General features: G+C 40.9%; 3 protein-coding genes and 1 non-coding gene across 8 annotated transcripts; 1 reads left to right on the top strand and 3 right to left on the bottom strand.

Moving 5' to 3' along the window:
• Window positions 1-56,596: 56,596 nt before the first annotated feature.
• On the bottom strand, window positions 56,597-73,213 carry LOC116468710 (myosin regulatory light chain 12B). Its single transcript, XM_032152707.2, has 4 exons — window positions 73,057-73,213; window positions 61,827-62,025; window positions 57,469-57,630; window positions 56,597-57,118 (listed from the first exon to the last, which is right to left on the bottom strand). Exons 2-4 carry the CDS (start codon window positions 62,008-62,010, stop codon window positions 56,946-56,948), a joined length of 519 nt encoding a protein of 172 aa, XP_032008598.1. The 5' UTR covers window positions 62,011-62,025; window positions 73,057-73,213; the 3' UTR covers window positions 56,597-56,945.
• Window positions 73,214-79,054: 5,841 nt separating this feature from the next.
• Window positions 79,055-146,993, bottom strand: LOC116468711 (myosin regulatory light chain 12A). 4 transcript variants are annotated; one of them, XM_058438579.1, is made up of 8 exons: window positions 146,932-146,993; window positions 143,572-143,648; window positions 119,795-119,949; window positions 115,285-115,457; window positions 98,553-98,650; window positions 81,904-82,099; window positions 81,261-81,422; window positions 79,055-79,546 (listed from the first exon to the last, which is right to left on the bottom strand). In XM_058438579.1, the coding sequence occupies exons 6-8, from the start codon at window positions 82,082-82,084 to the stop codon at window positions 79,374-79,376; spliced, it is 516 nt and encodes a 171-aa protein (XP_058294562.1). In that variant the 5' UTR covers window positions 82,085-82,099; window positions 98,553-98,650; window positions 115,285-115,457; window positions 119,795-119,949; window positions 143,572-143,648; window positions 146,932-146,993; the 3' UTR covers window positions 79,055-79,373. The 4 variants fall into 4 exon arrangements, with proteins under 4 accessions (XP_058294562.1, XP_058294561.1, XP_032008601.1 ...); XM_058438578.1 differs by lacking the exons at window positions 98,553-98,650; window positions 119,795-119,949; window positions 143,572-143,648; window positions 146,932-146,993 and having other exon boundaries at window positions 115,285-115,305; XM_032152710.2 differs by lacking the exons at window positions 98,553-98,650; window positions 115,285-115,457; window positions 119,795-119,949; window positions 143,572-143,648; window positions 146,932-146,993 and adding an exon at window positions 87,715-87,877.
• Window positions 121,982-274,249, top strand: MYOM1 (myomesin 1). 2 transcript variants are annotated; one of them, XM_032152705.2, is made up of 37 exons: window positions 121,982-122,299; window positions 143,566-143,706; window positions 148,362-148,719; window positions 149,840-149,997; window positions 161,250-161,342; window positions 163,174-163,262; window positions 163,384-163,446; window positions 167,464-167,628; window positions 171,997-172,158; window positions 181,921-182,062; window positions 185,089-185,288; window positions 187,717-187,773; window positions 194,705-194,829; window positions 201,579-201,762; window positions 202,487-202,661; window positions 205,742-205,863; window positions 207,732-208,019; window positions 210,344-210,540; window positions 217,164-217,290; window positions 220,993-221,177; window positions 225,036-225,150; window positions 238,792-238,948; window positions 240,983-241,089; window positions 241,206-241,250; window positions 247,135-247,271; window positions 250,672-250,816; window positions 251,873-251,932; window positions 252,228-252,295; window positions 255,314-255,427; window positions 256,303-256,390; window positions 257,406-257,444; window positions 257,539-257,644; window positions 262,042-262,205; window positions 265,580-265,616; window positions 265,868-265,890; window positions 269,152-269,207; window positions 273,504-274,249. In XM_032152705.2, exons 1-37 carry the CDS (start codon window positions 122,010-122,012, stop codon window positions 273,795-273,797), a joined length of 5,076 nt encoding a protein of 1,691 aa, XP_032008596.1. In that variant the 5' UTR covers window positions 121,982-122,009; the 3' UTR covers window positions 273,798-274,249. The 2 variants fall into 2 exon arrangements, with proteins under 2 accessions (XP_032008596.1, XP_058294560.1); XM_058438577.1 differs by lacking the exon at window positions 207,732-208,019.
• LOC116470022 (U7 small nuclear RNA) lies at window positions 247,813-247,874 on the bottom strand. The gene has a single exon (XR_004248459.1). It is a non-coding gene; the product is annotated as a U7 small nuclear RNA (small nuclear RNA).
• Window positions 274,250-288,358: the final 14,109 nt, after the last annotated feature.

Raw genomic sequence — 288,358 nt, 5'->3', positions numbered from 1 at the left:
ACCGTTCTCTAACCAGAGGCAAGAGTTATGGCCCATAGAAGGTTTGCTCTGAGAGAAAAGTACCCCATACAGTTAAGAGCCCAACCACGTGATTTCCAGGTAACTCGTATAGCTTAAAGTATGTCAGTTGAATTACCTTGCAAGTTGTAAACTAATGGACAAACTCAGAATCTATTGGATATCATTTTAATACCCTATAAGAGTTATGAAATCCTAAGAATAAGAATACATGTAGGAATCAAGCAAATTCAAAGTTCTTTAAAGGAATAAGGAAAACATTTACACATCTTTGCCAAAGAGATGCAAAATCCAATCAAGTGATGTGAGTGGGGTAAACTCTTCTGAGAGAATCAGAAGGGTCTTGGTTTTGGGCTACTTGACCTATCCCTCTCCTGAAATTAAGGAGTAATTGACATAGCAACCACAAATAGAATTCATTTAGTTACCAAAGAACTCAGCCTCCTGGCCAAAATCTTTGGTGGTTGGGCAACCTCAAACTACAGTTACATGGGAAAATTGTAGCCTGAGTGGGAAGTGCCTTACCCCAATAAGTTTTGAGAACAAAACTCACCGTATTTGTATTTCGGGGTTAAGGAGTTTATACATATTTGATGTTTTATAAACTTATCATGTTTTAAGATGATTGAATTATTCTAAATCCATTTTAAAATACACAAATGCATAATTGATTCTGATATGTGTAAGTTTATATCCAGGTCTTAATTATTTAAGAGAACTTCATGTTCAACATATTATCAGTTTAATTGAACATATCAAATTTAAAAGAATTATTTAGTGCTCAGGAAGGTTTCATTCATTAAGTCAGATAATTGTTTAATAAAATTAAATATGAATTAAATTTATAAGTGCAGTATAAAAGGTTCTAAAATATTTGATTTTGTTTATAAATAGGACCAAGTTTTAATCAAAGTTCTCTGTAGGCAGGATTCAGTGGCTCATACCTGTAATCCCAGCACTTTGGGACGCCGAGGTGGGTGGAACACTTGAAGTCAGCAGTTCAAGAACAGCCTGGGGAACATGGTGAAACCCCATCTCTACTAAAAATGCAAAAATTTGCCTGGCATAGTGGTGCATGCCTGAAATCCCAGCTACTCAGGAGGCTGAGGCAGGAGAATCGCTTGAATCCCAGAGGTGGAGTTTGCAGAGAGCTGAGATCATGCCACTGTACTTCAGCCTGCGCAACAGAGCGAGACTCTGTCTCAAAACAAAACAGAACAAACAAACAAAAACAAAAACAAAAAACAAAGTTCTCTGTAAGGTGATTACCAAATTCACCCAACTTAAAAAAACAGAATTTGTAAGGTGGACTTAAAAACCTAAGGAAGTATTAGATTGTGAGATTTGTATCTTAATATATTGAATATTAATATAACAACTTAAATTAAATATTCTTTTCCTGCAAACAAATCCAGCTGTGAGGATAATCCAAAACTCACATTTCACATAGGTCATTGTGAAAATTGAAAGTGATAATCACTGTGAAAGTACTCTGAAAACTTAAGCATGCTCTGTGAGTATAAGGAATAAGGGAGACAGTGATTGGCTCTGCAGCACCTATTCAGCTCCTCTAGCTGCTCATGGCTCTCTCGTGCCCTTGGAAATGCTCAGTTAGGAAAAGGCCTGTTGTTGTGTCTGGAGGTGATGACTAGGATCTCAATGGCCATCTAGGGAGAGGATTCAACCTAAAGACGAAGCCTGCACAATGTAAGGGAAACAGCAGAGGTAGAGAAGGAAGCAGAAGTGCCCACCACATCATGACTGGGGCTACCCTATCTCCGGACTTCCTATGGAAAAGAATACGTTTCTTTATGGTTTATATGGATCCAAATTGTGTTTTTCTATTATTTGCAGACAAAATAATCTCACAGACATAAGAGGTTATTAAAATCCATAAAACAGTGCTTTCTGACCATTTAAATGAGTAAGTGGCAGAGCTGGGTTTGATTCCACTTAATAGCCACATGTCTTTGGGCAAGTTGTTTGACCTCTAAGTGAAACAGCCTTGTTGTCTGGAGTCACACCCGAGGTTTGTTGTCTCATGGCCACGGAGAACAATAATGAGGATACACAAAGATTGAGGTTGAGAGCGGAAGTTTAACAGGCAAAAGAAAGAGAAGAGTTCTCTGCTGCAGGGAGGGGTCTCGGAAAAATGGGTTGCCAGATCCGCAGTGAAATGCAGGAGGTTTTATAGATGAGCTGGTGGGGAGGCGGTGTCTGATCTACATAGGCAAGAAAGGGCAAGAAAGACTGGTTAGACCAGTTGTGCTATTTGCATAGGGCGCGAATCTCTAGTATCCCCCATCCAAACCTTTTTTATTATCCAGGCGCGTCTCTGCCTGAGGTGCACCATGTTGCCCATTTCTTTATTACTGTACACGTGATAACAAAAAAAGGGAAGATGGAGCCTCCGTGTTGGACATGGCTGCCCCCCAGGTAGTCCTTTTCCTTTTCTATTGGCACAGCTGCCGTCATTCCCCTGTGCAAGCTTCTATCTTGTTTATCTATGTTTGCAACTCAATTTTTCAGGCTTCTCTTTGTTATGAAAAGAAATGATTTTGGGGGCTGCTTTTTGTTAGAGGGGAAGTCCTGCTGAGGACTCTTGGGGCTCTCACTATCTGCCTAAATAATTTCTTTCTACCTCCTGTATCATCAGCTTCACTTTCTCGCAGTGTTGTTGCAAATGCAGAGCTATATAGGTAAAGCAGGTAGTTTTAGTGTCAATTTCTTTAACTGTAAAATGAGGACATTATTAGTATCTAGCAAATACCAAATGCTAGATATCTAATGGTATCTAAAACCTCATTGTTATGAGGATGAAATGAAGATCTATGTAAAGACCTTAGAACAGTGTCTGATACACAGGTATTTTTATCATTGTCATTTTCAGAACACCAGAGTGGACTACAAAGACCCTGAGGGAGTGTGTCCTAACAGTTGGGCCTAATGGTGAAATTTTACAGCCTTGCACAGTCCCTCTCACAGCCACACTATCTCCTATCTCCACTGCCAGGTCTGCAGTAGAGAATTTAGAGAATTTATGGGTCTTTGGAATACCAGTAGTTTTGGAAATATTGCCCCAAGGGATTCTGGAGATTTAAACCAGAGAAGACGGAGTTCTAAAAGTAGTTAATATTTGTCACTCATTCCTCCTGGCAACATTTATTGACACGGGGGTTACAGAGATGAACCTGACCCTCATAAACTCAAACTTCAGTGGAAGCAGAGAGACCTGTCCCTGAAAAAATTTACACCAGGTGCTGTGACGAAACTATGCTGAGTGCATAGACGGCCACAGGGGAGAAGGATGCTTCTCTTCCTGGGGGAGTCAGGAAATGACTTACAGGTGAGGTGATGCTTGGGAATGTTGAGTAGAAGCTTGAAAGATTGATTGAGATGGGGAGGAGGGGCGGGGAAGCGCTTCCAGGGGCGGAGGCAGGGAGTTAAGGTGGTGCCTTTCAACTCTCGCTGCACATTCAGAATCACCGGAGGAACTTCTAAAAAATACCCCTGCTCGGGCCCCACCCCTGAGCAGAGTAATTGGAACCTTTAAGGGTGGGCCCAGGCATTGTCTGTTTTTAAAACTTCTCACATACCTCTAATTTGCAGTCAAGGGTAGAACCATGGATTGAAGAGTAGGTTTGGAAAAAAGTGGATGGTATGGCAAGGTTGGAGAGCTTAAAGAGAGAGTCTGGTTTGAATTGGGAAGACTGGCAGGAGTCATATGGACGATGATAAAACATATTGTTTTGCAAGTAGCTTTGTTCCTAATTAAAAACAAAAACAAAAACTAACCCGAACACCACTGGCCTCAAGGGGACTGCTTTCATAGAGATGGTAGCATCAGCACTTAATCTTTATCTAGTGAATAAATGAGTCCACCAAGAGCCCAGTCTTTACAAGTTAAACGACTTTTTAGGGGTTTCTTTAGAATCCTTACCAGTTTCTCTTTTTTTCCAGTCTTCCGATCAAAAGTCTGGCTAGCTTTGCAGTGATAGTGATCACGAACCAGTATTCAGAATTTTGCTTGCTCTAGAAAGGCACTTCCTCATCAACCCCTAACCTTGGATGAGGCTAGCTGCTCCCAATCTAATTTCAGCAGTTCAGATTTCAAGCAAAGTATCTACACAACTAATAATCTCATCCTGTTAACATTCCCCTAATCTTCTATGTCTAGTGTGTAATTTGAGGAAGCAGTTGGGCCCTGAAAGCTCTTGGCAGACCTCTTGTCTGATAAATATTTTAGTACTTTCAGTAGCCCTTTAAAATTGGCAGTTCTTGCTCTAAAGATTCATTCAAGTACATGTGATAATTTGAAATTAACATGCTGCCAGATTTTGTGTTTATACAAGTAACTTTGATAGTGCAGTACCAACAAAGGGATTTTGTCAGCCATGAAGGGATAAACACAGCTGTTTTCTTTACTCATGAGAAGGATAGAAAACTAAAATTATAGGGTAGCCTATGGGCCTATGATTTAAATTCTTACACTGACTCTTCCAAAGTCTAAATAAGTTAATGATGTTTATTGGGTTAAAAAAGGTGCATTGCAGTCCATGGTATAAAAATCAAAAGTTTTAGAGTAAAATTGTCTTCATAATTTTCTAAAATAGTCAAAGGAGTGCCTAAAGCTGTTTAATTTACTTGAAATCCCTTATTGGGTAAAGAGAAAAACCCGTAACTCTCTTTAATTCACAGAATCTTAAGGCATTCTCTTTTTTTTTTTCCACTAACTACTCAATTGTACAAAAAGAAAAGTATCTTCAAAATATGATCTGTAAAATCTCTCCCAATTTAAATATCAAATAGAAGATAAATTTGTGTAATTAGAAATAACCTCTGGAGAGGAGTAAGTCTAAAAGAAGGGTGAAATATATAGGTAAATAAACATTCTTTTTAGAATGTTAATCACATAGTAAGTTATTTTCTAGTTTTAGCTTGGTAAGAAATTAGCTTGTTCAGTAAGATATGAACAACAAATCCCTATTAATCTTCATTTGTTCATTCATCTATTGAAGGTCTACTTGCTTTTGGGAATGATGAGACACATGATTAAATTACAGTCCTAGCTCGGGTCACCTTACAAGTTACTGGGGAAGACGGACATGTAAATATATCATTATAGGGTAGTGTGGTAAGAGATGTAGATAAGATATTGCCAAAGAACTACCCAATTGTTGGGAAAAGAATAGCTAGTTTTTAGAAACCAATGCCAATGGATTCTCCATAGAGGAGGTGCTGTTTGGACTAATCTTTGCAGAAGGGGTAGTCCTACTTCTTGGGTAGGGTGATGCACTCAGGGCTATATGCTGATATCTTCCAGATCTCCATCTTCAGCCTAGATCTCTTCATTGGCTTTTGGATTTGTACATACAGATGTCTACCAGGGAACTACATCTAGAAGTACCTCAGGCATCTTGAAGTCCAAAACAAAACCTATTTACCCCACCAAACCTATTCTTTCTCCCACATTGTCTATCTCAGTTAATAATATCACCCTCCCTCCAGTCACTCAAGCACAACCTGGTGTGTTCTCTGTGTTCTGGCTCTTTAATGCTACAAAATAAACCTCCCCAAAACTCAGTGGTGCAGCAATTTCTTACTGTCCTTCCTGATTCTGGAGGTCCATTGGCTCAGGCAGGTAGTTCTTGTTGGGTTATCTTAGGTCATTAAGGGCAGATGTTGTCTGGGGCTGCCGTCATCTCATGGCTCAGCTGGACTAGCTGCCCAAGATGGCTCACTCCTGTGGCTGGTGGGTGACGCTGGCTGGTAGCTAGGAGCTCAGCTGGGTGGTTTGGGCTTCTCACGGTGTGAGAGCTGGGTTCTCACTCCAAGAGGCCCAGGCAAACCTTCCTCCATCCTAGCCTTGGAAGTCATGGGAAGCCATGTAGTACCATTTTGCCTCATTCCATCAGTTTGAATGGCCCAGTCCAGAATCAATGTGAGACAACACTACCGGGTGTGGTTCACTGGGGACGATCTTTAGAAACTAGCTACCACACCCTGACTTTACCCTTTCCTCCATTTGCTTTTGAAAGTTCTCTAATCTCTCCATCCCAGCTATTAATGTCCTAGTCCTGCTTCTTGTCCCCTGACACATGGATTATTGCAATAAAAAGCCTCCCTCAACCCAGCTACTCTTCTTGACTTCTATCATGCTTCTCTACAATTCATACAAGACACTCTTCTCAAAGATGGCAAGAGATCCTTAAAGAAAAAAAAATAGACTTTAGGCACAGTGGTAATCCCAGCACTTTGGGAGGCTGAGGCAGGAGGATCACTTGAGACCAGGAGTTTGGGACCAGCCTGAGCAACAAAGTAAGACTCCATCTCTACAAAAAAATAAAATAATTAGCCTGGCATGGTGGCATGTGTCTATAGATCTAGCTACTTGGGAGGCTGAGGTGGGAGGATCGCTTCATCCCAGGACAGTCCAGGCCACAGCGAGCTGTGTCCACACCACTGCCTTCCAGCCTGGGTAACAGAGCAAGATCCTGTCTCAAAAGAGAGAGAGAAAAAAATAGACTTTATATTTAGCAATACAACCTGCTTACAGAAAAGGGCATAGAATATAAATGTACAGCTTAACACATTTTTATAAAGCAAGCTTCCTATAACCACAAGAAATCAAATATTGCCAGCATCCCAGAAGCCCCCTCACATTCTTTCTCAATCACACCATTCATTCCCCTGCCCCGCCAACCAGAAGTACTGTCTTGACTTTTGTGGAAACTACGTCTTTGCTTTGTTTGATTATTTTATCACCTAAGTATTCATCTCCAAAATACCTAGTTTAGTTTTACTTGTTTTAAAATTTTATATAAATGGAATTATACAATACATAGTCTTGTGCCTGGCTTCTTTCATCCAAAATTGTGCAGATGTATTCATCTCATGCCTGTATCTGTAGTTCATTCATTTCATTGCTGTAAAGTATTCTATTGTATGAATATGCTACATGTTATTTATCTATTTTAGAAATTGAGTACACTGATTACTTCTACTTTATTCTTTTTTTTTCCAAAATAATTTTTGTTATTCTAGTTTCTTTGCTTTTCTATGTAAATTTTAGACTGATCTTGTCTATACGAAAATCTTGCTGAGATTTTGATAAGAATTGTGTGAAACTTGTTTATCAGTTTGGGGAGAATTAACCATTTTTCTATGCTGAATATTCCAATCCATGAACACAGGATGTATCTTATTTATTTAGATCTTTTCCAGTTTCCGTCATCAGCATTTTGTAGCATTTTGTGCATGAGTCCTATACATGTTTCAAATAAATAAATAAATGAAATGAAACATGAGTCCTGTACATGTTTTGTTAGAGTACACTCACATATTTCATTTCATTCATTCATTTATTTCTTTATGTATGTATGTATGTATGTATTTTTAGAGACAGGATTTCGCTCTGTCGCCCAGGTTGAAGTGCAGTGGCGCGACCATGGCTCACTGCAGACTCGAACTCCTGGGCGCAAAGCGATCCTCTTGCCTAGCCTTTAAACTCTCTTAACATTTGTTTTTTTAATGAATAATTGGTACCTATTTGACATTATAGTCACAACATCTATTGACATATAAAGTATATGGAAATAAAAGTTATTTAGAGAAATATTACTTAAGAGAGAAAGCTTTCTGTTTTACTATTTTAAAATGTGTGTTAAACAAATGCTTTATAAGAAAGAACTCATCTTTTGTTGCAGGATTTTCTAGCTGGCTCAACCAGTTAAAAATAACTTACCTAAGCAGCATTATTTGAAAGGTAGAAATTTGGAATTTGGTCTTCAATGTCTACTTTATCCACTGAGATTCTTAGTCTGTAAAATGGTGCTGATGCCTACTACTTGGAAACACTAGATATTTCTAGAAGGTGTTTAATGTTTGTAAAAGATTAACATTATTATTACAGTTACGTGATTGAACACCTTCTTTAGTCTAGGCATTGTGCTAAGGCTTTTACATACATTACCTCTTTTAAGAGTCACAGCAACCCTGCAAGGTACAGATAATAGCTGTTTTCTAGGTGAGGATCCTGAAGCCACAGGCCACAGTCATGTGGCGGCAATGACCTCTCTCCATTGTCTTTGCTTCCGTGCCACCACACTGCCCAAGGGCTCTAACAATTGTTGTCCATTTTTTTTTATCATTCCTAAATCGATTTTAAGATATTGTTTTTACTTTGATTAGGTAGAACTGGAGCTTTTTCTATGGTGTTTGGCTGGACCAAAGTGGCTGTTGTCTAAGTGTTCTGTTTTGCTAGGTTGTTCCTCACCTGGTCCTTTGACTAGAGAGACAAGGACTTTGTTGCTACTAGGTTGGTGCAAAAATAATTGCCGTTTTTGCCATCAAAAGTGATGGCAAGAACCACAATTACTTTTGCACCAGCCTAATATTTTTGCCTGTACTTGCCATCACTTCTGGGTTGTTGACTTCTTCAGCTCCAAGTATTAGCTATACATGGCAAAAAGCAAAGCCAAGCAACTCATCTGTTTGTTAGTTGAGTCTCAAGGTTCTTAATAGATCTACTGTTTTCTTTCCACTTTTCAAAGTTTTCTTATGTGTGTTCATACGTTATGTCCAAGGTTTAACATTGTACCTAACGGGAGGAACAGAGAAATTACATCTACCCTATATTTCCTGAAGCAAATTTTCCCTTCCATATTTTTAGCATGTATTATAAATGTTCTCTAAATATCTCATTAGTAACATGAATTCTATTTTACATATCTAATAATACTAGTAGGTGTCCTAAGAGAGCCTTTCAAATGGACACCTATGACCTTGTGTAACTGGTGAAATAAATTAGGCTGGACCAACACAAATTTGAAAATAATTCTACCCTCTCCTGTTGGCCCCTGGCTGACCCTGTATTCTTCAGCCTGACTCACCACTTCTCTTTTGTTCGTTTCTAGTCTTCCTCTCCAGCCTCTCCATCTGTCGTTCTCTAACTTCTTCCTTTATTTCTCCTTTTCTCGGTTTCATTGTGTTTTTTTTTAAAAACCACGTCTATGGCAAATATACCCACAGGTACTTTTTAGAAGGCTTAATGACAGTATTTATCAGCAGACTCTAGAAATGTGTTCATGACAGATCAATGCTTATTTTTGTGGCTCAAAGGAAAGTTGTAAAAATTTTTAGAAATTATTAGTATTTTCTTGTGGGAATAGTGAAAGTTCGTTGTGTGTGATCATTTTTTAAGCATCAAAGATTGGAAAGTCTGAAATTGTATTTCAGGTGTGTTCCAACCTACTGACTTTGAATTCATCACTTATTGTTACTGAGGGTCATTTTTCCTTTCTGTAAATATACACATTTCCACCAACTATTCCCATGGAAATCTAGGAAGTCAGATGCAAATAGAATATGGTTGATATTCAACAATATTCTGCCTGAAGCAATATCAAGATAGGGTATGTACTCTGCCCTTCTTGAAGGACTAGCAGTAGCTGTTAGGGTGAATCCTACTGGATCAGTGAGGAAAATCTACAATGAGCTAACCTGAGAAAACTGTGCATGCTTTGTAAAGTATAATCTATTTTTCTCAGTCGTTCTAGGAGCTGCCATATCACAGGACACAATGCAGCCAGTGACGTGTGTGTTCTGCTGTCAGCTGTATCAGTTAAATTACAGAAGGGCTGGACACGGTGGCTCACACCTGTAATCTCAGCACTTTGGGAGGCTGAGGCGGGCGGATCACGAGGTCAGGAGTTTGAGACCAGCCTGACCAACATGGTGAAACCCCTTCTCTACTAAAAATATAAAAATTAGCCGGACGTGGTGGTGCATGCCTGTAATCTCAGCTACTCAGGAGGCTGAGGCAGGAGAATCGCTTGAACCCGGGAGGCGGAGGTTGCAGTGAGCTGAGATTGCGCCATTGCACTCCAGCCTGAGCAAGAAGAGCAAGACGCTGTCTCAAAAAAAAAAAAAAAAATTACAGAAGATGTGCCCACTAGGGGGCACATTTTCTGAAACAAAATGAGGTACTAAAACACAATGCAAATGTCAGGTGAGTCTTGATACTCTTTAGTTGCACAAGCAAATCTAATTAATTGTTAAACTTCCAACGTTATCATATACTAAATTGACAGCTGACAAATGCAAAACAAACCAGTTAAAAATGAAAGAGCCTCTTTGTTAGGCCAAATATAAGGAAATAATCAATCTTACATCATTTAATTCTGATCTTAAAATCTCACTTGCCGGCCGGGCGCGGTGGCTCACGCCTGTAATCCCAACACTTTGGGAGGCCCAGGCGGGCGGATCACGAGGTCAGGAGATCGAGACCATCCTGGCTAACACAGTGAAACCCCGTCTCTACTAAAAATACAAAAAACTAGCCAGGCGAGGTGGCGGGCACCTGTAGTCCCAGCTACTCGGGAGGCTGAGGCAGGAGAATGGCGTGAACCCCGGGGGGCGGAGCCTGCAGTGAGCCGAGATCGCGCCACTGCACTCCAGCCTGGGCGACAGCGAGACTCTGTCTCAAAAAAAAAAAAAAAAAATCTGTCACTTGCCACGTTTTTATTTATAAGTGACAAAAAATGTTAAAAAATGGATAATGCTCAGTGTTGGAAAGGAGGGACAGAGAAGAGGCACCCTGCTATATAGTCAATGGAAGGATAAATTGGCAAACATTTTGGAAGGGTAATTTTACAGTCTTCCAAAATTTAAAACACACATCATTTGACCCAGTAATTCTACTACTGGGAATTTACCTTATGGGATACATTTGCAAAAGTATTAATTAAATGCATACAGAGATGTTCATTAGAGCATTAACTGTAATGAAAAAATTCTGGGCCAGGCACCATGCTCAAGCCTGTAATCCTAGCACTTAGGGAGGCCAAGGTGGGTGGATCACTTGAGGTCAGGAGTTCAAAACCAGCCTGGCCAACATGGTGAAACCCCATCTGTATTAAAAATACAAAAAAAATTAGCCAGATGTGGTGGTGGGCGCCTGTAGTCCCGGCTACTCAGGAGGCTGAGGCAGGAGAATTGCTTGAACCTGGGAGGCAGAGGTTGTAGTGAGCCAAGATGGAGCCACCACACTCCAGCCTGGATGACAGGGCGAGACTCCATCTCAAAAAAAAAAAAAAGAAAAAAAAGAAAAAATTCTGGAAATAATCTAAACATCCATTAATAGGAGACTAATTAAATAAATTGTGGCATGCAATGAAATAATGTGCTGCTGTTAAAAAGAATGAAATAAATTTACACATTTCATGTAAAGACTTCTAAGACATATTATGAAGTGAGAAAAATGGCAAAATATAGTCAGTATTTACTATATCATTTGTATAAATGTTTTCAAGACTATACACATATATGCTGATATTTGTATAAACAATTCTTGAAGGATAAATAATTACAGACTCTAATTATATTTAAAGAAAAGGGCTGGAAGTTGATGGAGAGGGAGAATTCATTTTACATCATTTTATACTGTTTGGATTTTTTTTTTTTGCCATCTATGTATCTTGTGTTTTAAAACATCGCCTCTCCCATGGGGAGAGATAACTGCCCAATACATCCATTCAAACAGTTTATAAAACTCAAAATTTTATAGCCTCATAATTCTAGACTTGAGATCTTCTTGTCTCATAAATAAGAAAATTGAGGTCGAGAGCATTCAGATGATTGAGACTTGAAAGTGATTCAGCAAGCTGGTAACAAGCCAAGATGAGGCAGGTCCTCCTCTGACATGGCCCCAGGCCAAGTGACTGACTATTGCACTCCACTATCTTGATTTTGTGGTGTCTGGGAAATTTCTCCAAGTGTGCCTCAAATTTCAATTCATTTAGACCCCAGTATTAGAAAACCATTTCCTGAAAAGTGTCATACATTATATGTATTAAGCAATGGCCTCAAAGTTAGTCATTGTTTTTCACTGAATAATTTTGAAGTGGCTTAAATGCATGGGAACTACAATCCCCTTCAAAGTGAGGTTACCGCTGGTGGCCAGACACCCTTCAGATTCATGGGTGATTCAATACACCTGCGAAGTGCAGTGTAGCCTTTCAGTCCACAATTGTGTTCACGGCACACACGTGTGAGCTGTCAGGCAGCTCAGGGCATTGCATGAAGGTAACTAGAAACACAATTTGCATCTCTTTATAAACTAGTGTAGTTCAAATCTTCCCTCATTTTTAAGTTCTTTTTTATTGAGGTGTAACTTACATTCAGTAATGTGCCAAGTCCTAAGTGTTCAGGTCAATAAATTTTTACAAACACACACATGTGCACACCCCCCTATAGCCACCACCCAGATCAAACACCCAGGGGGCTTCCTCAGGCCACCTCTTATCAATTTCCCACAAAGGTAACCATTATTCTGGCCTTTAACACCAAAGGTTCATTTTCAAGGCTTCACTATTAAAAAACAACATCAACAACAAAAAACAAGCAACTAATGGCATGGGGTCGTAGGCTGGATAAGGAAGGGCAGCCAAGAGTGTTTTAATCTATTTTATTAAAAAAAGAAAAACCAAACAAACAAAAAAACTCTGTTACTGTCTTTTAACTTATCTTCCTTGCTCACTGTGTTCTTTTAAAATATAACTGTGTGAAAGATCTTAGATTTAATACATCTCTTTTAAAGGAGAATTTTTCTAGACTTCTCTTTTTATGGTTTATTTGTGCTTGAACTTTTGGCATGCTCTAGAGATCAGAGAAAGCCTAACAACGCGGAAGGAGGGAAATAATTTCAGAAGGACATTGATTTTCTTTTTTAGTGTTAAGTTCAATTTTCATACCTGTTCTATTTCTCACTGCTTTGACTCTGGACCAACACTTAGCTCTAAATATTCACCAACGTGTGTGCATACTATTGCAGAATATACATATTGAAATATTATTGTTTATTATTTAGTGCTTTAGAATAACTGCAGGAAGATTACATAGTTTCAGCATAGAGATTTCAGGGAGGAAGCAGGTTCTGAAATGGATTTTGTTTAAAGTGTGGGGGTAATTACTCTGGAGTCCCAAAGCAGCAACTTAAAGGATGCTGAAATTGGACCCGAGTGCAAAGGGAGTGTCTGGTATGGAACATCAACGTACTGGGGTTGGGGGTAGCTCCTGATTGGGTGCAACCCAACCCAGAGTTCCGCATCTGGCCATCAGCTGACCTAATGTGACCCTTCCTACCAAAAGTAGATGCCCTCTGCTGGCATCTGTTGGAACTGAGAACACTCCAACACCCTTTCAGCTGTGCTGAAGGAAGCTAACAACTTTCAAGAGGCTGGAGGTGGCAGTGGCAAAGCCAGCTCTGTCCCCTACAGACAGTAAACCTGTCCCCGGACACTTAAAGTCAGAGAGCTAAGACTTCAATAGAAAAGCTTACAAAACAACTGGATGCAAACTTCATGCAGCATCATTGTGAACAGTAAAGATCAGATTCATGGCTGATCCGGTATAAAACTATAAAAGCACTCTTCTCTATACGTTCAAAACGTGGAAGCAAAACTGATCATTGATATTTATTTAAAATCTTGATTGTCCCACCATGCCACATACTTTCCCTTTAGACTACTCTTTACAACTATTTTCTGAGGCTATTTAACAACAAATACAAACATATTGAGAGTGGTGAAAGAAAACAGGAGTGCTGTTAATTAGAGGTAAAACCACAAGCTGACACAAAATGATATTTTGCTCTAGAAATGAGAATTAGGAGGTGGGAGGCTGATGCTGCTTTCTTTTCAGATGGAGCCCTGGGGAGCCGTGGCTGGCCTGGAGCTGGGGTGGCAGAGTCTCTCTCTTGGTTTTGCTCTCGCAGAGCGTGACATCTCCCTGGAGCAAGGTGGGACCACTGCTGAGCTCACATCAGTCACTGTACTTCCTAGGAAGGTTTCTGACACAATGCCATTCCCTATAAGTTAGGATTTTTGCGCATGGGACAAAACAAAGACAACAGCTCATCTCTCTTGACCCTGGTAGGCATTTAAGTGAAAACCCGAATCAATGATACATTGCCCTAGGATTTATATTTTTCTGGAAAAAGAAAAGAACAATCTCTGCCTATATCTGCATACCTAAAAGATGGATATAAAATGAAAGCCTCCTCCACTCCAAAAGGAAAGCAAAAGAGTGTTAATGAAAATCAAATGACCAAGGTCATTGACCATGTTATAGTACATCTGAGTGATGCAGAGGGGTAGTAGAGGTGATAGGAAACAGTCACACACAAAGGGGAAGCTGCAATTTTGTCTTCCTTTCAGGAATGTGGGCAAGAAAGTGAGTAAGCAATATATGACAGTTCTCCGGACCTGTTAGGTTAGTATTATAATCTGGGAGTAGGGGGGAATGTCTACAACATAAGTGTCTCATTAAAACAAAGAGGAGGGGACCGGGCATGGTGGCTCATGCCTGTAATGCCAGCACTTTGGGAGGCCGAGGCAGGAGGATCACTTGAGGCCAGGAATTCAAGACCACCCTAGGTAACATAGTGAGACCCCATCTCTACAAAAATAAAAGAAACTTAGTCTGGTGTGATGGCGTGTGCCTGTAGTCCTAGTTGGAGGATCAACTGAGTGAGCCCAGGAGTTCAAGGTTATAGTGAGCTACAACTGTGCCAATGCACTCCAGCCTAGGCAACAGAGCAAAACCCAGTCTCTAAGAATAAAAAGTAAATAAATTAAAACAAAGAGGAGGGGAAAGGAAGGATATTTCCATGTGAAATAAAAGAGTATAATTTTGAAAGAAATAGTTGCACTTCTTGGCTGGGCATGGTGGCTCACGCCTGTAATCCCAGCACTTTTGGAGGCCAAGGGGGGTGGATCACCTGAAGTCAGGAGTTCAAGACTAGCCTGGCCAACATGGGGAAACCCCGTCTCTACTAAAAATAATAAAATTAGCCAGGTGTGGTGGCCGATGCCTATAATCCCAGCTACTTGGGAGGCTGGGGCAGGAGAATTGCTTAAACCCCAGAGGCAGAGGTTGCAGTGAGCCAAGATGGCACCACTGCACTCCAGCCTGGGCCACAGAGTGAGACTCGGTCTCAAAAAAGAAAAAAAAAAAGAGAGAGAGAGAAATATTTGCACTTCTTTATGGCATTAAGCTGTGCTTAAGCAAGGATATTATTGGTAAGCACTTGATAAATGTCAGCTATAATTACAGGCATATCTCATTTTACTGTACCTTGCTTTACTGGGTTTCACAGGTATTGCATTTTTTACAAATGGAAGGTTTGTGGCAACCCTGCATTGAGCAAGTCTATCTGTTCCATTTTTCCAACAGCATGTATTCACTTCCTGTCTCTGTGTTACATTTTGGTAATTCTTGTAATATTTCAAATTTTTCATAATTATATGTATTATGAAGATCTTTGATGTCACTATTGCAATTTTTGGGGGGTGCCACAAACCACACCCATATAAGATGGCAAATGAAATCAATCAATATTGTGTGTTCTGACTTCTCCACCAAATGTGCCACTGAGTGGCCATTCCCTCATCTCTCTCCCTCTCCTCGGGCCTCCCTGTTCCCTGAGGCACAACAATTTTGAAATTAGGCCAATAAATATGCTTACAATGGCTTCTAAGAGTTCAAATGAAAGGAAGAGCACACATCTCTCTCTTTAAATCAAAAGCAAGAAATGATTAAGCTTAGTGAGGAAGGCATGTCAAAAACCAACACAGGCTAAAAGCCAGGCCTCTTGTGCTGAACAGCCATGTTGTGAAAGCAAAAACAATGTGAAATGCAAAAGAAGAAAATGTAAAATGCTACTCCAGTCAACACACGAATAATAAGAAAGTGAAACAACTTCATTGCTGATATAGCTAAGGTTTGAGTGGTGTAGATAGTAGATCAAACCAGCCATGCCATTCCCTTAAGACAAAGCCTAATCCAGAGCAAGCCCCTAACTCTCTTCAATTCTATGAAGGCTCAGAGAGGTGAGGAAGCTACAGAAGAAAAGTTGGAAGCCAGCAGAAGTTACTTCAAGAGGTTTAAGGAAAGAGGGCATCACCATAGCATGAAAGTGCAAGATGAATCCCAAGCGCTGATGGAGAAGCTACAGCAACTTATCCAGAAGATCTAGCTAAGATAATTGATGAAGGTGGGTACGCTCAACAGTAGATTTTAAATGTAGACAAAACAGCCTTCTGTTGGAAGAAGATGCCATCTAGGCCTTTCATAGCTAGAGAGAAGTCAATGCCTGGCTTCAAAGCTTCAAAGAACAAGCCAACTCTCTTGTTAGGGGCTCAGGCAGCTGGTGACTTTAAGTTGAAGCTAGTGTTCATTTACCTTTCTGAAAATCCCAGGGCTCCTAAGAATTATGCTAAATCTACTCTTCCCACACCCCCTAAATGAAACAACAAAGCCTGGATGACAGTATATCTCTTTTTCTTTCTTTCTTTCTTTCTTTTTTTTTTTTTTTTGACAGAGTCTTGCTCTGTTGCCCAGGCCGTAGTGCAGTAGCACAATTTCAGCTCACTGCAACCTCTGCCTCCTGAGTTCAAGCAATTCTCCTGCCTCAGTCTCCCAAGTAGCTGAGATTACAGGTGCCTGCCACCACACCTGGCTAATTTTTTTATTTTTAATAGAGATGGGGCTTCACCATGTTGGTCAGGCTGGTTTCAAACTCCTGATCTCAACTGATCTGCCTTCCTCGGCCTCGCAAAGTGCTGGGATTATAGGTGTGAGCCACCATGCCCGGCCAACAGTATATCTCTTTATAGTATGGTTTACTGAATATTTTAACCCCATTGTTGAGACCTACTGCTCAGAAATAAAAGTTTCTTTCAAAATATTACTACTCATTGACAGTGCACCTGGTCACCCAAGAGCTCTGATAGAGATGTACAAGGAGATTAATGTTGTTCTCATGCCTGCTAACACAACATCCATTCTTCAGCCCATGGGTCAAGGAGTCATTTTGACTTTCAAGTCTTATTATTTAAGAAATACATTTTGTAAGGTTAGAGCTGCAATAATGATTCTGCTGACAGCTCTGAGCAAATACACTGAAAACCTTCTGGAAAAGACTCACCATCCTATATGCCATTAAGGACATTGGTGATTCATGGAAGGAGGTCAAAATATCAACATTAACAGAAGTTCAGAAGAAGTTGATTCTCTGGAACCTCAAAGTTGAACCCCTCAAAGTTAATCCTCATGGATAAAGTTGGACCCCTCAAAATTCATCCTCATGGATGACTTTGAGGGGTTCAAGACTTCAGTGGAGGAAGGAACATCAGATGGGATGGAAATAGCACAAGAACTCGAATTAGAAGTGGAGGCTGAAGATGTGACTGAATTGCTGCAATCTCATGAACAAACTTGAATGGATGAGGAGTTGCTTCTATGGATGAGCAAAGAAAGTGGTTTCTTGAGATGGAATCCACTCTTGCTGAAGATGCTGTGAACACTGTTGAAATGACAACAAATTATTTCAAATATTACATGAACTTACTTGATAAAGCAGTGGCAGGGTTTGAGAGAATTGACTCCAATTTTGAAACAAGTTCTACTGTGGTGGGTAAAATTCTATTAAACGGTATCCTGTGTTGCAGAAAAATCTTTCATGAAAGACAGAGTCAATCAATGAGGCAAATCTCATTGTTGTCTTATTTTAAGAAATTGCCACAGCCATTCCAAACTTCAGCAACCACATCCCTGATCAATCAGTAGCTATCAACATTGAGGCAAGACCCTCCACCAGCAAAAAGATTACAACTTGCTGAAGGCTCAGATAATCATTAGCGTTACCAACCCAAATGCTCAACAATGATAGACTGGAGAAAGAAAATGTGCCACATATACACCATGGAATACTATGCAGCCATAAAGAAGAATGAGTTCATGTCCTTTGCAGGGACATGGATGAAGCTGGAAACCATCATTCTCAGCAGACTAACACAGGAACAGAAAACCAAACACTGCATGTTCTCACTCATAAGTGGGAGTTTAACAATAAGAACACATGGACACAGGGAGGGGAACATCACACACTGGGGCCTGTAGAGGGGTGGGAGGCAAGGGTAGGGAGAGCATTAGGACAAATACCTAAGGCATGAGGGGCTTAAAACCTAGATGATGGGTTGATAGGTGCAGCAAACCACCATGGCACATGTATACCTATGTAACAAACCTGCATGTTCTGCACATGTATCCCAGAACTTAAAGTAAAAAAAGGAAAAGAAAAGAAACCAGTAGTTGCCCCTACTATCTGTTCTTCCTTTTTCCTTAGCAGAAAAATCTACACGTTTTTATTGGGCACAAGGCCTACTCAGAAGAAAATATATATTTCTACACCAGCGTTGTAGCTAAGTGCAACCACAGTGGTGAAGTCCTATGCAATATGTAAATCTTGTTTTTTTTGTTTGTTTGTTTGTTTGTTTTGTTTGAGACGGAGTCTCGCTCTGTCACCCAGGCTGGAGTGCAGTGGTGCGATCTCACTGCAAGCTCCGCCTCCCGGGTTCACGCCATTTTCCTGCCTCAGCCTCTCCGAGTAGCTGGGACTACAGGTGCCCACCACCAGGCCCAGCTAATTTTTTGTATTTTTAGTAGAGACGGGATTTCACCGTGGTCTCGATCTCTGGACCTCGTGATCTGCCAGCAATATGTAAATCTTGTGAGAAGATATTTAAATGGAGTGGACATTCCCATTTCCTCTTCTTCTCCCTTTCTCCTGGCTATAAAGTAGATGTGATGGTTGGAGCTAGAGTGACCATCTGGAACCACCTGGTGAACTTGAGCTTGAGACTCTAACACTGCAGAGTGTCATACCAACTGTGATGATCTACTCAGACTTCTAAGTAAGACAGCAATAAACTTCATTCTGATTTAAGCCACTGTTACTTTGAGCTTTTTTTATTACAGTCAAGTCTAATCCTAACCGATATATGCTCCCTTCAACTTTTCCTCAGGCACTGAGAGAAAAGACAGAGCACAAAAGATGCAACCTCAAACCGAATTTCTAAGAGGAAGACGAGTCTCAGGGCAGTGGGAAAAAGTAATAAAGAAAAGTAATAAATAAAAATTCATCCACACTGTAACTGCAAAAATAGAAAACATGGATAGAGCCCCACATGTTAAAGAGTAGTATGGAGAGGAGGATTATATGAAAATGCAAAAATACAGCAAAAAAAAAAAAAAAAAAAGGAACGAAAGATTCAAACTATATCTGGAAAGAAACATACCTTTAAAATGTGAAGGAAAATTCCTAAAACTAAAGTTTTGTAGTCTGGGAAAAAAATTTGAAGTACAGATGGTCCCTGATTTATGATGGTTTCACTTGCAATGTTTTGACCTTACAAAAATGCAAAAGTGATATGCATTCCGTAGATGATGTTTGGTAGGTTAGCTGTATTAATGCATTTTTTTTACTTACATACAATACTTTCAACTTATGATGGGTTTATCAGGACATAACCCCACTGTAAGTTGAGGAGCATCTGTGTATGAATTCAATGAAACAAGAAATCAAAGGTGACGTAAGGCAACAGAAAACTGAGATTGCAATGTGTGATGGTTAAATTTATGTGTTAACTTGATCGGGCCAGGGTATACTCAGGCATTTGGTCAAACATTCTAGGTGTGTCTGTGAAGATGTTTCTGGATGAGACTGAAATTTGAATCAATAGACCAAGTAAAGCAGATTGTTCTCTCTAATGTGGGTTGGCCTCATGCAATCAGTTGAGGATCTGAATAGAACAAAAAGGCTGAGTAAAAGGGAAGCTCCTCCTACTTGACTGCTTTGAGCTGGGACGTCAGTCTTTTCCAGCCTTTGGACTCAAACTGAAACCTTGGCTCTTCTTGGGTGTCAACCTTGCACACTTTTGGATAGGAACTTACACTATTGGCTCTCCTGACTCTCAGGCTTTTGGGCCGAGTTAAATCTAGACTACAGCCTAAAATTAGTTTTTTACATTTGTAAGTCATTTAAAAATAGTTTTGACATATGAAATACAAATGTGTCTGTCCATGTAATTTTAACAGGAACACGGCCACACCCATTCATGTCTTACTATCTATGGCTGCAGTTGCTATATAAGACAAATATGTAGTTGCAATAAGACTATGTCTGGCAAAGAGGAATATTTATTATTTTTCCTTACAGATCTGATTTAGATAGAACAAAACGTGGAGGAAAATTTTTTTTTTTATTAATTTTTTTTGCACACAGAACAATAAACATTTTCTAAAAATACATACAAACAAAAAGATGCATATCAAACATATTAGGAAGGTTGCACATGGGAAGACAAGGAATAGAAATGGGCGGTGGGAATGAAAGAAAATAAATGAGAGAGGGACTTTGTATGGATCAATGATAATAACTCAATCCTCTATGTCTTTGACAAAGAAGAAGGAGAAGGAAGAGGAAGAAAAAGAAAGTGGGATAAAGGATCAGAAAGGGAGGAAAACAGAAAAAATTAGAGTATGACTCCAGGGTAGACCTGTTTTGATGTTGCCGGGTTGGTTGGTTAGTTTGTTTGTTGTATTTTTCATATATTTCGCCATGTTGGCCAGGCTGGTCTCAAACTCCTAGCCTCAAGTGATCAATCCGCCTCGGCCTCCCAGAGTGCTGGGACTACAGGCGTGAGCCACCACGTCCAGCCCCCACACTGCATCTGGCGTCTGTGGTAGACCTCCCAGATGGGGCGGCTGGGCAGAGGCGCTCCCCACATCCCAGACGGGGCGGCCGGGCAGAGGCACTCCTCACTTCCTAGACGGGGTGGCGGCCGGGCAAGGCGCTCCGCACATCCCAGACCGGGAGGCCGGGCAGAAGCACTCCTCACTTCCCAGACGGGGCGAGACGCCCCTCACTTCCTAGACGTGGTGGCGGCCGGGCCGAGGCGCTCCTCAGTTCCCAGACGATGGGCGGCCGGGCAGAGGCGCTCCTCACATCCCAGACGATGGGTGGCGAGGCAGAGACGCTCCTCACTTCCTAGACGGAGCGGTCGGGCAGAGGCGCTCCTCATATCCCAGACGATGGGCGGCCAGGCAGAGACGCTCCCCACCTCCCAGACGAGGCGGCGGCCCGGCAGAGGCTGCAATCGTAGCACCCTGGGAGGTCAAGGCAGGTGGCTGGGAGGCGGAGGCTGCGGCGAGCCGAGACCATGCCACCGCACTCCAGCCCGGGCAACACCGAGCACCGAGTCAGCGAGACTCCGTCTGCAGTCCCAGCACCTCGGGAGGCCTAGGCGGGGAGACCATTCGAGGTCAGGAGAAAGAAAGAAAGAGAGAGAGAGAGAGAGGAAAGGAAAATTTAATAACCCTTCCTCTAAACCAAATTGTCTGCGTCTTCCTTAAAAATAAATAAGCTAAAAGATTTTGAACAAAAATTCCATAGCCTAGATCTAAAAGTAAACAACCAGACTTCCAAGTTCCAAAAAGAAAAGTACACACTTAAAGCAAAGCAAACAGAAATCATTAAGCAAAACATAGGTTGTATTAAAACTATAAATATATTCTGATGAAAAATTAACATCAAGTATATGACATATAAATAAAATACATGTAGTAAATACATAGGAGAAAAAACTCAGATTGGGTTAAAAAAAGATTACATGTCATATATAAGAGAGTTAGAAACAAAGTTATTCAGAAAGATAAAAGGGAGGGCCAGGCGCGGTGGGTCACGCCTGTAATCCCAGCACTTTGGGAGGCCAAGGTGGGTGGATCACCTGAGGTCAGGAGTTCCAGAGCAGCCTGGCCAAAATGGTGAAACCCCATCTCTACTAAAAATACAAAAATTAGCCAGGCGTGGTGGCACGTGCCTGTAGTCTCAGCTACTCGGGAGGCTGAGGCAGGAGAATTGCTTGAATCCGGGAGGCAGAGGTTGCAGTGAGCCGAGATCAAGCCACTGCACTCCAGCCTGGGTGACAGAGTGAGACTCAGTCTTGAAAAAAAAAGAAAAAAAAGAAAGGTAAAAGGGAAAGATAGATTAATAAATCTCAAGACAATGAAAGCAAAAAGAGAGCTGGTATCAAAAAGAGAGCAGGATGAATTCAAAACAAAGAAAAAGTTGAAAAATGATAAAGAGAAATTTTATGATGATAAAGAAGTGAGGCTTTACCTATGATAAACCTTTATGGACTAAACTGCATATCCTTCAAATACATTAAGAAAAAATTGCAAATGCACAAAGAATTTTAAAAAGACAATAAGAGTAAAAAACACTAATTCCTTGGGAAACTCATTTCCAGTTCTTTGAAAAATACTATAGAATAGGCCGGGCACGGTGGCTCACGCCTATAATTTCAGCACTTTGAGAGGCTGAGGCAGGTGGATAACGAGGTCAGGAGACTGAGACCATCTTTGCTAACACGGTGAAACCCCGTCTCTACTAAAAATACAAAAAATTAGACAGGCATGGTGGCGGGTGCCTGTAGTCCCAGCTACTCGGGAGGCTGAGGCAGGAGAATAGCGGGAACCCAGGAGGCAGAGCTTGCAGTGAGCCTAGATCACGACACTGCATTCCAGCCTGGGCGACAGAGTGAGACTCCATCTCGGAAAAAAAAAAAAGAAAAGAAAAAGAAAAATACTAAAGAATAGCTAGAGGCCAGGCGCGGTGGCTCAGGCCTTTAATCCCAGCACTTTGGGAGGCCAAGGCAGGCAGATCACCTGAGGTTGGGAGTTTAGAGACCAGTCTGGCCAACATGGTGAAACCCCATCTCTACTAAAAAAAAAAAATACAAAAATTAGCTGCGTGTGATGGTGCACACCTGTAATCCCAGCTATTCAGGAGGCTGAGACAGGAGAATCACTTGAACCCTGGAGGTGGTTGCAGTGAGCTGAGATTGTGCCACGGCATTCCAGCCTATGCGACAGAGCAAGACTCCGTCAAAAAAAAAAAAAAAAAAAAAAGAAGAGAAGCAAAAAAAAAAGAAAAATAATAAAAAAAAAAAAAAAAACTAAAAGAGAAGAGAATTGAGGGAGACTAGTCCTAACAGAAATGAGCATTGATTCCAAAACTTCAACAATTAACTGACCAATGGAGTAGATTAAAAAGTCCAGAAATAAAACCAAAAAAAAAAAAAAGAAGTATTTTTAGGTGATAAAAATCTGTGGGACAAAAGTAATTATTCAATAAACATTGTTGGTTCAATTCACTAACCATTTAAAGAAAAGCATATTTTAACTCTTGCCTTATTCCAAAATAAATTTGAGGCAGAAATATGAAGCAATTGAAATGCTAGAAAAATTGTGAACAAAGTGAGAAAATTTTAAGTACATATTGTTGAAGTAGATCTTCTTTCTAAGCAGAACACAACCCCACAAGCCAAAAAAAAAAAAAAAAGGCATACATTTAATTTGATGAAAATATAAGGTTTCTGTTTAGCTTTAAAAAAACACTCAATATAGTTTTAGAAAACAAGCAACAGGCTGGGTGTGGTGGCCCACAACTGTCATCTCAGCACTTTGGGAGGCCGAGGTGAGTGGATCCCTTGAGCCCAGGAGTTCCAGACCAGCCTGGGCAACATAGTGAAACTCTGCCTCTACAAAAAATACAAAAAATTAGCCAGGTGTGGTGGTGGGCCTGTAGTCCTAACTACTCAGGTGGCTGAGATGGGAGAATCGCTTGAGCCCGGGAGGTTGCAGTGAGCCACGATGGGGCCATTGCACTCCAGCCTGGGCAACAGAGTGAGACCCTGTCTCCAAACAAACAAACAAACAAACAAAAACAGGGAAGTAGTTGCCACGCACATCATTGAAAAGGGCTAATTTCATTGACAGATTTAAAATTTCTTATTCAAAAAATATTTGATAAAATTGAGTTTGTGGAGTGTGTGAGTAAACACATTACAAACTCCTGAAAACCTTTTGTTTTAGTTTTAAAAATTCTTTATTGAGGTAACACTGACATGTAAAAAACTGCACATATTTAAATGATTTGATCAGTTTTGACATATAGATAAATCTGTGAAACTATGACAGCATGAAAATAATGAAGAGATCTGTCACCTCAAAATGTCCTTGTGTCCCTGCAATCTCTCCCTCCGTCACTCCTCTTTTCCAGCCCCTAGGCAACCACTGAACTGTTTTTTTGCTCTTACAGATTAGTTTGCATTTTTATCATTGTATACAAATGGAATTATACAGTAATACTCTTTTTTTGTGTGGCTTAACTCGGCATAAATATTTTGAGATTCATCCATGTTGTTGTATATATCAATAGTTCATTCTTTTTCCTTTTTTAATTTTTTTTTTTAGACGGAATCTCCCTCTGTCGCCCGGGCTGGAGTGCAGTGGCGCGATCTCGGCTCACTGCAACCTCCGCCTCCCAGGTTCAAGCGATTCTCCTGCCTCAGCCTCCGGAGTAGCTGGGATTACAGGTGTGCACCATGCCCGGCTAATTTTTGTATTTTTAGTAGAGATGGGGTTTCGCCATGTTGGCCAGGCTGGTCTCAAACTGCTGACCTCAGGTGATCTGCCTGCCTCTGCCTCCCAAAGTGCTGGGATTACAGGCGTGAGCCACCATGCCTGGCCAGTTCATTCTTAATCATTGATAAGTATTCCATCATCAGAATGTTCTACAATTCATCTAGCCATTCACCTGTTGATGGACACTTGGGTTGTTTCCAGGTTGGAGTTATCGCAAATGAAGCTGCAATGAGCATTGGCATACAAGTGTCATATGGACATATGCTTTTATTTCTGTTGGATGAATATCTATCTAGGGGTGGTATATCCTGATATAGAAAAATATCCAAGATATGTCACTAAATTTAAAAATTGAATATAGCATGTATACTTGAGTCTCATTCATGTACATTTTTAAAAGATACACAATTTTATATGTGCTTCATCACTAACTTCACAGTTTGGCTGAACTCCAAAATGTCTGGCAATTAAAATCAGTATTTCATTAAAACAATAACTAAAGCATATTATAGCACCATAGAACGAAACTGCTGGGTTACAAGAATAAATCTGGAATTAATTTAAAAATTCAAATATTAGTTAAAAATTTACTAGTCATATTTTTAGATGAGAAACGTCTGTGGGACAAGAGTAATTACTTAATAAGTGGTGTTGGTTCAATTGGTTAACCATTTAGGGAAAAATGTAAGTTTCAATTCCTGTCTTATTTCAAAATAAATTCAAGGCAGTGTTTCATGTAAAATATAAAGTAATCAAAATGGTTGAAAATTTTGTGTGAAATGTGAAATTTTGAAATATAATTTTGAAGTAAATTTTAAATATAATTTTGAAGCAGATCACAACCCCACAAGTGAAAAAATAAAACATGCAATTAATTTGTGGAAAATATAAGGTTACTGTTTGGCTAAAATAAAAGTTACATAAATATAGTTTTTAAAAAACAACCAATAAAACTAAGAAAATATTAAATACCAAATAACTAAATAAAACTCTTAAGGCGTATTTGGCTTACCTACTTCACCAAACAAGTCTACAGAAATTTGAATTTTGATACTCTCTGATCTCAATTATTCTTCCTTGTATTAATACTTTTTATAAACATTTGTGGACTCAAAAAAGAATTTTGGATTTTTTCTTAAAGTTAGCAAACTATTTTTTTTTTTTTTTTGAGACAGAGTCTTGCTCTGTCTCTCAGGCTGGAGTGCAGTGGCACAGTCTCGACTCACTGCAAGCTCCACCTCCCGGGTTCAGCCATTCTTCTGCCTCAGCCTCCTGAGTAGCTGGGACTACAAGCGCCCGCCACCACGCCCGGCTAATTTTTTGTATTTTTAGTAGAGACGGGGTTTCACCGTGGTCTCGATCTTTTGACCGCGTGATCCGCCCGCCTCGGCCTCCCAAAGTGCTGGGATTACAAGCGTGAGCCACCGCGCCCGGCCTAGTTGCAATAAATATTTACAAAAGCAGAAGGGAGACTAGATTTGGCCGAAGAGCTGTAAAGCGCAGATCCCCTGACCTGGGTGATAATTGATTGTGCCCTGAGAATGCTAGAATGGATGCTGAATTTGGCATTTGACTATTAAATCGACTCCAGGCCAAATACGAAACCAAATAGATTTTGGCAGAACATTGAGACCAAGCTGATCTACAAAGCTTCCATAATATACAGCAGTAGAAGCATCACGAAATTTTTAGAAAGATAAATAATTGTCTTGGTTATGTCTGGGGAGTGGAGAGGAGGCTGGGGTAGGGAGACTTTTGCTTTTCATTTCATATTGTTTACTTTGAAGTTTTTATCATGTGCATTTATTACTTTAAAACAAAGTCGGCTGGGCACAGTGGCTCACGCCTGTAATCTCAGCACTTTGGGAGGCCGAGGCGGGCAGATTATGAGGTCAGGAGATTGAGACTATCTTGGCTAACAAGGTGAAACCCCGTCTCTACTAAAAATACAAAATAAATTAGCCGGGCGTGGTGGCGGGCGCCTGTATTCCCAGCTACTCGGGAGGCTGAGGCAGGAGAATGGTGTGAACCCAGGAGACGGAGCTTGCAGTGAGCTGAGATCGCGTCACTGCACTCCAGCTTGGGTGACAGAGCGAGGCTCCGTCTCAAAAACAAAACAAAACAACAAAGTCAAAGGGCAATTCCTTGCTGAAGGACAGGATACACAGAATCAGAAAGTTTGCTGTTTGGCATCAAATAAATATTTGTTGTTGTGGCATTTTCTTTCTTTCTTTTTTTTTTGGACAGTCTTGCTCTGTCGCCAGGCTGGAGTGCAGCGGTGCGATCTCGGCTCACTGCAACCTTCGTCTCCCATTCAAGCAAATTTCCCCTGCCTCGGCCTCCTGCGTAGCTGGGACTACAGGTGCGTGCCACTATGCCCCGGTTAATTTTTTGTATTTTAATAGAGACGGGGTTTCACCGTGTTGGCCAGGATGGTCTCGATCTCCTGACCCTCGTGATCCGCCCGCCTTGGCCTCCCAAAGTGCTGGGATTACAGGATGAGCCACCGCGCCCGGCGGCATTTTATTTTGAATAGAAGATTAAGATTAACAGACCACTTTTCTTTGCCATCGTGGTGTGTGCTTGACTTCGCTTCTCCCCATGTCTCCTCACAAGACTTTCAGGATTAAGCGATTCCTGGCCAAGAAACTAAAGCAAAATCGTTCCATTCCCCAGTAGATTCAGATGAAAACTGGTAATAAAATCAGGCACAACTACAAAAGGAAACACTGGAGAAGAAGCAAGCTGGGTCTATAAGGAATTGCACGTGAGATGGCACACATATTTATGCTGTGCCAAGGTCAGACCATCTTACCATATCAAGCTGAAAATGTCACCACTATCTGGACAGTTGGACATATTTTATTGGGAATATATTTTTTCTTTCTATGTGTGCTATGAAGGGATTGGTTGGCTGGGTTCAGTAATGAATGTGTGAGGCCTTTACTTTAAAAAAAAAAAAAAGATTAGCAGACCTCTGAAATGCCCTTCTGGTGATAATATATGACAATTCCTGTATCAGGATAATTGACTTAGTTGTGTTTTGGCACCCAACAATTGTTGCACAGGCAACCTAGGATATATTCAAATGCTACAAAGGAATAAGGAACATATTTAACATATTGGACTAAATAATATTAAAAGACATGAAAACTTTGATTCAGTTCATTGATTATGTTTTTATTCTTCTCTTATCATATTTATCATATCTTTGATTCAAATAATTTTTACCCAAAATGACTTTATAATTAATGATAATAGTGTGCAACAAGACAGAATATTGATCAATGAACCTTGGAGAAATATGAATGACTAATGTCTCTTGGGTACTTATAATGAGCCAGACACTATGCTAAGTGCTTACCATGAGCTATAATAATCACTGTTCATAACACCCCTGTGAAGCGTGTGCTCGTATTTTCTCCATTTTACAGGTGATAAACGTGAGGCTTGAAAGGGTTTACAATTTTGTCCAAAATTTAAAGTAATATATATTTACTTTATATTTTACATGAAATGCTGCCTTGAATTTATTTTGGAATAAGACAGGAATTGAAACTTACATTTTCCCCTAGTTCTGAGATTCCAACCTAAGCAATGTGATTTGATACGTGCCTGTTATTTCCTGTTACTCTTGCTACCTGCCCCACGGGAGAGGACGGAGAGGATGATTCAGAACGCATTTCAGTTGCCTGTGGAAGCCACTTTATGACTTCCCAGTGGGTCAGGAGGGACAAGGATAGGGAGGGTTTGGGGGGACAGAGTCACCTCCCCAGTGAATAAAATTGGCATTCCATTTCTGACAAAATGTCATTTGGACTCAAGAAGAAACCTGTACTTTTCAGAGCATCAGTAAAATTTGTTCAGATTTTTAAATGGATCGGTGTCAGGTATGACTCTATCTGCTCACAGAAGAGTAATTGTAATGAAAAAAGACCTCATTTCAACATCACCAATTCTTCCTGTAACCTAAATACCCTGATGCAGTGGAAACACTACAGCGTTTCTCAAAATGTGGGGGAATGCCAATAACACACACTCGGCAGCAGGCTGACCTTGGGCGACGGCCAGAGGAGACAGAAGACAAGAAGCAACAGAGCGGAGGAAGCGATGAGCTCAGGTCTGAGGGAGAGGAGCCAGAGCTTTATCTGCTGCGTGTGAGTACGAAGCAACCTGTGGCTGGAAGAGGAAATCACAGAAACATTTTAACAAGGAGGCTCCCTCTAATCCTTGGAAGTCCATGCTTGCCCTCTGAATGACCAAAGCTCATAGAAAGATAAAATTAACAAGCCAGTGGTTTGCTGCAAACATTAGGGCCACAAGAGACAACCCAGCCTGAAAGGTCAGGGGCCCAAGGTTCCATGGCCCAGAAAGCTCTGGCCACTGTGTTCAAATGTTCCACTGTTGAATCTTTTCTCTTCTTGGTAAAGTTTGGCTTCATGACTGAAAACAAAGTACTGAAACTTGTAAATCACTTACAAATTCTGTTTCCATTTTTCTTGTCTGAGATCCAATTATTCCGGAGCCTGGCAACTCTAAGTTCATCTAATTAATCTGAAAATTCAGCCTAATTGGTATGTGAATGGTGCAGTGTACAAAAGCACCAACACCACATTCCTGCACACAGGTAAATGCACAGGCTGCATTCATGCCTCAGCCGGTAAATTAAAAAACACATCCAGACTACCAAGTGCCCGTCAAGTATGAGAGTGCATGGAAACCCTAGGCACTGAATAAATGCAGCCATGAGTCACTTAACCACAGGACATGTTCTGTGAAACGCATGGTTGGCAACTTTGACATTGTATGAACATCATAGAGTATACTTACATAAACCTAGATGGTCTAGCCTCCTACACACATAGGCTATACGTGATATCCTATTGCTCCTAGGCTACAAACCTGTACAGTATATTACTGTACTGAATGCTGTCAGCAACTATAACACAATGATAGGTATTTGTGTATCTAAACATAGAAAAGGTAGAGTAAAAATATGACATAAAAGATTTAAAAATGGTACGCTTGTATGGGGCACTTACCATAACTTTTATACCAAAAGCTATAAAGATAGCAGTGGAAAACTTCCAAATTGCTCAAATGTATATTTTGGAGAGAACATTAAAAGTTACAAAAAAGAAGATTGTTTCCATGCAATTCAGAAGATCCAACCATCAGTTTAGAGGGAACAGAAAAATATGGTAATGACATCATGATGCAACCATCAGAATGCAGACTGCAGGCAGCTCTAGACTTTGCTACTCTAAGTGTGGTCCATGGATGGGCAGCATCCGCCTCACCTGGGAGCTTGCCAGAAATGCCACATCTCAGACCTCGCTCCAGATCCCTGCGCTAAAGCAGAATCTACTTATTTATTTATTTATTTATTTATTTATTTATTTATTTATTTTTTGAGACTCAGTCTCGCTCTTGTTGCCCCGGCTGAAGTGCAGTGGTGCGATCTCGGCTCACTGCTCAACTGCAACCGCCACCTCCTCCTGCTTCAGCCTCCTGAGTAACTGGGATTTCAGGCACCTGCCATCACGCCCGGCTAAGTTTTATACTGTTAGTAGATACGGGGTTTTGCCATGTTGGCCAGGCTGGAGAATCTACTTTTTAACAAGATCCCCAGGTGGTCTGCATATACTTTAACATTTGAGAAGTAGCACTGTATTGGAGAAGACACCCAATTTCTTCAACAAATAAATTACAACCAAAAGAAAAAGAGGAAGGTAATAAATAGATTAAAAGTGATAAGACAGCCTGAGCAACATGACAAGATCCCATCTCTATAAAAAAATTTTTTAAATTAGCCAGACATGATGATGTGTACCTGTAGTCCCAGCTACTAGGGAGACTGAGGCAGCAGGATCTCTTGAGTCTAGGAGTTTGAGGCTGCGATGAGCTATGATCATGCCACTGCACCCCAAGCTGGGTGACAGAGTGAGACCCTGTCTATAAAATAAATAAATAAAAGAGATTAAGAGACCTTCAATAAGATTCAATGTGTGGACTTTGCTTGGATTCTGAGATTTTATTTTTATTTATTTTTTTATATAGTTTTTACAATTTCAATAGCTTTTGGGGTACAAGTGGTTTTCAGTTACAAGGAAGAATTGTATAGTTAAGTCTGAGATCTTAGTATACTCGTCACCTGAGTAGTGCACATTGTACCCAATATGTAGTTTTTTAAAATCCCTTATCCCCCTCCTATTTCCCCTTCTGAGTCTCTAGTATCCGTTTTACCACTCTGTATGCCTTTGCTTACCCATAGCTTAGTTCCTACTTATAAGTGAAAACATACGGTATTTGATTTTCCATTCCTGAGTTACTCCACTTAGAATAATGACCTCCAGTTCCAGCCAAGTTGCTGCAAAAGACATTATTTCCTTCTTTTTTTATGGCTGAGTAGTATTCCATGGTGTACGTATACCACATTTTCTTTATCCACTCACTGGTTGATGGCCACTTAGGTTGGTTCCATATCTTTGCAATTGTGAATTGTGCTGCATAAACATATATGTGCAGGTGTCTTTTTGATATAATGACATCTTTTCCTTGGGGTACATACCCAGTAGTGGGATCGTTGGATCAAATGGTAGATCTATTTTTAGAAATAGATCTACCTGGGCTGGGTGCGGTGGCTCACACCTGTAATCCCAGCACTTTGGGAGGCCGAAGCAGGCAAATCACCTGAGGTCAAGAGTTCGAGACCAGCCTGGCCCACATGGTGAAACTCCGTCTCTACTAAAAATACAAAAGTTAGCCAGACATGGTGGCAGAAGCCTGTAATCCCAGCTACTCAGGAGGCTGAGGCAGGAGAATCACTTGAGCCTGGGAGGTGGAGGTTGCAGTGAGCCGAGATCGTACTATTGCACTCCAGCCTGGGTGACAGACTGAGACTCTGTCTCAAAAAATAAATAAATAAAATGAAATAAAATAATAAAAAAAAGAAATAGATCTATTGGATGGGTGTGGTGGTTCATGCCCGTAATCTCAGCACTTTCAGAGGCTGAAGTGGGTGGATCACTGGAGCCCACGAGTTCAAGACCAGCCTGGGCAACATAGGGAGACCCCCATCTTTTTTTCTTAAGATAAATACATTGTTTAAAAAAGAAATCGATCACTTTGATAAATCTCCATACTGTTTTTATAGAGGCTGTACTAATTTACATTCCCACCAGCAGCATATAAGTGTTCCTTTTTCACCATATCCACACCAACATCTATTGTTTTTTGACTTTTTAAAAATGGCCATTCTGGCTGGGGTAAGGTTGTATCTCATTGTGGTTTTAATTTGAATTTCCCTGATGATTAGCGATGTTGCACATTTTTCATATGTTTGTTGGCCATTTGTGTATCTTCTTTTGAGAAATGTTTTTTATGTCACTTGTTCACTTTTTAGTGGGATTATTTGTTTTTATTTTCTTGCCAATTTGTTTGAGTTCCTTGTATATTCTGGACATTAGTCCTTTGTCAGATGCATAGTTTACAAATATTTTCTCCCATTCTGTGGGTTGTCTGTTTACTCTGATGATTATTTCTTTTCCTGTGTAGAAGCATTTTAGTTTAATTAGGTGCCATTTATTTGTTTTTATTTTTGTTGCATTTACTTTTGGGGTCTTAGTCATAAATTATTTGTTTAAGCCAATGTCCAGAAATTTTTTAGCTAGGTTTTCTTCTAAAATTGTTATGGTTTCAGGTCTTACATTTTTTTTTTTTTTTTTTTTTTTTGCGATGGAGTTTTGCTCTTGTTGCCCAAGTTGGAGTGCAATGGCACAATCTCGGCTCACTGCAAGCTCCGCCTCCCACGTTCAAGTGATTCTCCTGCCTCAGCCTCCCGAGTAGCTGCGACTACAGGCGCCCACCACCATGCCCGGCTAACTTTTTGTATTTTTAGTACAGTCGGGGTTTCACCGTGTTAGCCAGGATGGTCTTGATCTCTTGAACTCGTGATCTGCCCACCTTGGCCTCCCAAAGTACTGGGATTACAGGCGTGAGCCACCACACCCAGCCTCAGGTCTTAGATTTAAGTCTTTTATCCATCTTGAGCTGATGTTTGTAGACAGTGAGAGATAGGGATCCAGTTTCATTCTTCTACATGTGGCTATCCAGTTGTCCCAGCACCATTTATTGAATAGAATGTCTCTTCCCCAATTTATGTTTTTGTATGCTTTGTCAAAAGATCAATTGGTTGTAAGTATTCAGCTTTATTTCTGGGTTCTCTATTCTGTTCCATTGGTCTATGTGTCTACTTTTATACCAGTAACATGTTGTTTGGATAACTATAGCTTTGTAGTGTAATTTGAAGTTGGATAATGTGATGCCTCCATGTTTGTTCTTTTTGCTTAGGATTATGTTGGCTATTCAAGCTCTTTTTTTGGTTCCATATGAATTTTAGGATGGTTTTTTCTAATTCTGCAAAAAAGAGATGTTGGTATTTTGATAGAAATTGCATTGAATCTGCAGATTTCTTTGGGTAGTGTGATCATTTTCATGTTATTGATTATCCAGACCATGAGCATGGGATGTATTTTCATTTGTTTGTGTCATCTATGATTTCTTTCAGCAGAGTCTTATACTTTTCTTGTAGAGATCTTTCACCTCCTTGGTTAAGTATAGTCCTAGGCATTTCATTTTTTTATAGCAATTATAAAACAGATTGAGTTCTTGATTTGATCCTCAGCTTGGTTGTTGTTGGTGTCTAGCAGTGCTACTGATTCATATACATTGATTTTGTAACCTGAGATTTTACTGAATTTGTTTATCAAATCTAGAAGTCTTCTGGTGGAGTCTGTAGGATTTTCTAGGTTTATGATCATGTCACCAGCAAACAGATAGTTTGACTTATTTTCTAATTCAGATGCTTTTTATTTCCTTTTCTTGCTTTATTGCTCTGACTAGGACTTACAGTACTATGTTGAACAGAAGTGGTCAAAGTAGGCATCCTTGTCTTATTCCATTTCTTAGGGGGAATGCTTTCAACTTTTCCCCTTTCAGTATGATGTAGGCTGTGGGTTTGTCATATATGGCTTTTATTATTTTGAGGTGTGTTCCTTCTATGCTTAGTTTGTTGAGGGTTTTATCATAAAGGGCTGCTGGGTTTTATTGAATGCTTTTTCTGAGTCTATTGAGATGATCACATCGTTTTTGTTTTTAATTCTGTTTATGAGATAAATCACATTTATTGACTTGGGTATGTTGAACCATCCCTGCATCCCTGGGATGAAACTCATTTAATCATGGTGAATTATATTTTTCATGTGCTGTTGGATTCAGTTTGCCAGCACTTTGTTGAGGAGTTTTGCATCTATGTTCATCAGGGATATTGGTAGGTAGTTTTCTTTTTTTATTGGTAGGTAGTTTTCTTTTTTTATGTCCTTTTCTGGTTTTGGTATCAGGGTGATACTGGCTTTGTAGAATGAGTTAGGGAGGAGGCTGTCTTTCTCAATCTTTTAGGATAGTTTCAGTAGGATTGGTATGAATTCTTCTTAGAATGTCTGGTAGAATTCAGCTGTGAATCCATCTGGCCCTGGGTATTTTTGTGTAAGTGGTAATTTTTTCCTTTGTGATAGGGTCTCACCTTTCACTCAAGTTGCAGTACACTGGCACAATCACAGCTCACTGCACCCATGACCTCCCAAAGCTTAAGTGATCCTCCAACCTCAGCCTCCCAAATTGCTAGGACTACATGTATGCACCACCACATTTGGCTAACTTTTGTATTTTTTTGTAGAGCTGGGGTTTCGCCATGTTGCCCAGGCTGGTCTCTAACTCCCGGGCTCAAGCGATCTGCCTGCCTCTGCCTTCCAAAGTGCTAAGATTACAGGTGTGAGCAACCATGCCTAGCTGCTAATTTTTTATTACTGATTCAATCTCACTACTTGTAATTGGTTTGCTCAGGATTCCTGTTTCTTCCTGATTCAAACTTGGAGGGTTGTATGTTCCAGGAACTTATTCATTTCCTCTAAATGTTCTAGTTTCTGTGCATAGAGCTGTTCGTAGTAGTCTCTAATGATCTTTTGTATTTCTGTGGTGTTCGTTGTAATGTCTCCATTTTTATTTCTAATTAAGCCAATTTGAATCTTCTCTCTTTTTGGTTAATCTGGCTAATGGTGTATTGATTTTATTTCTCCTTTCAAAGAACCAACTTTTTGTTTCGTTAATCTTTTGTAATTTTTGTTTCAATTTCATTTAGTTCTGCTCTGATCTTTGTTATTTCTTTTCTTCTGCTAGTTTTGGGTTTGGTTTGTTCTTGTTTCTTTAGTTCCGTGAGGTATGATGTTAGATTGTCAATTTGTGACCTTTCAGACTTTTTGATATAGGGATTTAGTACTATAAACTGTCCCCTTAGCACTGCTTTAGCTGTATTCCAGAGGTTTTGATACTCTGTATCACTATTATCATTCATTTTGAAGAATTTTTAAATTTCCATCTCAATTTCATTGTTAACCCAAAAATCATTCAGCAGCAGATTGTTTAATTTCCATGTATTTATATAGTTCTGAAGGTTCTTTTTGGAGTTGATTTCTAGTTTTATTCTACCGTAGTCTGAGAAGATACTTGAAATGATTTTGATTTTTTTTTTTTTTTTTTTTTTTTTGAGACAGAGTCTCGCTGTCGCCCCGGCTGGAGTGCAGTGGCGCGATCTCGGCTCACTGCAGTCTCCGCCCCCCGGGGTTCACGCCATTCTCCTGCCTCAGCCTCCCGAGTAGCTGGGACTACAGGCGCCTGCCATCTCGCCCGGCTAATTTTTTGTATTTTTAGTAGAGACGGGGTTTCACTGTGTTAGCCAGGATGGTCTCGATCTCTTGACCTTGTGATCCGCCCGCCTCGGCCTCCCAAAGTGCTGGGATTACAGGCGTGAGCCACCGCGCCCGGCGATTTTGATTTTTTAAAGTTTTTTGAGACTTGTTTTGTGGCCTGTCTTATGGTTTATCTTGGAGAATGTTCCATGTGCTGATGAGAAGAATGTATATCGTGCAGTTCTTGGGTAGAATGTTCTGTAAATGTCTGTTAGGTCCCTTTGTTCTGGAGTGTAGTTTAAGACCAGCATTCCTTTGTTGACTTTCTGCCTCAATTATCTGTCTAGGACTATTAGTGAAGTGTTGAAGTCCCCTACAATTATTATGTTACTGCCTATCTCTCATCTTAGATCTAGAAGTAATTGTTTTATGAATCTGGGAGCTCCAGAGTTAGGGGCATATGTATTTAGGATTGTGGTATCTTCTTGTTGGATTCATCCTTTTATCATTATGTAATGACTTTTTTGCCTTTTTTCTACTGTTGTTGCTTTAAAGTCTGTTTTATCTGATTTAAAAATAGCTACTTCTGCTCACTTTTGGTTTTCTTTTGCACAGAATATTTTTTTGCCACTCCTTTAACCTTGAATCTATAAGAATCCTTATGTGTTAGGTGAGTCTTTCAAAGACTGAAGGTATGTGGTTTGTGATTTTTTTATCCGTTCTGCCAATTTTTACCTTAAAGTAGAGCATTTAGACCATTTACAGTCAACATTAATATTGAGATGTGAGCTACTGTTCCAGTCATCATGTTGATTGTTACCTAGATATTTTGTTTTCTTCATTGTATTATTGTTTTATAGACCCTATGAGCTTTATGTGTCAAAAGGTTCTGTTCTGATTTATATCAACCTTTTGTTTCAAGCTTTAGAAATCCTTTGAGTATTTCTTGTAGGGCTGGTCTGATAGTGACAAATTCCCTCACCATTTGCTTATCTGGAAAAGACTTTATTTTGTCTTTATTTATGAGGCTTAATTTTACTGAATACAAAATTCTTGGCTGAGGGCTATTCTGTTTAAGAAGGCTAAAGACACTTTGGGAGGCTGAGGTGGGTGGATCACGAGGTCAGAAGTTTGAGACCAGCCTGACCAACATGGTGAAACCTTGTCTGTACTAAAAATACAAAAATTAGCTGGGTGTGGTGGCATGTGCCTGTATTCCCAGCTACTCAGGAGGCTGAGGCAGGAGAATTGCTTGAATCTGGGAGGTGGAGGTTGCAGTGAGCCAAGATCGCACCACTGCACTCCAGCCTGGGCAACAGGGTGAGACTCCGTCTCAAAAACAAAACAAAAACAAAACAAAACAAAAAAACAACAACAAAAAAGAAGGCTAAAGATAGGATCCCAATTCCTTCTGGTTTGTAAATTTTATACTGAAAAGTCTACTATTTGTCTGACAGGTTTCCCTTTATAGCTTATCTGATGATTTGACTCACTGCTCTGAAAACTCTCCTTCACACTGACTATAGATAGTCTGATGACTATGTTCCTTGGTGATATCCTTATTGCAATGAATCTCCCAGGGCTTCTTTGAGCTTCTTGTATTTGGATGTCTAAATCTCTAGCAAGGTCAGGGAAGTTTTCCTCACTTATTTCCTCAAAGAAGTTTTCCACATTTTTTTTTTTTTTTTTTTTTTTTTGCTTTTTCTTCTCCTTCGGGAACACCAATAGTTCTTATACTTGTCCATTTTACATAATACCATATTTCTTGGATACTTTGTTCATTTCTATTAATTCTTTTTTCTTTATTTTTATCTGATTGGGTTAATTTGAAAGCCTCGTCTTAGAGCTCTGAAATTCTTTCTTCTATTTGGTCTAGACTATTGTTAAAACTTTCCAGCTCATTTTGTAGTTCCCTAAATCCCTAAATGTGTCTTTCAGTTCTAAAAGTTCTGGTTGATTTTTTTAAAAATATCTATCTCTTTAGAAAATGTTTCATTTATATCCTGAACTGATTTTTAAATTTCTATATGTTGTTTTTCACCTTTCTCTTATATCTCCTTGAGTAGCTTAATGATCAACCTTTTGAATTTTTTGTCTGGTAAAGATTTCTCAAATGCCAGTAGTAGTGAACTGGTCATGTGGACAGACTCAGGACCCCCTGGTTAGCCAGAATGATGCAGGCAATGGTGGTAGCTGAGGTCATGCACTAGTTTTCTCCTTCCTTGGTGCAGTGTTATTCTACTTGGAGATGCTGTAATGACTGTCAGTTGGCCTCCAACCAGAAGGTGGCACTTGCCAAGGAGCACCAGCTGCCGTAGTAGCAGTGGGATTTGTGCTTGCCTCATGTTACCCAGGGGAGGTACTCTGGTGACTCAGGTAATGGGTGGGGCCATAGAGCTCCAAAAAATTTCTGTCCTTTGTGTTAAGCTACCAGAGCAAGCGAAGGAGCAAAGCCAGGTGGCAGCTGGGTCAGGCAGTGGCCTCTGTGGGGGTCAGAGAGCATTTCTCTGGCCTCAGGGGTAATGTTGCAGGGAGGGGTGCAGCTGCCCTGCTCCACAGAAGTCTCTGTGCAAGGGTTGGGGAGTAGCAGACGGCAGTACGCCCCACCAGCGCCCATGCACTTGGCAAGGCAGGTCCCTCACCTGCAGGGTTCCACTTGCAGCAGCTCGTCAGAATCCAGGCAGTCTGCATTCAGAACTCAAGACTGCCCCATGCCATAAGCCTTCCTCAAGGAGAGAGCAACCAAGGCTTTCAAGCCACACCCCTCCCAGACTGCCCCTGAAGCAGGGGCGCCCAGCTCCTGCACCCGTGGCTACAGCATATTTCCCATTCACTCCTTGGTTCTGCCCAAGGCGGTTTGTCCCCATTCGGGATTATATGGAGAATTTCAGTTGGGAACTTCTGTCAACCTGTGACTGCTGTCTGCATTAGCTGGCAGATTTCTGCACAGTCCTCTGTGAGGTAGGATCAGGAATGTCTTCCCTCCATCCTCACTGGAGCCTGGGAGTGCATGTAAAGCCCGTCCCAATGATGCTTTTTCTCATAAATTCCCCAGTGCTCACTAAAATCAGCTCCATTGCTGGATAGGGTTAAGTTCTTCCCTCATGGGCCTCGATTGCCAGATTCCCAAGTGGGAGTATGTGTTCCAGAGGCAATTTATTCCTCTCTCACACTCTGGGGACTTAGTTTTCCACTGGCTCATGGTGTAGGCTGCGGCCCAATGCTTCTTTCAAGGGGTCTGTGGTTTCTTTCAGTTCTCCTGTTAAGTTCCTGTGTTGCTTCTAGGAGAAAAGTTCACAGTGTGAGTCTCTACACACTATCCTGTCTTTCCAAGTGGAAGAGGCATGCTAACACTGGCTCCAATCTGCCATCTTGGGAGCAACAGAGTGAGACCTTGTCTCTTAAAAAAAGGTGGGGAGGCTGGGCGCGGTGGCTCACGCCTGTAATCTCAGCACTTTGGGAGGCCAAGGCAGGCAGATTACAAGGTCAGGAGTTCCAGATCAGCCTGGCCAACGTGGTGAAACCCTGTCTCTACTAAAGATAAAAAAAATTAGCCAGGCGTGGTGACGTGCACCTGTGATCCCAGCTACTCAGGAGGCTGAGGCAGGAGAATTGCTTGAACCTGGGAGGCAGAGGTTGCAGTGAGCCGAGATAGCACCATTGCACTCCAGCCTGGGTGACAGGGTGAGACTCTGTCTCAAAAAAAAAAAAAAAAAAAAAAAAAGAAAGAAAGAAATAAATTGGGAGGGGAAGGAATCTTTTCTTTTAGAGATATCTGCTTTAATATGTATGAACAAATATCAGTGATTTGCCGACAAAATGATTTGTCAGTGATTTACTTCAAAGTAATCCAGTGAAGCAGGTAAGAGGGGTGAGAGATAATGGTGAAAGGAAAATGGGAGGGGTTATAGATGAAACAAGTTTGGCCATGAGCTGATTATTATTGAAGCTAGGTGATTCCTACATGGGGATCCATATATTATTTTTTCTTTGCAATACAATCCTCACCTGGAGCAAGGTCAAATTTCACAGATTAAGGGCACAGCCACTCACAGGATGCTTCTTACCCCAGATACCAGCTATTATATGTTCCAGGGTTCCTGAGCCACCTGTATGTCCTTCTGACCAACTGACTACAAATGCAGGGATTCCCACTAACTCCTCAGGTTTAATAATACACCAGAACGACTCACAGAATGCAGGAAAGCACTATACTTAGGCTTAGAGTTTCATTATAAAAGACACGAATCAGGGGCATCCAAATGAAAAGGTGCAGAGAGCAAAGTCTGGGAGGGTCCCAAATTCAAAGCTTCTTTATGCTCAGGACCTGTCATCCTCCTGGCACACTGATGTATGATTATCAACCTGGAAGTTTCCCCTAGCTTTCATGTCCAGAGTTTTTATTTGGGTTTTATTTTGTAGGCATGATTGGTTGAATCATTGACAGTGTGATCGAATTCACTCTCCAGCCCCCTGCTGCTCCCTGGGGGTCAGAGGTCAGAAGTCAGGCTGATATCCACATTGCTCAAAGCCCCAACCCTCTAGTCACATAGATGGCTTTTCTGGCATGTCCAGCCCCTATCCTGAGTGGTATCATTAATATAAACTCAGGCATAATCTGAGGGTATTATTTTATAGAAATACAGCCTTCCACAAACGTTGGCACTGGTTAAAGAGTCTCTGTAAGACTGTAGTCCTTTCATCTGATACTGGAGCTTGAAGTCCAGAGGGCAGAGAGTTGGAAAGCGACAATGCATATAAAGTGAGGAAGATCAAGAAAAGACTGCAACCCACAGCACGAACTAGAACCCAGCAGGACAAATTGAAACTCATGTCAGTTCATATTCGTTCTGGTGTTGATAGTGGGGACCCATCCTCATGGAACTAAACACACACACACCAGGCCCAGGAGTCAGGGAAGCTGAAGGAAAACCCAGTGGAAGGTAGAGCAGGCCCAGCTGCTGCTTCTTGCTGATGAGGTGAGTCAGCAGATCAGCAAAAATGTGCGTGAGCTACAAAATGACTGCAGCTTCCCATCTGCTTTCTGAATCTCACAAGAATCTCCCTTGTGGCCCACCATAACCAGAAACATACAAGAAACAAAATTGTGGAAAACGTAGTTCAGCTTAGCCAAGTCAATACATTACAAGGCCACCACACCACACTTAATAAAAAGTAAACATTTGTAAATCGATCAACCAGTGCCTGGAAGTACTTATTTAAGAGCCAAGTTATTTCACAAAGTAAACTGAAACACACCTGGTGAATCCCACCCACCACTGGACACATATTTGCATTGCCACCCATTAGTCCTTCCCTCTTCTCCTGTAAGAGAATACGATCTCCCACCAATTCTCCCTCCACCTTTTATTCTGTCTCAGTAATCATGCTTCATCAGTTAACTTCTGTCTCTGGCTGTTCTATATCTTCAGCTTATTTTTTTTTCAAACTTCCCATGATTCTGTAAGCAAATAACCCTTTTTTCTCTTTTCCATTGCAGCCAAGTGTTGAGTACAAAAATCTATTCATGCTATCGTTACTTCTATAATGTGATTTTTCTATAGTATTTGAGAATATTCAATTCTTCTGTAAATAACAAAAGAAACAAACAAGTAGAACAACAGGTGACACTCATAAAACATGTTGAGGAATGATAGGAAATGTACTAAGTTAGAAATCTTTTAAGTTAAACATAAATAGCATATACAGAACATATGTTTGATAAGCATAGATTAAAAGAATGGAAATACCAAGTGTGCTACTTGTAGATAGGAAAGGATAGAAGGACTGAGTAAACCGAAAATATTAGTAAAATCACAGATCATGTATCCTCCTGAATGACAGCTATGTCATGTTTAAATCAGCTACTGAATCATGACAGCTATTCTTCCCCCATGTGACCCCTGTCCAAGATATGCAGATAAATCCACAGCTCCTCAGCACTTTATTGGTGAGTTTCAGTTGTGCACAGGCTGTTGACCTCCATCTCTTTGAAAGAGGAAGCATGTGTTGGCTTCAGGCAACTTCAATTTGCTGAGTCTCCTTGCTCACCCTTGACTCTGGTCCCTGCATCAGACCATGCCATCAGTAGGGAATTCTGATGTGTCTTTGTATGTGAGAGAGATAGGATATGAATGTTGTGTGACACAGGATTTTGTTTGTATGGCTCTTACATCCAACTTGGATCCTATCCTTAGTGTGACAACTTACCTCAGTTTCCACTTCCTTCTTGCTTTGTGTTTAAAATTTACACATAGGCTGGACATGGTGGCTCACACTTGTAATTCTAGCACTTTGGAAGGCTGAGGTGGGAGGACTGCTTGAGCCCAGGAGTTCAAGACCAGCCTGGGCAACATAGTGAGACCTTGTCTCTAAAACAAAAATAAAAATAAAAAATTAGCTGAGCATGCTAGTGTGTGCCTATAGTCCTAGCTACTAGGGAGTTTGAGGTGGGAGGATTGCTTAAGCCCAGAAGGATGAGGCTGCAATGAGCCATGATGACACCACTGCACTCCAGCCTGGGTGACAGAGCAAGACCCTGTCTCAAAAAAGAAAAGGAAAAATAAATAAACCTTGTGATCCCAGCGTCTTAATTTTCTCTCACCCTGTCTCTTTTGTGAACTCTAGAGCAGCCTGCCTGATAGTGTACTTGGAGGTAGCATGACCAACTTGCCCTGATTTGTAGCTTTTGCACGCAAATCCAGTATCCTAGAAACTCCCTCAGTTCTGTGCAAACGGGGACAATTGGCCACCCTACTTGGAAGTAATTATTACATCAAGTTCATTTCCCACTGAAGCAGTCCCCTTACCTCTCCTTTTCTTCTTCAATTATTGTAATCTGGTTTCTACTGACACAAATTGCTATGGGTTGAATGTGTTCTCCAAAGTTCATGTGTTGTAAACTTAATCCCCGGTGCAACAGTGTTGAGAGGTGGGACTTTTAAGAGGTAATTAGGTCATGAGAGCTCTGTCCTCATGAATGGATTAATGCCGTTATTGTGGAAATGGATTTCTGATAAAAGGATAAGTTCAGCCCTCTTCCCATCTCTCTCTCACATGCTTTCCTGCCCTTCTGCCTTCCACAATGGGATGATGCAGCAAGAAGGCCCTCTTCAGATATAGGCCCTTCAACCTTGGACTCCCCAGCCTCCGGAACTGTAAGAAATAAATTTCTATTCTTTGTAAATTATCCAATCTCAGATATTCTGTTATAGCAGCACAAAATGGACTAAGACAGCATTCTACCACAAATGTTTTCACTGGAAGCACCAGTTACTTCCATATTGTCAAAGCAAATGGACACTTACTTGATTTCACTGAAGCAATTGACACTTTTGTCACATTTTCTTTCTTGAGATTCTTTTCTCTTAGGTTCCACCACATCTCTTGCATTACCTAGATGCTTTCTGGATTTAACGTGGACCAGTTGGGTGCCAAGCATCTGTAATTCAAAAAGTTCAAATAAGGGTTATAGGCCTTAAAGAAGAGGTAAAGAGAGAGATGAGAATAGAAAGTTTATTCAACGGAATAATAACAGAGAACTTCCCAAACCTAGAGAAGATATCAATATTCAACTACAAGAAAGTTATAGAACACCAAGCAGATTTAATCCAAATAAGACCACCTCATGACATTTAATAATCAAACTTCCAAAGGTCAAGGATGAAGAAAGGATCCTAAAAGCAGCAAGAGAAAGAAACAAATAACACACAATGGAGCCCCAATACATCTGGCAGCAGACTTCTCAGTGGAAACCTTATAGGCCAAGAAGGAGTGGTGTGACATATTTAAAGTGGTAAAGAAAAAAACCTTTCTTTAAAGATCCTAAAATGATATGTCCAACAAAAATATACCTTAACCATGAAGGGGAAATAAAGACTCCCCCACCGTACCCCAGACAAAAAAAAAGGCCAAGAGATTTCATCAGTGCCAGAACTGTCCTACAAGGAACGCTAAAGGGAGTTTTTCAATCTGAAAGAAAGGGACATTAATGAGCAATAGGAAATCATCTGAAGGTTCAAAACTCACTGGTAATAATAAGAACACATAAAACAACAGAACATTATAACACTGTAACTGTGGTGTGTAACTAGTCATATCTTGAGTAGAAAGACTAAAATAACCACAAGTTGTAGTACCACAAGACATAGTACAATAAAACATAAATAGAAACAACAAAAAGTTAAAAAGTAGGGGTGGAGTTAAAGTGTAGAGTTTTTATTAGTTTTCTCGCTGCTTATTAGTTTGTTTATGCAATCACTATTATGAGCTTAAAATAATCAGTTATAAAACTAGTTATATTTGCAGGCCTCATGGTAACCTCAAATAAAAAAAAAACACACACAAAAAATGAAAAGCAGAAAATTAAAACATACCACTGAGAAAAATCACCTTTACTAAAAGAAAGATAGGAAGAAAGGAGGCCGGGCCCCGTCTCTACTAAAAATACAAAAAATTAGCCGGGCGTGGTGACGGGCGCCTGTAGTCCCAGCTACTCGGAGAGGCTGAGGCAGGAGAATGGCGTGAACTCGGGAGGCGGAGCTTGCAGTGAGCCGAGACTGCGCCACTGCACTCCAGCCTGGGCGACAGAGCGAGACTCCGTCTCAAAAAAAAAAAAAAAAAAGAAAGGAAAGAAGGAAGAGGAGACTATGAAACAACCAGAAGACAAAGAACAAAATGGCAGAAATTCATTCTTAACATGGAATGTAAATAGACTAAATTCTCCAATCAAAAGATACAGAGTGGCTGAATATTAATAGATCTTAAAAAACAAAACCTCAATGATCCGTTGCTTAAAAGAAACACATTTCATATATAAAGTCGCACGTAGACTGAAAATGAGGAGATGGAAAAAGATACTTTATGCAAATGGAAACCAGAAAAGAGCAGAGACAAAAAAAGAGATATTACAACTAATATTGCAGAAATTCAAAGGATCATTAGAGGTTACTATGAGAAACTCTCTGCCAATAAATTGGAAAACCTAGAAGAAATGGATAAATTCCTAGACACATACAACCTACTAAGATTGAACCGTGAAGAAATCCAACAGCTGAGCAGACCAATAACAAGTGATGAGATCAAAGCCATAATAAAAAGTCTCCCAGTAAAGAAAACCCTAGGACCTAATGGCTTCACTCCTGAATTTTACCAAACATTTAAAGAACTAATACCAGTCCTACTCAAACTATTCTGAAAAATAGGGGAGGAAATATCTCCAAACTCATTTTACAAGGCCAATATTACCCTGATACCAAAACTAGATGAAGATACATCAAATAAAGAAAACCACAGGCCAATATCCCTGACGAATCTTGATGCAGAAATCCTCAAAAAAATACTAACAAACCAAATTCAATGACACATTAAAACTTCATTCGTCATGACCAAGTGGATTTATCCCAGAGATGCAAGGGTGGTTCAAAACATGCAAATCAATCAATATGATGCATTATATCAACAGAATAAAAACAAAAACCATATGATCCTTTCAATTGATGCAGAAAGGCATTTGAAAAAATTCAACATCCCTTCATGATAAAACCCTAAAAAAAACTGAGTATAGAAGTAACATACCTCAAGATAATAAAAGTCATATATGACAGGCCCACAGCTAGTGTCACAGGGAATGAGGAAAAACTGAAAGTCTTTAAGATCTGAAACAAGACAAGGATGCTCACTTTCACCACTGTTATTCTAAATAGTACTGGAAGTCCTGGCTAGAAAAATCAGATAAGACACAGAAATAAAGGGGATCCAAATTGGAAAGGAAGAGTTAAATTATCCTTGTTTGCAGATATAGAATCTTATATTTGGGAAAACCTAAAGACACTACCAAAAAACTATTAGAACTGATGAACAGCCAGGCACAGCAGCTCCCACCTGTAATCCCAGGACTTTGGGAGGCCGAGGCAGGTGGATCACCTAAGGTCAGAGGTTCGAGACCAGCCTGGCCAACATGGTGAAACCCCGTCTCTACTAAAAATACAAAAATTAGCTGGCCGTGGTGGTGTGTGCCTGTAATCCTGCCTACTTGGGAAGCTATGATAATACCACTGCACTCCATACTTCAGCCTGGGCAACAGAGAGAGACCACCTTGTCTCAAAAAAAAAAAAAAAAAAGGAAGAAGAAGTGAAAGAGCTCTACAATGAAAACTATCAAGCAATGATGCAAGAAATTGAGGACACACACAAAAAATGGAAAGATATTTCATGTTCTTGGATTGGAAGAATCAATATTGTTAAAAATGTGCATACTACCCAAAGCGATCTACAGATTCAATGTAATCTCTATTAAAATACCAATAACATTCTTCTCCAAAATAGAAAAAATATCCTAAAATTTACATGAAACCACAAAAGAACCAGAGTAGCCAAAGCTATCCTGGAGTAGCCAAAGAATAAAACTGGAGGAATCACATTACCTGGCTTCAAATTGTACTACAGAGCTATAGTAATCAAAGCAGCACGGTAATGGCATGACAGATACATAGACCATGGAAAAGAATAGAGAATCCAGGCTGGGTGCAGGGGCTCATGCCTGTAATCCCAGCACTTTGGGAGAACGAGGCAGGCAGATCACGAGGTTAGGAGTTCGAGATCAGCCTGACCAACATGGTGAAACCCCGTCTCTACTAAAAAACAAAATACAAAAAGTAGCTGGGTGTGGTGGTGCACGCCTGTGATCCCAGCTACTCAGGAGGCTGAGGCAGAAGAATCACTTGAACCTGGGAGGCAGAGGTTGGGCGACAGAGCGAGACTCCATCTCAAAAAAAAAAAAAAAAAAAAAAGAATAGAGAATCCAGAAATAAATCCATGCATCTACAGTGAACTCATTTTTGACAAAAGGGCCAGGAAGACACATTGGGAAAAGGACTGTCTCTTCAATACATGGTGCTGAGAAAACTGGATATCTATACACAGAAGAATGAAACTAGACTCTTATCTCTCACCGTATACAAAAATCAAATCAAGATGGAGTAAACACTTAAATTTAAGACCTCAAACTATGAAAACACTTTAAGAAAACATTGAGGAAACTCTACAGGACATTGGTCTGGGCAAAGATTTCTTGAGTAATGCTCCACAAGCACAGGCAACCAAAGTAAAAATACACAAATGGGATCACTTCAAGTTCAAAAGTTTCTGCACAGCAAAGGAAACAATCAACAAAGTGAAGAGACAACCCACAGAATGGGAGAAAGTATTTGCAAACTATCCGTTTAACAAGGGGTTAATATCCAGAATATATAAGGAGCTCAAACAACTCAATAGGAAAAAACATCTAATTATCCAATTTAAAAATGGACAAAATATCTGAATAGACATTTCTTTAAAGAAAATATACAAGCCAGGTGCAGTGGCTCATGCCTGTAATCCTAGCACTTTGGGAGGCTGAGGTGGGGGGATCACTTGAGGTCAGAAGTTTGGGACTGGCCTGATCAACATGGTGAAACCCCATCTCTACTAAAAATACAAAGGTTAGCCAGGCATGGTGGCGCATGCCTGTACTCCAGCTACTCAGGAGGCTAAGGCAGGAGAATCGCTTGAATCCAGGAGGTGGAGGTTGCAGTGAGCCGAGATCACGCCACTGCACTCCAGCCTGGGTGACAGAATGAGACTATCTCAGAAAAAAACAAACAAAAAAAGAAGATATACAAATAATCAACAAGTATATGAAAAGGTGCTGAACATCATTGATCAACAGAAATGCAAATCAAAACAGCAATGAGATATCACTCATCCAGTTAAAATGGCTTCTATCCAAAAGATAAGCAATAATGAATGCTGGAGAGGATATGGAGAAAAAGGAACCCTTGTACACTTTCGGTAGAAATGTGTATTAGTACAACCACTATGGAGAAGAGTTTGGAGGCTCCTCAAAAGACTAATCATAGAATTACCGTAATCCAGCAATCCCACTGCTAGGTATATGCCCAAAAGAAAGTGAATCAGCATATCAGAGAAATGTCTGCACTCCCATGTTTATTGCAGCACTATTCACAATAGCCAAGATCTGAAAGCAACCTAAGTGTCCATCAACAGATGAATGGATAAAGAAAATGTGGTACATATACATGGTGGAGAACTATTCAGCCATAAAAAAGAAAAAAGAGTTCCTGTCATTTGCGACAACATAGATAGAACTGGAGATCATTATATTAAGTGAAATAAGCCAGGCACAGAAAGACAAACTTCACATGTTCTCACTCATTTGTGGGAGATAAAAATTAAAACAATTGAACTCATGGAGATAGAAGAAGGATGGTTACCAGAGGCTGGGAAGGGTAGTCGGAGGCAGGGGAAAGTGGGGATGGTTAACGGGTACAAAAATAAAGTTAGAGAGAATGAATAAGATCTAGTATTTGGTACAGTAACAGAGTGACTACAGTCAACGATAATTTATTGTACATCTTTAAGTAGTTGAAAGATTATAGTTGGAATGTTTGTAACACAAAGAAATGTGAAATGCTTAAGGTAATGGAAACCCCATTTACATGGATGTGATTATTATGCATTGCATGCCTGTATCAAAATATCTCATATATGCCATAAATATGTTTGCCTACTGTGGACCCACAAAAATAAAAAATTAAAATTGAAAAAAAAAGTGTTTAAAACTGAACTCGTCATTTTCTTCCCCAAAACTTTGTCCTGAACTCTCTATCTCTCTTGACTATACCTCCACCCACTCAGCTACTCCATAGGCCTGAAAGTGAGTGATCCCAGACTCCTATCCATCCCCATATATGTGTTCCCTGTGTCTCCTTTAGGGGTCCTAGTATGCTCACCAGCAGCTGCAAGTGACCCACAAAATCAGGCCACTCTGGCATCTAGTTGCACTTTCTCCCTTCATTCTCCATCCCACCTGGCCTGATCCTTTAGCTCCCTCCTCCTAGCAAAGTTGGATGCATTTGATACTGCCTTTGCACGAGTTCCCTAGGCCTTAATCTGACATAGGCTTGGATGTTGATATGGTTTGGTCTGTGTCCCCACCCAAATCTCATGTCAAATTGTAATTCCTAGTGTTGGAGGAAGGGGCTGGTTGGGGTGGATGTCCCCCTTGCTGTTCCTGTGATAGAGCTCTCACAAGATCTGGTTGTTTGAAAGTATGTAGCACTTCCCCGTTCGCTCTCTCTCTTCCTCCTCCTCCCGCCATGTAAGACCTGCTGGCTTCCCCTTCAGCCATGATTGTAAGTTTCTTGAGGCCTCCCAGCCAAGCCTCCTATACAGCCTGCAGATCTGTGAGTCAATTAAACCTATTTTCTTTATAAATTACCCAGTCTCAAGTATGTCTTTGTAGCAGTGTAAGAACTGACTAATACAGATGCTGTCTGTCCATTTCTACTAAGTGACCTTCAAGAGACCTGCAGCGACATCCTGACCCTTGTCTTCCGGGGGAGGGAAAGCACGGTATCACTCCTATCATTTCTGCAACTGCCAGCTTCTTCACCATCTCACTCCTTTTTGGCCGAGGTGCTGCAGGAGTTCCTTAACTAGTCTCCTACTTCTAATATTATAATATTTCCCACCCCCAGTATATTTTTTTCTACTGCTATTAGTGATCTTTGTTGTTGTTTTTTTCTGGGATTGGTTTTCACATTTGTATTGGGGGCCACAGGGAAGGGAGCTCTTCCCTGTCAACAGAGGAGCTCACAGATTCTTCAGCCATTCCTGCTTCTTCAGAATCTTCTTCCAATTCATTCATTCTCTCAATGTCCACCACTCCAGCTCAGATCTTTCTAAGAATATGGGTGTCCCAATGACACAGCCAGGAAGGTGGCATCCAGGCCCAACCAACACAAACACCAAAGTTCTCACTGTCTTTGCCATAGCACTGCTATAAGGAGCCCTCGAACCCATGGTACTCAAGAGCCACTTGCTTACTTGGGAACATATGTTTGGCCCTTCAACATCTCTGTAGTAAAGGCATAAAGGAAAGATAACCTACTTTAACCTCCCTTCAAACTGAGGTGACAACTAGAATTTTATTCCCCTTATGCCAAGGAAGAAATTGCTCAATGGGACTGCTTTGAGATTTTCCTACTCTTGCAAAGAATATATCCTTTAGTTAAGATGATTATCTTATGTTTTAGTTTTAATGGGAAATGCAAGGGCACATTCTAAAATTTTAAAAAGAAAGTGTTTACAACGTAATTAAGTTTTCCTCTCACCCCTGGCCCATGGCTACTAAATTCCCACCACAACAGCAACCAGCTTCTGGTGTGTCTTTCCAGAGATGTTTGATTTATGGCTGCATGAACACACATGTGCACACATGCATGGAACACGCATATTATATATGAATTGATTTCAAAATACAATACCTGGGCTCTATTTTTTTTTTTTTTTTGAGAGGGAATTTCGCTCTTGTTGCCCATGCTGCAGTACAGTGGCGTGATCTCGGCTCACCGCAACCTCCGCCTCCCGGGTTCAAGTGATTCTCCTGCCTCAGCCTCCCAAGTAGCTGGGATTACAGGTATAGGCCATGCCCAGCTAATTTTGTATTTTTAGTAGAGACGGGGTTTCTCCATGTAGGTCAGGCGGTCTCGAACTCCCAACCTCAGGTGATCCACCCGCCTCGGCCTCCCAAAGTGCTGGGATTACAGGCGTGAGCCACTGCACCCAGCCTACCTGGGCTCTATTTTAAACCCAAGCCACAGATTTCCCTATCTGTTTGTCATTTCTGACCTCTGTGACACAAGCACAAAAGCTGGAACACATACTTGTCCCTGACTCACACTGCCCTGGCCTGGACAACCCCAGCCTGCACCACAGGTCCTCACGGCCGGCCCATCCCACCCGCAATCTGCTATCAGTGTCTCTTTCATAGGTGAGGAGGTAGCTAATTTTGATACCTATGTCCAATTTAGCCCAGGTACAAAGAAAGTAGGACAGTGCCTTTGTATCTTCTAAATCAAATGCTTCTTTTCAAATAAAAGAAAAATGTGCCATGGAAGAGTTTCAAAATTGAGGTCTGTTTTCACATATTCAGGTAAAGTAGCAAAGTGGTAGCAGTGACATGACAGACAGGTGCAACATACGAGGTCAAAAAGAAAAAAATCACAACAAAAATCATATGCATAAAAACACAGATATGCACTGAAAAGGTAAGCAAGAATCTAACCTTTTCCATCTCCATGATTATGCAGAGTAGAAAAGCTTATTTTTCATCTCTTTAAAATTACCTTGTCTGTTTCCTCTTGGTAATAACTTGGTCACATCCATCTGCCTTCTGTTTCACTTGATTTACTCAGCCCTGGCCAATGCTGCCAGCCTGACAATGAGCCCGGATTTGCAGGTCTCTCCAGTGTGGCCGTTGTGGGCTGGCAGTGGGCTCTCCTCCGCCCCTCCCCTCCACAGGGCAGGATGGGCTTGCTTCCCATCTGCCAGGCAACTCAGGGTCCGCAGCTCTGTGTTGCGAGCCCATCAGATAAAGAGGGATTCCCGCTCTTGTTTGGTTGGTGTTCTGTGAAGAGGCTGGGGTTGCAGACCCTTTTTGTCTTTTAACAGGGAAGAAATAGCCAGACTCACAAACAAGGGAGGGGCAAGGTTATATAAATGTGGTATTGTTCAAGGGGTGTGCTGTGAAGATCCCCTAGCTACCTTAGACTGGGAGCTAAAACCAGATTTGGAGCAAGGAGAGAGGCCCACCCCAGAGAGACACAAGCCTTTTTTGCTTGGGAAGAGTTTCTCAGCACCACTGATTAAAATTTGCCGTTATGAATGGCAAATTTTCTAGGATTGCTCAGTTTATTCCCATGAATGCAGGCCTTGTTTCCTGCTTGCTTCTCTATTTACAGATCCTTGTCTTTTCCTATTGACATCCTTGGTGTTTTCATACCCACGGGGAAGAGGAGAAGAGTGGTGCAGAACTCAAGGGCAATTTAAAAACAAAAGGAAAAGCTCTGGAGTTGGGTAGGGCAGACAGATCCCACTGCCTGATAAACTGGGTGAGACCACAGTGGCTAAGAAGAAGCCTGGATTAAGAGGCTAGTTCTGGAGGCTTTGGGGCCTTAGTCTTCCAATCTGAGAAGTGGGAGTTTATCTCTCAAGATGCCTTTCAGCAAGTGGCCCCTGCTCCCAAATGTTTATCATCTGGCAGCGATGAAACACAGATAATCTACTGAATTCCTTTAGCTTGTCTGTAAAATAATCAGGAAATCCTGGATATTTTCAGTATACAACTCTTCAAACTGAGGTTTTTCTATTTCGTGTTTGCTTGAGTTCTCAGCTATGTGATTGGCTGGTATGAAGGCGATCAGCGGTAGCACTGAGAGAACAAGCATCACTGTCAGGGCAAGCATTTCTTTTTTTTTTTTTTATACTTTAAGTTTTAGGGTACATGTGCACAATGTGCAGGTTTGATACATATGTATCCATGTGCCATGTTGGTGTGCTGCACCCATTAACTCGTCATTTAGCATTAGGTATATCTCCTAATGCTATCCCTCCCCCTCCCCCCGCAAGCATTTCTAAAAGCTCCCTTTGACCTCTTCAGTGAGCGGTTAGACACCCGTCGCAGCTCCTGAACAGCTGTTTGGCACCCTGGTAACGGAAGAGAACTCACATTCATTACGTGCTTCCAAACTGCTAGGCGTTAAAACACTCCCAGAGAGAAGGGTCCTAGTTTTGCTATCACCCTCGGCTCTCAGATGTAATGTGCACTTCAGTTAAGTAAGAACTGAATAAATAGATTGAATAAAAGATTACTTGAGAAAAGTACAGTAAGCACAACCTCCCAAATGAGCCAATCTCAATTTACACTCGGATTATTAAAAAATGCGAGTAGACGAAGGTCTTCAGATTGGTTTTTGCTGTGCTAGTTACCAGTGTCCACGAGGCAATATGCATCATCATCAAGTTCATTCAGAATGGCTGTCTGAAAGGAAGCCTGTGTCCTGGCGATACAATCAACTGCAGTCAAGTGCGACTGGTAAAAGATGAGGCTGGTCTCCTGCAAGACGTGTTAGAACAATGTTTTATATTTAAACACACCCATTTATACACATCTCACAAAAAACTTTTCGTATCTTTTGAGACCAGCCTGGCCAACATGGCAAAACCCTGTCTCTACCAAAAATACAAAAATTAGCCGGGCGTGGTGGCAGGCACCTGTAGTCCCAGCTACTCGGGAGGCTGAGGTGGGAGAATCTCTTGAACCTGGGAGGCGGAGGTTGCAGTGAGCCGAGATCACGCCACTGCACTCCAGCCTGGGTGACAGAGCGAGACTCCATCTCGAAGAAAAAAAAAAAAAGAAGCTGTCTCATAGTCATTTTTGCTAGAGCTGTTTTTAATCAGCTTAGGTGCCTTATTAGAGTATATTATCTAGAACTATAATAGATACAGTTCTCAACATTCCTGAGGTGGTAATAATAGCATTCCTATATAAAGCATAATTTTACAAAGTATTTTCATACATACCCACTAGCTCTGTGCTTTAGCCTTCTCATCTCTAAAATAGAAGTGATAGTAACAAGAACGACTTGTTCAAGTCAGTAAGTTGAGGAAGTCTGGTCTTTTCAGTGCAAAGCCTATGATCTTATGTTCAAAAAAGGTCATTACTTCGGTGTAAAAGCCGCTGGAGCCAAGCTGAGATTCTGGCACTTTCCAAGCACTCAATAAATACTTGTAAATTAATGAAGGAGGAAGGAAGGAAGGAAGGAAGGAAGGAAGGAAGGAAGGAAGGAAGGAAGGAAGGAAGGAAGGGAGAGAGGAAGGAAGGAAGGGAGAGAGGGAGGAAGGAAGAAGGGAGACAGGGAGAGAGGGAGAGAGGGAGAGAGGGAGGGAGGGAGGAAGGGAGGAAGGAAGGAAGGAAGGAAGGAAGGAAGGAAGGAAGGAAGGAAGGAAAGAAAGAAAGAAAAAAGAGGGGAGGTGAAGGGGAAGGAAAAGGCAAAAGGGGTGGAGAAGGAGAAGGGAATTTGCCATTGGTATTTGTAAAAAGGAGTCCTAGAGATTATTCCCTACACTTGGGGTTCATGAAATAGTATGAATTTAATTGTAAGACTTTTCATCATTTATTTAAGAAACAACTTTGACAAAGTCACAGCATTACTGACAATAATGCTGTCTATATACTCATGATTTGGCTGCTTTATCTCAAATTCATTAGGGAATGGGTTAAGACAGTACTATACTAAGAACAATAGTGCCACCTAGTGACACTTCTAGTTATTGTCTCTAAAATTGCCTATGACAATCATTCTAAAAAAAAGATCCGCTTAAGAGACTGTGATGTGTGCAATCCATCATCTTCATCATTTTTCTATACAAGAAACCTTTTCTTGAAATTTTAGTATGTGATAAATCTTTACATCCTCATTCAGATTTCCCAGATGATGTTTCTAAGGGACCTTTTTATACCTGATTTTTCAGTAGTTTATGTTTCTATTTCAAAAACTGTTTTTCTTATAATTTAAGAAATATAAATTTATTTTATATTTCTGTTTCTTATATTTTGGCACATATCAATTTTGAGATGCAAATCGGTATAATTGCTGCTTTTCAGGATAGACAATATTAAATATATACATTGTGAGACATTCTGATCAGGCTACAGGTACCAACTATTTAACTAGGAAATTACAGGTTTAATGAGAAGCACCCATCTTGGTCAAAAAGCGTAGAAGCTAGACACTTCTCTGGCTTCTTTAGTTATACAAAGTTGAGCAGGTCAGGTAACTTCAGTAATCTCATCTGTGAAATAGGATGACAATTCCTACTTTATCCACTTCCTAGAGTTCTGAGGATCAAGTACAATAACAAATGCTTGTAAAACTGGCTCATGACCATAAGAAACTAGCGATGGTGTTTCCATAATCATTTTCTTGGGAGGAGCACAACCGCCTGGGCTCAGGTGACTGCCCCACTGCTTATTCCTTGTGTAACTTTGGGAAGTTACTTCCTTGCCCCCTGACATTTCATTTGTAGAACAGGGATAATAAAAATACCTACCTCAGGCCGGCCACGGTGGCTCATGCCTGTAATGCCAGCACTTTGGGAGGCCGAGGCAGGCGGATCACTTCAGGCCAGGAGTTCGAGTCCAGCTTGGCCAACATAGTGAAATGCCGTCTCTACTAAAAATACAAAAATCAGCCAGGTGTGGTGGTGCACACCTGTAATTCCAACTACTTGGGAGGCCGAGGCATGAGAATCACTTGATTGAACCTGGGAGCAGAGGTTGCAGTGAGCCAAGACTATGCCACTGTACTCCAGCCTGAGTGACTCTGTCTCAAAAAAAAAAAAAAAAAAAACCTACCTCAAAGGGCAGTTGTGTAACGTGTTTAGTACATAGTGAATACTCAGTACATTTTCACTGTGACCACACACACACACACATTCTCACTGCAGTGGCCACGGGATCAACCATAAACTAAAGAGATTGTCACCATGTGGTTCTCAAAAGGAGAAAGATATTAAGTAGACAAAGTTTTCATTGTCATCATTAATAATATTTACTGGACACCAAAAAGAAACAGTCTTGGCCCAGGTGTCTTCCACTACTGGATTCCACAACGCTCTTCACAAATAATATAGATGAAACAGAACAGTGTGTCATGTAAATATAAGGCAGTCAAGAAACAACTAAGTTTTTTTGTTTTTAATCTTCAAAACTTTTCTCTCAATTTTTCAAATCTGGCTTTAAGCAGATCAATAAAATAAGCACAGTTACGATTATGCCAGAGATGGAAACAAGGCTGAGCTGGGGAGGAGGAAACAGGTAGGACCCAGAGAGGCGTTTTATAGCCATCTCCCCTGCTGCCTGAGTCCACGCTGCCCGCTCTTGCCTGGACGACGGCAACAGCCTCCATACTGGCCTTCTTGCTTCTCTTCGTGCCCCTCCATTCTAGACACAGCACCAACACTGATTCTAAAAATATCAATCACCTTTCTTCCCCACAGTTCACGTTAGGACTCTGCTCCAAATACCCTCCTTGGACCCGTATCATCCATGTGCTCTCCCGATGCTCCTGCCCCGCATGCCTTGGAGTGGACAGCCTCACCCTGATCCTCACATGGGCCCGGACCTCCTTCCTGTCATTCAGATCTCAGCTTACCATCCCCTCAGAGGCCTTTCCTGACCACCCTGTCATGCTGCCCAGTTCTCTGCACAGCACTTACCTGGTATTGCACACGGATTGTCTCCCAGCAGAGAATGCAGTCCCACAAGGGCAGCATCCTTGTCTGTCCCACCCCCCAGTTATCCCCAACCCTTACAACAGTGTCGGGCACATAACAGGTGGTTGACAGTGGTTCAATGATCATCAAGATTATCCCACCGTATTTTTCTGTTTCCTGTGAAACACACAGCAATTCTCCACCTGGTTTTGTGACACTTTGTGACTTTAAGCTTCTAAGTGGAAAAAAGAGCCAGATGTGGATTCTTATATTTGTTAGATCTTGGGCAGGAGCTTCAGTCTAAACCTCAGGTCTATTAATAAAAAGTAGAACTGATACCTCAGAGACTAAGAGGATTAGGTAATAAATACGACAGTTCGTATGAGCTGCTCCCTCATTCTAATGATAAAAGGAAGCCCAGGTAAATTGTTAGCAAGTGAATACAGACCAGCCTACTGCCCCAAGTTGTAAAGCACCAATATTAAACAACATATAAATGCTTTGGTGTTAAGCAGACAAAATACCATCACAATAATTTTAAGAGGGGAAATTGGTGTTGAACAACATTGGGTAATTTTTTAAAACGGATTTTTTCCTTTTTTAGATTGTTCTCTTTATTCTCATATTGCTCGGCCTTGAGGATTCTGAGCTCAGAGCAACCTTGTCTTTCGGCTCTTTTCTAGTCTCTATATTACATGAACTGCCTTCAAACACACAATAGTATTGTTTATTTTAACCTGGGATACAATTTTCTGAAATTCTGTTCCAATAATCAATTATCCCAGATTCTTTTAAATTTCAATAATGACCACAGAATTGTATCATAATAGAACAGAAATGTCTTGACTCTTTTAGGCATTTGGGGCTTTTCATAGAGACAGTATGGTAGTTCCAGCACTGTGAGCTCTGAAGTTAGGTGCCCTAGGTTGGAATTCCAACTCTTACGTCCTAATAGTTACCCTAATCAACTACTCAACTATGCTAAGTCTTCCCACTTGAAATACAGGGCTAATAAAAATCCCACAAGGTTGTTGGGAAGATTCAATAAAAATTGTGTAGGCACAATGCTCCACATATAGTAAATGTACAATAACTAATCTTCGGAATTTTGCCTCTTCTCAGAATCTTAGATGAATGCAATGTTTAATGTCTTCCCAGATACATTCTATATTTATCATTTAATAAACATCTGACTAGAAGCATGAAACAAACAATGGCATGACGAGTTTTTACTGCGTAATAATGTTAAAGGGTACTTAAAAGTTCTGAAGAACACTGTCCCATATATGTGAAAAATCAATTTTCCCATAAAACCTGAATCATATGAAGTTGAAAACCTGAAAAAAGGACTACCCCCACCTATCAATCATTTGTTTAGCTTGCCATTACATTGCATTTGAGTCAGCATAATCTTTATTTCAAAATAACATTTTTATTATATAAAAATGTAAAAATCCAGCAAAACCAGAAATACGAATATATTTTTCTGGGCTTTCACATTTGTTGATTTTTATTCGCGATCTCTTTTTCAATACAATTTACACCCTCATCCCCATTTCCAGTCTGATTATACAAGTGCTAAGTGGCAGAAAGGTCTGGAATAAATACATCAAAAAGAAGAGGCAAAGCTGTGAAACTAAGTTGCATGCAATAGGTTCTATGAGGGTGGGGCAAGTGTCTGAGAAATAAAAGAGAGTAAGACAATGTAACTGGAAGATTTTAGCTAAAGTTCTTTCAGTCATCTTTGTCTTTGGCTCCATGTTTCAGGATGCGTGTGAACTCGATGTAATTGAAATTCCCCTTTTTATCAATAGGTGCTTCTCTGTACAGCTCATCCACTTCCTCATCCGTAAACCGATCCCCCATGGTTGTCAGCAGCTCTCTCAGGTAATCTTCCTGAATGGTGCCTGGAAGGCAATAGAAAAAAGAAAGCAGTCATCAATACTTCCTGGCACTTTAATGGTTCATTTCTAAAGCTAGTCAATCTTAGAAAATATTTCAGAATATCCGTATCTATAAACAAAATAAGTTAGTGAACTACGGCTATATGAACTATATCATTATGTTTTCCAATTATTCTTAGAGTTCTGTGTTAATATTAGATCAAATCATTTAAAAGCTCAGAAATAGATCATATGCTTACAAAATTATTCTTAAGCAAATATTTTCTAGAGGTAAAAAAATAAAACCCTTTCTATTTTAGAGAAGTACTTTATATAGTCTGGAATGAGGCTGGGCATAAACAAATAGCACTCACCTGTTGCTTCTTCATCAAAGCAAGCAAAGGCATTTCTGATGACATCTTCAGGATCTGTGCCATTTAACTTCTCACCAAACATGGTGAGGAACATGGTGAAATTGATGGGGCCTGGTGCCTCATTCATCATGGCATCAAGGTATGCATCAGTGGGATTCTTCCCTGTAAGAATGCACATTTTAACATTTAAAGACAAAAACACTTAATTTCAATAGTTATTTCACTATTATGCTCTCCAACATATTTTAAAAATTTACATCATTTGAAACTAATTTTTCAATTAACTTTAAGAACATTTTTAAAAGATTATTTTTGACAACTTCAAAAATATTTGATACATCATTATAAAAATGTATTCCAGGCTTATATTGAAGGTTATTTATTCGTTTATGTGAACTTTCTCTTCATTATTTTTCATTAAAAACAAAACAAAAACCTGAAGCCAGGCAGTGCCACATTATTATATCTTAAGTTTTTTTTGTTTTTTTTTTTTTTTTTGGACTACAGGCATGTGCCACCATACCCTGCTAATTTTTTGTTTTTTTGTAAAGACTGGGTTTCACTATGTTGCCCAGGCTGGTCTTGAACTCCTGAGCTCAAGTGATCCACCTGCCTTGGCCTCCCAAAGTGATGGGATTGCAGGCGTGCATCACCGTGCCCGGCCTACATCCTGAATGTTGATAACATCAACGGTCCATCAGGGGAGTCGGTTCAATACCAGTCATACAAAAAAATCTAAATATTCACACTTCCAGTTGTGGTACAGATGCCCATGAGTTGGTATGCTTCAAAGCTGTATTTGTAAGTTGGCCATTTAAGTTTAAACTGTTAGCATGGTTTTGAATTGGGTGCTTATTTTGAACAATGTTAGATATCTTCAAACACTGTTTACACATGTCATTGAACTGTGGTCTTGTTTGGTATCGTTTGTAATGGGAAATCTTAACCTCCATTCCAAGTGTGAACACTTCTTTTAGTGCAGTGGTGAGGGAACTCCCGTGACCTTTCCCTAGGAGCTGGAAGAAATCTCCCTGGAATGGCCAGACATGGTGGGAGCGTTTTTGAGGCCCCATGGTGTGGGGAAAGCAGCACTGTATCAAGGATCTGGAATACTGGGTTTGAATCCTGGTTCTACCACTGGTTGTGTGATATAGGAGGAAGTGACAGAACTGGCATTCAAACCCAGTATTCCAGATCCTTCATTCAGTGCTGCCTTATGTAGAATTTACTTCTTTTTTTAAAAAGTCTAACATTGACTGGTTAAAGTTGGTATCTCAAAGGTATCTTCCAGCACTTAAGTTTATATTATTTTACATGAAAAGAACATCTATTAGTCAGATATTCATATCTAAGGAACCATCTCAAAATTATACCCAACTAAGTCAAAGCTAGAATGACAATCATAGCTACAATTATAGTTCATATGTAAGTTTTAATTCTGGGAATTTGGGTAAAATTTAAACATCATGTTGGCATCTATTTCACTGCATTGCAGTCCTACCTGATTATACTTACTCAATGTTCCAATATCAAAATTGGCCCAAAATTAAACTCAAGATTCACTGAATAAGTTAAAGTAGCTAAAAAGATCTACTTTCCTACCTCCAGACTTAACCCAACTCACCTGCAGCATTTTTTGGGGGGAAGAAAAACTGTAACCAAAAGGTGTGAAGAGAACTCTAGGGTACAAAAAGTTACAGGGACTTAAAATGAATCGGTTTAGGCTAAGCACTTACGGACCCGCTCAAGACATCCAATGTAATCTGTTGATTTGAAAGGTAAATATGTATCTTTTAAAAATTCATATTTATTTAAATTGTTATGGGTACACAGGAGGCGTATATATTTATGGGGTACATGAGATACTGTGATACAGGCATATAATGCATAATAATCACATCAAGGTAAATGGCATAGCCATTCCTTCAAGCATTTATCATTTCTTTGTGTTACCAACATTCCAACTATACTGAGTTATTTTAAAACGTACAACAAATTACTGCTGACTGCAGTCACCTTGTTGTTCTATCCAATACTAGATCTTACTCATTCCATCTATACTTTTGTATCTATTAACCATTCCCACTCTTCTCCCTGCCCTTTCCAGTCTCTGATAACCATCCTTCTACTTTCCATCTCCATGAGTTCAATTATTTTAACTTTTAGCTCCCACAAATGTGTGAGAACATGTGAAGTTTGTCTTTCTGTGCCTGGCTTATTTCACTTAACATAATGTCTTCCATTCCATCCATGTTGTTGCAATGACAGGATCTCATTTTGTATGGCCGAATAGTATTCCATTGTACATAAGTACCACATTTTTTAAATCCGTTCATCTGGTGATGGACACTTATGGGTTTTTCAAATCATGGCTGCTGTGAATAGTGCTGGAATAAACATGGGAGTGCAGTTACCTCCTCAATGATACTACTGATTTCCTTTTTTTGGGGTATATACCTAGCAGTGGGATTGCTGTATCATATGGGAGAGCTCCTATTTTTAGTTCTTTGAGGAACCTCCATACTGTCCTCCACAGTGGCTGTACTTATTTACATTCCTACCAATAATGTACGAAGGTTCCCCTAAAAGGTAAATACATATGTTTAAGCAAACTAAATATGGCCTGAGAAAGACTCTGTACTTCTATAGTTGAGTCCTTGTGGATGAACTATATCCTAGCTTAATAGTCAGATGATTGAAAACCTAACTTAGGAGTGTGAGCCTGTAACAACTGCTAAGCCTTGGCCAATCCCAGCAGCCATACTTCAACCATTCATACACTGCTGAGTGTTCAAACCATGTTCAAATAAGACATATGCCGAGCTGTAATCAATCCAGCCATTCCATACCTCACTTCCAATTTCTGTACGTCATTTCCCTTTTTTTGCCTATAAATCTTCTTCTACCACGTGGCTGCACTGGAGTCTCTGTGAATCTGCTGTGATTCTGGGGGTTACCTGATTTGCAAATTGTTCATTGCTCAATTAAACTCCATTAAATTTAATTAGGCTGAAATTGTTCTTTTAACACATATCTTTAAAAGGATGGGTTTCTGCAAAACAGAAGGTCTCAAAGACAACCTCTGACTCTACCATGACTTGTTCATTCAACAAATATCTATTGAGCATCTATTATAAGCAGAGTATAGACTTGAGAGTTCAATCTTTGGAAGACGGCTACGTTCCTCAATTTTCCTCAGAGGCCTTCTTCAGTACTGATTTGCCCAAGAACATACTCAGACATTCTGAATGTGAGAAACACTAGGTTATAATCTAATTGCAAGTCAACAAATCAGATAAAAATATTTGATTCTACTCTCACCCTGGATAAAGAAAAGTTACAAAATGTTAACAATCAGTGAATATAGCTAAAGATGTATAGGTGTTCACTATAATGTTCTTTCCACTTTTTGTAGGCTTAAAATTTTTCAAAATCATATGTTGGATAGCAATAAGCACACACCTAAACTTTACTTTCAATGTGTTAGGAGAAATAATCAAAATCAAAAGTTAGAAGAATAAAAGCTAGCTAATCATTTTGTAGGCATTAAGAGAAAAAAAAAACCCATCTTTTCCTTTGCCTTTTTGGCCAGTCAGCCAAGCAGGAGGACAGAGTGCAAAGTCTCACTGTAGGCCATCCCTGACCCACTCCCAGCCTGCCTCACCCCCTCCGCTTTGGCCTATCAAGGTCTCCTTTGCCTGCAGTTCTTTGACTCCCAACTGTAAAATAACTGCTGACTCTGGGCAGAACATGTAGGATGCCCCCTCCTGTCCTTCTTTTTAAGGTCAAAAGAAACAATAACGAAATCATACAAGGAATATTAACACCCATATACCAACATACAAACGACTGCTTATGTGTGCTTTAAATCCTGTATCTTTACATTTTATTTAGTTATTTAAAAAATCATACAAAATACTGTGAAAGTCTTCTTCCCTCTGTTCCCTTTTCCAGTCGCACTGCTCCTCCTTCCCAGAGATAACCATCATCACTTACTGTCACTCCTTGTTTATAACCTGTATTCAACCTTTATTAAGAATATTATTTAGCTACACTTGTTTGAAACTCTGGTATTTTGCTGCCTAGCTGTGCCCTGGCTTTCCATCTAGAGACCTAAAAAAATTTAGCTAACAGGAACGTTAGCCTACCTGGGCACAGCATCTGCCAGGTCCCCAACCTTGTAGGCTTATCCCCATATGACTGGCCAAGTCCCAAAATAGCACCTCCCAGACCTAGAAATCTCTCCAGAGGCCTTTTGAGACAAGGAGAGAAATATTTGTACATCACACAAAAAAATGATTCATAAAGAGACAAATTATTATTTTAGGGAAAATACAAATAAAGAATATAAAGTCTACCTAGAGAAGCAAGCATATCATGCAAATCTTCCTTGTCGATGAAGCCATCTCTGTTCTGATCAATCATGTTGAAGGCCTCTTTGAACTCCTGAATCTGTGACTGGTCAAACATGGCAAACACATTGGATGTTGCGCGCTGAGGGCGCTTCTTGGTGGTCTTGGTCTTTGCCTTTTTGCTCGACATGGTGGTTGTTTAATTCTGGATTTAAAAAAACACAAAAACATAAAACAAAAAAGTGTATAAAACAAAGCAAAAACAGAATACATGACACCTAAAGTTAGTAGGTAAAAATATCAATAAGGAATTATTACTTCAATTGGGTAGGAATAAGTACGCACCTAAACTTTATTTTCAATGTGACAATTAAATGACTGAGTGGAAAAAAAGCAGTTTTGAAACATTAAGGAACAGAATTTGCCAGACACCAGTGGCTCATGCCTATAATCCGAACACTTTGGGAGGCCAAGGTGGGAGGATCACTTGAGACTAGGAGTTCGAGACTTGCCTGGGCAACATAGTGAGACTCCCGTCTCTAAAAAAGAAAGAAACACAATAGAAATTATTGATGTACCTTCTCCTAAACTTCAGGGGATCCATTTTTATGAAGTGAGAATTTAAAATATCTAACAATAGCTAGCATCTATGGAGTACTTACTCTGGCCAAGCAGTTATGAAGGCATAGGGCTTCCTCAAAGAGAAAGTCTCCAAAGTTGATCTCTTACTCTGACAAATACTGTCCCCATTTAATCCTCACAACAGTTGTCTATGGTAGGTACTCTTATTCCCATTTCACTACCAGTATAACATAACCTCTCTGAGCCTCAATTTTTCATCAGTAAAACATGATATCTACTTCAATGCAAAGAACTAATTGAGATAACATATGTAAAAAGATTAGTCATGTTCAAAAAAGGTCTCATCTTTATAAATATCAAACCTACCCTTTCATCTTTCTAGCTATCCCTGCATTTCCCTTTTCCCTTGAGAAGACTTTCAGAATACCAGTCTAATGCTGAACTGTCTTAATTTTTCCTTCTGTTTTTTATTTTAGAGATGGGGGGGTTTCTCACTATATTGCCCAGTCTAATCTTGAACTCTGAGGCTTGAGATCCTCCCAAACTGCTGGGATTACAGACATGAGCCACCGTGCCCAGCCCCTTTTCTCTTCTTCCCAATCATTCTTCGATTCTCTGTAATATGGCTTTGGTAGTAGCCTCCAACACTCTACTGAAAGCCACCAATAATTTAAATGTCAAGCAGAAAAGACACTTGTCATTTCATTTTTTACTTGCAGTTTTAAATAATAAATAAAACACAAAAATACCATCAGCTCTAGAGTTAGGAAGTCCTGAGTTCAACTCTCAGCTCCACCGTTACTAGCTACATATAACCTCTGAAAACCTACGTATCTGTGAGCCTAACAGCTTTCAGTGAGTTCTGTGAGTCTTAGCAAATAATCAGACTCAAGGGTGGTCTTAGGACATCCAAACTGCAAACTGCTGTCAGAAATGATGGTCTTGCAGACTGTTTCCATAACTTCCCGCAATGTGAAAACAAATGACTAGAGAGGTCAATGACTGAGCAGGGGGATTTTGGACCTGAGTCTCCAGGACTTCTGGTATTGGGATTTTTTAATATAAATTTATTGTCTACTTCTATTTCTTCAAGCTAAAGAACATCCCACAGGGTGTTTTGAAGCCTGGCTTAGTGGTGTAGTTTTGAAGTACACCAGCCTTACAGTCTTTACTCTAACATTCCAACTCCTTACCCTCCCCATATACAAGTCCTAAATAATGTTCATTTTCTTCTCTTCCCTGTAACTTAGTTTGTTATTTGACCTTAGTTATATCGAAGGTTAAATCAGAGACAGAATGTAGTCTACTAACAAGGCATTTCATTATGTTTTCATTCTTCTTCACATACCAAAACTTAGATTAAGATTCATTCTCATGCTAAAAATTTTGACTCAATTTCTTCAAGATTAATCAAGTATGTCTGAAGGCAAAAATTATTAGTTCTTTCTCTCTCAGTATCAGCAAGTAATTTTTGTAATCGAGTTATTTAGAAAAAGTTCCCAAAGAGTCAAATATTTATTTTTAAAAACTAATCAGGCCGGGTGCAGTGGCTCACACCTGTAATCTCAACACTTTGGGAGGCTGAGGCCAGAAGACTGCTTGAGTCCAGGAGTTTGAGATAGGACTGGGCAACAAACTGAGACTCTGTCGCTACAAAAAAATTAAAATTAGCCAGGTGTGGTGGCGCATGCCTGTGGTCCCAGCTACTATTTGGGAGGCTGGGGTGGAAGGACCATTTGAGCCTGGGAGGTCGAGGCTAGTGAACCGTAATGGTACCCCTAACCTCAGCCTGGGTGACAAAACGAGACACTGTCTCAAAAAATCAAATCAAATCAAAATCAGTCAATTGTATCATGCTACTTCTACAGTTAACCCAAAAATATACTATATTTAAACATTTTTGAAGTTTAGTCCGAGTTCTCTAAGAAGCTGATACCAAGATAGAATGAAACACCCAAGGATTTTATTAGGGGAAATGCCTGTGAGAAAGAATAGGGAGTTAGTTAGCCTGATAACTAGAAGAGCCATCACCATCTGATGGTGACGCCCAAGAGAAGGAAACAGAAGGCAAGTTGATGAAAGAGAACAAAAAACAATTCACTAACTGGTCCCAATCAAAATATGTTAGAGCACATATAGGCTCAATGTAGTAATACTATATTTTAAATTTTTTTCAGACTTCATTTAAAAACAGTGGTACATTTGTATATGTATATGGTACCTATAAAAACTACACATACAATATCAGCTGAAAAGTGAGGCAAAGTTGCATCAAAATAATCAATCTGAAGGGAACTCTGGCCCCCAAAGAAATTACCACCCTCTCTCTTTCCCTTCTGAAATAAGTATCTTGGCTTCCTCCACCTTCTCACTTCCCACTCACTTTTCAACCCACCACAATCTGGCTTTCTGTTCTCTACTGCAACTGCTTTAATTGCCAAATCTGGTCTAAATCTTCTTGGATCAGTCTACTGCATCACACTATTATCCCTCTTTTCTTTGGAGACTCAGCCACTGTTAGCCTGGTGCTCCATAACAGTAGAAATAAACTTTCCCAGGTGGAAAGGGTCCCAACCTTGAAGAACTTATGCTCTAATGAGGAAGACTGCTAAGCATTATATTGGAAAGACTGATTATGTAAAACGGTGTATCTGACTTACTCTAGCTCAGTTCTCCTATTTCTAAGACTTCCTCCTCCACTTTCCTCTTAGATGTTTATCTCCGCTTAAATATTCATGTTTCCCAGTATTCTAGCAGCACATGGTTTAAAGTTCTTTTCAGTCTTCATTCCTTGGATGATCTCATCAACTTTCACTGTTATGACAACGCCTGCACCTCCCAAATCCGAACCTCCAGGCCTGACCTTTCCTTGGAGCCTCGGACTCAAACATCCAAATGCCTGTGAAAGGCACCCTTCTGGATATGCCACAGACACTCATAATCAACATGCTGAAAACTCAAATATCTCTCCCCTCCTGAACTTTACCATCTTTGTTTCCAATCATCTACCCAGTAGCCAGAAACCCAGGAGTCAGCCTCCCCAATCCCTCTCCCTGATGAACCAAGCCCTGCCTCTGAGAAATATTTCTCAGAGTTGCTCATCTTCCTCATTCCTCTGTCACCACCCTAAACTGGATCCTCATTATCTCTTGTGTAAAATTTTTTTTTTTTTTTTTGAGACGGAGTCTCGCTCTGTCACCCAGGCTGGAGTGCAGTGGCGCAATCTCTGCTCACTGCAAGCTCCGCCTCCCGGGTTCACGCCATTCTCCTGCCCCAGCCTCTCCGAGTAGCTGGGACTACAGGCGCCCACCACCACGCCCGGCTAATTTTTTGTATTTTTAGTAGAGACCGGGTTTCACCGTGGTCTCGATTTCCTGACCTCATGATCCGCCTGCCTCGGCCTCCCGAAGTGCTGGGATTACAAGCGTGAGCCACCGCACCTGGCCTCTTGTGTAAACTATTTCTATGGCCTCTTCACTATCCCTTTGCCTCTTGGCTCTCTCAAAACTACCCTTAGTTTTCTAGCCAGGGCTGTCTAAAACATGCATATGACCTCATCATTCCACTTTTTAAAATCTTCTTTGGCTCTCCACTTCCTAAAGGATAAAGTACCAAGTTCCTAAACATGGCGCATGAGTCTTCCTTTCCCTACTCTAGAATGACCTTTCTAGCCTCCTCTCTAGCCATTCCCTGCTTTGTACTTTTCCTTTAGCAACACCAAACTGCAAATGTCCCCAAGGTACCATGCCATATCTTATCTTGTATATCTTTGTTCTTGCTATTTTTCCAGCCCCAATTGCCCTGATCTACTTCTCTGCCTTAGGAACAGAGAGAGAATTAAAGATCTACTCAACTTACAGCTACTACCATTTATTAAGTGACTCATGTGCTAGAAACATTATGTACATTAAATGAAACATGCCCACCTGCTAAATGAAGAAACTGAAGGCCAAAGATATTAAATAATCTTGCCCAAGGTCACCTAGTGGCAGAGCTAGGATTCAAATCCCACTTGTTACAGGTTGTTTCTCCCTGTATATTTTCTACTTCCTACTAAATACTCTTCTAATTATTTTGAGTTTAGCACAAAATTTTTTAAAACTTGCAATGCCACCAATATAATTCAACACTGATTTCTGAGCACCTACATTCCTCTAAATTCAAATCCTAGACAAACTGAGTTTTCAAATCAAGTCAATCTACACCAGAAAAACCAAGGTACAGAATAGAGTTGCAGTGAGTAAATGAAATGTGAATGGCACTCCCTGGAATTGTGCATTGTAGTAGCCCTGGTTGGGTTTAGTCAGGTGGCAACTGTCAGTCATGGCTTTCCTTTGAAACTTTGATCTAGGACTGTCCAATTTATTAATGTTTAACCAAGAAGCATTCAAAAACAACAGCAAACAAAAACACAAAAAACTAATCCAACCCTTACAGACAGAAAATAGCCATACAGAACACAGCACAAAATGAATGTAATAACCCTCAATAGCAGTAAAAACACTTCTTCCTTCCTCTGCAACACTGTTACTCTGATATTGCTATAAATTTCTAATATAAAGTGAACTAAAGGATATAAGTAGTACTCAGAGGTTACATCAAAGGCAGGCATGTAGGAATTGATACAGCAGTCCCTCCTTATCTGAGGGGGATACATTCCAAGACCCCAGTGGATGCCTGAAACCAGGGATAGTACCTAACCCATACAGTTAGCCCTACATAGCCACAGGTTCCGCACTCACAGATTCAACTGAGAATCAATTGTTCGTTTATTTGGAAAAATACAAACAAAAAATACAACAATAAAAATACAAATAAAAAATACAGTATAACAACTATTTATATAGTATTTGCATTATATTAAGTATTATAAGCAATCTAGAGATGATTTAAAGTATTCAGGAGGATATGTGTAGGTTATATGCAAATACTATGCCATTTTATATGGGAGACTTGAGCATCTGCAGATTCTGGTATCTGCAGGCGGGTCCTGGAACCAACCCTCTGCAGATACAGATGAATGACTATATACACTGTTTTTTCTTATATATACATACCTATGATAAAGTTTAATTTATAAATTAAGCACAGTAAGAGATTAACAATAACAATAAAATAGAACAATTATAATATACTATAATAAAAATTATGTGGATCTCTCTGAAAATATCTCACTGTACTGTACTCACTTATTTTCAGATCTCAGTTGACCACAGGTAACTGAAACCAAGGAAGCAAAACCATGGACCGTGGAAAGAAGCATCATACAGGATTACTGTATTATGTATCATAGGTGGCTGTGGTATCAACATACTTAGTTGATAATAAAAATGTTTGTAAAGTCACCTGCAGTACTGATATGCAAACAAACATGGACACCATCATCATTAATAAGCAGATACTGTCTATGTACTTCAGCATATATGGCTTTATCGAAGCTTGGGGAAGATGCTCACAGAGCACATTCTGTCAGTTACCTATGATTTCCTTAACATTGCTTTGAGGCTTCTTCCTTCAAGTATCTTAAGTCAGCTAGAGCAAGTAAATACGGCTCTTAAAACAGTGAAATCCTCTGGTTTCAATCTCGGCTGCACATTAGAATCACCTCAGAAGTTTCAAAAAAGTGATGCCTGTAGCCTCAAGGTAATGGAATGTCTGGGGGTGGAGCCCAGGCATCTGTATTTTCAAAAACGCACCAGGTGATTTCAATGCACATTGAAGGTTGAGAACCACTTAGATTATTAAGTTAACCACTTAGATCACATTGGCTGTTTATACATCTAGTTCCCCTTAGTTTTTCAATGTTGTCATTGTGGTTTAATGGAGATGCCGGAGACATGGATTCTAATTCCAGTTCTATCACTCACAAGTTGTATGACTGCTGGTCATTTCAGCTTTCCCAGGCCTCATTTTCCTCATCCATTAAATAAGTGTTAAGTAGATCAGAAGTCATAACCTGGCAGCTACCAAACTACATGCAGTCTGCACAGAGGTTCATTTAGTAATCCCCAGGGATGACCTTTAAAATGCCTCTTTTAAAAATTGAATTAGTTTGCCAACGTTTAAAAAAACTGAATATTTTACATAACCTAAATTTCAGATATTTTAAACAACTGTACAATAAGGAATCACTTGACCAGCATCCTGGAAATTCCTGTAGGTCATAAGTGTTCAACAAGCAATCCCCTCTACTCCCTACATCTACTTATCCCAGCTGGTATTAGTTTGTTATCTGTCTGGCCCCTCAGAACACTTTAACTTGCTCCTCTGGTCATGGTGGTAGCCAGGTTCCAAGAAAGCCCTCAAAAATTCTCATGCCCTTGTGCAGTCCCCTCCAACAATGAAAAGTGTTGACCTGTGTAACCAATAAGATATTGTGACAATAAGGTATTGTGAAATGAGGGTGTTTGGCTTTGTCATAACAAACCTTGCAGCTTTTGCCCTGGTCTGTCTTGGATCACTCAATCTGTAGGAGCCAGGTCATAAAGACACTCACACAGCCCTGTGGAGAGATCCATGTGGCAGGGAACTGAGGATTCTTGCCAACAGCCAGCATCAACTTGTCGGCTATGCGTCAGCCATCTTGGAGGCTGATCTTCCTTCAGATGACTGCAGCTTCCGCATGTGACCTCATGACAGACCCTGTTGTGCCAGAACCACCCACCTAAGCTGCTCTGGCTCTGACCCTCAAAAATTGTTCATTGTTTCTGAGGTGCTAGGTTTTGGAGTAATCTATTATACACCAACAGAAAAGTAATAAAGCCACTGTCTCCTTGACCTCTTTAATGTTAAAATAGGGCAATGCCTTTATTTCAGAATTACAGCCACAGTCCAAGTTCCAAGGGACCACAGTCAAATTTGCATAGCATGGGGAATTTTCCATTTCTGAACAGAAAAGTTTAAGTCCTTCTACTCAGTTTCCATCCCAGTTCTGTAGGTTCTGCTTTTTACTGCACGAGTCACCCTTCCTCAACATTCCCACCACCACCATCCTGTTCTTTTGGCTGAATTCCTCTGGCTCTGACCAGCAAATCACTTCCTGATTTGCTAGTTATTCCTGCTTTCTAATTGGAGTCTCAAAGCTCCATCCTTTTTCCTAAGTGCTGACTGAAAACTTGGTAGTATAAAGGTACCACTCAAAAATGAGGTAATTGGGGAGGGGAGGGAGGAGCTGGTTTTGTCAGCAAAGGATGATAAACAACTCAAATTTTAGCTGGGCCACAGTAGAATGCTAGTAGAGGACAGGACTCTGAGGGGGTCTTGTTAGCAGTGCTGATTTGTGAGCAGAGGCACAAGGTAAAGCCCTCAGAGTAGATGAACTCACACAGAAAAGCAGAGAGTAGTTCTTGGGCTAAAACCTAAGGTCATTTTTACTCCACCTCATCTTCACCAAGGTCTATCAGAATCTTTAGAAATTTCTCATGGATTCTTATGGTTATTACTGTAGTCAAGATGAATGTTCTAACTGGAAGACTCAAATGACTGGATATACAAGCAACAGTCTGAAAACAGCAGTCGTAAACAGAATTTAGTATATATCAAGTTAAAATACTTCACAAAATTAACCTCATATACCTAATGACATATAATTGTTTTGTGCTGAATATTTAGGCAAAAAAAAAAGTTCCATAAATTATTAGCAGTATTTTTTTTTTGGGAGCCAAACTCAATTTTTTCAACTTTTTTTTAACACCACGGAAGCATTTCCCCTAGTACTCTATATGTATTTTAACACTTACCACATACACATTATAACACTGACATTTCTTTCTCTATTATAGGTTTTATGATCATTCCAGTTGGCTGCAAACTTTCTATTCTCTGAGCTCCTATATCATTTTTACTGCAGTGAAATTTATATAGAGAGTACAGAGTCAGGATCTGTACTCAGGAAATCTGGCTCCAGAGCTTGAACCACTAGCCAGTAACATCCTGCATACAGGCAGCTGAAATTCTCTACCATGAAAATGTGGATAGCTGGAAGTAACAATGTGTATACGCATGTAACCATCACCCCCATTAAGTTACGAATGTTAACACTGTTCCAGAAAATTCTCTCCAAGTTAATCACCATCTCCCATAGGCAACCACTGTTCAGATTTCTATCACCATAGATTAGTTTTGTTTTTGAACTTCTTATAAATGGAATTGTACAGTATATATTCACATATATGCCTGTCTTCTTTCACTCAATACAATGTTTTTGAAATTTACCTCTCTTATTGGGTTTATGGCACAATCATAGTTCACTGTAGCCTTGAACTCCTGGACTCAAGTGATCCTCCTGACTCAGCCTCGAGCAGCTGGGACTACAGGCATGAGCCACCATACACAGCTACTTTGCAAGGAGCGGTAGAGACAGGGTCTTGCTATGTTGCCCAGGTTGGTCTTGAACCCCTGGCTTCAAATTATCCCCCCACCATGGCTTCCCAAAGCATTGGGATTACAGGTATGAGCCACCGTGCCCGGCCATATTCATTCTTTTTATTGCCTTTTGCCTTTCCACCTTGGAATGCAGAACTTAGCAGTGCGCCTTGCACACGGCAGGTGCTCAAATAATCCTAATTAAGCAAATACATATATATATATGTATAGATGTACGTATAGTATATATATATATATATATATATAGTTCTTTCCTGTCACAAACAGAATTACACATACATGTTCATTACAAGGTAGGTCCCGGATCTGAATTCCAACATGAGGCTTTTCTCTATGGTCTACCTATGGTTCCAGTCTCTTCCCCAAGAGATCCCTAAGGAAACTTAGTAGCTACCCACTGCTCCATACCTGGAAGAAGCAGTACTAACCAGGGACAATAACTGGGTGCTAAAGATGTGCCAGGCACTGATTTAAGCATTTTCTATGTGTCAACACATTTAATCCTCAAGACAACTCATCATATAGGTATTGTTATCATCCTCTTCTCTCAGATACGAAAATCAGGGTAAAGAGAATAAACAACTTGCCACACAGCTAGAAAATGGCAGAGCTCAGAGTCAGGATCTGTACTCAGGAAATCTGGCTCCAGAGCTTGAACCACTAGCCAGTAACATCCTGCATACAGGCAGCTGAAATTCTCTACCATGAAAATGTGGATAGCTGGAAGTAACAAGCAATGACACCCCAAAGCTAATGTGTGGAATGAGGAAGGAAGATCACAAAGATGCTGGCAAAAAGGGTATGACAAACTCATCCCCAGATATACCTAGAGTCTTTGAATCTTGGGAGTAAGGGAAAACTAGTCCCATGTTGGGGCTCTAAATCCTGTTCTTTCCTAAGCTTAGCAACTCTCGTCTGGGGATCTGTCCTTCAGAAGCTGCAGTTCATCTTGTCCAAGCTTAGTCTCATCAAAGCATAAATGAACATCGAGTCAGCCATCATAAAAGTTGTTTCACTCAGCAGAGCCTAAACAAGACAAAAGCTGTGCTCTTAGTTACGAAGTCCAGGAGGGTCCACCACCTTGGACAAATTACCTCACCTCTCTGGGTTTCATTTTCCTCAGTTATAAAACGCAAAGGCTTCACAAGGTAATCTATCAGGTCCTACTGAATTCTAAATGCTTTGATTCTTCTCTTACCAAAAGACCATTCCAAATCTACCTTTAACTAAAGCGGCCAAACGAATCCTCTAAACATTCCTTTCTTATTACTCCGTTAGTGAAGACTCCAAAATTACTCTCTATGGCTTCTTACATAATCTTTTCTTTCTCCTAAGTTTTCAAGACATCCAATAAGAAGGTCCTACTTACCTATCTAGCCTTATTTCCGACTATTAGTCATTACAGTTCTGTTCCATACCCGCCGGTCTCCCCACGGTCTGCTTTTCACAGGACACAATTCCCAGCTTTTGAGTTTTGCTCTTGCTACCACCTCCCACACATCTAGCCGGAAACGCTAAGTTCTCCCTCCTAGGGCTGAATCCAAGGCCTTCAGTGAGGTCACGATTCTTTTCCAAGTAACCTTTCCCTATTTCTGTTAATTGTCCTTTCTTGAATCAACACGAATAAACTAAACCTTTACAAGATGCAAGACACACTGAGCGAATTACAACTCTATGTAAATCATTACATTTGAGCCTCTATCAACCACACACTCGGGTACCGGCATGCTAATGGCTTCCTCGGAGGCTTCACCTTAGGCAAGACCGTACACTAGGAGGCTCCTCCACCCTCCAAAGCATCCAGGACAGTGTTGGGCACAGGGCAGGTGCTCCACACGAACACGCCCGGGTCGGCCCTAAGCCACCGCCAGGACCCACAGCGGCGCCGGGAGGGCAGGCGTTGGCCGCGGGGCCGCCGGGCCGTCCAGGGCCCAGGTGTGTGAGGTCACCCAGGTGGCGCAGGGCCAGCCCACGCACGGCCGGGACCCGGCCACCTCTCCAGCAAGGTGTCTCCCCAGACCGGCTCCATCGCCTGCAGCCTCCCGGCCCCTGGAAGTCCGGGCCAGGGCCTCGCCGCCAACCCTCCTCCCGCCGCCAACCCTCCTCCCTCCACCTCCGGCCCCGCGCCCCCTTCTCAGCCAGTCTGACAGGTCCCGCCGCCGCCTGGCCGCGCTGGGGCGGGGTTCGGCCGCAGGCGCGCGACGGGACGGGGCGCGGGGGTACGGAGGCGGCCCGAGGGGTCTCGCGAGCGGAGTCGAGCGCCACTCACCCGGCGCCAAACACCAGAACCGGGGCCGCCCTGCGCGAGACGACAAGCGACAGCGAAGAGCGTTAGGCTGTGGCCGGACAGTGGCGGCGCCGACACTTCCTGCCTGAAGGGGCGGAGCGGAAGGCGCACCGGAAGGCGCGGCGGGACCAAGTGGAACGGGGGTGCGCTGAGTGTTCGCGCCCGGGCCGGCGGGGTCTGCGTGTCCGCCGAGCGGCGGGGCTGCTAAGGCCGGACGCACACGGCCGGGGTCTTAATTGCCTCTCCGGCCTGCTCCGATCCGCTGCGATATCGTGGCCTGCGCTGCGGCGGTCGCCCGCAGCCCGGCCCTCGTCCCCCGCTCCTTTGGTAGCTCCGCGGCCCTTCCGCATTCCTGGGCCCGCTGGGCGCGGCTGGGCAGGCCGCTCGAATTTGACCCCAGCGGGCCGCGATCGGCCGAGGACTTGGGGTACCCTTTGACCCAGGCGGGGCGCGATCCGCCTAGGATTTGGGGTCCCCTGGCGCCGAACCCTGAGTTGCCAGATTTAGCAAGTAAAAGTACAGTTCTTCTAAATTTGAATTTCAGACAAGACAGGTTTTAGGGTTCGTCTCATGTAATGTTGAGGTGAGGGCGGCGCCTGGGCGGATTCTTCTCCGTTCCAGAATCCCTTTCTCTTATCAAACCACATTCCAGCCCGAGTTAAATTCTTTAACCTACTCCTCTCTGCTTACCCTCATAAGGTTTACGGCCGTATCAGGCTATGGCCACAGCCTACGGCTGTTTCATTCCGCTTTTAGCCACAAGAAAGTTTTATTCGAACTACTTGCTTTCCTTTATCAAGAAAATGGCAACGCACACACATACATGCACACACAAATAAAAACACAAAGCTACGTTTTTCAGGTTTTGTTCTAGATCGTGTTTGTGGCTGTGTTCTTCAGGATATTTTCCCTCAACTTGAGGTAATCTAGCATTACTTCATCTAGCATTACTAAAATAGCATTACTTCAGGATGGTGGAGGATCGGCAATCTAATAGCAAATCTTTATTGAACTCTTCTTACTGCCTTAACATGTGCCTGATGCTGAGACATGAATTCAAAGCCTCCTAGGGAGTTTATATTCTAGAAATCTTTGATCAGAAATTCCTAGAAGAGAGAGACCTCGTGTTCAGCACTCTATAGCAGTTCTTAAACAGTAGCACGCATAACAGGGCTTTTAAAATATTTTTGAGCCTCAAAACCGGGTATTAGGATTCAGTGAGTAAGGGGTGGAGGATAATTCGAATTTCTGGTAAGCACACATGATGCTGATGGGGTGGTAGTCATCCCAGCAGCACAGCTCTAAATGCAGTTCATAACTGTGTGTATTTTCTCAATAGTGTTAGAAAAGCAATTGCTGAAAAGTCACACCTGGTTCTACAATATTTACTCTTTCCCTTAACTGTAGTCTAGGTTTTGGTTCGATAGACTAAATAATTAAAAAAAAAAAAGTTTCTAGAATTGTGCTGTCCAATACAATCATCATTAACCACATGTGGCTAAACTTAAATTCAGTTCCTCAGTTGTATTTGATACGTTTTATTTTTAGAGATGGGGTCACCCTATGTTGCCTAACCTGGAATGCAATGGCTATTCACAGGCGTGATCATAATGCACTACAACCTGGAACTCCTGGGCTCGAGCGATCCTCTCACCTGAGCCTCCCAAGTAGTTGGGACTACAGGTGAGAGACACTGCACCAGTGCATCTGGCAGTACTAGACACTTTTTTTTTTTTTTTTTGAGACAGAGTCTTGCTCTGTCGCCCAGGCTGGAGTGCAGTGGCTTGATCTCAGCTCACTGCAACCTCTGCCTCCCGGGTTCATGCCATTCTTCTGCCTTAGCCTCCCGAGTAGCAGGGACTACAGGTGTGTGCCATGATGCCCAGCTAATTTTTGTATTTTTAGTAGAGATGGGGTTTCACCATGTTGGCCAGGATGGTCTCAATCTCTTGTACTCGTGATCCACCCGCCTGGGCCTCCAAAAGTGCTGGGATTACAGACGTGAGCCACCGCGCCTGGCCAGTATTAGACACATTTTAAGTGCTCAATAGCCACATGTGGTTAGTGTCCTTATTGTATGGCATAGAGAGCATTTCCATAATTACAGAAGCTTCTATTTGACAGCACTATTCTTAAGAAATAAGTCTAACGTATACTGTTCTCTCTAGATGCAAAAGAAAAGCCTATAATAGGCTTTATTTAATCATTAATAAAAATTAATATTCACTAATAAAAATAGCTGGATAGCTAAATATCATTGGGAAATTGTTAACTATAGCATACCCACATCAAAGATAACTGAAGAATGGTTGAAAAAGCAATATACTCAAAACAATGGTGGCTACGCCAAAACATGAGATATAATTTAAGTAGTAAATGAAAAAAACAAGTTGTAAACTCATTACAACTCTAAAATGTATGTGGATAAATATTGGAGAAAAGTCACAATTCCTGTTATTTGAGCAGACACAGAGAATCTAGACTAAAAAGATATAGGGACTTGGAAGATGGAAGAGCAAGTGGAAATGATTCCAATAAGCAGCACTGGGAAAACTGGGCATTTCTTCAATGTGGGATTAGCTACTACAATCCCTTTATGGACAGAAAAGATAAACTGTAGCCGTGAAGAGGACCTAATGCGACACACACAAGTCTGGCATATTGGACTTGCTCAGGAAATCGAAAGTAAACTATTTCAGCATCCACTAGTACCAAACTGACAGGCATTTATATGCATAGTCTTATCTTCCTAACAACCTGTTAATGAAATTCTACTTTGAAATCCATCCACTTTTCTAAGGGCAATCCTACGTATGGTCTAGGTCCTGTCACTTCCTGGCTCTTAGACATGATCCGTTTTGTTCCACTAATTGTTCCCTCCTAGTTTGTCGTCTTCTACTCTGCCTACAAACAGGCTTGAATTTAAAGATATGCCCTTTGTCCCTTCTCACTGGCCCACTCGTAAACAAAATAACTACTCTTTGGATACCTAATGTGTCCCCAGACCATTTGCCTTTCATGCTTCTAATTTTCAGAAGAAACTTGGATGGTATTGGCCATTTTACAGATGAGGAAACTGGCAATTAAAAACACAAAGCTAGTCAAATAAGGAGGTGCAATTCCTTAAGCATAGGTCCAAATCCATGCTGCTCTTAATCACACAAATGCTGCTTTATATATTATGTTCCTAACAAGAACTAACAGCATTATTTCCATTTTATAAATGAATAAATAGGCCAAGGGAGTTTAAATAACTTACTTAAGGTTATAGAGCCATGATGTAGCAACAAACGGACATTAAGTGTAGGTCTGCCTGACCCCACACCTAGGCATTATTCACTATCCTGTGTTGCATTATGGATTCTGCACTCAAAACTCTAATAACTCTAGCAAACATGACTAACAACTTGTCAAATCTGGCGGGGGGGGGGGTCTCATTTAAACCTTCCCATACTCCACTTTTCTATGTTGGACACTACTAACCTCCTTACTCTTGAAATTAACTAGGTTTCCGTAAGACTGTTTTTGTGGCTCTATTTACTTGTCCAAACTCTGATCATTTATCTGATCCTCAAGTCTACCTTTTAAACCTCTTGCTGTCCTTCCTCTTTTCACTTTGTAGCAAAGGGTTTCCTTTCCTTCTCAATTTGCTTTTTCTTGTCTCTTATGCTCAGGACTTCCTCCTTTCTTTCCCAGGAGCATTCAATTCCTGCTCTCATCAAGTCATAGATTCTTTCATCAAGTAAAATTGGGGGCCTGGAATCCAAATGACCATATCATCATATGCAGGTGGATAAGGATGCCACCCCCATTAGGCTGGTTTTGTCCGATTTTTTTTTTTTTTCTTTTTTAAGACAGGGTCTTGCTGTCACCCCAGGCTGGAGTACAGTGGCACAATCAGCCCACTCCAGCCTCAAACTCCTGGGCTCAAGCAATCCTTCCACCTTAGCTTCCAGAGTAGCTGGGACTATAGGCACCCACCACCATGTCCGGCTAATTTTTATTTTTTAATTTTTATGTAGAGATGGGGTTTTGCTTTGTTGCCCAGGCTGATGTCAAACTTCTGGCTTCAAGCAGTCTTCCTACTTCGACCTTCCAAAGTGCTGGGATTACAGATGTGAGCCAACATGCCTAGCCAGATCTTGTGAAATGGTTTGTTTCAAGTATGACTTTCATCATGGAAACTTTTGAGACTGATTTTTCAGTCAAACACACCATTGAAATGGATGCTTTTACCTTTCTGTTGGCAATCATTCTTGTTTAAGCAAAGAATGCTATTACTAAATTAGGAGAATTATTTCATTCAGGGTACATCATTGTTCTTAATGCAAGTTGGTTCTTTGAGCAGTTATCTGAAAGGGAAACAGGGGCCCTGCAAGAGATCCTTTTAGTAGTACCTTGTTTTTCATATAATGGAAATAATGCCATCTGTTCTTCACTAGAGATGTAACAAAGCATATGATAATTTTTTCTCTTGACATGGAAATTCAATTCAAAAAACAAGATTTTAGCACCATGGCCATAGCCTGGAAAAAGTATTTTGGCTTAACCAGTGAATAAAATTCAGAAACAAAAGACAAAGAATGAAGGCAGGTTCTAAGATTCTAATGTTGAAGAGGGCAAGGACTAGCTTTGACTAGTCCTTCTATTCCTATAGCATTGGCCTTCCCAGGTTACAGGATCTAGCTGATCTATCTTATTGGCTGCAAAGCCCTGCTGCCCAGAAGGCTTTTAGTAATTGTTTACTGAATGAGGTAATGGTTTTGTCCAAGGAGAGTCATGTTAATCCTAGCATAAAACTTAAAGTTATTATAGTAATTGTCAATTACTCATCTTCATAGGCTAATTGTCAACTCTTTTCAACCAAATTTTTCTCCATTTCAAATCTTTTAAAACTCATGAATCTTTGAGAGTCCGAGTTTTGGGCTGGGCATGGTTGCTCACACCTGTAATCCCAGCACTTTAGGAGGCAGAGGTGGGAAGATCACTTGAGTACAGGAGTTTGAGACCAGCCTAGGCAACATAATGAGACCTTGTCTCTACAACAAATTAAGAAATTAGCCAGGCATGGTGGTGCATGCCTGTAGTCCCAACTACTCAGGTGGCTGTGGATCACTTAAGCCCAGGAGGTCAAGGCTGCAGTGAGCTGTGATCGTGCCATTGCACTCCAGCCTGAGTGATAGAGCGAGAGACCCTGTCTGGAAAAAAAAGAGCATCTTGAAGCCCTTTGAGAGTCAGATTTTTAAAGCTGAAAAAGAACGAAACTGTCTGCCACTCCCTGATTAACTATGAAACAGTTCTGCATTTCTGCAAATAGTAGAAGTTATTTTTAGGACTGAAATAATGACCTCACTTTCCCAGGCATGTAGATTCAGCTGTTTTGATTGTGGGAAGGTCAGGAATGTCCAAAACTCATACATGGACTCATGGTGAATCTCTGCATAAACAAATATCTTTCAATACGCACTGCTGTGTTAAAGAAAAACTACATATAATAAAAAAATACTGCATTATATTTCCAGCACTTTAAAACATAACATAAAAATCTCTCTTTGGTAGCATTCCACAGAACCTTAAGCCAAAATGGTTTTTAAAAATATGCCAAATTGAAATTATACTCAGTGACCTGGTCTAATTTTAAATGACCAGAAATTACAAAAGTTTAAATAAAGTGGAAATGTTGGCAGGTATGTCAACTTAAGGACTTAAAGCTACGGAAACTATCATATATATGCAAATTCTACAGGAAATTATTTAAAAAATTGGAAGACAAAGTGTAGAACACTTGATTGGGGCAGTTAAAATTGGATATCCTTGGGAGGAGGAGGAATGGATAGTAGAGGAGATACGATTGTTAGGAAAATTGGAGGAAGAAAAAGCTAACAACCATATCATTTTCTAGGATTTCCCTCATCTACCTTTCTTGGGGAGATACAACTAAAACCAACAAAAGCCAAGTTTGGTAAATAAGTTTAAACAAGTATTTTACCATAAAGTTTAATTATGATTCAGAAAAAATCGAGCAAATAACTTTCTCTGAAAAAATATATTGACTCTGTATAGACCACAGTTATTGGGGGAGAAGGGCTGGTAGGTTAAGTTACCCTATTTTCTATTCTGAAAATGGTATTAATAGAAAGTCCCGTTTCCAGTCTGATTATAAAGATACATATGCCCAAAATGGCTGAGAATAAATACAACAGGAAATGCAAAAGCTGTAAAGCTAAGGGCATGCAAGAGAAAATCTCAGAATACCCAAAGTGGCAACAAGGAACATTTGGCTGGAATTTGAAGTTATTTCAGTCATCTTTGTCTTTTGCTCCATGTTTCAGGATGCGTGTGAACTCGATGTAATTGAAATTCCCCTTTTTATCAATAGGTGCTTCTCTGTACAGCTCATCCACTTCCTCATCCGTAAACCGATCCCCCATGGTTGTCAGCAGCTCTCTCAAGTAATCTTCCTGAATGGTGCCTGGAGAATAAAGAACAAGGAATCAGAATACATACTATTCTGAGGGTTAATTACAAAGAATATCTACACTCGACTAAGCATGTTCTGTATGTTACAAACTATAAACATGCACATATATGAACTACAGGGTGTCCACCTACTTAAAACAGCCTCAGCAGAGAAGTGCCTAGAAAAATGCCTAGCTGTTTAGCAGCATTGCTCTGCGCTATCATTTGCTCTGTCATTCTGCCTCCACATTCAGCTTCTGATCTCTTGCTAAGAGAGACTAAACCTATGCCTAAACAAAGTAATAAAAAGTATGGTTAAAGAATCTAAGCCTTACGGTTCCTTAAGGTTGCATGAATGGTCACATCTTATTCTACAAGCAAATAGCATTTACCTGCCAGGCTAAAATCAACACTACATCATACACATCAATAAAATGGTATAGTGGAAAGAATACTGGAAACGTGAGGCCCAGTTTTAACAAGCTATTTTATTTCAGGCATTTCACTTTATCCCTGACTTTGGTTTTCTCAGATGTAAAATGAGATTTTTACTGTTTACAAATCCAATTATTGTAATAAATATGGCCAGTCCCAGCACATGCAAAAACATGGAATAAATATTTGAGCACTAACTATGTGGCAGGCACTGTGCTAGGCAGTGGGGATGTGCAGTGGTAAGCTGAAAGGTGTGTGCTCTTTACTTTGGGAATTTTATACCAGGGTTCTCATAAAACCTGCCTGCCTACAAGAATCTGATGTCACCCGATTTATTTTCTGGTATTGGTATTTTTAAGATTTCCCAAATAATTGGCATGCACATGTGGGGAGCCTTGAAAGCCACAGGCCATGCTTCCATCAGCAGACCATGCTTCCATCAGCAGGCCCTGGCAACCACCCAGTATTTAAACTCGTCCCACTAATGGAGGCAACCAAAGATTGTGCCTTCCTTCACTAAACACACTTGGCTATGCCATGTTGAGTTGGGAATCACGGAAAATATTCCCTCATTATGTTTTCTCTTACATACACTTCTGCCAAAGGATCAGGCCCCTATATAGATAACATTTTGTTTTTCTGAGAGTTAACTCTATGCCACACAGTATGCTAAGTACTTCATGTACATCTCACTTCTTCATTTAATTCTCACAACAACCCTATGAGGTAGGTAATACTGCTCATTTTATAAATAAGAAAACAGAGGCTTAGAGAAAGTTAAGCAACTTGCCCCAAATTATACAGCTATTATGTGGAAGAGGAATTTGAAGCCAGATAGTCTAATTCCAGACCCTAAGTTCTACTGGGTGTATTTTAAAATGAAGGTTAGATGTCAGATTTAAACAATTTGAGAGCTGACAGATACCTGGTAAACATACACAGGATTGTAGTGGTGCAATGGTCTATAACAATTTATACTTCATCAAGATTATTCTGGTAAAAGTTTTTTATTCAATACATATTTTCTGAGAGCCTAACCCTTGTGGAGTTCACATGGTAGGAAAAGGGTAATATAAGTTCCCAAAGAGGTTTCAAATACAACCTATTCATTGTAAACTACTACTTAGAGCAGAAGCAGCAAAGTGAGTGACAAACTTGCTAAGACAACTCTGTCTAAAAACATAGGTGTAGTACAAACCTGAGGGTGTTATCATATTTTAAGTTACTGTATATTTTAGTTACCATAACTAAAAATTAAATCACTTTGTAATTAAAGGTTACCTCTCACTTACCAGTTGCTTCTTCATCAAAGCAAGCAAAGGCATTTCTGATGACATCTTCAGGATCTGTGCCATTTAACTTCTCACCAAACATGGTGAGGAACATGGTGAAATTGATGGGGCCTGGAGCCTCACTCATCATGGCATCTAGATACTCATCAGTTGGATTCTTCCCTAAATTTTTAAAAGGGGTCATAATTTTAATTACATTACAATACATATCAACTATTAATGACAGTAAACATTTTGGTAAGAAAGATTATCATTCATACAGTTTACTGTTTGCACTCATGACAGCAAAACTATTTGGGGGGAAAAGTTTTCTTAATGAATAGGGCCTATTAAAGAGTCTGGAGAGTATATGATAGTCCACTGGAATGTCAGAAGGAATAATACTGCTTCCATAATCAAGATCAGTGTTTTTATACACACACACACACACACACACACACACACACACACACGAACCCCAACCCAATCCTAAGACAGGGTCAGGAATCTGCTGGTGATCCGGTGGGAAACACTGTTCCACACTTTACTCAAACCTTAGTAGACTCATTAGACAGGCTTTACAGAGCTTTAAGACTCATGAAATCAAAATGAAAGGCACCATGGAAATTCTATCCAATAGATTAATATTTAAACTGAGCATTACCCAATGAAGCAAGCATATCATGCAAATCTTCCTTGTCGATGAAACCATCTCTGTTCTGATCAATCATGTTGAAGGCCTCTTTGAACTCCTGAATCTGTGACTGGTCAAACATAGCAAACACATTGGATGTTGCACGCTGAGGGCGCTTCTTGGTCTTGGTCTTTGTTCTTTTGCTCGACATGGTGGTGGTGAAGTCCTAATTAGGAAAGGTAATACAATAAAAACCAAATCAACATCTAAGATTACTTAAGTCTGAATCAAAACAATGATTAACAAAAGTACACAGAACCAACTTTCCTGATATGTTTGAGCTACTCAGAAATGTGTCTTTAGAAGACACATCTCAACAAGATTACGTATGTCCCGTACTGCTATATAGCTAACAACAGCTGATAACCAAATCTGCTGATTTGATAACAATAAAAAACCAAGAAGCAAAAAAAATTAGGTGCCTAGGAAACTCCCAAGTTCTATACTTCAGCAGTATAGGGGTGCTGAGGGATACTAATTCATCTTCAGTAGGTTCCCCCTTTGCAGCCTTAGCCTAAACTGGCTATTCCATAGTACAGTGGACAGAAAGGTGAGGAATATTAAGAATGACCAACTGATGGAACAGGTCTTCATCTCCTAATCTCTATTGACAAATATTGTTCTTTCACTTTCAACTAACATTTTTTATTGTACCCTCACCTCTAAGCAAAAGTAGTTCAAAAAAACTATTTGTTGAAAGGCTAACAATAAAGTACAAAAAAACTGAAGGGAATTCATCTATAGTTTTATAGACATTGCACTCTATCCAAACCAGTTTCTTGCATTACAGTCACACTAAATCACTGGAAGTATCTAAGATCTCTAAACAGAAATCAGAGCACAAGCTTTTAAAATAATTTTAAAAGTTTTAGAAAACATCTTAAAGGTAGAAACTACCTTTGCTCTCTTACCTAAATTTATCCCAGTAAAATTTAAGTTAAAATTAAAAAGAATGTCTAATAATACCTAAAATAAAAAGGCAATTTTCCTTTCAATACTCAATCTTTTAAAAACTACAAAAATTTGTTTCAAGTTAAAAATCTCAGTCATCAGACAATAAAATTCTACCATACCATCCTTCAGAGTTGCAGTGAAGATGGTAGTCTGCAAAACCGCTCAGCAGCAAAAGTAAGACACTGCATTGAGTTATATTCTTCTAAGCAGGTCTAAAATAGGCACTACTAATTTCACTCTGACCAGGATAACAATTTTAAAGCTTACGTTCTGAAAACAACATTTAGCTATGATCTGGCAAAACACTATGCCATTGCTCTAAAAATAAGTCTGTGGACTGCAAAGAATGAACTACCACCTAGATCTCAGCACTCCAAAGTGACCCTGAGAATGTGTTTCCGATGTGTTTAAAAAGTAATTTCTTACATTCTTTCCTTGATTATAACCACATTGTCCAGACTAAATACAATTATGGAATGATTAGAAAAGCTCTGCCTCAAATTTTTTAAAGCTAAATCTGTTTTCAGATTTTAATAGGAAATTCCACAAAGGATAGTCACAAATTCCAGCCCATCCAATATAGCACCGTATGGCAACTGGAATATATTGTTGAGGATATATCCTACACAGCACAGAAGTTATGATATACGCTGCTCCCAAATTTCCTAGAATTCTTTAATCAACTTTTAGGATGCTGCTTTTCACGACTTAAACCATTCATAAATGCATATTTTCATTCTATAACACCTTTGGGGGTAGTAAATCCCATTCATATCTAAACTACATGGGGATGTACTTTCCTCGTCTGTTATAAATGCTGTCTTTAAAAACTACAAAGAGTTATAGAGTATATTATTCCTCCATCTCTTAAACGTACTCAAGGACTTGGAGCAAGAGGTTGAAACCCAATGAGTGGCACGTTTACCAGTCCATATCGCTTTAGTATTTTAGGCATGTCACGCCTTTGCAAGCCAAAGCACATCTTTAAAAATAGTCTGTTTTGTGTGACAACATTGTCTTTCCCTAATGATGCAGAAATGTCAGCTATTTTAAGAACAAAGAAACTGATGAGGTCAAACGGCTGACACATCTGATTTTTTAATCTATTATATAAAATCTTGTATTACTAAATTTACGACAGTCCTCTAGATACCTTTTCAAAATGCTTAGTTTTGGTTGTAAAGTAGTATGTTTTCTGAATTCTGATGTATTTCCTATTCTTTTAATCATGCACTTTTTTGAATTTGTAAATGTATTATAAAATAGATTTTTAAAGTAAAAAAGCTTTTTTTTTTTTGGTCAGCACTGACAATGGCCTCATATAGAGCTCTTCTTCAGCACATTTAATACTTAATCTTATCAATTTTATTATGAAGTTAATTACACTAATATGTATCAAACGTCATATTAATTATGTTGAATACTAGCTAAGAGTTAAGAAATTTAAGGCATGTGTCCTATCTTCAAGGAGCTTAATATAGTTGGGGAGGCAACTATAAAGAAATGAGATGATTGGTTCAACTTATGAAATGAGTCATAGTTTTCATTCCAGAAGTATGACTCTAAACTTAAAACAATGTGACAATAATGAAAAATAATTCCTAACATGGTACATAATTATCAAATGCTGTGAGTTCAAAAAAGATGTTTCTGAGTAATTAACGGATTGGGGAGGAGGAGGACCTTGAAAAACCCAGTGTGGGATCATTTAGAAGCTCCAAGGCATTGTTAGAATGAAGAGATTCGGGTGTTAGTCTTAATTCTAACAAATTAAGGTAGTTAATTCTACCAAAAACTGATAGTGTAATGTTGAGCAAGTTACTACCTAGGCCTTTACTTTTTCAAGGAGGCTGGATTCTGATATATGAGTTATTTTCCATCAGAAACCTTTCAGCGATAGGGAGTTTGGCTTCACAGTCACTGTTCCAAAATACAGAAACTGTGGGGTTTTTTCCCTACCAAACTAAAAGTGTAGGGGGAATAAATAATGGTGGAGGGAGTCAAATCACAGTGCTATGATCTCAAGGAGCAGATCATTTCTGATATTGTCAGGGTCCTTTTTGCTATGATTCTAGTTTGCTGTTCATTTTACTTTCCTTCAAACAATTGAGACTGTCACTCTTCATGTAATAAGCCTTCAGCAAATGCACAACTCTCATCGAAGTTTAGAAAACTAGGGTATAACCCTTAATCTAAAAAAGTTGAAATTGCTTTTTTTATTATTAAAGTTTTAGGGTACATGTGCACAACGTGCAGGTTAGTTACATATGTATACATGTGCCATGTTGGTGTGCTGCACCCATTAACTCGTCATTTAACATTAGGTATATCTCCTAATGCTATCTCTCCCCCCTCCCCCCGAAATTGCTTTTTACAAAAAGCAAGCTAGGGTAAAATAAATTGAAAAGACTTCATGTCAATGTAATTATTCTTTAGGATGCAAAGATCGCCAGGTAAGGACCCGAGGTTTCCAAATTACGAAGCTCCTCAATCATAAAGTCGAGTCTTCATTTATTTATTTATTTTTGAGACGCAGTCTTGCTCTGTCGCCCAGGCTGGAGTGCAGTGGCGCGATCTCAACCTCCACCTCCAGGGTTCAAGCAATTCTCTGCCTCAGCCTCTGGAGTAGCTGGGATTACAGGCGCCCACCACCATGCCTAATTTTTGTATTTTTAGTAGAGACGGGGTTTCACCACCTTGTGCAGGCTGGTCTTGAACTCCTGACCTCGTGATCCACCTGCCTCAGCCTCCCAAAGTGCTGGGATTACAGGCGTGAGCTACTGCACCCAGCCCGAGTCTTTATTTTTGAGGGATTAAGTGAAAGATCTTTGGTGTCAAGGAGTATCTGTTGTACGAAACTGGAAAGCAGAGAGACTTACAGAACAGGCTTCTACAAAATATGAGGATTTCAGATGCATGAGAAAGTGGATGAAGGGCAGTCAGGAGACTGAGTTTACAGATCTAAAGGAGCATAACCTTTTTTTAAGTCAGGCGAGGTGGGCGCTGGTGGCAATGAATCTGGTTTTTATTTTGTGTTTTAGCTCAGAATCATTATGGGCTGTAACAAGAGAGATACACAACATGATTAAGGAAAATGTTAGACTAGATTAATAGGTGGGAGAAATAGAAGAGATTCTCAGAGTGGCTTTCCCCACACACCAAAGGACACGAGAAGTTTTCAGAATCTCTAGAAACTATGTTCATTTATAAAATGGGACTAATCCATACCAATATATACATTAGAGTTCTGTGGTTAGAATCCTAGAGTCCAGCATTTACAAGGTGGCAATAAATGTAAAATAACCTAGAAACTTTTTCTACAAAACGAACACTCAAATTGATAATATTCTGAGAAATATCAGATATTCTGCAAGAAAAAACCACCATCTTACAAAACACTGCGTAGTGTGATAGCACCTAGTATTTGGTGGGCTTTCTAAACCCTGACCAAATATACCGCCTCATTTAATCAATGCACTTAACAAAAAAACCTAAGTCTAACTTATTTTCTGGTGCTAACCACAATTTTTAAAAAGTGTATTTCAAGTTGGTGCTTCCGTTCCAAGTAAATCAAGTTTCATTTCTTATGCAAACTTCCGGTAGAAGGTAGGATTCGTTCTCTTGGACTGCCACACCCAAAAGTTCTCACCACTGGACAAAGACAATTAGCTGTAAGGGCTGACTTGCCAGTAAAGCCTCGCTTTTGAAAATAAAGTGCTTTTCTGATTACCGTTTATTAGAGCCCTTCCAGAACATGAAACAAATACCAATAATTTTAAGAAATATTCGCTTTATTCGCCGTTAAATATAAAACTTTTTGCACTTAAGTTAAAATCTCTGCTAAATCCATAGGTCTCTCAAGAACTGATAGATACATTCATATACCTACTAAACTACTTTAAAAAGAAGACACTTCCATGGCGAATTGAATTAGCCCAAACTTTCCCCTCAAATGGTACAAGGTATTACATTTTGAAGTTTTTCTTCGAGCCACAAACTAAACTCCAGATCTCTCTGTCCAAAATTTCATCGCTTAAAGAAAAAAAGTTCTAATTATAGGAGCGGATACTGAGCTGAAGAACTTCCCAATTTGAGTTGGTTATTCCTACTAAACGCAGCCACACAGCTGCAACAACAGCTGCAGCAGGGGGACAATGGGCTACGTTTTTTGCGCAAACCCTCTTGAATCGGGCAAGTTGACGTTAGAAACTAAAATAGTCCCGGAGTCAGCTCTGCAGGGGTCGGGTTTCGCGGGCCCGGCAGTCGCCCAAGCTCAAGGCGCCAGTGAGCGAAGCCATATTTCCAGAGTTCCAAGTTTGGGCACAGGAGCGAAGTTCGGGTCTGGGCCACTCCAAGCCATGGCCTCGGATCCCAGAACCGGGGACCTGGCTGGCACACCTGCCCAGGTGCGCTACCGGCGCCAGGAGCCCCGCCGCCCTCCAGCTGCCCCGCAGAGACGGGTCCCCGGGGTGGGTCTCACGCGCCCGAACGCGAGCGCCACTCACCCGGCACAGCTACGAGAATCCCAGCACCTCTGCGAGCCCCTCGCTGCCGCTATCACACCACCCTGCTACCCAGAGAGCTGCTAAAAACCACCGCTTCCGGCCTCTGCTTAGCAAGCCGGAAGGAAGCCCGGTCACCTTTCTTGGCCCGCATAGTGGGCCTGACTTCACGGAGGGGCGACAGAAACGGAGTTCGCCAGTGTGGTCAGCGGGCGCGGTATTGACCAAGTGCATGAGAAGGAAGTGTAAAGTGGGCGACCTAGAATATAGAGCAATATATAATGGTTCTCTGGGTCCTGTTACTGAGTTTCCTTCTTTTTTGTACCTGTTGTTGCAGTGTTAAGTCTTCCTCCCCCCTATCCTTTCCGCAGATGGTTGCGTCCGTCCTGTGGCTTTGCCTGGCCGCACATTCCAGGGCACTGCGAAGGGCGGGGCCCGTCGGCCCAAGTCCTTGTAGGGAAATCGAGGAGAGGGCTGCGGGCCCACGTGACTGACCCTCGCCCCGCCCCGAGGCCGGGCTCCAGCCTCTGGGCGGTAGTGCGCCTGCGCTTGACGCCCCACGCGGGGTCTGGGTCTCCGCTTGAGGGCCCCGGAGCAGCGCGCGTATTCCGGGAGCGAACCTTGATGCTAGCTCTGTGTGCAGTGTAATTTTATGAAGAGTCCCGCCCCCTCCATACAGGAGGAAACTTGTGTCCATGGGGCCCTCAGCCAAGCGTCCACTATCTTTTTGGCCCAGACGGATTTCACAGGTCACAAGTGGCTGGAGGCTTCCTCTTGAAAAACATTTGCCGTCGTTTTTCCCTGGCAGAGCCCCTTTGACCCTGGCTGACAAGGACAGCCTGACTTGGATCCCACTAGGCAGGAGAGAAGGCGACTCTTCCCCGCACCTCTTCCTACGATTAGGACTTGCGGCTTGGTGAAAACAGGAATCAAAACTTGGGCCTATTTCTCCTGAGGTCTGCTTGCCTAGAACAATTCGTAACAATCAATCTTATTAAAAAGAGAAAGTCCTCCCCGCCTTTGTCTTTTTCCGCCCAGAATCCGATAAGGAAGACTTGTTCTGGCCCCCTCAGCTCTCTGACCTCATCTACCAGAGGAGTGAGTGGGATCCTCTAACACTCGAGCCGTCATCCCAGCACTAGGGAACAGTGACCGGTGTGGCTCCCGTGGCCAGAACCCTTCTGAAGTTTGGGTTGCCCTGTGGTTTTCGCCTTCAAAGCAGGCCGTCACTTGAATCCTTCTGGAACAGACAGTGTTGCTGTAAACGCTGCGGAGTAGTATCTTCTAAGTATTCGTAGCTTCTTTCTTGAGGGATCTCGGGAACGTTCCGTGTATTAACCACTAACATATTCCAAAGTTAACTTTGTGGTAAAATCACTGGGGAAAAAAATAACTGCTCCAGTTCCACAGGTGATTGAAAGAAACGTTCCACAGGTGGTTGAAACAAACGTGATTTGTTTCCCAAACTTCCTTGATGGTAAAGAATGACTTGGGGTACTAATTAAAAATAAAAATAATTGCGTCATTTCCAACCTACTAAATCAGAGTCTTTAAGGGCAGGTCCTGGGAAGCCATCCATGTAACGGGGGTCCTAAGTGGGCTCTTATCGGCGAGGGCGGGGACTCGGCGAGAGGGCTGGCAGCGACGGGACAAACCCCAGACGGCTGCGCGGATGCGTTTGTTCCTGGAGCTTGCGAGCACTTGCAATGCATGGACTCCTCCACAGGGTGGTGGCCTGCCACCACGAGAGCACCAGCTCCGCCAACGTCCTCTCCAGAGGACACTTTAGAGCAGAAGGAAACGGACAGTTCAGTCTTCCCCTCAGCTTGAAGGCAGCGTTCTTTTGCTTCTCTTTGAGTCAGGTAATTGTCTTGTCTTCCTTCCACTCAGTCAGCAGATATTAAACAGCAACCGCATTACCAAGCACTGTGGTGGGAGCTGTGGCTTATGCTTTCTGGAACAGAACATAGTTGTTGCTACCTTGGGGATGGGGGCCGGGGGGAATAGAAAGAATGCGGAGTTAGCGGAGTATCAGGGAACAAGGGTGAAACAGATATAATAATTACAGTACAGTTAGTTAGGGCCTATTGAAGGAGCACAAATGAAGAATAAACTTGTCTGGGAACTAGTGGAAGGTGTCCCCCAGGGGATGTTAAAGAGCTGATTCTAGAATTAATTCAGTGGGGAAAGAAAAGGAGAGAGAGATACCAGGCAGAGGGAGCAGCATGTCTGGAGGTGATCAGAGGGCCTGGCTGATTGAAGATGAACAGGAATTGTGTAGTCTGTGTTCATTCATTCATTTATTCATTCCACAACTATGGATTTAAAAACGGTTAGTCAACCAATGTGGAAAAATAACATCTCGATAAAATGTTCTTCAAATGTCCACCTAGTATTTTGATACTCAGTTTTCATGACCAGACCCACCATCAAAGGCCTCTGACTCTTTCTGATATTTCTATCCTTTGGACCCTATGAGAGATCTTTGCTTCCACGTGATAATCTCCTTCTCACGTTTTTACTAAAAGTTTGGAAACTTGAATTCTGCTCCAAATAGAGTGAAACAGGGTCTTGCTCTGTTGCCCAGGCTGGAGCGCAGTGGCTCGATCACAGCTCAATGCAGCCTCCATCTCCCATGCTCAAGCCATCCTCCCTCAATCTTTTGACAAATACTCATAGTAATAAATTTATTTCACTAAGAAATACTTGACTACCTATAATGTTTTTCAAAATTTTCTATTCTGTTCTTTTCAATTCTGTTATTAGTCTGCTTTAGCTGCCATACAAAATACTACGCACTGGGTGGCTTAAACAACAGAAATTTATTTCTCATACTTCTGGAGGCCTGGACATCCAAGATCAAAGTGCCGGCCAATTCGATTGAAGGCCCTCATCCTGACTTGCAGATAGTCAGTCGCCTTCTCCCTGTTGTTCTCATGTGGCAGAGAGATCTCACTCTCTTCCTCTTCTTTTTTTTTTTTTCCTTTTTAAAATTTTTTTTGTATTTTGTTTTACGTTTCTTTACTTATTTTTTTGAGATGGAGTCTTGCTCTGTCGCCCAGGCTGGAGTGCAGTGGCACGATCTCAGCTCACTGCAACCTCTGCCTCCTAGGTTCAAGTGATTCTTGTGCCTCAGCCTCCCGAGTAGCTGGGATTACAGGCATGTGCCACCATGCCTGGCTAATTTTTTTTTTTTTTTTTTTTTTTTTGTACTTTTAGTAGCGACAAGAGTTTCACCATGTTGGCCAGGCTGGTCTCAAACTCCTGACCTCAAGTGATCTGCCCGCCTGTGCCTCCCAAATGGCTGGGATCTCTTCCTCTTCTTATGATCCTTCAGTGTTAATGGAATTAGGGCCGACCGTTATGACTTCATTTAACCTTAATTATATTTTAATTATATCTCTAGATACAGTCACACTGGGGGTTAGGCCTTCAACATATGAATTTGGCAGGGAGGGGACACACAATTCAGTCCATAGCAAATTCTATGTCATTTAATTTTTAAAATACCTCTCAAGGCCCACTAAATGTGAGCTTATGATCCACTATTGCAGTGGTTCTCAATAGTGGAGGAGTGGTGGTTGGGTTTTGCCCTGAAGGAACATTTGGCGATGTCTGGAGAGACAGTTTTGCTTTTCACAGATGGGACAGATACTGCATCTAGTGGGAAGAAGCCAGGGATGCTGCTAAACATCCTACTATGCACAGGACAGCTCTCGACAACAGAACATTATTCAGCCCAAAATGTCAGTAGTGCTTAGGTTGAGAAAACCCAGCACTAATCATTTGGGAACTCAATATTTATAGTAATCAATTATTTTGAGAGTACTATAATTTCTACAAGGACACTATCCATTGCTCCTGCCTCAGAGTAAGGTGGTGGTGTTTTTTTTCCCCAAGTGAGATCTGAAGGGAGAAAAAAATGGAATGAACAGTTATTATTATCTGTGCCTATTATGTGCTAGGTATTCTATATAAACATTTCTAATACATAATTCTTACAACAACCCTGTGAGATAGATATTATTACCTCCATTTCATTGATTGGGACACAAGCTCAAATACTTGAATGATCTGCGCAGGTTTCCCAAAAGGCAATGAAAGAACCTGGATTATAACTCATGTCTCTGATTGTCCGGGGGTAGAATAGAAAGGAAAACAGTAAATATGTGGATATTTATCCACATATCCACATATCCACATATTTATCGACATATCTCTAACTCCTAATACAATGCCTAATATCCACAGGTGCCAGTAAATACATGATAACTGGTCAGTTGTTCAAGTGCACATAGCTAGTAAGTGGCCCAGCCTGAAGCCCATATTTTATTTTACTATACTGTGCTTTCTCCTTTAGTCCAAAGTAGGAAAATTTTGTTACCCAAACAACAGCAAGGAAGCATAGCAGAATGGATCCTTGGTATTTACAACCTAAGTCAATGATTTTATATGGATCGCTTGCAATTTTTATTGCATGTAAGTAACTATTGAATGTTAAGAGACATGGCTTACATTCTGGTTTTGCCTACATAAATGGAATTATAATTCTTCATACATGAAATATGTATGATGTAACAATTAGCATTAATCCTTTAATTCAGGAAAACAGTAGGAGGAGCTCCTTTCTTTTAAATGAGTAAGTGTTGACATAAATCTGTATAATAATTAATTTTAGAGCACCAGAACTACAAATAATATATTACAAAGATATGGAAGATTCTACATATATAAAGAATTGCTTTTTAAAAAACTTTAGTCAGAATTATCATTAAAGTCGGGGATGATAAATGAGATAAAAAACTATGTGAAATTGAATTAAGGGCATTTGGGGATACTTATTACTTCCATACTAGAAAATTTGAAAAAATAAGTTAAATAGATACATGCTTAGAAAAATTAAAATACTAAATGAGATATAAGAACAGAGAATATGAATAAAGCAAACAAAAAAAGGAATAAGGATTATATAGATAATAAATTATCTGGCTGTATTAGTCTGTTTTCATTCTGCTGATAAAGACATACCCGAGGTCAGGCGCAGAGGCTCACGCCTGTAATCCCAGCACTTTGGGAGGCCGAGGTGACTGGATCGCTTGAGGTCAGGAGTTCGAGACTAGCCTGGCCAACATGGTGAAACCCCATCTCCACTAAAAATACAAAAATTAGCTGGGCGTGGTGGTGTGCACCTGTAATTCCAGCTACTCGGGAGGCTGAGCTTGGAGAATCACTTGAACCTCAGAGGCAGAGGTTGCAGTGAGCCGAGATCATGCCACTGCCCTCAAGCCTGGGCTACAGAGCAAGACTCCATCTCAGAAAAAAAAAAAAAAGACATACCTGAGACTGGGCAATTTACAAAAGAAAGAGGTTTAATGGACTTACAGTTCCATGTGGCTGGGGAGGCTTCACAATCATTGCGGAAGTTGAAAGTCACGTCTCACATGGTGGCAGATGAGAAGAGCTTATGCAGAGAAACTCTCCTTTTTAAAGCCATCAGATCTCATGAGACTTATTAACTATCATGAGAACAGCATGGGAAAGAACTGCCCCCATGATTCAGTTACCTCCCACTGGGTCCCTCCCACAACACGTAGGAATTTAAGATGAGATTTGTGTGGGGACACAGAGCCAAACCGTATCATTCTACCCTGGCCCCTCCTAAATCTCATGTCCTCACTTTTCAAAACCAATCATGCCTTCCCAACAGCCCCCTAAAGTGTTATTTCAGCATTAACTCACAAGTCCACAGTCCAAAATCTCATCTGAGTCAAGGCAAGTCCCTTGCACCTATGAGCCTGTAAAATTAAAAGCAAGTTAGTTACTTCCTAGATACAATGGGGGTACAGGCATTGGGTAAATATAGGCATTCCAAATAGGAGAGATTGGCCAAAACAAAGGGACTACAGGCTCCAAGCAAGTCCAAAATCCAGCAGGGCAGTCAAATCTTAAAGCTCCAAAATGATCTCGTTTGACTCCATGTCTCACATCCAGGTCACGCCAATGCAAGAGGTGGGATCCCATGGTCTTGGGCAGCTCCGCTCCTGTCGCTTTGCAGGGTACAGCCTCCCTCCTGGCTGCTTTCCCAGGCTGACGTTGAGTGTCTGTTGCTTTCCAGGCACACAGTGCAAGCTGTCGGTGGATCCATCACTCTGGGGACAGGAGGACAGTGGTCCTCTTCTCACAGCTCCACTGAGTGGGGCCCCAGTTGGGAGTCTGTGTTGGGTCTCCCACCCCACATTTCCCTTCTGCACTACCCTAGCAGAAGTTCTTCATGAGGGCCCTGCCCCTGCAGCAACCTTCTGCTTGGGCATCCAGGTGTTTCCATACATCCTCTGAAATCTAGGTGGAGTTTCCCAAACCCCAAATTTTTGACTTCTGTGCACTGCAGGTTCAACACCATGTGGAAGCTGCCAAGGCTTGGGTCTTGCACCCTTTGAGGCCATGGCCTGAGCTGTACCTTGGCCCCTTTCAGCCATGGCTGGAGCAGCTGGGATGCAGGGCACCAAGTCCCTAGGCTGCCTGCAGCATAGGGACCCTGGACCTGGCCCATGAAACCACTTTTTCTTCCTTGGCCTCCAGTCCTGTTATGGGAGGGGCTGCCATGGAGACCTCTGAGATGCCCTGGAAACATTTTCCCAATTGTCTTGGGGATTAACATTCACCACCTCATTACTTATTCAGATTTCTGCAGCTGGCTTAAATTTCTCCTCAGAAAATAGAATTTTCTTTTTTATTGCATTTTCAGGCTGCAAAATTTTCCGGACTTTTATGCTCTGCTTCCCTTACAAAACTGAATGCCTTTAACAGCACCCAAGTCATCTCCTGAATTCTTTGCTGCTTAGAAATTTCTTCTGCCAGATACCCTAAATCATCTCTCTCAAGTTCAAAGTTCCACAGATCTCTATGGTAGGGGCAAAATGTCACCAGTCTCTTTGCTAAAACATAGCAAGAGTCACCTTTACTCCAGTTCCCAACAAGTTCCTCATCTCCATCTGAAACCACCTCAACCTGGATTTCATTGTCACTATCAGTATCAGCATTTTAGGCAAAGCCATTCAACTAGTCTCTAGGAAGTTCCAAACTTTTCCACATTTTCTTGTCGTCTTCTGAGCCCTCCAAACTGTTCCAGCCTCTGTATGTTACCCAGTTACAAAGTCACTTCCACATTTTTGGGTATCTTTTCAGCAGCGCCCCACTCTACTGGTACCAATTTGCTGTATTAATCCATTTTCATGCTACTGATAAAGACATACCCGAGACTGGGCAATTTAAAAAAGAAAGAGGTTTAATGGACTTACAGTTCCATGTGGCTGAGGAGGCCTCACAATTATGGCAGAAGATGAAAGGCATGTCTTACATGGTGGCAGACAAGAGAAGAAAAACTTCTGCAGGGAAACTCTCCTTTTTAAAACCATCAGATCTCGTCAGACTTATTCACTATCACGAGAACAGCACGGGAAAGACCTGCCCCCATGATTCAATTACCTCCCACCAGATCCCTCCCACAACATGTGGGAATTCAAGATGAGATATGGGTGGGGACACAGCCAAACCATATCACTGACTCTGATAGTTAACTGGAGAAATACTGTTTCAACTGTTAAAAGGCAAAGATTCCTGATATCTAAGCTGTTTTGAAGTATATAGCCTAACATAGTGATACTATAATAGTTTGTTAATGAATGAACGTAGTGATCAAATTACATTTACTAAATTAATCTTATGACACAAATATTGTTTTTGAATCCCCGAAATAAAACTAATACCTAAAACAGAAATTATAGCCGATGCTTACTTTAGCCAGTCTTTTAGTTTCCTCATCTGTAAAAGGGCATAATAATAGTGCCCACTTTATTCCGTGGTTGTGAGGATAAAGCACAATAACCCATGTAAATTTCTTAGGGAGAAATTTACTACTCTGACTAATTAATATATGAATTCTTTGTCCACTTGAGTGTAGGAAACAAGCGAAGTGGTTGCACTTTAAATTAATGACCACAGACTTCAAGTGGGCCCTCGATGCCCACAACATTGTCTTTTCATACTCCGCTCTCTCAAGTTCTTTTTTTTTTTTTTGACACAAGGTGTTGCTGTGTCACCCAGGCCAGACTGCAGTGGCACCATCATGGCTCACTGCAGCCTTGGCCTCCTAAGGGTCAATCAGCCCTCCCACCTCGGCTTCCTGAGTAGCTGGGACTACAGGTGTGCACCACTACACCTGGCTAATTTTTGTATTATTTGTAGAGACAGGATTTCTCCACGTTGCTCAGGCTTGGTCTTGAACTCCTGAGCTCAAGCTATCTGCCTGCCTTGGCCTCAAAAGTGTTGAGATTACAGGCATGAGCCACCATCCCCCGGCCCATGCTCTTGTCTATTTGATGTCAGTTTTATAACTTTTGCCTCTTCACACCTCTAACACATTCTATTCTATCGCCACTCTCAGTTGACAACCTTGCTGCTCAGTCACTGAGAAGATAATGGCTCTCACGAGCCCCCACCACATTTACCCACCAGCCAACATCTGTCTTCATGCATTGTCCTCCCCTCCTCTCCTGCTAACTAGAGAGGAACTCTCCGTGCTCCTACAGAAAGCCAGCTCCTCTGTTTTCTTGCTCATGCCACACCAGCAATTCTGCCCTCTCCTGCATCATCAAGTTCTCTCTCTCCATTGGAGTATCCCCATCAACATGAATGCTGTAATGTACCCCATATGTAGTAAGCAGACTAAGGAACCCCAGAAGATACCCCTGTCCTAATTCCCAGAACCTGTGATTGTGTTAGGTTACACAGCAAAGGAGAATCAAGGGAGAAGACAGAATGAGATTGCTAATGAGCTGACCTTAAAATACAGAGATTATCCTGTATTATCTGGGTATACCCAGTGTTGCCACAAGAGGTCTTAAAAGAAGTGGGAGGAAGAAGAGGGAGGCAGAAGAAGACTGTTAGAGAAAGATGTGACTGTGGGCGAAGGGGCAAAGAGATACAGTGTTCCTGGCCTTAAAGATGGAAGAAGGGGTCAGGAGCCAGGGAATGCAGGAAGCCTCTAGAAGCTGAAACAGGCTAGGAAACTGATTCTCTCCTAGAGCCTTGGGAAAGGAACACAGTCTCCCTGACAGCTTAATTTTAGGCTGGTGAGATCCACATTGGACTTCCAACCTACAAGATTGTAAGATGACTAAGTTGTGTTGTTTTAAGCCACTAAATTTCTGATAATTTGTTACAGCAGCAATAAAAAAAAAATCTACTATATCACAAACAAACAACAACAACAAAAACTCGCTTCAGCTGTTGTCCTATTTTCTTGCTCTCTTATAGAAAACCCTTTAAATAAGTCACCTGTACTCACTGGTTCTCAATGCCCCCACCCCCCCACCAATTTAGTAAAATGTACATAACATGAAATTTCCCATCTTCACCATGTTTATTGTATAGCTCAGTGCAGGGGTCCCCAACACCCCCTGCCTCCCCCCTCCCCCAGGTCGGAGGGAGTGATGCTTTGTCTATACTTACAACTGCTCCCATCGCTCACATTACTGCGTGAGCTCCGCCTGCTGTCAGATCAGCAGTGGCTTTAGATTCTCTTAGGAGCATGAGCCCTATTGTGAACTGCGCATGCGAGGGATCTAGATTGTGTTCTCCTTTTGAGAATCTAATGCCTGATGATCTGTCACTGTCTCCCATCACCCCTGAGATGGGACCGTCTAGTTGCAGGAAAACAAGCCCAGGGCTCCCACTGATTCTACATTATGGTGAGTTGTATATGTATTTCATTATATATTACAATGTAATAATAATAGAAATATTATTTTGGCACTATAAATGTAATGAGTTGAATCATTCTGAAATCACTGACCCCCGACCGCCACCCCTGCCCCAGTCCCTGAAAATATCATCTTCCACAAAACTGATCCCTGGTGCCAAAAAGGTTGGGGACTAAAAGCTTAGTGGACTAAATATATTTGTAATGTGGTGCATCACCACCATCCAGCTCCGTAACTCTTTGCATCTTGTAAAACTGAAATTCTATGACCATTAAACAATAACTCCCCATTCCTCCCTTCCCCCTAGTAACCACCATTCTACTTTCTGTCTAGAATTCTGGCCACTCTAAGTATTTCATGTAAGTTATGGAATCATAGAGTATTTGTCTTTTTGTGACTGGCTTATTCCACTTAGCATAATGTTCTTGAGGTTCACCGATGTTGTAACGTGTCAGAATGTATTTCCTTTTTTTTTTTTTTTTGAGACGGAGTCTCGCACTGTTGCCCAGGCTGGAGTGCAGTGGTGTGATTCGGCTCACTGCAAGCTCCACCTCCTGGGTTCACGCCATTCTCCTGCCTCAGCCTCAGTGCTGGGATTACAGACATGAGCCACCATGCGTGGCCATGTCTTTGCTTTTTAAGGCTGAATGATATTCCATGGTATGTATAAACCACATTTTCCTTATCTGTTCATTTGTTGATGGACACTTGGATTGCTTCTACATTTTAGCTATTGTGAGTAGTGCTGCTATGAACGTGGGTGTACAAACCCGATTCTCTCTTTATTTTAGTTTTTACTTTTTTCTTTCTCAGTGATCCTTTTCTGACCAATTATCTCTTGAATCTGCTATAATAAATCTTTTTTCTCTGACCACTCCATCAAATGTGTGCTCATCAAGGTCACCAGTGACCTCTACATCCTCATAGCCAATTCTCAGTTCTCAAATAGTATTAGAAAAGGTGCTCACTCCCTCACCTTTGAAATACCTTCTCTGGCTTCCAGGACGCCACCCTGTCCTGGTTTCTGCCTTCATTTGTGGTTACTCTTCAATCTCCTTTGCCAATTCCTCCTAATTTCGCTAATCACATGGAGTAGCCCAAGATTCAGTGCTTGGATCTCTTCTCTTTTCTGTCAACCGTCCTTTTGAGCTGACCTCATCCACTCTCATAGCTTTAAATACCACTTATACACCGATCACCAAGTGTGTATCTCTAGCCAAGACCTCTGACCTTTACTCCAGACTGACATATCTAACCTCTCACTTGACAGCTCCATGAGGATGTCTGTTGGGCATTTAAACCTTCACACTCCACAACTGATCTAATTTTACCTCCAAAACCTGCTCATCCTGTTTGTCTTCTCCATTCTTTAAGTTGCTCAGGCCGAAAACCTTTGGCTCACCTTTGCCACCTCTTTTTCTTTCCTGCCCCTCGCTCAACTTTTCAGTCAATTCTGGTAGGGTTTTCTGTCTTCTTCGTTCATAGAAGTATCTCCATGGCCTAAAACCATAATTAGCACAAGCCTATTAGCGAAGTTCTTCAAAATATATCCAGAATTTGATTAAGTCTCGCCACTTCTACTGCTATCCCAGTGCAAGTCATTTTCATGTCAAGACTGGATTTTTGTTATAGCCTCCTAAAGAGGTCTAAGTAGTTTTCTTACTTCCTTTTCTTCCTATAGTCTGTTCTCCACACAGCAGACAGAGTAATCCTTTAACTATAAACTAGAGCACATCATTGTTCTGCCTGACACCTTCCATGGTGAAGTGAAGTGTCCTACCACCTCTACTTATGTCACTACGCTGAGTGAAGTGTCCTGCTTCACTCAGAGTAAAAGCCCAATGCTTTACCATGACCTGCAAGGCCCAATAACTCAGGTTCTGGGAACTTCCCCACCCTTGTCTCCTACTTCCTGCCCTCCCCAGTCTGCTCAGCCATATTGACATCCTAAATGTTTCTTGAACAAGTCAGGTAACTTTCCACCTCGAGACCTTTGCATTTGATGTTCCTGATTTCAATGCTCTTTCTTCAGATTCTTCACTACTCACGCCCTCAACTCCTTTGCATCTTCAAGCAGGTATTACCATCTCAGTAAAGCCTTCTCTGGTCATTCCATTTTAAGTCTCCATCACCTAGCTTCCACCCACAGTGTTCCCCTCTCTCGGTTTATTTTTTCCATTGCACTTATTACCTCCAACACACCAGACACTTTACTGATTTTGTTTACCATCTATCTCCCCTACTAAGTTCCATGAAGAGGATCTTTTGGCCTGCTTTGTTTACTAAAGTATCCCAAGGCCCACAAGAGTATTTGGCACATTATAGGCATTCAATGTGTAAAGATACATATTTGAATGAATGAATTGCTGGAAGGCAGAATATAAAGGGAAAATGTAGAAACATGAGGCCAACAGGGGAGGCAGGGACTGTGTCCTCAGTGACTTCTAAGCCATGTTTCAAAGGTCAGTGGGATGCCATCTTAAGTATGGGATTAGTATGTTCAGAATCGTATTATTTAAAAATCACTCTAGTAATAGTATGGAGGATTAGCAGAGGGTAAGTCTGGGAGAAGCTCAAGATTTCTGACAGATGGTAAGGCCACTCACTGAACTAAGGAGGAGAAATAGTTTGGAGGGCAGAGGGTGGTAATGGTAGGAAATGACAGTTATCATTTGGGACATTTTGAGGTAGTGGATTAGAAGCAGTACTGAGGCCTTAACCCAAACACAGTACAAAGAGACAAAAAGACAAAAAATGTAGAAGTGCTGTCAGGAATCATGGAGGATGTATTGAGATGACATGGTATATATTTGTGTATAAGAAAGCCAGAACAAGATAAAGTGAGAATGATGGAAAAAACAATATCAAAAGTATGTCAGTCCAGGCACAGTGGCTTACACCTGTAATCCCAGTACTTTGGGAGGCTGAGGAGGGAGAATTGCTTGAGGCCAGGAGTTTGAGACCAGCCTGGGCAACCTAGCGTGAACCCCCGTCTCTAAAAAAAAAAAAAAAAAAAAAATTAGATAATGACAGAGTTTTCTGAAACTGAAAGAGAGTCAAAATTTTTCATTCAAATGGAGAGTGTACTCTGAATATCAAGCAGGAAAAATAAAATATATAAAATCTATAGTAAGTTCTATCACAATGAAGCTGCAGAAAATGCAGGGTAAAGGGAAATGGTAAAAGCTGCCAGAAAAAAGGGAGTGTCTTCGATGGAACAATAATTAGGCTGGCAGTGTGCTTTCCTGTAGCAACCATGCAAGCTGAAGGTGGCACAGCGATAGCTTCAAAATGCTGTGAGAATCGCCGCCAACTCCTCACTGCGTGTGGGCTGGGTGTGGCACGCTGGCAGCTCTCCCCAAACGACTCTGGATGCTGGTGTCCTTAGAATCTCTTGGGTCTAAAGATTGATCTTCTTACCTCCTATAATTCCTGGGGTGGATAATTAACTAGAGGGTCACAAAATTAATTCCACAATCTTGTAACATATCCTGAATAGATGTTCTGACAATGAACATTTCCAGGTTTTGGGACATCTCCCACAATTCTAAAATAACGGGAATGTCATGCTTAACATCCTAGTACAGTGAACAATGTTACAAAATTTGGGATTTTCCTCTACTGTTTCATGTATGTTTGACTTGCTTCCCAAACTGGCTTGTAAACATATATTACTTTTACATTAGCTAAGTAGAAGTTTTTCAAGGTATACTTTTAACAATAATAATAAACATTATATTCTTCTTCTTCTTTATTGAGCACGTCCTATGAGCCAAGCTCTCTGCAAAGTGTTTTATTCACATTATCTCTCATTAACATTAGCTGCAAGGTAATGACCGTCACCTCCATTTTACAGATGAGTGAGCTGAAGTTTAGCAAGGTTAGTGACCTGCCCAGGGTCATATTCTGGGTAAGAGGAAAAGGCAGGAATGTGACGCATGTCTGTATAACTTCAAAGCCTGACCTTTCAGCCTCTGCTATATTGATCTGTGAAACATACTAACTATTGATAAGAATGACCGTGTTAATAATTTGGAGTGGGAATATTTACTTGAAATGTTGACTTTTTTGTTGTTATTCTTCCCAGAAAAAGAGTCTCTATGGTCTCTTGCAGAATTTCCAGCAAGGCCTAATTCCACTGAAATCAGTGCCTCTACTTTACCAGCCACCTGTAGATGTATTATGGCCTTTGACTGAGTTCTTCTTTCCTCTGGAGAAGGAATGGTAGATGAATCCGTGGACAGTTTCCATTCATATGACTTGTCAGCATTGAACACATAACACCTCCTTTTGCATTACCTCGCAGAGTGTTGATTCAGTAAAGCATTAAAGCTGTGGGCTGGCAGTGCTACCCAGTAATTCCTGAAGGGCCACAGAGCCATAGGTTAAGTTTGGAGGGGCTTTACCAGGGTCTATTCTTCAGTGTCCTGCCATGTGCTACACAGTTCATTATTGGCTTGAGGAAAAAGAGCAAGCCCTGATAGTAAGGGGGTAAGGGGACATGCTTCCCAAGAGTAACTTACTCTGTTTGTACTCTCAGTACCTTGCAGAGTGCTAGCCATGTCATGTGTGCCTAGTAAAACCTCAGTTAAATCTATAAACTTTAAGAACTTTGGAACAAAAGTAGTAGAAAAAGTAAGGGAGTTTTAGCAAGTGGATAAATGATGAAAGTTATCCTGTGTTGAAACTCAACCAGATGAATGTTGTTACCAAACTTCTGTATGGTCCATTAGGTCCAAAAATAAATTTTTGTGGTTCATAGGTAGTAGAAGTGGCCAGATTAGCCATAGACAGATCTTGTTTACATATAAATGCACAATAAAAACTATTGTCCAAGGCAGGGGAGAACAATGCATAAAATCTTTAATATATCTATACTAGTTCTTACAGTAATTCTTTCTATTATATGCTCTTTCCATTATAAAATGCTCATTAGGGTGCATGCCTTAGCATGACTTTAAAACACTACAAAGGAACAAAATTTCAAACCTCCAAATCAGATTGTACTATGTTTAAAAATAGGAAAATTGGCCAAGGAATGAAAAATATTAATAGAAATAAATTTAAAACTACAGTGCTCAACACATGATTTTCCAATGGTGAAAGATATTATTTATATGAAATACAGTTGGAAAATAGATTATTAAAACTGAAAAATATAAACATATAATTAATTTCTTACAGCATATATCACAATTGCAGGTGAATTATAGGTAAGCATAGAACATAAAGCATAATAAGTTGAATAGAATTGTATAAGTATCCTTGTTGGGAAGAATAGACATTTTTAAAAATGGCTTTAACTAATGTATTATTAGAACACAATAAACTACACATATTTAAACTGTACCAAGTGACAAATTTTAATACATGTATACACTTGTGAAACCATCATCACAATCAAGATAGTAACATACCCATCACCCCAGAGTGCTCTCGGGCTCCACTGTGACCCACTGCTCCCAAGTCTTCCCATCTGTCCCCTCTCCCAGACCCACACAACCACTGATCTGCTTTCTGTTACTATCATTTGCATGAATTTAAGTTTTTGACTGGTAAAGTGGTTATTGATTATATGATGGATGGTTCTACTTTTTTTTTTTTCCGCAATGGAGTCTCACTGTGTTGCCCAGGCTGGAGTACAATGGCGCCATCTCGGCTCACTGAAAGCTCCGTCTCCAGGATTCAAGCAATTCTTGTGCCTCAGCCTCTCGAGTAGCTGAGATTACAGGAGTGTGCCACAACGCCCAGCTAATTTTTGTATTTTTAGTTGAGACGGGGTTTCACCATGTTGGCCAGGCTGGTCTTGAACTCCTGACCTCAGGTGATCTGTCAGCCTCAGCCTCCCAAAGTGCTGGGATTACAGGTGTGAGTCGCTGCTCCTGGCCGGGTTCTACTTTTAAAAAGTCAAAATATAATGAAAAAAAGCAAGGAAATAACTGAAATGGAAAGTTTTTGTGGTAAATGACAAGTAAAAGCTTAATATCCACACTAGCAAACATTTAATAGAAAGAATATTTTATTTTGGCTTGTTTGATTGCAAGGAACAGGGACAGTCCAATTAACTAAAAAAAAAAAAAAAAAAGATGTGGCTGGGCGCAGTGGCTCATGCCTATAATCCCAGCACTTTGGGAGGCCGAGGCTGGCAGATCTCGAGGTCAAGAAATCGAGACCATCCTGGCCAACATGGTGAAACCCCGTCTCTACTAAAAATACAAAAATTAGCTGGGCGTGGTGGCATGCATCTGTAGTCCCAGCTACTGGGGAGGCTGAGGCAGGAGAATCGCTTGAACCCGGGAGGCAGAGATTGCAGCAAGCCGAGATCGTGCCATTGCACTCCAGCCTGGGCAACAAGAGTGAAATTCCGTCTAAAAAAAAAAAAAAAAAGGATGCATATTTTAGGGATACACATGACTGGATTACTGCTGAAAACAGAGGTAGTTTGAAGGCTTGGCTCTTCAGGTTTTCTCTCAAGGGTCTCATGGGCCAAATGTTTGTTCTCCAATTGCACCTCTGCTTCTTTAAGCCCATCTGTTTTGTTTGCTCCCTGCCACCCATCTTTGTCTGCTAACTTTAGTTTGCGGTCCCTCATAATTTCAGCATGCTGTGGCTCATCTGATTCCAAATACACCCGTGGCATACCTTGATTCAGCCTCTTTGACTTTCGTTCCTTCTATTAAATGTATTGACACTCAGTCTTTTCAAACTCAGATTCTCATGGGAGGAGTGTGATTGGCTTGGCTCGCCTTTTTGGCCCAGGCCATTCACTGTTACCTTTAGATCAGAAATGACCCATCACCTGGGATCAAAAAACAAGGTCACCTGGTTCTAAACATCAGCAGGGCAGCTTTCCTCAGGAAGAGGTATGAGTAGTGCAGACATTGAGTGCTTTCCTGTCTAGCAAAGATAATGGTGCTTGAGAGCCAGCTGGAACTGGGTTCAAATTCCAGCTCTATTATTTAGTAGCTGTGTCACTTTGGGGTACTTGCCTAACCTCTCTGAGCCTTCGTTTTTTTGTTACTGTTGGAAGATGTCCAAATTCTTGGCATCGTGAACAAAGAATTGGACAAAATGCACAAACAAAGCAAGGAAAGAATGAAGCAACAAAAGGAGAGATTTATTGAAAATGAAAGTATACTCCATATGGTGGGAGCGGCCCAAGCAAGCAGCTCAAGAGCCCAGTTATGGAATTTTCTGGGGTTTAAATACCCTCTAGAGGTTCCCCATTGGTTACTTGGTGTACACCCTGTGTAAAGGAAGTAGTGGCCTGAGATCAGTCTGATTGATTGCAGGAGGGGGCCAATCAGAGGCTGAAGCAAGGTTACAAAATTATACCCTATGCAAAGGTCTGATTGGTTGCAGAAAGTGACCAATCAGAGGCTGAAGTGAAGTTACAAAGTTATACTACTATGCAAATGAAAACTTGGCCGGCAACCAGCCTGATTGTCTCCCAGAGAGGACAAATCAGAGGCACTTTCAATTTTTCATCTGCCACTCAGAAAATGGGAGGTTGCAAAGGTATTGGCCTATGGTCCTTTTGTTACCTGGCCATGAAAAGTTGGGGTTTTCCTTGTGATTTAGTTCTGGGGAGTCAGCATGAATTTGGCCTTAGGTTCCCTGCCTCCAGACCCTATTCTCCTGCCTCATTTTCATTTTAACTTGGGAATAATAACCGCCTTGAAGAGATTTTGTAACAAATATATAAAATAATATCTGTAAAGCACTGGTATAGTATCTAGCACACAATAGGTCTCAATTAATGGTAGCTATTTTATTATCACATTAACAGATTAATAATGATCTCAGGAAAAAGATACCTCACAGAAGAGGAAGGCCAAATAGTGGGATAACATTTAAGGACATGCTCAGCCTCACAAATAATTTTTTAAATGCATTTGAGGATAGCTATGAGACACATCTCACTTCTTTTTTTTTGAGATGGAGTTTCACTCTTGTTGCCTAGGATGGGTGCAATGGCGTGATCTCGGCTAACTGCAACCTCCGCCTCCTGTGTTCAAGTGATTCTCCATTTTCCTGCTTCAGCCTCCTAAGTAGCTGGGATTATAGGCATGCGGCACCACACCCGGCTAATTTTGTATTTTTAATAGGGACAAGTTTTCTTCATGTTGGTCAGGCTGGTCTTGAACTCTTGACCTCAGGTGATCCGCCTGCCTTGACCTCCCAAAGTGCTGGGATTACAGGCGTGAGCCACCGTGCCCGGCCACATCTCACTACTGTTAAACTTGCTAAAATAAATTAAAATTAACCATTCCAATATTGATAGGGCAATGAGGAAAGAGTACATTCATATTTGGTTGATGGCATTATACATTAGCCTAATTATTCCAAATAGCAATCTCCTAAAACATACCCTCCAATTCATAGTACCTTCTGGGCAAATACTTCCCAAGGAGGTAGTTAAAAAGGAATACTTCTATTCGTACAAAATATTTATAGCTTTCTTTTTAATTCAGGCTTTTATCCTTTTCGAACTGAAAGAGACCTAAGAGGTTTTGTTTTTTTTTTCCTCTTGGGTTGCATGTTAGAATCATTTCGGAGCTTTTAAAAAATACTGATGTTCATGTCTCATGCCAGAGATACGGAGTTAATTGTCCTAGAATATGGCCTAGGCCTGAGTACAGTTTCAAAGCTCCTCAGGTGATACTAATGTATAGCCAGGAAGGAGAACCACTCTTCCAATCCCACTCTATTAGGGAAACTATTAATAAACAAGAGCCCGAGAGGCTAAAAGGCCTCTCAAAAGAAGTCACAGAGAGGTGATAAAAGAGCTGGGTTGAAACTAAACATGCTCCAAATGCCTGCTGCCAGCTTCTAGTCCTGGTGGATGACTGGAAATTACCAGGTGCTCAACACTTAGAGACCAGGTAACAAATTATAGCAGAGCAACACAACCCATTCATTCATTGTTATTGAAAGGACAACTGCGGACAGGGCAGGACATCGGTGAAAACCAAGTGTGATACTGGTGCATCCATTACTGACCCTCATAGAGAGACAGCAACTGTTCCCAGCTGAAAGGGTTGAATCCCCGTGGGTGCCCTTATCTCCTCCTCCAACATCTCTGTTGTGGAGGGTGAGGTTATCAATGTCCAGAACTGCTGAATGCTGGGCTGTCTGTGCTGAGCAGTGATGAACTAGCAAGAGTTCATTTTTAAAAATTGTGGTGAAATACGTATAGCATAAAATTTACCACTTTAACCATTTTTAAGTATACAGTTTCTCTGGCATTAAGTACATTCACATTGTTTTGCATCCATCACCACTGCCCATCTCCAGAACTTTTTCATCTTCCCCAACTGAAACTTCATACCCATTAAACACTAACTCCTAATTCCTCCCACCCTGCCACCTCAGACCCTATTACTCCACTTTCTGTATAAATTCGACTATCGCAGGTACCTCATATAAGTGGGATCATGCAGTATCTGTTCTTTGTGTCTGGCATATTTCACTTAGCATAATGTCTCCAAGTTTAAAAGGCCATTTAAAAAAATAAATTATCCTCTTTCTCTCTGCTCCCCTGTTCTTTCCACCAAATGTCCTTTTCCTTCCAGGTTGAGGATCACCTATCCCTTCTATCGATCCTGGCTTTCCCATTCTAGTGGCTACTCTGCCTTTTTCCTCGTCCCTTAAGGCTCAGTGTTATCTAGTGAGCAGGATAGGAAACGCTAGCTCTGTAAGCTTGCATGTGAGACTGCAAAGTCTGAAGGGTGGTTTTGTTTTGTTCTTGCATCTTCATTTCTGTTTCAGTGTGGACTGAGGGAAGAAAAGGGACTCTTGGGGTATGAGAGAGAGAAAGAGGAAAACAGAACATAATCACATTTATACTCGGAAACGTAGACCTGTCTCACATGAAAAACTGGTATCTACATTATTTTAGAAATCGGAAAAGTTGTAGAATTTTATCAGAAATGCTTTGTTTTTATTTATGAGGAAATATTGCACACTGTTTAAGCATATTAACTCTGGATCTGAATTATCTGAATTTGAATCCTAGCTCTAATACTTCTTAGTTGTGTGTTCTAGAGAAAATTACTGAATTTCTCTATACCTTAGTTTTTGTTTTGTTTTGTTTTTTGAGACAGGGTCTCACTGTCGCTCAGGCTGGAGGGCAGTGGCATGATCATAGCTCACTGCAGCCTCGACCTCCTGGGCTCAAGCAATCCTCTTGCCTCAGCCTCTTAAGCAGCTGGGACTACAGGCACACACAGCCACATCCAGATAATTTTTTGTATTTCTTGTAGAGATGGGGTTTTGCCATGTTGCCCAGGCTGGTCTTAAACTCCTGAACTCAAGCAATTATCCCACCTTGGCCTCCCAAAGTGCTGGAATTACAGGCATGAACCACCATGCCCATCCTGGTCAGTGCTTTGATGTTTCAATTGGTTAAATAAGGAAAAATAAATTTTAAGTTTTAAGATTTAAGTTAGCATTATTCATAATAGCCTCAAACTAGGCATAATGCAAATGTCCATTAGTTGATGAATGGAGAAACACAATGTGGTCTGTCTTTCAATGAAATACTTCTTAGCAATAAAAAGAAACAAGCTGCCGAATCACACAACACCACAGACAAAACTCAAAAACATCTTGCCAAGTGAAAGAAACTAGACACAAAAGACTACATATGGTAGGATTCCATTTGTGCGAAATTTCTAGAAAAAGCTGAACTGTAGAGACAGAGGTCAGTGGTGGCCTTGGTCATGCATGGGACCCAGGATTAACTGCAGACAAGCCTGAGGAAACTTTTATGGGTGATGGAAGTGTTTTAAAACTGGATTTTGGTGATGGTTGCACAATGTAAAAATTGACTAAAACTCACTGAACTTTACTCTTAAAATGGATTAATTTATGGTGTGTCAATTTTATTGCTATAAACTGTTAAAAGGAAATTCGAAATGAATTGAAACTGAAAACTCAGATCTGCTGATCTTTATTCTGGTTCTTACTTTTAAAGGAAAAAAAAACCATTATTTTTGTAAAAATAACACATAGTCATTGTTGGGAGACAATTCTCCGCGGTTTTCTTGTGTTTCGGCACATGTTGCAAGTGAAGATCTGGCTCTCCTTTGTTCCAGCCTGTTTCTGCAGGACTGTTCATATAGTGAACAGCCTTTGAAGACAGAGGAAGTGTCTCCAGCCACAGCAAAAGGCAGACACGCTTACTCTCCAGTGTAACAAGAATATCTCCCTCTGCAGCAAAGGGCAGGTATGCCGAATGCTCATGATGAAATATTCAGGTGCTCTAAAGTCAAGATTCTTCTTCTGTAATGCAGCCCACTGTGACTGCAGGTGTCACCTGGTCTTCATCACGTTGTCCTTTTAAAGGGAACATGGGGATTGGGGACTGGCAAACCAGTGAAGAATATGCTGACACTCGGCCACTTCTCTTGCTGTCAGGAGTAAAGCTCTTTGTCTTCTTGTGTCTTCTATGAAACTGTAGCAGGCTCACTTTTTAGCTTGCAAGTAGGGTAAAATCTCTGACTCCCGCGTTCTTTTTTAAAAAAATTGTGGTAAAATATACACAACATTAAATTTACCATTTTAGCCATTTTAGGGATACAGTTCAGTGGCAGTAAGTACATTTACATTGTTATACAACTATCACCATTACACATCTCTAGAGCTTTTAAAAAATTAATTAATTTATTTTTTGAGATGGAGTCTCACATGGCCCCCTGGGCTAGAGTACAGTGGCTCGATCTCGGCTCACTGCAACCTCCGCCTGCTGGGTTCAAGCGATTCTCCTGCCTCAGCCTCCCGAGTAGCTGGGATTACAGGTGCCTGCCACCACGCCCAGCTAATTTTTTTGTATTTTTAGTAAAAACAGGGTTTCACCATGTTGGCCAGGCTAGTCTCAAACTCCTGACCTTGTGATTTGCCCACCTCGGTCTCCCAAAGTGCTGGGATTACAGGTGTGAGCCACCGTGCCCGGCTCACATTGCTCTAGAGCTTTTTAATCGTCCCATGTTGAAACTCTACCCATTAAGCAATACTCCTCATGACCCCCTTTCCCCAGCCCTTGGCAACCACTGTTCTACTTTCTGTATAAACTCAACTACTCTAGGTACCTCATATAAGTGGAATCATACACTATTTATCCTTGTGTGACTCGCTTATTTCATTTTGCATAATGTCTTCAGGGGTCATCCATGTTGTAGTGTGTGTCAGGATTTCATTCCTTTTTAAGGCTGAATAATATTCCATTGTATGTATATACCTTCACAGTTCTTGATGCTAATTATATCTTAAAATCAAGTAAAAAAAAAATACAAACAAGAAAGTTAAAAAAAAAAAAACGAAAGAAAGAGAAAGCGTCTCATCATTTGGAAGTCATTATCATTCCAGATATCTATTTATGAACAGACAGAAAAACAGGTAGAGACAAAAAATGTTAGAAAATGGGCTTTGGGGTCTTGCTTTCTAATACTCACCTCCAGCTCCCTGGCCTGGACTATGGGTGCAGGCAGCTTTCTGGCTTAGGGGCTTGTCCCACTCCCAGAATCTACCCACCAGCTCCTGAGCCTCACACACAGGTTAAGAGGGGCTCACAGCAGTTGTCCTCCCCGCAGCTGAACAGCTGATCCCTGGCCACACTGATTCCCAGCCCTTGTTTTTTCCCATCTCTAAGGAGTCCTTATGTCCTGAGGAGTTGTCCTATGCCACATTTCCCAGTTTTCCTCATTCAGTAATTCTTTATTAAATGCCTGTTGTGGGTCAGGAGCTTTGCTGGGTACTGGGAGCACCTAGCCATAGAGATCCCGCTCCTACCAGCGAGTACTCACTGTGCAGAGACAGAAAAGTAAACACGTAAATACTGCACGAAAAACTTCCCATCCTAGTGGAAGTAGGGTAGTTTCCCAGAAGGAGATGGTACGGGGTGTTGAAGGAGCGGGGTGAAGGAAGTGAGGAACTGTGCGTGTGTTGGCAGGGCTTAGAGGAGCAACAGGTGTGAGGGAACCGGGGCGCTGGCGTCCTGGAGTTTGAGGGCTTGCAAGGAATTACCCATGGTTCAAACTTAGGAGGCAGGCAGGGGAATGGAGAGGGGCGGAGCTGGAGAATTATGGAGGCTCATAGGGTGAAGATGCCCTCATGCCATGCTGAGGAGGTCACCTGGGGAAGAACAGGGAGTGAGGGGCCATTGGAAGGTTAGAAGCAGAAGAGGACATAGTGAGCTCTGTCTGAATGCATTCTCCCTTTGCCATAGCGTCAGCTCACATTCTGTCCTCAATCCCAGTGCCTGGTTTACTGCAGCACTTCTACTCTCCATCCAGTGCACCCTTCATGCTGACGAATGAATGGAACACAACGTTCCTTAGGTCTTCAGCAAATGCCACATAATGTATGCATTAGGGTTACAAATGAACAGATACATGAAATGGAATTTTGATTCTCCAGTAGTTTGGTTCTAGTTCTAGTTGCGAATGCCATTATGTGAAAATACTGATGGGGCCATCTCTCTTCTTAAAGTGCAAGATTTTGAAATTGTGTCATATTTCTGGAAATTCAAACACATCATTTACTGACAATCACTGGTGAATGATGAAAGGGCAATATTTCAGTCTAAGTCAACCCAATTCCTGACAGACCACAAGAAAGCAAAAAGATTAACCAGCCTTGGCTGCCTGACCTGTTCTTTGTCCTCAGCCATAATACAGCATGCAGACAATTCTTCATTAACCAGAGAGGGGGAAGAAGGGGCGTGGTGGGAGGAGGGTGTGGATCAGCATAACCACAGTCAACTTTCCATGGCCTTGGGACATATTAAATGTGGCTAAGGCTCAGCTGGACTTTGGACATGTTCGGCATTTAAGACACTGCCCATTCATACTGAGTCTGCCCTCCTTCACCTCCAAAAGGGGTAGTCTAGGAAGAGAGGTGCCAAGCCTTTGTTCTGGAGTCTGGGGCTCTGGAAGAGGCCAAGATCACTCCTCCCCCTCTGTATTGGGAGCTTCAACAAAGGCCACTTGCTACCCCCCTCCTTTGCCTTATAGGGAAGTATTTTATCAGCTTCTATTCAATTATCCAACAATTCAAGGGCCAGGTGCACCTTAACAAATAAAGGGCTTCCTTCCCTTCTCCTGTGAACAGGGGAAGAAGGTTCAGATGGGCAAAATGAGCTTCTTTGATGCAGGAGGGAATTGAGAAGAGAGAGAAGTATGGGCAACTAATGAAGAATAAAAAGTAATCCCAGGCTGGGCGCGGTGGTTCACACCTGTAATCCCAGTACTTTGGGAGGCCAAGGCGGGCGGATCACGAGGTCAGGAGATTGAGACCATCCTGGCTAACATGGTGAAAGTCTCTACTAAAAAAAGATACAAAAAATTAGTTGGGCGTGGTGGCAGGTGCCTGTAGTCCCAGCTACTCGGGAGGCTGAGGCAGGAGAACGGTGTGAACCCGGGAGGTGGAGCTTGCAGTGAGCCGAGATGGCGCCACTGCACTCCAGCCTGGGTGACAGAGCGAGACTCCGTCTCGAAAAAATAAAATAAAATAAAATAATAATAATAATAATAGGCCAGGCACGGTGGCTCACGCTTGTAATCCCAGCGTTTTGGGAGGCCGAGGTGGGTGGATCATGAGGTCAGGAGTTCAATACCAACCTGGCCAAGATGGTGAAACCCCGTCTCTACTAAAAATACAAAAAAAATTAGCTGGGCATGGTGGTGGGTGCCTGCAATCCCAGCTATTCAGGAGGCTGAGGCAGAGAATTGCTTGAACCCAAGAGGCGGAGGTTGCAGTGAGCCAAGATTACGCCACTGCATTCCAGTCTGGGTGACAGAGTGAGACTCCATTTCAAAAAAAAAAAATAATAATAATAATAATAATAATAATTCCATTTCCATAAACAAGAGTGGAGCATTTCACAACAAATTATGTTTGTGCTTCCTAATGGCCTGGAGTCTAGTCTAGAGGACAGGGTAATAGGCAAGGATGTGACTAAGGCCTGGGCCCTATCCCACTTACCTGCCAGTTCTGCACCATGGCAGGCATGCCCTCTTCCAAAACTGGGAAAGGAGCTCACAGGGGTCCCTCACAGTCTGTGGATTCTGATGCAAGATGTCAACTGCATTGGCCTTAATTTTGCCATTGCCCAGATACACTCAACATTAAAACTAGATCTAATTTTATGTCGGGTGCAGTAGCTCATGCCTGTAATCTCAGAACTTTGGGAGGCTGAGGCAGGCGGATCACTTGAGGTCAGAAGTTCGAGGCCAGCCTGGCCAACATGGTGAAACCTACTAAAAATACAAAAATTAGCTGGGTGTCAAGGCGGGCGCCTGTAGTCCCAGCTACTCGGGAGGCTGAGGCAGGAGAATCTCTTGAACCTGGGAGGAGGAGGTTGCAGTGAGCTGAGATCATGCCGTTGCACTCCAGCCTGGGTGACAGAGTGAGCCTGTGTCTCAAAAAAAAAAAAAAAAAAAAATCTAATTTTAGATTTAGTTCACCTAGTTTAGATCTAGTTCATTTAATAACTAGATGAAATTTGACTTCTGATAAGAGTCCTAGGCCCCACTCTCCAGCCACTCCCACCCTCACCACTGGCTCTGCTTCCCTCCCTCTCCACTACTTATTACACACAAAGACTTAAAAGAAACAATAACATACTGAAATACCTCTCTGGGTTATTTTCAGCGTAGTAGGGATTAAAGTCATAAAATGACACTCTCGGGGAGGAGTATTTCAGATGTGAGCCAGCAGGTAGAAGCAGACTTTTTGGATCAGGGAGGATTTGTTTTATTCTTCCCACAAATTGCTCGACACAGAATGTTGCTAATCTGCTTATGAGCAAGGCAAGAATAGAATAGTTACTTTGTGGATTGATAGCACAGGTTATTAGAGCTGGAAAGCACCTTAGTGATCATCTAGCTCTAAGCCCTTTAGTTTACAGATAGAAAATGGAGCTTCAGAGAGGTGAAATGATTTTTCAAAGTTACTCAGTAAACCACAGGACTAGATGCCAAATATGATATCTTTCTTATTTTAGTGTTGCCTATAAATTAGTCAACACTGAAGTAGGAAGGATACAGCAAATTTACGGCTTTCAAAAGAGCACACTGAACAATTTATTTAAGATTTTTCTTCTGTAGAAAGCATCCGCATTGAAGAAAAAATAAACAAAAATAGGAGATATAAGTCCTCATAATAGTAGCTAATATTTAATGACTATTTGCTATATGCCAGGAAGTAATACTGTTTTACAATATCTTATTTGATTATCATATGCGTGATTATCATGAAAACATTTTATGGATTAAGAAATTAAGAAATTGAGATTTACAGCCAGACATGGTGGCTCACACCTGTAATCCCAGCACTTTGGGAGGCCAAGGCAGGCAGATTGCTTGAACTCAGGAGTTCGAGACCATCCTGGGCAACATGGTGAAACCCCATCTCTACAAAAGTACAAACATTAGCCAGGTGTTGTGGCGTGTGCCTGTAGTCCCACCTACTTGGGAGGCTGAACTGGGAGAATTGCTTGAGCCTGGGGAGGTCGAGGTTGCAGTGAGCCAAGATTGCACCACTGCATTCCAGCCTGAGCAACAGAGCGAGAGACCCTGTCTCAAAAAGAAAAAAAAATAGAGATTTAGAGAGATTAATATCCTTAAAGTCACAACCAGAAGGTGACAGAGGATGGAACCCAGGACTGTTCCACACAGAGCATAGCCTCCTATATATCACACTGTGCTGCCTCTCAACCACTTAACTGTGTGTGTATGCTTGTTTGTGTGTGTATGTGTGTATGTGCACATGCACACATTTATGTTGATAGCACCATGTGCCAATACTGTCCATTAGAAGGAAGAACTGTTACAGAAGAAGAGTTTCATTTATGTTTCTTATTAACAGACAATAATTTATTAGGTCAAAATGTACTGGCTACAAGTATCAATACATTTAAATATTTACTGAACTTTCATCCTTGTTAAAAATACAGCCGGGAGCGGTGGCTCACGCTTGTAATCCCAGCACTTTGGGAGGCCGAGGTGGGCAGATCACAAGGTCAGGAGATCGAGACCACGGTGAAACCCCGTCTCTACTAAAAATACAAAAAAATTAGCCGGGTGTGGTGGCGGGCGCCTGTAGTCCCAGCTACTTGGAGAGGCTGAGGCAGGAGAATGGCGTGAACCCGGGAGGCGGAGCTTGCAGTGAGCCGAGATTGCACCACTGCACTCCAGCCTGGGCGACAGAGCGAGACTCCGTCTCCAAAAAAAAAAAAAAAAAAAAAATACAAAAATGAGAGAAGTCCACACACACTATGGAAAAACTAAAATATTATCATTGATTCACTGATACTCAGGATCCCTGTGAAAGCAAGAGTTTATTCCAAACAAATATACAATAAGTTTAGACAAAAGAAGCATGAGCTAGACCCAGCAGAATCTCCTAAGTGATCTTTCTGCTGTGGCATCATCTAGATTCAGCTTTTTCTAACAGCAAATTTATCTCAATTACAACTAGCTACATAATAAATTACATATGGTGATGTACTGGATAATAAAACTAAAGAAGAAAAACTTGGGCTCATATGAATCAATTATTGTAACTTAGTTATGATTCCTTTATATATGTGGACTCTGGTCAATTACACTTACTCATGATACCCTTACAGATATGTAATTATCCTGAAAACTTAATGGAGTGGTTAGCCAGCTGTTAATTTCAAATTTCCCAGAAAATCATCTAATGTAAAACACTTTTAAAAAAGCATTTGTTTATTTTTCCTCTTTTCTGCTTTGAGAAGATTTGGGGCAATTTACCAATGTTCTCTAGAGAAACGGCTCACCAGGAATCATCCTAATGGCTGGTGGATAAGACTTGAGAAGAATCACTGCATTCTGTATTGGATGTTTAGAGAACAAATGGAAGCTTGGGGAACATAACACTTGGAAAACTCGCCTATGGCTTCCAGATAGCTAAAATGTCCACATGCTCACTAATAGCAGATGTATGTATATGAAGAAATTCCAGGTTGAATTTCACAGGTAACTGGATCAGAACTAGATGGAATAGATTCTTTTACATACTTTGAGTAGCTCAGAAGCTAACCCTCTATTACAAGTGAAGAACCATATTGCACTTGAAAGGCCATTTCAAAATATCTAGTTTCTTACCATCAAAGTGCCACTGGAGGAGACAGCAATACATGACTACAAGTACACGGGCTTTGGAATCAAATGTCTCTGAATGAAGTTGCGTTTCTGTCATCTACCAGCTGTGTGATCTTTGGCAAATGCCTCCCCTTCTGGAAGCCTTGCTTTCCTCAATGGGGTAATGAAGCTATACCCTGCAAGGTATCAGTGGGATACAAGAAGTCAGTGGGATCATGTATACAAACTGCCTATCCCAGTGTCTGGCACTGGATAGGTCCTCAACAGTGTTAACTGTAGTTATCATCAAGAAAGTCATGATGAAGTATACTATAATATTGAGTCTGTTCAATATCTTGATAGAGGCTGGGTGCAGTGGCTCACGCCTATAATTCCAGCACTTTGGGAGACTGAAGCAGGTAGATTACTCGAGTCCAGGAGTTTGAGACCAGCCTGGGCAACATGGTGAAACCCCATTTCTACCAAGAGTTAAAAAAAAAAAAAAAAATTAGCCAGGTGTGGTGGCATGTGCCTGTAGCTACTCGGGAGGCTGAGGTGGGAGGATTGCTTGAGCCCGGGAGGCAGAGGTTGCAGTGAGCCAAGACTGCACCACTGCACTCCAGCCTGGGCAACAGAGTGAGACCCTGCCTCAAAAAGAGAAACAATTTTGATAGACACAAGTGACCTTTATTCAGTTGATGTAATATCACTGTCAGAACATAAGGCCAGTAGATCAAAATGCCAACCTGCTGCATACATATAATCTAACAATGAGCTTTTATATTATTGGTATCAGTAATAATAGCTGGTATTTACTGAGTCTATATTATGTGACTGTTACTAGGTCAAGTGCTCTGTCTGCAGTATCGCATTTAATCACCATAGCAATCCTATAATTTGGATATCATTATCCCCATTTTATAGTCAAAAAACCTGAAGCTTAGGAAGGAGAAATGAATTGCTAGAGATTACATGGCTACTAAGTTCTATCAATATAGTGGGATCTAGATCTGGTCTGAATCTACAACACAGGCTCTCACCACTGGGTTATACCTCCTCTTAACTGGTCACACCATTTAAAGAACAAAGAAAGAGAATCTCTTATTAGATGGACTGACCCTACTGTGAGTTAGGAAAGATAAAACATTGAGTTGCATCTCCAAAGGCTTTAGTTAATGAACAGGGAATCAAATATTCAGGCTTGAAGCTAGGACTTAACCTTGTAAATTTTCCTGAAATGAGAGAAATAGTGACCGTGATGTCAGGCAAAAATTGCCACCATGTGTAACCCATTTCTTCCTTGTTTTGCCTTTAGTTAGCTTCAAGTTCTTTTTTCACGTTGTATCTTTTAAATGTACTGTACGTGTGTTATTAACAGCATGCCCAGAACCATATCTTGGCATTAAAATTCCATGAAGTCCATTTTGAGAATCATATTACTACACCTATTTTTAGCTGTTAACACAAACCACTCTTTCCATTACACTTTTAAATTATCTAATGATAAAGTGACGTTGAAAATAGCTCTCGTTGCCAAATAAAAATCCTATATTTGGTTTAATCGGGCCAGACCCATTGACCGGCATTATGCAATTATATTACTAAGGCTGCTACCTGCCCATGCCCCTCTCCTCCTTCTGGTTTGGGACTACCCTCCCCATCTGCTGCTATATTTATCTGCCTTCTTGGCCATAAAAGGCTGGTTGTGTGGCCTGACATTCGACTGCCTGACCACATGCATTATTTTTGAACTGGCCCCCAGGGTCCTGTCTTTAGCCCTGCCTCTTAACATTGTCTTGGATTCAACCTAGGTGGAGTTTTCATTCTCTCATCCAGCTCCTCGGCCTCATCGGAACATTTCCACCACCATTACTCCTTTGGAAACTGGTAAGTGTGACACTGAAGCAGAAGAATGCACTTGATAGCTTATGAGCTTAGCAGCACTGCAGTGTAAGTTCTTTCTTTCTGTCTTCTGAACTCGGCAGTTTTCTCAAAGAGATGTCAGAATAACAGAGAAATAGGAAAGTGAAGCTCCAGGAGGGAAACCAGAACAGCCGGGTGCCAGTTGGGCTGGCACAGCTCTTCTCTCACATCACTGTATTCTTCTGAAATTAAGCTGCTGTTCCCGGAACTGTAAGGAGGTCATATTTGCCTCAGATTGAACTGTAAGCGTGTGTTTAATGCTCTTTCCAAGTACGGTTTGGTTGAAATCTGAAATGCATGAGAGACAGGAGGCCCTGCATTTTCAATCCTGCATGTGCCATACAATGCTCCCTGGTTACAAATTAGACCGAAAGAAGGAAAATTAACTCTGAAGTCACTAGTTTATAATTCAGGGATCTTGCTGTGACGATGCAATGTGGATAAATGTGAGCGTGCACAATGATATGGCCTCAAAATGGTTAAGTAATATTTCAGAGGCAACATAGAGCCCCACACAGTGATTTTTCTGGGAATCGTTTTCATCAGCTTTTGCCCTCTAATGCCTGCACAAAAGTATCATAAATTACAGCTATGGAATTTGTATTTCTTCCTAAATTCTCAAATTATTTTCAGAAAGAAAATTTAGGTCCTCAAGAAACAAAAGACACGAAAACCATCTTTCCTCCCAACGTACTCCAGCCGTCATGTGTTGGAGCTAATCCTGGCTTTAGTTAACTTCAAGGGCTTACTTGATGAAGAGGAGGTGGTTGTACCTTTGTTCCAGAGGTCAGGGCTGTGACAATCAGCAATGTGGGCTTCAAGTCAGACCCTGTTTACTTGTAACTTACTATCTATGTGAGAGGAATATTAAGTATTATTAAAAATAAATGTATTTGGGAGAAATAGAAATAAAGAGAGTAAAAAATAGTATTGGGGCAAGATAATTAAAGATTTTATTTTGTGAAAATAACAGCATTTCAAGTCATCTGGGGAATGAATTTAGTTTATAACAAAACAAGGTTCTTTATTATTTATTTGAAAATCATTCAAATAACATGTGCCATGTTACAATGTAGTATCATAACAGAAACTTCTCTAATATCTTTATAACTACCTAACGTAATTCTGTATTAACATTTTCTAACCCCTTTGTTTTATCAAAATTCATCTAGTAGTTATTAATTATACATGGTAATTATCCTCTATATTTTGTAACAGAAAATAGCCATCTATTTAAGGGTTGAAGCAAAGTTGCTTGCTAGTAGCTATTTTTTTCCCTTAGGAAATGCCCTGTAGACTGATATCTTCCATGAGCCCTAAGATAAATATTTCTGGAGTGAAGTTTGCTCAGTTTTCTTCTCTGGGGAATGCATGCTGACTTTTAAAATAGTTTAAATAAAAAGTAGTTTTAAACTTGACAAAGAATATGCTGAGTTTAGAAGGATTCATTCTTCATTTTGAATTTTTTTAAAAACGACATTTGGAGAAAACAGATCACTTTAAAACTAATTCTACAGCATTAAAACACTTGGGGGTGGAGCTTTTATAAAACTATTACTTCATCCAGGGTTGTCAACGTGGCTGATAGGCCTGCTTCAGTGGATAAACTATTCAAGAATGCTAAGGCCATGTGACGTCTCCCCACCCTATGCTAAACAAACATACCTTTGACTTTTAGTAGAACTGCTAGCTCAAGTTCACAATGCCAGCTGCCACCCTGGGAATCGACTCTCTTACCTCTTTATGTAGGGAGACTAGAAGCCTGCGTGTTCCCTATAGAGCAAACAGTTTTTTTTTTTTTTTTTTTTTTTTGGTTTGAGACTATACCTTTGCTTGAAATGTTTGTGAGATTTGAGAGAACTTATATATAAGATTAGCATACTCCAGGGTTCAGTTCTAGGACTTTATTTTACTTTTTTTATTTTATCTTAGATTTTTATAATAGAGACAAGGTCTCACCACGTTGCCCAGGCTGGTCTCAAACTCCTGGGCTCAGGAAATCCTCCTGCCTTGGCCTCTCAAAGTGCTGGAATTACAGGCGTGAGCCACCATGTCTGTAATTTTCTTTTCTGTGTATAATGGTTCTCATGTTTTCTTTTAGGACTTTCTTTTCCGTGTACAATGGTTCTCACCTATTTTCTTGGCTTTCAATACCACCTATATGCTGTTGACTCCCAAATGTAAATCTGCATCCTGGACCTCGCCCCTGCACTCCAGAGTCATGTATCCAACATCTGATTTAAAATGTCTCCTCTGGGAGGTCTAACAGGCATCTCAGATGTAGAGCATTAAAACCAATCTCCTGTTCTTCCACCCCAAATTGATACTTTCCCACATTCCTCCCCATCTCAGTTAATAGCAACTTGTCTTTCAATTGCTCAGGCAAAAACCTTGGAGTCATCTCTTTCTTTCACATCCTAATTCAGAACTTTCAGCAAATGCCATCAGTTCTAACTTCAAAACCTGTGCAGAGCTTGACCACCTCTCACACTTTCACTGCTACCCCTGTCACGTCTAGCCTGGACATTGCAGTGGACTTTGTATTCTTTTGCCAGGGCTATCATAGCTAAGTGCCATGGACTGGGTGGCTTAAACAACAGAAATTTATTACCTTACAACTCTGGAGGCTGGAAGTCCAAGATCAAGGTGTCAGCTGGGTGGTTTCTTCTCAGGTCTCTTTTCGGCTCATGGATGGCTGTCTTCTCCCTGTGTCTCCATGTGGCCTTCCCTCTGTTATGTATATATTTGGATCTTGGTTTTCTTTTCCTTTAGAGACACCATCATATAGAATTAGGGCCCATCCTAATGGCCTAATTTTAACTTAACTTCCTCTTTAAGGACCCTGTCCTTATGGTCACATTTTGAGGTACTGGAGGTTAGGGCTTCAACATAGGAATTTTGAGAGTATACAACTCAGCCCTTTCATAGGTCTCCTGGCTTTCACTCTCGTCCCTCCACAGTCCATCTTCAGACATCAGTGAGGATGAGTCTCAGCTCAGAGTCTTCCAATGGCTTCTCAGCCCTTTCACAGTATTAGCTGAAGTCCTTACTGCTACCTATATGACCCTACACTACCGGCCCTTCCCCCATGCACATAGCTCACCTCTCTGACATCATCTCCTATACCTCTTCCACCCCAGAACCCCTGCCAATCAGTGGTTCCTGGAGCACGATAGTCATGTTCATTCCTCAGTGCCTTTGCTCTAGTATTCCTTCTGGAATACTCTTCCCCAGTCTCATGCTCAGATGTTACTTTCTAGGGAAGCCATCCCTGCTGAGGCTGTTTAAAATTGCATCCATCCCTCTTACCTGCTTTGTTTTTCTCTGGTTCTTGGCACATTAACCTATCTCATACTTGACTTATTTGTTTTCTCTATTGTCTTTCTCCTGCAGTAGACTGCATGGGTCTGTACAAGGTAATTAGAGCAGGCATTTTGTCTGTTTTGTTTACCACTGTATTTCTTTTTTGTTTTGTTTTGTTTTGAGACAGAGTCTTGCTCTGTTGCCCAGTATGGAGTGCAGTGGCGCAACCTCAGCTCACTGCAAAGTCCGCCTCTGAGTTCTAGTGATTCTTCTGCCTCAGCCACTGGCGTAGTTGGGACTACAGGTGCCCACCACCATGCCAGGCTAATTTTTGTATTTTTAGTAGAGATGGAGTTTTGCCATGTTGGCCAGGCTGGTCTTGAACTCCTGACCTCAAGTGATCTGCCTGCCTCAGCCTCCCAAAGTGCTGGGATTACAGGCATAACCCACCGCGCCCAGCCTCATTACTGGATTTCATGGGCTGGATGGTGCCAGGCACACAGTAGGTGCTGCTAATTATTTGTTGAATGAACACCACATGACTCTCTATCCTTCCACATTCTCCCAAATGAAGTCCCAAATGAAGAATGAAATGGCAGAAAATTAGAAATATGTATTTTGAAGAGTCTGAGGAAAAAACACAATAGCCAGGGTAGAAAAACTTTGTTTTTCTAGGAAAATCTCCTAGATACAAATTTTTTTAAAAAAGGTACAATGACAGGAGGGGCATATCTGGGCTATGAAGTGGAGAGTTTTTTGAATATCCAGTTATGCTAAACTTCATACCCTTTTTGGTTTACTCTTTGGAAAAGATAAGAATATTAATTTTTATTTTATTTTTTTAGACAGTGTCTTGCTCTGTCACCCAAGCTGAGTGCAATGGTCAATCATAGCTCACTGCAGCCTCGAAGTCTTGGGCTCAAGCAATCCTCCTGCCTCAGCCGCCGGAGTAGCTGGGACTACAGACACACACACCACACTCGGCTACTTTTTTCTTTTTTCTTTTTGTAGAGATAGGGTCTCACTGTGTTGGCCAGGTTGATTTTGAGCTCCCCATCTCAAGAGATCCTCGTTAGGATTTCAAGCATGAACCACCGCACCCAGCAAGAGTAGTGATTTTTTTTTTTTTTTTTTTTTTCGGGGAGACGGAGTCTCACTCTGTCGCCCAGGCTGGAGTGCAGTGGCGCAATCTCGGCTCACTGCAAGCTCCGCCTCCCGGGTTCACGCCATTCTCCTGCCTCAGCCTCGCCGAGTAGCTGGGACTACAGGCGCCCGCCACCACGCCCGGCTAATTTTTTGTATTTTTAGTAGAGACGGGGTTTCACCGTGGTCTCGATCTCCTGACCTCGTGATCCGCCCGCCTTGGCCTCCCAAAGTGCTGGGATTACAAGCGTGAGCCACCGAAGAGTATTGATTTTTACACATTGATTTAGATGACTTGTTCCATGGAATTTGTTCCTTAATAAGTCACTCAAAAAGTGTTGTTTTCCTTCAGGTGGCCCGGTTCCTTCAAGGGGCACAGGATGTCTTTGCCTTTTTATCAGAGGTCCCACCAGCACTATGATCTCAGCTACCGCAACAAGGACCTCCGCACCACCGTGAGCCACTACCAGCGGGAGAAGAAACGCTCTGCCATCTACACCCACGGCTCCACGGCCTACAGCAGCCGCTCCTCCGCCGCGCACCGCCAGGAATCCGAGGCCTTCCGTCAGGCGTCCGCCTCCTCCTTCCAGCAGCAGGCCTCGCAGTACGCCCTGAGCTCTGAAGTCAGTCGGAAGGCGGCCTCAGCCTACGACTATGGCTCCTCCTATGGGTATGTCGGAAGCACTCTTCCAACCTTCCAACCTCAGGGAAGAGGCGTGTGCTCTGAGTAACCCTCCCAGTTGCTTCTTGTTTTGTTTTGGTTCGGTTTTGGTTTTTTGAGACAGAGTTTCACTCTTGCTGCCCAGGCTGGAGTGCAATGGCGTGATCTCGGCTCACTGCAACCTCTGCTGCCTCCTGGGTTCAATTGATTCTCCTGCCTCAGCCTCCTGAGTAGCTGGGATTACAGGCATGCACCATCACGCCTGGCTAATTTTGTATTTTTAGTAGAGACAGGGTTTCACCATGTTGGCTAGGCTGGTTTTGAACCCCTGACCTCAGGTGTTCCACCCGCCTGGGCCCTTCAAAGTGCTAGGATTGCAGGCGTGAGCCACCGTGCCCAGCTTCTCCCAGTTACTTCTTAAATACGGCAGCCCTGCATTTCAACCAAGTGTGCAGACAGACCTTGTTTGGGAGACCTGGGACTCGTGCCTACCTAATTCCCTTTATTGTCTCTTTTAGCTTCACAAAGAGCTTCGTGTTCTCACAGGCGAGTCTTGCTTGTGTTGCCAATTTGCTATTTCTAAGAGCAGGGAAATTTTGCCACAGGTTACGTTAGCAGCAGCAGGGCCAGAAAAGATCATTTCAGTATTCACAGCGGGTTTCCTTGCGCTCAGAATGTTTCTGCCTAGATGAGAAGCTGATATATACAATTTAAAATTCACAGGGCACAGGAGACTGAACTACTGCAAAGATATATTCTATTAAATATTTTTTCAATATCTAATAGCAAATACTTAAAATTCGGAACTACTGTTTTCTTTAGCTCGACAATTTGATAAAAACATGGCCCTATCTCAGTCAGTCTAAGAATAATAGGAAACAACCTGTATTTTGACAAAATTAGGTTTATTGACCCAATGCGATGAAGGAGACTAAACACTAGAGGAAAAAGGGTTATTTTAGGTTTCTAGGAAGAGTGGAGCTTAGATGCAGGTCTGGTCTGCAAAGTGACCCCAGGGTGCTATTTCTTTGGAAACAATAAAGTTAATGTGGATTGTTGCATCCCCAAGCCCCTTATCTGGGACTTCTCACCAGAAGTGGAATTGAGGCTGCTTCTCTGCTTCAATGAAGCAACTAAGATCCTGTAGGCAAGAGTGAGATGTTTTATTCTTACTGATATAATTTTAAACAGCAAGCTCACTGATTGTCTTTGATATTAGAGAAGAAAGTTTCTCAGTGAATCTATAGTCACTCAAAGAAGGAGGTTACCGTGACACTTTACAACAGCAATGTTCCTGGGAGAAATGTCATTTCCTGTTCACTTTGCAGTTGGCTTATCTGTGTCTGCTGTTTCAGCCTGATGAATGTTGGGCAGATATTTACTTTCTCAGTCCAAGGCAAGTTTTATTTTCTTCATATTCAGAATGAAATATTTCATGGAGATTAAAAAACACTTGCAGGATACATGTGACTTTTATTTAAAATCTATCTGGTCCACAGAAAAAAATTGCTGATCTTCAAAACATAGACATTTCTGGGCTATGTGGTCGATAACCACCTGCTGCCTCTAATCCTCTTCTCCAAAGTATCTGGCATAGGTTGCATTTTTTGCTATAAACTTAACATACTTTTCAGTCTTACAAAATTTAAGTCCACAAAATATCTGGTAGGGCAACTAGAAGAGCTGTTTTCTCTGGGAATCTAAAATGTTACTGAGAAAATAGTAGAGTGGTCGGTTTAACTAGAAGTGAGGCATGCTTCCAAAGGCAGAAATTCCTAAATCCCTGTTGGGTTTGAGCAGCACCTGATCTACAGCTATCATTTTATCAGTGATGGTGGCCTCCTGGGAGCTTCTGCTGGATTCAGTAACAGAGCCAGACTCTGCTGGGGTTTACCTGGAGTGTATGATGGCAACACTCTGAAATTCCATTAAAATGGAACAGGATCACTTCGCAATCTCAATTTCATAGGTCATATTCTGCTGTGGGATATTCATAAGGATCACATTGGCTGCAGATATGGAAATACTGTCACTGAGGTGAATTCATTTCTTTTAGCACTTGCCTCAAACGAACTGCCTTCCAAATAAAAGCTGGGAGGAATTAATACCATATGTATATGAGAGCCTCAATTTGTTTCCCTGAAAAACTTTCTGCAGATATGCTTAAGAACCTCATTTAGGAAAGTACGTGTAATAGAGAAAGACTACATTTTAAATATCCATTTTCCTGAACTGTTTGTGCTAGGTTTATAGAAGATGGGCATTTTCATTATAAGGCAGTTGTCAATGTAACTCCTTGTGTACTTATTTCATTTCCCCAGTGCTGTAGAATCTAGTTTTATGAATTTGTATTTTTAAAGGATTTTTATTTACTCAACTGTATTGCAAAATTTTATATTAAAATTATTTTAATTTTAGACAAATCCTTTTAGCCACATATGCAATATTTATATTTATTCGTAATATGATATATCATTAATAATTAAACCTTTGAGCAAATTTTATTGTGAAAACATTTGCTCTATATAATCCTCAGGAGACTTATCCATTTTGGCCATCAAGAGCCTTAGATAATAATAATAAACTTTCTCTAGGGAATGGAACTGTAATTATTTTTCTATGTTCAAACTCATTACTTTTTTCTTCCTACCATGTATATATTTTTGTAGGTAGGTATTTATTATGGCTTGCTATGTTTGAACAACTTAAACTTTTTGGTAGAAGCATGCTGACCTAGAAACAAGAGGGGGAAAATGCTAGTATGTTTTCCTTTGAATAATTCAATGTGAAAGACAAAGAAAGCCAACTCAATCCTGAAGGTATTTTAGTCTTTCTTTTTTTAGACCTAGAACACAGGAGCAGATAATATTTTTTGAACATTTCAAAGTCTTCATAATTCCTTTAGGTTGTATTTTAGCTTGCTCAAAATGAAGCAACTTTTTCCTGCTAAATGAAAGCATTCTCTTTGGATTGTGAACAGCGTTGTTGATTAAAACTCCTGGGGTTGGAAATGCACCTCTGTGGAGTGTAAGTGCTCGGCTTGGTCTATTTTTAGATCTGCTTTGTAGTTAGACCTCCAGGGTTAAAGTGGAAACTATGGAGAGTTACATGTGCTCAGGGCTTGGCTGACCTTAGTGAGTCTTAGGAACAATGACTAGTTTAGTGTCAGTGCGCTGGCAGTACAGATCAGTTACCAATTGTATTCTGAGCCAAGGGCTATAAAGTAAATTCTGGACAGTTTACTCTAAATGCTTTTGTTCTTGGTCACAGTGGGAAAAATAAAGAAAATAATTTAGGAAAACAAACTCTTAAAATGACAAGATTACTGTTTCATGCTAATAATCAACTAAATATCATTAGGATTAAAGGAGCAGTATTACTTATGACCACATTGCAACCATTAGGCAAGAGTTCTTAACCTCTGTCCATGAATAGTTTCAGTAGAGTCTTGGATCTGAAATTATATGCAAAATTATATGCAAAATCCAATGCAAAATTGGATCTGAAATTATATGCAAAACAGATGAGAATTTTTCTGGAGAGAGGGACTGTAGCTTTCATCGGATTTTCAGGGAGCTCCGTGACTCAGGAAAGGTCAGAACCATTGCTCTAGAAAGTCTAAAAATGAATAACAGAGAGTCTAGTGTATGACCTGAGGACCTCTTTCCTAATGCCAATGTTATAAGGACTTGGGGTGAAATAAGGCAGATGTTTACAGAAAAGGTGGTATTATGGAAAGCAGGGACCTTCCATTCTTGCAAGTAAGCTGGATCATACATTAAGATGAAAATAATTTAAAAAGAATGTTTTCTTATTCTTGTAAGTAGAATGAATAGCTTACAAAAACCAGAGAACAGCACAGCAGGTTTCTTAGGTTGTGGGAAGATTTAGAGTTATTCCTCAACTTTCCATGGTAGCGGTAGACATTTAGTTATCTTATTCTAAACAGATTAAAATTCAGCCTATATGACATAATTCAGCATTGCATTCTCTATACCACTGAGTCTTTACAACAGCCCTGAGCAGTAGAAATGTTTATCTTCATTTTATAAATGAGAAAATTGTAAACCAAGGAGTTTAAATGACTTTTCTTCATTACACTAGAAAGTAGCAGAGTAGTTATTTGAACCCTCGTCATACCCAAGTCCCCACCCTTTCCACGGGCACCCGATGCCAGCTACAGTCAGCAACTCCCCTTGATCATACACCACTGGGTTTTCCTTGAAGCATCAATATGTAGTTTTGCATTGTGCTTCCTTTGATTTAGCCTTCTTCTAGAGAAGCTATTGAGTCCAAAATAATCAAGATTTACAGCAGGGAACAGTAGATGGAAGGACACAAATTCTAACAAAGAAAACCCAAGGAGTGTCCATGAATGCCAAGCCTGGGACCTTACAGACACTTTAACTCACCATTTAGAATCAGACATAGATATTTGCAAAGGACTCTAAGAGACAGCAGTTTGGGGATGAAAATACTGAGGCTTGAGTGACTTTTCCCGGGCACCCTAACTTTAAACCATGCTCCTCACCTATCCCTATGTCACATTGATCAACCACCCCCACTCCCACGTGTCACCCAGATTATAACCTCTTGAAACTACTAGAGTTGGTGAAGACCATGCTAACATTCAAAGCAGTTAAAATTCAGGCAGAAGATACCAATGCTAAAAATAGAGACGACTAAACACAGCAGAGAGAGCAGAGAACTTGAAAGCTTGGTCCACCTCCTACCCCAATATCCTTTCAAAATGTGTTACCAAAGAAATCTGCCTTGTGGACACTTTTGTGTCCTAACCTCAGCTATGAGCTATAGATTCATGTCATTTTCTACATATCTATTTCTGTAAAATGAGGAAAATGACTGTCCCTCATGTTGTGAGGTCGGAAAGAGATAATCATGTAAGATGTTGAGTGTGGTGGCTGGCACAGGGGGAACACTCAGGTTTAGGCATTCTGAGTCATTCATTCAATAAATATTTACTGAGCGCTAAGCACTGCTCTAGGTGCTTGGGATAAATTACTGAGCACATTGTATTGAATTCTGTTCTATTAAGTAGAATTATATTTTATACCAGAAGGTAATACATGTTATAGAAACAATAAGAAACAGAGCAGGGTAAGAGAGATCAGGGACATGGGCCAGGAGTGCAGGTTAGAATTTTCAAGAGGGCAGTCAGGCCTTGTTGAGAAGGTGATATCTGAGCAAAGAAATGAAGTAGCTCAGAGAGTTAGCCATGAGGTTATCTGGGTAAAGGTACACCAGGCATCAGGGACAGCCACTGCAAGGCCTTACAGCACAGAACAGCATCGAGGCCCATGCGAGGGAATGGGGGAGTGATGGATAGTGCAGGTGGAGAGGATGTCAGAAAGGTGATGGGTTGGGCAGGACTGATCATGGAGGGCCTGTGGGCCACTGAAGGGAGTTGATATTCTGAGTTAAAGAAGGAATCCATGAGTTTTGAGCAGAATAGCGACATGCTCTGACTCAGTGGTGACAGCATCACTGTGACTGTTGCAGAAGCAAGTTCCCTTGTTAGGAGGCTAATGCTGTAGTCCAGCCAGGGCCAGATGTGCAGTAAGAGCGGATGTGTGAGCGGTGGCCAGATGTGAGGATCTACTGGTTATGGCTGAGTTCTGAATTCCGTCGGATTTCTCCCAGAGCTCCTCAGCACCCTTAGCCAGGGAGTTTTGAGGCTGTGAAATGGTCTGTGGAGATTTTGTGCATACAGTGAATCTTCTGAGATTCTCTTTAGGTGGTATGATGACAGTGAAACCATTCACTTGTTCCCCATTTTCCCAGATTCCATCTACATCGTGTCAAAGAAATGCCTTGTTCTTTTGTTAGTGTTTTTCTGGTATTTAATAAGAAAAGCATCTTGAAATAACCATAGTTGTATGGAGACTCAAATCCATCTGGAGACTGAAGTGGCTGAATCTGCATAACAAAAAATATTGAGCCAATTGACTGTTACTGGAAATGAAATTTGCTTAGGAAGCTGCTGATAGTCTGGGCACAGTGGCTCATGCCTGTAATCCCAACACTTGAGGAGGCCAAGGCAGGAGGATTGCTGGAGCCCAGGAGTTTCAGACCAGCCTGGGCAAAATAGTGAAACCTTGTCTCTATTGTTGCTGATATATCAGGGTTTTACTTTTTTTCCTTTAGAAATGATTTTATTGCTTCTTCTCTAAATAAAATTTTAATTATTATATATAAGAAAAAAGCATCATAGTTCATGGGTAACAAAAATCAATACAATATTCTAGGGTTTGTCTTCCACTATTTAAATACCAACAAAATGATGAGCCACATTATTTCCTCTATGGTAGAAGTTCAGAGGGAAATATCTATGAAAGCAGAAAAGCCAGAGTTACTTTGTTTAAAAGGCTGTTGCATTATGTTTTTCTTTTAATAGATGGGATCTTGCTCTGTTGCCCCGGCTGGAGTGCAGTGGTGCAATCTCAGCTCACTGCAACCTCCACCTCCTGGGCTCAGGCAGATCCTCTTGGCTCAGTCCTCTCAGCCCGCAAGGGGTTGGAACTACAGGCGTGTGCCACCATGCCTGGTTAATTTTTGTATTTTTTGTAGAGACGGGGTTTCACCATGTTGCTCAGGCTGGTCTCAAACTCCTGAGCTCAGGCAATCTACCCACCTTGGCATCCCAAAGTGCTGGGATTACAGGTGTGTGCCACCATGCCCGGCCTGTTGCATTATGTTCTGAATCGCAAAGACCAACCCTAAATCCAAGAAGAGTGGTCCTCTCTATGTACCAGCCTCCTGCTCCAACTCCCTCAGCTGTAAACACAGGGAGAGAGAGCTAGGATTCTCACTCCTGGTAACAACAGGTTCACATAATTGGCAATTTATAGATCCATAGAACTGTGGAATGTTAAAGCAAGAAAGGACCAAAAGGTCATATAATTTAAGCCCCTCCTTTCATAGATATGTGGACTGAGGCCCAGAAAGACGTGGTTCCTTCTTTGCCTGCTGTGCTTGACTCTTTTATCAGGCTCTCATGCAGCCTAAATGAAGTTGAGATGGCACCAGATATACCCAGAATGGCATAGTCTTCCCTAGGCAGGTGAATCATGCTGTGAGAAGGAAGGCATGTCCTTTCTTAGAGTGGAGTAGAATGGGTCAGCCAGAGGCGGAGGAGAGGCAAAGCTGCTACCTCCCTGGGCTCAGAGGTGAAACATTTGCTCTGTCCCTGCAGGCCCTTGGCCTCCATAGAGTCGGCACTGGCCAGGTAGTGGGGTGTAACTGAGCTTCCACAGAGAGACCTCTGGACTCTGGAAGCCCAAGGGTGCCTTTGCAACAGGCTTGAGGTTTCCCACAGCCATCTTTTAGATGAAACAAGAAAGCAAGAGTAAGGTAACTTTCATGCAATGTCTAGTCAACCCCAGTGACCGTCCCAAAGTAGAGTGGGATGTTGGTGTCTGGGCTGCTTTATAAATAAGTTAATAAGACCTGCTTTGACCAACCCTGGACACCTCAGTTCACAAAGAAACAACCTTAGACTTCATAAGGCATCTCCTCATACTATTGTCAAGTGTCTTTATACTATAATGTCTAGGAAATATGGGGTAAACTCTTTTACTCCTGTTTAAAAACCATAATCTAGTCTGATTAAATTCACTTATGGAATAGTCAGAAGTGAATAAAAACTGAAGGATGTATATAGATAAGAACCATAAGATATTTAATTCTCTCAGAATTTTACACATCCACCTTTTCTAGAACACATGAATATTTTACATTCCTAGGGCATTTGTTTTTATATCATGGCTATACACTAACTGTGTAAAGTTACCGAAAAAGCAAATAAAATGTTACATATCAATGGAAAGTTAAATCACGAAAAAAATAAAGCAATAAATTAAATGAAAAAATGGTGGTTATATTCCTATTTAAATAGTTAAAAAAAAAAAAACTAAAAGCGAGATATTTCTGTGGCTAAGAGTAAAACGAACAGAAGAGATTAGTGTAAGATAATGCAAAAAAAAATTAAAATACAAAGGAAAGTTATTTATTTTAACATCATAGTATTTATTATGATGCTACCTGTGGGTAAATTTCAAGGATCATGTCGATTTAACTAAATTCATGTTTGTACCATAAGAAACTGTTCCTGAAAAGTGTATTAGCAAAAAGAGGACTCTTTTCAGCTTCCTACTTGTCCGCGAACTTTGAGGTTCTCCTGAAACCTCCATGTGTGTCAAGATTGGGAAATGGGAGAATCAAGAATCAGTAGGTGTTAGGCCGTCGGAATTGCCTTTATCAAAGGAGGAGCACAAAACCAAGCTGCTCTCAATCAAAAGTAGATCCAAAACAATGTTTTCACAAAAGTCCAAAGAAAAGTATCATTTTTCAGGTTTTGCAAAGAGGAAATTGTGGCCGACAGAAAAGTAGAGAGTAGAAAAGAGAATGCAAATTCCCAGTGACTCGGCACAGGGTCCTGAAGATGAGAGACGTTAATTCAGATGCTGAAGCCCTGTGGAGGAGCTGCTAACTGGAGCAAAGACAGCCCAGAAGAGGCCCAGAAAAAGCTGACCTACAGTTTAAAAACATGGCCTCTTTCCCTCTTCCAATAAACGGCTGAGCATTTTGCATGTATGTGAGCAGTACTGAGCTGTATATATATGTAAAGATGAAGTTTTTAAAGGAACATTGTTAGAATAGAAAAAATGAATTCAGCTCTTTTGTGGCCACTCAGTAAAGCCTAATGACAACACATAGATAAGTCAGCATTAAAAACAGAGCTTTTCATCCTGGGATGTCCTAGCCATCTTTCAATGTCCAGCTCTTCCACAAAGGATTCCCTGATAACCCCAGACAGAAACTCGCTCTCGAGTGTGTAAAGTCACATTTTGTTTGCACTGGCCTTTACGGTTACTGGCCTTCCTTCTTTGTGTTCTTCCATCCTTTCTTCCTTGATTGACATAATATATTTACTCCTTTACTAGACCGTAAAGCTCTCAGAAGATAAGGGTTTTACATTTATTTTTGTATCCTACTCCTACTCCAGTGCCGATCACAGTATTTTGCACACAGTTGATACTCAATAATTTTTTTTTTGTCGAATAAATGAAATTGCTACAGAATGTTAAGAAATAAACCTGTGAGGATTTCAGTGGTATTATAACATATAACATGTTATATATATACATTGTGAATGATTGAACAAGGAGATTGTTCAATAATGTTTGAAATAAACTTTCTCATGCACTTTCTGAAATACCAGCTGGGTTGTATGCTAAGTTTACATTTAACTCTATAAGAAACTACCCAATGGTTTTCCAAAGTGGTTGTACTGTTTTACCTTCCCACAAAAATGTATGGGGATTCTAGTTTATCCACATCCTTGCCAACATTTATTATTTTCTGTCTTATTTATTATAGCCATTATAATGTGTGTATATTAGAGTTTTGTTGTGGTTTTGATTTGCATTTGCTTCATGACCAATTTTGTTAACCATCTTTTTTGCATTTAGCAGCCATTTCTGTATCTTCTTTAGTGAAATGCCTATTCAAATCTTTTGCCCATTTTTTAATTGGATTTTTTTCTTATTGAGTTGTCATAGTTATTTAAATGGTTTGGATACAAGTCCTTTATTAGATATGTTTGCAAATACTTTCTCATATTCTGTGCCTTGTCTTTTCCTTCTCTTTACCACAGTGTCTTTCCAAGACCAGAAGTTTTTAATTTTGATGAAGTTCAGTTCAACAATTTTGTTCTTTTCAAATCATGCTCTTGGTATGATAGCTAAGAACTCTTTGACTAAGTCAACACCTTAGGGAGTTTCTCTGATCTTTTCTTCTAAGAGTTTTATCATTTCAGCACTTACATTTAGAACTGTGATGCATTTTGAAGTAACTTTTTTTGTATAATATTGAGTAAAGCTCTAAATTCTTCCTTTCACATATGGGTGTACAATACACTGATTGCCCCAGCACCGTTTATTAAAAAGATTATCCCTTCCCCCATTAAATTTCTTGATACCTTTACCAAAAATCAATTGACCATAAGTGTAGAGGTTTATTTCTGGACTATCAGTTCTGTTCCATTAATCTATATGCTTGTTCTTACACCAGTACCATAGTGCTACTGTTGCTTTATAAAAAGTTTGAAACTGGTGAATGTAAGTCCTCTTAGTTCTTCTTTTACAGTATTGTTTGCCTATGTAGTTCCTTCGTATTTCCATATAAATTTTAAAATCACCTTGTCAATTTCTACAAAGAACAAAGTCTACTGGGATTTTGATTAGGATCATGTTGAATCTGTAAATCAATTTTGAAAACAATGTATCATTTTAATAATGTTGAGTTTTCCATTCCATGAACATGAAATACTTATTTATTTAGTTGTTCTTTCACTTTTCATAATAATGTTTTGTAATTGTCAATGTACAAGTGTTATACTTCTTTGTTAAAGTTATTCCTTAGTATTTTATTCTCTTTGATGCTATTGTGAATGGAGTTGTCTTAATTTAATTTTTGGATTATTCATTGCTAGTATATGGAAATATAATTGATTTTTGTGTTTTGATTTTATATCCTATGACCTTGCTGAACTCATTTATTAGTACTAACAATTTTTGTGTGTATTTTTTAGGATTTTTCTACACATAGGATTATATCATCTATAACAAAAGGTAGATTTACATCTTTTCAATTTTTAAAAAATTAATTACCCTGACTAGAACCTCCACTACAATGTTGAACAAAAGTGGCAAGAACAGATCATTGCCTTGTTTCAGTCTTAAGAGGAAAATATTTGGTTTTTACCATTAAGTATGATATTAGGGGTAGATTTTTCATAGATGACCTTTATCAGGTTAAGGAAGTTCCCTTCTATTTCTATTCTATTGAGAGTTATTAATAAGAATGCTGACTTTTGTCAAGTGCTTTTTCTGCATCTATTGAGATGATAGTATGGTTTTTGCTTTTTATTCTATTAATATGGTATATTACACTGATTGATTTTCATATGTTAAATCAACCTTGCATTTCTGGGGTAATCTTCACTTGGTTTTATATGTTGCTGGATTCCATTTCTTAATATTTTATGGAGGATTTTTGTGTCTCTATTTATGATGGATATTGGTCTGTAGTTTCCTTTTATTATAATGTCTTTGTTTGGCTTTGATATCATGTAATACTGACCTTGTAGAATGAGTTGGAAAGTGTTCCCTTCTCTATTTTTGGAAAAAAAAAGAGAGAAATGATTGGTATTATCTCTTTAAGTATTTGATAGACTTCATTAGCGAAGCTATTTGGGCATGGACTTTTCATTGCAGGAAAATTTTAAATTACCAATTCGAGTTCTTTACTTGTTATTGATCTCTTCAGATTTTGTAATTTGTTCTTGAGTTAGCTTTAGTAATTTGAGTCTTTATAGGAATTTTCGTATTTTGTCTAAGTTGTCTAATTTGTTGGCATAAAGGCATCTACATTATTTCTTTGTGAGCCTCTTAATTCCTATAAGGTTGTTAGTGATGTCTCTTCTTTCATTCTTGATTTTAATAATTTGTGTCTTCTATTATTTATAGTCAATTTAGCGAAAGCCTTACTAATTGTCATGATCTTTTCAAAGAACCAACTTTTGTTTCATTAATTTTATTGTTTTTCTGTTTTCTTTTTCATTTATGTCCCCTCTAATCTTTATTATATTGCCCTTCTGCTTGTTTTGTGTTTAGTTTTATCTTTTTCTAGCTTCTTATGATGGAAGCTTAAATTATTAGTTTGAGACCTTCTTTTCTAATATAAACACTTAAAGCTATGTATGTCCCTCTAAGTACTGCTTTAGCTGTATCCCATTTATTTTAATAAGTTGTGCTTTTGTTTTTATATAGCTCGAAGTATTTTCTAATTTCCTCTGTGATTTCTTTTTGACCAATAGGTTATTATATTTGAGAATTTTCTAAATTTTTTTCTATTGTAGATTCTTGTTTAATTCTTCTGTTATCTGGGGATATATTTTCCATGATTCTAGCTCTTTTAAATTGATTGAGATTGTTTTGTGGACTACCATATGAACCCTCCTTGAGAATGTTGAAAAGAATAAGTATTCTGTTGTCCTTGGGTAAAGTACTCAAGAAAGATCAGTCACGTCAAGGTGATTGATAGTGTTTTGCAAGTATTCTATGTTCCTGATGATTTTTTAAATCTAGTTGTTCTATCAGTTATTGAGTGTGGAATATTGAAGTCTTCAACTATTATTTTTCAGTTTTATATTTCTTTTAATTCTGTCATTTTTGCTTTATGTATTTTGGGGATCTGTTGTTAGGTGTATATACATTTACAATTATTATGTTTTTCTGAGAAATTGACCATTTTATCATTATGAAATATTCCTCTTTGTCTCTAATAATATTTCTTGATGTAAAGTATATTATGTTTTTTTGTTTTTTTTTTTTACAAGACAGAGTCTTGCTCTGTCGCCCAGGCTGGAGTGCAGTGGTGCAATCTCGGCTCACTGCAAGCTCTGCCTCCCGGGTTCATGCCATTCTCCTGCCTCAGCCTCTCCGAGTAGCTGGGACTACAGGCGCCCGCCACCACGCCCGGCTAATTTTTTTGTATTTTTTAGTAGAGACGGGGTTTCACTGTGGTCTCGATCTCCTGACCTCGCGATCCACCCGCCTCGGCCTCCCAAAGTGCTGGGATTACAAGCGTGAGCCACCACGCCCAGCCTATATTATGTTTTATATTAATATAGCTTACCATTTGCATGGTATATCTTTTTTATCCTTTTACTTTAACAAATGTGTCTTTAAATTTAGGGTGTGCCTCTTGTGGCAGCATATAAGTGGATTAGTTGAATCTTTTTTTTTCCATTCAGTCTGACAACCTCTGCCTGTTCCTTGGAGTTTTTTATTCCATTTACATGTAATAAAATTACTGATATGGTTGTATTTATGTCTGCCACTTTTTTTAGTATATCTCATATCTCTTTAATTACTCCTTTATTGCCTTATTTTGTATTAAATGGAACTTTTTAGTGTATTGTTTTAATTCTTTTGTTTCTTGACCATATTCTTTGAGCTATTTTCCTAGGGATTGCCTTAGGAATTACAATATACATATTAACTTATTTCTATCTACTTCAGATAATATATACTCACTGAATACCAGTAAACATAGAAACTTTCCTCTAATATAGCTTCATTTCCTTCTCCCTCCTTTGCACTATTGGCAAGTATATTACAACTATGAATGTTGTAAGCCCAACAACACAAGGCAATGAGTATTTTATACAATATTATATCTTTTAAATAATTTAAGAGAAGGCTGGGTGCAGTGGCTTACATGTGTAATTCCAGCACTTTCAGAGGCCGAGGTGGGTGACTCACTTGAGCTCAAGCATTTGAGACCAGCCTGGGCAGCATGGTGAAATCCCATTTCTACAAAAAATACAGAAATTAACTGGGCATGGTGATGTGTGCCTGTAGTCCCAACTACTTGAGAGGCTGAGGTGGGAGGATGGCTTGAACCCGGGAGGTCGAGGTTACAGAGTTATGACCATGCCATTGCACTCCAGCCTGGGTGACAGAGCAAGACTCTGTCTCAAAAAAAAAAAAAGAATTTAATAGAATATATACATAAAAATTTACATACATATATGTGTATAAGCTTATATACATACAAATTTATATACATATGTATGTATAAACTTATATACATGTATGTGCATATACATGTGTGTATGTGTGTATGTACACACACTGTCTTTTGTATTTACCCAATTATTTACTTTCTGGTTGTTCTCCATCTTTTTGTGTGGGTTTAAATTACAATTAAATTACCTTTAGTCTTTTTTTTTTTTTTTTTTGAGACAGAGTCTCACTCTGTTGCCAGGGCTGGAGTGCAGTGGCATGATCTTGGCTCACTGCAACCTCTGCCTCCCAGGTTCAAGCGATTCTCCTGCCTCAGCCTCCTGAGTAGCTGAGATTACAGGAGTGCACCACCATGCCCGGCTAATTTTTGTATTTTTAGTAGAGACAGGGTTCCACCATGTTGGACAGGCTGGTCTCAAACTCCTGACCTCAAGTGATGCACCCCCTTCAGCCTCCCAAAGTGCTAGGATTACAGGCATGCGCCACTGTGCCCAGCTGGATATAGAATTCTTGATTAACATTGTTTTTCAGGACTTAAATATGTCATGTCAGTGCCATTTTTCCTGATGAGAAGTCTACTATTAACAGTATTATTGTTCCCCTGTGTGTAAAGAATCATTTTACTCTTGATGCTTTCAAGGTTTGTCTCTGGCTTTGACTTTCAACAGTTTGAGTTCGATATTTCCAGGTCTATGTATCTTTTTCTGTGTTATTCTACTTGGGTTTTTTGAGCATCTTGAATCCATAGATTAGTATTTTCATCAAATTTTGGAAGCTTTAGTCTATTATTTCTTCAGATATATTTTCCTGCCCTTTCTCTCTCTCTTCCCTTTCTGGCACTGCCATTACTCATGTGTTAGTATGTTTGACATTGTCTCACAGGTTTCTGAGGCTCTTTTAATTTTTCTTTATTCTTTTATCTCTTTGCTTTAGAATGGGTAATTTCTATTTTCAACTTTATTGATTCTTTCTTCCCTTATCTAACATCTGCCGTTGAGTCCCTCTAAGAAATTTTCATTTGTTATTGTACTTTTTAACTCCAGAGTGTCCTTTGATTTTATTTTATAGTTTATATTTCTTTGTTGACATTCTGTATTTGTTGAATCATTGTTGTAATACATTCCTTTAACTCTTTAAACATGGTTTCCTTCAGTTTTTGAACATATTTATAATTGCTGCTTTGAAGTCTTTGTCTGCTAAACCCAACATCAAGGACAACCCAGAGGCAATTTTTGTTTACTACTATTTTCCCATTGGTGTGGGTTACATTTTCCTATTTCTTGGCATGTCTCATAACTTTTATTGTTGTTAAAAATGGGATATGTCAGATAATATATTGTTATAATTCTGAATTCTGAATTTTCCTCAGAGTGTGTTGTTGCTGTATTTTGGTTTTGTTTTTTGTTTTTTGGGTTTTTTTTTGTTTGTTTGTTTGTTTTTGGCTGGACTCTCGCTCTGTTGCCCAGTCTGGAGTGCAGTGGTGTGATCTCAGTTTTGTTTAATAATTTGGCTGGACATACTTGTAGAATCTCTTTAACTACTGTGTGGCTGCAGGTGTGTCTGCTCAGCTTTGTTTTTGTTTTTTAAATTCTTGTTCTCATTTTTAAGCCTGAATTCCTAGGAATCACACTGTGTTTGTGTAGATTAATGGCCAATGAGTGGTCAGACATTGTGCCCAAACAGCTCAAGACAGTAAATCTTCCACCCTCTGGCAGTAGATCTGAGTGTGTGTTGGGGAACACAGTTAAAGTGTGCAGGTAATTTTTTTTTTTTTTTTTGAGACGGAGTCTCACTCTGTCGCCCAGGCTGGAGTGCAGTGGCGCGATCTCAGCTTGCTGCAACCTCCACCTCCCGGGTTCAAGTGATTCTCCTGCCTCAGCCTCCGGAGTAGCTGGGACTATAGGCATGCGCCACCGTGCCTAGCTAATTTTTGTATTTTTAGTAGAGACAGGGTTTCACCATGTTGGCCAGGATTGTCTTGATCTCTTGACCTCATGATCCACCCACCTCGGCCTCCCTAAGTGCTGGGATTACAGGTGTGAGCCACCGTGCACAGCCTGTGTGCAGGTAATTTTTAAGTAAGTCTGGTTTTGCTTAATTCCAGGCTCTCTTGCCTGTCCTCTGCACACGTTCACAGGACTACAGTCAGCCAATGATGTGTGGAAAACTTGGCCCTCTCCAATTTTTCCCACACATATATGTATGGAGAGCTTATGAAGGACCCTGTGACTACCTTATTTTCCAGATCTTCCTGGTAAATTTCTGGCTGATCTACCAATCTGCTGCTTGCCCCAAGCCTGACTGTAACCTCAGGCTAGCTGAGCTGCTGGTCTTCCCTTGTTTGTTTGCCACCTAGATTGCTACTGTGATTCACAGTGCTGCTGGATGTGGGGTTTTATCATATTGTGCCCCAAATCAAGTCAGTCTTCCCTGGCTGCTCCTTTTCATGCCTTTTCTCATTTTGGTTGAACTACCTTATGGACTAAGCTGGGGGTAAGGGATGGGAGAAGCCTAGGCAGGAATGACACGCAGACTCCCGCTGCTCATACATGAAGTTCAGTTGTTTGTTTGTTCTATGAATAGCCAATTCTCAGTGTAGTGTATGCCTTTGATTGATTTTCAGAGCCCTGACTGGTTATTTTTGACAATGTGTTGTATATCATCACTGCTTTGGGGAGAGGAACTGAGGAACTACTCCTTCCACCATACTGGAAGTCCCACCTCTGCATCAGTCATTTTTAATCATTCCTCAGCTGATTCTGATGTGAAACCAGGGTTGAGAATCCTTGAGCTAGGGTTTTATTACAGGAGAATAAATCTTTTTTTCTTCTTTTTTTGAGACGGAGTCTTCCTCTGTTACCCAGGCTGGAGGGCAGTGGTGCAATCTTGGCTCACTGCAACCTCCCTCTTCCGAGTTGAAGCAATTCTCTGCCACAGCCTCCTTAGTAGCTGGGATTACAGGCGCCTGCCACCACGCCCAGCTAAGTTTTGTATTTTTGGTAGAAACAGGGTTTCACCATCTTGGCCAGGCTGGTCGTGAACTCCTGACCTCGTGATCCACCCACCTCGGCCTCCCAAAGTGCTGGGATTACAGGTGTGAGCCACTGCGCCTGGTCATAAATCTTTATTTCACTTCATTTAATAAACATTTATTGAGTTATGTCAGGCACTAGGCACAGTGCTGAGAATATAAAGATCACTGAGACCATCCCTCTTCTGGAGTAGTCATAGGCAGTGGGAAAGACAGAGAAACCAATAATGCAGCCTAACCCTGAATACATAGGGATGGGTAATGCTGGCTTTGGTAGCACAGTCAGCGGAGACAATGCCCACAGTTCATCCTTTCTCTGAAACGTGCTCATAGGCTGTCAGAATGTTTTCAGAAAGTAACATAGCCATTAAGCAGATCTATACTTCTCATAAGCATGAACACATTTATTCATCCTAGTGAACCTGGAACAATTTCCCCAAATTATATGGTGATTATAAACATAACTTTAAGGGGCCAGCATTTTACTTATGTTCAGTTTAATGAGTTTTTTTGTGCTTTATTTTTAGCTGTAACTGATGATTTCATAACTTCAATTTAGGTGAATACATTCAGGGAGAGCAAATCAACATCAAAGTCATCATGGGCAGTATGACATGGTTTTATGGTCTGCAAACTGGGGAGTCCACAAAGGCAAGCCATTGGAGTATAGAACGAAATAGTAACACTTCTTCTTTTTTTTTTTTTTGAGACAGAGTCTCGCTCTGTCCCCCAGGCCAGAGTGCAGTGGCGCAATCTCGGCTCACTGCAAGCTCTGCCTCCCAGGTTCCCGCCATTCTCCTGCCTCAGCCTCCCGAGTAGCTGGGACCACAGGCGCCCGCCACAAGGCCCAGCTAATTTTTTGTATTTTTAGTAAAGATGGGGTTTCACCATGTTAGCCAGGATGGTCTAGATCTCCTGACTTCGTGATCCGCCCGCCTCGGCCTCCCAAAGTGCTGGGATTACAGGCGTGAGCCACCGCGCCCGGCCTTAACACTTCTTTTTTAAAAAAAAAAATCAAGCGTGGTCTTTAGTGTTTTTCTATTGGTTGAATGCTTCATAAAATGAGACTATTTATACAGTAGTATATGGATAGAACTTACAAATAAACATATATAGGTAGTACGCCCCCAATTTTTTGTAATTGAGAGTACTTGATCATAAAAGTTGGAGACCCCAGCACTTCGGGAGGCCGAGGGAGGCGGATCACCTGAGATCAGGAGTTTGAGACCAGCCTGGCCAACATGGCGAAACTCCGTCTCTACTAAAAAGTACAAAAATTAGCCGGGCATGGCGGTGTGCGCCTATAATCCCAGCTATTCAGGAGGCTGAGGCAGGAGAATTGTTCGAACTCGGGAGGCAGAGGTTGCAGTGAGCCAAGATCGCGCCATTGCACTCCAGCCTGGGCGACAGAGTGAGACTCCGTCTCAAAAAAAAAAAAAAAAAAAAGAAGTTGGAGATGACTGGTATAGTGTAAAGAACACTAACCTGAAAATCAAGAAGAGATGAATGCTAGTCCCAGTTCACCACCAACTCACTGTGTGAGCATGGGTGAGGTGCAAACACTCTCCAGGCTTTGCTTTCCACATCTGTCAAATCAAGGGCCTGGTATAAATATCCCCGAGTCCTCTTTCAGCTCTGAGATTCTATAAATGGTTTTGTTCTTGCTTTTCCTGTTATGAAGCTGAACAAGCAGGGGGTTATAATATTTTCTATTCAGTATTTGAATTAGATGCAGGTGTAAGTCTACTTCTGAGTTCCTGGAATATTTCTGGAGAGTACATTTTGTACCTTGGCTACATCTCTTCCCTGTGGTGCTACCAGTCATAGATGTATGTGATAATGTCCTACACACTAGGATATGTATTTAAAATCTGTTAACTGTAGACATATTAACAAGGACTAGCATAATTGGTGGGGGAGTACAAAAAGATGTACCTAGATATAGATACAGTTGCAGGCTCATAGATACCTGCGCACACACACAATTAACCCTTGCCTTTTGCTTAATTTGATTGCTTTCATCAAAATTCAGAAAGCTTCAAGATTTAAGCTAAGTACATTACAAAACACTACATGTAGTTTTAATAGGTAAAGACTGACAGCAATCCATACATATTAAGTTTGGTATCTACTCAGAAACTGAGTTGTTGGCCTATTTTCAAAATTTAAATACGTAAAAGCCCAAGGGGTTAGCAAGCCCTTATTTAGCTCTTTGATTTAAGATCAAAGAAATTTAAAATCTACATATTCTATGTAACTCCTCTAGAAACATTATTCAGCTTTAAAATTTGATAGAGTAAGTTGTTGGACTTCAGAGTTCATGGATCATGACAAAATAGACTATGGATGGTTTTTCTTAAGATAATTATGCTTATTATAGCACAGTCACTTTCTTTAAAGTTTGTGTCTATCTGATTTAGTTTTGTTTGCTAGCCTCAATAAATAAATGTCTTAGCATTACTAAATCATCAGTTCGCATGGTATTTTAACATCTAATTCTTCAATACTCTTTATTAGAAATCAAAGGCTTGAAGAAATATTAGCATAATAAAAGTGGAGATCTTGCGTTTTCTAAGCAGTACTATATAACACAACATCATAATGCTTTTTAAAAATTCTTCTGTTCCAAATGAAATATGAAGTGGAAGCTGATGAAAGTGCCATGAGTCTTTAGCATAAAGTTCAACTATTAAAAATCAGCTCCTACATTGAAAGCACATACAAGAAAAAAAAAAAAACAGCTCCTGTGATTTACTTGTGAGAATGGAATACTCATATTATGGCACATTCTATGTAATAAATGCACTATCTTAAGAATTTGTCTTACAGGATAAATGACAGAAAAAGGAGCAATGCAATGAAAAGAATAACAAATCATAGCTATTTTGATGTAAATAAATGTCAAGAAATAATGAGCTCATGAGAATATGACTGTAGCCACTAGAATGGAAGTAAAGAGAGAAAAGCAAAAGCAGAAAAACAGGAGAGAAATTGGAAATTCAACTGTTCTAGAAACGGGGGAAAAAATGAAACTCTTAAGCCCCATAAGTATGTTATTTGGGATGCTAATGGAATAAAGAGGTGAGGGAAAATACCACTTTAAACTTAGACCTGTATAAGCACAGACTGTACTCTGTGACCTGCTGGGGTATAGAATGCAGTCGTTTTGCTGCTGCCCAGGACAGCCGGCCAGGAACAAATGTCACCCTGGCTTCCAGTTGGTAACCAATCCACAAGCTTGAATTCAAAGTTCTAACCTTTAGTTTTAATGCTCATCATAGAAAAAGAGATGAATATTCCCCTCTGAGGGAGGGGGGTAGATAGTGGGGAAGGAAGAGTTTGGCCATTTCCATGCGACCTCCCCGGAGGATTCAAGGGGCCGCTGCCTGCTCTGCATGTCAAAGCCCTGTGCTGCTTGTTTTCTCGCATCGTCATATATCCATTTTGTACCATGTATGTGCTTGGCCTCTCTTCTGCTTTTGATTAGGTAATCCCTTATGCTTTTTCAAATGATTTTCAAAGATTAGGAAATGGTCAAGGTTTGGATGGTTTGGAAGGTTTTTCTATTTCAAATGGGCAGCTTGGCTTTTCCCATGCCACAGTACCCCTATTCACCTTGTCTTTAGAGATTCTCTAGACAGGGGCTTTTAAAAAATATATTAACTTTTTTTTTTTTAAGAATGGTTTCAAATTTACAAAATAATTACAAGGATCGTGCAGAGAGTTCCCATACAGACCCCTATTGTTAACATCTTTCCTTACTGTGTAGATCAGGGACTTTTAGCCCCAAGTTCATGGATTGACTTCAGGGAGTTCATGAACTCCTGAAGTTTATGCCAAATTGTGTATGTTTGTATAAAAATGCATTTCATTTCATTCAAGAACTATATAAATTAAGACTATTCTTTTCATTTCATCAGTCCTTTTCCTCTGCTATCTCTGCTCTCATGTTTTCCACTTCTCTAGTCAATTTTTTGGTTTATTAGAACACTAACTACCTCCAAGTGCACATTTGTACCAGTGTGCATAGGAAGACAGAACTGATCAAAGGCTTCTTTATCACACCCTTGTGAATCACTGAGTCAATTGGCATCATGTGTTCCCATAAAATATATTAACTCTATTATTTAATAAGCCCCATGTCCCTTCAAAGGCAGGAGTTGCCTATAATACATAAAGGTCTCAGTGTAAACCAACGGTCCTACATCAGAATGAACCTATCTAGAAAAGTGTGCATTTTAAATAAGCTCCCAAAAGAATGTGGATGCACCATGTATCAAAACCATTTATATAGACTGCCTAAATTTCCAACATGACATTAACACAAAAGGGCATTTAGAACTATCATAAAAGCATCACTCTTTTCCCTTGAGACTTTAAGTTGGGGGAAAAAGCCATGCAATTACTGTAGCCATAAAATTATTATCACTATTTTTCTTTTCTGTCTGTATAGAATCCATTATTTGAAATCTTTCTAACTCTACTTTAATTGTAAAGATAAGAGATAATTGTAACATTAGAGATCTAGGATTTGGTAAAATTTCTCCCAAGTTAAAACTTCCTATATCAGTATTTTGAATATTGTAAATGCCTTTTTTTGTTACTGTCTGATGTTAGGTGGTTTATTTCAGACTTACAGATTCCAGTCTGCTGTTAGATGATTATTCATCCAAGTTGAGCCCCAAACCAAAGAGAGCCAAGCACAGCCTTCTGTCTGGAGAAGAGAAAGAAAATTTGCCCAGTGACTACATGGTACCCATTTTCTCAGGACGGTGAGTGTGCTTTTTCTTCCTGGCTTTAATTATTAAGAAGTATATAGTAAGTGCTATAGGAATAGCAGATTATAGTCATAATTGCTGTGGACAGATTATAGAAATAGCAGCTAACATTTATTGAGCACTTGTTAGATCATAGTAAAAGCAGCTAACCTTTTATTAAGTACTTACTATATACTGATTGAGTAAGATCTGAGGAAGCTTGGAACCCTGCACTGAGAGAGATGTGTTAATTGTGTTAAAAGGGACTTCCTTTTCAGAAATTTTGCCATCACGTAGGATGGCTACATGACAAACAAGAATGATCAGAACTTAATGCTGCTTATAAAACTAGCTGGAATGGGAAGTGGATCCTGGGATGCTAGTGATTGGACAGGACAGCCAGAGTAAAAAGAAAGCTTCAAAAACTACAAAATGTTGGGTGAATTTTTATTATTGCTTGTATATATATATATATATATGTATATATATATTTATGTATTTGAGATAGGGTCTCACTCTGTTACCCAGGCTGGAGTGCAGTGGCACAAACATAGCTCACTGCAGCCTCAACCTCCCAGACTCAGGCAATCCTCCTACCTCAGCCTCCCAAGTAGCTAGGTCCACAGGCACGAGTCACTGCGCCCAGCTAATTTTTAAAAAAAATTATTTATAGAGATGGAGTCTCACTATATCGCCCAGGTTCGTCTTGAACTCCTGGGCTCAAGTGATCTTCCCTGCTTGGCCTCCCAAAGTGCTGGAATTACAGGCATGAGCCACCACACCTGGCCTGGGTGAACTTTTAAAAAACACCCAAGATGACACGTTTAGGTAGCTGAAAAATATCTTGGTTATCAGTGTGGTTTTAATTATTATTCATTGGGGGAAAAAATCTCATCATAATTTGAATGCCTTGTTCAATGGGAAATAGATTGCTATTTACTTTGAGGTAAACTTCAAACAAAATAATCACTAAATCACAAGTCTGTGTGATGCCAATTTCTATCTTTATTACATAAACATTATTTTTGAGCAGTAATAATATTCAAAGGAATTCTTGAAAGGAAACTTGTCCTGGACACCAAGATTGAAGCTCGGCAGGAACTTTCTGGTTCATCTCCTGTTTATTTCTCTTTGAACAGAGAGTTAGTCCCATAGCTCAGGTGACACTCAAAATGAGGCCATCCTCTAAGAGCAAATGTCATGGAAAAGTAGATCCTCTTGGAAGTCAGGAAATAATTTGGTTGTGATTGATGGTGACCTACTTCTGTTGCCTGTGTTTTTCTTTCCATTGCCCTCTGACAGTTCCTTTCTGACTTGTGTCAGAGGCTAATGTCATAATTGCTCTGAACCCAATTAGGAAGGTAAAGGGATAAATAACATTCTGTTTTTAGCTTTTTATCTGATATCTTTGCTATCTCTGATTTTTTTAAGTGAACTTTCCAGACAAACACGCTTTCGCTGCTAAGTATGCATGCCCAGCCTTTTGACCTCTTCACAGTAGCTTAATGTAACTCGCATTCCTTATAAGAGATGGTAGGCTAGAGCAGTGAAGTCTTTTGTCTCCAGTATTTTTCCCACTCTGTTTCAAAAAATCATTTAAAAACCACATCAGCTTAACACCAGCCTACATGACATGACTCCACCTGGCAGGGAACAAAATGAAGCTTCTTACTCCTAACATCTTCTCCCTGCTGTGTCCACACCAAACTATTTGTCTCTTCCTGGCCAATCCCAAGAAGTGACCATTTACCAAATAAACTGTGATAAAAGAAGATGTGAGGCCAGGCACGGTGGCTCACTCCTGTAATTCCAGCACTTTGGGAGGCCAAGGCGGGCGGATCACAATGTCAGGAGATTGAGACCATCCTGGCTAACATGGTGAAACCTGGTCTCTACTAAAAATACAAAAAAATTAGCTGGGCGTGGTGGCGGGCACCTGTAGTCCCAGCTACTGGGGAGGCTGAGGCAGGAGAATCGCTTAAACCTGGGAGACGGAGGTTGCAGTGAGCTGAGATCACGCCACTGCACTCCAGCCTGGGCCACAGAGTGAGACCCCATCTCAAAAAAAAAAAAAAAAAAGATGTGAAGAAAAATTGATCTTCTAGGCTTTATTTCTAGTTCTCCATTATATCTTATATGATGTCATCACCTATACTCTGTTACTATGTCGAAAATAACATTTCACAGTGGTTTTGGCAGTATTAACAATTTGAGGAGAGGATGGAAAAGAAATGAACATCTGTTGAGTGTCTATTATTATTTGCTGGGACTCACGCAAGGTGCTTTATATAAACCATCTTGCTAAATTCTCCATACAACCCACAACCCTGCAGAGATATTAATATATCAACGTTTTGGACAAGGAAATCATGGCAGAGTGACTTGCTGAAAGCTGCATGCCTGGGAGGGAAAGAATTGAAAGTCCCACATAAGCCTGGCGAATGCAGTGGACATGCCCTCTGCACTCACAGTGCGCTTCTGGAAAATACCATTTCCTCTGCATGGCACCTGAAATTTCCACTTACATTCCAATAAATCGAGTAAACTTTGTGTCAACAAGAGATTTTTGAATTGAGACTGTCAGAGATTCGCAGAGTACTGGGAGATTTTAAATTTATTTTTACTTTGTAGTAGTGTACTTTTGTCAACATGTTAGCCTCACAGTTTTGCTTTTGTGTCCAGGTTATAGAAGGGTTTACTTAAAGGAGAATATCCCTATTGCCTGGGTCTAACATACTTTTTAAGTGTAGTTGAGTTCTCGTGTGAAATAATTAGGTTTTTTTTTGAAGTTTAGCTTCTTTGTCAATGGAAAAGGCAAGGAGACTATCACTTCATTTGGCCCTCTAGAGCTGTGCCAACATATCCAGTATCAGTAGTAATGAGAACTTAAACATAAAGTTCTCTTACTCGGAGCCTGGGGCAAGACTAGCACTGAATATGATCCATCATTACATGAATTGAAACAGCTCACAAAGCTCATTTCACATCTCTGTATTGCATATTGACTTCCATAGAGAATTCCAAGCAAATTCTCCTGATGGTTTGTTTTGTATTGTTAGTAATTCATTCACTTCCTATCTTGTTCAAAAAAGAATGAGAGGTTATTATGTGAGGACACTAAGCTAAAAATCTTTCATCTTCCTCCTCCCCCCCAAATAATAATGGACATATTACTAACGTCCATAGTAGGGATTAGCTTATTAATATTTACAGAGAGAAAAAAACTTAAAATTTACTCACTACATTTAGTCAGAAACAACGTGGACTCATCTCGTCTGCCAGATGTTTTAGGAATAGTCCATGAGAAACCCCAATCTTGGCAAATGTGGAATCTTATTCCTCAGCAAGGGGCATAGATTTAGATGTCAGGAACTTGCTAACACAATGGCAGCATTTGTTTACATTCTGAAGTAATCATTCTTAGAATGCACGATTCTGACTTAAGAGGTCTAAGGAGACTCGATGTCAAGAGAATCTTCGATGTAATCAATACACTCTCACACTAAAACATTTGAGGGGGTTTACAACAAAAGGCATTGAAATACGTTAAAATAATTCAAATATTTTTAAACAATATGAATAAATCACAGCACAGATTCTATCATAAACTGCCAAGTAGGCATTGCACTTGGGATGTTACCAGTCCCTTACTATTGTCATCAATTATGAATAATAACGAGTTACATTTATAAACGTCACCACTTCCATCACAAGTTTGATAATTTCTTAGTATATAGTATAGGTACACACATAGTATATGCACACACAATATGTATTATCTTAGAAAGAAACCCAGTAGGCATAAGGAACCTCATGTAAATTCAGAACTTATTCATACATGTAACAACTCCAGGCAATGCATTACATCAGCAAAGTGACAGAACCCAGATCAAGCTCCTACTCATGTATCAGGGTCACAGGCACACAAACTAGATCTCATTTGACAATATGGTTTTTCTGGAAAGGAACCATAATCTTTTATTTTAAACAAAATCATGTTTAAACACACTAAGACAACCAATGAGACAACCTTGGCCAAGTTATCTAACTTATCTGAACCTCGTTACGATATATTTAAAACAGAAATAATAATTTATCTTGGCAGGGCACGGTGGCTCACGCATATAATCCCAGCACTTTGGGAGGCCAAGGCTGGTGGATCACCTGAGGTCAGGAGTTCGAGACCAGCCTGGCCAACATGGTGAAACCCTGTCTCTACTAAAATTACAAAATATTAGCCGGGCATGGTAGCAGGAGCCTGTAATCCCAGCTCCTTGGGAGGCTGAGGCAGGAGAATTGCTTGAACCCAGGAGGCCAAGGTTGCAGTGAGCTGAGATCACACCACTGCACTCCAGCCTGGGCAACAAGAGCGAGACTCCATATAAAAAAAAAAAAAAGTTTATCTCATAAGGCTTGTATGGGGATGAAACAAGATAATGTATGTGAAAAGCACCAGGGCCATTATAGGTGTTATTATTATTGTTATTTGTTAAGGCGAGGAATACTTCTGTACATGAAGCGTCAGCTTCTGATATACCTTCTTTTCTATATCGGGTTTTCTTTTGGTGTAGGATATAGTGTCTGAGGTGTGGTACTTTGAACTTAGTAAAATTACTCAATCTTATCACTGCCATCCACAACATCTACATTTTGCCATTATTGTGTTTTAGTCAAAAGCATGTTAGTGGAATTACAGATACAGAAGAAGAAAGAATTAAAGAAGCTGCTGCTTATATAGCCCAGAGGAATCTTCTTGCTAGTGAGGAAGGAATCACAACATCTAAACAGTCCACGGCATCTAAGCAGACCACAGCATCTAAGCAGTCCACGGCATCTAAGCAGTCCACGGCATCCAAGCAGTCCACGGCATCCAGGCAGTCCACAGCATCCAAGCAGTCCACGGCATCCAGGCAGTCCGTGGTTTCCAAACAGGCCACATCCACTCTTCAACAGGAAGAAACTTCTGAAAAGAAGTCAAGGAAAGTTGTGATTCGAGAAAAGGCAGAACACCTGTCCCTAAGGAAAACAGTAAGAAAAGACAGTTTAAAGTAACTTACAAAGGTGGAAATGCATGTCATAAGGGGGTGTGTGTGTATGTGTGTGAGTGTGTGTGTGTAGATATAGATTTTTTTTTTTTTTTGAGATGGAGTCTCACTCTGTCCCCCAGGTTGGAGTGCAGTGGTGCAGTCTCAGCTCACTGCAGCCTCCGCCTCCCGGGTTCAAGCGATTCTTCTGCCTAAGCCTCCCAAGTAGCTGGGATTACAGGCACGTGCCACCACACCCGGCTAATTTTCATTTTTTTTTTCTTTTCTTTCTTTCTTTTTTTTTTAAGTAGAGATGGGGTTTCGCCATGTTGGCAAGGCTGGTCTCGCACTCCTGACCTCAAGTGATCCACCCACCTTGGCCTCCCCAAATGTTGGGATTACAGGCGTGAGCCACTGCACCCGGCTGATTTGTTTCAAATGAAGATTATGTGGTCTTTTGGAGAAACAAAACATAAGAAAACAAGGAGAAAGACATTAAAATATTAATATGTAGGTCAAAGAAAGCAAACAATAGTTTTAAACTCCATGGAATTTTAGGTTTTAAGGAAATTAAAGATTTTAAAGAGCCTTAAGAAATCCACCTTGGAGAAGTAAAATATGATCAGGTGTGGTGGCTCACACCTGTAATCGCAATTTTGGGAGGCCAAGGCAGGAGAATTACTTGAGGACAGAGTTTGAGACCAGCCTAGCCAACATGGTGAAACCCCATCTCTACTAAAAATACAAAAATTAGCCAGGCATGGTGGTGCATGCCTGTAATCCCAGCTACTCGGGAGGCTGAGGCACGAGAATCGCATGAACCTGGGAGGCAGAGACTGCAGTGAGCCAGGCTGCACCAGTGCACTCCAGCCTGGGCCAAAAAAAAAAAAAAAAAAAAAAGGAAGAAAAAGAAATCAAAGATGTTACTTAAGCTTAGAATGTTAAATGTCAAATAACTACCTCTGTTCTTAAAAGGGAGAAGGGAGTGCATTTTCTCTACACAAAATTAAGCTTCCAAATGGAAAAATAAAACTTTTGCCTTCTACTTGTTATTTTAGCACCAAAATTCACTTTGATTTATTGGTATTTTGGTAATATGTTTGTTTGCTTATTTGTTTTTTCAGTTAGAAGAAACCGAGGCATATCATGCTAAGCTGAATGAAGACCATCTTCTCCATGCTCCTGAGTTTATCATTAAACCTCGCTCCCACACGGTTTGGGAGAAGGAGAATGTAAAATTGCATTGCTCCGTAGCAGGCTGGCCAGAACCTCGTGTCACATGGTATGTTATCTTTATGAAAGCTAACAGAATTCATTACACACAGTTAAGCTCACCTCTAGTGGAAACACACAGAACAACCATAGGCAAGAGTCAATGAAGACATCTACAAGATTGTATAGGTTTTCAAAAGAGTGAAGAAGGGTATTGAGATGAATTGCATAGGAAGAAAAAACAGTCTTGCATATATATGCTACATGATAATACTCTATGATCTTATTACACAAATGGATCTTTATTTTATATGAAGTATTGCATTTTAGTCAACATATGTACCAACATACCAAATTTATGTCTATAACTCTTACGGATGATAAAAGTTAGGTAAAAATTAACTTCCAACATTGAACTTTACACAACATGGCAGGATTTTGTGATCGGAAGCAAATGCTGCCTTTTACAAAACTCGCTGTAACTAAAACTCCCATCTCTTCCCCATCATGTGAGCTGAGGCCTTAATGTGCCTTTCTTTCTTTTCTTTCTTTCTTTTTCTTTCTTTCTTTCTCTCTCTTTTCTTTCTTTTTCTTTCTCTCTTTTCCTTCTTTTTCTTTCTTTATCTTCCTCTTTCTTTCCTTCCTTCCTTCTTTCTTTCTTTTCTTTCTTCCTTTCTTTTCTTTCTTTTTTCTTCTTTCTCTTCTTTCTTTCTTTCTTTCTTCTTTCTCTCTCTCTCTCCTTACTTCCTTTCCTTCCTTCCTTCTCTCTTTCTTTCTTTCCTTTCTTCCTTTCTTATTTATTTATTTTTTTACCAGAGAGCATAAGCAAGTTGCATCAATGTGTTTTCTGACACCAAACAAAAGAAAGAATTGGATGGCAGATATTACCCAACATGGGGCATGAGATATTTTCTTTCCATAAAGAATAAGCACTCTTTTTCCTCCTTCATAATATATCCTATTGCAATTGTCAATGACTTTGTGATCCCTAACCTGAGAACTTTCCTGTCATATGTCACAAATATCTGCCATAGACGGCAGAAGTATGAAAATAATTGAGCCAATTAAAAAAGATATTTCAGTTTTACTCTCTGGTGAAGGTATTTGCATGCTTTTTTCTTATTTTCGGGAGTGGTGGTAAATGCACCTTAGGTTGCAATATAAACACTGCATGAATGTCACGTCACCCTGAGTGTCTGCGTCCTTCTCCTTTCTTTTCTATTATTTCTAATGTTGATCAGATGCCTGCCTAGCACTGTGGAGGTAGCTGACAAGATAAACCCAATTAACTCTCTAAGGTTATTCTTTTTTTTTTTTTCTTTTTTGAGGCAGAGTCCTGCCTTGTCACCCAGGCTGGAATGCAGTGATGTAATCTCGGCTCACTGCAACCTCTGCCTCCCGGGTTCAAGCGATTCTCCTGCCTTAGCCTCCCAAGTAGCTGGAAATACAGGTGCATACCACCACACCTGGCTAATTTTTGTATTTTCAGTAGAGACGGGGTTTTGCCATGTTGGCCAGGCTGGTCTTGAACTCCTGACCTCAGGTGATTTGCCCACCTCGGCCTCCCAAAGTGCTGGGACTACAGGAGTGAGCCAGCGCTCCCGGCTTCTAAGGTTGTTCTTAAGGAGCACTTGGGGAGTTTTTACTTGTAATCTTAATCTGTCTTTGATGATTTTGGATTTACTTACAATTTTTCTATGTATGTAAACTCTTTTCAGGGCTTCTGAGTTTGAAAACCAAAGAATAAAAATCAAAGCTGGCTATGAATTATCAGGGCAAATAATTTATAGATGAGAACTGTGGAAACATATTTCTATAAAAATGAAGTTTAAAAAATCAATTTATAAGCTTTAAAATGGAAAAGTAAGTTAGCAATCACTCTGTGACTATAGAGTTGCACAATTTGGCCTGTTAAAGGGACATTTCTTCTTAACCAATTACTTCCCATCTCAAAACAAAAATTCCAAACTTTCCTATAGAAATGCACAAACAATAACAAATTTTCAGCTGCAAGAAATATTAGTAAAAGTATTTCTTCTTTCATGAATTAAAAGGTATCAATAATAAATGAATAATTAGAGGCCTTTGTTGAATAAATGTGTTTATTACACAGTTTCCTATCTGTGTTTTCCCACTTTAAAAAAATTAGAATTAAAGATGATTATCAAAAGGATACAAAGTAGCTTCTGGGAGATAAACATTCAATTCCTAAGCATTTATTTATTCTGTTAAGTACACAGCAACTTGAATAAAAACCCGGCCACATACCGCTGATGGTGTTATTAAGCAAAAGTGATGTGATTTCACAAAAGCAGAGCTGAACTTCAGAGATTAGCCTCCTTACATTGTGCTCTGTTGATCTGGAAAAAAAAGTAATTAAAAACAAAAACAAAAACAAAAAGAAAAATAGGAGATGACCAAACTGTCAACCCTTCAAATTCCAGTTAAATTCAAAAATAGAAATACTGTCCATTTCCAGTGATCCTCACTAACAGAGCTGAGAAGCAGTAGAGTTGATCCCCAAACCCTTTGCAGGTGGCTTTGAAATATTTGCATCCTTTACATGTGAAGTTTATGTCCTAGGGGCTCATTTCAAACAAAAGGGTAGACACAGAGACAAGCTTCCTCTCCAGAAGTACTGGATGAGCCTCCTCTCGTCCCTGTACCTCCGTTAGTGCTCTTGGAGAGAACAACTCCCTCGAGCCCCGTGCAAAGCATCAGTCCTAGTGACTCCATTCTTTATCGTACATTCTCCCATGAGGGACAGACCAGAGCATTTCACAGACAGTCTCCTTGCCTTGCAAGCTAAGTGAAAAATAAATATTAAAACAAACGAACAACAAGGCTGCAGTGAGCTCTGATCTCGCCACTGCATTCAAGCCTGGGCAACTGAGCTAAAAAAAAAAAAAAAAAAAGAACTGGGAGACAACTAGGAAAATAGTTAACCATACTTCTGAGAGCAAGATTTGCCCTGGGTAAAGCTGAAACTTGGACAATCAGTTAGCAGATAACTGATGACTGGAAATGGCAGTAAACAGGGTCAGGGTCAGGTTTTGTCGGCATGAAGCTGATACAACTTGGAGGGCACTCTTTACAAACTAAATAAATAAATTAGCGGTAGAAGCTAGGACATAAGGTCTTGCTGGGATTTGGGTAGTGAGAGACCCTGAAATTTAAGCTTCATTTGCTTCAAAGTAAATCCACCTCTGGGAGTTGACTTCTGGATGGGATTAGTATATATTTCTGGGCATGTTTTTAAAAAGTCATTAACTGGGCTGAGCGAGCTGGCTCACACCTGTAATCCCAGCACTTTGGGAGGCCGAGGTGGGCAGATCACTTGAGGCCAGGAGTTTGAGACCAGCCTGGCCAACATAGAGAAAACTTGTCTCTACTAAAAATACAAAAATTAGCCAGGTGTGGTGGTGCATGCCTGTAATCCCAGCTACTTGGAAGGCTGAGGCAGAAGAATCACTTGAACCCGGGAAGCAGAGGTTGCAGTGAGCTGAGATGGCACTACTGCACTCCAGCCTGAGCAACAGAGTGAGACCCTGTCTCAAAAAAAAAAAAAAAAAAAGAGAGACAGAAAAATCATTCACTGGAGTGCTAATTGACTTTGCACCACTGGTACAGAGCATGAAATCTTCAATAAGCAGCATTCCCCTTGAAGACCTGGGAACCTGCAGCCCAAGTAAAAACCAAGATTGTTGGTGATGACATTGCTCACATTTATACCTTTTTGGTATCCCATTGCAGTTTCCTGGGCCTGACACTGAGGAGAAGTACAAAGGGAATATGAGAATGCCCTTCCTGAATAGCAGCAGGTTTATTAAAGAAGTAAATTTGTGATGATGCTTCATATAATCACACTACCTCCACTCATAGCAGTTAAGTCCTTAGCCATGACTTGCAAAGGCACGTATGGCGGGCCTGGCTCTGGCAGAGTCCTTTCCAAAGAAGGTTTGGCTCCAAGTTTCCACTGGACATCTTCATGTCATGGGAGTTCCTGAGGCCTAACAAATGATACAAACACTCAGCAGCTGCTCTCCAACCAATCCCACATTACTAACCAAATCTATTCATGTGGAACCTAGAGGTTACCCAGAGAGCACTGAATGACAGGGCACACACATCCCTCATTAAGGTCAGGTGCAGAGACAGGATGCAGTACTGTCCTATTCCCAACTCGCTCTGACAGCAGCAGGGAGCCTGTCTAAGCATTGGCCTCGGTAGAAAAGTTAGTTACAGGCCGGGCGCGGTGGCCCACGCCTGTAATCCCAGCACTTTGGGAGGCCGAGTCGGGCGGATGACCTGAGGTCGGGAGTCCGAGACCAGCCCGACCAACATGGAGAAACCCCGTCTCTACTAAAAGTACAAAATTAGCCGGGCGTGGTGGCGCATGCCTGTAATCCCAGCTCTTCCGGAGGCTGAGGCAGGAGAATTGATGGAATGCGGAAGGCGGAGGTTGCGGTGAGCCGAGATCACGCCACTGCACTCCAGGCAGCCTGGGCAACAAGAGCGAAACTCAGTCTCAAAAAAAAAAAAAAAAGAAAGAAAGAAAGAAAGAAAGAAAAGGTAGTTGCAGAGGATGCTGCTGCACCCCTACCGTGAAGCTGGCCAGCCTGCAGGAGGACTCTGTCAACACAGAAGGGAAAATACATATGTAGTGAAAAAAATTAAAGTTTTAAAATTTAATAGGATACATTTATGTAATAACTTGTATAATAAGAGCCTTTCTGTTTAAATGGGGGGAAAGCATTTATGTTTGTGTTTGTTTTATTTGCATAATGAAATTCTGGAAGGATATGTAAGAACCTAAGAAAAGCTATTGACCCTGAGCGGGAGCCTTGTCAAAGGGACGAAAGTGCTAGGAAGTTACCAGGAAGGGTTCACTGTGCACCCTTTGTTCTTTCTGGTTCTTGAACCATATAAACGTATTACCTAGTCAGATTTTAAACATTATGTGAAATAGTGGAGAAGGAAAAAGTTTTCTTTAAAAGGAGAGAATAGTGTTAATTGTATACTTATTATTATTATTATTATACTTTAAGTTTTAGGGTACATGTGCACAACATGCAGGTTTGTTACATATGTATACATGTGCCATGTTGGTGTGCTGCACCCATTAACTCGTCATTTACATTAGGTATATCTCCTAATGCTATCCCTCCCTGTCCCCCCACCTCACGACAGGTATACTTTTTAAAGAGCAGGATTCAGTTGGGTTTCTGGCCTGAAGCCTAGATTGAATTTGTCCATGGAAGTCTTGATTGTAGCCTGCAGGGAGATCAGGAAAACTCATTGGAGCAATGTGTTGGTATTAGTGTGTATTTGTCATTCACTCACTCGGCACTCATGCTTTCATATCTATATGTTGGACACTGGACTAGATCCTCAAGCAAAACATTTACAATACATGTTTAAAATTCTTCAGTTTCAGCCAGTTACAGCCACGCCTGTAATCCCAGCAGTCTGGGAGGCCGAGTAGGGCGGATTACCTGAGGTCCGGAGTTTGAGACCAACCTGGCCAACATGGTGAAACTCCATCTCTACTAAAAATACAAAAATTAGCTGGGTGTGGTGGCAGGCACCTGTAGTCCCAGCTACTCAGGAGACTGAGGCAGGAGAATCGCTTGAATCTGGGAGGTGGAAGTTGCAGTGAGTGAGATTGCACCACTGCACTACAGCCTGGGGGACAGAGAAAGACCCTGTCTCAAAAAAAAAAAAAGAAAAAATTATTCACTTTCACCCAAAAGTCATTGTCAAATAGATACTTAAAGAAATGTGTCATTAAGCCCATTATAATAATTCAAAACCTAGGAATAAAATAGTTACAAAGGCAGAGATTTGGAAAACTCTTCTATTCTCACAAATTATGAGGGTTTGTAAATTTCATAATAGAATCATGCATTGAGTTTATTTTCAAGATTAGAATTATTCATCACATATTCAAATTTATTAGTTACTACCATATTATCATAGAAAAAACAGCCTATATTTAAAATGGTTAACACAAATTATTTATAATTCACAACAGTTTTCCAACATATGGATTTGGAGTTTTATTTTGGATTTTTCTTATTTACGTAATTCCAAAATCTATCAATGGGATCTCTCTCTCTCTCTCTCAGATAATTAGTTTTTAAAGTGGGTCTAGAATGATTTATTCAAAACAGGTTGGATTATAAGCAGCAATCTCATTTGTGGTGAGATTCAGTATATTAAAGATCATCTTTGGCCGGGCGTGGTGGTTCATGCCTGTAATCCCAGCACTTTGGGGGCCGAAGCAAGCAGATCACCTGAGGTCAGGAGTTTGAGACCAGCCTGGCCAACATGGTGAAACCCCATGTCTACTAAAAATACAAAAAGTAGCTGGACGTGGTGGTGTGCTCCTATAGTCCCAGCTACTTGGGAAGCTGAGGCAGGAGAACCACTTGAACCCAGAAGGCGGAGGTTGCGGTGAGCACAGATCGCTCCACTGCTCTCCAGCCTGGGTGACAGAGTAAGACTCCATCTCAAAAGAATAAAGATCACCTTGGTGTGCATTATTTGTGGGTAGAAAATAATTTTTGTGAAGTCTTTTGCTTGATCATGCTTTACACTGCCAAAGAGCTTTTACTGTGACCCCATACTATAAACTCGGCCCAACATCCAAACTGAAATTTGTCCGGGGGAATTGTGTGTTTTACACACATAAAGGAAATGTCACTGGAAAAACTTATAGTATACTGAAAGCTCATTAACAATTCATAGACATTACATAAAAATGATAAGGGAGATAGTATACATCTGAATATTCACAGGGATTTAAGAAAGTTTTTGACATGTAATCCCAGGGTGTGGATTAACCTCCAAAATTAGCCGATGACTACTCAGCTTGGAATTTCATGTTCCAGAAATAACAAGCTGTGAAGTATATACAGAACAGACCCCAAATTCTTCTTTTCTTCCCTGACTTAAAGCTAAAGACGGCCAGTCTCAAGTGACTCCAAACCTAAATGCGTCACTGGGTGAAATTCCTTGGAGAATAGAATCAAATACCTTTCTGACTTAATCCTTGCCCACTGCTTTAAATGAAGAATTTCTCACATTGGTATCTGGAGCTCCAGAGAAAAGACTACAGGCTCTGCAGTCAAAGTGATGTGTGGTGTGTGCGTGTATTTTAAATCCATTTCTCTTGTCATGTGGTGATAATAGAAAAGTCGTTAGCTGGGGGAAAGGCATTAAGGTGCTAAATTGAGTAGTAATGCAAGGAAAGGATGGTGAAGCAACTATGGGAGCTGCAAAATAGTTTTTTAATTTTATTTTTAAAAATTTATTTTTTACAGTCATGGAGTCTTGCCATGTTACCCAGCTGGTCTCGAACTCCTGGCCTCAAACGATCCTCCCACTTCAGCCTCCCAAAGTTCTGGGATTACAGACATGAACTGCCACTGCTGAGCTGCAGAATACTTTGTAATGAAAATTTTATAGAGATATGAGCAATACTTTTGATCAGAAGCCAAATTGAGTGTCACTGAGTCATTTGGTCAAACAGCACATGTCACAGCCTTTGGTATCACAGCGCTTTTCTTAGGCAAAGAGGAACCACTGAAAACCCTCCAACACAAGAAAGAGCAGAGCCGAAGTGAGCTTCTGAGTCCAGTGTGAAATTACCTAAACCAATTATAGAAGACGAGCATGCCAATTAACATGTTCTACCCTGTACTTCATCTAAACGGGGAACGCTGGAGATTAGGAGTGGCCAGTAGATTTCTTTTTCCAGGCCATCTCTTATCAGATAGTCCTGTCTGCTCGAGCTGGGTTGAGACAGCTGTCTGAAGCTGCTGGCAGGAAACAGCACTGCATCAACTTGTAGGGTCTTCTGTGTTTGGAGAAGGTTATGTTGCTGCACCTGCCACGCAGCTGTGATTCTTAAGCCAGTCCCACCCTCTCCATTTCACATCTGAGGGAACTGAGACTCAGAGTGTCATCTTACTTTCTTCATGTGCATTTATTTAAAATCATCCAACTTTGGGAGGCTGAAGCAGGGGGATCGCTTGAGCCCAGGAGTTTAAGACCAGCCTGGGCAACATAGTGAGACCTCATCTCTATTTATTTAAAATAAAATCATCCATATCATGACATATATGTTTGTCAGAACTCTGTTCTCTCAGACAAAAAATTATGAAGCTACAATTAACCTATTGCATTACGTAATAATTCTGTTCAACCAAATTTAACCAATTCTGAGGGCCTGCTGGTTGCCATGACTCATTCTTCCTCAGGAGTAGGAATAGAAGTAAATGTGGATCAGGCCAGGTGCAGTGGCTCATGCTTGTAATCCTAGCATTTTGGGAGACCGAGGTAGGAGGACTGCTTGAGCCCAGGAGTTTAAGACCAGCATAGGCAACATAGCGAGAGCCCGTCTCTACAAAAAATAGAAAAAATTAGCTGAGTGTGGTGGTGCATACCTGTAGTCCCAGCTACTTGGTAGTCTGAGGTGGGCAGATTGCTTGAGCCTGGGAGGTGGAGGTTGCAGGGAGCTATAATCACACCATTGCACTCCAGCGTGGGAGACAGAGTGAGACCCTGTCTCAAAAAAAAAAAAAAAAAAAAGTAAATGTGGATCAGACACAATCCCAACCTCAAAGGTTTGGCAACTTAATAGAAGAGACATATATCCAACCATAATTTTGACAAATGTTATATTTAGTAATTTGAAGCAAGTAACTCTGATGCAGAGAGGCAGGAACAATTCATATTGTATCATATTTTAGGGAAGAGTTTATTGAAGAAGTTGTATTTGATCTGAATCTTGAAGGATGAGTTCAGGTTTTGCTATATGGAGGAGAGTGTTTGTTTGCTTGTTTGTTCGAAGTGTAGAAAATGAATAACGTGCTTTAGGGACGGAGGGGTGTATGTGTGTGTGAGAGAGTTGGGGAAAGGAAGGAGCTGACTGAAGCCAGTATTTTTCCTTTCTCTCCCTTTCCATCATGTTCCCTACTCCCAAACCTCCTTATGATCATGTCCACAAGTCTGAAGAAATGAAATGCAGAGAGAACAATTGGAAAATGGAAGCATCATATGGGTCAGCAGCCAGGCTGCCGGTTCAAATCCCCCCTCTGCTGTTCCTGGCTGTGTGACTGTGCAAGTTCCTGAAACCCTCATGCCTTGGTTTCTTCATCTGGAAAATGAGGTTAAAAACAGCACTATCTCATACGGTGGTTGTGAGAACTGAACTTACCAATGTATGCAAAAAGCGCTTAGAGCATTGCCTGGCTCATAGTCAATTCTCTGTGTCAGCTGTGTTTATCAGGGTTATTGACGTCATCTGTGCGTGCGAAGTGGGCTGTCTGAAAGGGAAACAAGTGAAACCCAGTTCCTCTTTTGGGCAGAAAACGGTTTAAGTAGAAAAGCCTGGTCCAGCACCATAGCCAGTGGCTACTGAGAACATGAGGAAGTGGTGAAGAATCCAGGTGCCACGTACAGACCAAGAAGACAGGGTCCCAGGGAGAGGCCCCCTGCGTAGTCCACTCTCTGAGGGCTTAACCAGATAATGGAACAGTCAGAAAAAGGGAGGCTTTGAGCTCTTATTTGTCAGAAGTTTCCTTTCATGATTTGTATTATAAATTCTTCCAAGGCAAGAGCCGTGTTTGTTTATGACATTGAATAAAACACTTAAATATAACGATCGTTCAATACAATGATATTGCAGGCTGGGCATAGTGGCTCACGCCTGTAATCCCAGCAGTTTGGGAGGTCGAGGCAGGTGGATGACCTGAGGTCAGGAGTTCAAGACCAGCCTGTCCAACATGGTGAAACTCCGTCTGTACTAAAAATTCAAAAAACTAGCCGGGCGTGGTGGCCGGTGCCTGTAATTCCAGCTACTGGGGAGGCTGAGGCAGGAGAATCGCTTGAACCTGGGAGGTGGAGTTTGCAGTGAGCTGAGATGATGCCATTGCACTCCAGCCTGGGCAACAAGAGTGACACTGTGTCTCAAAATAATAATAATAATAATGATATTGCTTCTAACAACATGCAAGAATGTTAGCAGGAAGAATGTTTTGCTCTCATCCTACACAGATAGCCAACAATAAAACCCCCAACACAAAGCCTTCCTCTCTGCTACATCAACAGTGATCAACTTTTTAAAAAGCTTATTATGTATTTATTTGTTTTATTTATTTATTTTTAAAAAGCTTATTTGTTTGTTTGTTTTATTTATTTATTTTAAGACACGGTCTCACTCTGTTGCCCAGGCTGGAGTGCAGTGGTGCGATCATAGCTCACTGCAGCCTCAACCTCTCAGGCTCAAGCTATTCTCCCACTGCAGCCTCCAAAGTAGTTGGGACTACAGGTTTACACTCAGCTAATTTTTTGTAGTTTTTGTAGATTCAGGGTCTTGCTTATTGCCCAGGCTGGTCACAAACTCCTGGCCTCAAGTGATTCTCCCACTTCAGCCTCCCAAAGTGCTGGGATTACAGGAATTACATGCATAAAAGCCACCATGCCGGGCCTAAAACCTTTTAAATTATAATATAACATACACACAAAAAGTATGCATATTATATACTGCTTTTTTTTTTTTTTTTTTTGAGATGGAGTCTTACTCTGTCGCCCAGGCTGGAGTGCAGGGGCACAATCTCAGCTCACTGCAACCTCCGCCTCCTGGGTTCAAACAATTCTCGTGCCTGAGCCTCCTGAGTAGCTGGGATTACAGATGTGTGCCACCATGCCTGGCTAATTTTTAGTATTATTAGTAGAGATGGTGATTCACAATGTTGGCCAGGCTGGTCTCGAACTCCTGACCTCAAGTGATTTGCCCACCTTGGCTTCCCAAAGACTGCAGACTTTTATAAATGAATTGCTTTAGCGAATTTTTGTAGATTGCACACACCCATGTAACTGACACCCAAATCAATAAACATTATTGACACTCAAGAAGCCTCCTTCATGTGTCCCAACACACTACTGATTTCTAGTAGCATTAGTCTTTTTGTTTTTGTATTCTGTGTAAAAGCAATCATTTTGCTGTGCACTCTTTTGTAACTGGCTTTTTTTGGTAACATTATGTTACATGACATTCAGCCATATTGTTGTGAATAGTCAACATTTTTCATGTAAGTTTATAGAAGAGGGCAAAGCACTTCATCAAGAATGTGATTGTATTGCTGGTGCACTTCACGTAAGCTAATATGATTTACATTTATTTAATCGATGCTGCTGCTACCCTCAGCGCCCTGTTTACAGGTGTTCCTGCAAAAATAAGAATTGTATGTGTGTGTTTAATCATGAAGTTGTTTATACTTCAGCTTACTTCATTTTGTTTCCATTCTGTTATAGGTATAAAAACCAGGTGCCAATAAATGTCCATGCAAACCCTGGAAAGTATATTATTGAGAGTCGATATGGAATGCACACTCTGGAGATTAATGCGTAAGAGAACATTAGTGACCATGTGTTGCTCACCATTGCTCAGGGAGGCGTCTCACCCCTGCAGTTAACTGCCACTCTCCCTATTTCTTCCCAATGCTGTGTGATCACAATGAGAGACATTCATATACGGTGCTTCTCTGGGTGCACACCTGAAAGTGATATGTATGACTGATCCTTACCATACCCACACTACCTCCCAAAGTGATTTTATATTTGGATTTGGTCAAAAATGGTGAGAAAAAAACCAATTTGCATGTTTTTATTTATCTTTTTATATACTTGGGAATTTTTCTCAGATGTAAGTAAGAAAAATATGTTGCATAAAGAGGCATTTATATTCAGTAATCATTTCAGAGTCCCAAATCAATATCATCATCACATTCTCTTGTTTTTAATAAATAAAGGCCATGGAGATCCGGGTAGGTGACATTGAATGTGGGCTAAACTTGGAGATAATGTTCTTTCCTTTAGCTTGCCAGGAACCATGGTATGTACTCTGTCAATCTGTGTATGTGAAGCAGGCTAGACATTGAGTTGTTTGAGCTTAAAGTAGAATCCAAAGCAAAATTTGAAAATGAAACCTACATCAAAATTCCTAAGTTCCCAAATGTTTATTATGCCTCCCAAGATGATTTTGAAATTCAAACCTAATTAGGTCAATGAAAAAGCTAAACAAGCTCCCACCATTTTCAGTTTAGATAAAACCATGGTGTGCATAAATGTCAAGGTGAAATTTATATCATTCATTCTCAAGAGACTTATAGCCTTCTCCTCAGATCAGAGGAGTTGGCCAAGTGATGCTAGGACCCTGTGACATTTGCCAAGCACTGACCCTGACCCAAAGTCAGGTCAGTTCTGCCAGTGGGTGGTTCTGCTGAAGCAGCAGTGAGCTATGTGGTTACTTTCAAAATTAAGTAGTTATGAAAAGGGCAACTGTATTTGCCTTCCTGGGGTTCTATTGATGTCTGTAAAATTTCAGCAAGAAAAAAAATTTACACAAATGAAACTAAACCCTGAGAAACAATGAAGAACATGAGAAACTGGTAATGATAAGGCATAAAACAACCTGCTTTGAAACCTTAGCCTCTTCATCTCTCCATGAGACCATTCTCTCCCTAATGGTCCATTTTTATAAGAATTCCAATTTCTGTATTATAACTTAGAAGGACATCCAAATGGTGCTTCTTGTGTTGTGTTGTGAGCTGAAATTCCAAGTATGGCCTGAACCTTAGTGGAAATGAAGTGTAAATAACTTAGATGAGCTTTGAAGCTAGAACACATAGACCAACCTGGCTCAGGGAGGTTGTGGGAATCTACATGGAGGGACTGCTTCTTTCTCTTCCCTTTTGCCTGGTTGCCCCCAGACTGAAACCCACCACAGGGGCAGGACAGCAGGAAAGCCACGCCCTCCAGTGTGCCTCTGGGTAGTTACTTGCTACAAAGGTACATGCCTGCACATTTTCTCCTCCCAATGCAACTTTAGACAAGTAAGCAGATCACAGTGCTGTTCACTCTGTAATTTATGTGCCTAGCACTTGGTTGACATTTTTTTTTGACATTTTAAATGAACCCAGGTTAGGGTCACAGTGAACTATAGGTGTTCTCTCCCCAGTCTATGCTGCTGGCATGAAACTGCAGTAGATCACTTGGACTAGGTAATATCCCACAGGTAGGTAGATCAGAGACAGTAGCTATACCAGGAGAACCAAAGAGCCATGTGTTAGCCACTGATTTGCGAGGGGCTGTGATAGCAACGAGTTCCCTGATAGAACAGCTAGTAATTACAAGGATTGTCACTACAATGGATATTCATTTCCATCTGTTCTTTCAGATGTGATTTTGAAGATACAGCTCAGTACCGGGCGTCAGCGATGAATGTTAAAGGAGAGCTTTCGGCATATGCTTCAGTTGTGGTAAAGAGTAGGTTTGCTAGATTTGTTTCCTTCAAAGTGTGTGTGTGTGTGTTTTTAAATTTCTTCCCATTGTTTTAAAATAAATCTATCACAAAGCAGTTCACATACATTTCTGTTTTCTTGTCTAGGGTATAAGGGAGAGTTTGATGAGACTCGCTTCCATGCTGGGGCTTCCACCATGCCCCTCAGCTGTAAGTTTAAAAACACATTTACTAAGTGTCACCTCTATGAAAAATATGGCATAATAAGCTAGTCCATAATGCTGAAATAGATGCATACTATATATAACATAGTATATGCTAGGTTGGATATAGTAGGTACCTGTGGTTATTTTATTTACTTATTTTTTTAGATTTTTTGGTTACTGTTCTCTTTCTGAATCGTATTGCTTTGTGCTGGTTTTATGAAAGCCCAGATATGATGGGCTAAAAATAGCAAATGCTTTTACATCTTTCTGGGTTAGACTGAGAAAGATCATTATACAAACCTGAGCAGAATGACTTAACCAAACACACACACACACACACACACACACACACACAGAGAGAGACACACAAGTCTGGACTATATCAAAGCACTCTTTCTCACCCTTAAATATGCAGATGGGCATCACTTCCTTGGGAAAGCAGGTCTGATCCCCACTGTCGCCCCTACACCCTACCCAGTCAGGGTTAGGTGTCCTGGGTGAGGCCACGGCACCTCATCGGAGTGTCAGTGAGGCTGGACACTGTTAACTGTTGTGTGTCAGTCTCTCTCACTGGTCCATGAGCCACTTGAAGGCAAGGTTGGGCCTGCCAGAGTGGGTATTCAATAATGAATGAATAAATAAATGCATTAAGTTATAAAGTACAATCTAAAATGAAGTCTAAATGTGATTAAATAAAAACTTATTAAAAATATTCTGGTCAGTGGTAATTTGCAAATTTGTGAATGTCAGTCATTTCATTTACATCAGAACTGGTATTTATGAGAAGCAATAAAAGCAAAATCTTTATGGTTGTTGAAATAATTATATACTTACAGTGGTCAGACTGAAAAAGATAGTCAAGCCCTAACTCGGTTTTCAAACATTAAAAAATTAGTGGTAGTTTTGAAAATGGCTGATACCAGTTTTTCACCTGGCTGGTTAGCTTGATGTCTGTGGCTGACCTACTCCACTGATTTCATGGAATGGCTTCTCATTTAATATCCCAAGTTGTGATGATTGGTATCAGCCCCATGGGTGAGAAGGGATGACTGGTAGAGCAACAGAGAAGCACATCCTGAATCATGTTCTTCTCCCATCTCTTGATTTATGCTGAGATAGAATAGTTGGGGCCAGGCACTCAACTCTGCCTCTGTAACACAAAAGCAGCCGTAACAGTAGGAGAACAAATGAGCATGGCTGTGCTCCAATAAAACCTTCTTTATGAACATTGAAATTAAAATTTCCTGTGACTTTTCACGTCACAAAATATTGTACTTCTATTTTTTTCAACCACTAAAACATGCAAAAACCATTCTTAATGGTCTAAACAAGAGGCATTGTAGATTTGCCCCAGACTTGCCAACCCCTGCCCTAAACCATTTTTCCCAGGATAGTAAGTACACGTGATAAAAGATTGAGGACATGACAACGGAATGATGTGTTGTCTTCTGGTTGTTAAACTGGGGTGCCTCCTACTGAACCCCAAAATTATTGCAGACAGTCCAGCCCAATCTCAGATACAGAAGAGAACCTAGAAGTTAGGTCCGTTTCTAGGTCACCTACTTGTCTTTCCAGCTGGATCTAGAACATCTGGCGGCAGCCCTCACCTCTACCTGCTAAGGCAGCTCTGGAACCAGCGCAGCCTCCCAACGCTGTGCAAGATCTGTCAAGTTGTTTCTCTCTCTGGTCTCAGTGAACATCAACACATTAAAGTGAGGCAGATGGGAGATGTGCTTCCAAAGAGAAGTTATTTCACTGTTGATTAGGGTTACCTGGGAACACACAAAATCAAGAGAGTACGATGTATTGGTCAAGAGCACAGAAACGGCCAGCCGGTGCAAATATGGCTCTGCAGGGGAATGTGGTCGGTTATTTTGCCTTCCTATGCATCGGTTTCTTCTTCTATAAAATGCAGATATTAGTGGTACTTACGTAATAGCATTATTATGGGGTTTGTGTTAATATGGGGTATTAAATGCTTGGACCAATACTTGGTCAAAGTCGAACTCAATAAATGTTAGCTTGCATTTTCAAGTGTAATGAAAGAAGTCTTAGGAAGAGGGACAAAATATGTGAGAAAGGGCCTAAGTTTTGGAGTCGAGAAGTTATGAGTGTGAATTTCAATTTCACACAGCTACCTGTGAAATTCTGGCATTAGGTGTGTGTTACTTTTGTGAACTTCCATATCCCCACCTGAAAGAGAGGAAGAAAATAATATCTACGGCATAGAGTTGTTGCAAGGAATTGATGATATGTCAAATGTGAAAGTGTCTGGCATGTAATAACCCATCAATAAACAGTCGTTTCTTTCCCAAGTCGTTTCTTTGGTGAAAAGAGGAAATAAAGCCTAGGAGAGTTGATTACGCAGGCTGCATTTACTCAATCTGTAAATAAGATATTTCTGAGAATAATATTTTTAAAAGTTAGAATATTTTAAACTTTTCCATTTTCTCCTGTGGACATTTCTTATAATATTTATTACTCAGATCATTAAAGAAACTGAAGCAACTTATTTTAAAACTCCATTAAAATTATTTAATTAAAAATTATTTTTATTTTTATGGATACATAGTAGTTGGACATATTGATGAAGTACATGTGATATTTTGATACAAGCATACAATGTGTAATGATAAATCAGGGTAATTGGAACATCCATCATCTCAAACATGTCTTATTTCTTTGTATTAGGGACGTTCCAATCCCACTATTCCCATTGTTTGAAAATATGCAATAAATTATTAACTGTAGTTGCACTATTGTGCTACCAAATACTAGATCTTATTCCTTGCATCTAATTGTATTTTTGTACCCACTAACTAACCCTTCTTTATTTCCCATCGCACTACACTTCCCAGCCTCTGGTAACCATCATTCTACTCTCTATCTCCATGAGTTCAATTCTTTTTAGCTCTCACATTTGAGTGAGAACACATGATATCGGGTCTTCTGTGGCTGGCTTACTTCCCTTAACATAATGTCCTCTAGTTCCATCCATGTTGTTGCAAATGACAGGATTTCAATCTTTTTTTTTGCTGAATAACATTCCATTGAGTATATGTACCAAGTTTTGTTTATTCATTCTGCCATGGATGAACACTTAGGTTGATCTCACATCCTGGCCTATTGTGAAAAGGGCTGCAATAAACATCGGAGTACAGATGTCTCTGCTATATATTGTTTTCCTTTCTTTAAGATATAAACCCAGCAGTGGGATCGCTGGATTATATGGAAATTTTTTATTTTTTTGAGGCACCTCCATACTGTTCTCCATAGTGGTTGTGCTAATTTACATTCCCACCAACAGCTTAAGAGGATTTCCTTTTCTCCACATCTTTGTCAGCGTTATTGCCTGTCTTTTGGATACATTTTAATTGGGGTGAAATGATATCTCATTGTCATTTTGATTTGCATTTCTCTCATGTGATGTTGAGCATTTTTCCATATACCGGTTGGCCATTTGTATGTCTTCTTTTTAGAAATGTCTATTTAGATCTTTTGCTCATTTTTAAATTGGATTACTTGAATTTTTTGCTATTGAGTACTTTGGGCTTCTTATATATTCTGGTTATTAATCCCTTGTCAGATGAAAAACTCCATTTTTATGAATAATGGATATGGCTATTTTGTCCCAAGAGTACAAGCAGTAGAGTTTAACTCAACATCTAAAATTACAAAGTGCATATTTTGCAGCTAAAGATTTAAGTCTAGGCTAAATGTGGTATTAATTTGCATTTAAGACATTAAACCTGACCCTTTAAATTCTATTCATTACAATAATAAAAATAAGCATTTAGCTTATATAACCAATGAAGCAAGAATTTCCATACAAATGATATATGCATATGTTCTAAATACTTCTTATATAGAGTTTCATTTTGACCCAGTTAAATCATTTGCTCATTTGTTCATTTTTTTTTTTTTTTTTTTGCTGTGACTGCTTTCTGCCTGTGCTTATTAAAATGCTTGTGCCTCTTTGATGAAGAAAAAAATTACTGATATTTGTTATTTTTGTACCCAGTTGGTGTGACCCCGTATGGTTATGCATCCAAGTTTGAGATCCACTTTGATGACAAATTTGATGTGTCTTTTGGGAGAGAGGGAGAGACAATGAGTCTAGGCTGTCGTGTTGTCATCACTCCTGACATTAAACATTTCCAGCCAGAGATCCAGTGGTACAGAAATGGTGAGTCTTTACAATGAATGCTCACTTAGGTTCTTATTTGAAGAAGGTTGTAGATCAGATTGCAGATCTGTTTATCGGAGCTGGTGGAATCTGAAAGTTAGAAGGGACTACCTTTACACGATTAAAAGGTTTTTACATGTGTAGCAAAGTAGCAACACTTTCATATTTGTGGAGATGATATTTTCCTTTTAACAAGTAAGATGTGGAACGAATCATAAAGAATGTATATTCTGCTGGGCGTGGTGGCTCATGCCTGTAATCTCAGCACTTTGGGAGGCTGAGATGGGCGGATAACCTGAGGTCAGAAGTTTGAGACCAGCCTGGCCAACATGACCAAACCCCGTCTCTACTAAAAACACGAAAATTAGCCAGGTGTGGTGGTGTGCACCTGTAATCCCGGCTACTCAGGAGGCTGAGGCAGGAGAATCACTTGAACCCAGAAGGCAGAGGTTGCAGTGAGTGGAGATGGTGCCATTGTACTCCGCCTGGGCGACAGAGCGACTGTCTCAAAAAAAAAAAAAGTATATTCATTTTGTAAGTTAATCCATTTGGTAAAATACCCATCCTCATAGACTTATTTATACCACAAAAATGGTATGTAACTTTAAAAAACATAACCTTATGAAACAATAAAATCCTGATATTATTATTAATTAACCAGAAGAGTACATTCAGAAGAATTTCAGACTCTGGTACTTTTGTTTTAACGTATTAAAGGCTTTTTATAATTTTGAAATTTTTGATAAGTATATTCTGCATGCAATATATCCAAGTTCTACTGATGTCCCTGAAGGACACAAAAATAAATAAAATGATCCTTTTGCTTTACATCATATTATAACAGGTTGGTAGAACAGAAAGAAAATCCTTCCATTGTCAGTTCCTCTGACTCTGGCTTTAAATCACAATTCAATCTCACTTTGCTTCAAAAGGGCCTAGAGCCATGATAGTTTGGTGTGAGAAAGAAATAAGGATTTAATTTCCCCTTTTTAAACTCCATTTGGGTTAAAGTATATTTAAAGTAACACTCCAGGTAAAACCCAATCAAAGCAAAACAAAACGAAAAAGCTATCAAAACAAGTTGATGAGTTGAAGCATTGGGCTTAAAAAATAATGCTATTTCTAAAATAACAATAGGCCAGGCACAGTGGCTCACACCTGTAATCCCAGCACTTTGGAAGGCTGAGGTGGGCAGATCACCTGAGGTCAGGAGTTTGAGACCAGCCTGGCCAACATGGTGAAACCCTGTCTCTACCAAAAAATACAAAAATTAGCTGGGCGTGGTGGCGCACACCTGTAGTCCCAGCTACTTGCATGGCTGAGGCAGGGGAATCGCTTGAACTCAGAAGGCAGAGGTTGCAGTGAGCCAAGATTGCGCCATTGCACTCCAGCCTGGGCAACAGAGCGGGACTCCTTCTCAAAACAAAACAAACAAAACAAAAAACATAAAATAAAATAACAATAAATCTTAGGTCCAAATACACTGTTTCTATACTAGAGTATCTCATAGAATAGACCAAGATATAGAAACTGTCTGAAGAGAATAAGGGATTGCCCCACATCACACAATCAAATTCTTGCCACGGGAGACCTCCAGACCTGCTGGTGTTTACTCTAAGCCTGGAGATCTTTTAACTACCATGTGCCTTCTTTTATATTGTCTGTATTAGGTCTAACACAGATAAAAAGCCTCCGGAGAAAATCTGTACTTTCTCTGACTTGTCTGCCTCCCTTTATGCCTAGGTATTGAAAACAGCATTGAAATTTAAGAAATTGAATTTGCCCATACATACATATCTGCGAGGCCCATGCTAGCTCCTAGCTAATAGAAGATGTGTCGTGGAGAGAGTAATGAATAAGGCCTAGGGACTTTCATCATCCCTTTTAATTTATCTTAAAGTTTTCTCTTGGTTTATTTATAGAGATGATTATATTTTAAAGCTCTTAAAAACTTTAAAATTCCAGACACATTTAGTAGTGTACTAGTAAGATTATCGTATAATTTTTCTGTTTAATTGTTTTAGAAGATAAATTTTGGAAAAATGCAGAAAAATGAAAGAAAAAATAGTTAATGATAATGCCTTGTGGTATTGTCCTATAAGTTACTTTATTATTATTATTTGTATGACTATTTATTATTCAAACTCCATTTTGTTCAGGTAAAAAACAAAAGCACAGAGAGGTTAAGTAATTTCCCTGAAAGTTACATAATTAGTTAGTTAAAGAGATCAGACTGAGCTGGGCACAGTGGCTCAGGCCTGTGATCCCAGCACTTTGGGAGGCCAAGGTGGGCAGATCACTTGAGGTCTGGAGTTTGAGACCAGCCTGGCCAACCTGGTAAAGCCCCATATCTACTAAAAAAAAAAAAAAAAAAAAAAATTAGCCAGGCATGGTGGCGCATGCCTGTAATCCCAGCTACTCGGGAGGCTGAGGCATGATAATCGCTTGAACCTGGGAGGCAGAGGTTGCAATGAGCTGAGATCACACCACTGCACTCTAGCCTGGGTGACAGAGCGAGATGCTGCCTCAAATTAAAAAAAAAAAAAAAAAACGAGATAGAAAGAGATCAGACTGAAATATAGGTCCTCTCCATAGATGACTTTTTGGGCCTGTGAACGGTGCCATTTTATAGGACCAAGAGATCTGGGCTTCATTTAATGCTCTGCTGTCACCCCCTTGAAGTTCATAATCACTTTATCTTTGATCTTGTGTTTTATACATGGAGTCCAATGGGACTATGGCACATGCACATGATCAGAGGAAATATGGGAATAGCAGTGCAGACACATGTAGGTGCTGGCTCCCGGGCACAGTGGACAGTGGGTAGTAGGCAGTGTGAGCACCAAGCCGCAGGTGTGGTCTTCAGTTGTGCACATGAGCACTTGGGGCAGTCTGTGGCACCATGGCATTCCAAGGTGATGGCAGAGACCAGGAACTAGGGCCAGACTGGAATTAGCAATGGTGGTGGCACCAGCAGCAGTAGCCGTGGTGATGGGTCCCATGGCTGCAGAGGAGAGAAGGGGCTCAGCGTGGAGGCAGCATAGGGACACACAGCGTGGGGCCAGCTTGCCCAGCTTTCCCCAGAACTCAGCTCTGTGGGATCTGCACAAATATTAACTCCTGGCCTGAGCATGGGGACAGGAACTGTTGGCAATAGGACAGTAAATTTTGTCAGTAAAATATTATAAAAGTGTACATGTAGACACTGCAATAAAGCGAATAAGGCAGTTATTAGAATTCTTCAAGGAGGTTCGAATTTCTGGTTTTGAGGCTTAGAATTAGAAGTTAAATTTAAAGATTGTAGCATTTGATGGAAAAGAACATTTTCATATGAAACTTTGGATGAGCCTATTATTAACAAGGAAGACAGTTTTAAAATTACCACTTATAATTGAAGATACAGTAATAGAATACATAAACAGGCATCCTGAATTTTATACAAATCATGAAATCATGTTCGGCTTGTAGTATCACCTCCATAGGTTAAAGCTATATTGGACAAAGCATTAAAATGAAACTGTATAAATTCACACTTAAAATTAAATTGAGATTTACATGAAACTGATTTGTATGAAGAGTTAAATCTTTTTAGAATAATTGTCCATTTATTCTAGATTCTAGATTGTACCTCTATTCTAGGTTCTAGAATCTGGAGTCATCAGTTCTAGATTACTAAAATTTATATTTTGAAATACTTTCTCAGAAAGTTAACCCAATGTTGTCATAGCCTATGTAACTTTCTTAACAGCTCTGATAACAGTTACATCAGCAGAAAGCTCCTTCTAAAAAAATTATGGAAACTCATTCGTGAGCTTGCATTTATAAAGAGTTACTGATGTTGCTTTTGATTATATTGATTTAAAATGAAGTTGCTAAAAGTATAAATTTTGATGACTAATAAATGAATTTGCAGAAAAGCAGACCAGCAATATCTTATTATCAATCAAGGTCTCTTACTAGTAATGTATTATTATTGATTACATATACAATTATGGCACCAAAATACAATTTTTTGCAACTTTTATTACCCCTATTACATTACCATAAGTAATAAAATATTTTTAAAGGAATAAGACATATTTTAGCACCTTTAATTGCACTTTTTCTCTGCTTTTTGAACAAGGGGCCATGTAATGTAATTTTACGCGAGGCTCCTGCAGATTATGTGTCTGCCCCTGATCCCCTTACTTTTGGTCCAGTATTTTTACCAATGTAAACATATCAGGACGGCTCAAAGTCCTAGAGACTTCCTCTAGTAGTTAAATTACTTTCATTATAGAAAAGGCTAAGGAGAGGAATGGAGGGGAGACAAGAAGGAAGTTATAAAACAAAAATAAGTTAATTTGCTTACTTTTAAAATATTTCTAGGAGTACCTCTTTCTCCATCAAAATGGGTGCAAACACTTTGGAGTGGAGAGCGGGCAACACTGACATTTTCCCATCTCAACAAAGAAGATGAAGGCCTCTATACAATCCGTGTACGGATGGGAGAATATTATGAACAATATAGTGCTTATGTCTTTGTTCGAGGTAAGTCCTAGCAAAAAACAAAACACCTAACAATATTTAGTACACTGAAGCCAAAGCAGTTTTTGATTACAAAACCGTTCAAACATGTTTCATAATGATGGAAGAGTCATTTCAAAATTCTGGCAGGGTGCAATGTCTCACGCCTGTAATCCCAGCACTTTGGGAGGCCAAGGTGGGAGGATCTCTTGAACCCAGGGATTCAAGACCAGACTAGTAACATAGGCGAGAACTCATTTCTACAAAAAAAAAATTTTTTTAATTAGCTGGGCATGGTGGCATGCACCTGTGGTCCCAGCTACTTGGGAGGCTGAAGAGGGAGGATCACTCAAGCCCGAGAGGTCAAGACTGCAGCAAGCTGTGATTGCACCACTGCACTCCAGCCTGGGTGACAGAACAAGACCCCGTCTCAAAAAACAAAACAAAACAAAACAAAACAAAACAAAAGAAAGAAAGAAAAGAAAAAGGAAATTCTTGCAGATTACATTGAATAAGAATATATTCGTTTCCAATAAAATAGACCTAGGCCCGGGGCTCACGCCTGTAATCCCAGCACTTTAGGAAGCTGAGATGTGTGGATCACTTGAGCTCAGGAGTTCAAGACCAGCCTGGGCAACATGGTAAAATCCCATCTCTGCAAAAAATACAAAAAATTAGCCGGGCATGGTGGTGCACACTTGTAGTCTCAGCTACTTGGGAGGCTGGAGTGGGAGGATGGCTTGAGCCTGGCAGGCGGAAGTTCCAGTTGGCTGAGATTGTGCCATGAGCCTGGGTGACACCCAGTCTGGGTGACAGAGTGAGACCCTGTCTCAAAACAAAAACAAAAAAAAGTAGACCTAGTGTAAAAGGTGGGCCCTGAGGGCACCAACTCAAAAGTCACCATTTTCCAGACCATGTTTCCATCATTGTTATCAGGACTTTCTTCATCTTCAGGGAGCCACTAGTACAGTTCCCTATGACTGTTCAGGTGGAGATGCTAAATCCTAATGATACCAGCCATCTCAGTTTAAGGAAGCTGCTGCAAAAGAGGGATCTATTATTTTGGGTGTAAGTCTTTAATATGTATTTCAGAGAGTAAATGTATTATTTCATTTCAGGTCCCTCGGCCCATAACTGAACTTTATAGCCTCTGTTTTGATGAACTAGGAAGCAAGGGGTTTCAGCTTAATTCTTGAGACAAACCAAAATTGTTGACTTTAGGAGTCTTTCTTTTTTTCAGTGGTGTGTGGTTTTTTGTTTTTTGTTTTGAGAGGGAGTCTCACTCAGTCACCCAGGCTGGAGTGCAGTGGCTTGATCTCGGCTCACTGCAAGCTCTGCCTCCCGGGTTCACGCCATTCTCCTGCCTCAGCCTCCCGAGTAGCTGGGACTACAGGCGCCCACCATCACGCCTGGCTAATTTTTTTGTATTTTTAGTAGAGATGGGGTTTCACCATGTTAGCCAGGATGGTCTCGATCTCCTGACCTTGTGATCCACCGGTTTCGGTCTCCCAAAGTGCTGGGATTACAGGTGTGAGCCACCGCACCCGGCCTTTTCGGTGGTGTCTTAAATGGATTGGATATGTACATGTGGAATATTATTCCTCCACAGGATCCTAGCACTTGGGAAGACCATTAGCACTTTTAGGCTACCAGGGTAGTGTTCTGTGTTTTTTTATGGGATGATTAGTCAGGTGCAGTCATAAGAAGAGATCCAGGAGAGGCACAAGAAAACAATGTTTATAATATTCACAGGTCCTAGAACAGGAACAGCTGGGCCACATGGGAAAGTGCCAGTGTCAGTCATGAGTCAGAAGGGGCAGGAGGAGCTAAGGAGTGCCTAGACCAAGCCCTTTATTAGAGTTTCCTTGGGAAGGGAAAGCAGGGCAAGTAAACAAGTTAGGATTGGCTAGTTCAAATAATTTCAGTAGACTGTAAGTTACAGCTGTGGTCCCTACTTGCCTGGAACCTGGCCCCAGGGATGATTAAGGCAGACCAATATTGCTTCCCAGGTTCTACAGGCCAGATAAAGGAGGTGTGGCTGAAGTGGCTAGTTTGCATATCAGTCACGCTCCCCTCTAGGCCCTAAGAATTGGCTCGCCTCAGGAAGGCAGGCCCTCCTTAGCCACAAAGGTGTCTAAGATGTTAAAGCATCATAATATAGAGAAAATTTAAAATATAAACAATGCAGGTAGACTAGCTCATTTTTATCTGTCATACACTAAACAGAATCATAAACTCATAAACATTTTGAGTACTCAACTGGGATCCACAGACTTCCAAAGGGTCTATGATTAGAACTGTATTTCAATATATTTAGGTTTTTTGGTAATCACATGCGTTTTATTTTATGTGTTTAAATGCATTACTCTCGGCCGGGCACGGTGGCTCAAGCCTGTAATCCTAGCACTTTGGGAGGCTGAGGTGGGCAGATCACGAGGTCAGGAGTTCGAGACCATCCTGGCCAACGTAGTGAAACCCTGTCTCTACTAAAAATACAAAAAAATTAGCAGGGCGTGGTGGCGGGCGCCTGTAGTCCCAGCTACTCGGGAGGCTGAGGCAGGAGAATGGCGTGAACCCGGGAGGCGGAGCTTGCAGTGAGCCGAGATGGTGCCACTGCACTCCAGCCTGGGGGACAGAGCCAGACTCTGTCTCAAAAAAAAAAAAAAAAAAAAAAAGCATTACTCTCAGAGGGACCTCTAGGCTTTACTGGCTTGTCAAAGGGGTCGATGGCTCAAAAATGTTAGAATTCTCATCCTAGTACAACCCCTTAATTTTAAGATGCAGAAACTGAGGTTCAAAAAAGTACCATTATTTACCAAAAACTTCAGTTAATTAGAAGCAGAAGTGGAACTAGATTATAGGTCTTCCAATGGCTAACCCAGGATTGTAATTAGGATCTAGACTAAGCTGCTGAAATGAAATAAAAAAAGGTTTGTTTCTCTCCTGTATGTGAAAGTTGGGTATGATCCAGATGCCTCTTCCCAGGTCCCCTCTATGTTGTTACTGCACTGTGCCCTGGGGTACTGTCCCAGGTTCCCATCCCAGCCTATGGGAAGGGGAAAGAAAGGGAGTGGTGCGGCAGAGGCGGAATTGCCCTCGTCACCTCTGCTTGGTGCACACTTAGCACACGCAGACACTTCACAGTGAGGGGAGCTAGGATGTACTGTCTTGTTAGCCAGCCATGTTTTCTGCTAACACTCAGGGATCCTAGTACTAAAAGGAAGCAGGAAGAATGATTACTGGGGACAGTTAGCAGGCCATACCACATCAGCATTGAACAGTAAAAATGACCATTGAATTCTGTCCCAGACCGGCAACTGGTATAGATATCTGAATATCTAAACATCTGAAAAGCATATCAGGCTTTCTCCACCACAAAGGCATCATGAAAATGTCTATATCGTCAGGGAAGACAGGAGCTGACCTTCTGGGAAAATTGCAGTAAGAACGGACACACTGCAATTGGCAAGTGTGTTCGTTTAGCCAAATCACCAGGATCAACCTGGCTAGATGAGGATGAACTAAGCTAAGTCTTTGCTTCTGCTTTCCGTTGTTTTACCAGAGCCAGAGAACATCGCTGGCTATTCCAAAAATCTTTGTCATGCTGTGGTCCTTCCTTTGTGAACTTTTTCTGGGAATCCTGACCCAGTCTAGGGTTCCTCAACATTTCTCAGTGCCCACACCCAGAATGGTGCCTCTTTGCCAGGTTTAGGCCAGACTTCACATTACTAACTACGGATGGGACGAAGGTGTTCCAATTTAAAATTTATACTTAAGCCAGTTTTCAAGTCCACAAATTAAGGAAATGGAAAGATTCTCAGTTTATCAGAGGTTGATGTGAGAGAATCAAAAAGATAAATGGAAAAGGCAAAATTGGAAAGGTAAATTTCAGCAATTGCATTGTGAATTTTACAATCTTTAGAAAAAGATTTCACTTATAAATTTATTTTAAATGATATATATTAGGTTTTTAAAAGCGTATTTTTGAGATATAATTTACATACCATAAAGTTCACTCATGTTAAGTATACAATTTGGTGCTTTTTAGTATATTTACAGAGTTGGGCAACCATTACCCACACTCCACTTTTAGAAAATTTTGACCAGGTACAATGGCTCATGCCTGTAATCCCAGCACTTTGGGAGGCCAAGATAGGAGGATCTCTTGAGCCCAGGAGTTTGAGACCAGCCTGGGCAACATAGCAAGACCCCATCTCTACAAAAACTGAAAACAGTTAGCTGGGTGTGGTGCATGCCTGTAGTCCCAGCCACTCAGGAGGCTGAGGTGGGAGGATTGCTTGAGCCCAAGAAGTTGAGGCTGCAATGAGTGGTGATTGCAGCACTGCACTCCAGCCTGGGTGACAGAACAAGACCCTGTCTCAAAAAAAAGGAGGAAAAAAGAGAGAGAGAAGAAGAAGAAAAGAAGGAAAGGAAGGGAAGGGAAGGGAGAAGAAGAAGAAGGAGGAGGAGGAGAAGAAGAAGAAGAAGGAGAAGGAGAAGGAGAAGGGGAAGGAGAGGAAAAAAGAGAGGGAGAGAGGGAAGGAAGGCAGGCAGGCAGGGAAGGAAGGAGGGAAGGAGAGAAGGAGAGAAGGAAGGAAGGAAGGAAGGAAGGAAGGAAGGAAGGAAGGAAGGAAGGAAAGAAGGAAAAGAAAGAAAATTTACATCACCCTAAAAAGATTTCTCCTCCCTCTTTCCCTCTCCCATACCCAGTCTAGTCTCCCGCAACTACTAATTCACTTTCTATCTCTATAGATTTGTCTTTCTGGACATTTCTGGATCTCTATGGTTTTTTATGTCAGCCTTCTTTGGCTTTACATGTTTTGAGGTTCATTCATGTTGTAACACATATTGTTCCTTTTTCTTATTAAATTGCATTCCAATACATGGATATGCATTCTTTTGCCTATACGTTCACCCGCTGATGGACAGTGCGATTGTTTTCACTCTTTGGTTATTATAAACATGTGTGTTCATATTTATAGGCCTATATCTTCATTTCTCTTGGGTATCTACCTACAAGTGAAATTGCTAGGTCATATGGTAAATTTGTGTTTAACTTTGTAAGAAACTGCCATTGTTTAAATAATATTTTATTTTTTAACAAGCTTTGTATTCATTGAGCTGCACGAGGTCACTTCAGGGCATTGTTCTGGAGCTCTGATACTCTTACAGCTTAGAAAACAGCTTCCACACCAGAATGATCAGTGTATAAAGCACCATATGTCTGCAGAAACACATTGTAAAGAGCTGTACGCATTTGGCCAAGATTTTATTACATAGATAATATGTGTTCATTGTGAAAAAAATAGATAATATAAATTTAACAAACAAAAAGTAAAGCCGGCCGGGCGCGGTGGCTCACGCTTGTAATCCCAGCACTTTGGGAGGCCCAGGTGGGCGGATCACGAGGTCAGGAGATCAAGACCACGGTGAAACCCCGTCTCTACTAAAAATACAAAAAAAATTAGCCGGGCGTGGTGGCGGGCGCCTGTAGTCCCAGCTACTCGGAGAGGCTGAGGCAGGAGAATGGCGCGAACCCAGGAGGCGGAGCTTGCAGTGAGCCGAGATTGCGCCGCTGCACTCCAGCCTGGGCGACAGAGCGAGACTCCGTCTCAAAAAAAAAAAAAAAAAAAAAAAAAAGTAAAGCCGTCCATAAGTCTACCACCCACAGGTATCCAGTGTTATAATTTTATTACATATTCTTTGAGGCTTTGATATATTCTTTCCTTCTCTTTCTCTTTTCTTTTTTTCACACTCTCTGTTTCTCTCGCTCTCTCTCATGCAGAGAGAAAGAGACAGAGAAATAATAAAGTGATAAAGGATGTCATTAAAATGTCATGAAAGAAGAATTGAAAATGGCAAATAAGTATATGAAAAAATTTTCATTAGCAATCAAAACAATGAAAATTGAAATGAGGCTGGACACAGTGGCTCATGCTGGTAATCCCAGCACTTTGGGAGGCCCAGGTGGGAGGATCACTTGAGCCCAGGAGTTCAAAACCAGCCTGGGCAACATAGTGAGACCCTGTCTCTACAAAAAATAAAAAAATTAGCTGGGTATAGTGGAGTATGCTTATAATCCTAGCTACTTGGGAGGCTGAAGAGGGAGGAGGGCTTGAGCCTGGGAGATCAAAGCCACAGTGAGCTATGATTGCCTCACTGCACTCCAGCCTGGGCCACAGAGTGAGACCCTATCTCAAAAAAGGAAAGAAAGAAAGAAAGAAAATTGAAATGAGATTGTTTTTCCTATCATACTGAAAAGATTTAAAGTTTTTTGAAATCCACTGGGGTAAAAGAATGGAGGAACAGGCACTGCTACAGTGACTGGTGAGTATAAATTAGTTCAACTTTTCTCAGGGTCTTTGCCACTAAATATCAAAAACACACATTTCCAACAATTCTAGTTCTAAGAACTAAGGGGACAGAGGTGAAAAAAATGTTTGGGGAAAAATTAGAAGAAATATAGATATTCACCAATATGCAAGCTGTAGAATAAAGTATAATAGATGCTCCATGAAACCGTGACATACCACACAGCAATGAAAACCAATGTCTACCCACATATATTGATATGGAAATATATCAAGAAAAAACAGCTTACATGAAACTATATAGTACAATCACTTTGTTTCAAAAATAATCATTTCTGAGTTTATAAATATAGAATAAAAGTCTAGAAAGATTTAGGCCAATATGTTAATAGTAGTTATCTCTGGGTTATAAAAAAGGGATTTTTACATATTTTTTGATTATCATATAGTTCATATAAAATATATATAATACTTTTACAATAAAGACAATAGAATTACTTACATTTTGCAAAAAGTTATTAATAGTCTGTGTCAGAGGTCAAAATATAAAGAGTAGTAGGCTAATCTTTGATCTAATAATCAAACTTACAAAAAGTTTGGCTACTTGGAGGGCTGGGAGAGGGAAGGGCAGAGGCGTAGAAGAGGATTAATGTTGTCAGAAGGGTGCTGTGGGCCCCACACTGTGTAGCAGCTGCTAGAAGCCAAATACTATGTTTCCTTGCTTCACAGCTGCCTCTTGTCATCCCAAGTATGTTTTGTTTCTCACACTATGTTGTAGCTTCTTGAGAAAAAGAAGGATTATTATTATTACTATTTTTGGAGACAAGGTCTTGCTCTGTCACCCAGGCTGGAGTATAGTGGCGCGATCATAGCTCACTGCAGCCTCTACCTCCCAGGCTCAAGCAATCCTCTTCCCTCAGCCTCTCAAGTAATTGGAAACATAGGCCCGCACTACCACACCTGGCTATTTTTTTTTAAATGCATAGAGACAGGGTCTCACCATGTTGCCCAGGCTGCTCTTGAATTCCTAGGCTCAAGTCATCTACCCAAAGTGCTAGGATTACAGGCATGACCCACTGCACCCAGCTAGGATCCTTGTTTTTTAACTTTTGCAGTTAACACCTAGAAGAGTACTGAATGAATGAATGAGTGAATGAATGAATGAGAGAATGAATGCCTGAGTAACTTGGAAGATTGTCAAGCCCACCTCAGTTCCAAGCAATGCTATACAAATGCTGAACAATGGCTCCCTGAATGCCTGCTGTCTGCCAGGCTCCATTACAGCATATTCCTGCCATCGTGCATCTATGCCATGGATGTCCAGCTCACTGAACCCTGCTGTATCAATGCAGGGGCTCCTGGTTGTTGTGCTATAGGCCATTAGCAAAAGGACATGGCTAGAGGTTGCCAGCTGTCCCCCTTGTAGCTGATGGCTTTCTAGCAATGCCTCTTTTGCAGCCCAAGCATGTCAGCCTCAGCATCCCCACCTCCTCTGCAGCTCTGCTCTGCCTTTGCCATCAGCAGCCCCACTCTCCGCCATCCAGTGCTCTGAAAGCCTGGAAGGAAAGAAGTGTCTCGCCAGACGTGGTGGCTCATGCCTGTAATCCCAGCACTTTGAGAGGCCGAGGCGGGCGGATCACAAGGTCAGGAGTTCGAGACCATCCTGGCTAATACGGTGAAACCCTATCTCTACTAAAAATACAAAAAAAATTAGCCAGGCTTAGGTGGTGCACGCCTGTAGTCCCAGCTACTCGGGAGACTGAGGAGGGAGAATGGCATGAACCTGGGAGGCGGAGCTTGCAGTGAGCCGAGATCGTGGCACTGCACTCCAGCCTGGGTGACAGAGTGAGACTCCGTCTCAAAAAGAAAAGAAAAGAAAGAAAGATAGAAGGAAGGGAGGGAGGGAGGAAAGGAGGGAGGGAGGGAGGAAGGGAGGGAGAAAGAAAGAAGTGTCTCCTCATCAAAATGCTCATTTCCCATTGAGTGGCACGTAGAGATTCTGCATTAAGTTTCAGGCACAATGAGTTAGTTACATTCTCCTGTAGCACTTCTGCAGGAGATATTTGCCTAGACGCTTTCCTGCTGGTTCACAGAGCAAGAAACAGAATGTTCAAAACCCAAGTAGCTTGAGCTCTTCACAGATAATGCAAATCTATTAAATGCAGAAGTAGACAAATATTTCTGCTATGTTATCAAATGTCCTTGTAACTCATAAGAGTTACAGAATGTAGATCATATGGAAAGAAAGTGTTTGTTTGGCCGACGTGGGTGCTTTCCCTTGAGTGAGTGGCTCCTGTGTGTCTCGGCCTCTTCTACTAACTCCATTTATGAAAGCATTGGTCAAATGCCAGGAGGAATTGGCAAATGTGGGCTTCCACCCCCAGGGACCCTGCCTCTTGTCTTAATTATTCTCACTTAAAAGGTTACTAACTGAATATTTTCATTCCCCCTTTTCTCCCTCCTATAAACAGCCCTGATTCACTAATTTAGCTGTGCCTGAGGGGCTGTGTGGTCAGGGGATCCCATTTCATAAAAAGGGATTGTACTGTTTCTTGTATTATCCCGGACTTTTACTAAACTCAGATAAACTAAGCTCAGATGTGAGTATTGCATTGGAGTTCTTTTCCCAAGTGTCTTCAGTTTGGTAACAATCATTTGATTAAAACGAATGTTTTCTCTTTCAAAATGGTAGTGTCTTGCCTAGGGACTGGCAAAGCTCTATGACTCGTATTTTCTTGTGGATGCCTCCAGAAGGGGCATTTGTCTCCCTTGGGAGCCTTTCTTAGTTTTTCTTAGCAACATTGCACAATCAATGTCATGAGAACAGACTTTCTGGCACAACTGACTTGTCTGAATGCAATCTTCAGCATCTCTATATTAATTTTCTTTTGGAACACTTTGGGCCGCAAGGACCATGAGGCAAAGGTCATGGATTCTTTTCGGAGCACTTTCTATTTTCTGACACAATGTTCTTCCTGCTGAAGGTAAAAAACACACATTGTTATGTTGGTCAACAAATAGCAAGATTTGGCCGGGCGCAGTGGCTCACGCCTGTAATCCCAGCACTTTGGGAGGCCGAGGCGGGTGGATCACAAGGTCAGGAGATCGAGACCATCCTGGCTAACACGGTGAAACCCCGTCTCTACCAAAAATACAAAAAGAAATTAGCCAGGCGTGGTGGTGGGCGCCTATAGTCCTAGCTACTCAGGAGGCTGAGGCAGGAGAATGGCGTGAACCCGGGAGGTGGAGCTTGCAGTGAGCTGAGATCGCACCTCTGCCCTCCAGCCTGGGTGACAGAGCGAGACTCCCTCTCAAAAAAAAAAAAAAAAAAGTAGCAAGATTTGATGCTTGCTGTATTGGGGCCAAAGACTGAGCCACTGTGATGATGTGGTAAGAAGCATGTGCGCTGAGACCTCTGTCTGCCGACTGACAGCATGTCTGAGAGGGTTAATGGGATCCTTCTCTGTCTCCACAGATGCTGATGCAGAGATTGAAGGAGCCCCAGCTGCCCCCTTGGATGTGAAGTGCTTGGAGGCCAACAAAGATTATATCATCATCTCCTGGAAACAGCCAGCTGTCGACGGAGGGAGTCCTATTCTCGGATATTTTATTGACAAGTTAGTGCTTAGGCTAACATCAATTACAGTTATTTGGTCATAGAGATGCATGCCTGATTTCTCCCATCATTTCTAGGGGAAATATTTTCTTTTCTGGCTTTCCTCTCCTCCTGTTTCTATTTCTGTATCTCTCTTCATCTTTCTTTTTTCTCTATTTGTCTCTGTCTCAGTCTCTCGCTCTCTCTCTCTGTGTGTATATATCTACACACACATATACATACATACACATATACACATACATATAATGGTACCTACACATATATATATATATATAATGGGTATATATACCCATTATAAATACGTGTGGGTGTGTGTGTGTGTGTGTGTGTGTGTTGAGTAGGTACTTGGAAATGCTGATTTCTAATTGAGTGCTTTTACAGCAGTTAGTACCTGCAGATGGAGTGGGTCACTCCCTAGCAGACAAATGTGACAGCTCATATCATAGTGTCACAAAATTCATCTTTGGAACTTAGGTAAATAGGTAGGTAGATATATATACATATATATATTTCATTTCCAAGGTGGCCTCTATGAGGTCTACAAATTCATAGCATTCTTGCCAAATTAGCAATATGAGCTGGTAGTCAAATTCAAAAAATTCTTATTTGGAATTTAGGTAAAAGTTCCAAAAGTGAATTAAATATTTACTTAAATTCCAAAGATGAATTTTTTTGAATTTGGCTACCAGCTTATGTCACTAATTTGGCAAGAATGCTATGAATTTGTAGACCTCATAGAGGCCACCTTGGAAATGAAATCATTGGAATTCAGCATAATGTCCATATTCCTAATACGTCAATAATTTAAGAATATTTACTTTGGTAATACTACCAAAGTCTTATTTCTACCGCAGGATGTGTTTTCAAGTTATACAAAGAAGTAACAAAAAATCAATAGGAGCAAATTATTCACTATCTACAAGTTCTTGTCTACATTCTGCAAAACTTAGAGGCTCTGATATTTATAGTAACTGGGCTTTACACATTAATTATGACATGAGTGTGGACAATACAGACAGCAAGTTTAGATTTGGCCTAAATAACATTGTTCTCTGACTTGGTTTCTATTCAGATCATTGCTCCAATTCTCTTTTCATTTTTGAGTATTGAAATCTCATTGTAGAAATCAATAGAGACGGATAATCTGTGTCGTATTAGCACAATGGGTTTGTACCAAGGGTGTGTTGAATTTCACAGTATAGAAATACATGCGATTGTGCTCAGAACTATTTGTAAGAAATATTTCTAATAAATTATATACTATTTAACCATCTATGTGAAATAATGCTTCCACAACATTTCATCATTTAGTAGTGATGAATTGTGAAGGTTTAGATATATTCTTTTTTGTGCTTTATTGTCTTTGGCACATTTCCAAGGGATTTTTAAACTTTGACCAGTGAAAGGCCAGGGACAATCAGTACATTTTGTTCTCCTCTGGCCTTAGTCATAGTGAAAATACCCAGCCTGTGGCTATTATTTATTAAGCATTTACTGTGTGCATGGCACTGTTCTAAATACTTCGCTCATATTAACCACTAACCCATAACCACCCTTTAAGGTCGTTGCTATTATTTCAAGTAGGAAATGAGGCCCAAGACCACATATCAGTGAGGAAGCACTAACTCGCCTAAGATCACGCAGGTAATAACTAGCAGAACTAGAATTCAGATGTGAGCCTGGCTGTAGGTTTGTGTTCTTTCTGCTCCAGCGTGCTGCAGAAAGTGCCAGGAGCAGTGAGTTCCACTTTTCTTTCTGCCCACATGAGGTTAGGAAGGATGCTCTAGTGTCACTGGGTCACCATAGCAGTATCTGCACAGAGAAGAGGCTGAGTCCTGGCAGAAGCTCTGGAGACAAGTGTAGATGGAAGAATTGTCCTGGCCCTATCAGCTTCTGCCACAGCCCCACCTCCCCAAACCCCTAGCAGCTCCAGAATTTCTACCAAGTAGGATTAGGGGAAATGATGGAAGGCAGGGATTGAAGCCACATTTGACAGCACTTTACATAAGGAAAGTGAGGAAGTTGTCTATTCCACTTTACATAAGGAAATTATCTATTGTCTATATCAAAGAGAGGAAGGTGATTGTGAGGAGGGGAGATAAACCCCCCACACCAGCCACGTCTGTCCTGCCACTGGCAACCCCCACGCCCCTGAGAATCATTTGGGAATTACACATTTTGGACATGGAGCCCATGCTAGGGAAATGATATGAACTAAAAGTACAGCACTCTGCTCATAAAAAAAGTAAGAGTTGCTTAATCCTAATGCTGTAAAATTTAATCAAATGTTGAACCCCTAAAGCTTTGTTGATCAGGCCAACAGCATGATATGAGCTGTCATATTTGTCTGCTGGGAATGACCCACTCCATCCCCAGGTACCAACTGCTGTAAAAGCACTCAATTGGAAATCAGTGTTTCCAAGTACCCACTCGATCTGCCCCTGCCAGGCCTGGGCGTCTCTCCACCTGTCATCAGTCTCTTCTGTTAAAGAAACAAACATCTTCACAATAACCTTCTTACCCTCTACACAGGATGGAATGACTATGAAGTGAGAAAATATGGTGAACTCTTTTCCAAACTACAGTGCAAATAGTTAGGTTTTAAGATGCCAATTTTCTCAATAATACCTCTGTTTTTCAAAGAAAATACCTAAAGAAGACAAAGAAGTCACTAATGGTAGAATTGAAGGCATCAGCCGGGGAGATGTTTGGGGATCTTCTCCAATGCTAAGATTGGAGATATTTATCTGCTTATCCCAGCAATCCCCAAACCCCTCTGCTTTGTACACAAGGCCCCTCAGATGCCTGCTTTTTATGAGTTCAGGAAGGACCTGAGGCTTCTTTCCTCTTGGTAAAGAAGACACAGTGCATTTGAGTGAAACGGAGTGCCTGCAGTTCACCAGCTAGCCTGACTTGGATATTTTACAGGGAGAAGATGTGAAACAACTGGGAGGTTTTGCAGCTCTGGAGATATTCATTAAGCCATACTTCTTTTAATATTTTTGTCAATCACACTCATTCCTTTAGGTGTGAGGTGGGCACAGATAGCTGGTCACAGTGCAATGACACACCTGTGAAGTTTGCTCGTTTTCCTGTCACTGGATTGATCGAAGGTCGTTCCTATATCTTCCGAGTTCGAGCTGTGAATAAAACGGGAATAGGTTTCCCATCTCGAGTTTCCGAGCCCGTGGCTGCTCTGGATCCGGCTGAGAAAGCTAGACTTAAAAGTAAGCACTTTTCATTTTTCAGGACCTTCCCTAAACCTTTTTACAATGACTGCAAGAATCAGCTTCATTGCAAGGTTGTTCCTCTCCCTTCCACTAGAGGGAGACAAGAACAAGAAATCCTTTTTTCATCAGAAAATCCGAGGGGGAGAATCCCCCGAAAACATTGCCTTAGCCATTCTCTTAAGGGTTTTATTTTACTTTATTTTATTCAGAAACATTTATATTGTTAAACTGAGTTCCAGGCATTGTGTGTGGAATGAAGTATGAAAGCAAAGAGCCTGGAGAGCATTTTTATTCCCTTTATTATACATTCCAAAAATAATTTTCTTTCTGGCTCAAGGTCTATTTTTTTACCTTGGAGTCCACCCTTAGAGCATTAATATCTTAGTACAGTGCATCTCTCTATATCAAAGGAAAAACAGATAGACAACGTTATATCTAATCTATGTTTGAGTTCTCATATTAGACTGTCAAAAATTATCTTTTCAGGCCTGGCACGGTGGCTCACGCCTGTAATCCCAGCACTTGGGGAGGCTAAGGTGGGAGGATTGCTTGAGCCTAGGAGTTCTGAGACCAGCCTGGGCAACATAGAAAGACCCCATCTTTACAAAAAAAAAAAAAAAATGAAGAAAATGAAAAAAAAAAAGCCAGGCATGGTAGCACATAGCTGTAAGTCCAGCTACTCAGGAGGCTGAGGTGGGAGGATCGCTAGAGCCCAGGAGGTCAAGGCTGCAGTGAGCTGTGATTACACCATTGCACTCTAGCCTGGGCAACAGAGTAAGACCCTGTCTCCATAATAACAATAATAATAATCTTTTAATATATGTAGTCTCCAAGTCTTAATGTCGAAACCATGGTACATGAATCATGCCCTGTAATCATGCCTTGTATTTGTTTCATGGAAACCCATATGGCATCTCCAACAATAGGGAACGTAAAATGACATTATGAGAAGTGTTGGATAGTAACATTTCAGTCTTATGTCAGGCTTCTCAACCTTGGCCCTACTGGCATTTTAGGCCAGTAATTCTTTGTTGTTGCGGGAGGTGGCTGGGGGTGTCCTGTTCATTGCAGGAGGCTGAGCAACATCCCTTGTCTCTACCCACTAGATGCCAGCAGTATCATGGAGACACTGCCAAATGTCACCTGAGGGGCAAAATCACCTTTGTAGAGGACTGCTGGTCTATGCTACATTCACAGTGTTATTCTTTACCTTCAGTACATGTAGTGGCATCGTAAAAGTCTAATTAAAATAATGTCACTGGCTGGATGTGGTGGCTCACACCTGTAATCCCAGCACTCTGGGAGGTTGAGACGGGTGGATCACCTGAGGTCAGGAGTTCGTGACCAGCCGGGCCAACATGGCAAAACCCCATCTCTACTAAAAATTACAAAAAAATTAGCCGGATGTGGTGGCAGGAGCCTGTAATCCCAGCTACTCGGGAGGCTGAGGCAGGATAATCATTTGAACCCGGGAGGCAGAGGTTGTAGTGAGCCAAGATCGCGCCACTGCACTCCAGCCTAGGCGACAGAGTGAGATTCCATCTCAAAATAATAATATAATAATAATGCTACCATTTCCCCGCAACCACGTCTCATCAGGCTCCTTGATTGCTCTTCAGTCACTTTTCACCAACCCTCCGACTTCCTGCCCTCCTTTCTAAACTTGCAAATTCCATCTTATACATTTGTTTGCTCCTCTTTTATCAATTCCAATCAAAATAAGATTTGTTTGAATTGAAAATAAGTTACCTTCTTTACTGACTTTCTGTTTTTGCACAAACTCTGATAAAAAGTCCCCTGGTTAATGCAAGAGTAGAACCACTCTCTCTTTCTGATGTTTAGGGGCTCATACAAGTGAATTTCCTCTTTAACTTTGTACCCGTATCATTCATTTTCCTTGCTCAGGATCTCAACTGATTTCCTTTGGAGATAATGTTTTTCAAAATGGAATGGGAAAAATTTGCTTTGCTGAGCTTTACTGCAGGATCAGCATCCCCTCTCCTCTTTCATCTTATTATGACAGATAAATAACTACTGGGCTTACAATTGTTCGGGAAATGTTTCTCCCAAACGCATGCCATCTCTTCAGAGGGGATGAGCAAGGCTACCTGTTCCAGGAGATTCATATTGAACAGTTAAATGAACACAGGTTACTTACCTAGCTTGTGCAAGTACAGTTCCAGAAGCGTCTACTCAGCCAGTCCAGGCAGATTCTAGGCTCCAGCAGATTATGAGTCCCTTGAGGACAGGGGCTGTGCTTCCCACAATGCCCTCTACATGATTGATACCGTTCGTGGGAAAACACGTAAGTCTACTAGTAACAAACCCAGTTGTGACTAATCTGGCCACTTTCCCAATTCATCAGTGCAGCTGATAAATTGCACACTTGTGAACGTTTGTGATTCTTATATTTGTCTTTGTTCAGGTCGCCCCTCAGCACCCTGGACTGGACAGATCATTGTTACTGAAGAGGAACCTTCAGGTAAGAAGTCTGGTCGCCCCAGATACTATTGCTGATGTTTTGCTAAGCAGTTTGCCTTTTGTTGTGGAGGGTGCAGTGTGTATTGCTTAAGATGCTTTGGGAAGAACATTCTAAAATATCTGGAGATTGTAAGTAACTTATGTCAGAGAATCCCATTTTATTTTTAAAGCTTTATTGAGGTGTAATTGTCATACAGTATACTGCAAATATGTAACATGTACAATTTGATAAATTTTACACATGTATATACCCATGAAACCATCACCATTTTCAAAATAATGAACATATTTGTCACCCCTAAAATTTCCCCCTGCCCATTCGTAATTCCTCCTTTTCATGTCTCCCCATCTCCAGCCATCACTGATCTGCTTTCTGTCACTATAGTTTAACACCGTCCACAATTGTAGATCAATTGAATCGTGTTCATTTTTGTCTGTTTTTCTTTACTCAGCATAATTATTTTGAGACTTATCTACGTTGGTGTGTGTATCAATTCATTCCAATGTATTTATCCATTCACTATTGAAACATTCTTAACTGTTACTGTGGACATATGTTTTCATTTATATCTTGCATAAATACCTAGGAGTTGAATGGATGTGTTATGTGGTAGGTGTATACTTAATTTTTAAAGGAACTGCCAACTGTTTTCCGAAATGATTGCACCATGTTCCATTCCCCTCCAGCACTACATGAGAGTTCCAGTTGCTCCCACATTGTCACTAGCACTTAGTGTGGCCAGTCTTTTTAATTTTAGCAATTCTAGTGGGTTCATAGTGATATTTCTTTGTGGCTTTGATTTGCATTTTACTCATAATGTCAAGCATCTTGTGTTTATTTGCCAATTTTTGTGACTTTGGGCATCTTTGTCAAATCCAGCTATTTTTCCTGTTCTTTTCCCCCTGGAAATGTTATAGCATTAGTTTTTACATTTCACTCTGTGACGCATTTAAAATTAATTTTTTCTATATTACAAGAAGTAAGGGTCTCAGTTATTACTATCATACATACTTGTATATAGCTATTAAATTATTTTGGCAATATCTGTTGAAAAGATTATTCTTTACCCAATGAATTTGTCTTGGCACCATTGTCAAATTCAATTTATTACATATGTGTGGATCAATTTCTGGAATCTCTATTGGTCAATTTTTTCCCCCTCCATCAATACCATACTGTCTTTATTACTATAGCTTTTCTGAGCTTCATTTTTTTCATATATAAATTTTAGCATCTTAAAATCAGTATAAGTCCTCTAATCTTGTGTTGTTTTTTTTCCCCCCAAAGTTGTTTCAGCTATTCTGTCTTTAAATTTCTATAAAAATTTTAAAATCAGCTTATCAACTTCTACAAAAAAACATGCTGGGATTTCAGCCAAACAGCATTGAGTCCTTTGATTTGTGAACATAGCCTGTATCTCCATTCATTTAGCTTTGCTTTCATTTCTCTCACCTTAGTAGTTTTAGTGTGCAGGTCCTGCACATTTTTATAGATTTAATCTCATACATTCGTTTGCTCCTCTTTTATCAATTCCAATCAAAATAAGATTTGTTTGAATTGAAAATAAGTTACCTTCTTTACTGCCTTTCTGTTTTTGCACAAACTCTGACAAAAAGTCAGAGTATCTGACTTTATATATATGTATTTATATATAATATTTCTGATGATGCTGTAAATGGTATTGCTTTTTATTCTAATTTGCTTTTAATGCTAGTATAAAGAAACACAATTGATTTTTGTATATTGATTTTGTGTCCTGCATCCTTGCTGAACTAATTTATTAATTCTCACAAACATTAAGGTTTTTTATGAAATTTATTATGGATTTTCTATTACAGGATTATGCCATCTATAAATAAACATAAATTAACTTCTTCCTTTTCAATCTGGATACCTTTTATTTCTTTTTCTTTCCTTATTGCTCCATCTGGAACCTTTAGTACAATGTTGAATAGAAGTGGTAGACCGGTCATCTTTGCCTTTTCCTGATCTCAGGGGGAAAGCATTCAGTCTTTCACCATTAAGTCTAACATTAAGCATAGGTTTTGTATAGATATCCTTTATCAAGTTGAGGAAAATTTCTTCTACTCCTGGTTTTCTGAGAGTTTATATTAGGAAAAAGTGTTGGATTTTGTCAAATGCTTTTCCTGTATCTATTGAGACAATCGTATGATTTTTATTTTTCCATTAACATGTTGAATTACGTTGATTAATTTTAGATTATTAAACCTAAATAAAATAAATAACGCAAACTAAAGCTCACAGTCTTGGGTTGAATGTCACTATGTTATGCTGTGTTATCCTTTTTATACATTGCTGGAGTTTATTTGTTAAAAATTTTTTAAGGAATTTTTGTATCTATATTCATAAAAGTTATTGGTCTGTGGTTTTTCCTAGTAAAGTCTTGGTTTGGTTTTGGTATTAGGGTACTGAGTAGAAAGTATTCCCATTATTTTAATTTTTGGAAAGAGCTTGTGTTAACTTTTATTTTTTTTTTTATTAAACATTCAGTATAATTTACCAGTAGAGCCATCTAGGCCTGGAGGTTTGTTTTTTGGTTTGTTTGTTTTGTTTTGTTGTGGGAAGCTTTTATACTGCAAATTCAATTTTTAAAATAAATTTAGGACTATTCAGGTTATTTACTTTTTCTTGAGTAAAATTTAATAGTTTTCATCTTTCAAGAAACTTATTCATTCATAAAGTTGTTCATATTTTCTTATTATCCTTTTAATAGCTGCAGAATGTGTAGTGGTGTCACCTCTCTCATTCCTAATATTGGTGTTTTACCTCCTTTGTCCTGACCTGACTAGAAGTTTATCAACTTTATTAATGTTCCCAAAGAAACAACTTTTGGTTTCATTGATTCTCTATATTTTTCTTCTGTTTCCAGTTTTATTTATTTCTGTTCTTATCTCTATTGTTTCCTTTTTTTCTGCTTATTTGAGTTTAATTTGCTGGCTTTTTTTCTAGTTTCTTAAGGTAGAAGCTGAGGTCCTTAATTTGAAGTATTCTTTTATAACGCATGCATTTAGTGCTAAATATTTTTTCTAAGTACTCCTTTAGCTGTATTTCACACATTTTCATCTGTTGTGTTTTCATTTTTATTTTGCGCAAAATACTTTCCAATTTTTTGATACCTTCTTTGATACATGGATTATTTGGAGTATGTTATTTAGTTACTAAATATTTGCAGATTTCCCAAGTACATTTCTCTTACTTGTTTTTAATTTAATTCTATTATGAAAATTAAATAGAACATATTTTGTGTTATTTGAATCCTTTTAGATTTTCTTGAACTTGTTTTATGGTCCAGAAAAAGATCTATCTTGGTAAATATTTAGTGTGCACTTGAAAAGCATTGTATTTTTTTTTTGAGACGGAGTCTCACTCTGTTGCCCAGGCTGGAGTGCAGCAGCTCAATGTTGGCTCACTGCAACCTCCGTCTCCCAGGTTCAAGTGATTCTCCTGCTTCAGCCCCCGTGAGTAGCTGGGATTACAGGCACGTACTACCATGCCAGGCTAATTTTTGTATTTTTACTAGAGATGGGGTTTCACCATGTTGGCCAGGCTGGTCTCGAACTCCTGACCTCAGATTACCTGCCTGCCTCAGCCTCCCAAAGTGCTGGGATTACAGGCGTTAGCCACACACCCAGCCAAAAAGCATAGTATTCTGCTATTGTTGAGTTTTATAAATATTAATTAGGTCAAGTTAGTTGATAGCATTGCTCAAGTCTTTTAGATCCATAATTATTTACTATTACTAATATCTACTTGTTCTATCAATTATTGAGAGAGTAGTGATGAAATAGCCAACCAAATGGTGCATTTTTCTATTTCTTCTTGCAGTTCTACCAGTTTCTTCATGTATTTTGGGATGTTATTAAATGCATTAACATTTTTATTATTATATCCTCTTACTCATTGACCAGTTTATTGTTATAACATGACTTCTTTTACCCATGGTAATGTTTTTTGCTGGGAAATCTACTTTTAATATAGCTATTCCAGCTTTCTTTTTTTTTTTTTTTTGAGACGGAGTCTCGCTGTCACCCAGGCTGGAGTGCAGTGGTGTGATCTCAGCTCACTGCAGGCTCCGCCCCCCCGGGGTTCATGCCATTCTCCTGCCTCAGCCTCCTGCGTAGCTGGGACTACAGGCGCCCGCCACCTCGCCCGGCTAATTTTTTGTATTTTTAGTAGAGACGGGGTTTCACCATGTTAGCCAGGATGGTCTCGATCTCCTGACCTCGTGATCCACCCGCCTCGGCCTCCCAAAGTGCTGGGATTACAGGCATGAGTCACCACGCCCAGCCTCCAGCTTTCTTTTGATTAGTGTTAGCATGGTATATTATTTCCATCCTTTTACACTTAGCCTATGTGTGTCTTTATATTAATACGATGTGTTTCTCATAGGCAGCATATAGTTGGGTCTTGCTTTTTAAAAATCTAAATTGGTAATCTTTGCCTTTTAATTGGAGTGTTTTAACCATTTACATTTCATGTGATCGTTGATATGGTTGGATTTAAATCAATAATCTTGCTATTTGGTTTCCATCTATTCCATTTATTTGTTTCCTTTTTTTCTCTTTTTCTACTTTTTTTGGATTGAGTATTTTTTATTATTCCATTTTATCTGTATTCTCTTGTTGGCTATGACTTTTTGTTTTGCTTTTTAGTAGTTTAGAATTTATAATATACATATTTTCACAGTCTACCTTCCAGTAATATTATATTACTTACTTCACATGTAGTGTAAGAATTTACAACAGTGCCTTTTTGTTTGTTTGTTTTTTGAGATGGAGTCTCGCTCTGTTGCCCAGTCTGGAGTGCAGTGGTGCAATCTCGGCTCACTGCAAGCTCCGCCTCCCAGGTTCATGCCATTCTCCCGCCTCAGACTCCTGAGTAGCTGAGACTACAGATGCCCGCCACCATGCCCAGCTAATTTTTTGTATTTTTAGTAGAGACGGGGTTTCACTGTGTTAGTCAGGATGGTCTCGATCTCCTGACCTTGTGATCCACCAGCCTCGGCCTCCCAAAGTGCTGGGATTACAGGCGTGAGCCACCGTGCCCGGCCTTCTTTTTTTTTTTTTTGAGACAAGGTCTCACTCTGTTGCCCAAGCTGGAGTGCAGTGGCATGATCATGGCTTACTGCAGCCTCGACCTCTTAGGCTCAAGCAATTCTCTCACCTCAGCCTCCCAAGCAGCTGCGGCTATAGGTACACACCACTATACCTGGCTAATTTTTGTATTTTTTATAGAGATGGGGTTTCACTATGTTGCCCAGGCTCACCCAAACTCCTGAGCTCAAACAATTCACCTGCCTTGGCCTCTCAAAGTGTCTGGATTACAGGCATGAGCCATTGTGCCTGGCCTGCAACAGTATTATTCCATTTCCCACTCTTAGCCTTGGTGCTGTTATTGTCATACATTTTATTTGCATATTTATTGTAAACTACATAATATGATATTATTATTTTGACTGTGGTCAATTATCTTTCAGAGATACAAAATGTAAGAAAAAAAGACTTTATTCACTCACATTTTTATCATTTCCATTGCTTTTCATTTATTTGTATAAATCCAGATTTCCATCTGATATGATTTTCTTTTCACCTGAAGCACTTCCTTGAACATTTCTTGTAGTGCAAGTATTTTATCTTTTGTTATGTAAAAAAAAACCCTCTATTTTACCTTCATTCTTGAAATATATCTTCACTGAGTATAGAATTCTAGGTTGACAGTTTTTTCTCTCAGTACTTTAAGAGCTTTGTCCAGCATAGTGCAGATCTACACTACAAGAATGATTGCTTTTATTCTTATTTTTGTTCCTCAATATATAATGTGTCTTCTCTATCTGCTTTTAATATATTCTCTTTATCACTGTTTTTTCAACATTTGATTATGATATGCATTGTGTAGTTTTCTTCATATATCTTGTGCTTGTAGAGTTTGCAAGTTTCTCTAATCTGTGAGTTTGTAGTTTTCATCAGATTTGGAAATTTTTCATCATTATTTCTTTAAATATTTTTTCTGTACCCCATTATTTTTCTTGACTCTGGAGTCTATATATTTCCAGTCTCCTCCCTCCCTGCCTGATAAGACCAACTTTACTGTAACTGTAAACTAAAACTGTCCTCAACTTTACTAAAACTATAAACTCAACTCCACTGGGACCTTGGCTCCTGCCTATCTGCTTATAGGATTCTGTGCCCCACTTATTTTCATATCTGAGCCAGGGTAAATCCTGCTTGTGGAGGGTTCATGTGGCTCTAAACTCTAGATGCTCTGGGACTTCTGGTATCTGGGTGCTTCTGGAAGTTTGTCCTTGCTTTCACCCTAACACTCCTGACCTGGCCTCAGAACTATTTAAAGATAAGAAGAGTATCCTAGATTCCTTAGCTCTATATTCTAAATGAGCAATGGGGCTGGCTGCAGTGGCTCACGCCTATAATCCCAGCAATTTGGGAGGCCAAGGCAGGAGGATCACTTCAGCTCAGGAGTTCAAGACCAGCCTGGGCAACATAGGGAGACCTCATCTCTACAAAAAAAAAATTTTTTTTTTTAATTATGTAGGTGTGGTCGTGTGCACCTGTGGTCCCAGCTATTTGGAAGGCTGAGGTGGGAGGATCACTTGGGCCCAGGAGGTCAGGGCTGCAGTGACTCATAATTGCACCACTGCATGCCAGCGTGGATGATAGAGTGAGACCCTTTCCCCCGCGCAAAAAAACCAAAACAACAACAACTGCTCAATGGCATTTGAAGAATGAATGAATGAATGAATGATGTTTTGGGGGAATTTTAGAGACAAGGTACTTCTTTATACTGTGGAGACATAATTAACTCTTCCTCCAGGAGGAGAGCAGCATCTGTGGCTCTCTGAGTATCCTGGGCTACCCAGAATGTGTGCTTCTCATTTTTCCTTGTTGTTTTTCAGAGGGTATTGTGCCTGGCCCCCCGACAGACCTCTCTGTCACTGAGGCCACCCGGAGCTACGTGGTGCTCAGCTGGAAGCCCCCTGGCCAGCGTGGTCATGAGGGCATTATGTACTTTGTGGAAAAGGTAAGACTCTAGAATCAACATGACCTCATACTACCTCCTAAGGATTTCTTTAGAAAAGTAGAGGCTAAATTCCCAGGGACAATGGAGTGAGGGAGGAGGAGGGAGCATGTCCTGATCTCACTAGATCGTTATAAACTGTGAATTCTCTCCATAGAACAAAGTATATCACACAGAACTGTGCCTGAAAATCAAGGGGTTTATGGATCCCCAAGACTCATCCATAGACTCCTAAGAGATGCAGACCCAATATCGTAGCCCCTACAAGAAGAGAAATGTTCCTGAAATGGTAGATTGCCTGTATGACAATGTTTTCTAGAGAGCTTCCTGTCTCCCTTGCTTTGGTAATGGCTTTTCATCTCTCTACCACTCCTCCTTCTGTAGTAGGACATGAACATCGTGAGGCTAGAAGGGAGGGGGTAACAGAGAAGGGGCAATACTCTCAAATGGCCGGGAGTGTGGAAGACAGCAACTTCACGCCACTGCACTTGGCTAGCCCCACTCTGTGTAGAGGTAGCAGAATGAGGTCAGAGATCACAAAACAATAAATATTGGCAAGTTCTTTCCCAGATATCTTACAATTATGTCGGGAATTAGAACATTAGAGAGGACAGCATGCAATGAAGGCCCAGAATGGGTGGAATGAATGAGAACGGTATGTGAATCAACCACACATCCATATTTGAGGGTAGTTCTGATAAGGATTTATGCCCAACAAATGGAGAAGAGCCAAGACCTGTACAGGATATTATTTCAGCAGAACTGACTCAGCCACAAGTGTAGAAATAGGAGAGCCGGCCAGGCAAGGCACAGGTCTTGGGGGGGTAAGAAGTCCTTGGCTAACAGGATCATTGCTACTGGAAAACGACATTTAAAGAGAATTTGCTTAAAATGAGGTTCAAAATCCATTCGTTAAAAAGGTTCTGATGGCGGCCGGGCGAAGTGGCTCACGCTTGTAATCCCAGCACTTTGGGAGGCCGAGGCGGGCGGATCACGAGGTCAGGAGATCTAGACCACGGTGAAACCCCGTCTCTACTAAAAATACAAAAAAATAATTAGCCGGGCGTGGTGGCGGGCGCCTGTAGTCCCAGATACTCAGAGAGGCTGAGGCAGGAGAATGGCGTGAACCCGGGAGGCGGAGCTTGCAGTGAGCCGAGATTGCGCCACTGCACTCCAGCCTGGGCGACAGAGCGAGACTCCATCTCAAGGAAAAAAAAAAAAAAAAAAAGGTTCTGATGAGAAAATGAAAGAAAATAAGTTTATTTTATCCCATATGTAAGAACATTTATATTTTTCTTGGTAGCAATGCACCATTTTTTAGAACAATAAATGAAACAAGTGTTTGTACTTTAAAATTTTATTTTTATAAAATTGTGTGATAGCATGAAAAGGTATCATTTACTTTACATTTTACTTTCATAGCAAAATTGTAGAAATATTTTTTATAAAAATATGGTGCTCAATTAATTTTCCTAAAGGTCTTTCTCTTTTATCCTTAATACTGTTTTGATCATTCTATTTTTGTAACACCTATTGGGTCACCTTCCCTGATAATTATTGCAAGAGAATACATTTCATAGGTATATAGGTGTATGCAAACTTCTGCAAATTGGGTAACAACATAAAGACAATATGCAAATATCTTTGAGCTGCACTCTTCACTTCCTTTTTATTCCTAGCAAATCGGTAACAATGAATGCCTTATCTCCTCTACATGCAATATGGATATCTTCCAAGAGAGTCTTGTTTTACAATAATAATATTCAATTTTTATATACTTTCTAGATATCAGCTTCAAATATAATATAACTTGAGTAGCATTCTAAGCTTTTTTTTTTGAGACGGAGTACTCTGTTGCCCAGGCTGGAGTGCAGTGGCACAATCTCAGCTCACTGCAACCTCTGCCTTCCCAGTTTAAGTAATTCTCCTGCCTCAGCCTCCCTAGTAGCTGGGATTACAGGCGTGAGTCACCATGCCCGGCTAAATTTTGTATTTTTAGTAGAGACAGGGTTTCACCTTGTTGGCCAGGGTGGTTTCGAACTCCTGACCTCAAGTAATCCTCCTGCCTCAGCCTCCCAAAGTGCTGGGATTACAGGCATGAGCCACCACGCCTGGCTGCATTCAAAGAAAATAGATGGCAAAAATAGAGTGGTGGATCAATGTTCATTTCCTAGTGTGTTTTATACACACCCCCACTGAATCTCTTTGAAACACTCCATAGGAAGAAGGTTCTGAATAACCTCTGTGACAGTAATTACCATCTTTCCTACAATAAGGACACATAACAACTATTTGGAGGCATTTTCTGCGGATGAGTCAACTTTGGCTTCTGCTGAACCTTTCCTCTGGTCATATAAACTCTAATTTCTCTGTGAAAGTCTATAACTTCCCTCGACCTAAATACCTATGAGTTTGTGATTAAAAATTTAAATATTCTTCCCCAAGCACACCTTTTGGCATGGAACAGAAGGGGACATTTATGAACACAGTACTATGTAGGGAGGCCTGCACAGGGCATAGAACACCCAGGATGTTGGGTATTGAGGACACAGAACACATCCAGGGACCTGGGGTACATTTGCAGAACCATCCAAATGTCAAACTGTTCTGAGCTGAGGCTAAAATTATTTCTGGTGCAGCTGTTCTGATATGCTGACCTTTCTAAAGGGAAAAGGTTTGTGCACTCCTGTCCCTGCCGCGTCTGTTCCAGGGTGCCCTGCACCCGGCATGCCGCCTCTTGGGCCACCCCTGTGCTTGTTCTTCTTCACGGCATGTCCTTGATCCCTGGAATGGGTGAAATTGAAGGGTTTATAGCAGGGGACTCAGATAAATCAGTCCTTGGCACTTCCAGCCTCCCCGTCCTACTGTGTTCTTTTTAGACCCAAACTTTTTCCTCAGGTGTCTTACGTCTTGAGCTCTTTCTCTCACTCCCCTATCAAAAATCCAGTCGTGTCAGAGACAAGGACTGTATCACTCGTTAACAGCAGGAATGAACATAGCTAAGATTTGCACTGTTCTAAGCACCTTACATGAGTTAATCCACTTAATTCAGAGTAGCCCTATGAGGTAAATATTTTTGTTTTCATCATGCCTGTATATTTTTAAGTGTTTTGTAGAGAAGGGGTCTCCCTGTGTTGCCCAGGCTGATCTTGAACTCCTGGGCTCAAGCAATCCTCCCCTGTTAGCCTCCTAAAGTGCTGGGATTATAGTTGTGAGCCACTGTGCCTGGCAGATCATGCCTATTTTGTAGATGAGGAAACTGAGGCATAGAAACGTATATAATTTGCCTGAGGTCACAGAGCTGGTACAACACAGAACTGAGATTTGAACCCCAGCAGTCTGGTTCAGGTGCATAAATCCAACTATCACACCAGGCCACCTTTCAATCTTCCCAGGCTTGTCTTCTCTGGAAAACGTTGACAATCATACAATACGACCTCCACAGTACCTACTCCATGGCATAGTTGAGGGGAGTAAAGAGTAAAATGGCTTATAAAGTTTTCGGCCAGTGAAAGGCAGCTATTTTTTTTATGAGAGTATAAACAACTGATAATGGCTTAAGAATTTGCCAGGATGGAATATGTTAAAAGAAATCAAAGCCATAAACGAAAAGATTAAAGATCTGAGAGAGTTTCGTCCCTCAGGAGACAGCAGACACACAAAAGATAACGTTATCATAAAAAACACTGCAAGGAACTTTAGAGGTTACCTTGTCAAATTTGCTCGTTTTATAGAAGATGAAACTGAGGCCAAGAGCATGCATTTGGCTTTCCAAGGTCACGTGGCTTGTTATTAACACAAAGGGACCAGATCCCATCCCGTCGTCTCCTCTATGCCATGCCATGTTGCCTCTCTATCAAGTCAAGGAAGATCATCCTGTGTGATGGACTAATAAACTTAAAAGTCCCAAAAATGTACCATCCTGACAGCCGGTCAACCTGTCATGAGATCTGGATTTCAGAAAAGTCTTTTGAAAACATTACAAAATTCTGTAGTGAAATCAGGCAAGAGTTTCTAAATTTCTTCTCTTACCAACCATGGGCAAAGTTGGAAATTAAAATAGGAGGGAAAAAGGATTACCAAAGACTTCTGACAGTTTTCTTACTGTATCTTCTACCGGAGCTCAAATATACACCACGTCGTTCATTCGAGGATTTCCAAGTCACTCTAAATCATTTTAATTTTAAGAATAGAGTCTCATTAAATTAGTTTTCCCATTAATTATTCTAAGACTTGGGCAAAAAAAGAGAACATCTTTTTTTTAATCTGGTTTTTATGGATACATAATCATTGCACATATTTACAGGGTACACTGAATATTTTGATACATCTTTGCAATGTGTAATGATCAAATCAGAGTAATTGGGGTACCCATCACCTCAAACATTTGTCATTTTTGTGGAGAAAATTCCAAATCTTATCTTTTAGGTATTTTGAAATATATAATAAATTACTGATAACTATAGTCACCCTACTGTGCTATTGAACACTAGAACTTATTTCTTCTAATTGTATTTTTGTGCCCACTAACCAACCTCTCTTCACCACCACCCCCAACCCTTCCCAGCCTCTGGTAACCACCATTCTACTCTCTACCTCCATGAGATCAAATTTTTTAGCTCCCACATATGAATGAGAACATGAGATATTTGTCTTTACGTGCCTGACTTATTTCACTTAATGACCTCCAATTATATTCATATTGCTGCAAATGACAGGATTTCATTCTTTTTTGTGGCTGAATAATATTCCATTGTGCATATTTACCACATTTTCTTTATCCATTCATCCACTGATGGGCACTTGGGTTGATTCCATATTTTGGCTATTGTGAGTAGTGCAGCAATAAACATGGGAGTGCAGATATCTCCTTGACATACTGATTTGCTTTCTTTTGGATAGATACCCAGCAGTAGGATTGCTGGATTATATAGTAGAAAAACCTCTTCATCTTTCAGTCATTTAGAAAAAAGAATACTGGGCCGGGCATGGTGGCTCACGCCTGTAATCCCAGCACTTTGGGAGGCTGAGGCGGGCGGATCACGAGGTCAGGAGATTGAGACCATCCTTGCTAACACGGTGAAACCCCCTCTCTACTAAAAATACAAAAAATTAGCCGGGCATTGTGGGTGGTGCCTGTAGTCCCAGCTACTCAGGAGGCTGAGGCAGGAGAATGGTATGAACCCAGGAGGCGGAGCTTGCAGTGAGCCAAGATCACGCCACTGCACTCAAGCCTGGGCAACCCAGCGAGACTCCGTCTCAAAAAAAAAAAAGAAGGCTGGGCGCTGTGGCTCACGCTTGTAATCCCTGAACTTTGGGAGGCCGAGGCGGGCGGATCACGATGTCAGGAGATCGAGACCATGGTGAAACCCCGTCTCTACTAAAAATACAAAAAAAATAAATTAGCCGGGCGTGGTGGTGGGCGCCTGCAGTCCCAGCTACTCGGAGAGGCTAAGGCAGGAGAATGGCGTGAACCCGGGAGGTGGAGCTTGCAGTGAGCCGAGATTGCGCCACTGCACTCCAGCCTGGGCGAAAAAAAAAAAAAAAAAAAAAAAAAAAAAAAAAAAATGTATTTGGAATTCTATGCTCTGTCATAAAGCAGTGAACAAAGCTCCTTGAGCTTATGTGATTTGCTCCTCAGTGGAGGAGACAACAAATAAATAACTTAATTTCAAATAGTGATACATGATTGAAGAAGAATAAAGCAGGCTAAGAAACAGAGAGTGATAAGAAAAGGACCAAGAATTCTTTTAAATAGGTAATGGGCAGGCCAGGCGCAGTGGCTCATGCCTGTGGGAGGCTGAAGTGGGTGAATTGCTTGAGCCTAGGAGTTCCAGACCAGCCTAGGCAACATGGGGAAACCTTGTCTCTATAAAAAAAATACAAAAATTAGCCAGGTGTGGTGGCATGTGCCTGTAGTCCCAACTACTTGGGAGGCTGAGGTGGGAGGATCACTTGAACCCAAAGAGGTCAAGGCTGCAGTGAGCCGTGATTGTGCCACTGTACTCCAGCCCAGGTGACAGGGTAAGACCCTGTCTCAAAAATAAAATAAAATAAAATTTAATTTAATTTAATTAAAATTAGAAAATTACCTGACCCCAAACTATCCTCAAAATAAGACTTTTGTAAACAGATTATTGTATTTAGTTAACAAAGGAAGCGAAATATTAAAGTAGCATATTTTTCAAACAATACAATGCTGTATTAGTCCATTTTCATGTTGTTGATCGACATACCAGAGACTGGGTAATTTATAAAGAAAAAGGTTTAATGGACTCACAGTTCCATATGGCTGAGGAGGACTCACAATCATGGTGGAAGGCAAAAGGCATGTCTTACACGGTGGCAGGGAAGAGATAGAATAAGAGCCAAGTGAAAGAGATTTCTCCTTATAAAACCATCAGCTCTCATGAGACCTATTCACCACCATGAGAACAGTATGGGGGAAACCGCCCCCATGATTCAATTATCTCCCACCAGGTCCCTCCCACACACATGGGAATTATGGGAACTACAATTCTAGATGAGATTTGGGCAGGGACACAGCCAAACCATATCAAAAGCCATGTTTGATTTAGAGAATCCTACAAACTTCAGATGCCTCATCCCCTATTTCCTCCTCATCTCTCCTCCAGTCCAGCTTGCATTACAGGGAGTGGTTTGTTGCAGATGAATGAAACTTGGAGTTGCCTCGCCTGGATTCTCGCTTGTGCTTGCTGTGCTTTCAACGGGTTTCCCTGTTCTTGCTGCAGTGTGAGGCAGGAACAGAAAACTGGCAGCGAGTGAACACAGAGCTCCCCGTGAAGTCTCCCCGCTTTGCTCTGTTTGACCTTGTCGAGGGGAAATCCTACTGTTTCCGCGTCCGCTGTTCTAATTCTGCAGGAGTTGGTGAGCCCTCGGAGGCAACGGAGGTGACTGTGGTAGGGGACAAACTTGGTAAGCAACTGTAAACTTCTTTTACTTCAAGAGAAAATTTCAAAGCAAGATCTAGTATATGTATATTTGGCCAGGAGTAAAAATGGTGACATCCTTCTTTCATATTATAAATTTACTTGATGGCTGTACTTAACCTATACATTAAACAAAAATTCGTTATTTTTGTTTATGAAAAGTAAACTTCTTTGGGAGTTTCAACAATATTGATAATGTGTTTTTTCTGAAGTTCATGGACATTTAGTTTATCCATGCTCCCTGTTTTTAAATTTTTTGCTTTAAAAAATACAATGTAGGCCAGGTGCGGTGGTGGCTCATGCCTGTAATCTGAGCACTTTGGGAGGCCGAGGCAGGCAGATCACCTGAGTCCCAGAGTTTGAGACCAGCCTGGCCAACATGGTGAAACCCCATCTCTACTGAAAATACAAAAATTAGCCAGGCGTTGTGGTGCGTGCCTGGTAATTCCAGCTACTCAGGAGGCTGAGGTGGGAAAATTGCCTGAACCCAGGAGGTGCGGGCTGCAGTGAGCCGAGATCCCACCACTGCTCTCCAGCCTGGGTGATAGAGCGAGACTCAGTCTCAAAAAAAAAAAAAAATCGTAAAATAAAGCAGCTGTTCTTTTGGCATGACGAAGTGTATAAAATACCTAGGTGTGTGTTTGTGCGTAGATGGTAAGGATGAATTTTTAAAACCACTTGAGTTTGATCACCATTTTCCTCTTTCTCAGATATCCCCAAGGCTCCTGGCAAAATCATCCCAAGCAGAAACACAGACACCTCAGTGGTAGTTTCATGGGAGGAGTCCAAAGATGCCAAAGAGCTGGTCGGGTACTACATAGAGGCAAGCGTTGCTGGCTCTGGCAAGTGGGAGCCCTGTAACAACAACCCCGTGAAGGGCTCACGGTAACTCAACCGGGTGTGCAGGGCGGGCAATGGCTTCTGGAGCTGCCATAGACACACACGGCACACAGACATCCAATGGGGGAGATTTTTAAAAAAACATTTTACTTTTTGGCTGGATGTGGTGGCTTACACCTGTAATCCTAGCACTTTGGGAGGCCGAGGTGGGAAGATTGCTTGAAGCCAGTAGTTCAAGACCAACCTGGCCAACATAGTGAGACCCTGTCTTTACAAACTAAAAAAAACAAGAAAACATTATACTTTAAATAAGCCAAGGCAGTGGCAGGCCTGTAGTCCTAGCTACTCAGGAGGCTGAGGAGGGAGGATCCCTTGAGCTTGAGTTCAACTTGAGTTCAACTACAGCTTGAGTTCGAAGCTGTAGGATACAATGACCAGGCCTATAAATAGCCACTGCCAGCCTGGGCAACACAGGGAGACCCTATCTCTAAAAAACAAAACAGAACAAGGCTGGGTGTGGTGGCTTATGTCTGTAATCTCAACACTTTGGGGAGGCCAAGGTGGGCGGATTGCTTGAGCCCAGGAGTTTGAGACCTGCTTGAGCCCAGGAGTTTGAGACCAGCGTGGGCAACCTGGCAAAAACCTGCCTCTACAAAAAATACAAAAATCAGCCCAGCATGGTGGTGTGCTGTAGTCCCAGCTACTCAAGAGGTTGAAGTGGGAGAATTCCTTGAGCCTGGGAGGTCAAGTCTGCAGTGAGCTATGATCACAACACTGTACTCTGGCCTGGGCAACAGAGCAAGACCCTGTCTCAAAAAACAAACAAGCAAAACAAAAAATTACACTTTAGATACTTAAATGAATTTAAAATTGAACACATTAGATGCAATACATCTCTTTTAAAAAGGTTTACTGGTGATGTTAAACACTAGCAACACATAATGCCAACTATTGTAAGAGTTTGTTTCATAGTGCTTTTGCTGCTTCTTCCTTTTTTAACCCTCTGATTTTATATCTAATATGCAACGTGATATTAGATTCTGAGGATATAATATGCTCTACTAAACATAAATTACCCAGGAATTTTAAATGAAGAGAAAAAAGTATCGAAATTTTACAAATTCTGGACATCAACATGATTAAATCCAGTGCTAAGCAGACATAGTAACACCAAAACAAAGACATTTAGAATAATTTGCTGCCTCTTTGTATTTGTTTCTAATGGGGAGAGGGTTGGTTTTTTCCTTGCTTTCAACTATTTTATCAATCAGCTTTGCACATTGATGGTGAATTCTGATCTACACCCAGACCAGAGACCAATATGAGAGGGGGAAGCTGCCCTCCCAGAAATTGTCAAATAGACTTCTTCTGCAGCTTCTGGCTTGGACCACTTCTCAGTCCGAGGACCCCAATAGAATGAGTTGGCTTTGCAGAACGTGAGAGAGTAGAGATAAACAGATTAATTAGGGAAGGCAATATGTTTTGCAAGAGATTCATTTAGCCTGTTGGTGTATTTCATTTTTCCTTGGAGTTACCCAGCATTTTCCTGGGACTATTTAGAAGTGATGGTGGTGCGTAGGCAGGAGCTGTTGGAGGGCAGGCACCACTTCTTGTTCATCTTTTGTCCACAGTACCTAACTCAGTGTCTGGAACACCGAGACCTCAATAAATCTTTGCTGAAGCAAGCTGACTCTAAGGACTGAAGGACTGGCCTAGATTATGGCTCCTTTTTTAAATACTTGAACAAGCTAATAGTCACAGATTCGTTAGCAGACCTGTTATTTCCTCTGGCTGCAGTCCTTAGGATGGATTCATATGTTACAGTGATTCATAAACCAGCTATTTATAACCATAATAGCTATGAAAAGAGTGAGGTTGTTTTATGGATGAAACTGCCCATGGTTTCACGCCTCATTATTGAATCTTCATTTCTAAATGGTAATTCTAGAATCCATTGTTCACCTTATCTTCAGATTCTATGGTAATTTCCCAAGTAAGTACCTTCCTTGGCATGCAGAGAGACAGTGACTAGGCCCCTATGACAAGGAGCCACCAATGCCTTACAGCCATAGTTATATACCTAAAATAGTCATTAATCATATTATTAATTGGGTATTAGGCTTAATACCTGGGTGATGAAATAATCTGTCAACAAACCCCTGTAACACGAGTCTACCAATATAACAAACCTTCACATGTATCCCTGAGCCTAAAATAAAAGTTAAAAAATATATATGAGTTGGCTGGGCTTGGTGGCTCTTGCCTGTAATCCCAGCACTTTGGGAGGCCAAGGCAGGTGGATCACGAGGTTAGGAGTTCAAGACCAGCCTGGCCAAGATGGTGAAACTCCATCTCTAGTAAAAATACAAAAAAATTAGGCAGGCGTGGTGGTGGGTGCCTGTAGTCCCAGCTATCAGGAGGCTGAGGCAGAGAATTGCTTGAACCTGGGAGGTGGAGGTTGCAGTGAGCTGAGATTGCGCTACTGCACTCCAGCCTGGGCAACAGAGCGAGACTCTGTCTCTCTCTCTCTCTCTCTCTCTCTATATGTATTAGAGTATAACTCATATATATATACATATATATGAGTTATACTCTAAAATTATTATTAAAAATAATATTAATACTAATTATTATTTATTAAGTACCTCATATATGCCAGGCCCTATATAGGTACTTTATATACTTTATAACTAACCTCTACATGAAAATTATCATGTAAGCATCATTATCCCTATTTTACTGGTGTGCATTCAGGAAAGACCAGGACTCCTCATTTTTTGACAAAGTGGGTTTAGAAGAGTGCCTTAGTTACCTTCTTGTCTGAAGTATATACATTACCTGAATCTTTCTACATCTTTTTCTTCCTTTAAAAAATGAATTATTAGCTGGGCATGCTGCTTACAACTGTAATCCCAGCACTTTAGGAGGCTGAGGTGGGAGAGAGGATGGCTTGAGGCCAGGAGTTCAAGACTAGCCTGGGCAACACAGCAAGACCCCATTTCGGTTCAAAATAAATTACAAAAAAAAAATTGTTTTCATAAAGCCAGATCCACTCCATTAAGCTAACAATCATCTTCCTTAATCTTCCTCCTAGGAAAAATTTTTTAAACTTGTTTTCCTTTTAGATTTACTTGTCATGGATTAGTGACTGGTCAGAGTTATATTTTCCGGGTCAGAGCAGTCAATGCAGCTGGACTTAGTGAATATTCCCAGGATTCAGAAGCTATTGAAGTCAAAGCTGCTATTGGTAAGTTCCTTATGCATAACTGTATGGGGGAAAAATGGATTTTTGTATGTTAGAAAGGAAGATACCATCTTCTCCAGAAATTATTTAGCTTCCAATATTGCTGGATGATTGCATCCTTAGATGATCATTTTCTCTGACTCTAGGTGATGTCTAACCTTCCATAGCTGTCATTTTACAGACCTTCATCACTTATCCAGATTCTGTGCATCCGTAGCCTTTTCATCTTCATGAACCCAAGTTTCCTCAGATATTTCACGTTGTGTGAAACTCCATTCTAACTTCGTGCTCATCCTGGGACTGTGAAGGGCCATCCCGATTCCATGAAGTGGTATATCACCCATAACACAGATCATCTTGTCCCTAAAAGCCATTTGGTCTATGCCAGAGCCTGGCTTGTTTTTGCTAACAGAACATTAACATGCTTCTTATAAACCCCTCTAAAATTCATGCAAGGCACATGTAATTGCTTAATCATATGTTTCATCTTTGCTTGCAAAGTAACCAACAGAATAAAACCAATAATAAAGTAATTCTATGTGTGTATGTGATGTACCTCCCAATCTTGGATAAAGTAGAAAAGGGACCCAGGTGGTTAGAAACAATACAAATAATATTTGTGGGCTGAGCATGGGGGCTTACACCTGTAATCCCAGCACTTTGCGGGGGAGAGGCAGGCAGATTGCTTGAGTCCAGGAGTTTGAGACCAGCTTGGGCAACAGAGTGAAATCCCATTTCTAAAAATAACAATAAAAAAATTAGCCAGGCTTGGTGGTGCATATCTGTAGTCCCAGCTATTCAGAAGGCTGAGGCACGTGGATCACTTGAGTCCAAGAGTTCAAGGCTGCAGTGAACTATGATCTCACCACTGCACTCCACCCTGGACAACAAAGCAAGATCCTGTGTCTAAAATAAATAAATAAATAAAATAAAATTTATTATATAGTAACACATGTTTTTTTAAAAAGCTGATTTAATATTGATTGCCTTCAGTTAGCATCTCATATTACTTTTTCATATTCCTTATAACATAGGGATCGGGCACAGTGTCTCATGCCTGTAATCCCAGCACTTTGGGAGGCTAAGATGGGTGGATTACTTGAGGTCAGGAGTTTGAGACCAACCTGGCCTACATGGCTAAACCCTGTCTCTACTGAAAATACAAAAATTAGCCAGGTATGGTAGTGCATGCCTATAATCCCAGCTACTTAGGAGGCTGAGGCACGAGAATTGTTTGAACCCAGAAGGTGGAGGTTGCAGTGAGCCAAGATTGCGCCAGTGCACTCCACCCTGGGGGACAGAGTGAGACTCCAGAAAAAAAAAAAAAAAAAAAGAGAAGAAAGAAAAGGAAGGAAGGAAGGAAGATTCCTTATAGTGTGAACCATTCTAAACATGTCTTTTTGAGGTTGAGAGGTACAGACCGTTACTATTGTAGTACTGCACATAATTCGAAGTGTTATAAAATCAGGATCTTTAATATTATGCCTCTTGTGCACTTTATCGTCCTTTTTTCATTCTGTTGAATAATAGAGCTTACATCTCTCAATATTTGTGTCTAAGATTTGCTTTTCCTTATATATACTGAAAGCCTTTTGGGTTCTGCAAATCAAAATGGTTCCTATTCTATCTGTGGCTTCTTTGTTCTCATTTCTTCTTTTTCCAGAATATGGGGAAGTTGAAATGTTCCTTGGCGTACATTGTGTGAAATGTAGTCTTTCCATATTTCTTGCAAATGCGAGCAATTTTCTTTAAGCCAAGATTGTTTTTGTTCTGCTTGTGGTCCTAATGTTTTTCTCTTTGTTCTATCCCATAAGAGCAGCTGATACTCTGTCCAGGCTCAATGCGTTTCTGTTGTTGTCTGGCAATTGTAGGGGGAGGAGTGTCTCCAGATGTGTGTCCCACACTGAGCGATGAGCCTGGTGGACTAACCACCTCCAGGGGGCACGTGCATGAAGCCTCCCCGCCAACCTTCCAGAAAGATGCTTTGCTTGGCAGCAAACCTAACAAACCTTCACTGCCCAGTAGCTCTCAAAACCTGGGCCACACAGAAGTGAGTAAAGTAAGTGAAACAGTTCAGGAAGAGCTTACCCCGCCACCACAGAAAGCAGCTCCTCAGGGGAAAAGTAAGTCTGACCCCCCGAAAAAGAAGACAGACAGAGGTGAGAGTTGAGAAAGTGAAGCTGTTCATCCGTCTCCATCAATGTCCTCACCTCTCATCGTCTACATCACATCCTTCATCCATGTTTGCTTTCATCAGTGTCCATTCTTATTGTATGTGTTTTCAGCTAGCCATCTGAAATGTGTACTTTCATCTGATGACTTCGAAAAGTAATTGTCTGTGGGTTTGGCTTTTACACATCATTTTGGGTGCTTAATGATGCTAGAATGTTTCAAGTAATTTGGTTATAGAGCCTGTCTTGGTTTGTCAGGCAGATACACCTCTGGCCTCATTTTGCTAAGAGAATTAGATATGAGAGCAGGACTTGGTACTGCTAGCCTGTGTGAGGTCCTTTGAAATAGTCACGTTTGGAACACATAGAGGAGAAAGATCTCACAAAGAAGGTGACATTGTACCAGGGTCATAGTTGTTACCTTCTTGCTCATCCTCAGATTATTAAGCGATTATTCACATTTAGTTTAAATAGTTTGCAAGAAAAATCAACACTGGAAAATTAAATATTTTAAGTAAAAAAAGTATATAAAAAGATTAAAAATTTCTAAAATAATAATAATTTAAATAGCTACTTACCTACTACTTTTTGAAATGAAAAAAGAAAAGAAAAAATAGCTATAAGTGTATCTTTGAGTTACCATGAAAAGTTTAAAAGTTAAAATTATAATCACATATAGCTATATTGTATGGTATATGATCCTCATTCCCAGAAGTGATTTATTTAAGATGATTTATCAGTAGGGTAAGAATGATCTGATTAGGATATTTGGTACCTGTGGCTAATATATCCTAGGAGACATTGTTTTTCCTATCAATTAAAAATGCACTAATGAGCATGTGCTGATAAATTTTTAAATGCCTCTCATCCAGTTCTTTTTTCTACTCCACCCCAACTTCTATAACCTCCTCTATTTTATGACACCTTTCTTTGTCCCTCAACTTGAGAGGAGATACTCATTTGAGAGCACATATTCAACAATGCTCTGAAATAGAGGGAGAGAGAGAAAGCTTTTTTAAAATGTGAAGAATAAAGGAGGTTGGTAAGTGGAGAAGAGATAAATGTATTTTATTTTAAAAGCCTTCATTCTTCTGATACTCTTTTTGGATAAGAATGAGATAGTTTCTTTATCTCCTATAATCCAAATAAATATTCAGAAAATTCTCTTTGATGTTATTGCATATCTAGATGGATTTCTTTCCACCACTTCACCCCCTCTCTTCATTGAAAACTGTAATTTCAGTAGTTGAGTGAAAAGCTGATCAGCAAAGCCACATAAATGAAGGAGGACTTTTGAAATGCCCTCCAAATATTTTTCTAGCTAAGCACTGATAAACATGGTGACAGCTGTATAGTATTGTACTACATGAAAAATATTCCAACATCAGATTAAAAATAATGTGATAAAAGTATTATACACTAAGAGAAAGTCACATAGCAGATTGTGCCTGTTTTTTAAAAATGTTTCCTAAAGCTGTCATTTAGCTGAGCTCTAGAGTAAATTTTTTCTTGTGTGCAGACAGAGCTATGTAGTTGTAAGGTCTCACAAGGGTAAGTGTGCCTGAATGGTGAAAGGCCAACCATTTGAGAAATATATGGAAATTCTGGGCCAGGTGTGGTGACTCACACCTGTAATCCCAGCACTTTGGGAGGCTGAGGCGGGTGGATCACCTAAGGTCAGGAGTTCGAGACCAGCCTAGCCAACATGGTGAAACCGTGTCTCTCCTAATAATACAAAAATTAGCTGGGCATGGTGGTGCACACCTATAATCCCAACTACTTGGGAGGCTGAGGCAGGAGAATCGCTTGAACCCAGAAGACGGAAGTTGCATTGAGCCAAGATGGTGCCATTGCACTCCCGCCTGGGCGACAAGGGCGAAACCCCATCTAAAAAAAAAAATATATATATATATATATATATATATATATGGCAACTCTGAATAAGCAAATTGCAGCAGAAATTGATATACACATTTTCCTCAGGGAACAAATGAAAACTAAACCACATAAAGAAACAAAAATTATACCTTGGGAAAAATATTTCTTCTTATGGGGAAAAGAATCATTTTCTTTCAGGGTATTGTACCATTTTGCTAGGACAGGTTCATTTTATCTTTGAAATAATAATTGTAGTGTACTTTTTACTGTGTCCATTGCATACACCAAGTTGAATGCCAAGTTCATGATCAGCCTCGCATTTTAGTTTTATACTGCAAGATCTAGTGCCCTCATATGTGGCACCAACGGAAATGTTTATATATAGAATCATAAATGCATTTCTGCCTACTCACAAACTATTCATATTGCCACAGCACCACCATCTCCACCCTGTGATATCACCTGTCTTGAAAGTTTTCGTGACTCAATGCTTCTTGGATGGAAACAACCAGATAAGATTGGAGGGGCAGAAATTACTGGCTATTATGTGAACTATCGCGAGGTCATTGATGGTGTACCAGGAAAATGGAGAGAAGCCAATGTCAAGGCTGTCAGTGAGGAGGCATACAAGGTAAGCACGTGACTTTCTGTAGCGTGGCGTGTCCTATGTATGACGCTATGCTTGCACGCCCAGGCAAGCACACACCCAGCACCTTGTAAGAGAGTCACGTCATTTCTCCAGAGTCCATTGTCTGCAGTGGCATGAGTCTTGTGAAAAATATACTGTGGCGAATACAAGTAGTTTGGCTAACCAGATTCATACACATAAGCATAATAATTTCCTAGAATATTTACTATGAAATGTGTGCTTACTGTACAAACTAATTTTTTTTTCAAAATTTACAAAATATCTACAATTAATATGCCACTAGCCTCAAGAGTCCCAGGATCCTTCCGAAGCCCTCAAGTTGAGGAAAAAAAAAAAAAAAAAGAGTCCCAAGATTTAATGACACTCTGGATTTTTAACTTTTTTTTTTTTTTTTTTTTTTGAGATGGAGTCTTGCTCTGTCGCCCAGGCTGGAATGCAGGAGTGTGATCTCAACTCACTGCAACCTGCACCTCCGAGGTTCAAGCAATTCTCCTGCCTCAGCCTCCCGAGTAGCTGGGATTACAAGTGAAAGCCACCATGCTCAGCTAAATTTTCTATTTTTAGTAGAGGGCTTCACCATGTTGGCCAGGCTGGTCTCAAACTCCTGGCCTCAAGTGATCCGCTCACCTCAGCCTCCCAAAGTGCTGGGATTACAGGCGTGAGCCACTGCAGCTGGCTGGGTTTTTAACTTTCAGTGTCCAAATTACAGCGGTTGAAGGGACATGGGCTTGATGGCCAGACTCAGCTCACCACGTGTGAAGTGACCCTTGTTATAGTTGCTTGATGGCCACAAAGGGTGGCCTCACATGTGTTCTCCTCTACATGGGGGCCTCCACTGCTCAGGTCACATAAGGGAACCAGAACAGTCTCACTGTTGCCTTAGCTGATGACTTTCTTCCCTAGAGCTGCATCAGCTACATCCAAGCTACCACCTCTTAACACTCACAGAATCCCATGCCATGAGGGTTCAGAGCAAGGTGAGGCCAGGGACGACACATGCCCCAACTCAACGCCATGCTCTTTTAATTTAACATTTGAAATTTATGAAATATATCACGCACATGCTGAGAATGCATAAAACAAAATTGCTTTTTTTTTTTTTTTGAGTTGTTCACTCCTGGCCTCAAGTGATCTGCCCAACTTGGCCTCCCAAAGTGCTGGGATTACAAGCGTGAGCCACTGCACTTATACAAAATTGTATTTTTAAGATTATTCCCTGTTAGTGCACGTAACCCATTCTTTTTCATAACTATATGGTATGGTATTCCATTATGTGGTCATATCACAATATATTCTTCCATTCAATTCTTATTGCTATTTGGGTATTTTTGCATTTTTAGCTACATCAAGCAAGGTAGCTATGAACATTTCTGTATACATCTATCTTCTGGTACATATGTGCACCAGTTTCTCTAGGTGATCACCTAAATGTAGAATGGCTGGGTCAGGGGGTCTGTTTATCTTCCACTTTACTAGATAATTCCATACTGTCTTCTGAAGAGTGTGTGAGAATTCCCATCGCTCTGCATCCTTGCCAACACTTGGTCTATTCACACATTTTCAGCTTTGACAATCTGAGTGTCAAATGAGTTTGAGCATCCTTTCCTATGTACACAGTCCAGTTTGATATCCTCTTTTATTCCTGTTCAAGGTTTTTGCCCATTTTTCTAATGCATTCTTGTTGACTTGCAAAGTTCTTTACATGTTATGAGTAGAAATCCTTTGCAGGTCTGTAAGTCGCGTACATCTTCTCTGACTTTAATTTTAATGTCAAATTCATTGTAGTCAGATTTACTAACATTTGCTTTGTCCTTAGTGATTTTTGTGCCTTTTTGATGAAATGCCTTCTCTATTCCAAGATCATGGAGGTACTGTAGTTGATTTTATTCTAAAAGCTATATACTATTTTGCCACTTACATTTCTGTCATTAATTCACCTTTATATTTTTATATGCTGTGAGTTAAGCATCAAAATTAATCCCCCCCACAGAGACATAGCTGTCCCAGCATCATCTATTGAAAAGTTTGTTGTCTGCCTGCTATTCTGCAGGGGTATCTGTATCACATATCGTTTCCTTATATGCGTGAGTCTGTGCTTGTGCTTCTCATGCTGTTCCACTGGTCTGTTTGCATAACAGGGGGTGAATACCACACTAATTTAAATATTATAGCTTTATAGGCCGGGCACGGTGGCTCACACCCATAGTCCCAGCACTTTGGGAGGGCGAGGTGGGTGGATCACTTGAGGCCAGGAGTTTGAGACCAGCCTGGCCAACATGGTGAAACCCTGTCTCTACTAAAAATACAAAAATTAGCCGGGAGTGGTGGCTCTTGTGTGTAATCCCAGCTACTTTTATACCTTTTACTCAGGAGGCTGAGGCATGAGAATCACTTGAACCCAGGAGGTGGAGGTTGCAGTGAGCCGAGATCACACCACTGCACTCCAGGCTTGGTGACAGAGCAAGACCCTGTCTCAAAAAAAAAAAAAAAATTATAGCTTTACAGTAAAGTTGATGACTGGTAGATCAGGTTCTCTCGGTTTATTCTTTTTCCGGAGCTACTCTTAGCCCTTTGCACTTGATATAAATTTAAGTATTAGGGTCCCAAGTTCTACCAAAAAATAAAAATAAAAAAATAAAAAAAAATAATAATAAAGACAAAACAAAAGAAAACAACAATAAAAAAGCTTACATTCAACCCAACTAAACCCATTAGAATTCTGATTGAGGATGCATTGAGTCTATAAAAAAATTAAGGAATAATTGACATTTAAAAAATATTGAACCTTCTAATCCACAAACGTGTTATTTTTCTTCATTCGTTTTGGTCTTTTTAAATCCTCTCATTAAAGTTTTACAATTCTCTACAGAGGTTTGTATATCATTTGTTATTTATTAATAGAGACTATATATTTTCAGTATATTTTTATGTCAGTTTTTATTGCTAGTAAAGAGAAATATAACTTTAATATATTGATTTCACATATAATTATTATATATAGTCTTTTGTTAAATTTTTTAAATAATTTGAATGTTACCTTGAAGTTCTTTTGGAGTCTATGTATATTCATATCATCTGCAAATAGTGGCAGTTTACTTCTTCATTTCCAAATTTTATACCATTTACTTCATTTTCTTACCTTACTTTCTGCATAGCGACTTTAGCACTATATTGAATAAAAGTGGTGATGTTGGGGGCACGGTGGCTCACACCTGTAATCCCAGCGCTTTGGGAGCCTGAGGCGGTGGATTGCTTCAACCCTGGAGTTCAAGACCAGCCTGGGCAACATAGTGCAACACCGTCTCAAATTTTCTTCTTTTTTTTTTTTTTAAAGTGGTGATGTTGGTCATTCTAGGCTTGATAGTTATCTTAAAGGGAAATTTTACAACATTTCACTATTAAATACTGTGTTGTGTGTTACAGGTGTTTTGTAGACATCTATTATCGGTTAAAGGAAGTTTCCTTCTATTCCCTGTTGGCCAACAGTTAATAAAATTATCAAAAACATTTTTTGGGTCTATTGAGAAGATTATATGATTTTTTCCCTTTTATTTTAATTTGGTATATTCTAGTAATTGTCTAATATTAAAACTACCTTGCATTCCTGGAATAAATTCAACTTGGACACTATATATACTCTGTTTATATCACCTGGATTTTGTTTGCCAATTATCGTTTAGGATTTTTGCTTCTATGTTCATGAGTGAGATTATTCTGAGACTAGAATTAATTTAATACTAATATCTGACAAGGATAGCACAGGAAGGAAAAAATGCAGGATAATCTCCGTTTCTTAAGATATAATTCACATACCATAAATTTCACTCATTTAAAATGTTGCCTTATAAATTTTGAAGTGATATTTTTAAATGGATACAAAATGACTCTTTACCACTACGAATACATTTTACCTTAAAGTCTATATTGCCTGTTATTACTATAGATACACTAGGGTTTTGGGGTGGGGTGATGTTTGCATGGTATGTAACTTTTCATCCTTTAACTTTCTATCTTTCTGAAACTTTCTGCTTTACATGTGTCTCTTAAAAATAGCACGGAGTTAAATTTTGTATTTTTCCTCCTTGACAGTCTTTGTCATTTGTTTGCTATTACTGATTACTTTTTAAAAAACACCTAATCATCTTATTTTGTGCTTTCTATTTGTCCTTTCTGTTTTGTGTTTCTTTCTTTTTTTTTTTGAGACAGAGTCTCACTCTGTCCCTGAGGCTGGAGTACAGTGGCATGATCTTGACTCACTGCAACCTCCTCCTCCTGGGTTCAAACAATTCCCATGCCTCAGCCTCCCGAGTGGCTGGAATTACAGGCATGTGCCACCATGCCTGGCTAATTTTTGTATTTTTAGAAGAAACAGGGTTTCACCATGTTGGCCAGGCTGGTCTCAACCTCCTGACCTCAAGTGATCTGCCCTCCTCGGCCTCCAAAGTGCCGGGATTACAGGTGTCAGCCACCACACCTGGCCTGTTCTGTGTTTCATTTTCTGTCCTTTTTTGATTATTTTTGAATCGTTTTTTAAAAATTATTCAATTTTTCCTTCTATACTACCTTAAAAGTTATAGATTCCGAGTTTCTTTGGTTTTGGTGACTGTGCAACTTAAAGTCTGAAGTTATTTCATTCGTTTTACTCTTGTCTCAGAAACAGAAAGGCCTTAAAAACTTTACCTCTTTACCTTTTCCCCAACTTGTATGCTATTGTGTATGTATGTGTCTGTGTTTTAATTCTTTTTAAAATCCAAACAGCAATGTGATTATTGTTTTATAGATTCAACTTACCAATATATTTACCATTTTATTTGCTTTTAATTAAGTGCTTTGAAGATGTAATTGCACCATCTTCTGGCCCATTGTTGCCACTGACATTCAACTCTTGGTCTGCTTGCTTGTTTGAGGGTAATTTGCCTTTTTTCTTGGACAGCTTTTGATATGTTCACTTTATCTTTGGTGTGCTATACTTAAAACACTATAGCTCTAGATGTGGGTTTTTAAAAAAAAATGTATCTACCCAGGACTTTAGGGGGAAGAGGATTTTTCATCTGTGGGTTGGATTTTTCAGAAGACCTTTCTAGAAAATTCTGTATCTCCTAAAATATTGTTGCTGCCTCATTTTCTCTCTCTCTGCACTTCTCCCAAAACTAATTAAACATATGTTTGATGTTCTCATTCTATCTTCCATGTCTATTAATCAACTTTTTTCTCTTTCCCATTTTTGAGTCTTTCCACATCATGTTCTGTGTAATTTCTTCTGACTTTCTGTCAGTTTACGAACTCTCTGTTCTTTTGCATCTGATATTCTGTTGAAAATGTCTATTATTTTTTTCTCACTGTATTTTCCATCTCTTGTCGGTCACATTTTACATATTTTATAGTTTGCTGCTTCCTACAAATGTTTTTCACACTAATATATTCCATCACTTCTATTTTGCAAATGTTTTAACATTTATTATTTTATCATGTATATTTACCCTCACAACAATCCAATTCCTACTGAATGATACAGAAAATATTAGGTCACTCAGTAAAGAGCAGAAACATTATGAGCACTTGAGCATTTTGATTCCTAGCTTAGAACTTGTTTAAATTTCACCTGTACGTGCCCTAGCTTTCTATTGCTACATAACAAATTACCACAGACTCGGTGGCTGAAAACAACTCACATTTGTTATATCACAGTGTCCCTGAGTCAGGGGTCTGGGCACGGTGTCACGGGCTCCTCTGCTCAGAGTCTTACAGGGCTGCAATCCAGGTATCAGCTGGGCCACATTCACATTGAGTTCCTCTTCCAAGCCCACTCAGGTTGTTGGCAGAATTCAGTTCCTTGCAGCTGTAGGGCTGAGGCTTCCACTCCTAGATGCTGCCTTTCTCCAAATGTGAGTGGGTAGGCAGCTCTCAGTGTGACATTTACCTCCTCAAGGCCATTGGCACCATGTTTTTCTTTTTTGAGTCTCGCTCTGTCGCCCAGGCTGGAGTGCAGTGGCGCAATCTCGGCTCACTGCAAGCTCCGCCTCCCGGGTTCATGCCATTTTCCTGCCTCAGCCTCTCCGAGTAGCTGGGACTACAGGCGCCCGCCACCACGCCCGGCTAATTTTTTTTTTTGTATTTTTAGTAGAGACGGGGTTTCACCGTGGTCTCGATCTCCTGACCTCGTGATCCACCCGCCTCGGCCTCCCAAAGTGCTGGGATTACAAGCGTGAGCCACCAAGCCCGGCCCATGTTTTTCTTTAGGAGGGGCCCAAACCCCATTGTAAGAGTTCTTACCTGATGACATCAGGCCCATCCAGGATAATTTCCCTTTTAATTAACCTCAAATCAGCTGACTAGGGACCCTAATCTGTAATATCTCTTCTCCTTTGCCATATGGGGTGACACAATCACAGGACTTGATCTCCCAATTCCTTTGTCACATTCTATTGTAGGCTACAAGGAGGTCACGGTTTCATCCACACCCAGGAGATTACAAAAGGGGTGCGACTCATTGAGGGTCACCCTAGGGTGTATCTGACACGGAAGGTAAATAAATAAAATGTTCAACAAGTAGAAAAAAAACAAACCTGGAACATTCACTATCTGTGATGTTGTCAATCTTGCAGATTAGCAACTTGAAGGAAAACATGGTGTATCAGTTCCAAGTGGCAGCCATGAACATGGCTGGGCTGGGCGCGCCCTCCGCAGTAAGCGAATGCTTCAAATGTGAAGAGTGGACCATCGCCGTCCCAGGTAAACCACAGACACCTGCCTCCACACCGCACCTCAGAATTTCCTCCAAGAGAACCTACAACCTGGAACGAAATTCAAAGTACTATATGGTCGACATTTAAGGGAAAAGAATTCTCTTGGCCCCTCGTGTTTACCTAAAATATTTTAATGATAATATTAAATAATAGGTAGCAATGTAAAACTGAGTATAAATTCCTTATGCTTGTGTTCCAAGTAAATCCTAGAACCATCATCGCTCAGCCTGTGAGAGGAGTAGGACTAGCAGAGGCAGCCGGAATGAGTGCAAATGAATGTTTAAAAGGAATTCCGATCTTTGCTTTTGCTTCTGAAAGGCCATTTAAAGGTTATCCAATTTATATCCCACGGCAAAATTTCTCAAACACTTCTCCCTGCACTTCTTTGTTCTCGTATATTGTCACGCTGCTGGGAAGGTTCTCATTTATTAGCCCCCCAAAATCTCTCCCTCCATACCCAAGCTATGTGGCTTCTTAGGCTGTCCTTCTCCCTTCTCCCAGCTGTTCATCATATCACATGGATGGATTTCATACACCTGTCTAGGGTTTAAGGCTGACCTCTCTCCACTTGCCTCTCTACACTGACTTTTCCAGCCCTTTCTCTCTACGCATTTTCCAAACTCTGAACCAAAAGAAAGTTCCTGGAACCTGGCAAATACTGTCCTTCAGAGGTCACCATAGGGAATGGTTGGGTGGGCAGGGAAGAAAGTGGGAAGTGGGGCAAGGATGGGGGTGGGGGAAACTTACCTTGCTTATAACTCTTACAGAGTTATAAAGACAAAATAAAATAAAAATTGAATGCAAATTTACTAAGCCATTAAGATTTAAACTAGCAATAGTAAGGTATGTGGTGGGTGATTTTATGTCCCTGGTGCCACCTGCTTCCTCTGTTTGAAACCCTTTGCCCTTCAAGACCATCACGTTGCCTTTGCTGAACTTCTCTGTCAGGTGTGAATAACAAGATTCCAAGAGAAACTCAGGAGCAGTTCAAGTGCTCTCTTGACTTCAGCAAATAGAGAGAGACAAACACATTGCTCTTTCCTTGTAGTTCCTTGAGGCCAGTTGGTATTTCTTAAGTCCTTTCTGCCACCTGCATAAAAGTGGGTCTATTTTCAAATTCTTGCAATTCCTGAGTAAAGTGAAATTCAATCGACTAGAGACTAAGACATTCCGAGCAGGCCTGTAGAAATTTTTTTTTTATCAAAAGTGATGTCGTGGGCTGGGTGCGGTGGCTCATTCCTGTAATCTGAGTGCTTTGGGAGGCTGAGGCAGGGGGATTGTCTGAGCCCAGAGGTTCAAGACCAGGCTGGGCAACATAGTGAAGCCTCATCTCTTAAAGAAATTGGAGAACATCATTCTCAGTAAACTATCGCAAGGACAAAAAACCAAACACCGCATGTTCTCACTCATAGGTGGGAATTGAACAATGAGAACTCATGGACACAGGAAGGGGAACATCACACTCCGGGGACTGTTGTGGGGTTGGGGGAGGGGGGAGGGACAGCATTAGGAGATATACCTAATGCTAAATGACGAGTTAATGGGTGCAGGAAATCAACATGGCATATGGATACATATGTAACAAACCTGCACATTGTGCACATGTACCCTAAAACCTAAAGTATAATAATAAAAATAAAAAAATAATAAAACAACAACAACAACAACAACAACAACAAGTGTTTTTTAATTAGCTGGGCATGATGGTGCATGCCTGTAGTTCCAGCTACTCAGAAGGCTGAGGCAGGAGGATTGCTTGAGCTCATGAGGTCAAGGCTACAGTGAGCTGTGATCACACCACTGTGCCCCAGCCTGGATAAGAGTGAGGCTCTGTCTGTCTTTAAAAAAAAAAAAGTGATGCAGTTGACAAAAAAAGGTCACAGGTGAGCGCTGTCAACTTAGAGAAGAAATGAAGGGGGTAGCCCCCCACCCTCCTGACATCCTGGCTTCTCAGTCCCATCCTTGACTTACTGAGTAGTGTTAGGCAAGTCTCACTTCAAGAAAGCTCTTATGGAAGAAAGCAATAAGAATGTTTTGTCATCCTGTTTTACAGATGAAAAAACTGACACTGAGGTTAAATGATGCCCAGAGGGTCACAGAGGTAACAAGTAGCATAATTAGGGTAGGAAACTAGGTCTGCTTTTCCCTAGACTAGAGCTGCTAGGAAACAGCAGAGCGTAGTTCCTTGTCTGTAGGGCAGGGATATTGCTCCCAATCTAGATGCCTCCCTGGGTTCTAAGGATGACACAAGATCACAGTTATAAAAGCCCTTTGCAATACAGAACATGCCACATTTGTGTGAGGTATTTGGTATTAATATTTAAATATAGCTTTATACAAAACATTGGAAGGCAAGCATGACACATATTTGCAGCCATGAAGCCAAGGTAAAGGGCCAAACAAATATTGAACTATCAATTACAAAACACCAAAGCATGGCATAACAGATTATGTCCTTCTACAAGTTGGCTTTCAGGCTACTGTGAGTCACTTCAGGTGATTTTGATTGGTTGGCTAAATGTCAGTCGTTATTTAAAAAAAAAAGGAAAGGAAAAAATAAATAAATTTTTCACCTGCATAGCACCTGGTGGTCATGCAAAGATACAGGCAATCACTTAGTAGTCTGGACTTTGCCAAGAATGTGAATAGCATTCATACAGCCCACATTCTGGCTTTCTCCCTGCAGAGGGTTATCAAGTGACTTGGCTTCTCTGAGCTTTCTGTTAATTGTCTTAAGGAAGAGGGAGATAAATGAATGTAAGGTACCTGGCAGTATTTAGTGCAGATGCGGGACCCATAGGATTGATTATATTTACTTTGGTAAAGGATTTTGTAAACCATAACATATCATTTGTTTTTACCCATTTGTGGGCTGCACATACTCTTTAGAGGGAAGATTTCCCTCCAATTGGGAGTGATGCTTTTTCCTTTGAAAGAGCTATTACTCTCTATATTCATATGCCATCAAATAGAGCTGCTTTCTTTATGCTATTTGAGATTAAGGGGAAATTTTAGGCTGTCACTCAAAAATTATCTGAAACTGGGTGCCAGATATGGTGGCTCCCACCTGTAATCCCAACACTTTGGGAGGCTGAGGCAGAAGAACCACTTGAACCCAAGAGTTCAAGACCAGCGTGGTCAACACAGCGAGACCCTATCTCTATAAAAACTTAAAAAATTAGCCGGGTGTGGTGGTGCACACTTGTAGGTCCAGCTGCTCAGAAGGCTAAGGTGAGAGGATCCCTTGAGCCTAGGAGCTCGAGGTTACAGTGAGCTACCGTCACACCACTGCACTGCAGCCTGGGTAACAGGGCAAAACCCTGTGTCTAAAAATAAAAATTAAAAAATATGAATCTGCAGCTAAATCAAACTGTTCCAATAAAAGGTCTTTAAGACTAATGCAGGCCTGAGAATGGCCTGAAGGGAAATTTTGGGTCCACCCTTTGAGAGGCACCTTAGAGTGGCCTTACCTACCTGCCACCCTTAAAGGGACTCAGTGGGCTAATGTAGGGCAGCATGGAAACAATGTGAAATGACCACAGAATACTTATTTTTCATGGGAATGCTAGATTTTGAAAAAAGAACACCAGTGTTAGATTAGCTTGAAGACTTATGAGTGGTTCTAAACATGTGGAGACTTGAGTTTTCTATGTTATGATTTCTACTCATTGGCTTCTCTCTCTCTCAGGACCACCGCACAGTCTCAAGTGTAGTGAAGTCAGGAAAGACTCCCTGGTTCTCCAGTGGAAGCCCCCAGTCCACTCCGGGCGGACTCCGGTCACTGGTTACTTCGTGGACTTGAAGGAGGCCAAGGCCAAAGAAGACCAGTGGCGAGGGCTCAATGAGGCGGCTATTAAAAACATATACCTGAAGGTAAGAGGATGCTCAGTTCTAGAGCTTCCTCTACTAACTGCTCTACTAATATGAACTTTAAAGTTAGCAAGATAAAACAGAATATCTCTGCTTTGATCTGTTTCATATATTGGGCTCCTGGTAAGATTCCATTGGCAGAGGTTGGGGCTGGGAGAAGTTTCTGATGCTTGGAACAGTTTGGTTATATTTAACCTGAATTCCTTAGCATAGCTTTGAAACGCACCCAACAGCTCCTTCCTCTCTCCTTGCCTCAACTTACCCACTACACATTTTTGTTACTCATAGTCTTAAAACCTTACTGCTTACCATCCCCAGAAGGTGATTTTTTCATTCCTCTTTTTTCTAGGGGGATGGTTGATTTGAGGGTGCGGTTTTTATAAAGTCATACCAGGAAGCCTGTGACTACTGATCCTCTCGAGTCACTCCTGTCTCATGTTACCTCCTCCCTCAGGCCGGTTCTCATATGAGCTCTCAGAGATTAGTGGAACGGATTCACTCAACCCCCTTATCCATGTCACTGCCTTTCAGGTTCCTCTAGAGTGTGCTCATTGAACCGTTTCCTAACTCTGTCGGCCAAAGACTGTTCTGCTGTAGCCACCAAATCTCTCATTTGTACCAAAAGGAAATTTCGAAAGAATATTTTCCCTTAGTGTTAGCAGTGGCACCTGGAGACCCTGACGCCCCAGTGGGGCCTCAGAAACTGTAGGGAATATGATTGCATTACTTACCACTTAGAATGAAATGTGACTGACTTCACCACAGTCACTCAGGAAGTTACACACTGCGTTTGCACAGTCCTATCTTTTGGCAGAAGTCATTGCCTATAAGGTGAACTTGGGAAGATACTCAAAAGTAAACCTGGCCAAAAAGATCTCTCCCTGACCTGCCTCATGAACTAAGTCCCTTCCATCTGTCAGCCACTCTCCAGGGTTAAGGTATTTCCAGCCACTCTAAACTATGTAAATATACCCTCCGGGAGATACAGCCCATAAACCATTATACCCAACATGCCATTAACTCAACTTAGCATATGCCAATCAGCTCTCCAGCTTCTTGCAAAACTCTGAAGAAATAAGACAGGTCATCTTTTCATGAGGAAGAGAAAAGCTCAAGGAAGGACTGGAGCCTATGATGCTGTTTGCTGTCAAGATGAGTCCAGAGGCCCCTGGATTCAAAGAAACCCCCAAAGTACAGTGTAAAATAAAGGTCGGGAACATCCTAGATGATGGTGGTGGGTGTATATGGCTGGGATGAAGATTTCCAAGTCTTCAGTCTGCCTCTGTATAGGATGCCAAGGGCCTGAGGTTTGAACTGACTCGGGTGAAGCAAAACAAAGGTGAAGAAGCAAATAAAAAGAAAAAAAAAAGTAGAGTTTAAATGTGTAAAAGAATGGTTAATGTCACTCATTTTTAAAAAGAAAAAGAATAACGGCAATTTTAAGAGAGAGACAGAGAGAGAAAGAGAGACTGAGGTTAAGTATGCCTAACAAACCTGGAAGTGAACTTCCGTAAGGAGAGTTCTTACGCTTTATCAACAGTTTTTATAAAGTGAAAATAATCTTTTTTGATTTTTCTGATTATAAAACTAACAATTTAAATGAAAAATTCAAACATAAGAAGCACAAAGAAGAAAGTAGGCCGGGCATGGTGACTCACGCCTATAATCTCTGGGCTTTGGGAGGCCAAGGCAGGCAAATCCCTTGAGCCCAGGAGTTCAAGACCATGGGAAACATGGCAAAACCCTGTCTCTAAAAAATAAAATAAATAAAATAAATAAATAAATTAGCTGGCCATGGTGTCATGTGCCTGTATTCCCAGCTACTCAGGAGGCTGAGATGGGAGGATTGCTTGAACCAAGGAGGTGGAAGCTGCAGTGAGCTGTGATTGCACCACTGCACTCCAGCCTGGGCAACAGAGCGAGACTCTATCTCAAAAAAAAAAAAAAAAGGGAAAATAGATCTGCATCGATGATCTCGATTACGTATTTGTGGTGCTGTTGAGGCCAGTGGTCATTGCTCCTGTGGTGATGGAAGAGCGGAGAGTGCCCCTGTCACCCCAGGGACCAGATACTGGAATGTGAATAGACTTCCTGTACATGTTGCAGAAATCTGACTCACAGCCATACATCATCACCTAGGTGGCAGGTGCAGATGTGTCAGGTACCTGGCGATTACTCTATTTTTATTACATGGAAATGTTTCTGTGTCCTTCTGGAAATCCACAGTTTCCTGGCATTATTTCTAAACATAGAATTTAAATATGTCAGACTCTATGCATTTAACCTATGACTAAGTTAAAGTTCATTTACAGAATAAAATCAATTTCAAAAATCCGTTAGTGCCAGTGAAGGCTATTACTACATAAATAGTGACATTCTGCTGTAAACAAATACAATTAGTTAGATTAAAAACCTAATAATTTAATACGTACCTCATTTAAATACATGGTCACAAACACTTCACATAATTGAATAACTTTATTCTAACATTGTTTGATTTAAATCACATTTTGGATAGTGGTCTCTATCACATCTTGGGGAAAAATTATGCCCTCTGTGTAATAAATTCCTTCTTAAAACATAACATAGCTTTTAAAAGTCACATGTTTTTAAAATAAAAATGTTGATAAAACATTAACAGTATTGATAATAGTAATGAGATTGTTCAAAACCCAAAGAAAGTTACAAAAAATTAAGTAGGAAACCAGGCATGGTGGCTCACTCCCGTAATCCCAACACTGTGGGAGGCTGAGGTGGGAGAATTGCTTGAGCCCAGAAGTTTGAGACCAGGCTGGGCAACATGGTGAAATCCCGTATCTATATAAAAAATTTTTTTAGTTAGCCTGGTGTGCTGGCACATGTCTGTGGTCCCAACTATTCAAGAGGCTGAGGCAGGAGGATCGCTTGATCCCAGGAGATCCAGGCTATAGTGAGCTGAGATCGTGCCACTGTACTCCAGCCTGAGCAACAGAGTGAAACTCTGTCTCAAAAATACGTATGTATATATATATATACACACACACATACACACATATATGTACATACACATATACACACATGGATGTGTGTGTGTGTATATATGTATGTGTGTTTGTATATATACATGAAGTGGGACTGTCATACAAAAATAAATTATAAATGCTTTTTTTTTACAGCTCTTTGTAACTCTAGCTTAGTGGCACATATGTAGTGGATTCTCAGCACACATCTTGATTATTAAAAACTTGAGGATTTAGAATTTTAGTACACTGATTATTCACAAATTATTCAGACTCACAATTGTGTTAATTTCATGTCTATTTAGTAAGAAATAGTTATATTAAATTTACAGGAACAATTATTGTTTGTTTTGGTTCTAGTAGTTTAACATGCTTTTAAACAAATGGAAAGTGTTTGTGATTCATGCTTTTAATTCTCCTCTTTTGCCAAGAATTTCATCTGAAATTATTCATGGAATGTCTCAAAAGGATTGGGGGGAAAAGCGACATATATGCTATAATGAGCACTTTGTATTTTGTCCTTTTGAACAAAGAATACAGTGGCTAATGCATGTGACACCTACATACACTAGTCTCTGTTTCTGATGTTGGTGGCCACTAAATTAACTAAAAAGGAGAAACATCAGAGTGAGAATGGATATTGGAAACTCCTCTCTATCTACAGATGGTCCAGAGAGAAGACCATCTACAGCAAAGTCACCTGCTTAGTGTTTGACAGAATCAAGTCTAGACCACAAGTCTTGTATCCCTGGTGCTAGGTCACTAAATCATTACTACAGAGGAAGAGCCCCATCTGTTTAAATGACATAAAACAGTCACTGCTTCATCAAACACCCATTGCTTCTACACCTGCTTCTACCAGGTTCGAGGCCTCAAGGAGGGCGTCAGCTACGTGTTCCGTGTTCGAGCCATAAACCAGGCGGGAGTTGGGAAGCCATCTGACCTTGCTGGCCCTGTTGTGGCAGAGACTCGTCCAGGTGGGCTTTCACCTTTTCGTTAAAACTAATCCTATCTGTGTAAGATACTGAACTAAGGTTCAGCCTTTCTGTGCTTTCCTCTAATTTTCAAAATAATCAATATGTGCTATCTGAATATAATTGATAAGTAATGATCTTAGAACATGACAGTCATTGGTCCCATCACAGGCACCTCAGGACAGGGTTGAGCCAGGTTTGATGTGGTCTAGGGGCTATTCTGATGCATATCTAAAAACACGGAAGTTCCTGATCAAGTTAAGCTTCCTGGACCAACTGTTCCAAGCATTCATTCCTGGAATGTTATTCCTATTACACCCTGGCCATTAAGTCTCATAAGAATATTTTCCCAATCATAGGGTAATCTAGAACAGCCCAGTTAGTGGGCACAATCCTTAAACAAAAGTAGGATTTATGTAGTTGTAGCTATTATGTTTAAACCAGAGGTCAGCAAACTTTTTCTGTGGAGGGCCAGATAATATTTATCTCTCAACAGCCCTGTGGTCTCTGTCACAACTTCTTAACTCTGCCATGACACAAAAGAAGCCATTGAGGATACATAAACTAATGAGCATGGCTGTGTTCTAATAAAACTTTATCCTGCATATTATATGTATTATATAATGTGATGTGTTATATGCATTATAAAATTTCAATCTTGTATAATTTTCCTGTGTTTTGAAATAGTAATCTTCTTTCAATTTTTTCAACTATTTAAAAATATAAAAAACATTCTTAGCTTGCAGCCCTTGCAAAAAGAGGTAATGGGCCAGATTTAGCCCACAGGCCATAGTTCGCTGACCCCTGGGCTAAACTAACAGTGGTCCCAACTGAATGGTTTATAGATTCGAGGCAGCCCTCATTTCCCAGTTTCAAAGATGCCATGATTACTAGAGAAGACAGACTTTCCATTACTTATGAGCACAAAGTTTACTGTGTTCATTGTCCAACGAGTTTCAGATCATTACAGAATAATTTCTTTTATCATTTAACCTGTATTATTTTTCAAAGCTATCATATATTTCAGTTCATTAAAGTTACATAAGGGAAAGCACCAGAGGCCAGGCACTGTGGCTCACGTCTGTAATCCCAACACTTTGGGCAGCAGAGGCAGGAGGAACCTAGGAGTTCGAGAGCAGCCTGGGCAACTTGGCAGAACCCCACCTCTACAAAATTTTTAAATTAGCTACATGTGGTGGTGAGTGCCTGTAGTCCCAGCTACTTGGGAGGCTGAGGTGGGAGGATCACTTGCACCTAGGAGGTCAAGACTGCAGGGAGCCATGTTTTTTCACCACTGCATTCTAGCATGGGCGACAGAGTGAGACCCTGTCTCAAAAAACAAAACAAAACAAAACAAAAACAAAAACAAAAACAAAAAACAGCACTGGAAATGAGAGATGATAAAGTATATCACTTTGAAGACTTGGAAGGGTGAGGGCTGAGGGTGGTGTGGATGATGAAAAATTACGTACTGGGTACCATGTGCATTACTGGGGGGTGATGGATACGCTAAAAGCCATGACTTAACCACTATGCCATCTAAGCATGTAATGGAATTGCATATATGCCCTATAAATTTGTACAAGTTTTTATTTTATTTATTTATTTATTTATTTTGAGACGGAGTCTCGCTGTCACCAGGCTAGAGTGCTGTGGCGCGATCTCGGCTCACTGCAACCTCCAGCTCCCTGGTTCAAGGGATTCTCCTGCCTCCACCTCCCAGGTAACTGGGATTACAGGTATGCGCCACCATGCCTGGCTAATTTTTGTATTTTTAGTAGAGATGGGGTTTCACTATGTTGGCCAGGATGGTCTCGATCTCCTGACCTCATGAACCGCCTGCCTCGGCCTCCCAAAGTGCTGGGATTACAGGCATGAGCCACCACGCCCGGCCTGTACAAGTTTTTAAAAATCACCCAATTATATTAAATTTATATTCATCCTAGTACTGTTATACCCAAGCGAGTTAGAGAAAATACCACACTTTGAGATGAATTAAGAGTCCTTTATTTAAGCCAGCGGCCAAGAGAGGGCTTGATGCTCCAGAATTCTCTCGGCCCCGAGGAAGGGGCTTGATTTACTTTTATACCTTGGTTTAGGAAGGGGAGGGGAGCTTAAATGCAATAATTCTACAGAAGTAAAAACATGCAAGAATCAAGAAACAAATGGTTACAGAGAAATAAACAATTTAAAAGACAAATGGTTACAAAAAAAGCAACAGAACCAGGTGCGGGGGTCTAAATCTTTCATAAGAGTTAGATATGAATGCTATGCAGGACACAGACTCAAGGCTTTATGTTGTTATCTTTTTGAGCAAAATCCTGGGAACCTCATACATTGTTTGTTCCAGTACCTTATCAGTTAATTGGCCTCCTTTGAAATGCTGAGGATCTGCTTACACAGGTTAACTCCTTGAGGAAGGGGGTTGGGTAAGGAGCCCTTAATGTCTTGTAAATCAAGGGGCCAGATAGAGTTCATCTGGCTTTCTCAGCTAAGGGAGAGTCTACTCATATGGGAAACAAGGCTAGGTAATTAAAGAGACAAAAAGGGAAAATTTAAAAATAGGGTTAGTAAAAAAACAAGGTTAGGCATTACAGTACAAGCACTTTTGCTTTAATCTGTCCCTATTTTCAGGCTGTGATAAACAAAGAACAGATACAGAATGTAATATTTATTTTTCTGGTGAGAAAAGAATGTAAATAGAAAACTACTTTCACTGCATGTTACTTGAAAAGAATATAAAATGAACCCTTTGAGAAACTATCTTTCCATTTCATCCTATTTCTTCATAACCTGTTTTCAGCTAGTCTTAGAACTACTCCCTGGACATGAGTCTGACAAAAGTGGCCTTCTTAGACAAAAGCGTGGTAGGTGTCTGTAAGAAATGCCACACTGCGTGTAAATAACCTATGCAAAACTTCATAAGAAAACAGAAAAATGCTAGGAACGTATACACCAGGTAAAAGGTAACACACAAAGACACCAGAACACATATTCCTATAGAAATCAAACCCTTCAGCTGACAATTATGTGGATAGTAAAGGTGCCAAATGGACATCTCCAAGGACCCAAGGGCAGAGTTTGCTCTCAGAACAACATAGATTGCTACACAAGTAAACTCTTAATCTAGTCAGGGCTACATCAAAAGCACCCTGGAAGCCATGGGTTCCAAATATGATTGTTAAAAGAGCTTAAATCAATTTCTTATTTTCTCATCTATAGCCTCAGAAAGGCAGGTGATGGGCATGACATTAACAGAGCCATCACTAGGGAAATTTTGCCACCAGAAAAAGATCTGCTGGTGACCTCTTGGGTGAGAGTTTTGTTTCACTGACTTGGATTAAGGAACCAAAAGTCATTTGCATGCCATTCCATTCCCAGACTCGAACTGCAGACAGCTGTGACACTGATACGCTAAGCAGCCCCCTGTTAACCTATGGACAAACCACTGGCTCACAGCCTAGAGAATAACCCTGGATACACGAAGTGCAAATGCTTTGCTGTGAAAGAGCACCAAAATCCCGTGACATCTGAGCTTGTTTTATATGCAGTAGGCACACATTATTGCCACATGTATTTCTTGAGCTCCTACTGTGTGTCGGGTGCCATTTGGGCCCCAGGAATAATATGACATCATCACTGCACACTGGGCTTGCAATCTAATGGAAAAGACAGTATTTACAGCATAGGATGATGAGAGCTAGGAGAGGTGTTCATAAAAGATTTCTTATAGGCTATAAACTAGGTAGCAAGGTTTTATAAGTCCCTATAAAAGCTTTATATGTAGCCTAAAATTTTCTGTATGTATTCATTCTATTAGATATCAACATATTACTTTTACCCACTTTATTTATTTTATGTTAGAATACATGGCAGAGGAGCATGTTATCAACTTCAAGATTTGGGATGTGAAACTTGGATTGCTATTTCAGAAGAACAACTTTTGGGGGGATGCATTATTAAAATTTCAGTTAGAAAACAAAGCTTATCTCGTAATAGCAAACCACAAATACATCTACCAAGATACTTCAAGTGTAATTTGAATTCCACTTTAAAAGTTAACTTAATCTTCCGGGGTTGGTAGGATCACCGGTCTCCCTTTGAAGTCAAAGAATACGTTGCAAGTGAATGTATTCTTGTCTACTTGTGCTGGGAGTAAGAATCCAGATAATGGACTAAGTGTGTCATGCTTTACCAAGAAGTCCATTAGCTAAAGAAGCCTATAAAAGAATGGAGTAAAACATACTTAATGTGGATGAGTTGGCACATAAAAAAGGATGGTCTCTCCTTGATATTAGATATTTTAAAAACAGTAGCTGTGGCTGATTGCATCAGGCCTGGGGTGAAGGTAAAGGCCAGGTGAGCCAGATCAGATGGAAGACAAGAGAGAGACCTGCCAAAGCCTGACAGGTGATCTGGAGGGCACCATAGCTGGCACTACAGACTGCAGGTATTCTTACCAGAAACACCAAGCAGCGGGCAGGAGAATCAGGTGATGGGCTGGGTCCCAAGCTAAAACTGGATTATAGAAGTTAGCTTGGTCACAAGGAGCAAGGCAGGTTAAGAGAAAGCATTGCCAGAAGGAATGATGAGTTGAGATTGAGTTGATAACCTACTAAGGAAGAGCTCATTACAATCCCAGTGTCGAAACACTGGTTGGTTCCAGAGCCTGGCAGGAATGAGAAGGCAAATGTGTGCTCAGTGGCCAAGTGGTGGAGTCATGAAGTGAAGGATTCTAAAGCAGGAAGCCAGACTAACTTTAAAAGATGAACTCAGCTGGCTCATTTGGAGAACTGCACTTGGCCGGGTGCAGTGGCTCATGCCTGCAATCCCAACACTTTGGGAGGCCGAGGCGGGTGGATCACAAGGTCAGGAGTTCAAGACCAGCCTGGCCAAGATGGTGAAACCCCATCTCTACTAAAAATACAAAAAATTTAGCAGGGCATGGTGGTGTGCGCCTGTAATCCTAGCTACTTGGGAGGCTGAGGCAGGAAAATCGCTTGAACCCAGGAGGCAGAAGTTGCAGTAAGCCGAGATTGTGCCATTGCACTCCATTCCAGGCGACAGTGCGAGACTTCATCTCAAAAAAAAAAGAAAGAAAAAAAATTAAAAAAAGAAAACTGCACTTGTATTTGCCTGCTAACTGATCTCTTTCATTTGCTAGGACCATAGTTCTCAACCTTGCCTGTACATTAGAATCATACGAGGAATGTTTTGAAAATACTGCTATCCGGACTCAACTCCGGACCAATTAACTCAGAACCTTTAGGGCTGATGGGATGATGACAGAAGATCAGATATTCTTAAAAAAAAAAAAAAAGAATCTCTTAGGCTGGGTACCTGAACATAGGCTTATTGCTGTTTGTTCGTGTACTTAGCAATTTAGGTAGTTCCAGTGTGAAAACAGGCTTGTGAACTGTACATTAGACCATAGCTCCTCAAAATAGGAACTGTGTCTTTTCTGTACATGTGCTGAGAGTCTAACATAGTACCAGATATATAGCAGCTAATTTATTAAATGAAAAAATAATGAATGACTAACATGTTTGCCAGTGGGTGTGACTCTTTCTTGAAGCCTCAGTGTGTGCACTTCACCCCAGTCATCTTGTACTGCCCGCCCTGGTTATGATGGGTGAGCTGGGAAAGAAACGTCTGGTGTAGGCTCCGATGTGGGCATGAGGCTGAATGGTCAGCCGCCACCCCTCGTCTGAAACCCAGGGCAGCTCAGTACTACACGTGACCGATTACATTAACTCACTTTCCTCTACTTCTATTCTGTCTCACTCTTCAGTTTTTTAAACATCACCGCCCCCCCGCCCACACACACATCCACACCATGGAGAGCAAATAATTAAAGCTTATAAAAGTGATATATTCACACTCACGTAAAACACTTTATATGAGAAAGAATTATCATATCAGATTGTAAAATGTATAGGAAGGTGAACAGTTTACTGTGATTTTATTTAAGCTTTTAGATTTTATCCTTTATTATCATTTTTTGCGGGGAGGAGAAAGAAAAGTGGGATGAAATGAGTTAATTTCCAAATAGTTCATTTTAGTCCTGAGCCACACTTGAACCCACTAGGATACCGGGAGTTCTGGGCAAGCCTTGGAGGGACCGTTGGAATGCTGTCTTGGTCCTGTAATCCCAACACTTTGGGAGTCCAGACAGGAGGATCACTTGAGCCCAGGAGTTGGAGACCACCCTGAGCAACATAGTGGGACCTGTCTCTATTAGAAAAGAATAGGAAAGAAAAAATGATAATAATAATGTAAAATGAGATATGTTAAAATCAGTTATCTCTGTGCCTATATTAAGGATTTGCTTAGGTTGAGGAGCTGACTAGTGACAACTCTTCTTAAATCCTTTTAGGCAGCAACAACAACAACTCTCTCATGTTCTATATCTAAACCTCCTGAGATCTTAATTAAGTTCTTCACATTCATGAACAGGTTAAAAGGTTGTTTCTGAGAAAATCTAAGTTATGCCAAATTTTGGTCCACTTTTCTAGCCCAACTTTGTGGGAAAGTGGGATGGCCTCTCATCTGGATAAGAATACCCACAAGGACCGCTTTACTTTGATAGCAGAACATCAAACTTGCTTCCTGCCCATTAATTATCAGAACCACATCCCTCAATCAACTTGAGAGAATATGCCTCTGGAGGCATTTCTCAGAGTTCAACCATTAATTAATTGATAGGAGCTCAGCTCTGGAAAACCTCAGCTAAGTTGTGGGATATTCTAAAGAGAAAATTTGGCTAGGTACAGTGATTCACGCCTGTAATCCCAGCACTTTGGGAGGCCAAGGCGGGTGGATTACCTGAGGTCAGGGGTTCGAGACCAGCCTGGCCAACATGGTGAAACCCCATCTCTACTAAAAATACAAAAAAATTAGCTGGGCATGTGGCGGGCATCTGTAATCCCAGCTTCTCAGGAGGATAAGGCAGGAGAATCACTTGAACCTGGGAGGCAGAGGTCACAGTGAGCCAAGATCATATCACTGCACTCCAGCCTGGGCAACAGAGCAAGACTCCATCTCAAAAAAAAAAAAAAAAGGAAAAAGAAAAAGGAAAATTTGAGGAGGACGTTATAGGTAGACTTTTCTCTCAGGCTTTTTCTGTAATATTGTACCAAGTTAATCTCCACAAGACACTATCTGGTGGGTTAGCCTGGGGCATGTTAGAAATTCTGAAATGCTGTCATTGGCCGGGCGCGGTGCCTCACGCCTATTATCCCAGCACTTTGGGAGGCCAAGGCAGGTGGATCACAAGGTCAGGAGTTCAAGATAAGCTTGGCCAACATGGTGAAACCCTGTTTCTACTAAAAATACAAAAATTAGCTGGGTGTGGTGGTCCGCACCTGTAATCCCAGCTACTTGGGAGATTGAGGCAGAATTGCTTGAACCCAGTAGGTGGAGGTTGCAATGAGCTGAGATCATGCCACTGCACTCCAGCCTGGGTGACAGAGTGAGACTCCATCTCGAAAAAAAAAAAAATGCTGTCATTGCTTTATGGGCTAATACATTGGCTTTGGTTTTGCTAGGGCGTCTATAAAACGAATCATCCATTTGAGTATCACATATCTTTTGTTAAATTGCAATAGAATTTTTTGTCTACTATGTACAGGACCCTTATTTAAATAATTCTTTAATTCCTCATAAAATTTGTCAAGGAGGAGATCCAGCTTCAAATTCTGAGTATAAAATTAAGTAGGAAGCCCACTGCCACTAGAATATTTCCTTTGTTAGTGTAATCGCCCATTAGGTTCTCCCTTCTCACTGCATAGACAAAATCAATCCACTGCAACTGCAGCATTGCAGTTGAGAAAGAGTTTAATTAACCTGAGGCCAGCTGAAGTGAGAGACCTAGAGTTATCAGTCAAATCAGTCTCCCTGAAGGCTCAGAGGTTCTTTGAGTAAGGGCATTTTTTTAAGAGTGACTTAGAAGACCAAGATGCCTATAATGGGAAAGTAAATTGAGTCACAAGTCAGGAGTCTGGGTGGGGTCAGTCTTAAACACATCTAAAAGAAAACAATCTTAGGTTCTACAGTACTGATGTTATCTATAGGAGCAATTGGGAAGCTCACAGATCTTGTGACCGCTGGCCACATGACATCTAAGCAGTAAGGGATAATAGAAACTACACCTGTCTTGTAACCTCTCATTAGTGGTTTCAGCCCCTGAACAGAAAGGACTATTATCATTCTTGCTTTCAAGTTAAACTATAACCTTCTGCCAAAGTTAGCTTAGCCTATGCTCAGGAATGACCAAGGGCAGCTTGGAGGTCAGAAACAAGATGAAGTCAACTATGTCATAATTTTGCAAAGGCAGTTTCACTGGTAATTTTGTTTCCTCTCACCTCTTTATCAGAATATTGGTGTTATGCTTTAGCTTTAACAAGACAGGTTCCAATAAAATAAATGTCATAATCTTAAACTGGCATTTATCTTTTAAAGCTGGTTTTTTTTTTAAATCTCAATCCAGTCCCTGGCATGTGTAAATATGTAAGGGAAATATAAAAGACCTTTGTAGAATTTAACCCTATTCTCAATAAACTAAACAACCAGTGCAACTTTTTGAAAAATGAAAATCCAATCAAATAATCCTCTTAGCCAGTTGTAATTTTTAAACCTGGCCGGGTACGGTGGCTCATGCCTGTAATCCCAGCACTTTGGGAGGCCGAGGTGGGTGGATCATGAGATCAGGAGATTGAGACCATCCTGGCTAACACCGTGAAACTCCCTCTCTACTAAAAATACAAAAAATTAGCCCAGCGTGGTGGCACACGCCTGCAGTCCTACCCACTGGGGAGGCTGAGGCAGGATAATCACTTGAACCCAGGAGGCTGAGGTTGCAGTGAGCCGAGATCGTGCCACTGCACTCCAGCCTGGGCAAGAGTGAGACTCTGTCTCAAAAAAAAAAAGAAAGAAATTTTTAAACCTTAAGTGCCAAATATAGTTTTAATAGTTTTTATTTGTTTCCTTTATTGTTCATTTATTTAATAAATCCACCAGTAGCACCCACAATTATGTGTGCGTAAGTTGAAGAAATGTTCATGTCTCTCTTTTCTACCCACTACAGATACTGCTTATGGTACACTGATTTGACATAATTAATCAAGAAAAGCTTCACAGATAAGGGAAACTCTTAGATACTGATTGATATTACAGCTAATCCTTACCTCTTTGGCTCTCTCCTAGCAATTGCTTAAGTTTGTTTGTCTGTTTTTGTTTTGCGACAGGATCTGATTTTGTCACCCAGGCTGGAGTGCAGTGGCATGATCATTGCTCACCACAGCCTCCATCTCCCAGGCTCAAGTGATCCTCCTACCTCAGCTTTCTTAGTAGTGCTACAGGTGTCAGCCGCCACATCCCACTGATTAACATTTTTTTTTTTGTAGATACAGGGTCTCATTTTGTTGCCCAGGCTGGTCTCAAACTCTTGGGCTCAAGCAATCCTCCTACCTTGGCCTCCCAAAGTGCTGGGATTACAGGTGTGCGCCAGTGAGCTCAGCCAATTACCTAATTTTAAATTACAATTTTTAATGTAAGACTTTGAAAAAACTTCCACATTCTTTTCTAAAAGTATACATGATCCCATTTCTTATGTTACAACTCAACTATAAGGTAATGATGTACGACTCACAGGTTGAAGTTGAAACACAGATGTGGCTTGGAACCTAAAAATAACATCTTTTATTTAAAAAGGCAAATAAGCAACATTTTTTGTTTCATTTCATATTTTCACAAAAGATCTCGAAATGCTTTACAAAGTTTATTTTTCAGAATACAGTTATCCCTCTTTATCCTGGGGGATCAGTTCCAGGACCCCCTGTGGATACCAAAATCCAGGAACACTCAAGACCCTTTATAAAATGGCATAGCGTATGCATATAGCCTACAGACGTCCTCCTTTATACTTTAAATCATCTCTAGCTTACTTACAATACCTAATATGATGTCAATACTATGTAAAGAGTTGGGATACTGTATTGTTTTTTAATTTGCATTGTTTTTATTGATGTGTGGTTACTTTTACTGTTTTTTCCCCAAGTATTTTCGATCCACAGTTGGTTGAATCCACGGTTGCAGAACCCATAGATATGAAGGACCAATGTACTTCAGTGATTCAGCTCTATGTTCTTTGCTCAGTAACTGAGGCAATTGAGACAAAAACTAAACAGGATTTTCTTTCGAGACAGAGTCTTGCTCTGTTGCCCAGACTGGACTGCAGTGGTGCAATCTCAGCTCACTGCAACCTCCGTCTTTCAGGTTCAAGCGATTCTTCTGCCTCAGCCTCCCAAGTAGCTGGGATTACAGACATGCGCCACCATGCCTGGCTAATTTTTATATTTTTAATAGAGATGGGGTTTCGCCTTGTTGGCCAGGCTGGTTTTGAACTCCCGGCCTCAAGTGATCCTCCTGCCTCGGCCTCCCAAAGTGCTGTGATTACAGGCATGAGCCACCATGCCTGGCCAGGATTTTCTTATTCTCCAAGTTTCATGGGTTTGGGACCAAATTTGGCCATTCAAAAACCTGAACAAATTATTGTTTTAGTTGACCATTTGTTCCATTTGCCTGAGGGTTTACTACTAAAGCATTAATACTTTTTTTTTTTTTTTTTTTGAGATGGAGTCTCGCTCTTTCACCCAGGCTGGAGTGCAGTGGCGCGATCTCGGCTCACTGCAGGCTCCACCCCCCGGGGTTCACGCCATTCTCCTGCCTCAGCCTCCCGCGTAGCTGGGACTACAGGCGCCTGCCACCTCGCCCGGCTAATTTTTTGTATTTTTAGTAGAGACGGGGTTTCACCGTGTTAGCCAGGATGGTCTCGATCTCCTGACCTCGTGATCTGCCCGCCTCGGCCTCCGAAAGTGCTGGGATTACAGGCATGAGCCACCGCGCCCAGCCGCATTAATACTTTAAAATTTCATTTAATACTTTCTGATGAAAATCCTTTTAAAATAAATTATGCAATTTAATAAGTGCTTTTCATCCTTCTTGGATGCAGTATACTGAATCTTATTTACCTTTTTCTGTGACTCAGAGCTGTTAAGTATCACCTTTATTTAATACGCAGTGTTGTGATACAGCAATGTTGTTATTGGGTGGAGAAGCTATCTACCCCTATAGTAAATAATGTTTTTGTGCCTACTTTTTAGTCTTTCTCCCTCTTCTCTTGCTGTCATTTTCTTTATTCTCGATGCTCCTGCTCATAGTATCTTCTTACCTTCCTCTCTTTTTTTAATCTACTGAGGGAAACCAACCAAGTAGGCTTGTTAGAATTGTCTCAATCAAAGTATAAAAAGACTTCAAGCCTGGGCACAGTGGCTCATGTCTGTAATCCCAGCACTTTGGGAGGCCAAGGCGGGTGGATCACTTGAGCTCAGTAGTTTGAGACCAGCCTGGCCAACGTGGTGAAAGCCTGTCCCTACAAAAAATGCAAAAAAATTGGCCAGGTGTGGTGCCATGCACCTGTGATCCCAGCTACTTGGGAGGCAGAGGTGGGAGGATGACCTGGGAGGCCAAGGCCACAGCGAGGCAAGATCATACCACTGTACTCCAGCCTGGGTGACAGAGTGAGACCCTGTCTGGAAAAAAAAAAGATTCCAATTCCCTGGTGAGTGTGCAGCATACTAGTGTGTGGACTTTGTCACATCAGAACTGGTATTAGAGGCTTATTTTCCTTATTTCTTGGTTTTGGGCAATGTTCCAAATGGGTGAGGTGTTACAGTACAAAAGTTATCTACAGCATTGAGAGAATGGAGAAGCTGATTAAATTGTTCATATTCTGTTTTGTTTTCAGAAAAGTCAAATCTTTCACAATCAAGATTCTTAACCTAAGCAATATTTTTGTTGTAAACTTGTCATACCTCTAATGTAATAAACAACAAGCATATGGATGATTCACTTCCTTTTAAAAAGGGATTACAGATAGAACAATGAATGATTAATGTGAGCAATCTGTCATGCTTCCAAAATAGAGATTATGCAAAAAGCAAGATTACCTCACTTCTTTTCTCTCCATAACAATATAGATATACAAAAATTTCTGTTTACATTCTTTCTGTGACTCAGTCACACAAACTGTATATTATAATACAGTCTAAACCTCAACACTCTTCAGTGTTAGCCTTTTCTTAAGTTTTAATAAGAGCATTTGTTCACCATTTATTATACGAAAATAGAGTGTGAGGATTAGTCACGTGTTACCAGGAATAGAAATAAAATGTGGGCTGCAACTTATAATGGAATACATATAGCCCTTTAAAAGTAACATATGGCGGACAATTAAGGAATACTTAAGCCTTTAATTGAATGTTATTTCACTTTATCTATGTAACCAAATATGAAAGTAGCCCTTTGTTTAAGAAAAAGGAATTTTAAAAAGTTTTCTAGAACCAGTCTTCTCTAAGCTTTGCATGTGCTAACAATCACTTTTTGGAAGTTTATAGTTGAAGCATACACTGCCATCTGTACAGACACAAGTTAGATCAACTGTCAGGCTCAAGAACCAAGATCATCCTGCCAGGCACCATTTGGGCACTGGTTTCCTCTTGGCCTTCCCTTGGGAAAACGTTTGCAATTTTTTTTCCACTAACAAGTTTTATTGGACAGTAGGCCAGGATGTTGGCCTCTTATAATACAATCCAGACAGAAAACATTCAATTCTTTTGGAAGGTTTTTTTATGCTTTTTAAAAAAATACAGCTGTACTTTTCTGGGATTAAATATAATATATTTTGTATATATTTTTCCTAATGTACTGAAACAAACCAAGTTTAGACTGGCAATTGAATGAGTATAAATCTGAGTAGAGCATTTTACTCCTTTCAGCTGGATTTAGGCATAGATGTGAATGTCTCATATGCTGTACAAATTCTCCTTGAATTCTCTATTAGATGCAGGTGCAATTTATTATAACTCTCAAAAATAGAATAACTCGAAACACTAACTGAATTTTTTTTAATCCAAAAACCAACCTTCCTGAAAGAGCTGAATCTCTTGAAACTCATTTCCATTTAAATTTCCATGCAGTTCAATAATAGTCATTTCTCAGTTGCTATCACTCACACTAATCTACAGGGGCATCTTTAAATTGATTTATGGTTATGTGATCCACAGAGCAGGCATCCATATATTTCTCCACTCTTAAATGACTTAAGGACTTTGAATATGTGAATATAGGCGATTCTTAGTCTCTCTACTTTCTCCCATTCAATTTCCTTTTGGGTTCTTCATCTCTACCCTTTCCTGATGACTGATTGCATGTGGATATTATTGAAACAAAAGTCATGAATTAGGGTCTGATAAAAATCAATTGACTTTCCCTTTTCCCAAAGCTGCCTTGTCTCCTTATTGCAATCAATCCACTCCGGTAACTGTACCATCAGTCACATCACAAACAATCCTGTCCATGGTGTTGACTCTACCTAAGAAATGTGGTGCAACCATCTAATTTTGTGTTACGGCATAAAAGTTGAATTGTGGAGTAGGACTGCCCATCCGCATGAGTAGTGAAGCTTTTTCCTGACCTAGGCTCAGGGCCCTGCTTTAGGGTTAAAGTAAAGAATCTCAAGGTAACAAATTCTTACTTGGTTGCTTTCCTCCACGAAGTATCAGTGCCTTCTTTTTGATTTTGTAGGAACCAAAGAGGTTGTTGTAAATGTGGATGATGATGGAGTCATTTCATTGAACTTCGAATGTGATAAGATGACTCCAAAGTCCGAGTTCTCCTGGTCCAAAGATTATGTATCCACTGAGGACTCTCCACGATTAGAAGTCGAAAGCAAGGGCAACAAGTAAGGACTATGTCAATCAAATCATGGGTTTCCTTTTCACTGTAGGAGAATGAGGTGAGCTCTTTGATTTCCACTTAAATTGCTTGGAATAAGAGGATGAAGTCACATATATTTTATATCTGGTATTGTAGAAAATAATAACCAACTTAAACCTTAAAAATAATCATCCTAGGCTGGGCGCGGTGGCTCATGCCTCTAATCCCAGGACTTTGGGAGGCCGAGGCAGGTGGATCATGAGGCCAGGAGATCGAAACCATCCTGGCTAACAAGGTGAAACCCTGTCGCTGCTAAAAATACAAAAAAAAATTAGCCAGCCGTGGTGGTGGGCGCCTGTAGTCCCAGCTACTTGGGAGGCTGAGGCAGGAGAATGGCGTGAACCCAGGAGGCAGAGCTTGCAGTGAGCCGAGATCGCACCACAGCACTCCAGCCTGGGCAACAGAGCCAGACTCTGTCTCAAAAAAAAAAAAAATCATCCTAGACTGGCTCATTGGCTCACACCTGAAATCCTAGCAACTCAGGAGGCTGAGGCAGAAAGATCACTTGAGCCTAGGGGTTCAAGACCAGCCTGGGCAACATAGTGAGTCCCTGACCCTAATAAAATAAAATACTAACAACTCTTATGAAATACTTTTTACATTATTCCATTTAAAGTGCTTTCTTATTTATTATCTCATTTATGCTATTAGAAACATTCAATTGACATAAAGATCAGCTTTAATAATGATTCTTATTATCTATGAAATTTTGAAATCTTAAAGTAACGATGAGGACACTTATAGGGGGCTAGGAAGAACTTGCTGTTTCAAGTTATGGTAAATTAAACGGATTGAGGATAATCTCTTCTGCTTTTTTGATCATCACTCATGAGTGACACAATAGTACATGGGGAGAAAGCTCTATGTGGAAGTATAAGATGGACGAGCTCTAGGCCCATCTCTACCAGGAGCTGGCTATAGAACCTTGGGCAGCTATTTAACTTCCATAAACCTCGGATTTCTTTTTCTATAAAATGAGGGTGGGAAGAATGGAGGAATTGTACGATCTATCATTTCCTTTCAACGCCAAGATTTTGAGTGTTCTTTTTACTTTGCTTTATAGCAAAAGCTTACCAAGCTTTATATTTTCAGTGTCAACCACATTGGATTGATATGATAAAGCAAAGTATTTGATAAAGCACAGTATTTCTAAGTACTTTTTTCTATTACAATGAAGCTCAGTATATCTCAGAAATCGAAGAAAAAACTAGCAATTTTGTTGTAGGATGACAAGGAAATACCGAATGTAATTAAAGGATGCTTTTCTGCCACTATGCTGTCAATTTCTTGACATAAAACACATTTGCCCCAAGAAAAGATAATTGAATGATAAATTTTTCTCCCAGTTTGTACACTTAACATTTCAATGTTTGGTTGATCTTAGACACTGCCTAGCAATATAGCTTGCCAAAGTTAGAAAACACAATGAAGTTGCCCACTGAGCCATTCATTTACTTATTACACGTATTATGTGCCAGACAAGGTACTGGGTGCTGGGGATGACACAGTAAACAAAGCAGTTCCTGTCTCCGAAGGCACAAGGATTACACAGTGAGGAGAATAAGATGCTTTGAGCTCAAGATGCTTATAATAAGTTCAGAAAAGGGAAGAGCAGGAGATGGCATAGGAGAGGCACCCAGAGTTACCAACAGCAGATTCTGCCCTTGGTGGGGAAAGTGTCTGGCTCCCAGCAGGGACTGATCAGCTGGATATTTTTCTGCAGGATATGCACTGATAAGCAACATAGCTTGGGCATGTGGGATTTGTGCCAGTCCCACTCTCCTGTCACCATCACCCCCCCGAAGGAGGTAAGGAAAGTCCTTCCAGAGTAAATGACATTGAACCTGAGACACCAAGAACACGTAGGCTGTAGCTCAGCAAGATGAGAGCAGGTGTCCAGATGAAAGAAGTATCATACACAAATGCCTAGATTCAGGGGAAACACAGGCCCACAGATCCCACACAGCCTCATTTCTAAGAAAAATATTTTGTTCCGAAGGACAAAAATGACCTTCAAAGACCTTGGGATGGATGACTTGGGTATTTACTCTTGCGATGTAACAGACACTGATGGAATAGCGTCAAGCTACTTAATAGATGAGGAAGGTAAGCTTAAAATCAGTGCATTCACGCGTCGAATGTTGCTTTGATTTCTCAATTATTCTTAAGTGACTTTTATTTTAGTAGTTTAAGGTTTAACTGCTTTCTTTTTCCCCCTACAGAATTGAAACGTTTACTTGCTCTCAGCCATGAACACAAGTTCCCAAGTAAGTATCCACAATACATTCACAGATTTTAGCAGTCTTACTAGGCAGCAACTTCTGGAATAGATCAGATGACAGCTCTGATGGGATTAAGAGAGAGACTCTTGAGAACGTATAATGGAACACACATCAGTAGTTACAGATGTGCTTTCTAGAAGTGATGCCTTTTCCTTTGCCATTGTGCTCCAGAGATACCAAGGATACTAACATAGAAAATATATCCCATGCTCCATTACATGGCGAAGTGTCAGGCTACACAGGTGTAACATCTGAGTAATTAAGTTCTTCACTTTTTGCCCACATATGTTGAAATCACATATCTATTTTCTGGATATATTCACTTATATGTCTTTATGCAAACTAATCTTTTCCTAAGTAAGATTGGCACTTAAAAGAAGAATCATACCTCTAAATAAAGACAATATAAAGACAGGGCCTACCATTTTCAACTCCTGGAAAATTGGGCAAACATGCCTTCGTCAGAAAAAGAATCCCTCTGAACTATGTACAACCCTTCAATAAAGCACCTTCTACATAAAAGATTAAATTCCACACTTGACACTAAGAGAAGAGAAGGAAGTCGGAAATGACCCTCGGAAGGTTCCACTGGCCAGATAGGGGGATCTCTTGCCATTAGTACCCACTGGCCAAGGTAGTGAAGCATCCAGAGAGTTACACCCTGGAGTTTGAGAAAGCAAGTAGAAAGTGATAGTATACACTCATTCTTTTTGCATCAGAAATTTTAATACTTAAAATATAAATCCTCCACTAATAAATGAGTTTCAGGAATCCAGAAAACTATATTCCTATTCCAGACTATGGACAAACAGCCTTTGTATATTTATATATGTGCATTTTTCTAGGAAAAGTATCCTTCACTTTTAGTAAATTCCCAGTGGAGACTGTAATTTAAAAACACACACACACTGCTCTAGAACGAATTGTGGACCTTCTCTTACATCTGCAAGGAGTGACTTGTTTAATAGTGAGGCTGAGTGCTGGTGATATTGGCCTCAGCTGTAATGTTCTCAAAACCAACTTTGGCTGGGCACAGTGGTTCACACCTGTAATCCCAGCACTTTGGGAGGCCGGAGTGGGAGGATCACTTGAGGCCAGGAGTTCAAGGCTACAGTGAGCCACGATCATGCTACTGCAGTCTACCCTGGGCAACAGAGCGAGTCCGTATCTCTAAAAACAAAAACTAACCCAACTTTGTTCAGCAAAGTAGCAGAGTGGAGTGCCCATGAGTGACTGTAGGGTGCAGACTTCTACATTCTAGGGAAGAACCCTCTATGCCACTATGTGGCATTAGGCAAGCCATTTCTCATCTATATGCTTATTCACCGTAAAACTGGAAAAGTAATATCATGAGTGAGGTTTCAAATGTTAACTTTGAAAAAGTTTATGGAAAGTACTGAAGTGTATTGCAAAGTGTTTGGCCTGGACTCTCTTTGTTCTGGACTTTTGACTCAAGCTGTGCGCCTGGGCAGCTCACTTTTATTTCTCTGTGCCTTGGTTTCTTTTCCAGGAATGGCTATCATATATATAGCCCATATAGAATATATATGGCTCTCCCATATAGAAATGCTGTAAGAGGGCGGGGTGCAGCGGCTCACGCCTGTAATCCCAGCACCTTGGGAGGCCAAGGTGGGTGGATCACGAGGTCAGGAGTTCAAGACCAGCCTGACCAACATAGTGAAACCCCATCTCTACTAAAAATACAAAAAATTAGCCGGGTGTGGTGGTGGGCGCCTGTAATCCCAGCTACTGAGGAGGCTGAGGCAGGAGAATTGCTTGAACCCGGGAGGTGGAGGTTGCAGTGAGCCGAGATCATGCCACTGAACTCCAGCCTGGGTGACAGAGCAAGACTCCATCTCAAAAAATAAAAATAAATAAAAATAAAATAAAATAAATGCTGTAAGAGATAATAAATATAGTATTGATGGATCCATGAACTATTTGGGAAAAATGTAAACATTAATTGAAACAGACCAGTGATCCCTGAACCTGCTGCCCAGAGCAGAAGTCTCCAAGCTAAATAAGATGGTTGTACTTTCTACTCTCGAACACTGACAGAAATGGGGAAAAACAGCAGCACCTACTAATCTAGTCAGATAATAAACATTGATTAAGGGTCTAGACAACAACTAGTCCAAACAACATTTACATTCAGCTTAAAGAGTGGAGATGAGAGAAGATGGGGTGTCACTTTTGAGCTCAAGATGCCCCGGCCTCCCTGGAGTTTAGTGTTCATATGGACTTGGAGAGAGAATTAATCCAGGCAGTAGGTATTGCCTAATGTCGTTATCATTTATACTGAGATATTTTATCTTGCATAAACCCAAGAACTCTGATTATTCGTGCTACGAGAGAGGGTAGCAGCAAACTCAGGTATCCTTTTATTAGAGACCCAGTGTCGCATTTTGGTAGAGAGAACCTGAGAATGTGATTAAAACTCTGACACGCGGCTGGGCAAGGTGGCTCATGCCTGTAATCCCAGCACTTAGGAAAGCCAAGGTGGGAGGATCACTTGAGCCCAGGAGTTCAAGACCAGCCTGATCAATATGGTGAAACCCTATCTCTACAAAAATACAAAAATCAGCAAGGTGTGGCAGCAGCTCCTCGGGAGACCGAGGCGGGAGGATCACTTGAGCCCAGCAGTTGGAGACTGCAGTGAGCCGTGATCATGCCACTGCACTTCAGCCTGGGTGACAGAGTGAGAATCTGTCACAAAAAAATAAATATAAAAATCACAAAATAACAAACTCTGACATGCAAGTATCAGAGCCCCCAACCCAAGGGTGTTTTGGTTAACCCAAGGAAGCAACGTTTTTCAATACTAAAGCTCCAGCTCTTTTCTTTCCCCTACCACTATCAGACCAATGAGGTCACAACATGAATATTTTCAGAGGTCTGGTTGTAGGATCAAAGTAGCACATGCAATTTCTTGATTCATACCCACTTCCTCTTTGTAAATGCTGGCATGTTGATGAAGTTGTTTTCTTGAGATTTTATAAGGTTTTAAAATGTCTTATTTCTTAGAGAAAGTAATAAAGAGTATAGTATTCCTTTATCCTTTGGCACAGTAAATTCTCCTATTTTAAGCTGTTTTCAAAATTATTTTGAAAACCACTAAACATGTGCCTTAAACCTACAAATAACATATTTCGCTGAGGCACATTAACTGCCAGAGAAAAGAGCCTAAGGAAATTTAGAGCTGAGTAAATGGAAAAAATAAAAATGCACAAAGCTAAAAATAGAAATCGACTTAGTCTATCTTGCCAGTATTGATACTAAATTGCAGTGTGGAAAGATAGCTTATTTGAATATATATCTGTACACCAAGAATTCAAGGTATTTTGGGGGGAGTTGGGGGGAGGGTACACTTTGGTATTATCAGCATGCTGCATAATAGCCCTTCATTTGCAGACACCGGTTGTTGCCCCTCTTGTATACATGCACTATATGTGAGGAGACATCTACAAGCACGTATACATAAACATAGATATGTTGGTGTGTCCTCTTAGGTGTCAACATATTATATTCTAAAATTAGTGGTTGTAAAAATTAACCAGGTGTGGGGGCTCTCGCCTGTAATCCCAGCTACTTTGGAGGGTAAGGCACAAGAATCTCTTGAACCTGGGAGGTGGAGGTTGCAGTGAGCCGAGATCACGCCACTGCTTAGGCGACAGAGTGAGACTCCATCGCAAAAAAAAAGAAAAAAAAATGGTGTTTCTAGGGTATTGTAGAAGCAACTAGAGGAGGAGAGAGATAACAAAATATTAACAGCCAACATTAATAGAGCATTTATTATATGCCAGGCTCTTTATAGAGTATTTAAGCAGGATATATTATTTGAATTCCACAATGACCTTAAAAGGGTTGGTATTGTGGCGATTTGATTTTAGAGGGGAAGAACATGAGGCCCGGAGAGGTTAAGTAACTAGATCATTTGCACACAGCTGGTTAAACCCAGGTGGTCTGCCTCTGGAGCCTGCTCCCCTGACCGTGATGTGGGCTATCTCTATGTAGGCACGGCCACATTTGCTCCGTGCCCACTGTGGACATTCAAGGCAGCCAGCATTCCCCAGACGATGTTCTCAGGACTCAGGGAGGACAGTGAACATTAAGGGAGCTGGAGGCTTCCAGGAGGGCCTGTTCCTCCTCCTCCCTCACTACTCTGGGCCTCTTAGGTAACCTCCTCACTCACATAGTAAGTTTCCTAGAATGAGGTCTCCAGATATTTTTAGAAGAAATTGTACTTTCTACTCTCCTCAAGACTTACCTGTAGCAAGCATGAGCGTCCTGTAAGGGAGAAGCTTAGCTTCTGCCCTTGCTGCCCTGGTGCACTCAGCCATCCTGCTCACACTGGAAAACCACCGTGTAGACAACCAGGACCAAGAGGAATACAGAAGAGAGGGAGTGACCCTGCTCTCAGCTCTACCACCCAGACGTGTTACCACTGTCTCCTGGGGTGCAGTTGAGATTTTGTAAAGAGATCAGTAAAGTGAGGGGAGGAAGAGAACCAACCTTCTTGAACACACACCACTATTCACAGTACCTTAATGTGTTCTCTTACTATATTTACATTTGTTTGTTTGTTTATTTATTTATTTATTTGAGACAGAGTCTCATTCTGTTGCCCAGGCTGGAGTGCAGTGGCACGATCTCAGCTCACTGCAACCTCTGCCTCCCAGGTTCAAGCGATTCTCCTGCCTCAGCTTCCTGAGTAGCTGGGATATAGGCGCCCACTACCACGCCTGGCTAATTTTTGTAATTTTAGTAGAGATGGGGTTTCACCATGTTGGCCAGGCTGGTCTCAAACTTCTGACCTCAAGTGTTCCCCCCCCCTCGGCCTCCCAAAGTATTAGGATTACAGGCGTGAGCCACTATGCCCGACCATATATTTACTCTTCATAGCACACCCATGTTAGCAGGTGAGGGACACAAGGTCTAAAGGGGGAGAGTAACTAGTCCAGATCTTGGTGGGACTCCAAAGCCCACCTTCTCTCCACCTTGAAACCCCCTCAATAGATGACATCTGAGCCCCCCTCAGTCCCGCATTGGAATGAATTTATCACACTGAACTCGGTAGTAAATATGGAATAATGCAAAGAAAAGCATCCCTTGAAACTTGAAAAGGGTAGTTTTAAAATAAATACAAAGAAATATTAATTTACATTTGACATAAGTTTAGGAAACTTCTAATTTAAAATACAGCACATGCCAACCAGATGAGGTGGCTCACACCTGTAATCCCAACACTTTGGGAGGCCAAGGAGGGAGGATCACTTGAGGCTAGGAGTTCAAGACCAGCCTGGGCAACATAGTGAGTCCCTGTCTAATAAAAGAAAAAATAAAACTAGCCAAGTGTGGTGGTACGTGACTGTTGTGTGAGCTACTCAGAAGGCTGAGGTGAGAGGATCACCTGAACCCAGGAGGCAGAGGTTGCAGTGAGCTGAGATCATGTCACTGCACTCCAGCCTGGGCAACAGAGCGAAAACCTGTTGAAAAAAAAAAAAAAAAGAAGAAAAAACACCAACCAAAAGCCACAGTAGAAAGTTACAGATATTGGCTACAAGTGCCCCTATGCCCCTAGAGGTAAGTTCATCTTCCTCATTTTTACAGTTGAGACAACTGTGATTCAAAGAGGATGAACAACTTGCTCTAAGTGACAGTCCCAGCATCAGAGCCGAGTCCCTCTGTCTTTAATCTAAGCCTTTCCCTGCAACTCTCACTGCCTCTGGGCTTTGTAAGAAGCAGGTGCTACATTGTCATTTCCATTGCCTGGTTTTTGTTTTTTTTTTTCTTTTTCACTTGTTGGAAAATGAGTACCAATATAATTGGTTACCAATATAATCACTGTGTTTATTTTTACTTTTCATAGCTGTCCCAGTTAAATCAGAGCTGGCAGTTGAAATTTTGGAGAAAGGCCAGGTCCGGTTTTGGATGCAGGCTGAGAAGCTGTCTGGCAATGCCAAAGTCAACTACATATTTAACGAGAAGGAAATTTTTGAAGGCCCGGTACGTTTTACACTGTTTAGACTTTTTAATGTGTCATTGTAGAATACACTGAGGAAGCCTTATGTGGATGTGGATATGTTGTTATAAAAACCGCTGGGTGGTGGAGTGGGAGAGTTTAAATCCTTCTCACAAGTGAAAACTGTGAAATGAAAATACAGATTGACTATATCATATTATGCAAACTGGGACGCTTTGAGAATGAAAGGACAACAGTCATAAACAGTCATAAACCAAAACGGTCTCAGGCAAACCTAGATGTATGATCACCCATGAAAACAGAGAGGCTCTCCTGGGAGGCAGAGGAGTCCATACCCTAACCTGAATTCACATCATACTCACACTGGACACCCCAGCATGGACTTGATTCATTATATGAAGAATAGGCCTCTTGTCCCAATGGCTCTGAAAAATGCAATAAAAATACCTTTCATTGCTTTTCTGGCTAAAAACACAATACATCCTTATTGTAAAAAGCATTAAAGACTCAGAAAGGACTAATCACACATTCTTACGGCTTTTCTTAATTTGGTGGTGGTGGTGGGGAGTCTTCCCAGCAAAAACCAGAAAGCCTGCTAGACAAATTCTAAAAGAGCTGTAACACTTCTTATGGCTTTCTGATGTACATATTGGTATATACTTTTTTAGACCTTTTTCTATACTTCTCTGTGTGTACGTCTGTTTGAGTCATATTTACATAGGTAATTTTATATATATATAAAATATTCTTTCCTTTCCTTTTACCATAAACATAGTTTTTATAGATAGAGTTACAACATCTAAGCTTTATTTGTCCTCCCCACAGACGTCAGTCAAGTCAAGATCAGGCCAGTGCCCAGTAGTACTGAAGAACTGGGGGTTCAGGGGCTCTGACCATCTCCTATGCTATCATGGGTGTAAATGGGAAACTGAAAGGGCAGAGGAGGTGTGGTTTGTGGCCATTATTAGCAACCCCTTCCCTTTTCACTGAGATGTATTTTTAAAACACTTGAGGACTTGTTAGTGAAAGGGAAATAAGTACCATGAATATTAGGAGAGTATGCAGTATAGTCCTTTCCAGTGCATAGAGTAACTTGCTGTGGGGCCAGAACAAGTCACTCCTGACTCCTGTGTCCACTGCGACCCATCTCCTCTCTACTTTCAAAATGTTCCCTTGACTGCTGTGATCACCACCTGGCCAGGGGAGAGGAAGGAAAAGTGTTGTTGGCCTCATTCATCACCCCACAGCCACTGAGTGAACATTCATGCGTTTGTGCATATAGACGTACTCCCCTTCACGTGTTCAAGCATGCACACATGTTGCCTTGAGAGTATGCAGCTGCTCTTAAAGTTTCTTAGAAAGAGAGTCTGAAGTAGTTTCTTGTTCAAGTGATTTATTGTTGGGGAGCAGGATAGGATGGGGGGATGCTAAGCAAAAATGTGATCTCAGTTGGAGACTGACTTCCTGCAGGGGAGGCTCGGGAGCATGAATTGCATCACAGAGTTCATCCCAGACTTGAGCCTTCATTCTGTGATATTTTATATATAGCAAAAGTTAACCAATTCAAATCCATCATGGAATTTGTGCTTGCATGCCTAGCGACTAAAACTTATCTTTACATTCCGGGAAAAAAAAAGTTGTCTAAACAATATGATAAAATAAGTGTAGTCTAATAGGGCTATTTCCATTCGTTAAGAGCAAATAGGGCGAGTCATGGTGGCTCACACCTGTAATCCCAGCACTTTGGGAGGCCAAGGCAGGGGAATTACTTGAGTCTCAGAGTTTGAAACCAGCTTGGGCAACATAGTGAAACCTCATCTCTATAAAAAAATTTTTAAAAATTGGTGAGGCATGGTGGTGTGTGCCTGTAGTCCTAGCCTCAACAGCCTGAGGCCTGAGGCTTGAGTCCGGGAGTTCAAGGCTGCAGTGAGCTATGATTGCACCACTGCACTCCAGCCTGGGCAACAGAGCGAGACCCTGTCTCTAAAAAGAGAAAAAAAGAGAGAGTAAACACACTTAGAAGCATTTTTTTCATGTATTAGTTCAACAGATATTTATTAATTGACTACTATATACCATGTATGTGCAAGATGCCAAGGAGATAGCAATGAATGAGCAAGATACTAGCCTCTGCTGCCTATTGTTTTACATTGTTCTACTCATTAAAAATAACGTAGGGCAGGAGCAGTGGCTTATGCCTATAATCCCAGCAATTTGGGAGGCCGAGGTGGGCAGATCACTTGAGGTCAGGACTTCAAGATGAGCCTGGCCATCATGGTAAAACTCCGTCTCTACTAAAAATACATAAATCAGCTGGGTATGGTGGCACACACCTGTAGTCCCAGCTACTCAGGAGGCTGAGGCAGCAGAATCACTTGAACCTGGGAGGCCAAGGTTGCAATGAGCCAAGATTGCACCACTGCACTCCAGCCTGGGTGACAGAACAAGAATCTGTCTCTAAATAAATAAATAAATAATGTAATCTGGAAGGTAATGTGAGAGTCTAAAGACAACTTTTTGACATTTTGCGACTTGGGGTAACAAAACTTTATTTAGATTTAAGAAACTAAATTTCAGACTTTTTAGTAATCTATTCTGGTCTAGGTCATAAACTCCACATAATATTTCCCTTTTCCTGGGTATAAGAATATAAAGAACTTGTTCAGTTATGAAGAAATTTTATTTAAATTATTAGTCTAATTTTTAATGTTTAATTTGTTTATTTTTAGATATAGTCTCCTTCTGTTGCTCAGGCTGGAGTGCAGTGGCACAATCATGGCTCACTGTAGCCTTGACCTCCTGGGTTCAAGAGAGCCTCCCATCTCAGCCTCCTGAGTAGCTGGGATTAAAGGTGCACACCACCATGCCCAGCTAATTTTTCAATTTTTTTTTTTTTTAGACGGAGTTTTGCTCTTGTTGCCCAGGCTGGAGTACAATGGTGTGATCTCGGCTCACTGCAACCTCTGCCTCCTGGGTTCAAGCAGTTCTCCTGTCTCAGCCTACCAAGTAGCTGGGATTACAGGTGCATCCCACCACACCAGGCTAATTTTTGTGTTTTCAGTAGAGACGGGGTTTCATCATATTGGTCAGGCTGGTCTCGAACTCCTGACCTCAGGTGATCTGCCCGCCTCAGCCTCCCAAAGTGCTGGGATTACAGGCGTGAGCCACTGTGCCCAGCCTATTTTTCTATTTTTATATAGACAAGATCTCGCTTTGTTGCTCAGGCTGTTCTCAAACTTCTGGCCTCAAGCAATCCTCCCACCTCAACCTCCCAAAGTACTGGGATTACAGGCATGAACAGGCACTGCATCTAGCCTAAAATTATTGTTCTTTGGGGTTTATTTTTATTTCATCAAGCTTATTGTCATCCAAGTAAAATATCTGCCTCAGTGATTTCTCTGTCATTTTCTTTTCACACTGAAGAAATATAAAATGCATATTGACCGAAACACTGGCATCATTGAAATGTTTATGGAAAAGCTACAGGATGAGGATGAGGGAACGTACACCTTCCAGCTTCAAGATGGAAAAGCAACTAACCATTCTACTGTTGTTCTCATTGGAGATGGTAAGAATTCCGTGGAACACTAACCAGCAGGCTTTGCTACTCCCTTCAATCTAAATACCCGATGGCACAAAAGTTGTCATTTGAAAGGTAGTAGGAATTGTTTTTTAATGGAATTCTAATGTTCAAAATACAATTTTCAGCTGGGCGCGGTGGCTCATGCCTATAATCCTAGCACTTCGGGAGGCCGAGGCGGGTGGATCACCTGAGGTCAGGAGTTCAAGACCAGCCTGGCCAACATGGTGAAACCCCGCCTCTACTTAAAATACAAAAATTAGCCAGGCGTGGTGGCGTGCACCTGTAGTCCCAGCTACTTGGGAGGCTGAGGCATGAGAATCATTTGACCCGGGAGGCAGAGATTGCAGTGAGCCAAGATCGCACCACTGCACTCTAGCCTGGGTGACAGAGTGAGACCCTGTCTCAAAAAAAAAAAAAAAATACAGTTTTCAGTTAATACTTTACATGGTATTTTATTTCATAGAAATGAAAGTTAATTTAAAGGAACACCAAATTTATCCCTAGCCCACAGGCAAGACTGCATTTAAATACTTTCATATATAAACAAATGTATATTGCTAAAATTCTCCAGTGAGGGAGATTGCAATACAACAAAGACTGTATGTGTCTCAGAAACAAACCATGAGACTGTTTTGCCATGTGTACTTACTGTAAATTACTAAAATTGAGAAGAAAAACATGCAACAGTAGTGCCTGCTGAATCTACTAATCATACATTGTAACTGGATTGTAGTAAATCAGCTGCTCACTTACTACCACCCAGATTTAAAATGTGGCAGTCACAAAGGCAATGGAAAGGCTGGCCAGATCTCTGTATTTGCAACAGCCAATATTATTTCACTGTTTCCTAGCTTTATGAGCTTGTACAATTTATTTAACCTTTCTATGCCTATTTCTTCATCTATAAAGATAAAAAATGAGCAGGGTTGTCACAATGTATGAGTGTTACAATAATGAATATAAATCACTTAGTGCAGTGGCTGACATGTGCATTTATACCACCCAACTCAATTTCACACTTCCTTGTTTTTCAATTTGTAGTTTTCAAAAAGCTCCAGAAAGAAGCTGAATTCCAGCGGCAAGAATGGATCAGGAAACAAGGTAAAAATAGGCAGTGGATAAAGAGAAAATTTTTAATTTTTTTGTACAAAATATTCCAAGGTTATTTCCATAGCAAATTAAAATGAATATTATTGATTATGTTAATAATGCCTAGTAAATTAAAATAATTAAAAATATTTACTGTTAAATATGTAGACATTAAAATATTTAAAAGCTAAATCTAGAATTTTAAAAATTTGACTTCAGATGTAAATCACCTTAGGACTTAAGTATGAGCTTTGATTTTGCATTTGTGATAAATAGAGTAATTGCTAATGTCATTAAAATTTTATAGGTCCTCACTTTGTTGAGTATTTGAGCTGGGAAGTGACTGGTGAATGTAATGTACTATTGAAATGCAAGGTAAGAGGTAGATAAATTTTTAATATTTGATTCAAGGGAAATAAAATAGAATGTAGAGAAGAGGAAGCTCAATTTTTCATCTCTTCCATCTGAGCCAAAATGATAAGTGGGACACATATTTACTGTTCAATGTTACTGTAACCATTTGTTGATAAGAAAGATTTAAAATAAAATGACATAAAATATGAGAAGGCAAGGTGATCATTCCTAGTCACTACTCATGATCTAGTTAGTAACACCCTAGACTTATCTAATTAGTAATCTCCAAAGACTCTCACATTGTTTTTGTTTTAAGACAAATCTATATTCTAAGTCATAGACCTGTTCCAGAATCACTCCAGCTGCAACGTTTCGTGGACCTTGCTATGTAAATTGTGAGGCTGGTGCAACAATACCCCTGGGTGTTCCCCAGCTGTGCCACTGACTCCAAGCCACTGTGCTGTCTTGAGGGAGACATGTGGAAAAGAGTTGGCAGCTCACAACCAATTGTCTTACTAAGACTTTGGAAAGATTCAGGAAAAAAAAATTCTATATAGCATTCTAAACAAGTTTGTACTTTAGCATGTGATGCGTAGCTGAGTGAGTCATCAGAAATGTTTTGAGTAAGGAACGGGTGGGTGAGGTTGGAGCGTGAAGGTGGTGCTGGCTGACAAGGACAAGTGGAAGCGTAGGTGTGGCATTTGGTCTGGATTTCACAATTGTCATGATAAAAGCCAGAACCCAAGTGCCCCAGTGTCTACTAGATCTGATAAACTCAAAGAAACAGCAGTCTATCAGAAATACATATAAGGAAAATCAATTCTAGGTTTTAACCTCGCAGGAAATGGCAACGCTGCTTGAAAAACTCTTTCTCAGGCAGCAGCTGAAGCCCTCACCTCTCTCATCCCAGCTGCCCTGTCGTGCTGTTCCCCACTCACTTCTTCATTCGCATGGCCCCTCCCTATAAGCCATCCCTTTTCTAAAGCCCACACCTCCCTCGCCTACTGCGCTTGCTGTTTCCCTCTGCAGAGGAGCTCTGGTGTCCTGTGATGGCCTTCCTCAGGACAATCAGCCCCATACCCAGATTCTGAGCAACCAAGGGCAGCCTGGAAATGGATTGTGAATATTCACACAGTTCGTGCTTATGCTGTCGTTCCAGTGCCTGGAATGACGTTCTTTCAGCTTCTCTGACAAAATCCTTTCCCAGGCCCAGCTCAGTCATCTCTAGAAGGCCTCCCGCTTCCTCTGTCTTCCCATAGCTCTTTGTTCCATTACTGTGGCAATTCCTGTAAATTTAGCCACTCACTTGTCGCATTACAGTTCATGGAGTATGCGCAGCGAATCATTCAGACTCACTGGAGTATCGTGGGTCTTGCTTGGCGCTAGTCTACTAAAAAAAAAAAAAAAAAAAAGTAGGAGGGGCAGGGAGCGGTGGCTCACGCCTGTAATCCCAGCACTTTGGGAGGCCAAAGCAGGCAGATGACTTGAGGTCAGGACTTCAAGAGCAGACTGGCCAACATGGTGAAACCCCGTCTCTACTAAAAATACAAAAATTAGCTGGGCGTGGTGGCGGGCACCTGTGGTCCCAGTTACTTGGGAGGCTGAGGCAGGAGAATCACTTGAACCCGGGAGGCTGAGGTTGCAGTGAGCCAAGATCATGCCACTGCACTCCAGCCTGGGCGATGGAGTGAGACTCTGTCTCAAAAAAAAAAAAGAACGTAGGAGGAACCCTAGCTTGCACACTGGGGCCTTCCTCTCCCTCAGGGGTCCACATGTGGAGCTATGACCTTTGCCACCCCGGACAACAGAAAGCTCAGATGCAAGGAGACAAGATGCACTTTGGGCAGGTGCAAGATGGCGCCATGGCTTTAAAAAAAAAAAAAGCCCCAAAAAACTTCATGCCCCGAGGAACTAGTATCTTTTCTAACAACTGCCTAAACAGAGCTTCCAGGATCCACACAAGGGATGTGTCCAAATTTCATGAGCAATGTACTCAGCAAAGCCCAAAGCTGCAGAGTGCATTTCTAGTCCTCCGGGTCCAGACGCAGCTTTCCAGTCGAGGTCATTTTTATCGTAAGCAATGTCAGCTGGTAACACACTTTCTACAATTCACGAACCAGTTTCCAGGGTCATAAAGAATGATTGTGTGTAGTGGTTTCACTACAGTTACTAGGGTGGTTCCTATGTTTATCTATTAACTGAAATTGTTTCACACTGTAAAACCTGTATATTGTCACGTATAATGAGACATTTTCTTTGTCTGTTGGTTTTATAGTTGTATTTTCTCTTTGGGGAATGGTATGTAGCTTTCACTCATTATTCAGTGGGGTCTTTGAGATGGTTTTCTTGATTTGTAGAAAGTCTTTACTTTTTCATACAATTTGAATTGTACAATAAATACATGAGTATATTCTCCTTTGTAAAAAAAAATTCAAGCATTATAGATGAAGCTTAAGATCCCTTTAACCATATGCAGTTGTTTAGTCCATTTGAAATAGATGATATGATGAGAAGATAAGTGTATCTAAGTAAGTCTCCTCAAAATTGCTAAGTAATTAATTTACTTAGCATGCCTCCCCTCCACATATATTTGTAATGCTTCATTTATCTTTTATTAAATTTTAAGATATAGATTGCGGCTTACTCATTCTGTTCCTTTAATAAAGCCATTTGTTTTTGTAACACAGCTTGTATTTTAATCTGATGGGATTTTTCTTCCTTTGGTTTTGTGATTTCTATTTTCATTTAAGTATTATGTCAGTATGAATGTATCTATTCTCTCTTTTCTTTCCTGATTAAAATCAGTTTTCACTACTGGAAATAGAGATGCTATTGATTTAGGTTTATTCATTGGTGTCCACTTGATTCTAAACTCTTTTCTCAATTAAAATAGCTTTCAATTGATTCCTTTAGAAATCTATGTCTTCTCACTCCACGTTCAGTGCTTTTTCTTTTATATCTTGCTGCATTAAGAACTATTTAACTTCACAAGAGTACATTTCCTTATTTTAAGAAAAGTAATTATCGTTTTTCTCTTAGGTGGCAAATATTAAGAAGGAGACTCATATTGTGTGGTACAAAGATGAGAGGGAGATATCAGTGGATGAAAAGCACGACTTTAAGGATGGTATATGTACCCTGCTTATAACAGAGGTAGGCAATTATAAATGTAAAATGTAATATGTTAGCTCTCTACCCTCTATTTTACCCCAAAACAGTGACTAGATTCTGTATTCCTTTCATGACCAGGGGATTAATATTAGCTTACTTCCAACTGCTGTAGGAACACAAAAGCTTCTCTAGCCTTGTGATGTGTGTGGATTTGTTAGGTAGCAAACCAATATCAGCTGAATGCCACAACTCTTGCTTTTCTAAGTTGCTTTTATCCATATGTGGGCAGTGAAGTGGATCATTCTTCATTTGTACTTAAGCCTCCTGGTCCTAAAAATACAGAGACATCAGACATGGTATTCATTTAAGGATAGATTTTTATCTACTTCTTGTCTAAAAGAGCACAGCATTTAAATATATCACTATAAAACTAGTGATCACTAGTTTTTAATAAATGAAGGCAGAGTAAAAGGTAAGGATGTTAAGCCTCATATCAATTACAGCCTTAGAAGGTAAAAAGTCAGGACTGCTAGCTCGCTGGTCAAATTATTATGGAGAGGTGCATCTCTGCATCTGTGAACGGTTCACCACTCACAAGTTAGATGCTTGTTCAAAGAGTGTTGATGGCAATTCTGTAAATCAAGGGCCTTTAAAAATGCAGATAGCAAGTGAGGTGCAGTGGCTCACATCTGTAATCCCAGTGCTTTTGGTAGGCCAAGGCTTGAGGCCAGGAGTTCAAGGATACAGTGAGCTATAATCATACTTCTGCACTCCAGCCTGGCTGACAGAGTGAGACCCTTGTCTCAAAAAAAAAAAAAAAAAAAAGCAGCAGCAGAAGAAGCAGAAGAAAAAAAAAATCACAGATACCATGCCTGGGGCTACGAAAGGTGCAATGTGGTATATCTATTCCCCCTTAGTTTTCCAAGAAAGATGCTGGGATTTATGAAGTTATCCTGAAAGATGACCGAGGAAAAGATAAGAGCAGACTGAAGCTTGTGGATGAAGGTCAGTCCACCAACTGCTGGGGTCTGTCTTGTGTGTTTCTGCATACAGCTTACCAGAATGATGATTGAGGCCAAGCTGACAATTGAAATCATGATGATTTTTTTTGTCCACAGATTTTGGCTTAATTGAAATTCCAACAGAGTGAACTGTTTTATTCAAAAATACCTCACTTCTAGTCATCTTCGAAATCAGAAGTGTATTTTTGATCCTTAGAGAATTTATAGTCCAGAGTCCACAAGAGATCTGTTTTCAATTTAAATCATTTTTGTTTCAACTCTATAAAAATGTTCCAGGCTCAAAAACTTCTGTGAGAAGCATGACAAAAAATAGTCCACTCTAAAGGTAGCAAGCAAGATTTATATATGAAATGTGAAGCCTTGCAGTTTTTAGCAGAGCAAGAAAGCAAATTCCATTTTTCAGAGACTACTAAGGACAAATATATCATGATGATGAAAATCTACATGGGACCCCCAAACTTACAATTTTGTTCCTTAACAAGATTTTTAAAATAATATTGCTAACAAACGGCAGAAGTCTGACTAATTTCACCTTCCTACTTTGGGTGGAAGTGGGGCTAAATGTGTTTATTGGCAAAAAGCATTATCAGGCTGACGAAGGCCAGGAGACCTACATGGTTAATTCATTATGAATCGATGACACGGATAAGAAAATGTCTTCTAATGTAAACTAAGGCTTCCTGGGAATTAAGAAGAAAGAGAATCTCAAAGCCAAGCACCTTCCTAGAAATCTCTTGTGGCCCTTTCTCTAGAATGTAAATATGGCGATTGTTCCAAAGAATTCAAGGGAAAAAAAATCAAAATAAGCAGGGGTCTTTTAAAACCTGATAAAATTGAACTATTTCCTCAAAGAATACTCATTATCAGTGGGTCAACAAATTCACCTTGTTTCCATTTCCTTTCATCCAGAAACGGAATTTTTGAGATCTAAGAATTTGAGATTTAACCTTACATTGAGAATTTTTATGCTAGTTTTGGCTCTGAATCTCTCTCCACAGCCTTTAAGGAACTGATGACAGAAGTATGCAAACAAATAGGTGAGTTAAACATTTCACACCACGACAATGCTTTATGATCCTCCTGTCAGGAGGGGCATGCAGATGCATGAAATATGCTATTTTCTTCTTTCAGCTTTGTCTGCTACAGACCTGAAAATCCAGAGCACAGCCGAGGGCATCCGACTGTACTCTTTTGTAACTTACTACGTGGAGGATTTGAAAGTTAACTGGTCCCACAAGTAAGTAAATGGGAACTTACTTGCTGTGTAGAAATTCTTTCCCTGCCTGCCGCGGTGGCTCAGACCTGTAATCCCAGCACTTTGGGAGGCCGAGGCGGGGGGATCATTTGAGGTCAGGAGTTCGAGACCAGCCTGGCCAACATGGTGAAACCCTGTCTATACTAAAAATACCAAAAAAAGAAAAAAAAAATGAGCTGGGCGTGGTGGTGGACACCTGTAATCCCAGCTACTGGGGAGGCTGAGGCATGAGAATTGCTTGAACCCAGGAGGCAGATGTTGCAGGGAGCTGAGATTGCACCACTGCACTCCAGCCTGGGTGTCAGAGTGAGACACTGTCTCAAAAAAAAACAAAACAAAAAAGAAAAGAAAAGAAAGAAAGAAAAAGAAATTCCCCACTGGAAGAGGGGAGGATAGGGAAAAAATTTTTCTGTTCTTCTCAAGTAAGGAGTCTTCTTAATTCTCAAGTCTGACATTGGTAAGCACAGGAGAGAAACATCCAAGGCATTCTCTTACTGTGAGGTTAGCTCTTTCCCTCAACATGTACGTACTGAGGCCAGTCATAGTTACAGTACATCTTTCTTTGTGATTTAAGAAGTACCATAATTCACAGACATCTCTATAATGCAGCCTCCACCTCCAGACAGTCATGCTTGGGCTCTCTCTGCTGTGCCAGGCATCTGGAGCCACATTCTTACCTTTCTCTCTATACACACGGTTAACACATGCTGTGGTCTGGAACAGAAATGAAGCAGTGTGCACCAGGAGGCACCAAATTTCCCACGATATGAATGAATGGGCATTCACCAAAGAAGCCTAATCCAATGAGTGCGCAAGATTATTGTTGTTGTTATAGCACCTGGCAGAGTGACACATTAGCATGTTTCTAGTCCACTCTCAGAAGGCTTTGGAGATTTCAAGGTGACTTTGGGGAAGGTGGGTTTGAACCTCTGTGCAGTTATACAGGGACTTTATTCAAGTTCACTTCTGGGATTCCAAGAGCTGAAATCAGTTTCCAAATCAAACCAGGCCTCCCATTTACACTCTTGACAGTGTCCTTAACCTCTGTGCTTCCTTAAAATATCCTGAGCTGAAAGAGAATGGAGGCCTGGCATAGATAATCTGATGGAGTGTAGCCACCTTCAGTCCAACCTCAGGATGCAAATGTTCCAAACTGCAAATGTTCCTAGGAGCCCCACTGAGAAGAAGGTCAGATGGCATCCCCAGGAGGGTGCAGATAATAAGTTTCCTTACACTGTACCCTCAGTGGCATTGACAGTATGGGGGGCACTGCTCAAAGCCCTTTACGTATGTGAATTCATTTCACATTCACCACTCTACGTGGTAGGTGCTCCTCACTTGAGGGATGAGGAAGCTAGGGCTCGGGGAAGTGACCTGCCTAAGGTCACACAGCTAAGAGGTGGGTCAAGGCTGAGCCTAGGCAGCCTGGCTCCAGAGCCTGGTTCATCATGGTATTACCTGCCACTGGATTCCAGCTGTGTGAAGTCTAGATTAGAGATCCCCAAACCCCAGGCCATGGACCGGTACCAGTCCGTGGCCTACTAGGAACTGGGCCGTGTAACAGGAGGTGAGTGGTGAGTGAGGGAGCGAGCATGACCACCTGAGCTCCTCCTCCTGTCAGATCAGCTGCGGCATTAGATTCTCATAGGAGTGCGAACCTATTGTGAACTGCTCATGCGAGGGATCTAGGTTGTGCGCTCCTTATGATAATCTGATGATAAATGTTATGTACTTGAGTCATCCCAAAACCCTCCCCCGACCTGGTCTGTGGAAAAATTGTCTTCCATGAAACCGGTCCCTGGTGCCAAAAAGGTTGGGGACCACTGGGCTAGATTGAACAGTTAGCCAGAGCCAGGTCCCACAAAGCAGCCATTTGCGTTTTCTTTAAGATGACTTTACTGTTATATAAAACAGTGTTTTCGTTAGTATTATGATTTGTTATTTCCTGAGTCATAAAAATGAGAATTAGTAAAATTCCAATGTAGAATGCTTGGGGCTTATTCCTTTGTTCTGTTTCTTTCAGAATACATTTTAGGAAAGTAATTATAAACTAAAATAGATCAAATTCCAGGAAATTCCTCTGTGGCATCTAGGACATTCTAATATATCAGTCTGAAGAATGAGAGAAGTAAAATTCATTGAATCACCAATCAAAAAGCTTTATATCTTCTCTAAAAGAATTACTTGTTCAAAAATGAGAACACTGAAAGTATGTTTTGAGGAAATTGCTATTAGACCAGCAAAGCATAAGCATCTTAATTATTTGGTCTAGTCAACCAATTGTGTCTCTTGTGTTTCCGCGTGCCTATGACATTCAGAGATAAGGATGATCTTTGCTGTCTGTATGTGGCAGAGAGGGAAAAAAAACCCTTGAAATGGATTTTAGTCTTCACTTTGCTCCTGTCTTCCCTTATGATCTTAGGCAGGTCATTTAATTTTCTGAATCTCAGTTTTCTCTTATATAAAATAGGACCAATAATACATATTCCATCAGAAGCACGTTACAGATGTAAGGTACCCTTATCCATGTTACCCAGAGATTAAAGATTTAAAACAGATTTATTATAGCAAAGCAGAGGACAATCTTTCTGTTTAACCCGCTCTCTTTTTTTTTTTTTTTTTTTTTTGAGACGGAGTCTCACTCTGTCACCCAGGCTGGAGTGCAGTGGCGTGATCCTGGCTCACTGCAACCTCTGCCTCCCAGGATTAAGCAATTCTCCTGCCTCAGCTTCCCAAGTAGCTGGGATTACAGGTGTGTGCCACCATGCCCGGCTAATTTTTGTATTTTTAGTAGAGACGAGGTTTCACCATGCTGGCCAGGCTGGTTTCGAACCCCTGACCTCGTGATCCGCCTGCCTCGGCCTCCCAAAGTACTAGGATTACAGGCGTGAGCCACCGCGCCCGGCCCTATTTAACTCTCTAAGATACATCTATTGCTCAGGCTAAAATCTGTGGGGTACAGATGGATTTCTTTACATTTTATGGCATCTTAATTTTTAATATCTTTTTAGATAAATAAATAATGTTATTTAGGTAGGAAATTTTTTTTTTTGAGATGGAGCCTCACTTTGTCACCCAGGCTGGAGTGCAATGGCGTGATCTCGGTTCATTGCAACCTCCACCTCATGGGTTCAAGCGATTCTCCTGCCTCAGTAGCTGGGACTACAGGCACGTGCCACCATGCCTGGCTGACTTTTTGTATTTTTAGTAGAGACAGGGTTTCACCATGTTGGCCAGGCTGGTCTGGAACTCCTGACCTCAGGTGATCCACCTGCCTCAGCTTCACAAAGTGCTGGGATTACAGGTGTGAGCCACCGTGACCAGCCAGAAAATTTGTTTTTCTGTGTTTTCTAAAGTTCATTTTGTTTATTACAACAGACATAAGCCATGCTTGTTTCAGAAAATACATTTATAATAATATAAATTAGAAAAAATTATAATATAATAGTATCCATAGTTTTACCAGCCGTAATATGAACATTTTAGGGTACTTCCTGCTAGCCTTTTTTCTATGCATGATGGTTACTATAATAACGTCATTTTGTATATACCACTTTTTAACATCATTTTGTATACCACTTTTTAAACATTTCCTCACTTTTAATAACTTCTTCATAAAGTTTCTTTTAACATAATTAAAAGTACATCTACCTAGCTTTCTCTTAGTTCGTCTATATCTGTAGCATTTCTACACCACAATATCACAAAACAAAGGGCTGTATTTCCTTATATTCTCTTGCAGAGAATATATTGCATGGGTCTGCTCATGACCTACTGTAGAATTCTGAGAAACTCACATCCCGGGACAGAGAACATGCCTCATTTGTGTTGGCGGCAACTCTGCTTTTCATTCACTCTTGGCTCTACTACCAAGTGCATATTTATCTGTTTTAAATAGCTTTGTAACAACATATGCCAATAGATGTCAGGCACAGGTGAGCCTCCATAAGTGTGTTTTTGGACTAGCTTGTAAAATCTGATTTATAGCCATAGATTATCTAGATGAAATATGCAGTAAAATAGTATGTAGTTTGGCCTTTTAGCTTTATAGATTACCCTAGTCCTACAAATAAACCCAAACAAAAACAAAGATAATTAATACCACTGAGAAGTATTAGTATTGTGATTTGCACTGGGCCTCAGACTGCTATGAGGAGTTATTAATAAATAAATATTCAGACTGTCAGACCTTGGGCCTTGGAATCCCAGTTCTGTGTGTCATGGCCCATAATTTTTCTGAAGCAGAAGAATAACATATGCAGATCCCTCGTTTTTTGAAAGCCTACAAAACTTTATGGCAAGAGCTTCAATAAGAGACAAAATAAAGATCAGCCCTGAATGGAAGCAAACGCTAAGGAAGTTTTCTTCGATTTTCACAGTGGGACTGCCATTAGGTACTCAGACAGAGTTAAGACCGGGGTCACTGGAGAGCAGATCTGGCTACAAATCAATGAGCCCACCCCGAATGACAAAGGGAAGTACGTCATGGAGCTCTTTGATGGCAAAACTGGACATCAGAAGACAGTGGATCTCTCTGGACAAGGTAAACAGATATTTTGCAGATTCAAATTTACTCTAGATGAATGAGCCTTTTAAAAGAAATGAAGGGAGTTGGGCATGGTGGCTCTTGCCTGTAATCCCAACACCTTGAGAAGCCAAGGCAGGAGGATGGCTTGAAGTCAAGAGTTCAAGACCAGCCTGGGCAACAGAGTAAAATTTCATCTCAAAAAAAAAAAAAATAGCTGGGTAAAGTGGCACACACCTGTAGTCCCAGCTACTGTGGGAGGCAGGAGAATCAGTTGAGCCCAGGAGTTCAAGACCAGCCAGCCTAGAGCAACATAGCGAAACCCCATCTCTATAAAAATAAATAAATAATAAAAAATGCTCACTTGTAAGCAAAAAGTTAAAAAAATACTGGACCATTTATCCCTTTCCCAGAACTATACTCTTCATCTTATTCTTTCTTACAAAAATAAAACAGTCTGCTGGCATGGTGGCCTTTAATCCTAGTACTTTGGGAGGCCAAGGTGGGAGGATCACTTGAGGCCAGGAATTTAAGACCAGTCTGGGCAACATAGTGAGACCCCAGCTCTTCAAATATAAAATTTTAAGAAATTAGCCAGGTGTGGTAGCATACGCCTGTAATCCCTACTACTCAGGAGGCTGAGCTAGGATGATCACTTGGGCCCAGGAGGTTGAGGCTGCTGTGAGCCAAGATCACACTACTGCACTCCAGCCTGGGCAACAGAGCAAGATTCTGTCTCTAAAAAAATAAAAAATAAATAAAATAAAATAGTCTATACTGTATTAAGGTTAATAAAGACAACTGTGGACTAACTTTTCCTCTACTTCATTTTAAAATACAATCTCAGGTGGGCATGGTGGCTCATGCCTGTAATCCTAGCGCTTTGGGAAGCTGAGGAGGGTGGATCACCTGAGGTCAGGAGTTTGACACCAGCCTGGCCAACATGGCAAAACCCCATCTCTACTAAAAATACAAAAATTAGCTGGCTGTGGTGGCACATGCCTGTAATCCCAGCTACTCGGGAGGCTGAGGCAGGAGAATTGTTTGAACCCATGTGGCGGAGGTTGCAGTGATTTGAGATCACGCCACTGTACTCCAGCCTGTGCTACAGAGCTAGACTCTGTCTCAAAAAAAAAAAAAAAAAATACAACCTCAATATACAACCTCAGAGAGCAGATTCATCATTTAGAGTGTAGCCCTTCGGCCCTGCTTTGAGTGTTTTTGGTGCTGAATCCCCTTGTCTTCACTTCACCCATTCACGGCGACTAGAAAGACTCGCTGCAGGACCTTTCAGTAATGGGAGCAGCTGCTCCAGAGGGATGCGGACTTTCTAGGACACATTTTGCCTGCATCACAAGTGCACAGTGACAGGGGATTTATTCCACACTCCATCTGACAATGTGAAACACAATAGAAAAAGGGAGGCAGTCAGTAGGTGGAAAATTTTTAATTTTTAAAAATTTTATTTTTACTCTCTGGTCCACCAAAGCTTATTTAACTACCCCACTCTGAAATCCCTTTTAAGGCAAAGGCTGTAGATTGTCCTACCAGCATGGCCACTGCCACCAAGCACAGATTGGCTCGGCCATTCCCACCTCTCTCTCAGAGTAGTGTGGGGACAAGGGGAAGCACTAACCTCAGCCTGGGTCCGCCTAACTGGTCTACCTTCATTTTACAGATGAGAAACAATCAGGACCAGCAACTTTAAGCCTAGCTTTGTACTTATTTTTCCCATCTGTAACATGAGGGAATAAACTAGTATTATCTAAGCATTCTTTAGACTTAAAATATGATTCCTAGACCACTGAGGAGATTAAAAATGAGGTGAGAGGGATTTCAAAATGAAGCAACCTGCCAGACATGGTGGCTCACAGACTGAGGCAGGAGGATCGATTGAGCCCAGGAGTTCAAGACCAGCCTGGACAACATAGCAAGACCCTGTCTCTACAAAATAAAAAAAATTTAAAAATAGCTAGGTGTGGTGGCACACACCTATAGTCCCAGCTACTCGAGAGGCAGAGGTAAGAGAATCACGTGAGCCCAGGAGTTCGAGGCTACCTCAAGCTGTGATTGCACTACTGCACTCCAGCCTGGGCAACGGCAAGACCCTGTCTCTTGAAAGAAAAAAACAAAAACAAGGCCAGGAGCGGTGGCTCACGCCTGTAATCCCAGCAGTTTGGGAGGCCAAAGCGGGTGGATCACGAGGTCAGGAGATCAAGACCATCCTGGCCAACGTGGTGAAACCCCATCTCTACGAAAAATACAAAAATTAGCTGGGCATGGTGGTGGGCGCCTGAAGTCCCAGCTACTCAGGAGGCTGAGGCAGAAGAATCACTTGAACTGAGGAGGCGGAGGTTGCAGTGAGCCGAGATCATGCCACTGCACTCCAGCTGGGTGACACAAGTCCGTCTCAAAAAAAAAAAAAAAAAAAAAAAAGCTGCCATTTTGCTTGAATCTTTAATCAAAGTGGCTTACTCTGCAGGCACAAAAAAAATTATTTGAGAACTATATAGATCTCATTTTCTTGTCCCACTTGCCTTTCATCCCCTCTCCATCATGGCATAAGAAACATTGCTTCAGGCGAGCACCAGCACCCTCTGTGATTACAGTAACTCATTGTGCTTTTTTGCCGAAACAGACCAGACAGCGTAACAGGAAGAGAGTTAACTGCCTATCTAGGAGGCTCTGATGTCTGGAATAATTTAATAAGACAAAGTTTTTGGTTTTGTTTTTGTTTGACACTCAGGATGTTTACTCAACAACCAGCTTCTCTTTGAAACAGACTTTTATGGCTGGGCGCAGTGGCTCATGCCTGTAATCCCAGCACTTTGGGAGGCCGAGGCGGGCAGATCACTTAAGGTCAGGAGTTTGAGACCAGCCTGCCCAAAATGGTGAAACCCCGTATCTACTAAAAACACAAAAATTAACTGGGTGTGGTGGCGCATGCTACTTGAGTGGCCCCAGCTACTTGAGAGGCTGAGGCAGGAGAATCGCTTGTACCTGGGAGGTGGAGGTTGCAGTGAACGGAGATTGCACCACTGCACTCCAGCCTGGGCACAGCAAGACTCCATCTCAAAAAAAGAAAAGAAACAGACTTTTATTCCCATTTTTTCTTTGTTGGAGTTAATCTTTGCCTTTCCGTTTGAGGGGCTGAAGCCCTCTTGCTGAATTGAAAGCTTCTAAAATCTACTATTTCATATTTTGTGCCTACAAAGTATTTCCTGGCCTTGTTAAGTACATTAAGCTGTGGAGTGAACACATAAGCGCAGTCTTAAAGTCGGTTTAGTCATGTCTGGACCGATCACAATGATCTCCAGTTGTGAATTTTAATCGCCCCTGTGTGTCGTCAATTCTGGGTGAGAAAATTCTAACTTTTCTTTTTTCTTTTAAAGCATACGACGAGGCCTATGCTGAATTCCAGAGGTTGAAGTAAGTCCCTTGTCCTAGCAAATGCCACTTGCATGCACTCATTTCCCTGGAAGCTTGCGTGCTGCTCGCCCCTCTGAGTGTTAGAAAGAGCCTTTTATTTCAGAAAGTAGAGTAGAAGCAGCACTTCCCACTGTTATATTGAACAGCAAAATGTTTCTGAGGCAATGAAAATGTCGTCAAGTTTAGCTACTTTGAAGTAACACTAATACAAAATTCTTCTTTGTCTGTTTGTTCGTTTCTCTCAACCACAGACAAGCTGCCATTGCCGAGAAAAGTAAGTAAACCATTTTCACAAGTACTCCTGGGATAGATTCAAAAGATAATTTTATTTTGCTATTATGACTACAGATGGAGGAGAGTGGAAGTGGTTTTTTTCTTTTTTAAATCTTAGGTGTTCTACATATGTTTTCATTTTAGTCTTTTGAGTAAGAATATCTATGAAGAGAAGGTCTCAGGTTACATTGTAAAGAATGTCACCCTACCCTTGACTTGAGCTACAACCCAGACATCCTGAGAAACCTCTTGGCTGCAAATCATACAATAGGTTGTTAGTCACTGCAGGTACAGTGTTTCATAAAAATATGTATATATTGGAGAAAAGAAACATCAAGAAACATTGTAAGGGCCAGGCTTGGTGGCTCACACCTGCAATCCTAGCACTTTGGGAGGCCGAGGTGGGCGGATCACCTGAGGTCAGGAGTTCAAGACCAGTCTGGCCAACATGGCAAAACCCCATCTCTACTAAAAAATACAAAAATTAGCCGGACATAGTGGCGGGTGCCTGTAATCCCAGCTACTCGGGAGGCTGAGGCAGGAGAATCACTTGAACCCGTGAGCCAAGATCATGTCACTGCACTCCAGCCTGGGCAACAGAGCGAGACGCTGTCTCAGAAACAAAACAAAACAACAACAAAAGAAAACAGAAACATTGTAAATTTGATATCAAGTAATTCACTGTAACTTGGCCCCAACAAGTACTGTGCATTTTCCTGGGAGTGCCTGCGAGATAAAAGCTACCAAATAAGGCCTTCCTTACTTTCATATAACTAGACACAGTCCAAGCAAAGCAACACCAATCTGTCAAGTCTGCATGTGTACCCAGAAACACACACACTGCAGTATTTCTGTGAGCTGTTTGTTTCACACACAGGGATTTTTAGAAGAACTCAGTCTTACAGGATCTTAGGAGTAACTGACTAATCCATAATACTAATTCAGCTTCTTTGTCCAAGTGGGAGCCAGAATTTTTAAATTGTTACAGTCTAAAATGGTAGAGTCCACCTGAGCTGGATGTGAAGGGGACAGGGAGAAGGAGCAAGAATGGAAGTCATCCTTCCCCACAGGGCTCCATGTGCTTCTGGGTGCAACTTTGAACTTTGAACCTGAAACTTGCACTGCTCCCCTCCATTCCCTTCTCCACTTTCCCCCTCCTGCTCAGGCCCTGTGTATGTGGGCTGCAGCTGGGGGTAAGGGGCAGAGGCTGGTACTGCGGCACCAGAGGTCACGGGGGAGGCTGGGGGTGTTGAGCAAGAGGGAGCTGTTCTTGTTTGGTACTGAGCAAAGCCTACATCCACAAGCAGTTTTCTGTCTTTCCAGATTCTTGAACTCTTCTGTGGGCACGGAGTTCATGAACTCTTTAGAACTGGAAGCAACCTTAGAGCTCTTCTAGCTCCATGTTTGTAAACTTTTGTAAGCCATGGAACACTTCAAATTGATGCAGGATTTTTGCTCCTTAGTTCAGCTAAATCCAGATTCTTGTCTCACGACCAGGAAAAATTAGGCACGTGGACACATTGAAGGGTGAGGCAGGCAGAATTTATTAAGCAAAAGGAAAGCTCTTGGCAAAGAGAGGGGTTCTCCAAGCAGGTTTCCCCCTCACAATTAAATACCAGGGCTACCATGGATGAGCTGAAGAGGCCAGACCCCTCCCCTGCATAAGGTGCAAATTCCTGGTGGGTCCCCCCATTCCCCCTGTGCACATGTACGCATGCCCAGGCAAGCCATAGGTAGTATCAGAAAAGGCAACGTTCGATTGGTTAAAAGGCATTATTCAGAAATAATCATAGTTTCCCCAGGTCTAATGCAACCCCTGTCCCCCATTCTACAAATTAGGAGACTGAGGCCAACACAGTGAAGTGACTGGCCCAGTATCACACAGCATGTCACACAGGGAACCAGAGGAAGGGTTAGGCTTACAGGTGGCATGATGGAATTAGCAATAGAATGCTGTCATGTTTCACCAAAAGCAAAGCTTTAGTCTCACTTAGTGGAGAAGGGAATTGTAGACAGGGAAGTCAAGAGTCACACATTAATTGAAGCAGGCCGAAAAATGAGAGGGAGGTGGCCACTGTGTTCATGCCAGAGAGAACACCTTTGAGTGAATGACAGAAAGGTGCCCTTTCCAGGGGCTGAGGCAGTCACGCCCAGAGCATGTAACTTGGCCGAGGGCACCAGCCCAGGATCCCAGCACCCATCCCGTGCCTCGTCTCCTCACCTGCGGACCTTGATGCTCACAGCCATAGACAGTGGCCTGCACAGCACTACCGAGAACTACCAGGAGACAAGACAGGGACGCTGTCTAGGGAAGGCTTCAAAGAAAGCTTATGGCCAGGCCTGGTGGCTCGTGCCTGTAATCCTAACACTTTGGGAAGCCAAGGCAGGATGATGGCTTGAGCCCAGGAGTTCAAGACCAGCCTGGGTAACATAAGACCCTGTCTCTTAAAAAAAATAAAAAATAAAAATAAAGAAAAATGCTTACAGCTGCATGAGCCTCCAATCTCCCTAGCATATAGCCCTTCCATTATGCAACCTTTTCTCATCATATGGAAACCCATAAAAGAGGCCAAGCTAGGCTTAGAGGCTGTCCATAGAGATCTGTTCTACTTCCTTGAGCTTAGCCCTACTAAGCTGCAGAAGGGCCAGGGCTGAAAATAGCCATGAAAATGATAGAGCAGGTCTTGATATGGCAAAGCTATCACACACTGGTATTTTAGATACAGATACAGGCACCCACACACACACACACACACACACGCCATATGATGGTGAAGAAGGATTCAAATCCTGAATCTGGCCAGGCCTGGTGGCTCACACCTGTAATCCCAGCAATTTGTGAGGCAGAGGTGGGCAGATCACTTGAGGTCAGGAGTTCAAGACAAGCCTGGCCAACATGGTGAAACCCCGTCTCTACTAAAAATACAAAAATTAGCTGGACACCGTGGCAGGCGCCTATAATCCCAGCTACTCGGGAGGCTGAGGCAGGAGAATTGCTTGAACCCAGTGGGCAGAGGTCGCAGTGAGCCGAGATCGCGCCATTGCACTCCAGCCTGGGTGACAGAGTGAGACTCTGTCTCAAAAAAAAAAAAAAAAATCCTGAATCCCTGGATCATTTTCTTCTTTTGTATGTTGAAAACTGTACAAAAGAACTATCAGGAGAAGGAAACTAAATTGGAAATGTAGCTTCCTGGGTGGTTTTGTGAATATGACCACTGGCCTTGCCATTGCAGTGATTAACCCAAAATGCCTATGCTTGCAGATCGTGCCCGGGTGTTGGGAGGTCTCCCAGACGTGGTCACCATCCAGGAGGGGAAGGTAAGCATGGATGGAGCCTGCCTGTGCCTGCTCCTTCTGCACTACGAACAAGTTCCAGCACCCTAGACTTTGTTCCTTCTTTTAAGATACACTTAGCAGCCCACCACCTTCATCTTATTCCATAGCTGCTTATACTTGACCAGAGTAACCAAACACAAAGTTAAAAATCAGTCGGTTTTCTGGCCGGGTGCAGTGGCTCATGCCTGTAATCCCAACACTTTGGGAGGCCGAAGCGGGCAGATCACCTGAGGTCAGGAGTTCAAAACCAGCCTGACCAACCTGGTGAAACCCCGTCTCTATTAAAAATACAAAAATTAGCTGGGTGTGGTGGCAGGTGCGTGTAATCCCAGCTATTTGGTAGGCTGAGGCAGGAGAGTTGCTTGAACCTGGGAGGTGGAGGTTACAGTGAGCCAAGATCATGCCACTGCACTCTAGCCCAGGCAACAGAGTGAGACGCCATCTCAAAAAAAATCAGTCGGTTTTCCAATCATCTTAACGTTTTATAGGTCAAGCATCGGGATAAAAGTTTGTCTCTAATAGACATATGTAGACCACTTAGTATCTTTCAAGAGTCACCCTTTAAAATTATGGGAAACTGAACATGTTCTGTGTTAACTCTATGACAAATAAAATTGAAGAAAGAAATTACCCCTAACAGAGTGGAATATGGAAATTTCTATAGGCTCTAGTTCTGTTGAAAATGGGCTTCTTTCTTTTTTTATTAATTTTTTTCCCCTGTGACAGAACTCCAGGGGCTCCTGAGAACATGTGCCCCTAGGCCGGGCGCAGTGGCTCATGCATGTAATCTCAGCACTTTGGGAGGCCAAGGCGCGCAGATCACTTGAGCCCAGGAGTTTGAGACCAGCCTGGGCAACACGGTGAAACCCCATCTCTACAAAAAATAGAAAAATTAGCCAGGTGTAGTGGTGCACACCTGCAGTCCCAGCCACTCGGGAGTCTGAGTGGGAGGACTGCTTGATCCCAGGAGGTGGAGGTTGCAGTGAGCCAAGATCACTCCAGCCTGGGTGACAGACATCATGTCATACACACACACACACACACACACACACACACACACACACACACGCAAAGAACATGCACCTCTGGTTTCTTTCCATTTGGTTTTAAACTGATGTAACCTGTCACTATAATAATCTCTCCAAGAGATTACAACGTTGTAAATTTGGTATCAGGTAAATCACTGAAACTTGTCCCCAACAAGTACTGTGCATTTTCCGAAGAGCCCCTGTAAGATAAAGATGCCAAAGAAGGCCTTCCTTACTTTCATTTAACAAGATACAGTCTGAGCGAACCAACATAATTTCTACCTGGATTCGCTTTTTTTATCTTTATGTTTCATTAAAAAGTTTACAGCCACTGGGTGCAGTATCTCATGCCTATAAACCAGCACTTTGGGAGGCCAAGGCAGGAGGATTGCTTATGCCCAGGAGTTCAAACTAGCCTGGACAACATAATGAGACCCCGTCTCTACAAAACAGTGTTTAAAAGTCAGCTGGGTATGGTGGTGCATACCTGTAGTCTTAGCTACTCTGGAGGCTGAGATGGGAGGATCGCCTGAGCCCAGGAGGTCAAAGCTGCAGTGAGTCATGACATCATACCACTTCACTTCAGCCTGGACGACACAGTGAGACACCGTCTACAAAAAATAAATGGAAAATAAATTAAAACAAGTTTAACATACCAGTCCTAGGGGTAGAGATATTTGTAGTGGAACAAATTTTCCACTTCAAAGGGCAGTGAAGACACACAGTGGGTGATTGGAGTTCAGGTAACAAAGCAAGACATGTGGAAATGCTTTAGCAGGAGGCAGGTTTCATTCAACTGCATTTCCTCGGGGTTGGAAAATATGATCACAGTTGACTTTAAGCTCAACCACTGCAGGGGTTCTTTTGTTCTTCAGCTCTCTTTTCCATTTTCCTCACCTAATAAGGTTAAAACTATACAACTCTCTAGGTCGTACTGAGAATTAAGAAAGAGAATGTACATGAAAGTACTTTGTAATGCAGAACTCAAATCTGAAGTGTGGATAAGAGTTTTCTATGACGCCTAAGGTGTTTGGGAGTTTTGTTTTTTCTTTTTTGCATTTTTTTTTCCTAACCACTAGACTGTCAGGGAGCATTTGGGACTTTTTGTTTGATTTTGTTAAAAGCTTTAACTACAAGTAATCACAGTTTCCAAAAGCACATACCTAATCTGCTCATTAAGTTTAAGGATAATAATTGGACTCCTCTTTTTTTGACTGAAATGTATTTGTAGGATAATTCAGTAAGAAAGATTAATTAGTGATGGGAGAAAAACATTTTTTAATCCATCCAATTTTAAATGATATATCTGCAAAAGGGGTAACAAATAATCATGCAAGACCCTTTAGAAAGATATGTAGACGAGTGTTCTTTCTCTGTACATTGTAAGCTCTAGTTCCTTCCTTATCACATCTGGATTTTAGTAAGAGAAAAATACAAGAATGGAATTTTAAAATGTGAAGTAAATTCAATATCATTAACCACCAGGCAAGTGAACATTAAAACCACAATGAAACATCACACCACACCTATCAGAATTGCTGTAATAAAGAATAGTAGCTGGGTGGGCTGGTGTACAACAACAAATGGTGGGGAGGCTGTGGAGAAACTGAATCACTTGTATAATCTGGTGGGAATGTAAGCCAAAATTGTATAGCCACTCAGAAAAACCGTTTGGCAATTTCTGGAAAAAAAAAAAAAAAGAAAACATGGGCTGGGTGTGGTGGCTCATGCCTGTAATCCCAGCACTTTGGGAGGCCACAATGGGAAGATTGCTTGAGACCAGGAGTTCAAGACCAGCCTGGTCAACATAATGAGACCCCATCTCTATTCTCTATTTTTTTAATTAAAAAATATAAATAAAAAATGAAACATGCATTTATCATACATTCCAGCAATTGTATCCCTGGGCATTTATCCCAGAGAAATGACAACTTATGCTCACATAAAAACCTGTACACAAATGTTCATAGCAACTTAGTGCATCATAGTTAAAACTGGAAAAAGCTCAGATGACCCTTACGGGCATAAACATAGTATGACATTCTATTCAGCAATAACAAGGGATAAACTATCGATACATGCAGCACCTTGGATGAATCTGGAAGTAATTATGCTGATTTACAAACGTTATTCTGAAAGATTATATAGTGCATGATTATATGTATATAATATCTTTGACCTGACAAAATTTTAGAAATGGAAAACAGATGCGTGGTTGCCAGAGATTAGGAACAGAGGTTGGAAGTTGGAGGAGAGAGGTGGGTGTGGTTATAAAAGGACAACACAGAGGGTTCTTGTGATGATGAAAATATTCTGTAAATTGAATAGAATGAAACACACACAAACACAAATAAGCACCAGTAAAATTAGAGAAATCTAAATAAGGTCAGTGGATTGCATCAGTGTCAATATACTGGTTATGACATTCTACTATAGTTTTGTAAAATGTTACCACTGGGGAAGCTGGGTAGACAGCATACCAGATCTCTTTATTATTTCTTATGATCTCTTTATTATTTCTTATGATCTCTTTATTATTTCTTACAACTGCATGTGAATTTACAATTATATAAATCTTTTTCATTTAAAAAAGTAAGGTAAAGTAAAACCGTAGACCTTGTATCTACATATATTTCTAGAATATCGATCTTTTAGAATAAGGTTTCGGCACAGATGGGAATATTTTCTTTAGGAATACGTTTTGGTAGGGTACCACTGCAAGTGCAGCAGATTGGATGGGGTTTAAGGAGAGAAGTAAAATAAGGGTGATGGAATTTGAAAATTAGTAACATTATCTGAAGCAGCTGCCATGATTCTGCTGCCCGGCTCTTTGACGCAAATGAAATGCAAAAGTGAGCAGGTGGCAATTACAGCAAGGAGATTCCTCTACCGAGACAGAACCCAAAATGCCACAATAGAGCAAAAGGCATCTATATGTTTATGAAAGAGAAAGTGAAAATGGGGAATAGACATAAACTCTTTCGTGTGTTTTTGATAATAAGCATTTCAGAAGCCAGAAAGCATATAAAGGCCTTGAGGAGCATATAAAGGCCTTGAAGAGATCCCCTCAGATGTTATTTCAAACTGTAACTCACACAGGTGCATACACATAACTACTTTAAACCCTGGTCCGGGAGGCTTTTACTTATCCTCCCTTTGGTCATGCCAAGCCATCAGCCGGCAAGATTATTGACAGTGCGTCTATTATATCTAATTTATCTTCTTCTCTCCCATAAAATCTGTCTTGCAGGCCCTTAATCTCACTTGCAACGTGTGGGGAGACCCACCTCCGGAGGTCTCGTGGTTGAAGAACGAGAAGGCCCTGGCCTCAGACGACCACTGCAACCTCAGGTTCGAGGCCGGGAAGACCGCATACTTCACCATCAACGGCGTGAGCACTGCTGACTCGGGCAAATACGGGCTGGTTGTGAAGAATAAGTATGGCTCAGAGACCAGCGACTTCACCGTCAGCGTGTTCATCCCAGAGGAGGAGGCGAGGATGGCCGCCTTGGAGTCCCTGAAAGGCGGCAAGAAGGCAAAGTGACCGGAGGTGCGAGGAGAGCCAGCTGGCCTGTACTACTTGGGTGTGAATGGTTTGGGTTAAGGATGAGACGTCTTCATGCTTTCTCCTCCCTATTATTTTCTGGCTAGAGGAGAAAATAATGTCAGATCTTTCACTCATAAAAAGCAGCAACTAATGACACTTTAACTGTTTTTCTTTATCTACAAAATTATGTGTTAAGAAAATACCATTCATAGCATGAAGATTAGGAAACAGTTTTAAGGAGAAGACTTGAATAAAGTTGGAGGGACATTGAATGATGGTCAGAGGGCAGACGAATGTGTTGTGGGGCGAGCTGGGATTTGCTGCAGCTGTGAAGCCACGGCCATGTCTCGTGTGTTGTTACAGAAGTGATGTGCTTTTCGACGGGCGCCTTGTGGCTTGGAACCTCCTCTGTATGAATAAACAGTTTTCACATCTGTCCTCTTCCCCGACACTGTTTCTCAAATTCCTGCTGTTTTGCTGCTAGGTTGGGTGGCTTCTTGGTGCTTCTTTCTCAATGAGTCTTGTGCCACATCTTCTGATTTAAATTCCTTTTGGTGAAAGCAGTACCTTGCAACATGTTCAGATAAGTCGTTTGAGCTCAACCAGGTTCAGGGGTGTGAAATTACACTGCCACTGCACATCTGGTGGCTTACCACACAATCAAGCCCATTCCATTAATAAGATACACAAGGCAATTGAATGTAATGTGACAATTACATGTGATAAGATGGTGTGAGGTGCCTCCTGCCAGAATTGGAGACTAAGGGCCCACAGCTAAGAATAAAAGGTACAAAAGAAGCCTCATTCTAAGCTCAGAGAACTGCCAGCTGTGGAATTTGCCACTCCCTGAGGGGTTTGCCGAGGGTCAGCATCCCAGCAGCAGCTGTTTTAGAAAGTTTTGTCCTCCCCAACCCCAGCACCACACACACACACACACACACACAACACACACCATTCTAGGAAAATCGTCATGGTGAAGTTTTTTCTGTTGGGTGCGGTAGCTCACACCTGTAATCCCAGCACTTTGGAAGGCTGAGGCAGGAGGATTGCTTGAGTCTAGGAGTTCAAGACCAGCCTGGGCAACATAGCGAGACCCCTCTCTACAACAAATTTTAAAAATCAGCTGGGTGTGGTGGTGCCCACCTATAGTCACAGCTACTTGGGAAGCTGAGGTGGGAGGATCATTTGAGCCTGGGAGGTCAAGCCTGCAGTGAGCCATGATGGTGCCACTGCACTCCAGCCTGGGCAACAGAACAAGACCATCTCATAAAAACAATTTTTTCCCCTTTTTCTCCTGCCAAAGGTAGCAGATGGGGCAAGAAATTTCCTTATACAGTTGGCAGGGGTTCCTACACACCCTCTCCTTTACAAGTTTAAGGCTGGAAACTGCTTCTCATCTGACTGTGGCCAATCCACTTGTCCAGACAAGTGCTGGATGCTGCTGTTGTGACACTGAACACCAGGCAGGAGCCAGATGCTGTGTTCTCACTCCCAGATATGGCAAGGAGATGAGCTTCCCAAGGGCCAAGTGGACCCCATGGAAGGTGGCTGGCCATGAGCAGTCTGCAGTTCTGTCTGCCTCAGTAAGAGGGCTACATCTGAACAAGCCAACCCAGAAGGGAACTGTCAGTGGGTGGACACCTGCTGGGGAGCTAAAGATGGGAGGGTGGCGGGGTGGGGGTGGGGGCAGGAAGGGTTCAAGCGGCGGCAGACCTCCCATGCCAAGGGCCAAGGGCTGTACAAGCGAGAGGCCCCTAACACTCTCCGAAAAGCCCCCAACACACCCCTCAAAGAGCCGGCAACAGAGTTCCCAGTATCAGAGAGGTGAGGTTTCTGCAAGCAGCACCTCCCACCCCTTCCCTAATTTCCACTAGCTGGAGCCCAGACTGGGGAGAAAGCAAGAAGGGTGTTGAATCAGGTGGAAACAAAATTTTAAAACAGTGTATTCCAAATTCTGAAATTGTGCAAAAATGTATGAAATCGAAGTGTGCCCTAAGACCCCTGCACCCAGCAGAGGGGCATGATAGGACACAGCAGCAGTGAGGTGGGGAGATGGCTTTTGTGTTCAGAGCTCCATACGCTGGGATTTCTCAATAAAACAGCTGTAAGAATTATTTCAGCCATTATTATGACCAAACTAAACCAGTGACCTCAAGATTTAATAGCTTAGGTAAAAAGCTGCTATTTCTACAGGGGAAAATATAACTGAAACTATAGATCCATCACTTTAATGATGCCGAAGGTACTTTGTAACACATAAAAATTTATGAACCTGTGACCTGGTAAATGTGAAGTAGTGGTACTTAAAGGATCAACTTGGAACACAAAAAGGACCATTCAGAGTTTACTTTAGTTTTATAAAATTAATATATAGGCTGGGTGCGGTGGCCCATGCCTGTAATCCCAGCACTTTGGGAGGCTGAGGCAGGCGGATCACCTGAGGTCGGGAGTTTGAGACCAGCCTGGCCAACATGGAGAAACTCCATCTCTACTAAAAATACAAAACTAGCCGGGTGCGGTGGCACATGCCTGTAATCCCAGCTACTCAGGAGGCTGAGGCAGGAGAATTGCTTGAACCCTGGAGGCGGAGGTTGTGGTGAGCCAAGATCTCGCCATTGCACTCCCGCCTGGGCAACAAGAGCGAAACTCCATCTCAAAAAAAAAATATATATATATATATAAATATATATATAAAATATATAAATAAATATATATAATATATAAATATAAATATATATATATATATAATAGTCAAGGGACACATTTTAAAACCTAGATCTTCCTAAATTCTTGAAGTTCAACTTTAAAACATTATTTTTCCGTTTAAAAATCTAACCATTGAAGAACATTAAGTTTAAGGCTGCTTTTTATGGCATAACTTAATTCCCTTTAATTTGTTAAGCTTTATTTATAAATTAATACATTTTCTCTCCACTTTAAGGACTACTATTGTCTGACTTAAACAAAACTGTCTCAAGAACTTAAATAACTTTATCTACTAAAGTAAGTATATAAATACAGAAAATTTGGAGTTTTCACAAATATTCTCATATTGTATATAAACTTAGTAAGATGAACAGTCAATTAAACATTTTACATTGGAATCGCAAAGCTGGAAGCTGGGTGCAGTGGCTTACACCTGTAATCCCAGCACTTTGGGAAGCCCAGGCAGGAGGATCACTCGAGCCCAGGAGTTTCAGACTAACCTGGAGAACATAGTGAAAACCCATCTCTACAAAAGATCCAAAATTAGCTGGGGGTGGTGGCATGAGCCTGTAGTTCCAGCTACTCGGGAGGCTGAAGCAGGAGGATCGCTTGAGCCTGGGAGGTCAAGGCTGCAGTGAGCTGGGATTGCACCACTGCACTCCAGCCTGGAAGACAGAGTGATACTCTGTCAAAAAAAAAAAAAAACTGGACTTAGTCACTAGGCTAAGACATTTCAAGTACATGAAAATCAAATATGCACAGCCTACATAATGCGGAAATACTAATGTTGCCTAGATATAGCCTCTAAGAGCTGGGGCTGGAGTTTTAATACCCATGCCAGAATGAGAGATGTAGACCTGGGTTGTTCAAGGTAGTGAGTTGGTACCAAGATCCCTGCACAAATCTGAGATGCACAAAGAGTGGCTTAGTCAAAACAAAAATGGGAATAGTAAAAATATCACCAACTGACATAGAGAAGCTATACAGAAGCTTTCCATCTGCCTGGGGGCGGTTCTGGATAGAAGAAAATTTAATGGATTCCTCAAACCAGTACTGCATGTTTGTGGGGTGCAAATTTACAGCACCACATGGTAACAATCTCAAGCCAAGAATTCCCATAAAAATGGTCGAGGTCTGGGGCCTCAGGGAAGCAAACGTAAAACTATGCTAGACGGGACTTCTCTGTCTGCCCACAAAGGATTACTGTTATGGAAATTGTCCTCCCACCATGAACAACTAGAGAAACAGGCAAAATATATGGAAAAATAACTGTTTCGGGCATTGGCCAGCAGATGTGCAGGCCCAGGATGCCTGAGAGAAGAAGAAAAAGTGATGAGACCCCTATGATTGCTCCAGCTTCTTCTTGCCTAGACAGAGTGCTCAGGCTGCAATTCAGCAGAGGGAACCTGTCAGTCTCATTGAATTGAGGGGATAGAGATTGAGGTTCAAGGAGTCTGGGTTGTCTAAAACGTAGCAGAAAGAATAATAGAGAGAGGAGAGTTGCACGAAGACAGGGTGCTGGAGGCTGCACATGCTGTTTGGCTGAGTACTATTCAGCGAATGCACGGGAGAAAGAAATCTGGAAAGCCTCAGGCCAAACAATTCTTGGAGCTCACGTGGGCTGGAAACAGAGTCCGTTTCCACCAGCTGGAATGAAAAGACTTTGTAATACGTGGGCCTCGTGTAGAGTCCTCAGAAGTTTCTCACCTCCATAATGGGGCACCACTAAGGTGAGAAATTAATCCTAGATTAAAAACTCCTCTGGCCCCACCCTAACAGAGCTTAAAAGCAAGCCTCAAGAGGATCAAATATCTACAACAAATCGTGTGTCAGAACAAGGTGCAGCACACTTTAAATGAACACACTGGCACGGTCTCAAGTGTTCATTAGTTCTGTTCTGTGGGCCTGCTTCATTTACCCACAGAAAGATGTTTAGATAAAATACTAATACATCAGTTATATGGAGGATCACAAGCTGGATACATAGTGACCATCACATCACAGCTTCAAATATTTGCATTTTGACCTCTACCTTGGGCTTTAGAGATAAAATTACGTTTAAAAAACAGTCTTAAGTTATTTAAATTGCTTCTGAAGAATCAACTGATATATGTAAATGAAAATCTCAATCTCTAAAATGCACACGAAAGTTTCCAAAATTACTTAGCTCATACTTACTAACATCTAAGTGCATTTTTTACTTTTTTTAGAACATACTTTAATTGTAGCCCAGCATCAAGAAGGCATAGTAGACTTGTCACAAAGCTCACACACACACTGTGGTTACTCAGACAGTCCATACTCCCTGCTACCCACTTCTGAGGACAAATATTTACATTCTGAAAAAATGATATACAACTAAGTTTAATTTAAAACACTTTGGGAGCAAAATAGGCACTGTTATGAATAAATTATGAAGGTAGTGCTCCCCTCCCCTGGTCTTGAGTTTCTACAGTTTCCTTCTGTGGTTTCTTTCCTCTCGTTTCTGGTTTTAAAAGTTTAAGTGCATAACCTATCTGGCTGGGACTTCAGCCTGAGGCATTACTAGTGCCCATGGTATCACACAAAAGCCACCCACTCTGCTTGCTAAGAGCTGGTTCTAAGCCAGGAGAAAAGGTGTTACATTGCTGGGCCAAACTGAAGCAAAGTGCTTCCTTTCAGAGATGAGGGGACGTGTCCCCGAATCAGAGAGTGTTTTATTACGTTGACTCTATTTCGGTTGTTCCAGGGCTGATCTTAGTTATCTAAATATCCCCTACTGAATGCACCCGTAGTTGCCCACAGGAACCCTCTCCAAGGAGACCCCCATGCCAACTGCAGTATATATATGAATGCTCCCTCAGTTTCCTTGTTCTTTACAGCTTAATATTCCCTGCTGGAAAGAGCTAACCAGTTCTCAGAACCCTCTTTGCTCACAGGCTTCTGTCAGTACAGGCACCTCTGGTTCATAAGCTTCCCACGCAGTCTGGACACATTCTCCAGAATTTCACAAGAAGCGTGTGTCTTCCTTATACTCAAAACCAGGAGCTGAATTGCCAGGAGGCATTTGGCTTTATGAAAGTGAAGACTGTGCAGAGAAAGATGAGAAGCAACTCATTGCTGGGGCAGAATCAAGAAATCTGAGATCCTTCTCTCAGGTGAAAGTTTCAGCAGCATTGAAGTACAGATGAAAAAATAATGAAAATGAAACCAATTCCTTGTCTTCGTCTCAAAACTGAAGGAAAAAACAATTACCTCTACGTCATTCTATTAAAAACACGGGGCATTGCCTGGGCACGGTGGCTCACACCTATAATCCCAGCACTTTGGGAGGCCAGGAATTTGAGACCAGCCTGGGCAACACAGAGAGTCCCCATCTCTACCAAAAACAAAAAATAAAAATAAATTAGCTGAGCATGGTGGTACATGACTGTAGTCCTAGCTACTTGGGAGGCTGAGATGGGCAGATGCTTGAGCCCAGGAGCTCGAGGCTGCAGGGAGCCACGATCGTGCCACCACTCTCCAGGCAGGGCAACAGCAAGACTCTGTCTCCAAAAAAGACAAACCATAAGATATCATTTCTTCCATTCATTCATTCATTCAACAAATATTTACTTGGTGTGGGTCAGGCCCTATTCTCCCAGGCCCTTCTGACCTGCCTTGGTAGAAAGCCCTCTGTCCCTAAAATTCCTGCCTTTTTGCCAGGTTTATGTCCAGCACAAGTGGAAAATCACCAACAGCTTTGACCTCTGAACAGACACTGCTGGAAGTCATGGAAGTGAACTGGGGTGAGGAATTGGTTTTTTCCATCTCACTCAAGTGTGGCAGGACAGTTGCTCTGTGGTGCCGGGGGCCAGGAAGTGAGGGAGAAGAGGCAGGAAATGTGTACTGGCTCCTACACATAAACTTCATATCTATAAAGAACGAGACTATTTTGTTTAAGCGTTTTTAGTTGGAATGTTTCTCAATTTTATATTCCTTGAGGCTCTTAATTTTGTTTCTTATCTGGGCTGCATTATGGTTGTTAACATTTCAAAAAGTGGTTGAGCATTTCTAACGCTGTGTAAAAGAAGGTTGTTGCCTTTAAATACAAGGCAGCAAAAAAAAAAGAAAAGTTGTAAGTAAAAATATAGGCCAGGCCCGGTGGCTAACGCCTGTAATCCCAGCACTTTGGGAGGCTGAGGCGGGTGGATCACCTGAGGTCAGGAGTTTGAGACCAGCCTGGCTAACATGGTGAAACTCTATTTCTACTAAAAATACAAAAATCAGCTGGGTATGGTGGCACACGCCCGTAATCCCAGCTGCTCGGGAGGCTGAGGCAGGAGAATCGCTTGAACCTAGGAGGTGGAGGTTGCAGTGAGCTGAGATTGCGCCACTGCACTCCAGCCTAGGCAACAGAGCGAGATTCCTTCTCAAAGAAAACATAAAAATATAAAAACATAATGATAATGAGAAGCCATTTTAGCTAGAGTAATAGAAAAAATTCATTTGCATTTTAAAATATGGTCATGCTAAAATCACTTTAGCTTTTAAATAGACACTTTGATGTCCCTGGTTCTACTAGAACCTGTCAGTGACATTTGAACAACTTTTATGAAGTAGAAGCAGACTGATCTCCTGCATAGCTAAGGTTCAGAGACAATTTGTCTCATTTTCACTCTACTTTAATAATACAAAACTAAAATAATGAGGAAATGTATCACCATAAGGCAGAGGTTATTAAGTATTCAGACCTTTGTTGATAAATAATTTAAAGCAAAATAAGTCCAAAGGCTAGGGGAAGTTAAAAAAAAAAAAAAAAACCTGGCCGGGCGCGGTGGCTCACGCTTGTAATCCCAGCACTTTGGGAGGCCGAGGCGGGTGGATCATGAGGTCAGGAGATCGAGACCACGGTGAAACCCTGTCTCTACTAAAAAATACAAAAAATTAGCCGGGCATGGTGGCGGGCGCCTGTAGTCCCAACTACTGGGAGAGGCTGAGGCAGGAGAATGGCGTGAACCCGGGAGGAGGAGCTTGCAGTGAGCCGACATTGCGCCACTGCACTCCAGCCTAGGCGACAGAGCGAGACTCCGTCTCAAAAAAAAAAAAAACCCCACATGTCACTTCAAATGTTTATTATAGTGGTATGCTGTAGAGATATTGTTGTAAAGTATTGTTACTGTATTATTTGTGTATTATATAGAGATATATAGAGATACAGTTGTGTATTATTGTTATAGTAATATTATCTTGTTTTACGGTTGTATATTACAGAGCTACAAACATAATAAAAATTAGAAAACTTGAAAGAAATTGTATAAAGGCCTTAATGCAGCGAGAGGATTGGAACTGCTCTCATTTCTATGGTAGCCACAGTAACAGAAATTCAGTGTGTCCTTTGTCAACACAGGAAGTTTGTTACAAAGACATCATTCAAAACAAGAGTCAAATTCTGGGAACTCCCTTTAAAATGAAAAGGGAAAAAAATCAGAAAGCGTTTATTTTTATAGCCTTTAAAGTACTTTTTGTAGAGATTAGGCCAGTCCCTGCAAAATAAATAAATAAATAAATAATAATTCAATTCACTTCTTCTATGGACCACTTGCATGCGTCCTTGAAAATTACACACCCTTAGAGCATGATATTTTCTTTTGCCGGAGGTATTCATCGGCCTGTATAAAGGTATGCATTAGTCACCCGCCTCCTCTGCCCCACAAGGCAGGCTTTTGAAGCATTAACATTTTTGTTGTTTTTCTCTTTTGTGAGGTGGGGGGTGTTGTTGTTGTTGTTTTGAGACGGGGTCTCCCTGTGTCACCCAGGCTGGAGTGCAGTGGCGCAATTACGGCTCACTGCAGCCTTGAACTCCTGGGCTCAATTGATCCTCCCAACTCAGCCTCCCGAGTAGCTGGGACTACAGGTGCACGCCACTACACCTGCCTAATTTTTGTATTTTTTGTAGAGATAGGGTTTTGCTGTGTTGCCCAGATTAATCTCGAACTCCTGGGCTCAGGTGATTCACCTGCCTTGATCTTGAAAGTGCTGAGATTACAGGTGTGCCTCACTATGCCTGGCCTTGAAGCATTTACTCTGGGGAGCTGACAAAAATTCTGCTAAGCACATTATGTCTTAAAATTAGTCAAGTATTGATCATGGATTTGGGGAACTCCTCAATAGTTGACTTTAGGTGTAAAATATATGCCAGTTTTGCTGCTATTGTTATCATTCACTTATTCCTTCCACAAATGTTTACTGAGCAATGTCTGTGAGAAAACAAAGATGAATCAGATGGAGATTCGCCCTCAGGATGTTTACTGCTAACTGATGTGTTAGCAGTACCAGAATGTGAATAACCACAATATAAGCAACGTGTTCATAGGGAAGAGACAGACAGCATGCTATCCTGTGAGTTCAAGGAGAGTGCGATGCTTGCTGTGCGGTGAGGTTAGGGTACAGGGGAAGGTGGATTACAGGAATCAGAAAAGGTTTTGTGGACACAGAAGCATTTAATCTGTGTTTTGATGAGCAGGAGGGTGTTTTGATGAGCAGGAGGTGAAACTTGATGAGCCAGTTTCAAGACTGAAGGGAAAAGTATTTATGTTAAAGAAATCCCTCTGCCGGCTGGGCTCAGTGGCTCACACCTATAATCCCAGCACTTTGGGAGGCCAAGGCAGGCAGATCACTTGAGGTCAGGAGTTCCAGACCAGCCTGGCCAACATGGTGAAACCACATCTCTACTAAAAATACAAAAATTAGCCAGGCGTGGTGCATGCAACTGTAGTCCCAGTTATTCGAGAGGCTGAGGCAGGAGACTCGCTTGAACCTGGGAGGCAGAGGTTGTGGTGAGCCGAGATCACGCCACTGCACTCCAGCCTTGGAGACAAGAGCAAAACTCCATCTCCAAAAAAAAAAAAAAAATCCCTCGGTACCATGAAGGCATCCCCAGAGCAGACAGGTATACACAGGTGTGAGCTTCAATATCTACTCCCAGACAAAGGAGGCATTGGCCAAACTCATTCTGTCCTTATTACGGGCTGAATTGTGTCCTTCAAAATTCATATGTTGAAGCCCTAACTCCCAGTACCTTAATATGTGACTGTGTTTGGAGGTTATGTCTTTAAGGAGGTAATTGAGTTACAATGAGGTCAGTGGAGTGAGCTCTAACCCAAAATGACTGCTGTCCTTGTGAGGAGTTTAGGACACAGACTCAAAGGGAAGACCACGTGGAGAAGCAGGGAAAATGTGGCCATGTGCAAACCGAGGAGGGAGGCCCCGGGAGAAGCCAACCCCACGAACACCTTGATCTCAGACTTCCAGCTCCAGAACCATAAGGTAACACGTGTCTGTTGCTTAAGCCACGTACTCTGTGATCCTTCGTTATGTGGCAGCACCAGCAAACTAACACAGTCCCCATGGAGACTTCCGACATTCTCCTGGTTTGAACTTGGTTTGGTTTTCGGGCCCCCCACCTTGCTCCAGCTTACAACTCAGCCCAGCAAGGCTGGTGGACCGCTGTGATGGGCCATCTCACCAGCAGGTCCTGACCCACAAGGTGTGCAGGTAGCAGAAACCAAATACAAGAAATACAGCAACAAGAAACACCTCTCCAACACCTGCTAGTCCTAGAGCCTTGTGATTGGCACTGGGTCATTGGTGTTTACGCTGCCTCTATTCGTAAGTACTTATAATGTGCCAGCTCCTGTCCTAAGCCCTTTACTCACTGAATCCTTTCTATAAGCATGTAGGGGAGATACTATTATTGGGCTGCTTTTCCACATGAGGAATCTGAGGAACGAAGAGGGTTCCTTTTGTCCAAGACCACACAGCTAGTAAGTGGTCTGGGATTTGAGCCTAGGCATTTAGGCTCCAGACTTCATTTTCTTAACAGTTAATTATACCCAGCTGCCTCTGGATAGAAATATTTTCACAGTCTTTAAGATATGCCAGGAGCATACTTCGCAGGGCCACATGTAAGAGAGGGGTGACCTCTGGGTATTACTGCAGATTGAGCTAACTCCGTCATAGGACCCCCACAAACCCACATGCTCCAAACACACAACCATGCAAGATCAAATATAACAGGACTGTCTTTAGTACATTTAGAGCGTGGAAGGAGAAAGAGAATCCTTTTGAATGTATAATTGTTCAGGGAAAAGACATTATTTACTTCACTGCTGATTGTCTAGGGCTTAGAATCATGCCTGGCACATTAGTAAGCATTTAATAAATATCTATTGAATGAAAAAAATTGGGGATAGAAATGAACAGTGAACTCAAAGGCAAAGTAGTGTGCAAGTGTAAAAGTGAATGGATAAAGAAGGTGTTGGAACTCAAACTTCAGGAGTGTGGAGCTGGGGTCTTATTCATACATCAAATGATCATAGATCAAATACATAGTGTTCACTCATGTCAAAAGGTGAAGCTGGCCAGGCGCGGTGGCTCATGTCTGTAATCCCAGGACTTTGGGAGGCCGAGGCAGGCGGATCACAAGGTCAGGAGATCAAGACCATCCTGGCTAACACGGTGAAACGCTGTCTCTATTAAAAAAACACACACACACACACAAATTAGCCGGGTGTGGTGGCGGGCGCCTGTAGTCCCAGCTGCTCAGGAGGCTGAGGCAGGAGAATGGCATGAACCCAGGAAGCGGAGCTTGCAGTGAGCCGAGACAGCACCACTGCACTCCAGCCTGGGCGACAGAGTGAGACTCCGTCTCAAAAAAAAAAAAAGAAAAAAAAATGATGAAGCCACAAACCTGTGTGAGGAGAGTTCCCTGTATAAAGCCAAGGAATTGTCCTATCTGTGAAACTGAGACCAGAACATTCTAACTGGACAACCAGTCCTGAGAAGCCTCAGCCAGCTGACCAGCTCCTCCTGTAACTTCTTGTAACCATACAACCTGAGGAATGTGGCTCCTGAGAGAAAATTGGTGGAAAATACCTACTACAGATGAGCTCATAGGTAAAAATTTAAAACCATCTGGGAAAGGAAGCAGCACAAGGAAGAATCACAAAAGAGATCATTCCCATCCAAGAACTAGAGTTAATGAATGGGAATGATCCATTAACTCGTGGACTCCTCTGGAGTCCCCAAAGTCCATTATGTCATTCTTCTGCCTTTGTGTCCTCATAGCTTAGCTCCCAAAAATAATCGTGTTTAAAATATTGAAGGAAGAAATATAACCTATAGGGCAGGAACAGTATATTATTAGGGGGAAAAAGCTAAATGAATTTGGAAAATAACAAATAGAAATCCTACACTGAAATATATATGAATTAATTTTTTTAAATTTAATGGATGGTACGGGACCAATCTGCCCTTCATTCTTGCCCACTCTTCACAAAGTTGGACTTCAGTGGGTCAGAAGAGTGCTACTTTGGCAGGGGTATCAGAGGTCTACCCTGTCAACTGTGGGAGGTGGATGGATTAGGGGATAGTGGCTAGATTATCATTTTATTACAGTGTCAGGAACTATCTCAAAAGGAGCATTTAAAACAGCTGGCTATGAAGTGATGTCAACATGCTATTTGTAACTCTATTCCTGTTCCTCTCAACTTTAGTCCTGCTTCAGTTTTGGATAGATGCCCAAGAATATGCTTTTATTTATTTATTTTTTTGAAACAGGGTTTTTATTCCCTGACTTCGAGAAAAAATAAAAATAAAAATAAGTCAGGCTTTTTCTCTGTCACCCAGGCTGGAGTGCAGTGGCGTAATCATAGCTCACTGCAGCCTCAAACTCCTGGGCTTGAGAAATCCTCCTGTCTTAGCCTCCAGAGTAGCTGGGACTACAAGCATGCACCTCCATGCACAGGTAATTTTTTCTTTTCTTATTTTTGTAGAGACAGGGTCTTGCTATGTTCCCCAAGCCAGTCTTGAACTCCTGGCCTCAAGCAATCCTTCCACCTTGCCTTCCCAAAGTGCTGAGATTATAGGTGTGAGCCACCACACCTGAGCCAAACATATTCTTTACTGGAAAATAATTAAATCATGAGTCAACCAACAAACAGGCTTCATTGCATAGCATCAATTATTTCTTCAAAAAATATTTTTTGGCTGGGCGAGGTGGCTCACACTTGTAATCCTAGTACTTTGGGAGGCTGGAGGTGGGTGGATCACCTGAGGTCAAGAGTTCAAGACCAGTCTGGACAACATGATGAAACCCTGTCTCTACTAAAAATCAAAAAAAAAAAAAAAAGTAGCCAGGTGTGGTGGCATGTGCCTATAGTCCCAGCTACTTGGGAAGCTGAGGCAGGAGAATCGCTTGAATCCAGGAGGCGGAGGTTACAATGAGCCAAGATTGTGCCACTGCACTCCAGCCTGGGTGACAGAGGGAAACCTTGTCTCAAAAAAAAAAAAAAAAAAAATTATTAAGTGCCTACCAAGAGTAGGACACTGTGTTGAATAGAGTGAAGAGCTGCGAAGATGTGACCCGACAATGGGTGGTAGAGATGATGAATGGTAGAGACGATGAATGGTACAGATGATGAATGGTAGGCTTGAACTGGCTTAGGTAGGATGATCCAGGCAGAGGGTGCAGCAAGTGCAAAGGCCCAGGGGCATATCTGCCCTTCGCATGTTTGAATAACAGCAAGTCGGTCAGTATGCCTGGAACATAGGTACAAGGTCAGAAAGGGAAGCAGGGGTCAACTCATGTGGGGCCACGTAGAGTGAGGTAAGGGATTTTGACTTTATTCTAAATCCAGTGGGAATCCACTGGAGGGTTTTAAGCAGAGGAACATGAATTCAACAACTTTTTTAAAAGATCACTCTGGGCCGGGCGCGGTGGCTCACACCTGTAATCCCAGCACTTTGGGGCGGTTCACAAGGTCAGGAGATCGAGACCATCCTGGCTAACATGGTGAAACCCCGTCTCTACTAAAAATACAAAAAATTAGCCGGGCATGGTGGCAGGTGCCTGTAGTCCCAGCTACTCAGGAGGCTGAGGCAGGAGAATGGCATGAACCTGGGAGGCGGAGCTTGCAGTGAGCCAAGATTGCACCACTGCACTCCAGCCTGGGGGACACAGTAAGACTCTGTCTCGAAAAAAAAAAAAAAAGATCATTCTGGGTATTTAGTTGGCGAATGGATTGAAGAAGGACAAAAATGAAAGGGGAAAGGGTCAAGTTGCTCTTCCACTGTTCAGGATAAAATTGAGGACAGCTTAGACTAAAGCTAGCAGTAGAGATGCAAAGAGGCTGACAGATTCGAGATATAACTTCAGGATAAAGTTCTGTGGATGCACTGGATATAGGGAATGAGGGAGAGAAGGAAGAGTCACGGATAACCTGGAGACTTTTAGCCTATCGGCTGGAAGGGGCTGGGCACCACTACTTGAGATATGAAAAAATGGGGAGAAAGAGTTTTGGAGGAAAATCAAGCTTCCCATGTTGGGCATGTTAATTTTGAGACACCTGTTAGACCTACAAATGGATATGGCAAGAAAGAAGCTGGATAAGTAAGTCTGTGGTTCAGGGGAGAGATCATGGGAGAGATGGAGATTTAAGAGTCATTGGACTACAGACGCTCCTGAAATCCATGGGTTTCCAAGGGAGGACCCCTTCTGGAAAGAAGGAAGGAAGGAAAAGAGAGCCCTGGTGCAGGCCAACATTTAGAGTTCTAGAAGAGGACAGGAACCAGCAAAGACAACTGAGAAGAAGAAACTTGGGAGGCAGAAGAAGGACCAGGGAGTGTCAGGGAGGTGAAAGAGAAGAGCGTGTGTCCCCCAGACAGAATGGTCAGCTGTGTCCAGTGAGGATGAAGTTGTCATAGAGTTTAGTTTTTGTGACAGAGGCCTTGGAGTGAATTTGAAAGAAAATGGAGGTCGAAAAAAATGGACACAAGGCTGGGTGTGGTGGCTCATGCTTGTAATCCCAGCACTTTGGGAGGCCGAGGTGAGT

The sequence above is a fragment of the Hylobates moloch genome, unplaced genomic scaffold, assembly GCF_009828535.3.
Source record: "Hylobates moloch isolate HMO894 unplaced genomic scaffold, HMol_V3 SCAFFOLD_5, whole genome shotgun sequence".
Taxonomy (NCBI): domain Eukaryota; kingdom Metazoa; phylum Chordata; class Mammalia; order Primates; family Hylobatidae; genus Hylobates; species Hylobates moloch.
Note: the sequence above shows the minus strand (reverse complement) of the source record. Positions and strands in the feature narration are given on the sequence as shown.

Excerpts from the sequence above, each read along its gene's own strand:
- LOC116468710 (XM_032152707.2), bottom strand. The coding sequence starts at position 62,010 with ATGTCGAGCAAAAAGGCAAAGACCAAGACCACCAAGAAGCGCCCTCAG. Across the intron at positions 57,631-61,826 it reads TGATATGCTTGCTTCTCTAG|GGAAGAATCCCACTGATGCA; the intron begins GTAGACTTTATA and ends GCATTCTTACAG. Across the intron at positions 57,119-57,468 it reads CTTTGATGAAGAAGCAACAG|GCACCATTCAGGAAGATTAC; the intron begins GTGAGTGCTATT and ends ATTGCCTTCCAG.
- LOC116468711 (XM_058438578.1), bottom strand. Across the intron at positions 81,423-81,903 it reads TGATATGCTTGCTTCATTGG|GGAAGAATCCAACTGATGAG; the intron begins GTAATGCTCAGT and ends TTAAAAATTTAG. Across the intron at positions 79,547-81,260 it reads CTTTGATGAAGAAGCAACTG|GCACCATTCAGGAAGATTAC; the intron begins GTAAGTGAGAGG and ends TTTATTCTCCAG.
- MYOM1 (XM_032152705.2), top strand. The coding sequence starts at position 122,010 with ATGTCTTTGCCTTTTTATCAGAGGTCCCACCAGCACTATGATCTCAGC. Across the intron at positions 238,949-240,982 it reads GTCGAAAGCAAGGGCAACAA|GACAAAAATGACCTTCAAAG; the intron begins GTAAGGACTATG and ends TTTGTTCCGAAG. Across the intron at positions 265,617-265,867 it reads GCTGAATTCCAGAGGTTGAA|ACAAGCTGCCATTGCCGAGA; the intron begins GTAAGTCCCTTG and ends TCTCAACCACAG.